At 36.3% G+C, this 280,236-nt stretch overlaps 26 protein-coding genes, 3 long non-coding RNA genes, 3 other non-coding genes and 14 pseudogenes across 52 annotated transcripts; 20 read left to right on the top strand and 26 right to left on the bottom strand.

Moving 5' to 3' along the window:
- Window positions 1-208: 208 nt before the first annotated feature.
- LOC104742482 (transcription factor HHO6) lies at window positions 209-2,286 on the top strand. Its single transcript, XM_010463495.3, has 5 exons — window positions 209-800; window positions 910-1,127; window positions 1,225-1,492; window positions 1,572-1,648; window positions 1,738-2,286. Exons 1-5 carry the CDS (start codon window positions 626-628, stop codon window positions 2,011-2,013), a joined length of 1,014 nt encoding a protein of 337 aa, XP_010461797.2. The 5' UTR covers window positions 209-625; the 3' UTR covers window positions 2,014-2,286.
- A 4,550-nt stretch (window positions 2,287-6,836) lies between these two features.
- LOC104742483 (peroxidase 10-like) lies at window positions 6,837-9,025 on the top strand. Its single transcript, XM_010463496.2, has 4 exons — window positions 6,837-7,264; window positions 7,659-7,850; window positions 7,967-8,132; window positions 8,374-9,025. Exons 1-4 carry the CDS (start codon window positions 6,983-6,985, stop codon window positions 8,787-8,789), a joined length of 1,056 nt encoding a protein of 351 aa, XP_010461798.2. The 5' UTR covers window positions 6,837-6,982; the 3' UTR covers window positions 8,790-9,025.
- Window positions 9,026-10,950: 1,925 nt separating this feature from the next.
- Window positions 10,951-11,565, top strand: LOC147928752 (uncharacterized). Its single transcript, XR_015579472.1, has 2 exons — window positions 10,951-11,161; window positions 11,270-11,565. It is a non-coding gene; the product is annotated as an uncharacterized LOC147928752 (long non-coding RNA).
- A 205-nt stretch (window positions 11,566-11,770) lies between these two features.
- On the top strand, window positions 11,771-15,109 carry LOC104742484 (CDPK-related kinase 8). Of its 2 annotated transcripts, none has more exons than XM_010463497.3 (11): window positions 11,771-12,647; window positions 12,770-12,900; window positions 13,007-13,048; window positions 13,132-13,240; window positions 13,330-13,408; window positions 13,506-13,802; window positions 13,904-14,019; window positions 14,109-14,216; window positions 14,320-14,382; window positions 14,473-14,640; window positions 14,729-15,109. In XM_010463497.3, exons 1-11 carry the CDS (start codon window positions 12,078-12,080, stop codon window positions 14,870-14,872), a joined length of 1,827 nt encoding a protein of 608 aa, XP_010461799.1. In that variant the 5' UTR covers window positions 11,771-12,077; the 3' UTR covers window positions 14,873-15,109. The 2 variants fall into 2 exon arrangements, 1 of the variants encoding a protein (XP_010461799.1); XR_015580444.1 differs by having other exon boundaries at window positions 11,852-12,647; window positions 13,506-13,782.
- A 138-nt stretch (window positions 15,110-15,247) lies between these two features.
- Window positions 15,248-17,291, top strand: LOC104742485 (zinc finger protein ZOP1). 3 transcript variants are annotated; one of them, XM_010463499.3, is made up of 6 exons: window positions 15,304-15,519; window positions 15,669-15,869; window positions 15,965-16,049; window positions 16,359-16,408; window positions 16,507-16,602; window positions 16,677-17,291. In XM_010463499.3, the coding sequence occupies exons 1-5, from the start codon at window positions 15,511-15,513 to the stop codon at window positions 16,600-16,602; spliced, it is 441 nt and encodes a 146-aa protein (XP_010461801.1). In that variant the 5' UTR covers window positions 15,304-15,510; the 3' UTR covers window positions 16,677-17,291. The 3 variants fall into 3 exon arrangements, with proteins under 3 accessions (XP_010461800.1, XP_010461801.1, XP_087341767.1); XM_010463498.3 differs by lacking the exon at window positions 16,359-16,408 and having other exon boundaries at window positions 15,248-15,519; XM_087485641.1 differs by lacking the exons at window positions 15,304-15,519; window positions 15,669-15,869.
- Window positions 17,292-17,513: 222 nt separating this feature from the next.
- Window positions 17,514-21,305, bottom strand: LOC104742486 (polyadenylate-binding protein RBP47A). Its single transcript, XM_010463500.3, has 6 exons — window positions 20,385-21,305; window positions 19,397-19,880; window positions 19,114-19,181; window positions 18,909-19,039; window positions 18,668-18,761; window positions 17,514-17,994 (listed from the first exon to the last, which is right to left on the bottom strand). Exons 1-6 carry the CDS (start codon window positions 20,826-20,828, stop codon window positions 17,866-17,868), a joined length of 1,350 nt encoding a protein of 449 aa, XP_010461802.2. The 5' UTR covers window positions 20,829-21,305; the 3' UTR covers window positions 17,514-17,865.
- Window positions 21,306-23,746: 2,441 nt separating this feature from the next.
- LOC104742488 (glycylpeptide N-tetradecanoyltransferase 1 pseudogene) lies at window positions 23,747-25,304 on the top strand (annotated as a pseudogene). Its single transcript, XR_015580560.1, has one exon. The product of XR_015580560.1 is annotated as a glycylpeptide N-tetradecanoyltransferase 1 pseudogene (transcript).
- Window positions 24,465-27,612, top strand: LOC147928753 (uncharacterized; annotated as a pseudogene). The gene is made up of 4 exons (XR_015580817.1): window positions 24,465-25,015; window positions 26,217-26,267; window positions 26,387-26,393; window positions 26,857-27,612. The product of XR_015580817.1 is annotated as an uncharacterized LOC147928753 (transcript).
- An 8,731-nt stretch (window positions 27,613-36,343) lies between these two features.
- On the top strand, window positions 36,344-37,336 carry LOC147928754 (uncharacterized; annotated as a pseudogene).
- Window positions 37,337-41,787: 4,451 nt separating this feature from the next.
- Window positions 41,788-43,329, top strand: LOC147928755 (putative coatomer subunit beta'-3). Its single transcript, XM_087486259.1, has 4 exons — window positions 41,788-41,838; window positions 42,559-42,623; window positions 42,699-42,805; window positions 42,894-43,329. The coding sequence occupies exons 1-4, from the start codon at window positions 41,788-41,790 to the stop codon at window positions 43,301-43,303; spliced, it is 633 nt and encodes a 210-aa protein (XP_087342385.1). The 3' UTR covers window positions 43,304-43,329.
- Window positions 43,258-46,006, top strand: LOC104742490 (coatomer subunit beta'-1-like). 2 transcript variants are annotated; one of them, XM_010463504.3, is made up of 11 exons: window positions 43,258-43,605; window positions 43,697-43,771; window positions 43,860-43,995; window positions 44,117-44,206; window positions 44,338-44,529; window positions 44,606-44,746; window positions 44,866-45,078; window positions 45,156-45,247; window positions 45,344-45,460; window positions 45,558-45,615; window positions 45,705-46,006. In XM_010463504.3, exons 3-11 carry the CDS (start codon window positions 43,894-43,896, stop codon window positions 45,777-45,779), a joined length of 1,080 nt encoding a protein of 359 aa, XP_010461806.2. In that variant the 5' UTR covers window positions 43,258-43,605; window positions 43,697-43,771; window positions 43,860-43,893; the 3' UTR covers window positions 45,780-46,006. The 2 variants fall into 2 exon arrangements, with proteins under 2 accessions (XP_010461806.2, XP_087341840.1); XM_087485714.1 differs by having other exon boundaries at window positions 43,352-43,605; window positions 43,683-43,771.
- Window positions 46,007-47,242: 1,236 nt separating this feature from the next.
- LOC147928756 (putative F-box protein At4g11580 pseudogene) lies at window positions 47,243-48,079 on the bottom strand (annotated as a pseudogene).
- Window positions 48,080-48,196: 117 nt separating this feature from the next.
- Window positions 48,197-51,572, bottom strand: LOC104742491 (uncharacterized). 3 transcript variants are annotated; one of them, XR_015580948.1, is made up of 5 exons: window positions 51,358-51,572; window positions 49,940-50,074; window positions 49,407-49,532; window positions 49,241-49,327; window positions 48,197-48,501 (listed from the first exon to the last, which is right to left on the bottom strand). It is a non-coding gene; the product is annotated as an uncharacterized LOC104742491 (long non-coding RNA). The 3 variants fall into 3 exon arrangements; XR_015580950.1 differs by having other exon boundaries at window positions 49,241-49,323; window positions 51,358-51,551; XR_015580949.1 differs by lacking the exons at window positions 48,197-48,501; window positions 51,358-51,572 and adding an exon at window positions 50,915-50,993 and having other exon boundaries at window positions 49,093-49,327.
- Window positions 51,573-53,230: 1,658 nt separating this feature from the next.
- LOC104742492 (cyclin-dependent kinase inhibitor 7-like) lies at window positions 53,231-64,245 on the bottom strand. Of its 2 annotated transcripts, XM_087485642.1 has the most exons (4): window positions 63,853-64,244; window positions 63,627-63,679; window positions 63,383-63,541; window positions 63,012-63,263 (listed from the first exon to the last, which is right to left on the bottom strand). In XM_087485642.1, exons 1-4 carry the CDS (start codon window positions 64,177-64,179, stop codon window positions 63,194-63,196), a joined length of 609 nt encoding a protein of 202 aa, XP_087341768.1. In that variant the 5' UTR covers window positions 64,180-64,244; the 3' UTR covers window positions 63,012-63,193. The 2 variants fall into 2 exon arrangements, with proteins under 2 accessions (XP_010461807.2, XP_087341768.1); XM_010463505.2 differs by lacking the exons at window positions 63,012-63,263; window positions 63,383-63,541 and adding an exon at window positions 53,231-53,574 and having other exon boundaries at window positions 63,853-64,245.
- Window positions 64,246-66,183: 1,938 nt separating this feature from the next.
- LOC104742493 (presequence protease 2, chloroplastic/mitochondrial-like) lies at window positions 66,184-72,678 on the bottom strand (annotated as a pseudogene). The gene is made up of 19 exons (XR_015580561.1): window positions 72,343-72,678; window positions 72,041-72,209; window positions 71,739-71,913; window positions 71,500-71,632; window positions 71,335-71,405; window positions 70,942-71,025; window positions 70,733-70,823; window positions 70,097-70,617; window positions 69,854-70,018; window positions 69,562-69,780; window positions 69,355-69,482; window positions 68,531-68,720; window positions 67,906-67,989; window positions 67,729-67,826; window positions 67,301-67,573; window positions 67,041-67,203; window positions 66,778-66,958; window positions 66,606-66,677; window positions 66,184-66,482 (listed from the first exon to the last, which is right to left on the bottom strand). The product of XR_015580561.1 is annotated as a presequence protease 2, chloroplastic/mitochondrial-like (transcript).
- Window positions 72,679-72,817: 139 nt separating this feature from the next.
- LOC104743990 (putative carboxylesterase 3 pseudogene) lies at window positions 72,818-74,442 on the bottom strand (annotated as a pseudogene).
- Window positions 74,443-77,324: 2,882 nt separating this feature from the next.
- LOC104742495 (putative carboxylesterase 4, mitochondrial) lies at window positions 77,325-78,680 on the bottom strand (annotated as a pseudogene).
- Window positions 78,681-78,735: 55 nt separating this feature from the next.
- Window positions 78,736-80,120, bottom strand: LOC104742496 (putative carboxylesterase 5). The gene has a single exon (XM_010463506.3). The coding sequence runs from the start codon at window positions 79,863-79,865 to the stop codon at window positions 78,882-78,884; it is 984 nt and encodes a 327-aa protein (XP_010461808.1). The 5' UTR covers window positions 79,866-80,120; the 3' UTR covers window positions 78,736-78,881.
- A 312-nt stretch (window positions 80,121-80,432) lies between these two features.
- On the bottom strand, window positions 80,433-86,450 carry LOC104742497 (uncharacterized). Of its 2 annotated transcripts, XM_087484764.1 has the most exons (19): window positions 86,197-86,440; window positions 85,638-85,811; window positions 85,363-85,544; window positions 85,167-85,272; window positions 84,989-85,065; window positions 84,652-84,739; window positions 84,094-84,280; window positions 83,863-83,989; window positions 83,692-83,760; window positions 83,508-83,609; window positions 83,320-83,415; window positions 83,140-83,214; window positions 82,883-83,002; window positions 82,675-82,803; window positions 82,498-82,575; window positions 81,843-81,932; window positions 81,047-81,133; window positions 80,849-80,935; window positions 80,433-80,654 (listed from the first exon to the last, which is right to left on the bottom strand). In XM_087484764.1, exons 1-19 carry the CDS (start codon window positions 86,249-86,251, stop codon window positions 80,604-80,606), a joined length of 1,980 nt encoding a protein of 659 aa, XP_087340890.1. In that variant the 5' UTR covers window positions 86,252-86,440; the 3' UTR covers window positions 80,433-80,603. The 2 variants fall into 2 exon arrangements, with proteins under 2 accessions (XP_087340890.1, XP_010461809.1); XM_010463507.3 differs by lacking the exon at window positions 81,843-81,932 and having other exon boundaries at window positions 86,197-86,450.
- Window positions 86,451-86,528: 78 nt separating this feature from the next.
- TRNAR-CCU (transfer RNA arginine (anticodon CCU)) lies at window positions 86,529-86,601 on the top strand. Its single transcript has one exon. It is a non-coding gene; the product is annotated as a tRNA-Arg (tRNA).
- Window positions 86,602-86,668: 67 nt separating this feature from the next.
- Window positions 86,669-89,014, bottom strand: LOC104742498 (ceramide synthase LOH2-like). Its single transcript, XM_010463508.3, has 6 exons — window positions 88,585-89,014; window positions 88,140-88,351; window positions 87,782-87,937; window positions 87,436-87,621; window positions 87,172-87,350; window positions 86,669-87,013 (listed from the first exon to the last, which is right to left on the bottom strand). Exons 1-6 carry the CDS (start codon window positions 88,714-88,716, stop codon window positions 86,994-86,996), a joined length of 885 nt encoding a protein of 294 aa, XP_010461810.1. The 5' UTR covers window positions 88,717-89,014; the 3' UTR covers window positions 86,669-86,993.
- A 7,160-nt stretch (window positions 89,015-96,174) lies between these two features.
- Window positions 96,175-98,777, top strand: LOC104742499 (mitotic checkpoint protein BUB3.2-like; annotated as a pseudogene). Its single transcript, XR_015580644.1, has 9 exons — window positions 96,175-96,353; window positions 96,466-96,580; window positions 96,699-96,781; window positions 97,064-97,338; window positions 97,453-97,529; window positions 97,678-97,758; window positions 98,091-98,169; window positions 98,263-98,363; window positions 98,555-98,777. The product of XR_015580644.1 is annotated as a mitotic checkpoint protein BUB3.2-like (transcript).
- A 2,401-nt stretch (window positions 98,778-101,178) lies between these two features.
- On the top strand, window positions 101,179-102,899 carry LOC104742500 (cytochrome P450 71B28). Its single transcript, XM_087485643.1, has 2 exons — window positions 101,179-102,146; window positions 102,253-102,899. The coding sequence occupies exons 1-2, from the start codon at window positions 101,262-101,264 to the stop codon at window positions 102,838-102,840; spliced, it is 1,473 nt and encodes a 490-aa protein (XP_087341769.1). The 5' UTR covers window positions 101,179-101,261; the 3' UTR covers window positions 102,841-102,899.
- Window positions 102,900-103,315: 416 nt separating this feature from the next.
- On the bottom strand, window positions 103,316-103,949 carry LOC147928757 (uncharacterized). Its single transcript, XM_087486260.1, has 3 exons — window positions 103,815-103,949; window positions 103,461-103,706; window positions 103,316-103,372 (listed from the first exon to the last, which is right to left on the bottom strand). The coding sequence occupies exons 1-3, from the start codon at window positions 103,947-103,949 to the stop codon at window positions 103,316-103,318; spliced, it is 438 nt and encodes a 145-aa protein (XP_087342386.1).
- Window positions 103,950-125,339: 21,390 nt separating this feature from the next.
- LOC147928758 (small nucleolar RNA R71) lies at window positions 125,340-125,446 on the top strand. The gene has a single exon (XR_015581150.1). It is a non-coding gene; the product is annotated as a small nucleolar RNA R71 (small nucleolar RNA).
- Window positions 125,447-130,003: 4,557 nt separating this feature from the next.
- Window positions 130,004-131,597, bottom strand: LOC104742503 (uncharacterized). Its single transcript, XM_087483090.1, has 6 exons — window positions 131,497-131,597; window positions 131,308-131,413; window positions 131,054-131,224; window positions 130,821-130,955; window positions 130,396-130,694; window positions 130,004-130,292 (listed from the first exon to the last, which is right to left on the bottom strand). Exons 1-5 carry the CDS (start codon window positions 131,593-131,595, stop codon window positions 130,456-130,458), a joined length of 750 nt encoding a protein of 249 aa, XP_087339216.1. The 5' UTR covers window positions 131,596-131,597; the 3' UTR covers window positions 130,004-130,292; window positions 130,396-130,455.
- A 388-nt stretch (window positions 131,598-131,985) lies between these two features.
- On the bottom strand, window positions 131,986-134,834 carry LOC104742504 (putative fucosyltransferase-like protein). Of its 2 annotated transcripts, none has more exons than XM_010463512.3 (7): window positions 134,196-134,834; window positions 133,872-134,032; window positions 133,525-133,766; window positions 133,332-133,436; window positions 133,034-133,190; window positions 132,720-132,950; window positions 131,986-132,627 (listed from the first exon to the last, which is right to left on the bottom strand). In XM_010463512.3, the coding sequence occupies exons 1-7, from the start codon at window positions 134,592-134,594 to the stop codon at window positions 132,372-132,374; spliced, it is 1,551 nt and encodes a 516-aa protein (XP_010461814.1). In that variant the 5' UTR covers window positions 134,595-134,834; the 3' UTR covers window positions 131,986-132,371. The 2 variants fall into 2 exon arrangements, with proteins under 2 accessions (XP_010461814.1, XP_087340832.1); XM_087484706.1 differs by having other exon boundaries at window positions 133,868-134,032; window positions 134,196-134,826.
- Window positions 134,835-137,908: 3,074 nt separating this feature from the next.
- Window positions 137,909-140,866, top strand: LOC104742506 (ABSCISIC ACID-INSENSITIVE 5-like protein 4). 2 transcript variants are annotated; one of them, XM_010463518.3, is made up of 5 exons: window positions 137,909-138,433; window positions 139,084-140,110; window positions 140,197-140,268; window positions 140,366-140,395; window positions 140,523-140,866. In XM_010463518.3, the coding sequence occupies exons 2-5, from the start codon at window positions 139,094-139,096 to the stop codon at window positions 140,598-140,600; spliced, it is 1,197 nt and encodes a 398-aa protein (XP_010461820.2). In that variant the 5' UTR covers window positions 137,909-138,433; window positions 139,084-139,093; the 3' UTR covers window positions 140,601-140,866. The 2 variants fall into 2 exon arrangements, with proteins under 2 accessions (XP_010461820.2, XP_010461819.2); XM_010463517.3 differs by having other exon boundaries at window positions 138,261-138,433; window positions 139,028-140,110.
- LOC104742505 (putative receptor-like protein kinase At1g49730) lies at window positions 140,636-144,308 on the bottom strand. 5 transcript variants are annotated; one of them, XR_015580139.1, is made up of 9 exons: window positions 143,809-144,017; window positions 142,848-143,402; window positions 142,473-142,760; window positions 142,124-142,388; window positions 141,981-142,033; window positions 141,832-141,899; window positions 141,638-141,764; window positions 141,453-141,537; window positions 140,636-141,368 (listed from the first exon to the last, which is right to left on the bottom strand). XR_015580139.1 is itself a non-coding variant. In XM_010463514.3 (9 exons), the coding sequence occupies exons 1-9, from the start codon at window positions 143,891-143,893 to the stop codon at window positions 140,860-140,862; spliced, it is 1,998 nt and encodes a 665-aa protein (XP_010461816.2). In that variant the 5' UTR covers window positions 143,894-144,308; the 3' UTR covers window positions 140,636-140,859. The 5 variants fall into 5 exon arrangements, 3 of the variants coding, with proteins under 3 accessions (XP_010461816.2, XP_010461815.1, XP_019091726.2); XR_015580138.1 differs by having other exon boundaries at window positions 142,848-143,405; window positions 143,809-143,987; XM_010463514.3 differs by having other exon boundaries at window positions 141,638-141,727; window positions 143,809-144,308.
- Window positions 144,309-147,073: 2,765 nt separating this feature from the next.
- LOC104742507 (PI-PLC X domain-containing protein At5g67130) lies at window positions 147,074-149,311 on the top strand. Its single transcript, XM_010463520.3, has 8 exons — window positions 147,074-147,430; window positions 147,527-147,649; window positions 147,735-147,872; window positions 147,978-148,076; window positions 148,177-148,480; window positions 148,574-148,797; window positions 148,888-148,974; window positions 149,055-149,311. Exons 1-8 carry the CDS (start codon window positions 147,350-147,352, stop codon window positions 149,073-149,075), a joined length of 1,077 nt encoding a protein of 358 aa, XP_010461822.2. The 5' UTR covers window positions 147,074-147,349; the 3' UTR covers window positions 149,076-149,311.
- Window positions 149,312-151,354: 2,043 nt separating this feature from the next.
- On the bottom strand, window positions 151,355-153,621 carry LOC104742508 (uncharacterized protein At4g06744). Its single transcript, XM_010463521.3, has 2 exons — window positions 152,518-153,621; window positions 151,355-152,128 (listed from the first exon to the last, which is right to left on the bottom strand). Exons 1-2 carry the CDS (start codon window positions 153,411-153,413, stop codon window positions 151,552-151,554), a joined length of 1,473 nt encoding a protein of 490 aa, XP_010461823.1. The 5' UTR covers window positions 153,414-153,621; the 3' UTR covers window positions 151,355-151,551.
- Window positions 153,622-159,607: 5,986 nt separating this feature from the next.
- Window positions 159,608-161,909, top strand: LOC147928759 (transcription factor bHLH95-like). The gene is made up of 3 exons (XM_087483565.1): window positions 159,608-160,090; window positions 160,914-161,444; window positions 161,543-161,909. Exons 1-3 carry the CDS (start codon window positions 159,761-159,763, stop codon window positions 161,645-161,647), a joined length of 966 nt encoding a protein of 321 aa, XP_087339691.1. The 5' UTR covers window positions 159,608-159,760; the 3' UTR covers window positions 161,648-161,909.
- A 19,229-nt stretch (window positions 161,910-181,138) lies between these two features.
- LOC147928760 (small nucleolar RNA R71) lies at window positions 181,139-181,245 on the bottom strand. Its single transcript, XR_015581018.1, has one exon. It is a non-coding gene; the product is annotated as a small nucleolar RNA R71 (small nucleolar RNA).
- A 20,426-nt stretch (window positions 181,246-201,671) lies between these two features.
- Window positions 201,672-203,511, bottom strand: LOC104742510 (U-box domain-containing protein 26). The gene has a single exon (XM_010463524.3). The coding sequence runs from the start codon at window positions 203,068-203,070 to the stop codon at window positions 201,802-201,804; it is 1,269 nt and encodes a 422-aa protein (XP_010461826.1). The 5' UTR covers window positions 203,071-203,511; the 3' UTR covers window positions 201,672-201,801.
- Window positions 203,512-209,882: 6,371 nt separating this feature from the next.
- LOC104742511 (precursor of CEP16 pseudogene) lies at window positions 209,883-210,427 on the bottom strand (annotated as a pseudogene).
- A 15,970-nt stretch (window positions 210,428-226,397) lies between these two features.
- LOC104743993 (F-box protein At2g15640 pseudogene) lies at window positions 226,398-227,765 on the bottom strand (annotated as a pseudogene).
- A 19-nt stretch (window positions 227,766-227,784) lies between these two features.
- LOC104742512 (DEAD-box ATP-dependent RNA helicase 31-like) lies at window positions 227,785-230,134 on the bottom strand. Its single transcript, XM_010463526.3, has 7 exons — window positions 229,943-230,134; window positions 229,649-229,704; window positions 229,331-229,555; window positions 229,026-229,232; window positions 228,484-228,933; window positions 228,196-228,378; window positions 227,785-228,095 (listed from the first exon to the last, which is right to left on the bottom strand). Exons 1-7 carry the CDS (start codon window positions 230,064-230,066, stop codon window positions 227,946-227,948), a joined length of 1,395 nt encoding a protein of 464 aa, XP_010461828.1. The 5' UTR covers window positions 230,067-230,134; the 3' UTR covers window positions 227,785-227,945.
- Window positions 230,135-233,450: 3,316 nt separating this feature from the next.
- Window positions 233,451-233,862, bottom strand: LOC104742513 (protein PLANT CADMIUM RESISTANCE 6). The gene is made up of 2 exons (XM_010463527.3): window positions 233,652-233,862; window positions 233,451-233,536 (listed from the first exon to the last, which is right to left on the bottom strand). The coding sequence occupies exons 1-2, from the start codon at window positions 233,845-233,847 to the stop codon at window positions 233,451-233,453; spliced, it is 282 nt and encodes a 93-aa protein (XP_010461829.2). The 5' UTR covers window positions 233,848-233,862.
- A 2,476-nt stretch (window positions 233,863-236,338) lies between these two features.
- Window positions 236,339-239,745, top strand: LOC104743994 (uncharacterized; annotated as a pseudogene).
- A 3,357-nt stretch (window positions 239,746-243,102) lies between these two features.
- LOC104743995 (eukaryotic translation initiation factor 3 subunit B-like) lies at window positions 243,103-244,327 on the bottom strand (annotated as a pseudogene).
- Window positions 244,328-246,482: 2,155 nt separating this feature from the next.
- Window positions 246,483-247,046, bottom strand: LOC104742514 (precursor of CEP16 pseudogene; annotated as a pseudogene).
- Window positions 247,047-252,630: 5,584 nt separating this feature from the next.
- Window positions 252,631-254,853, bottom strand: LOC104742515 (sodium/proton antiporter 2-like; annotated as a pseudogene). The gene is made up of 7 exons (XR_015580820.1): window positions 254,647-254,853; window positions 254,342-254,515; window positions 254,113-254,219; window positions 253,653-253,892; window positions 253,220-253,528; window positions 252,838-253,132; window positions 252,631-252,750 (listed from the first exon to the last, which is right to left on the bottom strand). The product of XR_015580820.1 is annotated as a sodium/proton antiporter 2-like (transcript).
- A 562-nt stretch (window positions 254,854-255,415) lies between these two features.
- LOC104742516 (uncharacterized) lies at window positions 255,416-260,417 on the top strand. 2 transcript variants are annotated; one of them, XM_087486421.1, is made up of 5 exons: window positions 255,416-256,734; window positions 256,899-258,645; window positions 258,730-259,267; window positions 259,347-259,446; window positions 259,551-260,417. In XM_087486421.1, exons 3-5 carry the CDS (start codon window positions 258,861-258,863, stop codon window positions 260,232-260,234), a joined length of 1,191 nt encoding a protein of 396 aa, XP_087342547.1. In that variant the 5' UTR covers window positions 255,416-256,734; window positions 256,899-258,645; window positions 258,730-258,860; the 3' UTR covers window positions 260,235-260,417. The 2 variants fall into 2 exon arrangements, with proteins under 2 accessions (XP_087342547.1, XP_010461832.1); XM_010463530.2 differs by having other exon boundaries at window positions 256,223-256,734; window positions 256,899-259,267.
- A 92-nt stretch (window positions 260,418-260,509) lies between these two features.
- LOC104742518 (uncharacterized) lies at window positions 260,510-262,641 on the bottom strand. The gene is made up of 7 exons (XR_760542.3): window positions 262,583-262,641; window positions 262,044-262,296; window positions 261,608-261,651; window positions 261,411-261,453; window positions 261,305-261,341; window positions 261,080-261,210; window positions 260,510-260,862 (listed from the first exon to the last, which is right to left on the bottom strand). It is a non-coding gene; the product is annotated as an uncharacterized LOC104742518 (long non-coding RNA).
- Window positions 262,642-263,067: 426 nt separating this feature from the next.
- LOC147928761 (uncharacterized) lies at window positions 263,068-265,617 on the top strand. The gene is made up of 3 exons (XM_087486261.1): window positions 263,068-263,072; window positions 263,320-264,372; window positions 264,453-265,617. The coding sequence occupies exons 1-3, from the start codon at window positions 263,068-263,070 to the stop codon at window positions 265,615-265,617; spliced, it is 2,223 nt and encodes a 740-aa protein (XP_087342387.1).
- Window positions 265,618-266,049: 432 nt separating this feature from the next.
- On the bottom strand, window positions 266,050-266,659 carry LOC147928762 (uncharacterized protein At4g04775-like). The gene is made up of 3 exons (XM_087486262.1): window positions 266,635-266,659; window positions 266,407-266,549; window positions 266,050-266,337 (listed from the first exon to the last, which is right to left on the bottom strand). The coding sequence occupies exons 1-3, from the start codon at window positions 266,657-266,659 to the stop codon at window positions 266,050-266,052; spliced, it is 456 nt and encodes a 151-aa protein (XP_087342388.1).
- Window positions 266,660-280,236: the final 13,577 nt, after the last annotated feature.

A 280,236-nucleotide genomic window follows, 5' to 3' on the forward strand; every position in this document is an offset into this window, starting at 1 on the left:
TATATATATTTTAAAACTGGAGCTTAAAAGTAGTATTGAAGCAAGATAATTTGAAGATGAAAACAGGTTTTTAACCCACTTTTTTTTTTTGCAAAGTTTAAAACCCACTAATTTCAAAAAATGGAGTGTGAATGATAAAAAAAAAGTAAATATATATATATATATTATTTAAATGGAGGAGCTTTAAAGCATTGAAAACAAATCACGAGTTTGGTATGAGTAAAAAAGGATGAGTCTAACTCGCGAGTAAGCAAAGCTGTAAAAACTCAAAACAGAGGCGAGAGTGTGGGTGAAACCGAGATACGCGACGAAACGAAGAGTTTTGTGATATCTAGAAAAAAAAAAGAAAAGAGAGAGATACCCTACAAAGGCCATTACACAGAATCTTCTAGCTTTCTTCTTCCTTCCTTCAATCAATCTTCTATCTCTCTTCTCTCTCTCTCTATACCAAAAGATTCTCACCCAACATGTTTCTCTTTCTATATAATCGCTTCACATAGATCTCATCTCAGGTTGTTTCTTTCTTCTCACACTATCTTACTGATCAAAGAGAGTTGATTTTGAGATCATGAAGAGAGAGAGTTCTGGTAAAGTTTGAGTTTTTAAGAGCGAGAAATTTTTAAAAATGGGTTCTTTAGGGGATGAGCTGAGTTTGGGATCGATCTGTGGTTCTCGGAGAGGAGTTATCATGAATGTTGTGGCGATTGAGGACGAACATGTTAAGAAGCTTGAAGAAGAGAAGCGAAAGATCGAAAGCTCTCAACTTGAGCTTCCTCTGTCTTTGCAGCTTTTAAACGATGGTTCGTTTTTTTATTTATCATCTCTCTGTTTCCTCTGTTTTTAATTAAAGCTTCCAAATTTTGAGAATTTGGTTTGCTAAAATTTGTTTATTTTTGTTGTTGTTTGCAGCGATTTTGTATCTCAAGGAGGAGAATAAGAGATGCTCAGAGATGAATACTCAACCATTGTTGAAAGATTTCATCTCTCTTGATAAACCTATGAGCGAAGAGATTGATATGCAATTGCTGAAGAGGGATGAGCTAATAAGGGAGAAGAAGTTTCAGCAATGGAGAGCTAATGATGATCACATCTCAAACACTAAGACCAAGAACAAGCTAGGGGTTCAGGTAATTAAAACCCTGAAATTGAGATAGCATTTAGAGAATCAAGGACAAAGGACTGAGTTTTGCCATCGTGTTTTCGTTTTGATCTAATTTGTTGCAGAGAAATGGGGAGAAATCTTCTATGTTGTTGGTTCCAAAAGTAGAAACTGGTTTAGGCCTCGGTTTAACTTCGAGTTCGATCAGAAGAAAAGGCATTGTTGCCTCCTCTCGTGGCTTTACTTCTAACTCTATGCCACAACCACCGCCACCACCACCACAACAACCAGCATTTCTTCAACAGCAAGCTTTGCGGAAGCAAAGAAGGTGCTGGACTCCTGAGTTACATCGTCGTTTTGTTGATGCATTGCAACAGCTCGGTGGACCGGGAGGTAACTTCTTGTTACCTTAACTTTGGTTACTTAATACAGAATGTGGTTTAAACTGTGTCTGTTTTGTGTCAAATAACAGTGGCGACTCCTAAACAAATCAGAGAGCATATGCAAGAAGAAGGCTTAACCAATGATGAAGTGAAGAGTCATTTACAGGTAACGAAAACAAAAAGTAGTTGACATCTTTGAATTCATTCAATGACTGTTACTTACATGTAACAACAACCCATCTTTCTGTTTTTTAGAAATATCGGCTACACATCAGGAAGCCGAATTCGAATTCGGAGAAACAATCAGCAGTTGTTCTAGGGTTTAACTTGTGGAATTCATCATCACAAGAGGAAGAAGAAACAGGTGAAGGAGGACAATCATCAAAGATAAGCAACTCGCAATCAGATTCTCCTCAAGGCCCTTTGCAGTTGCCTTCTACAACAACTACAACTGGTGGAGATAGTAGCATGGAAGATGTAGAAGATGCTAAGTCTGAGAGCTATCAGGTGGAGAGACTGAGATCGCCATAAATCTCAATCCCTTTTTTACAAGAAACCAAACACTTGATCCCGGTTTTGTTTATTTTTGGGGTTCATTACTAATTTCTATTAGTAGTGAATGAGAACAATAATTATAGAAAGGTTAAAGTTATATATATAGAGAAAAAAAAGAGAGAGAGAGAGCAATATAGAGTGAGTGAGGATGGTTCAAATTATTTGCAGAGATTATTATTAGCCTTGTTTGGTGTACGGCTTTTTTTTTAGTTGGGGTGTTTAATTGAGGCATTATTATCCAAGTTTAAATACGTTTGCTTCATCATTTTTGAAAAAAAGGATGATATGAATTATTGTTGAATGTTACGTTTTCTGGATTTGGAACAGAGACATCAGCATGTGTTTGGTCATTTATTCGGATTCATATTAAGATGCTTTGAAATTATGGTCTTTCAACGCTCACCTAATCATGCGGTCGTTCGTTCAATGGACTATAAAGGTCTTAGCTTTGACCGACGGATAAGTAGTACGTACTATGTACATATTTAAGTGATTATATCTTGCTATAATTTATTTTCAACGTCTTAAGAGGTATGTAAAGTTTGAAAGTTTTTTTGTAATTGTTAATTTCATCTATATAATTTAAGGTTTTTTCAACAAATGGGCATTTGGGTAAACTAGAATAGTAGATATGCCTCATGTTAACCAGCCGCTCCACCTCATCTCCCAGTCCAATTCATTTCCAATCTTTCAGTTTTCGAGTATTTGGAATTCTTATTACTATGTCATAATTAATTAGAATCATGGCTTTCTTCAAACTCAAGAAACTGGTTACCGTACGTTTCCACATTTGAAAATTCTTGGCCGGTACATTCTCGTGACTATCATCAGTTCATCATGAACAAGGCAATATACATATAACCGATCAAAGTGCATGAACAAAGATCCTAATTAAGGTCACGGTAAGACATAAAGTGTCCGAGTTTATCATCATGTAATTTGTTTTAAGTAGTTTTAGAAATCCAGGACTCTCAAGTCTAAGTATTGTTGTTTGCTCTCTTAACATTCTGGGAACCGTTTTGAATGAGGATTTCAAATCCACAAGAAAACAGATTATGACATCTTTAAAACAGTGAAAGGGGGAGTAACAGAGAGGATGCATGCAAAGTGGGGTTCCAGACTTCCAATTTCGGAAATAGGCATGATCCAAGCAGCTTTTGGATAAGTTTCAACTATATTGTGACAATATACAGACATGCGGACTATATATGATGTATTAAGGAGGTCGTTATTTATTGTTTTTATTTTTCAAAGATGTCTTTATGTATTGGGAATAAATGATCGTCACCGATAAGACATGGATAATTTAAATGGAACTGACTTCTGATCTACATAGTTGGGAAAATTCTGAAATTCTAAACATATATACGTCACAAAAACTAAATATCGAGCTGGGATGCATTGAAAACTTTTTTAAAAATATGAAGAAATTGAACTCTAGTAAAGGCACAAAAGCATCGGTTACATATGTATGCTTCCTTGGAAAATCGTTTTTGGTGTATGTTCAAAAATATGTTCAATGAGTTCACATTGAGTGTAAACGTTTGAAACTTCGCATCTTAATTTTAGTCTTATAAAAAATAAATACATGTAAATTTATTTATTTATGAAATGTTAACAATCTAATAAATACTGATAAAACGGTATTTATGGATAATATCATATATCGAGTAACGTGACAAATAATAATATGGATAGTTAAAAACATAAGCACTCAATATATCACTAAAATAAATATAAAAAGGGCAATTGTCTTAAATACCACTAATACCTAATTTGAAAAGGAGTATTCGACTTGATGTTTTAAAGATTTGGTAGGATTTTAATATTTTAAAATTTTGAAAGATTTAGTAAGTTTTTAGGAGATTTGATTGTATTTTAGAGTTTTTCTATTTTAAGAAAATAAAATAAAATGTGATTCTATGAGATTTGACTATTAAACTTTGGGTGATTTTATAATATTTTACAACATAATACCAAAAGAAAATCAGATTAATAATTGGAGCTATGTCTTCAGTTCATGTAAAACTTAAACCCAGAAACTGATCAATAGTTGGATCAATGGTGATGTTTTTTTTTTGTGTCCAAATAATAATACGATTGAACTCTCCATAACCTCAAACCCAGAAACTGATCCAAACCAAAAGAATTCATTATCCTTTTACTCTGCCTCTGGTGATGCTGCAGCAAACCCAAAAAACTTGACAGCTCAGGCTGAGACTGGTGGAGAAGATGGCTGATGATTGGCGGGGGTTTTTGGCTTCAAGATCTTCAGTCTTTTTTTTTCTCTAAAATCCTTCAAAATTCCACCTCTATAGGTATGATTTTGATTGTTATACTTTTCAACTAAAAAACAAAAGAAAGTCTCTTAAAATCATCTAAAGTAACAAGTTTTAAAAAAGTTGTGATAAATTGAATAACTAGAGATTTCAAGTAGGTTTTAAAAATTATTGATTGAATAACAAGAGATTTTATATTATTTTAAAGGATTTTACATAAATCTTAAGTTGAATAACATATAATTTCTGAAGATTTTTAAATCTTCAATTGAATAACAAAGGATTTTAAAAATACTCTAAAATTCTTTAGAATGTCAAATTCAATACCTCCCTAGAAAGGTATGAGTACCATTTTATCAATGGCGATATTACACGAACGCACTACTAAACTACAAATTTCAGTCAATGAAATAGTATTTCTTAAAGATATATGATTATATTTATATTGCTTATAGTAAAAGAGACACAATCATGGATAATATGCTGCCACAAGTGATTCGTAAAATGTCATAAATCCACTTTGCTAGTGAAATAGAAAGTTGGAAGCGCTGGCCAACCAATGGAAACAAAGACTTCGGTTCTCAAGTCGTCGAGTATACTTTCGAGTAAGCTTCCAACATGGCCCTTTAACAAAATAAAATAAAAAAAAACTTCAAACATGGGTAGTGGATTGTTGCGCCATCCTCTTGATGTCAAATAATTGACAATATTTGATGGAATTTTTTACATATACTTGTTTTGAAAAGTGATGAACAAGTATGATGAATATGTAACAAATCGAACTACATAAATAACCTTTGACAAAAAAAGAACTACAAAAATAACGTAAGGATTAGATCGTAATTATTTTCCTATTTACGAAAAAGACATTTTTTAATTAACGTTTCGAGTAAGGAAAAAGTTGTATTGAAATATATCGTTCACGTCAATTTGCAATACAGAAAGTAACGAGAAAAACAAAAATTTAAGTGTGCATGCATAAATTAAATATTTGTCCATTTAAATTGGTTCCTGGACATCTCTATGGGCGACCATATGAGACTTTTCAGATGATATATAAACCAGTATCATAGATGAGACGGTCATATCACTCAAGACACCAATGAAATGCTTTTTGTGTACTCAACTAAAAAAATAGCTCGAAAGATATGGGGGTGGGAAAAATAGCTCTTATCTTATTATCTGTTACCACTCTTCCAGCCTAAAACAAATTATAGAAACATGTCCCCCATAAAAGAATTATATTTAAATGGAATTTGCATCAACAAAATTTTAACTTAGGAAAAATCAGACCAACAGAGAGGTCTACAATTATACCAAATTACTTATCTCCAAATTAAATCCAAATATGACCCTTAAATATTTGAAAGGATTGTTACTCAAAACACACAAGCTTTAGGTCGGAGCCAGACCTGGATGGGACAAATAGCTAGCGAGTAAATTAATGATATCTCTCCTTTACTTGTTTCTTAAATCCTAAAAGCTAGCTTAAGTTCATTCAAAGCAAACACTCTATATGACATCCGATCTTGTTATCTAACACTTAACTCAAGAGTTATACAACGAGGGATACATTGTGATAACATTTGTCAGACATGTGTGCATGACAGCCAAAAAAAAAATTAACCATGCAGTTTTCGAGTGTCCTTATCATCCTCTTCAAACATGGGCCGGCTTTATCGATCTTGTTGATTACAGTTTTCCTTCCTATAAGTTAAGTAAATACAAATATATATGAATCATTTTTTCGTACAATCCAAAATAGGTTAGAGGAAGGATTGTGTTTATAAATGTTTTACGTTGACTATATTTCGTGGTTTAGATGGAAAACTATGAACTAAAAGGTGTTTCAAAGAGTATTATCAGATTTTTTCTTTTTAAAATTAAAATCATTTGGTGATGCAAATATACGTTGACATATCCGTGGTTTATATATGGAAAACAATTTTTTTCTTTTCGCCAACTTAACTGAAAAAAGTGCTATATACATAGAGTGATGTTCATTTTGTTTGTTTTGTTTTTTGTTTTGGTCAAAATAAATACTCAATTTTCTTTATCAAATACATTATGTTAATAAATTTTTTAATTTGTAATCTTAACTCTTATAGAAAATACAACATTCATACAACGGAGAGAATATATATTTGATTACATTGGCTGCGTTGAACACGCCAGTGCTCACTAGGTTATCAATAAGAAACGAAAGTGGGGGGCATTATATGATTATTTTAGAATATTTCATGCACTAATCCTTCCACTATTCAAAACTTAAGTACGAATTTGCGAAATTTTTATTTTTAGTTGAAAGTATGTATGACGTTATCAAAGAAAGCTTGAAAAGTTTTGTATGATATGACATCTTAATTCGAGAAAAATTAGTCACATGTTAAAACGGCTAAAAACAAAACATTTACTTTGTCAAGTGACTGAACTAACAGACAGAAACCTAATATTACAAAATACTCAAAATTTAACCCACTAGATTATCTTATTTATAGTGGCACTCCCACTTTCTTAGTTATGCATGCATCTCCTAGGCGCACCCTTGTTTAGGCTAATATAATTAATCTAAATACACCTCGGTTTGGTGTATAAATACAAGCTAAAACCATCATAGCAATACACAATCAATCTACGATATCAATCCATCTTTTTATTTCATCATTATGGACTGCAAAAACATTTCGTGTTGGTTTATATCTTACCTTGCATTCTTAACTCTTTTCTCCAAAGACTTGGTCTCCTCGTTTCCATCGGGAAATAATTACCATGGTTATAATAATGGTCATGGATACGGACTAACTAGCAATCTCGACTATCGATTCTATGATCGGTCTTGTCCTCGTCTTCAGATGATTGTTAAGTCCGGAGTTTGGAGAGCTTTTAAAGATGATTCTAGAATCGCTGCGTCTCTTCTCCGACTCCATTTCCATGATTGTTTTGTCAATGTAAGTTTCTTTTGTTTAATTGTTAATGTAATTAGGTAAATTACGCGATATTTATTTTCTTTTTTATATTAACTTGCATGCATATATATAGTGGATTATCTATCACTAGTCACACATACTCTATTATGTATATGAACATTTAAGCCGTGTATATATTATAAAAAAACTAATCACGCTATTTTAGTGAAAACTATACTACTCAAGCCGTTTAAAAGACACTCATCAAGAAAAAAGATTTATCTGTTTAGTACATACAAGACACATATTAGAGTAGAAGCCACTAGCTATAGACTAATTAAAGACTCTATATATGTGTATCAAACATAATTGCGGAAAAGAAAATTAATACTACCAAGAAGGATGTCTAATTAAATTGTACGTTAATACGTTGTAGGGATGTGATGGATCTATACTTCTGAATGACTCCGAGGATTTCAAAGGAGAGCAGAACGCTCGGCCAAACCGAAACTCAGTCCGTGGCTTCGAAGTCATTGAAGACATTAAATCTGACATCGAAAGTTCTTGTCCCTTAACTGTTTCGTGCGCGGACATAGTTGCCCTTGCAGCTAGAGAAGCCGTCGTCCTCGTACGTGTGATCTTGAAACCCCTAATTGTTAATCTGAAGTGTGACAGTATAATATAATGAAATAAAAGCATTGTAACTAATAGGTTCATTACTTATAACTTCTCTATGCCATGCAGACCGGAGGGCCGTTTTGGCCGGTGCCTTTGGGGCGAAGGGACTCGTTAACAGCGAGTGAGCAAGCGGCAAATACAAATCTGCCATCTCCGTTTGAGCCGTTGGAGAATATAACGGCTAAGTTTGTGACCCTTGGGCTCGACCTCAAGGATGTTGTTGTCCTCTCAGGTTTGGTTAATTCAACTTTCGATTCAACGCAAAACATTCTAGAGATTTAAAAAATCAAAATCGAAATCGATTGACTTTTTGTATTATTAATTAAAAGATTACTTACTTTAAAACAAAATTTAAAAGGCAGCAAATCGATTGTTATAAACCAAATAGAGTAAAGTACATCATTAGGCATATATATTCATGATAATTTTGAACTTATACTAGTATGACTTAATTTAATGATTCGTGGATGTAGGTGCACATACTATAGGATTTGCTCAATGTTTCGTAATTAAGCACAGGCTCTTCAACTTCAAGGGCTCTGGACAGCCTGACCCAAACCTAGCTGCTTCTTCGTCTCTTCTCTCTAAGCTAAAAGACACATGTCCTAATGTGGACTCATCGGACTCTAAGCTCGCTGCTCTTGACCCAGCTAGCTCAGTCAAGTTCGACAATGCTTACTACGCGAACTTAATGAATAACATAGGATTGTTGGATTCCGACCAAACCCTAATGTCGGATCCTACAGCCGCCGCCTTGGTGAAATCGTACAGCGAGAATCCGTACTTGTTCTCGAGGGATTTTGCAGTTTCAATGGTTAAAATGGGGAATGTCGGCGTTATGACCGGAAGTGATGGAGTAATTAGAGCAAAATGTGGATTTCCAGGTTAAGTTACATACATAGACTGTGTGAACGTAAAACACTCAATCATCTCTCTATAACATGCATATCTAGAAATAATCTAGCTTTTAAATATGAATCATATATACCAAAGTCCATGAATAAAATATGTTTATATTATATATGGTGTAAAATCAACCTTATGTAATCTACATATGGATCACAGAGACAAAAATATATGGAGTTGTATGTGTGTTTGTGTGTAATGGAATATGTGTCTTTGCAATTTTTCTAGTACATATTACATCCCGATCGAATATCCATCTCCCGTACTTTAATCAACAATATATAGTTTTAGTTCTCGATTTGGTTTTGTCTAATGATCAAAATTATACATATACTATCTATCGTAACAACTAAACACCTTAGCGTGACAATGAGAAGAGTTAAGATATATTTCAAGTCTTGTAAATTCTTTAATACAATTAAAGAAAAGGACTTAATTAATGATGCAATTACATAGTTGACAAAGAATTGTTGAAAATACATATCCATCAAACCCAAAATACAAGCAGACCGAATTTCAAAATCACTTTACATTCAGAATTAAATTAAGCATATACTTTATCAGAGACAAGTACGTTTGATGATATATATGAAAAACAAGCAATTAAGCATTGAATGATGATATGCACTTCCATAAATTCCAAATGGAAGCAAATAACTTTTTAGGTATTGCTTTTGTTGATTACTGATTGGAAGACATAAAATTATAATTATCTTCAACGACTTCATGAGATTATCAGGACGAGAGTTAGTGGAAGAATAAGAATAAGCTAATTTATAAATGTATTAGACATTTTACATGTCGTCTAAATACAAAAGAGTAGTTAGGTTACATACATCATCATGTTATATTAGAAGTAAAACATACACAGCCAAGATAAATATAACATAATTTATACTCATAAGCTAAACAATTATATGTTCAAAAATGAGATTACTTTTTAAATAAAATTCTAGAAGTTGTATTCTAATTTAAAGAACATGTGTTATAAAAAGTGGCTAGGCCATGCTAAAATGCTGTCTCGGTGCTAGGCGGCCAGACGACGTATAAACTGTGGAGATGACCTTTTAAGCACTGAAATGAGTCGTTTTGTTACGAAACGGATTTAAATAATTTTAAACAATCTTAAGCTTTCTCTTAGGTAGTCATAGACGATTTTAGGCGGTTCTACAAATTTGTTTGTCAATTATTGTTTAATTTATTTTACACTTTATTTGTAGTACACTTTTCCAACTTTTTACTACATATTTAAACGTTAAAGGCGTTAGCAGTCCATATGTAACCCCACTGTCCATTTAGCGCCCTTTATTTGTAGCTACATATAGTGATAACGGTTGGAGAATTCGTATAGTTCACTGGGTAGGCAACTTTGAATGCTAACGGAGACGAGAGTCTTGATACTCTTATCCCACATTATAATGTTGGCCAATGTTTGTCGTCGGTGTTGTATCTTGGAGAACTTTAAACGATATGCCTAGGAGAATTTCAAACCAACCTTCTTCTCTATCTCCACACGTGAAGCCAAGTTTGTCGATCTCATCCAGTGTTACCATGAAATTGACTTATCTAGTTCTTGCAAGACATTCCATAGAACAGCTTTCACATGACTTTCGTGATAAACTTAGCTACAACTACAAGTGATCAGATGCATGGTTGAAATCAAAATCAAACTTTTCTCTTTCGTAGAAAATTAAACTTTTCTTTGCAATATTTTATACTTTGACACACTTTCGTTTCGAAATAATGTATTTGTACAAAGGTTAATTAAATAGTACTAGTATGATCCTAAATTATCCTTTAATTGTACCCACCAACCGTCAGCTAATACATATCTTTCTTTTTGACAGTAGCAGCTATATATTTCTTGCTCTAATTTAAAGGTTCTGTTAGCTTCATTGAATTCAATTAACACAAAAACAGCTCGCCCTGGGCGTTCGGCAAAAGACGATCAAACAGAACCGATCAAACCGAAACATTCGGTTTTCGGCAAAGAGTGAGAGAGGAGATAGAAACCGATCGGTCAAATTGTTTTAGGATTTCGGATTTCGGTTTTTTCGGTTCATTAACTGGTTACCGATCGGTTTATGCGGTTTAAGGAGAACATGATATAAATACTTAAAACCCTAGATATTATTCATTAAATCGATCCTTGAAGTAAAAAGAAATCTCCTCCTCTCTTTCAGAATCCTCTTGTACGACCTTTCTTCTTCTTCTTCTGCCTTCTTTTCTAGACATGTCTCGTTTCGTTCTCATCTTTCTCCTCATACTTTCTTCGTTTTTTTTTGCTTCTTCTAAATCCGCCTTCGATGAATCTCCCTCAACTCAATTCGCCTTCGATGAATTTGCCGACATGAGGTTTGTGTTAAGATTTGGTTACTGGTATTTAGATTCATTTATATTGAATTTTAGATCTTAGAATTCGTAACTATTTTGACTGAGTAGTTGGTTTATTTCTTGTTTTAGTGAGAATACAAGAAACATACTCATGATCATACGTCTTGTAAAGCTGGGTCAGAGATCACCTTTGCCGGAGCCGTAGCCCCTCATGCGGCAGCTGTCAAAACCCTGACATTTTATTGGGTTGTTGGGCTAAAAAATATATGATAGATATTATTTTTGGGCTTTTTATTGTTTTTGTAATGGTTTTTATTGGATATGGATTTGTAAGAGTGTAAATTTCTATTTCCTAATATGTAAACCGAGATGTAAACCGAATAAACCGAAAAAAGAAAAATTACAGTTCAATTTCGGAACATAAATTTTATCCAATAACCGACCCGAACAAACCGACTTCCAAACCGATCTGAACCGAATTTTAATTCGGGTCTATTGGGTGAAATTTAAAAAAAAAAACGAATTTCTAAACAACCGAATAAACCGACCCGAATAACCCGATTTAGCCGAATGCCGAAGGGGAAAAACTCGTACCAAAAAAGTTATGATGTCACTACGGTTGAAAAAGATGACCTCATTTTAAAAATAAAACATAACAGATCGGAGATTTTTTTTTAAAATAAAAATGGGCCAATAAATTAAAGGCCAATTAATACGTGGCCGAAAGCAACTAAATTTACTAACCAATGCATACATCTTCTTCTTCTTCCTACTCTCCTCCTTCTTCAGAACTTCAGATTCAAAATTGAAATTTCAATTCTAACAGTTACACTTCCTCTGCTTCTCTCTCTCTCTCTCAAAATCATTCCTTTGATGGCATTACTGTGAATTTTATCATAAAGCAAGCTCCTTTTTTAAAAACCTTTCGCCGGAGATTATGGGTGGCTGTACCTCCAAACCCTCGACCTCCTCCGGTAGACCGAACCCTTTCGCTCCCGGTAACGAGTATCCCCAAATTGACGATTTTGCCCCTACCCATCCCGGCAAATCGCCACTTCCAACCCCTTCTGCCGCAAAGGCCTCTCCTTTCTTCCCCTTTTACACGCCCAGCCCTGCTCGCCACCGCCGGAATAAGAGTCGCGACGTCGGCGAAGGTGGCGAAAGAGGAGAGAGCAAGAGCCTGACCAGCACCCCGCTCCGTCAGCTGCGCCGCGCGTTTCACCCTCCGTCTCCGGCGAAACATATAAGGGCGGCGATACGGCGGAGGAGAGGGAAAAAGGAGCCTGCTTTATCGGCGACGCAGCAGGCGGCGAAGAATCTGACGCAGGATGAGGAAGAGGAGTTAGGGCTCGACAAAAGGTTTGGGTTCTCTAAGGATTTTCACAGTAGAGTAGAATTAGGGGAAGAGATTGGACGAGGGCATTTTGGGTACACTTGCTCTGCTAAGTTCAAGAAAGGAGAGCTTAAAGGTCAAGTGGTTGCTGTTAAGATCATCCCAAAATCTAAGGTCTAAGGAGTTCACATATTTTACTCAGTTTTGAAATCCTCAATTGGCTTAGTTTCTTGTTCTTGGTCAATTTGTAATGTCGGTTGATAGAATTGAATGTGTTAATTCTTTTGTTTTGGCAGATGACAACTGCAATTGCTATAGAAGATGTGAGAAGGGAAGTGAAAATTCTACAGGCTCTATCTGGACATAAGAATCTGGTTCAATTCCATGATGCATTTGAGGACAATGCGAACGTCTACATTGCAATGGAGTAAGATAATTATGTTATTGTAACATTTCAATTCCTTGTTTGAAATGAATTTGGTAAAACGCACCTATTGCTGCATTATGGGATTTAAGTAGTTTTGAATTTGCAGGCTATGTGAAGGTGGTGAACTTCTTGACAGAATACTAGCAAGGTGTGTGCTACTTAAAAATAGTTGATACGTATGGTCAAGATTGAGCTGCTTGTACAAAGAGTTTCATCTTTGTTTTGTTATAGGGGAGGGAAATACTCAGAGAATGATGCAAAACCAGTGATTATACAAATCCTTAATGTGGTAGCTTTCTGTCATCTCCAAGGAGTTGTTCATCGAGATCTTAAACCAGAGGTGAGGCACAATTTTCTTTGAACTGGAAACAAGAGTATATCCTTTAGTTTATGTGTGGAATGTTTTGTTGATTACTGTTTCATCATCAGAACTTCTTGTACACTTCCAAGGAGGAGAATTCTCAGCTTAAAGCCATAGACTTTGGTTTATCAGACTTTGTCAGACCAGGTTCATCATCACGCATTTTACTATGTCACTGTTTCTTTCTATTTACTTCTGGTTAGTAAGCTTAAAAAATGGTGTTTTGTGATCTTTATTGTGAAAGATGAAAGACTTAACGATATAGTGGGAAGTGCATACTACGTAGCTCCTGAAGTTCTACACAGATCATATACTACAGAAGCGGATGTATGGAGCATTGGAGTCATAGGATACATTCTATTATGTGGTAGCCGTCCGTTTTGGGCAAGAACCGAATCCGGAATTTTCAGAGCAGTTCTTAAAGCTGACCCGAGTTTCGATGAACCTCCTTGGCCCTTCTTGTCTTTTGAGGCTAAAGACTTTGTTAAGCGGTTACTGTTTAAGGATCCTCGGAGAAGAATGTCAGCCTCCCAAGCCCTGAGTCAGTTATTTTGAATTTCACAGCTCTTTATAGATTTATATGTCTTCTTTCTTTTGGTAAATCATAAATCACCAAATCCAGTTCCTTATTACTTTTTTCAGTGCATCCTTGGATCCGAGGTTATAATACGGACATGAACATCCCTTTCGATATCTTGATCTTTAGGCAGATGAAGGCATACTTGCGATCTTCTCCATTGCGCAAAGCTGCTTTGAGGGTATGTTTTTGAAAGTCTTTAAAAATGTCGAAAAGAACACTGAAGACTATTTTCTCACTATTATAGTATTATGTGCTCTCATTTTACAGGCGTTGTCTAAGACGTTAGTCAAAGATGAAATGCTGTACCTGAAAACTCAATTTTCTCTCCTTGCACCAAACAAAGATGGCTTAATCACAGTGGATAGCATTAGACTGGTTTGTGACACTAAAACTTCTCTTAATGTTCCTCTTTAAGACATACAGAAACACTGTAGTAATAATTAAATCCCATTGCAATTTTATTTTTCTGTTTGGACAGGCACTGGCAAGCAATGCCACAGAAGCAATGAAGGAATCTCGGATCCCAGAGTTTCTTGCTTTGGTAATATACATATCTGTGTTCTCTTGGATTTTTGATATATGCTTTTAACAGTTTGGTGTTAATTTCCCTTTCAATGACTGGCGTGTACAGCTAAATGGACTTCAGTACAGAGGAATGGATTTTGAAGAGTTTTGTGCAGCTGCAATAAACGTTCATCAGCACGAGTCGCTTGATTGTTGGGAACAGAGCATTCGACATGCTTACGAGCTTTTCGACAAGAATGGAAACCGAGCTATTGTCATTGAAGAACTTGCCTCTGTAAGTCTTTTAAGTTTGACTCTCAACAGTGTCTAAAAACAAAAGAAATATATTTCTTACAGCCGCGACACATGTTCCGAGTTTGCAGGAACTTGGTGTTGGACCAGCTATAACCGTACATTCGGTTCTAAACGATTGGATCAGACACAATGATGGGAAACTGAGCTTCTTCGGGTTTGTTAAACTGTTACATGGAGTATCTGTTCGACAACCGGTGAAAACTACACGATAGTGAAACAACCGTGACAAAGTGAAGTCGATAGAAAAAAGAAAAAAAAAAAGATGTCAAAAGCTTTACTCTTGATTCTTGGATTGGAATTGGAAATGTGATAGTTTTGTCAGGATTGTAAAAGGAATGAAAACTTCCTTACAAGAACAAGTCGACCATTGTTGTTGTAATAATATATAATAGTGACCAACCACAGTGACTTTCATTTTCAATGTGAAGTCAAGAGTAAGATTTTAGTTTTCTCTTCTGTTCCTTAGGAAAATAGTAATACTGTAAGATTTTTAATTATTATAAATAGCTTCAAAGGTGCTTCGAGAGTTTGGTTTTTCCCGGTTAGCGACTGTGGTTTTAAGTGTTGAGATCTGAATCGTCTTAACCAATTCAGACCGGTTCGGGAGATGGAAATAAATTAGAAATTATAAAAATTGATTCTTTCCCCAAATTTTATATAATTCTCTCCTCTCTGAATCGGGTCGAAGGCATTATTAGGGTTTTGAATCTCTTTCTCTCTCTCTCTCGAGGATTTTTCTTCATCAATTGGTTTCTGAATCCTGATAAAAATTTGTTCTTTAAGTTCCGGCAAGTTCGTTTTGTGGGTTTTTAAGCTTCGCTTCAATCTTTCATCTCCCTGATCGAGAACCATGACTGAGGTAAATCAAAATTCGCATCTTTTCTCTACACTTCTTATATAATTCCCTTCGAATTACGAAACCCTGTTCAAATTATCAATCTTGTTCGTCTTCTTGTTTCGTAATTGAAATTGATATTGAATTTGTTTTCTTTTTGGGTTGTTTGGCAGTATTGGGTTAGCCAAGGGAACAAATGGTGCGACTTCTGTAAGATTTGGATACAGAACAATCCAACAAGTATTAGAAACCATGAGCTTGGTAAGCGTCACCGAGAATGTGTCGATAAGAAGCTCACTGATATGCGTGAGAAGAGTGCAGCCAAAGATAAAGAGCTCAAGAAAAACGAAAAATTGCTTCAACAGATCGAAGCTGTGAGTAATCATCATATATCACAACACTCAATTCTTGTTTCCTTGCCATTAATGTTTGTTTCTGACTCCACTTTTTTTCTTCAACTTATTTTCAGAAAGCAACTCGTAGCTATCAGAAAGATATAGCAACTGCTCAGCAAGTAGCAAAAGCAAACGGTGCACCAGAGGATGGTACAGCGGGTAAGTGTCTCTCTCTATGATTGCTTTTTATCATCATCTCATGTCATTAGTAAGTTTGTTGTTCAACGTAGCTGTTATATTCAGGGTTGTTGCTTAGCTTTGGATCTGTTTGTTATAGACTAACATATTGAGGTCATAGAGGAAAATGAGATGATTGCCTACTCCATGAAACTGGATTTGTGAATTGCCTTTATTGACCTAAAGTATGAACAAAACCAAGCAGTGTCTGATTCTTCCATTTGTCATGTTATACCCATCTTTGCAAAAGACTTTTTGACTTATAAGTTTTAATGCCCTATAACTCTATAGAGAATCATCACCAGAGAGCAAAACGGTTCCCTCTTTTGAGTCACTCTCAGGTTCTTTCATCATTTTGATTGGCATATTTCTTAGCCTTTTTCATTCGTAGATATGTTTTTTTTCGTTTCGTGTAGTAATAATCATATTGTTATGGCAGGTTGGATGCTTGACAGTGCTTCAGGCTATTATTACAACCAGACCAATGGTTTGCACTATGATTCAAAGTCTGGGTTCTATTACAGTGATTCAATAGGTATGTGATGGTAATCAAGCTTTTTTTTATGGTATACAATTTTTCTGTGTGTGCTTACACTTGTAATGAAACAGGCCATTGGGTGACACAAGACGAGGCATACGCTGCGGTTAAAACATCATCTGATAAAGGAACTAAAGTACCTCTGGTTAAAAAGCCTATGGTACCTTCTTCAGAAGCTGGACCAAGTTTGGTGAAACCACCTGGCCGCCTTGTCTCAGCTTCATTAAACCCTAAAAGAGCTGTGAAAGGAGCTCCTTCATCTGTTGATCTTGGCAACAACAAGAGAAAGAGACAAGATGAGAAACCGAAGAAAGTATCCGCAGAAGAGAAAGCTGCATTGAGGGCGAGAGAAGCTGCTAGGAAACGAGTTGACGAAAGAGAAAAACCATTGCTCGGTCTTTACAATAGACCTTTTTGATGCATCACTCGGTAGAAGGGAGGCTAAGCTGAGAAGAGTTATGATTGATCACATTGTGGTGGTTATTTCGTTTATCCCTGCATAACGTTTATTCAAATACTCTCTGGTAACTCTCGGAGGGATTTGTCTTGTGTTCTTTTAACTGTTGTTCCAATCAAATCAATTCCATCTTTTTTTTTTTTTCATTTATCAATTCCATCTTTGTACAAATATATTCAATTTTTTTTTGTTTAAGTGATGGAGTGGAAATCCCCACATTTTACCAGAATTTGATGAGGATTCAAAGTTTTGAGACATTTCAATAGATTACTACACCTTTAAAAACGTTAAGTTGTTTTTATTAGCTCTTAAATTGATCCTATCAATTACCATATTGAATGATTAGAGAAACACAAGTCTTGAGCTTTTTGTTTTCATGAATCATCAAGTTTTTCAAGATAAATCGACTCTAGAATCTAAAAACTTGAAAAACGCAAATAAAAGTAGCAACTGATCCAAACGATTTGGAAGATTGCTTATTGTGGACCAAACTCTGGCTTTGAGGAAGTCTCCGTAACAGACCAAATAAACTTAAAAAGAACTAGAAATAAAATTCAAGTTTTAGACAACCCCAAAATTTTGACAGAGACTGAGACAGCAAGATAAGCAAGATTCAAATCCAGGATACACAACCCTCTTTGGACTTAAGAGGTTTTAGTTTGGATGGTGCGAGCTAACATCCAAACCAACAACTATCATCGGATCACTTTGATCATCCAATGGCTTGTTTTTTTTTTTAACCCAATTCCCGTGAGTCCAGGACTCACGGTTTCTTTTGATGATAGAGACGTACCAACACACTTTCAAGAAGCTCCCGGGACAGCAGCCGCTGCAGTAGCGTACATGTTTGAGTCTTGATTAGCATATCCATTGTTGTAACCTTGTCCTCTTGAGTATCCTCCGTTCCATTGGTTACCAGAGTCACCTCTCCACTGTAAAAGTTGAACAATGTTAGTGAATAGAATAAAACATACGGCAGATCATCACGGTTAAATGCTACCGTGTTGGTTAATCATCCATGCCACAGGCTCACTCAATGATGGATGCAAAATATAGTTGATTGAGTAAACGTTAACACCAAGTGTATGGCAGTAAGACATTCTTGTAGAGATTAAGTTAGCTTGTCCACTGATTACAACAAGTAATAGACTCAAGACAAACATGAATCTTAGACAACCTCTCGAGATAAACAATAACATTGGTCGGAAAAGGCTTCAACTAGCTCATTAATCTTTAATTAGAAGAAACACTTGACTGAACCATCACAATTTTTCAGTAATTGGATAATGACCAGGGAAATGACAAGTGGGCCTAGGTGATATGCATTAGATTTGCCAATCAAAATAGTCAACAAAAACTGTGAGAAGGTGCTAAATTCCACTAGGTCTTTATGGCCCGCAATGCACCACCTACTCCTATCAAATGTCAACTACTGACTCTGGCTTTTAAGGATTCCTGTATCTTTATCCATTTATGGAGAGACAAAAATCAAATGACTCAAAAGAACTCTAAAACTTAGTTTGACCTGGACCATACTAATAGAAATGCATACAAGGTTTCACTGATATAGAACAACACACTATTCCAAGTTAATTTTTCTTTTACCTGTTTGTTGGGGCTTCGTCCCCAAGAAAGCCGGACAGTGTTTTTCCCGATGACCGTCCCATTCAAGTTCCCGATGGCCTCTTCAGCACTTTGCCTGTCAAAACCAATGGCACGTCACACACATTGCAACTACATACCCATCTTCACTCTTAAATGAGCACCCACGGGATTGCTCATCATGATTGAACAAAGTCCCACCCTACTGGATGAATAAGCTGACAAGCAAAGAACAGGTTAGTACCTGTTAGCAAACTGGACAAAGCCGCATCCTTTTCCTACTGGAATCTTCACTGAAATAACCTCCCCAAATTGGGAAAAGGGTTGCATGAGGTCTTCTTCAGTAACATCAGGATCAATACCGCCAACAAATATCTGCAATGTAGTAAAAGACAATGAACAGTGAGGTATACTGTTGTTAGCAAGTAATAGCTAATAAGAGAACTTACTGTTGAATTGTTTGATTCCCCATCAGACAGTGAACCATTTCCTCCATGTCCACCAGCCAGTGTCAGAGCTAATCCAATGAAAACATTACAATTCACTTTAGATACTATGTTGAAAGCATCAACAAGTTATTAAAACTTAACATTCATATTCAAAAAAACTTATTTGTCACTAGTAAAAGAGACATAAACAGAAAACAAAACCACTAGCATACTAAACAGAGAGAAAACATGGAAATACAAAACTTATGCTACATTAAGTGACAAAGATTATATCATTACTTACCTTGTGAACCATTTTGTTGGCCATAAGCAGCAGCCCTTTTAGGGGTAGCAATACCAACACGCATTTGCCTGCTTGAACAGAAAGCACCATTCATTTCTGTCATAGCTCTTGACCGCTCATTCTCATCACCAAACCTGACAAACCCGTAACCTTTGGAACGCCCGGTGTTGGAATCGATCACAACTTTTGCACCTTTGACAGATGGATATCTACCAGCAAAAGTCTCAAGCAAGACAGCATCACTCACATCTGGAGCCAAATCTCCAACAAATATCGATAGGTCCGGACCATTTTCTGATGCTCTCTTCTCACCAGTACTGAAAGATGCCCAGTTTAAACGGAAAGGCTGTTCTGCGTTCGGCATGGTCACACCGCTAAAGCTCTGAAGAGCTTCTTCAGCTGCTGAACGTGAAAGAAACTCAACAAACCCATACCCTTCAGATTGACAAGTTTGCTTGTTGCGAATAACTTTCACAGAAGAAACCTATACACATCACAAAACAATAAAACAAGAAAGAATAAGCTCAAAGGGAAAAAAAAAAAAAAAAAAAAAGAGAAAATAAGTTAAAACAGAACAGATCTCTGTGACATGTTTGGAGTTCTTTTTGTTCCTATAACAAGAAATGTTCTCTATATGTGGCAATGTACTTTTCTTGCCATATGAAATGAACTTTAAAAGTCTGTCCTTTTTCAGGTCAAGATAGTTCTCCATTACCCTAAATGTCAACCATTTGGCTTCTACACAGTTTAGATCTTAAACACAATCAAAAAGTTCAAAACTTGCCAAATTTTACATTGGATTCACAATAACGAATCTTTCCAACAACAGGAAAAAAAGAAAGTCACGGATCTATCACTTTCCATGTCAGAACACGCAAAAAAAGAAAGATTCCACGCACATAATTTAAACAAACAAATCACGATCTGAATTACAAAAATATCAAATCTAGCACCACTACAAACATAGGACTAGAAGAAAGATAGATACCTCGTTGGTGTGAGAGAAACAGGTATGGAGATAAGCCTCATCCATCCAATGAAGAAGATCACCAACCCAAAGGGTCTTCACATCATCACCACCAGATCCACCGCGTGGCTGCTGCTGCTGCTGCTTCTGCTGCTGTTGACCCTGGTGATGCTGATAAGCAGCAGCGTATTGAAACTGAGGATGCTGCTGATACGCGGCTTGATTGTAAGGAGCGTATTGGTGGTGAGGATACATCATCATTTGCTGCTGTTGCATCATAGCCATAGCAGCTGCAGGGTATTGCTGCATCGCAGCCATCCACTGTTGTTGTTGTTGCCACTGCTGTTGTTGTTGCTGTTGCTGCTGCTGAGGCGGTGGAGTTGATTGCTGCAACGGTGGTGTTGTTCCTGCTGATGTTGGTAACGCCGAATCTGTTGAGCCGTTGTTGTTGTTTGGTGCCTGCATCTTTTAAAAAATTTATGGAAACTTTTCGGATCCGATCTGGTTGGAAGAAGAAGACTTAGAAATTTAGAATCTTTCTTCGTTCTCTCTCTCTCTCTCGATATGTATTTGTAATTTGGTAAGGTAGTTTTTGGTTAATGAAGGAGACCGAGAGAGAGAGGATTAGATTTGGTTTGGGTTTCTTGGAAGATAAAATGGAGGCGGAGAGAGAGAAGAGAAGAGGGAAGAGAGTGTGTTGTGTAGATTCGGAGGGTTTAAGGCTTTTTTTTTTTTCTTTTTTTTTCTTTCTCTCTTTGTTTGGTTTCATTCACTTTAGGTCTGAAAGAGAAGTGGTGGGAACGTGGGGCCCATGTACGTGGTGAAGCCATGTTGTTGTAGTTTTGTACTATTTCTTGACTTGTATGTAAGTTTAGTTTTGTAGATCCGACGGTTCTGATTCGACCGTATTTTTAGGGGTTGACATCAATTTATGACAGTTGATGATGATTCCAAATCGGGTAAAGTTTATATTGGGTATTTTGTTTTGGGCTAAATGGATTTGAAAGTGCTTTTGAGTGTTTTGATTGGGATAAATGGATATCGTAAACCAAAAAGAAGTTTATGAGGATGAGACTTAAGCTTGTGGACTGGATCCATATGTTTTAATGCTTCGTGATCTATGAAAAGGGCGAGCTCGTTATATAAACTGTTTTTTTTTCATTAATAAGATTTGTGATTATGGTTAAAAATGTTAGCACAAATCAACTGTAAAATGACGTCAGGTCGTGAAAAATCACAAAATTTTATGACAATTTGGGAAGCTTGGCATAAAACATATTGATGCAAATTTTTTTATCGTATAATCAATTTTGAGATATTCTTGAGATACCTTTTTTTTTTTCACCAAAAACAAATTTTATTAAAATCAAAGAGTTTTACAAAAACATTTAGAATTATTGTAACACAATTACATACATAGATGTATGTGTCATACACTAAGAAAAATACAACAGAATGGATTTTGACGATGCTTTCCGTAGAGTAGCGTTATTCGCTAACCGATCAGAAGATCCTTTATTGTCCAACTTCATATTTGATTTCTCTTTATTACGAATTGTATGCAACAACTTTTGGCTGACACTTCTTTTCACAAAACGTAACATTAAACCCAATGTGCCCAAAACTAATTCTGTAATGTAGACATATTGGCACCAAAACGTCTGCACCACAGTCTTTCTAGAATATTTCGACGTCTCTGTAAATCTCTGCAATACAAATAGTTTTATTTTATCAAGCCAAGTACCCGAGCCTCTTGTGTTAGTAGATTCCCATCTAATCGTCACCAATATATTTCTCATCCACCAGATCTGTTCAATGCCAATCATAACTTGTCGCCAATATTTGGCCCAAAGCATATAAAAACTCGACATCTCTACCCAACAGGGGTCAAACTGGAGCAACCATAATTCCATCACACAAACAATATAAACATGAACAGGAGCAACAATTTGGTCGGATTGGAAAAGTGCTAGGACATCATCAAATCCAAGATTAGTATCTCTAGTTTTGAATTTTAACACCGTTTCCTGAATACTAAAGGGGATAAGGATCAAAAGGGAGAGAATAATAGCACCGATAGTGTGGAGAATTATTTGTCTTGTTGAGCAAGGAGGAACCAAAAAGCCAATCTCCGACACAATCATAAGATGACTTCCGTTTATGTGACCAATCCCCGACACAACCATGAGACGACTTCCGTTTAAATGACCAATCCATAATCGTATTCCATCATCTTCAATTTTGTAAATTGAACCTCCTGGATCCCAGATATGGGTTTGGAAACCTTTTATCAAATTAGAGAAATTGAAGATATGATCATGGTCTTGATGATGTTGGAGACCAAAGAAATCAGAATTGTAACACAGGAAGCCGCCTAGAATTATCCTTGGCGGAAAGACACCGATCTTGTTCCGACTACAACGCCGGTTGTTGATTGGAAGAAAACACTCTCCAAACGAGAGAAGGGCGATGAGATATTGAATCAATAACAAGAATCGGCTAGCCATATGAATCACTTTTGCCGATGTTATTGGTTTATATTAAAAAAAAAAACAGAAAATTGAAAACTAAGGAAAACAGGAAAGGGGGGGTCGACGCCAGAGAAGCCAGCGCCGGCCGTGGTCTGAATAGGAGAGGTTTTGGCCGGAAAAGTTGCTTTGGGGGAATCACCTCCGAGAAAAAAAACAGTTGAGACTCCGAGAGTATTCTTGAGATACCTAAGTGCATTTTTTTGTTGGTTTAGGAAATGTTACGAAAAAAATTAGAAAAACTATAAGATGAATGGAAGGAATGAATATCGAAAAGTTAAAAAAAAAAACAAAAAAAAAATTGTCCTAAGTATTTTTAAAATAAGATACGGATGATTAATATTGTTGGACCTTAAAATAAAAGGCCCAATAAGGAGCGTTAAGTTGTCTTGTTTTTTTTTGAACGTGAGAGGCTTATTCCAACGGTCCGTCAAATTAACTGCGACGTTCGGCCGTCTCCGCTAACTGAATTATGGCGCGAAAAGTTTTGAAGAAAGCAGGTGATGAGTCATCACTGATGACACGTGAAGTCACCTAAATCTGACGGTAAGTTTTGAAAAATTCGAAATACTCGAAAACTGAAAGATTGGAAATGAATTGGACTGGGAGATGAGATGGAGCGGCTGGTTAACATGAGGCATATCTACTATTATACTTTACCCGAATGCCCAACATTCCCCCACTTGTTGAAAAAACCTTAAATTATAGATGAAATTAACAATATCAAAGAAACTTTCAAACTTTAAATATCTCTCAAGACGTTAAAAATAAATTATACAATCACTTACTTATCTGTTGGTCAAAGCTAAGACCTTTATAGTCCATTGAACGAACGATTGCATGATTAGGTGACCATAATTTCAAAGCATCGTAATATGAATCCGAATAAATGACCAAACACATCGCTGTTGCTATATAAAGGAGCGTGACGAAACATCAAAATGTCAGATCCAAAACCGAAACCGAATCCCAAGGAGTATACTTCAGGTGGAAGTGGAACCATGACTCATGAGTTTTGGGAGACTCAACCTGTTGTGCAGTTCGAGGATATGGGAGACACGACTTTGCCTGAAGGCCCAATTGAGCCACCAACTTTGGTATCTGAGGTCAAGCAGGAGCCGTACAACTTTCATGAAGACTATGAATGGATCACATGTGATATGAAATCTGATGACATGTGCTCAGAGGTCTACAACTTTTTCAAAGTTCACTATGCTGATAAACCTAACTTGAAGGTCCATCCCTCGAAGGAGTGGCTGATGTGGGCATTGTGTCCACCTGGTTATTACCAGAACTGGCATGTTGGAGTCCGTGCCAAGGCCACTAAGAAGCTCGTTGCTTTCATCAGTGGGGTGCCAGCAAGAATCAGGGTGCGTGATGAGGTTGTTCGCATGGCTAATATAAATTTCTTGTGTATCGACAAGTCTCTCAGGTCTAGGAGACTTGCTCCTATCCTGATCATGGAGGTGACTAGAAGGGTCCGCTTGAAGAATATATGGCAAGCCGCTTATCCCTCACGTGATGTAGTCTCTAGACCAGTCACCACCTGCCAATACTGGGTGAAAGAATGACTATGTCCAGGACCGTCAAACTTTACAAAGTACCAGATGCACCGAGCACTCCTGGGTTTAGGGAAATGGAACTATCTGATTGCTTTGGTGTCACAGAGTTGCTCAGGAACTACCTTCGCCAGTTTGGAGTTGCGGCTTGCTTTGATTCAGAAGATGTCATGCGCTGGTTTCTCCCGAGAAAAGATGTCATCCACACTTACTTGGTAGTAAGCCCCGAAACTTATGATGTCACGGACTTCTGCAGCTTCTACACTGTTCCTTTCACTATCTCCAACTCTGCCTCTCGTAACCCGGAAAACACAACAGTTCAATGTGCTTATTCTTACTACAATGTCGTGACACAGACCTCACTTCCCAAGCTGATGAATGATGTGCTAACCGTCTCTAAGCAAAAAGGTGTCGATATTTTCTATGCATTGGACGTGATGCAGAATGCGAGTTTCTTCACAGAATTGAAGTTTTGTCGATCAGAGGGTGCTCTTCTTCACTACCATCTCTATAACTACCGTTTGGGAAGTTCATTGACGCCATCAGAAGTTGGCCTTGTTCTCTGGTAAGCTTGATCCCACTACTATCTCTATAACTACCGTTTGGGAAGTGCATTGAAGCCATCACAAGTGAAGTCGGGCTTGCTCTCTCGTAAGCTTGATCTAATATACTATTAAATAATTGGCATCTCTTATATGTATCTATTATATACTATTAAATAATTGGCATCTCATATTGTTGGCAAAAGAAGGAAAGTTTAGAGCCTTTTTATTTGTTTGCATGTCTACAAAGTCAAAATAATGTTTCTGCGTTTTTCCTCTGAACTATCAACACAAACAACAAAATTTGCCTCAGATTTGTTTTTGGAACTTTAAGGTAGTGAAACTGATGCTTTTTATCAATAACATATTGGCACATCAAAATATTGTAATGGTAAAAAAGTGTAACAAAACTTCCCAAAGTTTTAGAGAAAATACAAAAGCAAATCTTGGAAGCAATTGGAAACCAATATATATACTTTTAATGTTACCATTGATGTAATAGTTCTCCAGTCTCCACCAAGCTTACCTAATAGTACAAGTTAGCCCAGTTTCTTGACCAAGAAGACAAGTATCAAAGGATCAAAATTCTGAAACACTATTTGCTATGAGAAGAGAGAATTAACGGGAATCAGATACAGAGCTCCTTGACTCTCTCTTATGTGGCAGTTTTTGGCGAGATTGCCTTTTTTACAGGTGGAAGTGAGGGAACACTAGTAAAAGAATTGTTTTACCTCCTGAATACCTTAAAAAACACTTTTCAGTGGGTCAACACCATACTTGTTGACAGGAAGCTCGTGGACGTGAGAACTGACAACAAACGCATTTAGTTCAGCAGAAGAAGATGTGACATTCAACAGTTTAGAGCAAACCAAATAGACCAATCGATGAAATCCCTGCTAAACCCATTTGATATGACATCCTAAAAGAGAGTTCTGCAATTAAAGATGAAGTAGTAGTTTAGCACCTGATGCTCCAAGAGTGTCTCTATTAGAGACTCTCTCTCTATGGTAAAGAGCGAGAATTTTTTTTTGACTCATATGATGCTTGAGGTAGTAGAAAATGAAGACCGACCATCAATATTGCCAGAGTTGCTCTCTCCATGTACAGAGTGTAGAGATGAGAGAGACTTGTTTCCAATGAGCCAAAATAGTTTTTTTTTACTACATCTCTGGTCTGAGGTGAATACCATATGCGCTTTCACAGCTTATTCATTATCCTTGATAGGTTCCAAGGCAGCCATAGCCTTGGAGTAAAAAAAAAGTGTGAGTGTATGGGGTAAATTTGGACTTCTGGCGATAAGCTGATTAGTGTACTAATCTTCTTTAATTAAAAGTGAAAAAAAAAAAATTGTATACGCTGAAAAATATAATAATCGTTATAACTTTTGTTAATAGACCGATGGTACTTCTGATAAAAAACACAAAACTACTTTTCTTTTTATTCTCTCTCTAAAAGCGACTCTTCAAAAACCACATTGTTTGTCATTGTTACCGACCGGCGCCGGCTTCTTTGGCGTCGGTCGGCTCTTTCCCTTCTTTTTCTTTGCATAGATACTATAGATTTTTAGTAACACTGGCCAATGGTTTCCCAAACTATTTGGTTGATTTCAGACATCCAATTTATTGTCTTTATCTCTATTTGCGAGAGTTTCATTCCGACCACAATCCGAGAAGATCTTCGGAGTAGTGTCGGCACCTTTCCGCTGAAGATCGTTTTTGGCGGCGTCCTTAGGTTCATGATTGGAATCGTTCCTCATTAACATCGTCAAAAAGTCAACTCCATCGTGAGTTTTATCAAATTGAGAAACAATTTTCAATCTCAGATCTGGGATCCAGGCTTATCAACTTTTGGATTAGAAGACTAGGAGATAAAACTCCAGTCAGATCGCATCACTAAACTTTGGCATTATTTCTTCTTGGCGGGTTTATCTAGCAGCGGAGGACATGGTGATCTGGATATGATGATGGTTTTGTTAACAAATCCATGGCTGGGTTTGTCTTTGTTTTGGGTCTCCACAACATTGGCCGACGTCACTTTGATTCTTGCTGTTAGAGATTTATTTCCTCTCTACAGAGGCACAAGTGTCTGTGAGATGATCTTGTGGTTTATTCACGGTGTTGGTATACATGACCTCTCGATATGATGGTCATAATTGTTGTGACTATCTTCAGCGACGTCTTTGGTCTCAGATGTATAATAAGATGGGATTATACCAGTAGCAAGTAAAATTTTCTAATACACACAAGGACACCGATATAGACTAATTGGTATCAGATTGTCGGGATTTCAAAAAAAAATTTCAGAAGCAACGGGCTTTGTTTATGTGGTGAGGAGTTTTAAACAAAGAATGCCAAGAAGGCATAAACATCACATTGAAGTAAGATGACTTATAAAGAAGGAACATACCATGTTTAATAACATGATAGCGGCTTACCCGGAAGGAAGCATCGTCAAATTCACTTTGTCATGCTTGTTATCTTCATTATATGGCACATATTTCTGCTTATGTATTAAATTGTTTTCTGAAGTTTTGTATTGGTCTTGTATCTGCTATAATACTCCATTGATTAATGAGAGATATTGGAAGGAAAAAAGAACAGATGGTACTTTTTCCTAGAAATATCACCTGTATTTGAAGACAAACAAACTCGTACAAAATTATTCTTCTTCTCTATTGCTTTAAGATTTATAAATTTGTTAAAGAGTAAAAGTTAAAATGTACCCATGATCACCATGATATCGATCGAGATATGATGATTGTTTAAAACGTACCCACACTCTCCGCCTTCCACCAACGGACTCTCAGAATATTTATAGTCAGCTCAGACGTTGAAGTACCACTGCTCCCAGTGATTAAAATTACTAACTTTCTTGTCGGGCATGAAATTATGAGCCGATCGCATGTTCACAACCCAAGTTCCCTTCTTTTTGGATGATTTGAGTGTCATTTCTTCGAAGCAATGAACTCTGATCCGATGACCAACCTCAGCAGCAATTATTAATGCCCCCACAAAATTAATTTTCTGAGACATGCAATTTGAATATATATATATATATATATATATATATTAAGGATCTACATAAAAGGAAAACAGATTTGATCAATTTAAATATTTATATATATATATATATATATTAAGGATCTACATAAAAGGAAAACAGATTTGATCACAGATCATCATCTCCATCGTATCATCTAACAGCTTCAATCACAAATCATATCATCTAATCTCCGCTGTCAACGTTTTCTATTTATTGTGTATATTTTGTTTTCCTTACATAGTCTTATAGTCTCTGTATAAGAACGATGTAATTCATGTCAATAAGATACATTCAGCTTTACATTTCTTTATGGTATCAGAGCTTAGAGATACCTAGACCTCAAAGTTTTTTTTTTTTTCTTTCTTTTCTCTTTTGTTCTTCTCCTGCTTCAAATCTCTCTTAATCATGTCTCTTTCCAATGAATCCCCTGTTCCTACAGACGAAAATGTCTCTGCTGAAACTGTCCCGACAAATCCTACCTCTCTTCTTCATGTCAATATGACAAATGTTACTAAGCTCACCACTACCAACTATCTCATGTGGAGTAGACAAGTTCATGCTCTCTTTGATGGGTATGACTTGGCTGCTTATCTTGATGGTTCCAAGCAGTACCCAGATGCCACAATCAATGTCAATGGTGTCAGCTCTCCCAATCCAGCGTTTGCTCATTGTCAACGTCAAGACAAACTCTTGTACAACGCCCTCCTTGGTGCTATTTCAGTGTCTGTTCAGCCACTGCTCTCCCGTGCCAACTCTGCCGCTGAGATCTGGAGCACCCTTGCTTCCACTTATGCCAAGCCTAGCCGTGGTCACATCCGTCAAATCAAGCTCCAGCTCAAACAATGGAAGAAAGCCAACAAACCCATTGATGTGTACGTCCAAGGTCTCACCACCCGTTTCGATGAACTTGCTCTTCTTGGGAAATCACTTGACCATGAAGATCAAGTCGAGATCATCCTTGAAGGTTTGCCCGATGAATACAAATCCATTGTTGACCAAGTGGAAGGTCGTGACACACCACCAACGTTGACGGAGCTCCATGAAAAGCTTATCAACCATGAGTCAAAGCTTTTGTCGACTCAACCACTTCTACCAACACCTGTGAGTGCCAATCCTGCAGTCCACCAGCGCACCACCAACCACGGCAACCGTTTCAACAAACCCAATCAGCGCAACACCAACTGGACTCCTTCCCCACGTCACTCACATGACTCCAGGTCGCCTCGTCCGTACCTTGGCCGCTGTCAAATTTGTGGCATCACAGGCCACAGTGCACGACGTTGCCCACAACTGTCAATGCCGCAGCTCCCACCTGCATCTCCTACACCTTGGCAACCACGAGCCCATTTCACTACTGCAAACCCTGCTGCTGCCAACCCTTGGGTATTTGATTCCGGTGCTACGCACCACATCTCCTCTGATCTTGCCAATCTCAGTCTCCATCAGCCATACACCGGTGGGGAACAAGTGGTAATTGGTGATGGTAAAGGTCTCTCGATCACTCACACTGGTTCGACTTCTCTCTCTACTCAAACCAGACCTCTCTCACTCAATGATGTTCTTTATGTACCTGATATGAAAAAGAATCTGATTTCAGTATATCGTTTATGCAATGCTAACCAGGTTTCCGTTGAATTTGCCCCGGCTTCCTTTCAGGTGAAGGATCTGAGTACGGGGACCCCGTTGCTCCAAGGACGAACTAACAATGAGCTCTATGAGTGGCCCCTTGCGTCTTCTCCAGTTTTTGCTTTTTCAACCTCTACAATAAACCTCAAGGCTGATGCTTTGACTTGGCATTCTCGCCTTGGTCACCCGTCAATTTCTATTTTGCAAAGAATGCTTTCTAGTTTTCATTTACCTATTTCTGATTCCCTGTCCAAGCCACTCTGTTGCAGTGATTGCTTATCTAATAAAAGTCACAAATTATCTTTTTCTCAAACCTCCATCACCTCTTCTCGCCCTCTTGAATATTTGTTCACAGATGTCTGGACTTCTCCTCTCCTCTCTATTGACCACTTTAAATATTATCTTCTCATTGTAGACCATTTCACTCGTTATACTTGGTTCTACCCTCTTCATAAAAAATCTCAAGTGCGTGAAACTTTTATCAAATTCACTTCTCTTGTTGAAAATCGTTTTTCTTCAAGAATCGGGACTCTTTTCTCTGAAAATGGAGGAGAGTTCATTGCTCTTCGCCCATTTCTATCCACCCATGGTATCAGTCATCTAACCTCACCTCCTCACACTCCAGAGCACAATGGCTTGGCTGAACGACGACATCGTCACATTGTTGAAACAGGCCTCGCTCTACTCACCCATTCTGATATTCCAACAACCTATTGGTCTTATGCCTTTACTATTGCTGTCTTCCTCATAAACAGAATGCCCACTCCAACTCTCTCTTTCGAATCCCCATTTTTCAAACTGTTCGGCCAACTCCCAAATTATAACAAGCTCAAAGTTTTTGGTTCTCTTTGTTTCCCCTGGCTAAAACCTTACAACACCCATAAACTGCAACCAAAATCCCTTCCCTGTATCTTCTTAGGCTACTCCTTAACTCAGAGTGCCTACATTTGTCTTGAACCAAAATCCAGCCGCATCTATGTTTCTCGACATGTTGTGTTTGATGAATCAAAATTCCCTTTCAAATATCTTTCTATGTCCTCTTCCGTTCCTGTGGAACAATCAAACTTATCCCCTTCATGGATCCCTCCAATTACAGTGGTTCCTTCTTCTTCTCCGCCACTCACAGCAGCTCCGCCGTCGTCCCTGGAACCAACTCCGGTGACTCCGCGCTCGGCCTCTTCACCACCGTCAGGACAACCGACAACTTCAACGGCAACACCCACACCATCACCGCCAGTCTCTGTTCACGCTCCGTCTCGCCTGCAACAACACCGACACATCACCATTCATCATCATCGACATCTCTTGATCTCTCTAAGCAGGCCCAAACAACATCTTCTCCCAATTCGGCCCAATCAAAAAGCCCACAGGCATCTTCTTCACCAGCCCGTGAATCCACTAATGATGCCACGTCCCAATCTTCGTCTCCTTCTCCGATCGTTGTTCCCCAACCGGAACCAGAACCTCAACCTACCAACAATCACCCCATGAAGACTCGAGCCAAGAATCACATCACCAAACCTAATCGAAAATTTGGCCTTCACTCGACTCTTACTTCTCCATCTGCTAATGAACCTCGGACCGTCACGCAAGCACTCCGTGATCCACATTGGCGCAACTCTATGTCTGATGAATTTAACTCCCAGCTGCGTTATCACACTTGGGATCTGGTACCGCCGCATCCTTCATATAATGTTATTGATACCAAGTGGATTTTTCGCACCAAATTTCTTCCCGATGGCAGTGTTGATAAATATAAATCGAGGCTGGTTGCAAAGGGTTACAATCAGCAAGAAGGAGTTGATTTCCAGGAAACGTTCAGTCCGGTCATCAAAACCACCACACTTCGAACCGTTCTCGACGTTGCAGTCTCCAAATCATGGCCTCTACGTCAAATTGATGTTAATAACGCCTTTCTCCAAGGTAACCTCGATGAAGATGTGTATGTTTCTCAACCAGAAGGGTTTGTTGATCCTGATCATCCGGATTATGTATGTCATTTGAGAAAAGCTTTATACGGCCTCAAACAAGCTCCTCGCGCTTGGTATATGGAGCTTAAACAATATCTTGTAAGTGTTGGTTTTCACAACTCTCTCTCCGACACATCATTGTTTGTTCTTCGTCACAATGGTCTCTTGGTCTATGTCTTGGTATATGTGGACGATATCATTGTCACAGGGAACAATGATGCGGTTGTTGAACGGATTCTACAAAATTTGGGCACACGCTTCTCTGTCAAAGATATGGGTGAACTTTCTTATTTCTTAGGTATTGAAGCAATCCGAACAGAGCATGGTCTTCACTTGAATCAGAGAAAGTATGTCTTAGATCTTTTGCTGAAGATGAAAATGCAGGATGCAAAACCAGTCACCACACCAATGGCAACCAGTCCGAAACTCACATTATCAGGTGAACCACACTCCAATCCAACTGAGTTTCGACAATTGGTGGGTAGTCTCCAATACCTTGCATTTACTCGCCCATATATTGCGTATAATGTAAATCGCTTGTCACAGTTCATGCACTCTCCAACTATCGATCACTGGCAAGCAGCAAAAAGAGTGATACGGTATCTTGCTGGCACAAGTTCCTATGGTCTATATTTTCGTAAAGGCAATCCTTTGAGTTTACATGGTTTCTCCGACGCCGATTGGGCAGGCGATGTCACTGACTGCGTCTCCACAAATGCCTAGGTCATATATCTTGGTAGTCACCCGATCTCATGGTCATCTAAGAAGCAGAAGGGCGTCGTGAGGTCTTCAACCGAAGCAGAATATAGAGCCGTAGCCAATGCCGCATCTGAAATCATATGGATATGCTCTCTTCTCTCTGAACTTGGTCTGCAGCAACATACCGCTCCAACTCTCTATTGTGACAATATTGGAGCCACTTATCTATGTGCAAATCCAGTCTTCCACTCCAGAATGAAGCACATCGCCATCGACTACCACTTTATTCGTGAGCTGATTCAAAACGGAAAACTTCGTGTCTCACATGTCTCCAGAAAAGACCAACTTGCAGATGCTCTAACAAAGCCTCTCCCTCGTGCAATCTTTCATCACTTGCGCAACAAGATTGGAGTCACCTTAGTCCCTCCATCTTGAGGGGGCGTATTAAGGATCTACATAAAAGGAAAACAGATTTGATCACAGATCATCATCTCCATCGTATCATCTAACAGCTTCAATCACAAATCATATCATCTAATCTCCGCTGTCAACGTTTTCTATTTATTGTGTATATTTTGTTTTCCTTACATAGTCTTATAGTCTCTGTATAAGAACGATGTAATTCCTGTCAATAAGATACATTCAGCTTTACACTTCTTTAATATATATATATATATATATATATATATATATATATATATTGTAGGGGGACTTATGCTCGAGAACTTTGCAAAAAAGTCGCATTCAGATTCTAAAGCAGAACATTGTTTTAATCTTATGCAACTTAGAAAAGATCTTTCCACCATCATTCTTTGATGTGATGGAGCACTTGCCTATACATCTTCTATATGAAGCAGAATTGGGAGGTCCTGTACAGTATAGGTGGATATATCCTTTTGAAAGGTTTTTCAAAAAGTTGAAAGGAAAAGTAAAGAACAAAATATTTGCGGCAGGATCAATTGTTGAATCATATATCAATGACGATATTGCTTATTTCTCAGAGCACTACTTTGCCGATCATATACAAACAAAGTCACGGTAATTAAATGCATATATAATTAAGTAGATTGAAGATAACCAAAGTAAATCATTAATTTGAATTAACTCATTTGATCAGGTTAACAAGATTCAACGAAGGTGAAGTCCCTGCGTTTCATGTCCCTGGAGTACCTAATATATTTACTCATGTCGGTCGTCCAAGTGGGGAAATGCATGACATATGGCTTTCAGAGAGAGACTATCAATGTGCCCATGCATATGTTTTACGAAATTGTGACTATTTTCAACCAATTAAGAGGTATATAAAAAAGACTCTCAACTTACATTTTCATTTAGAAAATCCACAATTATTTCATATATATATATATATATATTGCTTTGTTAGTATGTTCGAGGATTCTTTTTCTACAAAATATCCAGGATTGACCAAAAAAAAACTCTCCACGAAACGAGCTGAAGAATTTCATGTGTGGGTGAAAGATTATGTATGTCTACACAACTTGCAAAACTTATTAATGCATTTATTTATACTTTATGTATAAATAGAAACAGATGTTTTTATGTAAATGCGTGTTATATACTGGAACGCCACAAATCCATTCCCTACTTGGGTTCAAGAGATAGTGCATGGACTTTTGCATAAGGTCAAAACTTGGCCAATGTACTATACAAGAGGCTATGTGTTTCATACGCAGACTCACGGTGCTGGACGGAAGACATGTAACTATGGTGTATGTGCTACTGGTGAAAATTACACTGATGCATCTGATGGCGCGGATTTATACGGGAACATAACTGATATCATAGAACTTGAGTATGAGGGGATGGTAAACTTGAAGATCACACTTTTTAAGTGTAAGTGGTATGATCATGTTCTCGGTAGAAGCACTCGGAAGAGCAATAGTGGTGTTGCAGACGTGAACTCATCGAGGAAATACAATAAATATGAACCATTTATTTTAAGTACGTAAAGACTCCATATAATTTAGATATTTACACATAAATGTAACTATCCATACTAAATTATGATTTTGCAAACAACACTTCAAGCGGATCAAGTTTGCTATATTCCGTATCTATACATAAAGAAACCAAAGCGGGAGTGACTCAGTGTTCTAAAAGTAAATCCTAGAGGAAACATTTCAGGAGAGTACGAAAACAACGAACCGACTCTATTGCAAACAGAAACTGATGATATTGTATTGATAACTACAATTGAAGATCTCATAGTCGACAATTTGGTAGAAGAAGCTAATCCAGTAAAGCTTGATTATGATGTTGGAGATGCGGATCCAGAAAATGAATTCCTGTGTAATTTATCTTCTTCTGATGATGAAGAAGAAGACGAAGATCCATATGCTTATTATGTTTAATATATATATATCATTATGATTAATATATTACAGATATCAGTATTTAAACCCAAATAAATTATATTTGTAATTTGTAATTTAAATTAATTTTCAATAAGTATTAATTTTTACCAAAATAATTTAAATTTGTAATTATAATTTTTACCAAAATAATAAACTAATTACCTAATTAAGGCCTAAATATTAATACGTAGCCCACTTACCTAATTAAGGCCTAATTAATACTTAGCTCACACCTAACTAAGCCCACTAACCACTAACCACTAACAACTAACATCTACGAAACTCTAGTCTCACTTATCAAACCATTAACCTCGCAGACTCGAAACATCTCAACTCTTCCTCGACTCTAGTCTCTCAAACCCTACTCTCTCGATCTTTTCATCTGAATTCTCTCTATCTTCGAATCTATCAGTCTCTCTATCAATCACCAACAAGATGCCAAATCGAGAAACAAAGAGGAAAGTTGCTCCTAACATTGCTCAGAGACCGAGAGGGGCAACACCAAAGCGACGGCCTAACACTCTGCCCAGTCAGTACAACTTCACGCCGACGGTCCAAGATCCTCCTCCTCCTCTCCAAACGCCTGAAATACAAGTCGCCAATTTGCAACGTCAATCATCAGCAGCCCAGATCCAGAACTATCCTCCGCCACAACAACTTTTTCAGAACTCATTTACACACCCACCTCCACCCGAACTACACCGGACTCCTTCAGAAGAAGTCAACTTCAATCCACAGATTCATGCCGGTCTTCAGGATGACCCTCCGCCTTCTCTAGTCCGACCCTCTCAAACTCGATCGCATCCATCGCATCCTTTGTCTCAAGGGAACAACTTCGAAGATTCATCTTCTCCGGTGTTGCCGGAACTCCAGGAGGACCTGTTGCGTGCTCTAAATGCACTGATTCTGGTTCCAAACAGGGATAAGTTCACGACCGTCCTCTCTCCCGCACCTATACCGAACACCCAATGGTATGATTTTTCCTCTTCTCATGTATTGTAATGGTGTTTTGTGAATGTTAGAAGAGAAATTGGTGAGTTAATGTTTTGCAATGGTGTTTTTTGTCTTGTGCGTATGCGTAGTGTTTCTTTCTAGAAACTGATGCCTCTTTTATTGATCTCATTTCTTTTGGTTCATGTGTATGGAGGTTACTCGTACGTATGCGTATTGTTTCTTTTGCAATGGTGTCTTTTGCAATGGTGTTTTTTGTCTTGTGCGTATGCGTATTGTTTCTCTTGCAATGGTGTTTTTTTTGTCTTGTGTGTATGCTTATTGTTTCTTTTGGTTCATGTGTTTGGAGCTTTGAAGTAACCTACTTACTTGTTTTATTGGTTCATGTGTATGGAGGTTTACCCGTGACAAAGGATCGAAACTTGTTCGGAAGATTACAAAAATTCTTCTAAACTAATTTGAAGGTCCCTACTACAGCTGGACATGTGTGCCGCGGGACAAACAAGAAAGATACTTCCTTGAGTTCGCGGTAAGGATTTATGTCACATAGCCTTCATACATAGCTTTACATGTCTTCTTTTCACTCACAATAGCTTCTTTTTTTCTCTAGAAAACCCACACATGGGATCCTTTGATAACCGGGACTGTTCAAGCTTATTTTGAGGAAATCTGTCAAAAGCGGATCAAAGACATGGTTAACACTGTGAGGACTAGTCGAGTTCAACCAAACTGGATTGGAAACACTCTCTAGAAAACGATGGAGGATTACTGGGACACTGAAGAAGCACAACAAAGGAGTAAAACCTACTCTGATGCCCGTATGTCTGACCGTAACGGCCTAGGTCCTCACGTCCACCTCTCAGGGCCAAATTCGTATCGACAGCTTCAAGACGAAATGGTTAAGTAGCTGTTATTTTTCCACTTTCAATTCTTACATAGTTGTTATTTTTTAGTTAATCTCTCGTTCTTTGCTAACATTGCTGGTTGAGGAATTGGGAAGAGAAGTCCGACTTGGTGAGGTTTTTATCAAGGCACATACGAAGCCTGATGGTACATATGTTGATCGGAAGGCAGAGAAGATTGCAGAAACATATGAGAAGACTGTTCAAGAGAGGTTGTCTCAGCTCGAGGCAAAGTCTTTTGTTGTGTCAGATGGACAATCACGGCCACATGACCTCACAACAGAAGAATATACAGAAATTTTCCATGAGGTTACTTTTTTTAAAACCAATACACATTTATAGTCTTGGGGTTTAACTTTTTATCCTCTAATCTTAACTTTTCTCTTATTTCCAAGTCCATTGAGAATGATTCAAGAGGAACACCTTATGGAGTTGGAAGCCTCAAGGACTGCCTTGTCAATGGAAAGCATAAGCAAGCATGTGACTCTTCTACCTTTGTGGCTCTCCAAGAACAGTTGAATGAAGCTCAACGCATGATAGAAGAACAGGCTGCTCAATCGTTGAGGCGTGATGCATAAATTGATGCGCGTGAAGCTGAGCAATCCAAAGTTATTGCTGACCAGAACGACAAGATTGACCACTTCTCCTTGGTGGAGAAGTTTCTGAGAGAATGTGATCCGCGGTTTCAGAATTTCGTTGCAAGCCATTCAGCTAAAGAGACAACCACAGAACCTCTTCCCAAAAATGATCCAACTCCAACTCCATCAACATCTGCTTAATAGGTTTCTCTTGTCTTAGCTCTTTTTGGATGAACGCAATCTCACTCTTTTCGGATGAACTATATCTCACTCTTTTGGATGAACTCATTGCCACTTTCAGATTGTGTTTATGACCTTTTTTGATTTCTGTAACTTGAACATGTACTGTGTATTTCTATATTTCAATATTATGTTTTTCCAAATTCGAATCATTCTATTTAAATTGGTATACCAGAATGAAAGGAAGAGGATAAAGGGAAATTAGTATATACAACATTCAGATTCTGAAATCAACATCAATGGCAAAATAGTCGTAATGTAGTTTCTAAATAGTCTCCTCAAAGTCACTAAGATAAATGACTATATAGCGACTACGAAACCCATAGTCAGTACTTAGTCGCTAACAAATCACCACAATTATACGACTAAAATCGACAACAGTAAGAAGACCACTTGTCTGTGATACTTAATCACACTATAGTCGTAAAACCATCACTAATTTAACGACTACGGGACGACGATCTTATGACAATATTATGACTACAAGTTTTGGTCGTAGAGTAGTCGCAAAAAGACGACTATATATACGACTACATTAATTAGGGACTCTTGATCTCCGACTGCTTGCGTTAGTCGTTACGACGTAACCATAGTTTTTACGACTACAAAGCGACGAATAGTGTAGTCGTAAAACAACTGTTTTCTTGTAGTGTTTTGCCGTATATGTGGTTTCTGATTTTTTTTGTTGTGCAAGGACCGAGTATGATAGAGGAGTCAAACACTTTTCTCCCGAAGGAAGGTTGTTCCAAGTTAAATATGTCATTGAAGCTATTAAGGTAACTCACTCTTCTTTGTTTAATCGATGTATTTTGGGTTGCATATGTGTTTGGATTATATGTCGAGGCTCTGATTATTTCTATTGGATTTTGTTTGCAGTTTGGTTATTCAGAAACAACATCAGCTTTTGGTAACTCTGCTTCTGTTCAATGCTCTTACGATGGAGGTAATCATCTTAACCTTTTAAGCTCGCTATGATGATGAAATTGAAACCATGGTCCAATGAGGATTCAATTGTTGAATTCTTTTGTTTGCAGGGGATTCCTATATACATGGATAAGATATTCAATGAGTATGTTCTATTATCCTATCTGTCACTATTGTGCTATTCGTCGGAGAGGTTTAATATGCTTTTCTCTTCTCTTCTCTTCTGACACAGTGACCCTTTAGTTTAGGTGAGCTCATTTAAAATCTCTTGTGTCCATTCACAGTGAAGCTGCTTGAAAGGGAGGTGAACTTACACATGATGAGACCACAACGGGCGTCAGGTTCAGTTGGATTTTTTAATCCTTGTCTAACATGAAGCTCTATGATTTGTTTTACCATTACAAACTGCGGAGTATGCATGATTTCTCACAATTCTTTTGTTTCATATCTCATAGGTTGCCTTTGAAGAACTATTGCGTGGATATCCGGTCTGGTGATGTGTACATCCCTTGGGGGTGTTTCAGTCCCATCTCTTGACAACGATTTTCCTTGGGACTAGTTCGCAGCCCAATCAATTCTGGTAATGTGTTTTGTTTGACTGCATATGTCTGTCTTTTGAAGTGTTCATATGATCTTAATCTTGATGCTCAACTGATTTTAACTTGTTTTGCAGTCGAGGGAGACATTATCATTGGTGTAGTGTGTAAGTTTATTTATTGATCTCCTCCTTAATCTGATTTTTTCCTTAATCTAATTTTATTTGGTTTTATGAATCTTGAAATTTCTGCTGCAGGTCAAGAGTATGTGGCCTAACGTAGATACTCATAGCAGAGTGCTGCTGATCGTCTAACCGAAGTAAGGTTCAAAATGCATCGTTATCACTTCAGTGTGACTAACCTTGGACTTGTTTTGTTGAATCTTAGTTATAATAGAGTGACGTTTCTTTCATATATAGATACTACATCATGCTTTTTGATGTCTCAAACTGCTTGTGTGGTGGCAATTGTTACTGGTTTCTACATATGCGTTATGACTTTATGAAGAAATAGAGATTTCACATAAAGCCAAAGGCTCTAAGGTGATTTGCTGATGAAATGGTGTTGGCTGTTAAATGGTATGAGTTAGAGATCTACTAGAGCTGCTTCAGTTTCTTTATGACTTGGTTTAGCTGAAGAAATATACTTGCCTTCTTTTTCTTTATGACTTGGTTGGTGATTCAAGCATTTGTATCTTTTGGATATTTGATAGAATGATTCTATATGAAATGTATGTTTTATAAATTTAATGTAATATTAATTTTATTTATGAATCAATTTGCAATTTATATTTTATGCAATATAGGTTTTAAATAATTGAAATATATAACATAAAAATATACATTAAAGCAGCACTAATAAAATGATACGAAACAATATTTTACAACACTAAAAAAATGCCATGAAAAACTACATCATAGCACTAATCAAATGTTATAAAAGATTATTTTATAGCAGAAGATTAAGGCTACAATAAGTCTGACTATCGTAGCATTTTTAAAAGTGCTATGATATGTAGGGAGGCTATTATAACTCCTCATGTTCTAGTGTTTATAGAAACACTACCAAAGCTCTATAATAGTGTTTTCGGTGTGCTACTAATACCCATATTTTTTTGTAGTGATACAACTTATCTAACAACTCTTTAATGATAGATATATGGTACGTTTCAGATGACTGTTTTATTTAAAGCATGATAGCCTTACTCGTAATGTCAAGAAAATATGTTTTCTTTATTGGTTACCGGTTACTTCGATTAGTTTCAGTAATTCAATATCTATATGATAATCTGGTTTGATACTAGTTTCATATTAAAAACATTGATAATATTTTTACTATTTAGTAATTAAGCAGCAATTTCTAATTTTGTAAATATTTGGAAGATATTTTTGGAAGTAAATTATATATTCTTAATTTTCATAAAAAATGTAAGATATTTAACTGGATTCTGTATAGAAATAAAATCTGCACTCTAAGACAGATTAATTTCTCAAAATATACATGGGAAAAAGTTGGATTTCATAACTCAAACCACAGTTCCAAGACCTTATGGTTCTTGATATATGGGAAATGAAGCTGTTCAAAAAGTTTGTAGAAAAATAATCATTTTAATAACATATTTTATTAATTTAAATAATAAATTACATAGTTATCAGTGAGCATTAACTTAGACAGTACAATTAATACTTAAAAAATTACAAATAAAAACTTTACATTCTATATTCATGCATTCAAAATTGTCAAATGTTTTTATTTGATATCATATTAAACAAGTCAACTGCTTTGAATTGATGCCAAATTATTGGTTCGAAGTTGTATTTTGGTGAACGATGAATTTTTTGTTTGTATTTTACTAACATTGTAGGCATTTCTAAAACAAAAAATTGTATCTCATTTGCTTTGACGTCATAATATTGCACTAGATTATGACCCGCGGTACACCGCAGAGGTAAGTATTTTTTAATATTAATTTTGCTAATATACTCTTTTGTTAATTTTAGTGATTTAATATATAAACCGTGGTATACCGCACAATAATTTTTCTTTACTACAATCTTAATTAAATCAGTTTGATTCGACATATTTTATATTGGTGTTGTTAAAACATTAAAATGGGGATTTAACCCGTATTGATTAAAATATCATATTACTGATAGTATTTTTTAGTATTATTAATTCAATCAATTAATGTCATATAACTCGTCATGTAATATAACTCGTTTGTGTAATTTTGAAAATTTAATATGATTAAATATTTATAATTTTAAACTTTTTATTAAATTTAGATATATTAGTTATAAATTATAAAGTTCTTAAAATTTTATAATTTACTATATAGAGTAAATTTACTATATATGTATGTTGAACACACACTTTTTATATTAATTAAGTAATATATGTTTGTTTAAAAAAATTTAAATCACAATATATGCAGGAAAAAATATACCTTTTTAATTAAATTTATGTATTATATGATGATTCTCTACATTTAAATTTTAAAATCGAAAAGAAATGATAGGAGAATAGTTTATTTAAAATCTGGAATAAATATTCTAAATATATATATATATTAATTATAGAACATTATATATATTAATATTTAAAAAATTTTAATTGTGTTTGGTTATAAGGATAGTAGAGAAAGTTAATTAAACTTGTTTGGATATGAATATAAACATTAAATAGCATTCAATGTAAAAACTTTCCAAAAAACATTTTTGAGCAAAAACTGCTGCAAAAATACTATTATAGATTCAAATATGTATAGTTCTTTTGATGTCATTTTTTTTTTTTTGAAAATAATCGAAAATGTCAAAATATTTCAATTGGAAATCGGTCAAATATAATTGGTATTATGTAAGTTAACCAACTTGATTGGTTCAACATTATAAAATTAATAAAAAAATCTGCGATTTCAAAAAAGTTCATATTATTTTTCTCGAAAAGCCAGAGATGTTACAGGTGATTGGCACGGCGGCTCCCACCATTCCGGCCACGTCTATGGTTAGTTTTAACGTTGCTGCTTTATATTGTTGAGAAAATGTTGTAATACATTGGTGAATTTGGTTGTGAGTATTGTAAGATCTTGCTACTAAGTTTAGATTTGTGTTAGTAAATCGTTTAGTTGCCAATGTTGTTGTTTCAGATTGTGTTGTTAAATTGGAGTTTTAGAATACATTCTTGAAAGAACTTGACTATGCGTGATCCAAGTTTATACATTTTCTGCCTTTAAATAATCTAATTAGAACATATGTGAATGTGGTTGAGTAGAACTTTTTAGATTATTGGAAGAATAAGTGTGAAAAGATCTTGCTAGAAGATAGAATAGTTTAATTCAGTTGCAATGTTGCTGCTTCAGATTTTGTCAAAGAGGAGTTTCAGATATTATGCTTGACAGAATCTGGAATGCATGATCAAAGTTACTCCTTTTATGAGTCTAGTTAGAACATTTGTGAATGGGGTTAAGTAGAACTTGATAATACTTGACGAATAAATGTGTCAGTAACTTGCTACTAAATTTATAGAGTCTTGCTGGTTTGGATCTTTCGGCGTCAAAGAGGAGTTCCAGCTTGCTTTTTTTTGGCAGAGATTCTGGACTGCATGATCAATAGTGGTTGGAAAAATTAAATTTGTTAAGATATTTTGCTAGTTAAGTTTAGAGTCTTGTTTTTTTTTTTTATCATATCTTTTTTTATCGGATTTCCTGACACATGTTTGGATCAGTTGGAATTTACTATATCATCAAGCGCCACAGTACTCTCTGTGGAACTCCATCCAGATAGACCATGGTACGCTCTCGGCATTACATCCTTCTTATATGTTTTAAAATTTAATCAATATATGTTTTAAATTTATAATTACAGGATCCTGGGAGGTTTGTCAGATAGAACTATGGATATCTGGGATTATGAGAAACTTGCATTAATAGATAAATTAGACGTTCCGTCTCCGTCTCGTGTTTGTTCTCCAGGTACATTTTTATTCGAATATATATACATTTTATTGGTTTGTTCATGTCCTTTCTTTACTGTAAACGTGCATATGTCATTGTTATGCAGTTTGGTCAGCTAAGTTTGTTCCACGCAAGCAGTGGGTTGTAGCTGGATCTGGCGACGGCTGTATTTGTGTCTACAAATGGTACACTATGAACTGGGACTTGGATTCGCGAAAGCCAATAAAAGTAATTAGTGATGCTCACGCTGCTGCCGTTATGTGTCTTGCTGTTCATCCCACCCTTCCATATCTTTTGTCATCATCTAATGATAATACAATCAAGCTATGGAACTGGAAAGAGGATTGGTGCCCTCTTCGGGTTTTTCTAGGGCATTCTGCTTCTGTTGTGCACGTCACTTTCAATCCCAAAGACAACAATACTTTTGCTAGTGCATCACTTGACAATACCACAAAAGCAAGTAATTACTTGTTGTTTGTTCACTTCATTTTTTCCATTATTATTTCCACTAGCTAAACCTTTTTCCTTGATCTAGATATGGAGTCTTGGTTCTCCCTCTCCACTGTGTACTTTGGAAGGACATCTTGAAGGGGTATTGTGTGTAGACTACTTTACTCTTAGCGATAAACCGTACCTTATCACTTGCTCGGCTGATCAGACTGCTAAGGTGTGGGACTACTAAAAACTAAGAGATGCCTTGAGACACTTGGAGGTCATACTAACTCTGTTACAGCAGTGTGTTTCCATCCAGTGATCCCAATAATTATAACAGTATCCGAAGATGCAACTGCCTGCATATGGCATGCCACCACGTTCAGGTAACGCTAATAACTTCTATTGATTAGTTTCCTTCACTTTTTCATCATACGCCAAAATTAATTTAACTGAGTATCAGTATTTGACATCTAGGCTTGAGAAAACATTGAAGTTGAAGTTTAACCCTACGAGATGTTTTGCTATCGGACACAGGATTGGTTCATACCAGTAAGTTTCTGAAACTTTAATATGGCAATACTTAATCCCTTTCTGCCTCCTACATTATTTACGCATTAGTTATACGATACCTTTTCAGGGTTGTGTTTGGTTGCCTCCGTGGACCCGTTTTGATGGAATTTAGCCTTGAAATACCATTGGCTAGTATGGACAAGAAGGGGACAATTGTTTTTGCTAAACACAGGGAGATATATATTGGGAGTGCCGCAGATAAGGTATGGAGTTTAAATGATTTAACAAACTCTTCGGTTGTTGCTTTCTTTTCTTTTTTAGATTTTTTGAATATTAGCTCATGTTGGGAAATGCTTAATGGTTTGGTTTGTGACCTTTACTTAGGGTACTGGTGTTGAGAGACCCCGTTGGGGTTTTGAGAGACACCCTTGGGTTTTTAGGCATTTGCTAACAACCTGTGATTTTTATCCTGAAGTAAGTGGCATCTGTATACATTGTTGCTCCCCTTTATTGGATATGTACTGCTAGTATATAATTTTCCTAGCAGTTTGATAGATTGCACCATAACTTTTGTAACTAGCCACTATCATGTATGTATGTTTCAGAGCTTAGAGCACAGTCCTGATGATAAGTCTGTGGTTGTTTGTGGAGATGGCAAGTACATTAATATCAAAAATTCCTTACCACATAAAGTTGCATCATCTGGCTCGGCACTGGAATTTGTTTTGTCATCTAAGGGGGGACATGCTGTCAAGGGAGATTCGTCACAAATCGAGATCTTCAACAAGAACTTCGAGGTTCGTGATTCCTTTTTGCACTTTCCTTTTTTTTTTTTTTTTTCCCACAGCCTATGTGAATTATATATGTGTGCAGAAGAAGGGGACTGTGACACCTCCTTACTCAGTAGAGCGCATTTTTGGTGGGACGTGTTTGGCAGTGAGCTCAAGTGATTTCATCGACTTCTATGATTGGGAGAAATGTGTAGTCATTTCGCGAGTAGATGTTACCGTCAAAGTAAGTTGTTAAAATTCCACAAGTGTAGATAAATAATGTAAACTGCACTAGCAGATTGATACTGCTCTTTTCTGCCACAAAGTCTCTTCCTATTCACGGCTAATGTTTTCTTGCTACAGACTCGGAATGTATATTGTTCTGAAAGTGATGATCTCGTTGCAATTGCCGGTGATTCATCGTTAAAAATCCTTGACCTCAATTGCGAAGGTGGTAAAACTCTCAGTACTGTAGCCGAAGGTGAATATGTTCGAGATGGCGTATGGGTTATGAATTGTTTTATCTATATCACTGAGCATGGTGAGCTTACTTACAGTGTTGGTGGTCGTTCTGAGGTAAAGAGGCTCAGGTTTTAAGAAAATTGTTTTAATTTGTTAGGTACAATCTTGTATTTACAACTCTTAAATTACAGGCAACGATAATGTGTTTTCTGCCTCGTCCTATGTCATTGATGGTGTCTCCCGCTAATCCAAGTCGGGTTTATCTAATGGACGAAGAGTTTAAGTAAGCAGATGTTTTACAAATATCACTGCTGACGAATGTTTTGTCGTTTTAACTTTCTGACTTTTTTTTTTTTTTGCCAACTTTGATTGTTTACAGCTTGTTTGGTTACACTTTACCTACAAGTTTGATTGCGTACCAGAGACTTGTGTTGCGTGGAGAGTTGGTTCAGGCTCTTGAAGTCTTCCCTTCAATTCCTGAGGAAGAGCGTATTAGGTATACGAGAGTGTGTTTTCCCTTGTATTATATCATCATTACTTACGCGTTGTGGTTATAAACTTTCTGATATTGTCATCTTCATATACCTGCTCAGCGTGGCACGCTTCTTGACAGATCTAGAAGTAACTGGTAACAAATGTGAGACGCTCGAGGTTAGTGTGTACTTTTGAGAAGCATGTTTGATTCCCATGACTTGTACCCATATTTATCTTGTGCTCATTCAATTCGTATCTTCTGACAGGATTTTGCTAAAGAAGAAGCACATTGGATAGAACTTGGCTACGTCCCACCAGGAACCAGTGTTCTAGCCTTGTAGGGAAAGAGAGGGCTACCTTCCCACAAACCAGTGTTCAAGCCTTGTAGGTGTGGAAAGAGAGGGCTATGTCGCTTTTCTTTGTGGGTCATAAATATAATTACTCCCTAAACTTATGAGTCTGTCTTGGTCCTCTTGGATGCTGCTTGTTCTTTCTATGTGACTCTATGGTTTTTACATAGATAATTTCCGTAGTAAAATTTGGTTTATATTTTTATATTTTATATTTATATTTTTATTTTGTTAAAAAAACAAACCTTCTCCAGCTAGCATGGCAATCCCTACTATTCCTGGTCACCAACAACAAATAAAATAGAAAAACAAAGCAAATTACATAGAGGAGACTTCAATGATGAGAATTCAGTCTTGAAAAAGCTCAAAGCACGTGTGAAGCAGAGTTTGTCCATTAAAGAGATAGCGTTGTTCCCTCGAGAGAGGATCGAGTTTAGCTCTGAGTAGGAGTTTAGCTCAAGTTATGTAAAATTCTGAATTACCTGAGTATTTCCCTAAGCCTCTTGCGTTTTTTTTTGCTTTATTTTGCTTTGCTGTTTTTATACAATCATTACGATTTAGGTTAATTCAATATTTAATAATCTATTGTGTGAACTAAAGTCTTGGTAGAATTCAACTCCTAAATATGGCAATAGATCTTTTAATTATCTTTTAATTTTATAGAGTAGTGATATCATTGACTAAACACATCACTACTAAATCAGCAGTGATTAATTGCCGGGCCGCACAACCGGAGAACACCCAACAAGCAGATGCATGTGAAATATTAATTAAATAGTGGATCGATGATGAATTAATCCATGAAAGAATTTGTTATCCTTGCACTTTGGTTGCTACTTGCTAGTGAAGAAACAAAAGAGGGTTTTCAATTTCTACTTCTAACGAAAGGGAGAAAACAACTAGTTCCATAGAATACAAAACATTATTGATATTAGAATTAAATTTTGGTCAGTACGGCTTCATTTGCATAGCAACTACTACTTGCATATGCATTCGGTTAACCATTCGATTTTGGTTTGCGGTTGTATTCGGTTTTAATTAATGTCGATATAGTAATATAATAACCTTTCAGATATTTTAGAAATTTTGGTTCGGTTAGATTTGGTTTCTTTCAGTTCAGTTTGGTTCGGATATTTGAATAGATAATCGTAACCAACCAAAATTTGATCCACAATAACCAAATTTACTCAATATAACCAAAATTAACCGAAAGAAACCGAATACATAGCCAAAAACAAAGTTGATGGGATTTTGCATGAAAATAAACATTTACCGATAACACATTCATAACAAACCTTTAACAATTTAAAATTCAAGTTCCTTAATCGCATCAGTTTTCCATTTTTTATTCTGAAACATGTAATACTTATTATAGTTATTTACACACCTTACAGTCTTTTGAACACACGATAAATGCGTCAAGGTTTTGAGTGCCAGTTTGTACGATATTTTCGCTAGGGTAACAAACCCACCTCATCCTCATCGACAAATTCTTCGTTAATTTCCGCGTAAAAGCAATGTGAAAGGTTTAGGATCTTGAGGTTGTGGTGGTTGATGACGAGTGATAATAACGCTATATTGCATACAGATGTACACTGAAAACTTAACCTCTTCAAGGTAGAGAAGTTACATACAAGTTGCTCAGCTAGAACTCGGGTTAGTGGACGAATAAGTTTTAGGTTAGTGAGGCTTTTGCAGTTATCTCCAATAGCTCGATAATCGAGATTTAGTTTTTCCATAGGTTGAGTAAGGATCAACGTTTGGAGATTCTTCCACAGTTCCACCTGCTGAAAGTAAACTGGAACGAATTCTCATTAAGTTCACGCCAGAGCGGGAACGCAATTTTTTTTATGTTTGGCATTCTAAAAACATAAAAAGAAAATGAATACAAGTTGCATAACTTTTAAGGATATATATATTGTCCAAAACACAGTTATAGAGATGCAATTTACCTCTCAGCAATGATCGCAAGATCCTCCTCTTGTATATCGTAATAGTAGTCCAGAAATAGATCTGTAGTGATAGTATTGCTGAATTTGGTTATCTCCATGAGGATGTAGAAGAAACTCGGCCTTTTTGGGATTATCATCTAAACTTATTGGTTTGAGATCAGTTAAATCTATACTTTTCCATAAAGTCCGATTGTGAGAAGCAAGGAACCAAGAGATACAGACGCGTGATGCCCCCATAATTATATCAATTACCTTGAGCATCCCAAATATCTGGGCTAATATGTTTCTGTCCATATTTTCCCAACCAGACATCTTTTTTAAGCTAAGGTTGTAACCTTTTTGCTAAGTCAAGAAGCAGCTTCAACGCCTTTAGATCTCTAGAATATTGTGGTTTTATAGTCGAAAATATGATTATAAGAAAATCAGTAGGTTTTTGGTTACTATACTTACTATATATGGGATACAAGGATAGAATTAATTAATATATTACAACTACAATCAAATGTTCAAAATTCATATTGAAATCTATACTATTAATTGGGAAGCACACTTATGGATAAAAAAAATTAAAAAAAAATAGAATGTCATACAATGTCCCTCAAAAAAAAAAATTGGAAAACACAAAAAAAACCCCGAAAAGGGTAACTTGGTAAGTTTTCTTTGTCTAGACGCGCGGATCCTGGGCGACCCGTAATACTCATATTCGGATCCTGTTTAATAGAGTGTTTGTCGCCCACCTTAACTCCGGTAGCCAATCAGAACTAGTTTTCAGCAAAATGTAGTAGAAAATAATAAAAGGGTAAACAATATAAGATAAATATAAGATCCATATTTAATTGATTAACCATGTTATATTAGGAAAATCAACTCAAAATCAAATCGTATCTACCATACAGGTGGACCGAACAAACATAAAACAAACTTTGTCATTAATTTTTGTTTAAAACATTTACTCAAAATCCGGAATCAATGGATATATTATCGAACATATAATCAAAAATATTGCAGATTTCCAAATTAACTAATTCATTCATTAACATTACACAAATCATTGTCATTAGAATGTTTACAAAGTTTTTGATATATTATTACTAAGATTAACCTTCTAAAATCAAAATAAATATTCGTATTCCTTAAATTTTAGCAACTATCCCGGATATTTTAGTTAAGAAGATAATTAACGTATCTTATCATTAATACAAACCTCGATAAACAAACCTCGATAAACAAACATAATATTCAATAATTTAGATCTATCTGCCAATTTTTAGTCATCGTGGGCCACAATTAGTGGCTGCTAATTATGGGTGAAGAAAGCTCGTTAACATCAGTCTTTTAAAACAAGTTGGAAAAGTAAGGTGAAATCATCGATAGTATACAAGGTAAAACATACATGGGAGGGACTGAATTATTGTTTTTTTATTTGTTTGTATATTATAGGATCTACTACAGAATCAAACTTGCCAAAAAAAACTGTTTTGGAGGATGTTACAAACATACCTGGACCCTGGTTTTGCCAAACATGGTCGAGAAGCACCATCGATCAAGAGAAAGCAATTACAAGGAATGGAAAACAATGTGATCTTCCTTAAACAATAAATAAGGTAATGTTAGTTATGGTATGACCAAGTTATTGATCTATATTGTATTCATCAATTTAATGCACATTTGTTGATATAATGAAGCAGGATGATATCATGAAGCATGAAGCAGGATCTGCTGCAAATCCAGCCAAACATCTTTACAAGAATCAAGGAATGTTAGCTTCGTGCTTGCTCATCCAGTCTTCCATCTATAAATAGCAAATAAGGTAGTAAGTATTTGAATAGATATTGATTAACTGCTGAATACTACCTATACATTATTTTTTGTCTATAGTCATCTAACCATTCATGAGAACTAATATTAAGTCGATTCTCAGGTGTAGCTTCAAGGTAAAATATATTCTACCACATATAAACAAAGAACAATCGAAAATTATTACTTAAGTCAGAGACCCATTACAATAACAACTTATGACAGCGTTTAAAAATGAAGTCAATTCGAAGAGTAAATATTATTATGTCATTTTGCACTCCATCAATTCCATTAAAACTCTAAGTGTATTAACGATAAACTATTGGGGATTAGACATGTGTTCAGTTAAAAATATAGAAACACATCAATGTTTCAGAGTATAAGAACTAAAAGACAATTTACCTTGCTTTTTTTTTTTTGTAATAGGCCTCCAAATATTGTACACATGCTAGAGAAGAACAAGACGAAGCGGTGGATCAAAGGAGAGTTCAGTTTCGTATAGCCATCGACAACGCAGATCAGATCAAGAACCAGAAGCTGAATTGCAAAGAGAAATCGAGATCAAGGAGTAAACAGCGCGAGAAGAATCTAATGATAGCGATTAGCGCATGTCGATTGGAATTCCCTAGAGATGAGGCAAGGGTTTATGTATATTCCAAAAAAAAAAGTGAAAGCAATGTGACCTTAAAAATACTAATGAACATATTAAATTAGACACTAAACGTGAAACAAGAGTTTTGATCCACCGCTTCGTCTATAAAAGTTTACTCTTTCTTCAACTATAATTACTTAAAAAGTTTACTCTTTCTTCAACTATAAACCGAATACATTAATTTAAATCTTTTTAAGTGATAATCTATTAACATAAGAAAACCTTAATTCACTCCGACCAAAAAAAAAAGAAAACCTTAATTCACACGAATATGCTAAACAATTTAATTTTTATTCAAATAGTTTTTATTTTGGAATAAACATTAATCAGATTTGCCCAACCATAATTGTTATCGTTGTGATAACTCATAAAATTTCTAATATAACAAAACCAAAATGGAATGTCCATAGCAAAATTCCACTTAATATATATTTAATAATAGCTACATACACAAAATATCTACTTTAGTTTAAACAATCTAATTACGAAATCTAAATAATTATATACTATTTTGAATATAATATTAAGAGGTCCAAGACAGTTAATATATTTTCTAAATCTAATATTAACTATATATTCTTATCCCAAAAAAAAAGTAGTAGAGTAAAATGTAAACAAAAAATAAAATAGTAATGTAAAGCTAATTTAATTGTAAAAATAAATATATTTTAACAATATTAGAAAGATAATATATAGCAACATAAAAAATTATTAATAAATTTTACCAGTGTATGGTATAAGTCCTTATGAAATCCAGTTGAGGTGTCTAATGATGGTCGTATTCAAAAAACTTTAGCCCTGACTAGAGAAAAATTAAACATTAGAGTTTTCAAATATCGGAATAGAGCCATTATCATAATTCGAAAGGCTTTGTTTCTTATTGTTGAAATAGTTTTTTATTTTTTTTCCTGTTTGAAAGAAAAATCATAACTAAGAAAAACAGAAACTTCAGTATAAACCATAACATTTATTCGATGTAAACAACAAAAATAAATTAAAACAATTTTCTAAAAAAGATTCAATTCTTTAGATCAAGAGCCATACAAGATTCAATACCACAAAAATCCACACTAAAGCTAAATTTATACATTAAAAAAGAAGTAAATGATAAATCAAAAAAAATTCTGAACTATAAGATGGAAATTTAAATAACAGATCCAACTATTACCTTAGTTATCCATACAATCCATTTAGATAATCCAAAAAAGACAGATTGATGATAGAGCTTTAACTGGAATTTTAGACTGGAAAATCAGATTTGGGTGAGAGATTATCGGCTGAATAAGGTCAATTTGGTGGAATCGAGTTTTCGTTTAGGAGACAACTCTCTGTTTGTCCTTTCGTCTTTTTTTCTTTGTTTCTGTCTTTTTTTTTTTTCCAAACAAATAAATGTTTGTAGCTGATGGGGTGATAATAGGTCATATGTTTACAAAAAGGACTCAACTACACTATTAATTTGGACTTCTATATTTATGGTCCATTATTTTTTTTTGGCATATATATATATATATGCATTACATCATAATTAACTTCATTAAAATTAAAAATATACAAGTTTATAAATATATATTTTTTAAAATTCCCCCGCACTTATGTGCAGGTCGATCACTAGTGTTTTTTAATTTTCAGCTAAAAGAGAAACATTTCTATTGAGTTTATGAAAATCTACATTTTTTTTTAATAAACATATCTAGAACATTAATTATAACAGATCTAGGGATTACAAATTATATTGAGTTAATAATTTTTAAACAATGAATGTAGTTATAATAATATTTTAATTATAGACTATATATAGTCTAATATCTTTTTTCATTTAATATAATAACAAAAACAATTACATTTCTTATTACATAAATTTTGATTTTTAAAGTTAGACATTAACAAGATTGTGACACTTGTGAATTGTATCGATAAGATATTGACATATATATAAAGAAGAGTTATATTTATAAAAAGAAGATTATACAATAAATTAAATATAGTAAAAATAAAAGGATTACAATTGCTTTTTTGAAAATTTATATAAAATATATATCAACTAGATAAGGGTCCGCACGATGTGCGGATTTAAAAATTGTTGGAAAAAATAAATCCTAAATCTTAAACAAATTTTTAAAAATATAAAAAGAAAATTTATTTCCTGAATTAAATATATAAAAAAATTTAGTTAGAAAAAAAATCATATTTGTATTTACCTTACACTTATTTATATTTATATATTTTTAATATATTATAACAATTATTACAATAATTAAAAGCTAAATTATATCCCACCAAAATTTTTGCCAAAATACTCATTATTATGAATATTATTATTGTCAAATTTTTAAAACGTTATACAACTTATTCACATATTATTTTACATGGAAAGAGTTCATCAAAGCAACATCTAATTAGTAATCATGTACAATTTTACTCTATGTTTTATCATTAAAAATATGTTCTTACACCCATTATTATTTTATTGTTAAAATATGCTATTTAGCACCACCTATAAAATTAGCCCTGGACGTTCGGATTTTCTGTTCGGATCGGATCGGATTTTTCGGATTCCGGATTTTTTGGATCTATAATTCTAAAATCCGTTCCGATATTTTCAAATTTCGGATTCGGATCAGAGTTTTCGGATTCGGTTATCCGAAGTACTCAAAAATCTAAAATTTTCTGTCCAAATCTATTCAAACTACTTGAAATGAACCAAAATATCTAAAAATTACTCTTATTTTTTACCTAAATATACTCAAAAATAGTTGAAATTCATGACAATATTTAAAATATCCAAAAATTTAAACTTTTAGACACCTAAGTTATTACAACTTATAAGTATTACTAAGATATTATTACTATGTATTTTTATTTTGGGCATGTTCGGATATCCATTCGGATTTTGGTTTGGATAACATTGTACCAAAACTATTTACTCTTCAGAAGTATAACATTGTACCAAAACTACTTAAAACTATGACCTCGTCTCAAATATTCTCGAATCGTAAATTCTCAAATTATTTCTACCCGAATCAAAAGTTCTCATATATTTCTCCATATACCTGGGTTTAAACGATTTACGAACCAAATCCGATAGAAAACCACATAAATCTGGTTGAAAACCAATTTTAAAATAGTTTACCATTCCAACTTCCCAAAATTGAAAATTGTTTCTCAATTACTTGATCAAGCAGCTCTTGTTTCAGTACCGGAATGATCAACATTATTCAGAAGAGAAAACTCTAGATTTTGACCAGAAACATCAATCACCGACTAATCTTCCAAATTTATAATACTACTAACTGTAGAATCACTTTTGGAACCTCCACCAATGTCTCCATCCTCAATTAATTAGCGGAATTTATATACTTCGATTTCATTTCATTGCATATGATAGCTTCCATTGGAACATGCACGAATCAAAGACCCACACAATAGATCAGCAAAATTATATCGGAAAAAAAATCAAAGATCAAAGCTTCCGATATAAACATAAATATTTTTTTTGTCAACATTTGGGCTACAACAGCCGGTTCATTAGCCAAATCCCTACATTCGTATAGAGTAGGGCTCGATTTCTGGTATGATGGTGCCTTATACAATTCGACTTACCAATGGCCATTGATGTAAAGTCACTTCACAAACATAATTTTTATATAGATATACAGTAAAACCTCTATGAATTAATAATGTTGGGACCAAGACATTTTATTAATTTATAGTGATATTAATTTATCTATAAATTAATAATTATTATTTTATAGTGTAAATTAATAATTATTAATTTATAGATATATTTTAATTGTTTATTTTTTTTAAATTATAATTTGAGACAATTTTTGTAAAATAAGATTAGAATTTTGGATGTTGTAAATTTTAAGGTATTGGAATTTGAAATAATTAAAAAATATTATTGACAATGAATTACAAATATTATAGACAAATTCACTTACACACATGACATAAATATTCAAATTTATGAATAAGAATATCAATTATCGTATTTTAATAGTATATCAAACTATGAAAATGTAAATTATACATATTTAGAAATTGAAAACTTTAACCCAAAGTTTTAGCTGTTTTATGAAATGTTATAGAATACTTTATATCATTATAGTTTGAAGATACAACATAACAATTTTTTTATAGATATGAGGTTTAAGAAAAACATACTTTACTATATGTATATATATATGTATATATATATATATATAAATTTACATGGTTATTAATTTATGATATTATTGGGACCATATTTTACATGGGGATTTCAAAAAAAATCATTATCTTATTATTTTATCGAATTTTGTTAATTTTTACACTGTCCCGACTTGGGACTAGCAAAATTTATTAATTTATAGTGTTTATTAATTTATAGAGTATTAATTTATAGAGGTTTAACTGTAATATTACTTTCTTAATTAGATGTCCTGTTACATTTCAAAAATAATAATTTTTTTGACATAACTTATGTTATTCTTTTTAAATTTGTTATTCACTATTTATTAATTAATAATAATATAAATGCTTAATGTACTATTTTTTTGTTTATATATGTCAAAATCTAATTGAAAAAAATGTATAATATAATTAGGATACAATGGAAAATAGATTAGTTTTATTTTCTTTTTTGATTTAGAAATTTTTAAAAATATAAATATGTAGATTTAATGTTATTTTCTCAATTAGTTGTTTTGAAAAATAATAATTTGTTGACACATGTCAACATCTCATTAGTATACTTAACACGTGTCATGATCCTGTTAATCACTAATTTTGAAAACTTAACTTTATATAATAAGATACAAATAAATTATACAATAAACTACAAATTAGAAATCATAAAAGTAAAAGAATTAAATTATGATTTTATATAAGCTAATATATTAAATTACTAATTCTAAAAAGAAAAGAATCACAAATATTGTATGTTGAAAAACATATTAAATGAAAATTATACATTAAATAAAGATTAGTTTTCTAAGTTATTAATTAACATGATTGTGACATTTGTCAACCAATTAATATGATTTTTTGCATGTATAAAAATATTCTTCTAGTTAGATTTTGACATATGCAACAGAAAAATGAAATAAATCCTTAACATAAAAAACGGTAACATATATAATCAAGTATATAATTACGAAGCATATCACTCAATTAGAAAAAGAAGATTTCGTAAATATGAAAATTTTATTTAAAAGAGAAAATATTTTACATAAAATTTGTAATTAACATTATCGTAACATGTGTCATTTATCCTATTATATTTCATTGCATGTGTTAATCATGTTTTTTTGTTATAACTCCCATGAACCAAAAACTCGATTATTTGTGTGGATATCGATCGACAACAGTGTGATTTGAAAGAAGAAAACTCTAGGGCTCTTCTATTGAAGGGGCTCCACGCCTCTTGTTGTTTTAGAGCCGTTTTTTTTTTTTTTTTTTTTTTAGAGCCGTTTTTTTCCCTGTTGAGAGATCATTATGTGTGTGACAAAAGAGGTTTTTGTGCGTTTTCCGGTGAGATACATCAGTGGAAAAGGAGATCTAAATGTGTTGTAAAGTTTAGGAGGTTGATGTTCTCGTGTTGTGTTGTAACGTTTAGGAGGTTGATGTTCTCGTGTTGTGTCGTTTTTGTCAAAATACCTTCTACTTTCAAAGTGAATGTGAGACCATGACTTATCTAAGCATTAAGATTGTGTGTATATGTGATTTTCCGTGATGTGTGATTGATTTCTTTGCTTTATGATTAGTGTTTTGTTGTTGATGATGGCCTTGTGTGGTTGTTGTTGTGTGTTTCGTTGTGGAAGAAATGACTGGTGTTAGGGTTCGTTGAGGAGGAGAACAAAAAAACTGATTTCGAGGACGTCAGTATCGACCAACATTAGGTGGGTGTTGATCTACACCAAGTGATGGTCACGAGTGGTTATGCAATAAGTGGCTATCGACACCAAGTGGAGGTGTAACATTCGCGAACTGGAATTCCGGTTTGGAATGTGCATCGATCGATGATGGTGATGCATCGGTCGATGCAAGGTCGGTTTATACAATTCGAGTTTAAGTTAAACGTTGCATTTTGGGGTTAGGAAAACCTTGGAATTGCTTATAAAAGCAGAAACTCGTGGGTTGGCCGAGGTTTGGCCGTTTCTGCAGAAAAAGAAAGTGAGAAAGAGTTTTGTGAGTTTTCTTGAGTGTTTTTGGGAGATTGGAGGTTGTTCCTGTAGAGATTTGTATCTGGGATCATTGTAGGAGCCTTGTTTTGCTTGTTTGAGGTTCATAATCGTATGTGGCAAAGGTAAGTGCATGACCATGGCTTATCTAAGCTGGAGATTTCTCTGATTTACTTGTTTATGTGTTTTTTGTCTTGTTATAATATTATTTGGGGCTTTGGGAAGCTTTCTTGTGGCTTGGGATCGTGTTTTGTTGGTGTAGGAATGGAGATCTGGCGAAAAGCTTCGTGGAAAAATGGTGCTCGGTGATAACATCATTATTTTACCTATTTTAGCTATAGTTTTAGTATGCATTTAGGAAGAGTTTGACATGATTTCAAGGCTTTAATATCTATTATCAAGTATTTTAGGTTTCAAGAAAGTTTTACAGGCTTTACAGTACGGGCCACTTTTGAAGAACTTCTAGAACTCACACTTTGGCGTGCTTGGTGTCTATGGAAAGCTGAAAGAGTCATCTTTCACCTCGAGGACTGGAATCAAGTCAATCCATTCATCCATCCGGAAGATATGCCCATTTTACCGGGACGTGTTATAAACCGAAGTGAAGAGAACCATCCAGTCGATGGGCTTTTATTGAAGGTCTGACCAGCAACCCTAACTGCGGCCCAGTCCAAGCCTTCACCACGGTCCTGAAACCTTTTTCGCAGCCCCTTGTCCTGCGCTTGAGAAGAAAATACGTTTTTACCCTTACAAAACCCTAATCTATCCTAGTTATATAACTCAACTGACGTATTACACATCTTTGTTCTAGGTTTATTCTTAATGAATATTCTAACCTGCGTCAATTGAGTTATAGAACTTTACAGATTAGAATCGAACTTGTTTTAATTGTTAAGATATATGCGTCATTGCTTGCGTAAATTGAGTAACGGAGTATATAGACTTTAGATAGGTGATTAGCGACTAGCTTATCTCCCGTTCTTTCATGTTTCGTAGTCCATGAACATTTAACCATTGAACTTCCATACCTATTCCCTTTAGGCTTAGACCGGTGCTTGATACCCTGAGAACTCCCTACAGCCCAGCATTCCATCCATTTATATTTTCTTAGTTTATTCGCATTTAGTTATCGTTTTCTTTCGTGACATACCCAAACAAAAACCCCCCATCTTATTATTATTTTAGCCATAGTCTTTTCTAATCAAAATCTTAACGTGATTTATTCGTCTCTGTGGCATCGATCCTTAAATACTACTACCGATCAACTATGGCCTTGCGATATTCGTGTGGTCTTTGAGGTAAAAGATTGAAGTGAAATTCCACACACATCAAGCTTTTTGGCGCCATTTCCAGGGATCTATTAAGTCACTTTTGAGTTAAATACTATTATCGTCTAGGATCTTTTATTTTAGTTTTGCATTTATTTTCCAGTTTACTTTGATATTTTCTTTTTTTTTAATTTTCAGGCACTCTCGAGTTAGCTCAATGGAGAACCAGAACCACAATCTAGGAGACCTTAATGATCCACCACCTAGGAGAAACGGTCAAGGAGTTGCTATGGATGACGGAGAACACGTCCGAGACGGTCAAGTAGTTGCTATGGATGACGGAGAACACGTCTGAGAACATGATGATGTTCGTGAGCAGGATCAGCTTGATCCATTCGTAAAGATACATAGTTGACTTAATGTGTGTTGTAGAGATATTTTGGAAGTTGTAGTAAAAAGCATTCTTCACCGGTTAATTTTGATTGAGTGTAAGAACACATCCTTAGTATTGTAAAGTAGGTAGTATATTTATAAATTGATGTAAATAAAATTACGGTTTAACCGATAGTTTGCATGTAATATATTTTCTGAAGAAATTGTGTAATCATATTTTAGACGAAAATTATGAAATTATTTTTTTGAGATTTGATAATAGTAAAAATGATGAATATTTGACAATAAAATTGGTGACTGAAAATTTTGTGACTATTATGATAAACGTTACCATAAATTAAAAATATTGAAATGTAAATTAGTATATTAAGACAAAGAAAAATAATAACTTGTTTCTTTAATTGAAAGTGTGTCTACCTTTTTTACAAGATACTAGTTTTTACTTATAACAAAATTTTAATATATCTCTTTATCAAATTTTATTTTACTTGTATTTTAAAATTAACCTCGCACATCGGGTGAGACATCTAGTTTTCTTAATAAACATATCTAGACCTAATTAATCACCATGAGATCCAATACATTTTGATGGCTTCTTGACTTAAAGTTACGTGACAATCTCAAATTGTAAATCTTCATATCTCATGAGTCTTCAATAAATAAGTCAAAGAATTTTTGTTCCTTTCGTTTTTTGTTTTTAACTGTGCTTACATGGAAACAAGATATACTTTAGAAAACATCTCTGGTTGGGAAAAGATGGACAGGAACAATGAAACATATTAGCCAAGATATCTATCTATTTGAGATGCTCAACGTTATACACTTAATCATGGTAACATCACGTGTATCTCTATCTCTTGGTTTCTTGCTTCTCACAATCGGACTTTATAGAAACATTTAGTTTTCTAACCCATGTGGGATGACATACTTTCAATCAACAATGGCTCCCACTACGTAATCTCTTATATTTGAGTTTAGATCATTATCCCAAGAAGGTAGACTTTTCTAGGTAATTAACGAACTAACGTTGATGAAGAATGCCAATATCAACGCAGGGATATCTTTGTTGAGAGTAACTAAATTCGGTAATACTACCACTATTTATGGGTTACTATTACTACGTACATCCAAATTGTACAAAAAAACAAAAAATGTTACTATTACATACAAACAAACGAGGATTATGCGATTGTTGCTGAGAGGTAACATTCATCCCTACAACGCTATAACTATGTTGGACATTACATGACATTATAAAGAAAAATTACATTGTCGATCGGGACATTTGCATATACATTGAAAAGTGACATTGTTGGGACCGACCAAAAGAAATGAGGCTGAAGATAGTTTTACCGGAATCAGAGAGAGGACCTGTTGGAGGATCACATCAAGGAAAGATTTGACTCAGTTTAAATCTTCTTCTTCGCTTGAATCGGAGCAGTGGCTGAGGAGGGGGCGAAGGCACCGTCGTCCGCCATCGTTATTTGCAAAACTGGTTTATAAGACGTACGGCTTTTTTAAGTGTTACAAATTATGCCCCAAAAGTATTACTGGGTTTTAAAAGCCCATTAAACACTACAACAGACAAACCCAATACAGTAAAGTTAAAACATATTATATGTCCAGACCAGAGGTAAGTGTAGCTTTTCTTCTAAGTGAAAACCAAAAAAAAGTTAAAATTGTATGAATATATATTTAAAAATTGGGGTTAAATAATAATATAACGTGTAAATTTGCCAATTAACCATATAGAATAGAGTCAATAGACTACTTTGCAAGGCAATAGTAGTAGATAAGTTAGTTTTTTTTTTTTCTTTCACTTACAGTATTTTAAAATAGATAACATAATAACATGTTATTTAATCCAAAATATAGATTGGTTCTATGCTATTGAAAAGGAAAAAAAATCATAACCTTGGCATTTGGCAATATACTAATAAGCAGAAGGAACACGTGTGGGTAGGGGAAAACTTGTGTGCACGGAAAGGTTCAACATTCTATAGCCATATACGAACGAACTAACATTGGATCCTGATGTGTAAAATAAAGCTTTTCACAAGATCCAAGTCATGTGCATGCAGTCTTTGTAATACTCCCCCTACTACGTAGACTAGTCTCCCCTTCCCCAAGTTTTTATTTTAACCCACATTAATTTACTTTTCAATATTTATTGCTAGTCATTTCTCTTTATCACCCGATTTGAATTTTAAAAACTTCTATGAAAAACAAAAAGAAATCATGTACTCCATTCTTTCCATGACTAAAAAGACTGGGTCATCATTTTACCCATTCTTTCCTCTACAATCCGTTACTTTCGCGGACTAAAGAGATAAACTTTTAACAACTGAAATTCTTTTTATTGAAGCAAAAATAGACATGAAAAGTACATATATGCAAAGAAATCAAAAATTTTAAAAAGGTATAAATATCGTTTTTTAAGTGAAAAAGGTATACATTTAAACATTATATTATATCCTACCTCACTAAAAAAATTATTAAAGTATTATTAGTTTTAGTTACATTAAAGAAAAAAAATGTTGTGGCATAGCTTAGGTAGGAACAGTTGTTAACAATAGAAAAGCAAAAGTTACATTTGCCTGGTCACCAAGTCACTCACAACATATATATTTTCATTGTTTTTGTGTTGACAAAACTACCCTTCCTCCTCCATCACGTGGCTTGTTGGAAGAGATCACCTATTTATGACGTTCAATTTTTTACTTTTTGTTTTTTTTTTTAATAAATCAGTATCATCCTTTGGAAAAAAAAATTCGCCATGTTAAGTGAATATAAGAGCATGTCCATTGGACATACCCCATAGAGGGTCAAAAGAATTAAGAAAATTAAAAGATAGAGAAAAATGTGGAAAAATAAGAGAAAAGTATCTCTGCCCAGAACAAATAAGACACTGGGTCTGCTGCTGTCCTTTGTTTATTAGTTAGATAGATTAAAAAATAATTAAATAATTAAATTAAATTAAAATATTATTAATTAAATCTTTTGACATCTAAATGGATGTATAAGCGATGGGATTGCCCTAACTAAAAGTACATTAATAAGGAGGAAAAAGATAAATAAACGCAAAAAGAAAAATAAAAACTAAAATAACAGAAAGCACGTGCAGACACGCGCCGTTGTCTGCTGTAAAAAGCAAATAAATAAAAATAAATATTGAAAAAGGGAATATAATCCCAACGGAATCAGTTTTATTTTGACAATCGATACTCTAGCTCTCTCTCTTCTCACCTTGATATCTTTTAGAGAGAGGGAGGTGATTTCAGATCCTTACTCTGCCGTCCGGAATTCTCCGACAAAGCCGTCCGGTTAGTTGTAACCGGTTTCAGCCCGACATCCACTGGCCTCTTATGCAGTGGTTGGTCGGTTACTTGCCCGGAATCTCTGGCTCTTTTAGCAGAGATGTCCGATTTCGCCGTCCGATCCAATATTTACCGGCTACGAAAGCGGTGGTTGATCGGCTGTTGTCTAGCATCGATCGGCTTTTCTAGCGATGATGGCTAGTTTTGTTTTTTTTACTCCGGCTTTTCTAGCGATGATGGCTAGTTTCTATCACGGTGACTTATGTGCCGTTGAATGTTTTTAGCTTTCAGATATTTCGATCTGTGTTGGTGGTGGTATGTGGTGTACGGGAACAATCTAAGCGATCTGCAATTTCAGATGAAGATACAAAGCAATTTCATCAGCTTATTACAAATGCCTTTTAGCTGTCCCTTGTTTACGACAAGTTGTTTCAGAGTTTCGATTGGTTAAGGCAACAGTTTGGATTAATCAGATTTCTCTTTCTCTAACCCGTTTGGCAAACGGTAGAGTTTAACTGATTCTGTATTTTATCCTTATGCTGTTTTGCTCTTACTGATGAAAAACAGAAGAATCTATCTATCCTTGATTTCATCTCGGCGATAGCTTCATTCATCGGAAGAATCGGTGGCTCCGATGGCGAAGGATGACGATGGAAACCTTTCAATTGCTCATGTTACACGTGTTACTGATACGTGTCTTTGAGTGGACTTTTTTGACTCAATCTTCTTCTTAAGCGGTGCAATAGTGAACTCAAATTGAGCTTTTGTTGTTTTCGTATTTTGTTGGGCTACTGCCTTTGCTTTTGTGGGCTTTTTGTTTAGGCTCGGCTTGTATGCCGTGTATGTTGTGGGCCTTTTGTTTAGGCTCGGTTTGTATGCCATGTATGTTTAATAAAAAAATCTTTCCAGGAAAAAAAATCCCAACGGAATCAGGTAATGATGAGATCCTCTTTTTACCACTCCCCCCTCCCCCTCCTCCCAAATCAATTCCTCTCTCTCTCTTCCTTTTTTTTTGTATTTTGAATTTAAATTTCTCAATTAAACTAATTTCATCTATATTTATTTCTCTGAGAATTACTCCTACTAATTTGCAACTTGAACATACAAAAAAAAAAAAAAAAGTTACCAATTGGAAGCATTCTGTCTATTTTTACAAAAGAAACATAGAGGAATATATTATTAATTGTTAATTCAAAAAGTCTATTTTTACAAAAGAAGCACATACAACTGTGTGATTTATATATATCCCTATGCCACATCACATAGACCGTTATGCCTTTCCAATTTTATTCCTTTTAAACAAAAATTGTTTACCATTATTATGTTAGTAACAGTAAAGTACACACATGAAAGAAACAAAATTGTAAAACACATGCTGGTTGATGTTATAGTGAGTGATTGAGTGAGTGAGTGAGTGAGTGAGTGAGAAGGATCAAAAACAATAAATAGCTTTCCAAATTCATTATATACAAAAGGCTCCCAATTTCATGAAAATGCTAATTATGTGCACAACACCAAAACACACAACAACAAAACTGACAAAATAAAAAATAAAACTACTGACACAATAATTCCAATTTTAATTTGTAACCCCACTCACTCTTGTTGAAAACACACAAATTCAAGGTAAGCTTTGGAGAGAAGATAAAAAAAAAAAAAGTTGTCATTGGTTACGCAGAAGAAGTTAAAAAGATTTTTTTGATAAAAGTCGGAAATTAAAATTAGAGGGACTGTACACAAATGAAAATGAGAGATTCAAAAACACGATTACTGACTGACTGTGACAAAAACTCACAGTACTACTACTACGTGTAACATTAGCACTTTTCTCTTTCTTTTACTTCTTCTTCTTCCCTTTTCTTTCTTTATGGCTTCAGAGTAACCCACTGGTACCGACCTTCAAGCGGCGTATCGTTAACGACGTCGTAGTTGTACCTTTATCCAAACAACAACAACAACACACACGTTTATTATAAAAAAGTACACACTTTTGCTATTATGCGCATGAGTTTGATGATATCCTACGCCCCCATTCATTAAAATTAAAAAGTTACTTCTCTGTGAATCGTTTCTGTTGGAATCTCTCCGCCGCCGAGAAAAAATCGTCAAGCTCCACCTGCGTCGGTGATTTCTCCTTCTTCTTCATCTCCGTCTTTACCTGTTCCCTCCTCTCCGTCGTCGCCGAGTCCATCTCAGCTGTTTCTCCCTGTTTTCTGTAAATTATTAAAAACTCGAGAGATTATGAATTTATAGACGAAACGATGAAGAAAGCTTTGAAACTTTGATTTGGAATTTAACCTGAAATTGTTGGAGATTAACGTTGAGATTTCGGTTTCGGAGATTTGATGAGCCTGAAACGGAAACAATCAATTACTCTTTCATTGTTCGTTAATTTAAATTTTGAAAAAAACGTAATCAGATCTTTCTCAGAGCATTTATTGTGTTACCAGTCACCAATAAATAAAAATAAAAAATCTGAACAGAGAAAATTCAAAATTTGTAGAATCGAGTTTTGAAATTTCACCTCCAGATCTAAAAAAGCAAGACGAGTATTCGTGGCGATTTCGTTAATTTCACCGCTAGAACAACCAGAGCTGATGCTTGAGCTACGATGATCATCGTCTTCTTCTTCAGATAAAGCGGCGGAGCAAAAACCTCCGGAATCTGAAACCGAGTAAGCTAGAGAAGAAGAGGACAGAGAAGAAGAAAGCGTCCTCTTCGGTGACCGTAAAACGTCGTCATCATCATCATCGTCTTCTTCGAGTCTTATCCTCTTGATGTTTGATCCTTCGAACTCAGCGTTTCTCTTGAATATCAATGATTTTGTCTCGCTCATCTCTCTCAAGCTCATTGTTTTTTTTTTTTTTTTTTTTTTCGAGAGAGAGAGTTTGGGGTTTCTCTCTGGTTTAATGAGAAAAAAACAGAGGAGGAAGGGTTTTGGGTATATGGGGGAGGAGAGAGGGAGGAAGGAAGATGATGGATCTAGAGCCGTTGATTAATTCAACGGCTGAGATTTAATTATTGGGCCTTGGCTATAGCGGATAAATGGGCCGTTGACGGTGGGAAGCAGGTAACGGCGCCGTTACGGACCTTCGTTTTTTTTTTTCCTCCTACGTAGACGCCGTCGGGATTCGAAACGGCGCTTCTTTTTTTTGCCGTTTTTTAGCTTCCTTTTAAAGCAACTGGCGAAAAAACGTCGTCGTCTCGTATATGCTGTAAAAATAGTACTTTTTTTTGGGTCAAGCTGTAAAAAATAGCTATGTCTTTTGGTTTTACTGATCTAAGAAGTTTCACAATCTTGAAATACATATTTTGTATAATAATTTTAGAAAAATATATAACACGAGAAAATATAATCTCTATCAAATCAAAAGATATCAATGACTATAGTAAAATCATCGATGACCAGATTACATAGATTAGTGTCTAAATCCCAATTAGTTAGTTACTTAAGCCGTCAGGTGAACCTACAGGATTCACTTTCTTACGAGTACCTCTTGAGAGTTGAGACAGAACTATAAATACAATCAATTAATACAGTACTTATTAGGGGACTTTTTAAATGACAAAAAAAAAACCAATCTTTAAGAATCATGCTCTTACACGAAATCTCTATATGTCCAAAAATGCAAAAATGGGTTAAGAATTTACACTTTTATTTCCTTCAAATAAAAATGGGACCAATTTGGATTTTTTTTGGCAGTGAAATAATGAGCAATAATTGACCGTTACTAAATAATTGTGCTAACAAGCATTTACTTTGGATGGAAATAAAAAAATTAATTTTCTTATTTGTCGCTCCACCATATACTATCGGTGTTTTTCCATTTAGTTAAAAATAACATTTACACATGTCACCAGGAAAACAAAAACACATACAATCAATTCATTAATTATGTCCATAATTGTACCTGTAACATCCACAAAACTGTTATAACATTCATTGCATATGCCATTGTAACTGTGAAGACCAAATATTGTAAAGAGTATACTTCTAAACATTTAATCTTAAAAACTCAAAACAAAAAGATGTAGGATGCGTTGTTGTTAGTTCATGGAATTGGGTGAGTGAGTTAATATTTTATAATCAATCACAAGCAAATATATATATATATATATATATATATATATATTCAATTCAATCGAAAAAACAGTAGAATGAAATGTTCAATTCAATCATTTATCCAAAATTCATCATAGTTGATTAATCTCCAAAATGTATATTCAATTCAATCATTTATCCATGATGTTGCTATCTACCACCCATGTTTTCTGATCAGAACAATACAATACAAGTATCTTCCTGGACTAATCTACTCAGAATAATGATGTGATCAAAAGGATGAGGTCAGAAAGGTTAATACAAGTATCTTTATTTATGGATTAACCATAAAAGTATCTTTTATGGATCGATGTTAATAAAAATGTTTCTTTAAAGACTAATTCACTTTAAAAAAAAGTAACCTAGAGATTCTTTATGCCAAATTGCCAATGCCTAGGGAAAAAGTTTTAATTTCCCTTCGGAATGTTTAAGACCTAATTCAAAAAACGAAACACATAAAGCATGAAATACATTACAAAGGATGAAGGTTACAAGATCAGGACACATGATAAGTAATAGATGATTGGGAGCCAATTTTTTTTAACAAAGCACATGCACTGTTCGATCCCAGCCAATGATGAAGTCATGAAACTAATGTCTATCTGATTCATCATTTTTAACCAAGACTGGTTTTGAAACCTAAAAGGTACACGAAAATCCTCGAGAACTTGTGCTGATAAGAACATGGAATATAAATAGAACTAGGGAAAAAAAAACTAACGATTTAAATGCAACAGTAGCTAAAAAAGCCTGTTTTGAGGTAAAAACGCTTTATTTCAACTATGATAAATTCATGATGTTGGCATATAACTCTATATGTAAAACACAGTGAAATAAACCACAAAATAATATGAACCTAAGAAAATTTCTTCCTCACTGTGCTAAGCTACTTTTTAAGAGTGTCTCAGACTCAAAGACCCTTCTTCACCTCGAAAAAGTTTGGGCGTTCTTTGTTTGCTGCATCGATGTCTTCTTGTGATGCCATGGCCACTGTAACGCCTTTATCTTTCACCGAGTCAATTGCTTCTGCAAATTCCTTGAAGTCCTTCAAACTGCGAGATCAAAGAGAAAGTTACTTCAAACTGCGAGATCAAAGAAGTCATTAAGCTCCTAACACTAGTTTAAATTGATATATATATACACGTTAAAAGAAAAAACGAGAGAACGACGTTAACCTTGTTGATAATATCTCTTCGCGCCTTATTTGCCTCTCTTCGTCGGTTACATTAAGTAAATGCCTCAACAAACTGGAGACAGAGATAGGAAATTTGATTCAGAATCCATTACATTCCTTGAGAAAAAGTCACCAGAGACCAGAGAAGAAGAACCCAGAGATAAACATCATACCTGCTATAACCTTTGGCATCAGGGAGTTGGTACGAATCAACATCGCCAATTGTCCCAATGATTGCTTTAGTAAGGGTGTCTTCATTAACATCAAGGCCACGTAAGAAATCCCCAGTTCCATCATATATGTCTAGAGTCTTTAATAGGTTGGGATCACGGTAAGATAAGAACGAAAATGTTCCTGCACAAGAGAAAATCCAAAGGTCAGGTCTAAAGGATAACATGTCAACGTCAGGAAAACTCTCTGAAGGAGGCAATTTTACCTGAATGTGAATCAAAATCACAGGAACCCCCATATGCACCACCACTAACACGAACACGATCCCATAACCAAGTGTTACTAATATGCTTTGATATAACATATGAACTCCCATCAAGCTCATAGCCACTGCTGTATATGTTACCTGCTTTCCCCACATAATTCACCTGTCGAGAGAGCATGTATAAACTTGCGATATAATCAAAGTTGAGCGATGAGAAATACACCCCCAAGTACACAAGATATACATTTCAATTTGTTTACCTGGGTTGGTATTACTATAGCTTCATTTCTCAAAGGTAGTCGTGCATCCCAAGTGACGAGTCCACGAGTCCACCAGACGGCTTTTCAGGGAGTGAATCAAGAAACTTTCCAACAAACTTTTCAGTGTTTGTAAGGGACTTTCCATCAGCAGTCATATTGACAATGCAGCCATTCCTGGAAAGGAAAGACCTTCTGATTTCCTCAAGTGACGATGAAATTCCTTCCCAGTCTTGATCCACCTTCTGTTCGAGAGTATGTAGATATTCAAGGTAACTACAAAGAGAAAAGCAAAACACAATTAGGCTCTCTGCAAGTTTCAGAATTAAACTAACAATGTGAATAAATCCCACAGCCAGGTTTCAATCAAATCAAGATGCTACACAAATGATGAGAACTAGCACTTTAAAAAAGAGTTATCAAGTTCCAACCTGAGACCACCCATCTGTTCAGACATCCATCCAGCAACGTTCAACATTGCTTCCATCCTCGCAGCAGCAATTCCTTGACCACTTCCCCTCAAATGGTTCTGAAATGAACACAAGTTGGTGTTATACTAGTACCACCATGTTCTACTTATTATGCAAAAGGAAGAAAGAACTGCATACCTCCACTCCAGCTCTACTCTGAGAGACGAATTGTTTAAACCGCTGTTGATCTGTAAATCAAACCTCTTGCAGCACACAGTTCATCTGCAGCAAAGTGAATGAAACATAAGTATTTAACTACAATTTCTATTGGAAATCAAGTATCAACTACAGCTACGTTCTATGTCTACATTATTTTCTACTTTAAACTTGAGAGTAAGGATTTTTTCTGAATAGACACTCTAAAATAAACAGAATCAGTTTTCAAGTAGCAAGTGCTTGTTTAGTCTACCTCTACACTCTACCTTGAACACGCAGAAAATAGTATCAGACACTGGTCACCAAATGGGATGAGCACAAGGAGAGATAGAAAGTGAGCATTTATGCTTAAAGAGGGAAGTGATCAGGAGACAGGAGGGATACATAGACACAAATAAAACAAACAGCTTTTGTTTTCTGATAAAGAGATGGACACAAAACGTATCAAAAAGATATAGCAACGAGTTAGAGGACATGAGGAAAAAAAGATTAATTTTGTATTCTGTTTCTCCGTTTCGAGGCCCAAGAAAACTCTACATTAACTATCCTAACATACGCAGATCTCCAACAATATGTGATAAGTTAAAGATGTTAAAGCAAAAATTACCAGGTGAAAAAGGTCTTCAGCGCGTCCAACCATGGATTTTCCACGCACAATGATTTTGCTACATGGATCATCCCTACCCCACACACAGGATGTAAGGGGATAAACTGATATCCCTCCGGTTTTCCTTCCAATCAACTGATTAAGTTGGACAAAGGTCAAGTCTTGCGTGCCCATCTCTAGCAATGATTGACTGTCAAGACAGGAATTATATAGGCGTTAAAAATTACGAATTTAGCATAGGGTGTCTCATATACTCTGATGATAAACTACAACTGGAATAACCGACAGACAAACTTATGGGAGATAAAAAAAAACATAGCATGCAAATGTCGAGGGTGATACAAGAAAGAAATTTGCAAAGAAGCTACTACGAAATTAACACTAAATTAGAAACAAACTTTAGTAGGAGAAGAAGACATCAGTAATTGACCTTGATACTGCTATCACTAAAATGCAACCAAGAATCGTATACAAACCACGACACTACAGCAGAAGGCTTGGAAGCTGGCCTTTTGGCATATAATTTCAACTGATGGTTGTTGAGAGCACTAAAATAAAATTTCAAGAATAGTAAAATAGCCATGGAGCCTCTCTCGGACAAAAACCAAGCAATATGTCATACTAAATGTAAGCTACATCAGACATCCAAAATAGTGATTTGTTTAGAGATTTAATCTACCGAACAGGGGTTGATGGAATTATTTTATAGCAATTCCTCATTAAATATTTCACCACTTGCATTTCTGGAAAAATTAAGAGAAAACCCCAAAAGCAGAATATAAGGCCTAAAGGTTAAAATTGAGATGTAGAAGACAACAAGTTACCAGAAGAGGGGTAAGAGTGGAAGAAGCTCATGCTTTAGTGAACCCAAATCAAAGACTACTTCAGTGCAGAGTATGTCATTTGTAAAGAGATCATGCCGCAAAACCTTCACGCCATTAATATCTCCAACCTATAAAGCACCATATCAGCATCAAGCTGAACAATTGTTCGAATATACAACAACTGCAGAGAGCTAATATAATTATCACCTCAGTGGGAACATATATAGGTTCTTTTGGAATGTCACTCAAGTTTAAACATGGAACGCATTTCAGTGCTTCAGGAGCGTAAGGAGTCTCTTGCTTCAATGTCAACTCCTCTGTGGCACGCGCTAGTTCTGCAAGATCATCTTCTGTCATACTTGCTTTAACTTTTTCTAGAATATTTTTCTCCTCCGCTTCCTCTTGAGAAGCTATTTCGGAATCAGGCTGATGAAACGTGTTATTAAAATAGAGTAATAGAAACATTAGAAAGCAATGAGAAACTCAGAAAGAAACTTACTTGCATCTCGATAGTAACACAATGAGGGTTCTTCAAAATAAACTTCTCTATCAGTGGGGAAAAGACATCCTTGGATCCTTTTTCAGCTATTCTAGCTTTCAGGGACTTCAATGGTTCCTCATAATTTAATGGCTCAAAAGGATCCATGTCGTATATCCATTTCGCCTAAGCATCCAACACTAAAATAAGAAACAGTACTACATAGTAAGGGCAAACATAAGAAAAAAAGGCAGATAAACTCACAATTGATTGGAGCATAAGTGATAAACCACGAGGGAACGATCCTGTATTGCTTTCTCTCAGGGAAAACTCAATTGTATTCATGGATGCCTCGACAGCATCAGTATCAACCCCCTCATCTGCCAACTTTCTCAGAGTATTCATGATCATCTGTTCAACCTTCTGGACATTCTCATCGGAAACACCTTTCAAACCGATACTGAACTGGGGCTGGAGAAGTTCATCTTCAATCCCACTATTAACTAGAGCTTCTCCTAAACCGCTTTCCAATAAGATTTTTCTTAACGGGGAAGCAGGAGTCCCAAGCATTAAATGATCCAAAAACTCAAGTGCGAGCTGAGTTTGTAAGTCCAGTGGCTTGTCAGAAAGCAGCCAATTAAGGCACACCATATGCTTCTTCTTAAGGTCACCATCTTCACCAGCAGGGTATTTTTCAACAATGCTGCGAGGCCCAGAGAATAGCTTTTGTGGTTCAACCTTTGAACTATCTCGAGCTGGACTTGCACCAAACATGTCCAAGTATTCTGCACAAATTAGTAAAATAGTCACAAAATCTGTAAATAATAATACAATGGCGAACATAAATCAAGAAGAGGGCAATCTCCTCAAGAAAATATGATAAAAGATATAACTCTTTACCACTCAAGACGCGGAGGCGGTGAACTGGTTCATCATCTCCATAGAACCATATCCTGGCATTGCTTGGGTGATAATACTGACGGTGGAACTCCTGGGATTATCACCACATAAAGAATAATATATATTATGCATAAGAAGTCATACATATCATTACGATTCTGTTGCAGTATATTATCATATAATTAAATCACATAAACTGCTTAACAAACCTTAAATTCCTTGAACGTAAGCTTCGGGATATCTTTTGGATCACCTCCACTGTCAACACCATATGTATTATCTGGGTATAAGGCCTACTAAAAATAAAATAGAAGAACAATAAGAACCACTGTACCAAAAAATAATGAAAGCAGATTAAGAACAGATCTTGAAGTGATGACCAGAGTAAGAAAGCAACAAAATATTAAATACAGATGCGCACATGCAAAGATAAATATCTATAAACGCACACACATCTAATCAGGTAAGCTATACAAGATTAAAAATAACAAAGCTAACTAATTCATACACTACACATCCACTCAAACCTTTACAGATTCACTCTTAGTATGAGATTGCACGAGGAAATTGTTAAAGAAAATTAAGGAACAATGAAAACTTGCCTGTTGCGTTATCCGCCCTAATATATTATCAGGCTGTGAATAGACACCTTTCATCTCATTAAAAACAACACCTGATATGTGAAACATTAACAAAGAGACAGGAAAAGCAAGTTAATAAACAGCAAGGATCTACCAGGTGAAGAAGGCATCTGTAACATATAGAACCTTTGTACGATATGTCTTCTGAAGGATCGTTAAGTTCATAGTGCCAGCCCTCCTGCTGAAAAGTGTGAACGTCATCCACACACTTGGGGAAGAACACAGCGTCCAAGTATACATCAACAAGATTGTAGAAATCCTAGCATAGATAGTGATGAAATGTGATCAGACCAAACATGAACATATGTGAGAATGGTACAAAGATAGAGCTTGGAAAAGAAAAGAGTATACTTATATATTATTACCTTTGTATTAGTGGAAGCAACAGGGTAGCAAGTCCTATCAGGATATGTGAATGCATTAAGGAAGGTATGCAAACTTCCCTTTAATAATTCAACAAATGGCTCTTTCAGCGGGTACTTTCTTGACCCACATAATACGCTATGTTCCAGTATGTGAGGAATGCCAGTAGAATCCTACCTGCATCAAGAACCAAACTATTATCATTAAGAAATCACCCATATCAACAAAAGAACTGAACAGAACCATACTAAAGATAAACTAGCAGTCTAGCAGGACAAAAAAAAAATATATATATATAACTTACGGAGGAGTTCTGAAAACAATGCCAAACACTTTGTTCTCATCATCGTTTGAAACAGACATCACCTCGCAACCAGTTTTCTTGTGTTTGAAGAGAACAGCCTTAGATTTACACTCTGAGATCAACTCTTCCGACACTTTCTCATATCCAAGCTTCTCAGCCTCATCTTGTCCTGCATTAGACAAAGCCACTCATCAGAAATGGTGTACAACTAACTGTACAAGTATAGGGAAAAGGTTCACATCTATTCTAAATTGGAGGAAAGGTACAAAAGCACAGTTTCAAATCCAGCTAAAGAACCTCACCGGGATAATAAGAAGGTGCTGGTTGTGTAGCGACGGCGCGAATGGATAAGCGAGAGAACTGGCCATTGAGACTACGACTCGCGGCGGAGCGAAGCTTAAAGCCGCGGCTTAGAAATAGCCGTCTCCCAGCAGCTTCTGGAGTAGAAAGCCGGCGAATGTTGCGGCTGACGGCGGTCGTCGACGAGAAAGAACGAGGGAACTGGCGGAAAAAGCGGAAGAAGAGAGAGGTCGAGCCAAGTGACGGGGAACAAGTTACCGAACGGAGCATGGCTACCGGAATATTTTCTCCGGCGAGGAGTTTTTATTGATTTAAGGTCGTTTTCTCCGTGGCGGAATTAATATCTTTTCTTTTCTTTGGTCAACAACATAGAAATAGTTTAAACCGGTTCGGTTCGGTTCATAAATTTGAACCGGATGTACAAATTACCAAATAAAATGAACTAAACCGATTAAAACTTTTTAGTTCAAGTTTTGTTTAGTGATAACGTTTTATTGTTATAAACTCTACAAAGGTCTTCATCGTTTTGGAAGCATTTTGAGAATTAGGGTTAGACCATGTGCATCGCGTCTATGTGCATCGGCGTCTATTTAGGCCATCCCCGATTTGTCTTTTTAAAATAAATAAAAAAAAGGCCCAATAATGAAGAAACGTATCTTTAAACACGACGTTTTTCGTCCGTCTACTTGGACACGTGATAGGTTATGATTGGTAGAAGATTTTGTCTAGCGTTAACACAAAACAATTGTTCGAGAGAAAGTTCTCGACTTCTCTCTTCTATCTAACAGCGACGAATACCGTTGGTGCCGCCGGTGTGGGTTCATATCAGCACTACGATTACTCGTCAAACAAGACTTCGGGATAAACAAGTCCATGACCAACTAAAACATGATTTGATTGAGCATATTTAGACTAACTTTGGACATCTTCCGGATAATGAAGATTAATTTTAAAATTTCTATGAGTTGAATAAAATGTTTGTTTTTCTTTTGATGTTTTTATGTTTTATGTTTTCTGTTTTCAATGTCTTAGTTATATGTTTTTGTTTTTCAACTTTAAATAATTAATGTTTAAATTTTAAAAATATTATTATTTTATTGGGGGACCAAATACGAATAGACATCAATGCTCATACTAAAAATAATAAAAACCTTTCAAAATAATACTATTAAATTTGGAGGACCAAAAACAAGAGGACACTAATCCCCATGCTCTTATGGAGATGGAAGCAGTGTCATTCCTCTACATCTTCCACCTATTCCATCACTCCTTCACACTCACTATTCTCCAGCTTCGCCGCGTAAGCCAACCCTTGTCGCCAAAACACATCTTCACCGGCCACCGTAACCAAAACCTTGTCACATCCCAACCCGGATATATCCGACCTGAAGCCAACAACGTTAAACCAAGGATCATCCACTCCATCTACACTATTAGGGCTCACGATCTTTTCCCAAATATCTGACGTCTCCTTCTTGAACATCGTGCTCGTCGATGGGATCTTTCCCCCAAAAACCTGGATGCACCATTACGATACCTTTGATTCCAGGTTTGAGCTTCTCCAGTTCTCCTTACCAGCTCTTATTCCCATGTGATGTGCTATATTAGCTCCGGCGCTGTCTCCGGCGATAAAAACTCTGTTGAAGTCGGCGTGTTCGTTTATCCAATCATCAGAGTGAGCAAAGATCCACTGAATCGCGGTTCGCGGACCAAGAATCATCGTAAGCCGCGGGAACTGGATGCTCCGGGGAAAGACGGTACTGAACCGACACGGCGAGGCAGTTAGATGTTTTAACAACCTCGGTGAGGTAGTTATGATAAACCGGAGAGAAAGGAGATTGAGTGATGAGATGTAAGCTCCGCCGTGAAAGTAGATAAGTAGAGGTAGTTTGTTACTCGCGGTTGTGGATTTATGAGGGAGAAGCAAACGAACGGAGAGGTTGTGCTCCGGGGAGTATACGACATCTTTTGAGACGACGTCGTTTTTCGGGTTTAACGATGCCGGGATGATGTCACTGCCGACAAGTCGGTCGCCACGGCCGTTCTTGTGAATTTGGATGGATGGTAGATGATGATGATGATGTGGTGTGATAAGATTCCATCTTTTTTGGAAAAGAGAACAGAGTGAAGTTTGGTTTATACGAGATTTCAATTATACGTTTTATCAAAATGATGATAAAGTTATCAGCTTATATAGTTAACCGTTAAATTACAGAGAGGTAAAATTGTCTAAATTCTATATTTGTCATATCTCAGTGTCATTTTGTTAGTAAGAGGGGGTATTGAAACAAGATTTGAGAGGATTTTATGAGATTTTGGAAATTTTAGATTTTGTGAGATTTAAATGAGTTTTTAGATTATTTGGTGGAATTGTTTATTTTTTATTTTTAAGAAAAACAAATTAGCTTGTGATTTGTTGAGATTTAAGGTGATTCTGAGAGATTTGTAGAACCAAAAAAGGAAAAATTGAGTTTATTCACAATTTTACATCATCGGTCCCTTTATCAAAACAAAAAAACAAAACACTATCTTTGCCATGTAAAAAAATTGGTTGAATAGAACAAATCACAGGAATCTCTAGTGATGGTTAATGCTAAGAGACTTTGGTAGACAACTAAACATATAAGTTGAGTTCCTTTTGACATTTTCTTTGAATTTTTAATTTGTGATTCATGATGGGAGAGATTTACTATACATTTGAAAGTCTGAGTAATCAAAGACGTTCTCTATATATGAAATTAGCAAAGTTGGACAAACATATTTGCAAGTCTACTTCAAATAGAGATAATGGAAGTTTGCATTAATTTAGGACATCCCTTGTAAAGGTCAACAAAAGACAAAAGTACATTCTCCTTCTCCTTTTGCAAGTCTGCTGGGTTTACACAAACACAACTGTACCTTCCCTTTCCCCAACGAATATAATCATTATACTACTCTTCCTCATATGAATGTATCCAAGATGTATAGGGCTTCCGATATATTCATAATTTGCATAATAATTAAGCTTGAATTCAAGCAACATCGTCTTGAGCTGCAAAGCACGATAGAAAGAGGAGTCATCATGATCAGTTTATACTTTCATTTCACCTGCATATTCAAATGGTCTCTTTTAAAGCATGATCCAATGTATGGTAAAATAGCAATGTCGATAGCATTTTGTGAGACCAATATAATAAACATTACACAACACTAAAGAGATAGAGTTTGTTTAGTTAAACATAAGTGAAGAGTAAAACTTAAGCTGAACGTTTGAAACTCCAACTCAATGTCTGAAATTGTAATAGAACTATCCAAAACAAAGCGTATATATCTGTGTCTAATGTTGAGCTCAAGAAATAATTCTACATAACCAGAAAGGATTAGATTTTCTTGTTAGACCACAACATTTGAATAATCGAATCCAAAACAAACTGCAGTTAACAAATTAACGTACTTGCGACGATAAGTGGAACGACGGCGACACGACCAAGGGTTAACACGGTAGCCAATGTTGACTGTGACCACTGAAATTGTCATTTCATACTCTCTTATGATACACGGTAGGAAGAGTTTTGTGTTCTGATTGGAAGATGATTGCAGCGAAGAATTGTCGTCACCAACATTAAGTTAACTGCGACCACTAAAACTGTTTTGGGAAGAGGAATAGTTGGACTACCTTGCTCGGACGAAGAGGATGAAGAAAAGCTGGAAAGGCGATGGTGGTGACATCTATGAATCGGAAACCTCAGAGCTGTACGGGAAGAGTTAGGGAAACGATAAACCAATGTTTTTTTTTTCTGAAATCCTTCAAAATTCTACCTTGAAGGGTATGATTTTATTAGTCATATTTTTCAACTAAAAAATAAAAACAAGTCTCCTAAAATCATTCAAAGTAGCATTTTAAAAAAAAAGTTGTGATACTTTGAATAACACTAGATTTCAAGTAAGTTTTAGAAATTCTGATTGAATAACAAGAGATTGTATATTATTTTAAATAATTTTACATGAATGTTAAGTTGAATAACATATGATTTCTAAAGACTTTTAAAAATCATCAATTGAATAACATGTGATTTTAAGAATACTCTAAAATCTTTTAAGTGTTACGTAAACAAATTATTAGTTTCTTTTAGTAAAATGATAAAATCACAACTTAGATTGCTTTCCACAACTTAGGCCTTAGGGGTGGACCGTGGACCAATAGTGTATACCAAAACTGTCATCTGTAAAATGTATCTATCTAGTCATTTTATTTTCAGTAGTTTTATTATTTTATTTGTATGATCCCGTCTAAAGTAATACCTAGTTTAATTATTCGAGCCTGATATTCTTAATAGCCACAAAATTAAGATAAAATTAGGATAATGACGAGTTTTCCATCGTTTGTTTTTTAATTAGGAGTTAAAATTCGCCTAAAGGTTGTCAATTGTCATCACAATTCACAAATCAATCATTGTGCCAAATTAGTTCGATGTATACAGTGACATGCAAATTTTATAAATTCGTAAAACTCATCTAGATATTCCGGCATATTATACACAATTTTGAGGTGGACATATTATATATACAATATCTATTAATCTTCATTTGAACACAAATAATTATTGTCGATGATAAATTTACATGTCAATGCAGAGAACGTATCTAAAACGAAAATGTATTACTGTTTTTTTGGTTAACAAGTATTCAAGTAAAAAAAATGCAAGGTCCCTTCGGAGAGATATCCCATATAAAAAAAAGAGATGCAAGGTAACTAACACATGGCTACGACTTTGTTGGGTCACATAGTTGGTAGAGAAGTTGAAGTACACACTTAATCAAAGTTATGAAAACACGTAACCAAAGAAGAAGAAAACGTTGTAAATTACACTAGAGTACTAGACCATTAACGATTAGTTGATGCTACGTACGGCGGCCACGATTACTACTAATCGTCCACCGACGAGAGTCTCTTGGAGCTTTTGTGTTACTGGTTTTGCTATGGAAAATATTTTAAAAAGACAACTACAAACAAGTCTGTCTCATTCATGTAATTGATTTCTTGAACCTAAATTACATAAACCAAATCAAACACAAAGGATACATAAAAATTAATTCATATCACACTTGGACGACCGAACAAAAACAACAATTTTAATCAGAGAGATTCTTTAACCGGTGATAAACTCCACAAATTTCTTCATAAATTTGGGAGAATTTTCAGAACTAGGGTTATGGAGATGGAAACAATGATCTTCATCTTCTTCCTCCATCACCTCAACCGTACCTTGCCACCCACTCTTCTTCAGCTTCCCCGCGTAAGCTAAACCTTGCCTCACAAACACATCTTTTCCAGCCACCGCAACCAAAACCTTCTCACATCCCATCCCGGAAAAGTCCGACCCGGATCCAACTACATTAGCCCATGGATCATTCACTCCATCAACACTATTCGGACTCACAATCTTTTCCCAAACTTGTGCAACTCCGCTTCTGATCTCTCTGTCTTGCACATCGTGTTCATCGACAGGATCTTTTCCCCAAAAAGCTGGATGAACAATCACAGTCCCTTTGATTCTTGGCTTAAGCTTCTCTTTACCAGCTCGCATTGCCATGTGATGGGATATATTACCGCCGGCGCTATCTCCGGCGAGATAAACTCTTTCGAAATCGGGGTATTTATTAATCCACTCTTCTTGACCAGACCCACCGTAGTGAGAGACTATCCACTGGATCGCGGACCATGCGTCTTCATACGCAGCCGGAACCGGATCCTCCGGCGCACGGCGGTACTGAACAGAGACGGCGAGGCAGTTTGCGGATTTTACAACCTCGGTGAGGAAATTGTGGTAGATTGGGGAGAAAGGGGACTCGACGATCCAAGCTCCGCCGTGGAAGTAGATAAGTAGAGGGAGTCTATTACCGGCGACGAGTTGTGCGGATTTATGAGGGAGGAAGAGACGAACGGAGAGGTTATGCTTCGGCGAGTATACGACGTCTTTTGACACAACGTCGTTTTGTGGGTTTAGAGAAGCCGGAACGGTTTCGGTGCCTGAGAGACGCTCGATACGACCGTCTTTATAAACCCGGATGAACGGAGGATGCTCGGAGATTATTTCAGATGAAGAGTGTGAACTAAAACAGCGGATAGGTGATAGTCGGCGAATGTTGCGGCCGGAGACGGCGATGGTTGTCGGTAAGGGCGAGGGAGCTGACGAATTAAGCAAACGAAGAGAGATTGCGAAGAGGAAAAGGTGATTCGTCGGAGCATGATCACCGGAATATTTTATCCGGCGAAGGTTGCTATCTATCTACTTATCTAGTGTCCGATAGAGAATGTGCATGCGTTTGTTTGGTTCTATCACTTTTGTCGGAGAGGATGTGCTTTTGGATAAGGATTTATTTAATGAAAATTAGAAAATAGATAACCGACCCGGTTGAAAACATAAAATTAGTAAATTACATAACCAAATTCAAACCGACCCGGTTCAAAACATAAGATTACATAAACCAAATTCAAATCCAAGGTTACATAACCAAATTTAAAATCATGAAGATTTAAAACATTTTTACAAAACATTCATCAACCAGTAGAAGTAATAAAGTCGACGAACTTGTTCAAAAACTTCAAAGCCTTATAAGTATCAGGTTTCTCCAAATGAAACACATGTCCTTCATCTTTTTCCTCAACCACTTCCACAGTCCCTCCCCACTCACACTTGTCCAGATTCCTCGCGTAAGCCAAACCTTGCCTCCAAAACACATCTTTCCCAGCCACAGCAACCAAAACCTTCTCGCAACCCAGCCCCGAAAAATCCGACCCGGATCCGTTTACGTTAAACAACGGGTCATCCGTACCGTTCACACTATTCGGACTCGCAACTTTTTCCCAAACCACCGCGATCCCGCTTCTCATCTCTTTGTCTTGCATATCGAACTCATCAACCGGATCTGTTCCCCAGAAAGCTGGATGAACAACCGCGATACCTTTGATTTTGATAAGATCCACCTTCTTCTTCTTGTTCTTCTTGTTCTCTTCACCAGCTTTCATCGCCGTGTGATGCGATATGTTACCTCCGGCGCTGTCTCCGGCGAGAAACACTCTGTCGAAATCGGCGTGTTTGTTAATCCACTCTTCAGGACCACCACCAGATCCGTTAGCATGAGAGAAGGTCCATTGGATCGCGGACCATACGTCTTCGTACATCGAAGGAACCGGATCCTCCGGAGCACGGCGGTACTGAACCGAGACGGCGAGGCAGTTTGCTGATTTTGTAACCGACGCCAGGTAGTTGTGGTAGATAGGGGAGAAAGGTGACTCGATGATCCAAGCTCCGCCGTGGATGTAGATAAGCAGAGGTAGTTTTTTGTCGGCGACGACTTTGTGAGGGAGGAAGAGACGGACGGAGAGGTTGTGCTCGGGGGAGTATATAACGTCTTTGGAAACGACGTCGTTTGAGGGATCTAGAGACGACGGGATGATGTCGTTTCCGATGAGTCGCTCGACGCGGCCGTCTTTGTAAATACGAACGAAGGGAAGAAACTCAGAGGCGATTTCAGATTCCATTGATGATGATATTGATAGATGAGACCTTGAGAAGTGTGGTTGGAGTTGAAGCTTGTGGAGTGGAGTGTGACGCGTTTATGTAGTAGTGAGTAGTGAATATTTTAATGTTTTTTTTTTTATAGATACGAGTACGACGCGTTGCATTGAGAGGGGTATAAGAAGTTGACACGTAGCATTTTGTTTTCTGTTTCTCTATTTTGGTTGGTTATTGGTAAATTTGAAGAAAATGACAAAAAGCAAAAAGCAGATGAATTCTTTAAGAAGCTTCTATTACTTGCAAGTTACAACACAGACACAGCTAATAATAGTATGGGCAGAGATATTGACAAAACACCTTCAATCAAATCTTTCTTGTCTAGCCATTTTGTATATAGTATGAGTATCAATATCTAAATTCCTTCTAGTTTAGGACTCTTTTTGTGGAAACAAAAACATTTCTGTTTAGAAATGATTCTTTCCAAATAGTACGTTATTCCCAAATCCCAATCTTGTTTTTAGAATGATTCGATATTGTTTTAGTGTACTACGAGCGGGGTCATCATCACTCATCACCACTATAACTTTTGCTTATTTTAAAGTTTTACTGCACTCCATTGAAAATTGAATAGAGTAATTGATCATTTGTTGAAGAAAAATACAATATTTGCTGAAACAATAAAACCTATTACTATTATTCTGTCGTTTCTTTTATTTTGTGGTGTGGTGTGGTGTAATATATAGTTCAATAAAGATTTATTATTACAGTCTCGACGTTTTCTGCTCGAATGTGGGATCCATGCATACGACAACCTGCACAAATTTTTTGAATAACAAGAAAGATACTGGTTAACATGTCAGGAATAAGGTGAACTGTGACTCTTGAAAAACATTATGGTTCTTAAGCAAAAAGATGTGTGACTCTTCATTACTCAACTTTTCGATTAGTTTTTTTTTTTCGATTAGTATTTTTTAACTTTTCGATTAGTTAAAAAATATATTTTTACCTTTCCAGTGCTTTTACCCGAATGCAGATACTCAACTGCATCTGCAACAGCGTTTAGACCTATAAACTTTTTCTGATCAATCCCAACCTACCCAATGGTCACCGCAAGTAAAGCAAATGTTTAGTGAAGAATCAATTTGGTGAACAAACTAAATGTGAGCAAAAGAAACTCAAAGACAAATAGATGATGCATTATTACCTTAAGCTTTCCGAGAGAGTAAAGATTGAATAGCTTGTCAAGATTTGGTTTCCACAGTTGACTATATTGCACCAGAAAGAAACCAGCCTGAAACAATTGTTGTTTGTTTAGTTATTGTAAATTAAATTAACCTAGAAGTATGGGTGTCAAAATGGGTCAAGACTAATGGTTTAACTCAATTCAAGAACCCTAATGAGTTGAAAATTTTAACTCTAATAACTTGATGGGTTAAATGAGTTGATGATTAAATGAGTTAATGAGTCAAATGAGTTTGGTTATAATAGGTTTATGAGTTAACCCACTAACCCATCAATTTCTACATTATCAACCTAATATCATCAACATCATCATAATTTTCCCGCCAAAATCTCAAACCCGCAATTTTCTCGCCAAAAACACAAATCCGTAATTTTTGATAAAATTGAAATCCGTAGTTTTCTTGCCAAAATTCAGAATTTATAATTTTCACGCCAAAAACGCAAACCCGCAATTTTCTCACCAAAATTCAAATCCGCAATTTCCCGCCAAAATCTCAAACCCACTATTTTCCCACCAAAATGCAAACTCATAAATTTCTCGCCAAAAACGCAAACCCGTAAATTTCCCGCCAAAATCGTAAACCCGTAAAATTTCCCGCCAAAAACGCAAACCCATAAATTTTCCGCCAAAAACGCAAACCCGTAAATTTCTCGCCAAAAACGCAAACCTGTAAATTTCCCGCCAAAAATGCAAACCCACAAACGTAAATTTCCCGCCAAAAATGCAAACCCGTAAATTTCTCGCCAAAAACGCAAACCTGTAAATTTTCCGCTAAAAACGCAAACCCGCAAACGTAAATTTCCCGCCAAAAACGAAAACCCGTAAATTTCTCGCCAAAAACGCAAACCTGTAAATTTTCCGCCAAAAACGCAAACCCGCAAACGTAAATCTCCCGCCAAAAATGGTAACCATAATTTTCCGCCAAAATCTCAAAACCACAATTTTCCGGCCGAAAATGTAAAATCTGATTTTTCCTCTATAATTTTCCACTAAAAGTTATGTGATGGTGATAATGATGATGATAGTAAAAAGGATAATAAAGATTAATTATTATTATTTTATATTATATATTAATTAATTTATATTGTAGTGGGTGAACCAATTATTCATCTAACTCATTTAATTAAATGGATTCATGGGTTGATCCAACCCAATTGTTAAATGAGTTGAGTCAATTCATTAACTCATTTAACTTTTAACTCATTGGATAATGAGTTGAGTTGGGTTGAGTTAACCATTTTGACATCTCTATCTAGAAGTAAGGAATGTGTCTGTCCTGCTGCCCTAAATCAACATTTTAGACGCAACAGTTTGAACTGAAACAACAGTGTCAAACTCTAGACAATTTTATAAATACCAAAGCTAGGATTGAATGCAAAAACAGAGAGACCCACATGGCCGTATCAACATACCACAGTTTGGCTTTTTGCTAATATTTTCTCGCACAGCCCTGGATAGTTTGCGGGTTGCCATCCCTTCTCCCCTTGATACTGCAAAACGAAATCAAAGTTATTTCTGCCCATTTTAAACCCCATGAAGAACAAAATTGTTGTCTAGACAGATGTACAGAGAGTGATATGATAGGGAACCTGAGAGATCATTCCAATCACGATGAGTCTTCCGTAAACAGCGAGAGCATTCAAGCACATATCAAACATTTGACCACCTACTGATTCATATATAACATCTACACCCTTTGGAAACTCCTTTTTCAAGACCTGGAAAAATTAGAACAGCATTTTCTAATTGTCAATTAATCACTAATAAAATAAAAATTAGTTTCTACTTGGACCCTACCGTCTTGATATCCTCGGCTCTATAGTCGATAACACGATCGACCCCAAGCTCTTTTAGTAGCTTGGCCTTATCTGATCCTCCACAAGTAGCAATCACCTTATTCCCTGCTAACTTTGCAAGCTGCATAGAAAATCTCTAAAAAATCAAGATTCTAGCAGGCACAAATACTTCCACAAATTACATAGAAATGATTTATGTTCTGGTTAGTACTTTACACAACTAGATACTCTTATTCAAGCAACTTAAGGTACTTATACCTGGACTGCGAATTGTCCAGTCCCTCCTGCAGCAGCAGTCACAAGTACTGTTTCACCTGATTTCATCTGTCCTGCCTGTGAATCCCAGAAGATAACGAAAATGTCAGACATATTAAATATAGCAACTTAAGAATAAAGAATGAAGGCATAAGAAAATGAAAGACTACGATCAATTACGACCTTTTCAAGGGCGATTAATGCAGTTAATCCCGAGGTAAGCATGGCAACAACTTCTGCATCCGGTCTTGGAACAGGAAGCACATGCTTAGAAGAAACCTAAATTCACAAAAGACAGGTTAACATTTTGATCAATGAAGCCTTGAAAAAACTCTCAAAATATTGCTCATATGGTTTAGGAGCTCTCATACAATCATGTATTCGGAATATGCTCCAAATGTCATAACAGCAGCTGGAATCCCAACTTCCAAATTCTTAACAGATTCTCCCACTGCTGCAATTATTCCAACTCCCTGGAAAACTGAATCAAATTAGGAACCCAATAAAGCATGGTTCAATAAAGAGCTACAGAAGTTTAAATTCAACAAAATATACCTCAAATCCAGCATCAAAGGGGAGCTTCGGGGAGCCGCCGCCAAAGTAACGACCTGAGCTGAAGTTTACCTGCTCATGGTATACAACAAGGACAGATTAAAAAGTTTAGGTGAGTTGCCTATTAATGGAGAAAAAGAATGTTACAAGGAACAACTAAGAAGGTGGTCTTACATCACTTGCGTTAACACCAGCATAGATGATTTTCAGGAGAACTTGGTGAGGTCCAATGGGTAGTTTTAGTGGTGCGCGGACTATGCGGGTAGCATTGCGGAAATGATGAGACAAGGCGTGTACAATTCTGAAGGAGAGAGTAAGACATCAGTATGTGTACTCTAGGAGGAGATAGAAATACTACATTCATCCAACCTAAGTCCTGGTTCTAAGAGTCACATATTATCTTACATTTTCTCGAAGTTTTGAGGAAGTTCAATCTTGGTAGATACTTTAAAGGAAGGTCCTTTTCTGGAACTTGAACCCACCAAGTACTTTGCCTCTTCCATTGGAGTTGGCCAATACTCCAAACCCATGCGGTTGGTAATCCATAGACAAGCCCCGGCCTTCTTCTCATTGGTTATAAGCTCAAAAGCACCTAAAAAAAAATATGGCAAACCCATGGATTTTTAGTAATAGCTTGATCTCATACTGGTATCCTTCCTATATCGAAAACAACTTGCAATGTGGATAGAAGTTGAAGGTGAGACTATATAACAATCCATAAAACATAGAGATAAATACAGTTAGGAAATAAGAGCATTCATATGTTCCAATTATTTCTGCACCGGACTAATTCTCCACATTTTACTGAACCAATCAAACCATGTCATTCAAAGCATAAAACAAGAATAATTTGCTCGGTGTGAAAACATATATAGAAAGCGTGAAAAATTCCAGCAGACATATGCAGCTGATCCCTAAGATATATATAAGTCCAAGGGGTCATAATCAGATATGTGTACAAACCTTTAATCAACATGTCCATAGACATGAAACCGCCTATTGACTGAAGTACTGAAGCAGTCATACCTTCAGCTAAGTCTGTCTTGATAAACTGCACAACGAAAGTTTTGAAGCAAAAATTTAGACAACACACTCAGAAAACAGTATTTTGGTTGTGACATACACATTCATAACAGAGCTTTTTGAAGTAACAAATGTTTTGATGAGAGAAAAACGAAAATTCAAACCCATCTGGCTCAAGTATGATGCCCTATGTCACTGATCAAATATATTCTACCATTTAGATAGCCCAATAGGGCATAAGTAAACATTTTGAAAGACATTAAGATATTCTTCTTACTTCAGGGCAAAGCACATTGATGCGGATCCCTTGACGCCTGTAATATCCCAGTGATCTAGTGAATAAGACGACACCAGCTGTAGACATGTAACATATTTGGATAAACCAAAAAGATAAATGATATAATCCAATGAACATGTTTGAAAGAAATAATAAAAACACAAGTAAAAAATAAAACCTTTAGCGGAAGCGTAGATAGGATCAATGGGCATTGGATAAAGACCCGCAGCTGATCCCATGTTAATGATAACACCAGGCTTTTTTTTGGCTTTCATAGCTTTGATCTACACAAAAGTGGAATATCACAATAGTCATAACTTTCGTATAAAACCGAGTTACTAAAAATCGGAACTTAACAAAACCAAGTTACTTACTGCAAGTTGTGTGCCTTCAATAACTGCAACAAGGTCCACATTAACAGTGTGTTTCCATGATTTAGAACCATCAGTGTCATCTTTATCAAATCTAACAGGATTGCCAGTCCCAGCATTGTTAATGCAGATGTCCAGTGTTCCATATGTGGCTAAGTGCTTCTCGAAAGCAGCCACGAGATCTCCTGCTCTCATAATCCAGGAAAAAAATCAATAACAACAACTAAGACAGAGGTTTCTGCTTTCATCTTCAAGCTAACTACTACTTACACACTCACCTCTACTAGTCACATCACATTTCACAAAGATAGCAGATGGAATGCTTAACCCTGGATGAAACTTGGCATTCGCCTTTCGTACGAGCGAAGTAGTCTCTTGTCCTTTCTCCTCCGAAAAATCAGCCACAGTTACAAACACTCCTTTCTCAGCAAGAGCTAAGCAGAGAGCTCGACCTACACAAAATCATCACCAAAAAGATCACATTTTATTTTAGATTGCAATGACAACAAAAATGTCCGGACACAGAAGTATACTACAGACATAAACCAAAAGGAGTGTTTTGATGTGCTGACACACACAAAAAATAGTACAGATGTGTTCTGTCTGTATCTTTCTTTCATCATGGGCAAAAGCTTTTTACATAAAAGCATAAGAACCAATATCATGTGTCACACACCAATCTCATACGTAAATCTAAAAAGTATAGTCCAGCGTCAGCAAATCTAAGCAATTACTAAAATTCTTTTTACTAAAATCTAAGATTACCCGTAAGATTTCAACAACCACATGAAAGTAACAAAATTAATAATTCAATTATCGGAAATGTAAGTTTTTTACCGAGGCCGGAGGCTCCACCAGTGACGAGAGCGGATAAACCAGGCTTGAGCTCCATTAAATTGAATTTAGAAATAAGCTTCGATTTGGTTAAGGTTTCTTCTTACGAGAAGTGGGAGCAGAGGCTGGAGATGATGAATGATTGAACTGTTTGATCCTCTTCTCGAAACTCGAAATATTAAGATCAAGAAGGCTAATGAGAGCCCCACCGTCTGTTCTATTGTGACACGTCTACAATCATTACGACACTTTGGTTTGTCCGAATCCGGTTTGTCCTGATAAAAGTGTATATCAAAAAGGGTAATTAGATTTAAATTACAGTGGTTATCAACAAAGCGCCTGTAGCTCAGTGGATAGAGCGTCTGTTTCCTAAGCAGAAGGTCGTAGGTTCGACCCCTACCTGGCGCGTCATTTTTTTTCCTCCATTTTAAATCTTTCCATATTTGATTGTTGTTATTTGCGGTTAATGATATTGATCAAAGCAGTCAGACTTTGGTTAATCTTCTTTCTTGGAGTTTACAACACACAAACGACAATGAGATAACACTGTCACCTAAACTAGATTTTAACCCATACAAACAAAAGGGGTTGGATTTTCATTTACAAAAATTAATAAGAAGAACAACAACAAGATTTTCTTTTACTATTAGTAACTTATCCAAAATTTGCATATATGTCTTTTTCTAATTCTGATCTTCTCTTTACTACTCCAGGTTAATGAGTAATAGCAATGCTAAATAAAAGTGTCATTTGAGGTATGTGGAATCCATTTCTTTCACCATGGCCTCTAGCAATAAACCCTAATCATCATCCTCCGAATCTGCCATTGTTGTAATGAAAGTAAAGTCACTCAAAACTTACAATACACACACATATATGAATAGTTTGACTGATATTCTCATGTGTGATTGTCAAATGCTTATGAGCAAAACTTTTAATCTTATATACAAATATTGACAAAAGAATAAGTGTTGTTACCTGATCTTATGTCTTCTCCCACTTTTCCTCTGTTTTGAAGCTGTCTTATGATCATTGCACAAATAAGATACCACCAATATATGTGGAAAACTAGTAGCATTAGTAACATTGTATTGAAGGCATAGTACATCACTTTGCCTTTTCCTGATGTCATATCCAAATATCCTAGTAGTTCCCAGCTGAAAATATCATTGCACGAACCGATAAAGAGTAAGAGGTTTTATCCTTTGGGAGTATATAAACTGTGTGTGTGTGTGTGTGTACCTTGTAGCCCTGATGATCCAAAATGGGAAGTAAACCAGCCGCAGCAAAAACCACGAGATAGCAAAGAATCCAAAACACACACTTGCTCCAAGCTCCTTTCCCGAATACTTGAAAATCTTAGCTGATTCCATAAACACGTCACTCGCGTCATGAATGGCGAGGATGATTGATCCAATTCTAAAGAAGCTGCATATGAATAAAATAGTAAAGATTAGTTTTTCTGTAGCCCTTTTGATCTAAAGAATTCCATTATAGATCTGAAGTGTTTATCTATGCTATTTTAAGTATCAATCCAACCTCAACAAGTATTTATAATGCCAATAGACAAAAATCAAAATTTGATTACCCCACTACGTATGAGGAGCCAATGAGGATGATAGTAATTATGTGATGAGACATCATGACAGCAAAGTCCTTTCTTCTGGTCTCCCACGCAAGCAACGCAGCAACACTATAAACATAGAACCCGCACTGGCACATATAGAAAAGCTCTAGAGAAGACCTACAACAACAACAAAAATATTAGTTAGTTGAAGTTAATCATGAGCTTAAGTAGTTCATGTTCTAAGAACCCTATATATTAAGAACAGGCGACATGAAATTAATGTAACTAATAAGCTTATGGCTCCGGTGCATATATATTTCTAAATCAAGAACTCAAAGGCATGAGAATCAAGAAACCAAAATTTGAATTAACTACTCACATGAGCTCTTGATTAGGCCATCCGTGGAAGTAGAGTTTAATATCTCCAAACCACGGCTCTGGATAAACGAATCCGAGTACAAATAATTCACAACCAGCATAGTACAACAGTTTCCACAAGGACTCTTTGCATTTGACGATTTTCGCACGAGTAGTAGCATTGTTTAATTTTAGTGGAGAAGAACCTGTGCTCAAAAGCCAAATAGCTATCCTCTGCAATACTCAAAACAACAAACAACATAACACATTAATCACAGCGGTTCTTGCAAATGTAAGCAATACATATACATATATATATATATATATAGATAATCTTAACATTGATAACAATGGTACAATAACACACATGCAACGCTTAAGCAATGCTCTTTCTCAGCTTTGTGACACAGAAGCTTCAATAAAAGAGATAGAAAACATACTACAAAGATAAAGATAGTGTTTCTTACATGAAAGACGAACTTATCGAGGAATAGCCTCGAAAAGAAGAATCCAAAGGCAAAGTAGACTGCGGTTTGGAAATGCGAAGCTTTAAGGTTTCGGACGTCATTATCAGCGCTTGGATATACAGATTCAACCATGTTCCGGCGACACAAACTATGCCGGAGAGACCTCGGTTTTTACGGAGAAAAGCATAAAAAAAAAAAAAAAAAACAGAACAGAAGAAGTTGTGTATTTGTCGCTAGCTGCAGGAAACAAGACCAAGAACTGTGGCGGCGACGGAAGAAGAACCACGGAATTGGGCGAGAATGAAGAGGAATGGATCATAAAAATTGGAGAAGAGCCTATAAAGACGGAGGAGAAGCAAAGGCGCATAAAGAGAGAGAGAGAGAGAAGAGAGTTTTATGGCAGAGAGATTCGAAATGCGTCATTTATCATGCCTCTTTTGCAACTTGTTTTTTCCTTTTCTTAATAACTATTTACTATTTACAATCAATTTTAATGGTTTCAATTCAAGTATGTGAAATAAAACAAAAATCAGGAAAACAGGTACGTTGTACATAATATTTTATGTATTCAAGTACAATTTTACTAAATTTATTTGGTCATGCTTAGAGCAATTCATCAACTCTTAATTGTAGACCACTAGACCACAATGAACTGATGCATAGTAATATACAACCATGTACTGTACCTATATTAAAATATACCTATATATTGTAGACAGTCGTAAAACAAAATTCTTATTAAAATGTCACTCTCCCTCAAGTTCAACGGTGGAGTGTTAAAAAAAGATTTTAAGTATGCTTTTAATTATAATAATTAAAAATAATAAAATTAAAACTTTTTTAAAAACTGTAAAATGGTCTGCTCCACTGGTAGATCCTAATTTTGGGTTTTAAAATTTTTTAAAATTTTTTTTTGAAAATTGTAATATGTCAAGTACAATTTGGTTTGTTGACCACTGTAAAATGGTATGCTCCAAGACAAAGCAGGAAAATGACCAATGTAAACATAGAGATTTCTAAACAAATGATTACAACTTGCTCAGCTTGCTCTAGTAAAACTAGTTTCTCGTCTAGTCCCAATTTTTTTGATAGTTTAGGTCTTGCTAGGCTCTTGGCAGCCTCATTGGCATCTGGATGTAGATGAATCAACATGTGACTTAGACATTTAAAAGCTACAAGAAGTTTAACCGAAAAGATTGGATATGCATGCGCTTATATATCAAGCAAGTGAGTTACCATCTGAATCTGAAATTTCCTCATCGGAATTGCTTCCATCTTCATTACGATTCCAAAACTCGGAGTACTGTCCCTCATTGGTCATTTTGTTCGAGCTTGCAAAAGAAAGGGTACAGAGTTCAGTTAGACTTTGTATATACCTTGTGACACATATTTAGATGCGGTTAAAGGCAAAACCTGGTGATGAAAATTCGAGAAGAATTGTGTCTTCGAGAGGCAGTGGTCATGAGCTCCTCCAAGGAATGAGCAACTTGATTTGGATGCTTACATCACACGTTTTTTTGCATTGCTGCGAAGGAAACTGCTTGCAACAAGAAAATTAGCAACTTACCTTAATAGAGCGTTAAAGGATTTGATTGAATAAAAACAGAATAAAGCATAACTGAAGCAAAAACATCACACAATGTAATCCTAAAGATAATACAACTCATGGTACAATGCTATAATCAGGCCTCTTCTTGAGTTAAACCTAAAGATTTAGAAACAATAAGTCGAATCTGGAACTAACATAAGACTAAGTGGTAACCCAAAATTCTCAATCTATCATCCATCTCTATGACAAGTGAAAGAGCTTAACAACAAAAACATAGCAGAAGAGAGAAACTTAAGTAACCGGTGTAAAGTGTTGATCTAGTTTAGAAAAAACCTGAATAGATTGGGCAATATGAGTGATAAATGCAGAGGGAAGTTTCAAGTCTTTAACAGTTCTTTTGGCAAAGACAACGACTTCATTGTCCGGGTCTTAATCAATTTCAAACAAAGTAATCGAAGAAGAAGTAGAGGAAGAGATGAAACTCACATCCTGAACTTGCTAAAATCAAACACTCAATCGAAAGACCCAATCGACAAAGACCCGATATTAATCAAACAAACTCACATCTTGAACCCTAATTTTACTAGTAAATTCCCAAATCAGTAAACCCTAAATTTCTAATTTCTACTCTCAATCCAGAAGATAGTAAAGATCTACACTTTAAATCAGAGATATGCGTACCATGGAGACAAGATTGGAGCGTCCTTGAACCAAACTCATCGATTTCTTTAACTTCCCGATTGGTGTTTGCGGTTGAGGAATCAGGCCGAAGTTGTCACCGACGTCGCTTGGATGGTGATAACGGCGAATTAGAAACCGATTTCCGTCACATCTCTTCTCTCAATTCGACGGATTGAGACTTCAGAGGAAAATCACAGAGAAGGAGGTCGAAAGAAACGAAAGAAAGAAAAAAAAATCTTTGTGCGAACTTTTTTTTTGTTTTTGTTAATTTCTCCAACCAATGACAGAGCAACACATATACGATCCTAAACAATTCTAAAAATGCTTAACTTAGAATCGATTTTAGCATTATTAATGTGTTTTGATTTATTTTTAATCATAAGCATTCCTTAACAATCGGTTAAAAATCACCGTTGAACTTGGTCTTACCCCTTATCTTAATCTTCTTGAACATTTTCAAATCTTCGAAATGGAAGCTTCCTCCTGGTCCGAAGACGCTTTCAAATTTGCTTAGGTTAAATATGGAAAATAAAAATCAATCACACTAAATAAGTTAACTTTGGAAAATCAAAAGCAATCACACTAATATATACCTAACAATAACTAAATAAAATCAATTAAGTTCCTAAATTATCTGTCCCTATAACTAAAATATTCATAAAATCAATTATTCAAAAAATATCTTTAGGAAATCAGTTTATGTATTCCTTTTTAACTTAGAAGATTTAAATGTTTTACTGAAAAAATAATAATAATTAAAATCATAATAACTAAATATTTCTACAATATCTCTACAAAATCCTAAAATACTGCAATTAGAAACTAACTAAAACACACACAACTATTTAATTAGATATTCCTCATGTAAATATTAAATATTTTGAATTATTTCATCAATTTTTTTTTTTATTGTTCACCAATATTTACTCAATTTGATATCACACTAACACTATAAATAACCTCATTTGTACTTTGTTATTAGTTTTTTTTGTTTCAATTCATCTATGCTATAAAATAGTAGATTTCTTCACAATTTGCATCACTAATACATACTTTACATACTTTGTATTGTTTTTTTTGCAGCTCAATTGTAATCATAAAATAGGAGTGTGATTGGTGCATCAAAAGGTATGTGCTTTTTTACCATAGTCAAATTGGGTTTTAGTTTTAAAATTTTGCTAATCTACACCTGATTTTTTTTGTTTTTTAATTATGCTACAGATTTCTTTACCAGCTAAACCAAATAAACTATCATTTGGGTCATGAACATCATGGTGATAATAAAATTTAAAGTATTTTTCTTACATGAACATCATCTTCTTTATTTATATCAAAACTTTTCTTATGTTATGAGACATAGAATACATCACCATATTTTTGTCTCATATGAGTTTTATGCATAAGGAGCATAAATATTTTGTTTTCCAAAAAATCTTATTCATTTTCATTTTCATAGATTTTTCTTTTGTTTTTTGTTTTTTTTCCGGCAAATCAAATACATTGATTAATAGATGTTTACAACATACAGAAACTCGTCAATACAACCATTTACGCAAATACAGGAAATTGATACAATTTCGATGAAAGAGTGGAGAGTAACAATGCTATTTTTAGACTTATAGGCTAACAAATGAAATCTGCTATGTCCACCTTTCACAAAAATGATATTGGCTATCAGCTTGCTGCTGAAACTCCAAAATGCCTTTGGTATAACTTTAGTTAGAAGATGAAAATTCAATGTTGTTGAAGAAGATTCTGAATCTTGTCGCTTTCTCGAAACCAATGTACTACTCGATGTTTCCGTTAAAAATTCTCCATGTTTCTTTGGAAGTCTCTTCAGTCTACTCACGTCTTGTGTCCCTAATACATGTCTCCAACCCAACCAAAACATACTTGATAGAATATCCAACAGAAGAAGGCCAGAAAGACATACACCCAAAACCCCATATATCTCAATATAGCCCTCAGTGTAACTAACACAAAAATGAATCCTTCGAAGCAGGTTCACTTGAATAAACCAATAATTACCACATATGTCTCTCCACAAAGAGATCATAAGAGTCGATGGTTTTGGTGAGAACCGTCTGTGTTCATGTTGGGGAGTCGTTGTCTTTTGATCCATTGATGTTTCCATAGAATTGGCCATCGTGTCATTGAAAGCGAATTCAACCATCATAATTTGTCGCAGAATTTCATGTATATCAAGAAGGGTGTAATCCATTCTCGTGTTGAAAAAACTCCTGTGACCGTCACAAATTGTTAATGGATTTGGTCAAGCACCACCATCTCTTAAAATTCTGAGGAATATTTGTGTATCTTCATGATCGAAAGTCAATGAATTCTTCGGAGAATCATTGCAGTTACTGGAGAATCTCGCCGAGATTAACCATAATTTATTTCTACCATTGTTGAAAACAATATTGGACACACCTGGATCCCAAATCCGGGCTTGGTTACTTGTAATCGATTTGAAAAGGCTGTCGTTTGATTGAAATCGTTGATGATGCAATCGATCAGTTTCGGAAATGAAACTATGAAAACCGTCTGGATTAATCTTCGACGGAAGGACGCCGACACTACTCCGATATGTTTGCCGGAATTGGGTTGGAAACTGACACTCTCGGAAGAGAGACATGAGATGAGACATAGAAACTCTTAACATCAACCAATGAGACATGGATACCATAACTGCCGATGTTATTGAACTATACAGAAATAAGAACTTGAAAATTAAAAAAAAAAAAAAAGAAGAAACAAAGGGCCGACCGACGCCAGAGAAGCCGACGCCGGCCGGGATCGAAGGATAATGAACCGGTTTTGACTAGAACAGTTGGCTTTGGGGAAATCGCCCAAACGAGGGAGAAGAAGATTTTTCTTTTGTTTAAGGACTTGGTTTTAGAAAAAATAAATTTGGTTTTTTAATATAAGAAAAAATTATATTTCATCAAATCAAATCAAATCAAAGGTTCTCTCAGACTTTTAAGTCTATAACGATTTCTTTTTATAGAGTAATATAGATATTATTTTTATTTCTTTTTTCCGAAGGGTACATATAATAATGAAATTTCTTCTTTTAAAAATTTTATAACTTTTTTTATTTACCATTTTCATAAAGTTACTATATATTTTAAAGTTTTTTTACTATCTTCATCATTTATGTTTTGTTTTTATAAGTTTTGTTTTCTAAAGTTTTCTATGTGTGCTTTTCTTTTTGATTTGATCATAACAAATACTAAGATCTTTAATAATTTTTTTTAATTTCTTGCAGGAAAATAAAAATATGTACAATCCTCCTCTTTTGATTTGATCTCATCTTCCAAGTTTTCTAAAACATTAGAACAATTGATGTCAAAATGAATAGAAAACAAAACAGAAGAAAAATACTATATGCAATATATATATATATATTGTCAACCAAACATTAAATTAGAAAATAATTTCAAGGTTGGTCGTCCAAACCGGAAGAAAAAAGTTTATAAAAAAAAAAAAATTGTACCATCAAACTTGTGATTATTAGTATTATACAAGGTAACATATGTTTAGTTTCACACCAGCTAATTTTGATTGATTAAATTTTAAATGAAAATATTTTGATTGATTAAATTCTAAATGAAATTAATATTTTGTATATACATAAAACAACTTTAAACATATCTAATTAAGTTGATTAAATTACAATTATGTAAAAAAGTTTTCATGTGGGTTAAATCCTAAAATTAACAATCAAAATAAAATTATATTTTCAATTTTTAAATTACAAAAAAATAGTCTCGCGGTACACCGCAAGTTAAAATCTAGTGAACTAACAAATGTTAACGTGATAATAATAAAAAAAATATGATATGATAGCTGAGAGTTGATTTTATTTCTTGATATAAAACACATACATCAAAAATTTTACTTATGTTTTGCTTATATTTATAATATATTTTGCTTATATTTTTGTTACTTTAATATTTTATATTAAACAATATATGTAAGATGTTATCAAAACATTTACTTTTGATACAATTTCTTTATTTAAATGGAAATGTTCTCTACATTTCCTTCCAATGTTTTTTTGAAGCAGATATATATATATATATATATATATATATGAAATAAAAAAATGAAAATATCGAGGAAGCAATGTTTGAAATTAGAAAAATGAAAATACAAATATTGGAACCAAAGTCTTATTTATATATATATATATATATATATATATATATATTATCAATGTCTATTACAAGTACGATAGGATGATAAGCATATGACATTTAAAATGTCACATTTTAAACCAAAGTCTATTACAAATACGATTTTATTCCAATACTGTTTAAGATAGCAAGTAGTATTAATATTTTGTTTTTAGTGATCGTGATCGACCAAATTATTACGAAGTAACATATCAATCCTCTTCGAGTACTTCACTTTTTCTTCTTCACCGCCCATAATGCGACTATATCAGAAAACATATTTTATTTAGTCGTATTTCATCATATTCAAGGGGAAAAAGGAAAACTAATATTTGTTTACTTTCTTGACGCAATCTTTTTCTTTCTCGTAAACGGTGGTCAATTTGTTAGGCTTAGACGGCGCACCGGCGACGGTGGATGTCGGCAGCGCACCGGCGACAATGGATTTTGGCAGCGCACCGGCGACTTTCTTGTTGTCTACCATATTTTTTGAATTTTTTCGTGACAAGTACGTATTACGGTGTACAATAAATAAAGAAAACTAGTGTACAATGAAAAAAATTTCGTGAGATTATCGTAGTATTATATAGTGATAGCTTAATCTCTATAATCACTGGCGGACCTACGTTCAAGCAAGACAGGTCACTTGGGTAAATTTTTGAATTTTTCAAATGGTTATTGAGAAAAAAACACATTTATCCTCATCAAATTTTTTTTTTTAAATTTAGTTTAAAATTTTTTAAAATGCTTGATCTAGTTTAAAATTTATCCTGTGTCCGCTATTGTCTATAATCATTAGCAGTTAAAGACTAGCAGCTCTTGGAAGATTAGTTAGTGATAGAGGCATGACTACTTAATACCTGATAAGTTAATCTCTATAATCATTAGTAGTTAATGAGTAGCAGCTCTTGGAATATTAGTTAGTGATAGACGCATGAAGATTACCTGATAAGTTAACCTCAACAAATTGTTTTCCAATGTATTATAATTTTTTATAATCATGAACAGTTTATAATAATAAAAATACGCATAAATATTAGCTTGTATTCGAGAGACTGAACGTAGCCTCTTTGAAAGCCCATTAGGGTGCAGTAAATGGGCCTAATTCATAGCCCAACAAAAAACTGTATAGATCATAGATTCAATTTGGGAAAGAATTTGAAATTCAAACAGATCATTTTCTTCAAATCTCTCCTTCCCTCTCCCTCTGTCTATAGCATAAACCCTAAAAATTCGTGTTCTTGAGGATGACTATGATGCCGGCCATTGGTCGCGAGCTCTCGAATCCGCCGTCAGATGGGATTTCTAATCTTCGATTTTCTAATAGCAGCGATTATTTACTAGTCTCTTCATGGGATAAGGTTAGTCTAAAATCCCTAATCTCTCTTCTCTGAAACATTGAACTTATTTACTCTTTGGAACTCTGATCTGATTTTAATTTGATTCTTTGATTTCGGTTATTTTGGATCGCAGAGTGTATGATTGTATGATGCGGACGCTGATTTGCTGAGAGGGGAGCGGTACTTGATTGCTGTTTCCATGATGATTCTTCTGGATTCAGTGTTTGCGCCGATTATAAAGTTAGAAGGTATGTTTAATTTGTTCTCTTACTATTTTAATTGAGAAATAGTGAAACTGCTGATGTAGAGAGAGAGAGAGAGTACAATAATCGTGTTTTGGAAATGTTTTGTGGATTTTTACTTCAGAATTGACTTTAATGCTGGCAAAGAGGACGTCTTGGGGACGCATGATAAGCCAGTGCGATGTGTTGAGTATTCTTATGCTGCAGGTTGGTTAAGTGGTCATGATGTTCTTGATGATTAAGTGAACTCTTACCATGTTGATACTTAGATGCTTTTGATAGCTAGATAAAAAATTAGTTCTGTTAATTTGTTAATGTTGATGAAATTTGTTAAGAGTGGCTATTTTAGTGCATTTGTTTGAGGGCATATATATTCTTCAACGGTATTGCAACTTTATTTGGAACTCAGAATCCTTTTTAGCATGTTGTTGTTCTTTCTAATCATCCTATAGCATTACTTGAACACCTTTTTTTACGTGATGTTCATAGGGCAAGTAATCACTGGAAGTTGGGATAAAACGATTAAATGTTGGGATCCAAGAGGTGCAAGTGGGATGGAGCGCACACAGATCGGTACATATCAGCAACCTGAGCGTGTTAACTCTCTTTCTCTAGTTGGAAATCGATTGGTAGTGGCAACAGCAGGAAGGCATGTCAACATTTATGATCTCAGAAATATGTCCCAGCCTGAGCAGAGAAGAGAGTCCTCTCTTAAATACCAGACAAGATGTGTTCGTTGTTATCCCAATGGATCAGGTTAAATGGCTGATAGTTCCTATTCTGTGATTTTTTTCCAACAGTCAAATTTGCTTTTTGCCAAGTATACTCAGTAGCCTGATTTCCTCTTCCACACTTTTGATTTCAATTATACTTTACAGGATATGGCCCTTAGCTCTGTTGAAGGGAGGGTTTCAATGGAGTTTTTTGATCTATCAGAGGCTGCTCAAGCTAAAAAGTATGTCCCTAATGTGTTTGCTCTTACCTGTTTTTGACTAAATATGGTACTCTATGACTTCTTGTTTATCTGCTGATCTTTTTCTGGTAGATATGGCTTTTACATTTTTCTTTTTTTTAATCTCATTAACTGTTTTTGAACATGTCAGATATGCTTTCAAATGTCACCGGAAATCTGAGGAGGGTAGGGACATTGTCTACCCTGTAAATGTGATTGCTTTCCATCCGATGTAATTCTTGTCTTAAAAGAAACCTGATTGTTTCCTTTCAGCATTTTGATTGATTCAACTAGTCCTTACAGAATTTGGCTTAAAGTTACTGTTTATTAGATAAAGAGCAGAACTTGTTAGTTTGTATGGAGAAGATGAAAATCTAGTGGAGAATATATGGATTTTTAGGGCTCGTTCAGAGTATTGTGAATGCTACTAGTTCATTTGAGAACAAATGCTGTTAAGTTTGTTCTGGGAAACTTTATTTATATGGACATATGTAGAAACTTTGAAACTTAAACCGGTCGCTCAACTCTATCGCTTCTAATAACCTGAGGGTTTATAAATTGTAGTTATGGCACTTTTGCTTCCGGAGGTTGTGATGGTTTCGCCAACATTTGGGATGGTAACAACAAGAAGAGGCTATATCAGGTTAGCAATCACAAGAGCTTTTGATATTTGTATCTTTTCAATGTTTTTTTGGTAAGTGAGACACAACATCAATTTGCTCCTTTTTGTTTGCAGTACTCTAAGTATCCAACAAGTATTGCAGCGCTTTCATTCAGCCGAGATGGTGGATTACTGGCTGTTGCTTCTAGTTACACGTTTGAAGAGGGAGACAAACCGTAAGAATTTGACTCTTTAATCTTTTGTAGTTATAAAACCTTAGACGTTTTTGAATAGCTTGCCTTCAGGCATATAGAGACATTCAACCCATGACCCTTTGAACTTACGGATAGCATTTTAGATATATTATTGTGTTTTGCTTTTGGATTGATCTCTCTTTTAACTGATACCGAGTGTTGTGCTTTTGCAGGCATGAACCAGACACAATCTTTGTACGAAGAATGAAATCGAAGTGAAACCGAAACCCATAGTATACCCTAATCCTGCGGTATAGTCAGGAATAATGGAATGAGCAGAATAACTCGACTTGTGTGTGGTATTGTTCCTACGGTGGTTGCCCAAAGAAGATTGTAGCACGTTGTAGTGAGCTTTAAAATCTTATATTGGCTGTAAAGTGAAGAAGCGTGTGACCATTACAATGGCTTTAGTAACTGTTATTGTGTTCCTCTGGTTTTGAGTAAAGTCCAATTACTCTCTGCAATATCTCTTTTTTTTTTGTTTTGTTTTGGGTTTTGTGTATTGGTTTAGAAGTTAGAACTAAGTTGTACTCACAATGGACGTAAGAGCAAATATATAACTGGACTTGGAAAAGATTCTCTGATATGTATGTACATGAAGATTCCTAAAACTTAATTGAAAATTTGAAAAGTTGACAAATCCAAACAAAGGGATACAAAAGTGAGTAAACTGTGAAGAAACAAGTAACAGACATAAACATACAAATTGCTTACTACTAAAAAGACTTCCCAAGACGAGAGGATCATCAACACAGACACTAGGCCACTCTCTCTTCAAATTTAGCTCCTTCTTCTTCGATTTCCATCATCTCAAGCACGGATCATCTGTCAAATCACATTTTCTAATACAAGCATTTTAGATTTGCAAAGTTTTTCTCTGTCATAGGTGTTGTAATAAAAGAAGGTGATTCTTACCACTTTGCAGTTGTTTCTTCCTTTCAATGTCTTTGAAGCTTCTGCAGCGAAAGCTTGGGCTGCTTCTGCTTCCGCTTCTGCTACCTCTGCTTCCTTTGCAGCTTCCTCAGCCTCTGCCATGGCAGCTTCTGCCTCTGCAACTGCCTGTGCTGCAACTGCTGCTGCCTCATGTACGTTCATACTCTTCATTCTGGCTAACTCTGCATCAACCTGTGACCTTGTCTGAAAAGTCGTTTCATCTCTGTCTGTTTTGGGTGAATGCAAAGAAGACGTCCTCTGCCTGTAAACATCCCTGGACCTTTTTTCTTGTGGGAAGACAACGGAGTGGAGTTTGGAATTCTATACTTGCGCTTAATCTGTAAAAGGGAAACCCGGATCAATAGAACTTCTGTTCTACTAACAAACTATAAAGCAAGCATACTACTATTCAAAAGACAAAAACAAAAAGGCATACATACTATTCAATAGACCAAAAAAAATATGCACATGATCCTGCAGTGCGTTCGATAAATATATGCACATAATCCTGCAATGCAGCAAATGTATTAAATTTTACCTTCACAAGTTTACCGCAAGCTGTCAAGTACTTGAGCTTGGTAGACAACTACCGTTTGAAGTCTGGTGGAGCATGATATTGATCCTAGACAAGCGAATAAAAGGCACACGGGTACAGTTAAGTCTCTAAATCAGTCTTTTACAAGGAACTTAAACAAGGAATCCTTAGATCAGTAATATTCATGGAGAGTTCAATTTTCCCATGCTTTAATCAAATAATTAGATAAACAAAGTAATGCCCAACATGATTCTGAAATAAATACAAAATCTTCTACTCTTATGATATTCCAGTATATATATCTAGACATAAGTAGATGCCATCACAATAATTCTAGTAATTACAGAAGTATTCCTAGACATTTCAGCTTAATCTGAGTAACACTGATCCCATGCATTGCTTATATTGAAGAATATATTGTATTGACACAACCAACGGCTAAATTTTGGTTTTCATCCGCAATGACTTCACAACATATCAATCTACAGAGGATCATCAATTTGAAATATAGGACGATGCAGATAAAAAAATTAGGAAAATAGGTACGTCGTACATAATATTTTTTATGTATTCAAGTACAATTTAACTAAATTTATTTGGTTATGCTTAGAACAATTCATCAACTCTCAATCGTAGACCAGTAGACCACAATGAACTGATGCATAGTAATATACAACCATGTACCTATATTAAAATATACCTATACATTGTAAAAAGTCGCAAAACAAAATTTTTATTAATATACAAATCTTTGATTATCTTACGCATCATCTATAGTATGTCCTCTTCGACCCGAAGTTCTGGATAGACACAAATCTCTTTGGATAGACACAGATTCATACAAATTTAATTATTTTTATATTTAAAAAACACTTCCAGTGAATGACTGATGAAGATGGTCTTAGAACATCTAGATCTTTTTGAATGGTATGGTAGTGATCTCAAATTCACCAAATTTACAAAATATGTCTAGTGTTTAGTTTATTTTTTAAAACATCAGCGTTTCATAAATGTAGATTTCGTATTAAAAATAATTTTTGATCATTTCTGTGATCATAAAAGTTGTTCATAACTGTTTTTTTTTTTGAAGTTCATACAATTTGTAGAATTTTAGGCAAATGATTTATTTTTCCGCAAAGCCCGGACTTTTTTGGTTTGTATAAAGAATTCAATCTTTAATTTAATCAATCGAACCACTACTAAAAGAAGTACAAAAGAGTTTTTTTTTGTTTATAATTTGCTTTTGTTTTGTTCAGTTAGTCTTCGTGTATTATTATCGACAGTGACACTACAAGTCTACAGACTACAGCGGACAAAGGTGACTTTTATGAGTTGAATAATAATTTTCGTTTCAAAGAAATACATAAAAGAAGATTATTAACCTCTAGAGAGAAGAAGAAGGCCAAGGAAAAATGTCACTCTTCCTCTGTTTCCTCTGCTTCTTACCCCTTATCTTAATCTTTTTGAAAATTTTCAAATCTTCGAAATGGAACGTTCCTCCTGGTCCAAAGACGCTTCCGATCATCGGAAACTTACACCAACGCCGGGAACTACATCCCAGGCATCGTCGAAATCTCTCCGACAAATACGGACCAGTAGTGCTTCTCCAATACGGATTCGTCCCCGTGGTGGTGATCTCTTCGAAAGAAGCAGCAGAGGAAGTTCTAAAAATCCACGATCTTGAGTGTTGTAGTCGACCAGAGACGGCCGGGACCAGAGCAGCTTTTTACAACTTTAAAGACGTCGGGTTCGCACCTTACGGTGAAGAGTGGAGAGTGATGCGGAAGCTCTCGGTGGTCGAGCTCTTCAGCTTGAAAAAGCTTCAATCTTTTAGGTCTATCAGAGAGGAAGAGAACGACTTGTGTGTCAAGAAACTCTCTGAGTTTGCTACGAAACGATCTCCGGTGAATCTTGAGAAAACCCTTTTCACTTTGATCGGAAATATAGTGTGTAGGATCGGGTTCGGGATCAATCTTTATGATTGTGACTTCGTTGATGAAGATAGGATCGTTGATCTTGTGCACAAGTCTGATGAGGTCATAGGAGATTCTCTATTCTCTGATTTCTTTCCCGGGAGAATCGGCAGACTCATCGACCGGATCTCCGGTCAGAGCAAGAGGTTGAACAATCTTTTCTCGGAACTAGACACTTTCTTTCAGAATATTCTCGATCATCATCTCAAGCCTGGAAGAGAGAGGTCCTATATCATTGACGTGATGATCGCTATGATGAAGAAGCAAGAGACAGATGGAGATGCTTTCAAGTTCACCACTGATCATCTCAAAGGGATGATCTCGGTACCGTACCTATAATATAATAGTCTTTTTTCAAGTTTTATATCTATTCCGAAGTGGTTGATGATCTTGCAACATTAACATTTGTGTTTTTGGTTTTATGTCACAGGACATATTTCTAGCAGGAGTTGGCGCAAGCGCTGCCACAGCGGTATGGGCAATGACCGAACTGATCAGAAACCCGAAAGTGATGAAGAAAGTGCAAGACGAGATTCGGACAACACTTGGGGACAAGAAGGAGAGAATCACAGAAGAAGATCTAAACCAACTCCGCTACTTTAAGCTCATGGTCAGGGAGGTATTCAGGTTACATCCATCAGCTCCACTTTTGCTTCCAAGAGAGACATTGTCTCATGTCAAGATCCAAGGCTACGACATTCCTGCGAAAACACAGATCATTATCAACGCTTATGCGATTGCTCGTGATCCAAAACTATGGGAGAACCCCGATGAGTTTAACCCTGACAGGTTTCTCGACAGTTCCATAGATTATAAAGGACTAAACTTTGAGCTTATACCGTTTGGATCTGGTAGGAGAATATGTCCAGGGATGACAATGGGAATCATGCTTGTTGAGTTGGCATTGTTGAATTTGCTTTACTTCTTCGATTGGGGATTGCGGGAGATGGATGAAGCCAACGAGATCGTCACCGGAAATGAAGATGTTCTCAACTTCGTTCAAGTTCTTCACCACTGAATATATATATATGTACACTAGAGATTCAAAGATAATAAAATAATGGTCACTTTTTGTTTTTTTTGTTTTTTTTTTTTGTCAACAAAAGAATCAGCCCAAATGAGCCAATTTGGTGGAAAAGAGATTACAAACAAAACATGTTGCGGAGACAGTCGCGCTTGGCGTGCCAAAGAATCCGCACTTACATTCGCACTACGGGGAACTAGAGATAGGGAAAATGAAGAAAACTCCGCTTGATCTATCTTGATGTCGTCGAGGTAGGGTGTGAAAGCCGGCCAGTCGGTAGGAGAAGACACCATCTTCACCAAATCAGAACAGTTCGTATAGAAAGACACGTCCCGATAGTCGTGTCCAATCATGCACCGCATAGCCCAAATAAAAGCTTCTACTTCTGCATGTAGGGGGGACAAACTGCGTCGAAAATTTGTTGCTCCCTTAATTGACCCTGAATCATACGAGGAGGAGCAAACCCAACCTACACCTGCAAACGCGTAAGTCGCTTTCCAAGAGCCATCAACGAAACACCGATAACCTAGAAAAAGGTTAGAAAGGGAGCGTGGGGGCCCCCTTTGTCTAGAGCTCGGGACAAGTGAAGAAGTGGGAGGATCCTCATCCTCAACCTCCGCCTGTGCCTGGACCCAAGCCTGCGCCTCACCCTCTGCCAAACGAACTACATCCATTGGATCATCCTTCACCTCCTCAAAAACACGAGCATTCCGCGGTTTCCAAATATACCACATGAGCCACGGGAAAGCTATTATCTGAGATGCCGGATTATAAGAACCTAAGAAATGATTCACATTAGCATACACAGACTCCGTCGGAAAGGAGTCAGGACCAACATGTACCTGAGTTAAAGCCCAAACCTGTCGTGTCGGAAGACACCAAAAAATAGCATGATTTATTGTTTCCTCCTCAGCTCCACACCGTACACACACGGAATCACAAGAAATTCCGCGGCGCCGCAAATTTACTGAAACCGAAATACACCCTGTCAAGACCTGCCACATAAAATGTTTTATTTTCGGTGGGCAGTGAACATTCCAAACGCCAGCCAAAATAGGAGTAATCTCTGGACCTAAATGGTCATTTTGTTCTTTAAAATACATTTTGTATTTTACCTTTAAAGTTTATCTTATTTAAAATTTATTTACATAATTGATCTCTAAAAAAATGCATAAAAAAATATTAAGTAAAATATAGAATTCAAAATCGATTATTTTTATAATATACATAAATCGAAAAAATTAATTATTTTCCAAAAATATCTCTACTAAATTGATTTCTATTTCCAAAACCAATTTCGGTTTATACTTACACAATCTTTACATTTAACAATATATAATAAAATATCTCTAGAATACTTTTTTGTCTTCCTTTAAAATAAAAATATCTCAAATTTTTCTTAAAACAAAGAATCAATCTAATATTTTACATAATCGATTTCAGATTTATTAATTTTTATAATTTTTTTTATAGTTAAAGCAAATAAAATTCCAAATAAAAATTATAATTTTTATATACGTAAAGCAAATTCCAAATGAAAATTATAATTTTTATATACTTAAAACAAAGAGAATAACAAATAGTGAGTTGACCTTAGTAGAGTGGCCAAAGGTAAGTCCTCAATGCACAAGGCACCATCACACCAGGGATCGAGTCCCGCTCCCTACGAATGTAGGGATTAGGCTAATGGGCCGGCCTGTTGTGGCCCAATGGTTGACAAAAAAAAAAAAAAAAAAAGAGAATAACAAATATCTCAATGTTATTATATAAAACTAAAAAATTTATAATTTTATATTTTATCTAATGTAATTTTTGTGTTAGTTATATAAGACACCTGGAAAAAAACAGTTTGGTGTCATAATGGGCATTGACCTACACATTCTAATATTACATACTCTATCAATATTAAAATACGAGACAAATCTAATTAAGTCGATTAAATTAGTTATCATATGGTATACTGCGGATTAAATTCTAAAATTAAAAATCAAAATATAATTATACAATTTAAATTCTAATCTTAACAAAAAAATTAACAAACAAATGCAACTTATATTTTCATTTTTTAATTATAAATTTTTTTGTACAAATCTAATATAGTAGTTCTGTTACATACAATAAGCTAGTGATCAAACCCAAGCCTTCGCTCGGTCCAGAAAACTCTGCTCAATGAGATCGACCCAATGTTCCATCAACTTTATTGTCTCTACTCGGGTCACAAGCAAACTTTGCTAAGCTCGATGTACCAACACAGAAAACTTAACTTATTTTTACAAGAAAGAAAAGTTTGTTTCTTCCCATGCAGGACTTTGTCACATATATATATATATATATATATATATATATATATATATATATATATATATATTACACAGTCTTCTTTTTATTCCAACAAATGTTATATTTTGTTGATACATTGTTTATTATTGCTTTTTCCAAAATCGCTAAACAATAAAAAAAAAATATACTAAGACATGTAAATGCTTTTTTGTTTTCGTTAACTGCTTTGCTGCATAAACTCCAGAAAATATATTTGAAACTGTAGTCCAACCTTCATATATATATATATATATATATATACTACATTTACAACAACAACAGAAGAAAAACGTTATATATAGAGAGAAGATAATTAATTATTTTAAGTTATTTTAGTTCTGATTTTGAGATCGAATTGTTTTTTTGGTTTTGAGTTATTTTATTTCTGATTTTGAGATCGAATTGTTTGTTTCTTTTTGATATAACTTACTTGCTAAAGTGATATGTTGATTAATCTGGTGATGATCATAGAGATAAGTCATGGTTTGTTCCAAAATCATGGAATTTTAAATACATCGTTGAATTTTTCCTGGAACTGAACTAGAAAATTTGAGAGAGTGTCAAATAATATATAAGAATTTGAGGAGAAAAAAAAAATCAAATCATCCATACATAAAATATGGTGCTTAGAACATTATTGTTTCCACTCATAGCTTGAAAAATTCTAAATGAAGAAGAGAGTTTGTATTTCTCAAAGTTAGGTTATAAAGTCTGAGTTTTTCATTGATATATAAATCATGCGCCAAAAAATAACAAAATAATTTTTTAAAATTTGATCGGTCCATTTAAAGATTCTCAAAAATGTAAATCTAACTTTTGGAAACGACTCCAACATTTTGTGATATTCGGAGAATATTTATTTTTTAAACCAATTCTGTTTATTTGTAATTTTCTTTTGTTCTAAATTGTATTGGTCTGGCTTGTGTGTTTATCTCTTTGGTTTTAGGTATATCAAAACAATATTTGCTAACAAATTCTAAAAACTTACATGTGTCTGAATCTGATAGGTAAGGTGACTCGTTCTAACTCTCACTTTAAAAACAACATAATACATTCTAGCTAACATTTTTAGTATTTGACACTTTCTCTCACGTGTTGTGTCTGTTTGAAATTAATATAACAAAATATGTAATTATATATTTTTAAAAGAGTTAAGTAGCTTATTGAATAAATTGATTATTAAATAGTTTATTTTACATAAATATCCATTTAAATAAGTATTTTTCAAAATTTTTATACAAATTTAAAATGTTTCTCTCTGTTATTTTATAGTTTTTTAGTTCATCCAATAGTCTTTCCACTATCCAAAAAACTCAAAAAAAACTAATCTATTATTTCTTATATTATTTAGATTCAATTATGAAGATAAATATTATCCAACTACAAGCAAATTCATGCAACAATGTCGGCATGGGAAGAATAAGAATAGATAGACACAGCAAAACAAGAAAAGAGCTGACCTAAAGCTGTATCTTCTCACGTTCATAGAAATAACTGTCGATGGCAGCTCCAACAGCGGGGATCAAGTGTATCCCAAAGAGAAGGATACAAGCATGTCGTGTGAAAAAATATGGCGACAAGGGACTTGAATGCAATCACCATCGGCCAACGGGTCCAAACAAACCAGACATTCTGTTATTTCTTCTTCAAGGGGGCCTCTTCATTAATGTTAATCCAACCGGCTGGTTCCTCCTGTCTCATGATTGAAAGTATGCCAAACGCTTCAATACAGATGATTCTGAAGGCTTGTGGTTGTTGAAAAATACCTGCTGCCTCTACACGATGGGAGATAAAATCAGCCACATTATCCCAACCCCAAGCCCCAGCTGCGTTCCAGTTTTGTAGCTCCATCTGTCTCTGATTGACTGACTCTCTCTCAACAATAAGATTATGGAGAGTAACCCTTGGCAAAAAAAAAAAAAAAAAAGAAAGGAATCACCGAGTTAAAATCAAATATTTTTCATTCTAATATATGAATATATAAAAAAAGAAAAAAAAAAAGAGACTCAGCAGCGGTGGCAATTGGGTAATGTGTCTCAGAAACATACAAAAGCTCCTCTTCGGGAGGGGGACTGAGCAACTAGGATGTCAGGGCCTGCTACATGGCGGTAGATGGTTCGATGAAATCTTTTTCCCACAACTACGACAGAGGAAAAGTGTATGCGAGCCCTTTGTGCTCCAGATCAACACGGTTTAGAAACCGTCCGAGATAACACTCGACAACCGTACCCAAAATTGGAAAAAGAAAAAAAAAAAGTATTTGACACTTTCTCTCACGTGTTGTGTGTTTGAAATTAATATAACAAAATATGTAATTATATATTTTTAAAAGAGTTAAGTAACTTATTGAATAAATTGATTATTAAATAGTTTATTTTACTTATTAAATAAGTATTTTTCAAAATTTGTACTCAAATTTAAAATGTTTCTCTATATTGTTTTATAGCTTTCTTAATTCACCAAATAGTCTTTCCACTGTCCAACAAACTCAAAAAAACTAATCTATTATTTATTATATTAATTAGATTCAATTATGAAGATAAATATTATCCAACATGATATGGTCTTCCGAGATGATTGATGAAACCATACATTAAAATCATATAGAAAAATGATTCAATTGTACCAATATAAGTGAGACCAAAATCTAATTTATACTCCCTCCATTCCTTATTAATCCTATTTCTAGCAAAAAATTGTTTCAAAAAGATGTTATTTTTAAATTACCAATACACTTTTTAATAGGTTTTGATGATGAATTTTATATTTCATGAAAATAACTAAATACTATTGGTGAGTTATAGAAAATTGAAATTTACAAAAAAACAAGAAATTTATGATCAAATTTTAATATTTTGTTTTTCTTAATATTTGTGAAAAAAAACTAAAAAAAGGATCAATTAGGAACAAAGGGAGTATATATTTACAATTCACAATTTGTTAAAAAAATTAATATAAACATATATATATAATATGTTAATTAACTATATACTGATAAATGATACATGATTAGAATAATATTAATAAGTGAATAGAAATTGAAAATAGTTAAATAATAACTTCATATGAATTATTTATTTAAAAATGAATACAAATATAAAAGCAAAATAGGAAATACGCTAAATATCTTAAGATGGCAAGTAAAATTGAAAAGAAAAATTGTACATCATGATGTTCATAATAGAAATAATATATATTCAATAGTGATATCCAAAAAAAAAGACGACAATTTAAATAAAAACATATTTGGCCTGCAGTTTGTTCACACTCAATTGTCTCCTTCCAATCAACAACAATACTTAGAGATAATGTCAATTTTGAAATCCATTGGCTACAACCCTTCAAGATAATGAAGATTCTTTGATCCTCTACATCAAATTTGTCATTGGATCTCCACGTTTTATGACATTTCCTGTGTTTTTTAATACTTTGCAACTGCATAAGCTTTTTATCAAAAGAGTTGTGCTCAACACACTGAAAAGATGAGATTGTTGTTTGTTTGAAAACAAAATTCATCATTACATGGACTCCAATCATCTCTTCCATTCTGATTTCCATAAATGTAGTAGACAGAGACATTTCGTGAACAACAATCTACATTTCCATCTTCAGTTTAGTTACTCTCACTAGAACCAATGCTTGAAAACAATCAAAGCAGTCGCTCCTCCTGGATTCAGTTTGAACTCCAAAACTGATGAAGTTTATGTACCCTCCTTCTATTAGTGCTTCATCTAAAATAGTATACAATTTTGCAATCAACCATCTGAAAATTACAGAAGATACTAGCTAATTTCCCTTGGTAGATATTTCTGGTGGCTGTTGCAACCAAAACACTGTTGTAGAAGCACATCTAAGGAGACCACTGCTCAACTGGCCATTTTGAATGACATACACCAAGATGTCTTCGTGAATCTCTGAACTGAGCTCCATGAATTTCAGTTGCAGTTCTAAGACAAAGCTACCTTTGCTCCATCTATTCCCCTTATCAATACCAACAACTTCCACTAGTTCTTCTTCTGAGCCATACTTGCAATCTCCAAGTTTTCATAAATTTATAGTAAAGGTTTGAATGCCCAAGTAGGCCAGTAACCTCCATAAACCATCTGCTTTCATCCTTAACAAACTCAGCACCATCAGTTTTGAAAATGTATAAGCCACATGTAATGTTCCAGCCTTATGTTTTATAGCTTTATGTTTTGAGTTTTTCAACTCCAATTACTTCAGGCTCTTATAAGTAAACATCTAAGGCTTAGACTCCATCTTCAGTTTGCAAAACAACTGGGACATGTGTGGTGTTACAGTCTTCACCAACTCATCCAAAACTGCCTTATTTTTGTAGTGATATTAACAATGTTGTAATCCCCACTGTGCCAGAATCCTCTACAATTGCAAGTCCTTGAACTTGAATTTCTAAGTCTTATGAAACTTAGATGGCTTCCTCTGCAAATTCATATTAATGGCATAAAGAAGCAACTTACAAAGCAGCTTGTGAACATGAAGTTTTGCAGATATGCTACCACATTGATGGTCCTCAACAAACAAACAAAATCTTAATATTTGCTACCACATTGATGGTCCTCAACAAATGCAGATATGCTTTAGTTGCATTTTGCAGCTTTATTAGTTTCTTGCTAAATGAAAAACCAGATTTAAAATCTCTTGGTGCCACTCTTTTTTAAAACTTGAACCTCCAACACTTAAGAAACGTGCGTTTGCGTTCATTTGGCACAAAAGACTCATGAAGAAGTGCATGTGTACAAATCAAAGCATGTTGTTGCAACAAACTTTTCTCTGCAACAAAGATCTCATGCTGAACTGATTTGTTTCTCTCAAGAGACTTCCTATCTCCAACAACTTCTGGACTTATAAAGTTTGGACACAGACCATATCACTTCCCACACCAAACTGTAAATCAACAAAAACAAGATCATTGGGTCACAACAATGCATCAGTTTTATCAAAATCCTCTAACAGCTTATGTTGCTCCTTCACCACCAAGTCTGAAGCACTAAAGAAGTGATCTTCATTATTATCTGATTCACCAATCTTAATGTCACAACCAATTGATATCTCAACCCCATGTGCTTCCAATTCCATAGCAACAAACTCCTGAGGATGTGTGTTCTCACATTTTTTCACACTAACAGAAGCCACTTGCTTCTCCTCCGTGAATTCAGACTTAGAATATTTTGTTGGGTGAGCTACCTCACACAATCTTCCCATCAAGAAGCATTGTTGAACGGATTAAGGGTGAAATACCTTGATATTCATTCGAGTATCCTTCTGCAATCCTGTCAAATACAAGCTAACCAAATATTCTTCATCTAAGTTCATTTTAGTGCTAATCAACATGAAACGAGCAATGATACACTTTTATTCTTTCAGTCTCCTGCAAATTTTTCAGTTCAGCAATTGAATAATCCAATAACTTTTTAACTTCACCTTGCAACAATATTTTGTAAATCTCCCAATCATACTTCACATACTTCCATAGAACTGATTGCACATTTGATTTATGTCAAGTAGCAGCTATATCATCCAATTGAGGTAAAGCGAGACTAACTTTTAACTCCTCTGGAGTAGGATCAAGTAAGAAAAATTGTTCAATCTGGAACAGTCATTCTCCAATTTTATCACCACCAAATCTGAGCAGATCAAGTTTTGTAAAACCATTAGCATCATAATAGATGTTCGACGTACAATATCTCTCGTTGTTGGTGTTAGTAATTACTATAGGAGGTTGAGATCTTAGTTGTGAGTATCATCTGCAGTTGTAAGCTCCCAGCGATTTCTTTGTTTCACGATAAACTGCCTCTCTCAACAAAGCATGTTCTCTCTTCCGCTCCATTGTTTCCGAGGATACGACTGGCTCTGATACCATTGATAACGTAAAATGTTAATAAGAGGAAAATGGATTCGATTGAAGATAACTTGATACAACGTTCATGAAACGCAACACCAACTTCTCATCTGCAAGAGACTCCACAGAGAAGCTCCAACAAGATGATGAGGGAAATGTCTAGAAACTACTTGAAATGAAAAGAGAACACATTTCAGATTTTGCATAAAGGGAAAAATAAGCTAACAGGTGCTCTTATACTAAGTTAACAAACAGTGTTAACTACCATTATTCGTTTGCCGTTATGTTGGCATTCCTTTCCCATTTCCACCAGCTCACCATCACACGTGATCCACTTCTTCTTATCTTGACTTCACATGTGCGGCAACTACTTTCATTTTCTAAATCATGATACCACAACGGTATGGGCAATGACCGAGCTGATCAGAAACCTGAAAGTGATGAAGAAAGTACAAGACGAGATTCAGAAACACTTGGGGACAATAAGAAGGTGAGAATCACAGAATAAGATCTAAATAAACTTCATTACTTCAAGCTCATGGTCAGGGAGATATTTAGGTTACATCCATCAGCTCCTTTCTTGCTTCCAAGAGAGACATTGTCTCATGTGAAGATCGAAGGCTGCTGATATGTCTATATTTTGTCTCTCCTTAGCATATATTTATAATGCATTTAGTTAGGATAACTCATTGTTTTGCATCATTTTCTAGTCTCTTTTATACACTTTGCATGATTAGGAAGTTTTTGCATCATCCTTGCATACATTGTGCATTTCGGAGTATTTCAGGTGTCTAGGAGACATCGAACGATTGAGTCACCCTTCGAGCCAAGCAATCGAGCCACTCTCACCCAAGCATTCGAGCCACACAGTCGAGAACGCATCACCCGAGCCATTCTCAGGTCACCAGTCGGGAACGCATCACCCGAGCCATTCTCAAGTCACCAGTCGGGAACACATCACTCGAGCCATTTTCGAATCGCCAATCAAGCCACTGGTTGCACACCGACCAAATCGCGCATGTCAGGAAGGTGCTCTATCTTACACGCTTCAGGAGATTCTCGAACCGACGTTCTATCTTGTCGTTTTAAGTTTTAGGGATTCACACATTTTTTTTTTACTATAAATACATTTTGTTAAGTCTTTGTCCCGGGACATCTTATCTATTATTCTCGTATTTTTTCTTTCCTTAAGGTTTACCTAGCCACTAAAAACATTCTAAGACTTGTAATCCGACACCTTTGAGTTTATTCAGTATTTTCATTTGATTTCTTCTACAAAGTTGTTCTTCTCTTTTTAATCTATCTAAGAATGCTTGTTTCAATGTTTTCTGGGTTTGCATCCTTGATGATGATTTCCGGATCTGAGTAGTGTGGTAGTTCTTGAGGATGGGATAGATTAGGTGGAGGATCTTAGGATGTAGAGTGTTTAAGCTTTGATTTGTATGATCCCTTCTGGACTAGAGTTAGAAATACTAGTTTCTCTCTGATCAATTGGAACTAGGTCTTAGACATTTCCGCACCCAAAAGGTGTTCGATGAAATGTCTGACCAACTAGTGCCAAAGACTTACGTTCCTAGCCTAAGAGATTAGTTGTCTAGGATGTTTGTTGACGTGAATGAACTTGTTTGTCATGCCACGCTTGATCATGTTTCTCTAGCGAGAGCTAGGTTTGTAAGTGGTTGAGTTTGAGTAGCTTCTGTCAAGAGATTGGATTAGCTAAGAAGTGATGTTCATTGTTTAAGGATGGTTTGCTTGTGGCATGTTAAACACTCTATAGAATAGGATACTCCACCGACATCAATTACTCCCATCCTTAGGACTTATTTCTTTTTGATTTTTTATTACATTCCTGAGACTGTTTCGATTCTTGTTGTGTAGTTCATGCTTAGACTCGTTTATGTTTTCATTCATTTTCACTTCTTGTCATACATTCTCGTTTCTAGTTCTAGAACACATTTATGTTTTGCATTATGATCATTCTAGGATTATTAGATAAAAACACTCTCTTTGAATTGGCTTGACTTGTGAAATCTTGATTGCATCCTGAGTGACTAGCATCATCCCAATTGGATAGACACCTTAAGTTCTACAACTACATAAGGTTAATTGAACCTCATCACTCTTTATTTTTGTTCTCACTTTGTTTCATTTACCTCTGCTCGCACAAACCGACCGCAGCTGCAATCACCGCCAAGCCCGTTCACTCAACCACCACCGCAGCATCACACTCGCTTCAACACCGCCATTCGTCTCTCCCGTTCATCACCGTCGTTCATCCGCTTGATTCGTCTCACCCCGTACTTCTGAACTCGTCAATCGAGCCCTTACTCGAACTTCTCCATTCAAGCCCGTCTCGACTCATACGTTCGAGCCGACGGTCCGACTATACTTCTCGACCGATATTCTAGCCAACACTGCCGAACCTATGCGACTTGTTCCGCTCGATAACCATTCCGAACTCGCCAATCGAGCCGATTTCAACTCACCAATCGAGCCGGTTTCAACTTACCAATCGAGCCGGTTTCAATTTACCAATCGAGCCGGTTTCAACTTACCAATCGAGCCGTCGAAGAGCTCACCAATCCAAACGCACCAATCAAACCAGCCCCGTATCACGCCTACAACACCGCTCCATTGCCGCAATCTATCTACACTCGAGCCAACAACATCAAGTTTCACTCGAGCCAACATCTCGAACCACATCCTTATCCCACTCGAGCCGCACTGTTCTCGCCTGTCTGTCCACCGCAATCGAGCCAACTCCGCTGCACACGCTCGTTTGGATTATCCTCCCTTTGCACTATCAAGTTTAAAACTTCATAATTGCTTTTGTCACTTGTGCACTAACATATTAACGCTTAGTTTTGAGTTCATCATGTCTCAGTGGAACAGAAATAGTATTGAGCTCATAGAGGAAATGAGAGATGCATATGGTTGTAAGTTTGGAGAACGCTCATCGCCTAAGTCTATGGCGAAGCGTTTCTTAGAAATGAAAAATATGGTCGGCGAAGTTGTTGGGGGTTCAGACCAAGCAGCGGGGTCAAGCAGACCAACCAAACCGCTCACTAAGAGCAAGAGTCGCGGAAAGAGACCGGCACAACCTTCTAACTCAAGAGAGGAAGGCAGTGATTACGAAAAGGAGGAACCTGAGTTGCGCTCAGTACAAGCTCCCAAGAAATCTGTAAGACGGAAATCAACCGAGACGAAACTGACTCCCAAGGAGTATTACGAGCTGTTTCAGCAGTTGGAGTTCAGCGGAACAAGATACCCTCATGTTGAAACTATGGAGCAACTCGGGATTGCGGAGGATGTTCAGTACCTTTTAGGCGGTGCCATCTGGAGAGACTCATAAACACCCCCAAGAATGGATACAGGAAGGAGATAGTTCAGTTCCTATCTACTCTGGAGATGCACTTCTATGCGGATGAGCCAGGAATGATGTCTGAAGGAGGTCTCGACTACATTACCTTCCGCATTAACGGCCAGTTCTACACTCTTACCTTCAGGACCGTCGAAGAGATATTTGGATTTCCCAGCGGAACAGGGACTACGCCGCAGTTCGATAGGAACAAAATATCAGCACTCTGGGCGACGATTGGAAGCACGCCCACATTCACTTCGACAAAAACGAAGGCGACGAACCTGAGAAGCCCAGTGTTGCGTTACTTCCAGAAGGCGGTGGCCAATGCATTCTACGCCAAAGAGATTAACGGATACATTACGAACGACAAGCTTGAGATGATTGATCTAGCACTTAAGGGACTCTCATTCACGGCAATGGATGGCACCAAGCTGCAAGGTGACACGTCCAACACTTCCGTCTCGCTCTACCTCCTCAACTACATGATGTCGTACAAGACTTGGGTCTCAAGACTCAACATCAACCACTCTCCAGGAGTGATGTGTATGGGCGGCGTGGTGACTTGGTTCCTTGAGGCTGCTGGAGTTCCATTACTATCTGAGTCATACCCACCACGCTGGATCGACGTGAACAACCTGCGGCAGTTGCGCACTTTGGAGCGGGGTTTGAAGCAGGGACGGTTGCTTTACAAGTTTGTGCATCCAGAGATCAGTCCCTTGAGATTACTCCTGCCTTGCGTCAAGTTGACTACTATCTTGAGGGGTGAACATGTAGAGTTCATACCTCCCACGGACACTCTGTACGAGTCTGGGGATGAAGTGCAACAGGTAGAGATTGCAGAAGCAGGAGCAGACCCGATGGAGGAGGACACAGAGGAGTACTGCCCATAGCAGTTTCACTTCGAGGAGTACTCAGAACCGAGAATGGCTAAGGGAGTCAGAACAGGTCATGAACGCCTCAATAAGCTTCAGCGATGGGGGAAGGCAAGAGACAAGGCGCTTAACAGATTCACCAAGACTTTCACAAACTTCATGTGCAAGTTCAGCTGCTCGACATCCACCACCGCCATCCCTAGGTCGGTCCTCGAGGACACCAGACCCACGCAAGGTCGTGCTTCCGCGAGCCTCGAGCGAACTCACCAACGAACACCTTCGCCAGTCTATTCTCCAGCTCGCCAATCTTCATATGTATCCTGACAGCGTTAGCCTTCACTCGTCCCTTCACGCCACTCGTCACATGAATCTAGGAAGAGGAGGAGACAAGGCTTGCGTGGTTCCATAGCCTCCTCAAGCCGTTGGTCTGCGCGTCGTTCTGCAGCTCAAGATGAACATGCGCATGAGGTTGCGGTTGAGCAGCAAGATGAACATCATGATGATTATTAGGGCATGCAGGAAGTTAAGCAGCAAGTTAAGCAGCAAGGTGATTATCAGCCTACAGATGTGGTAGTGTTAGTCTCAGACCATGGTAGTCCAGAGTCAACGACATGCAGTGCGACGAGCAACTGAACACTTATCAGAACATGCAAGCGGTTGAGCAGCAAGTCGACCTACCAGCTGAGGACACTCTTGCGGATCCCGAACAAGGTGAAGGACAGAGCCAATATCACACACCAACTCCTTGGGCGAGCTCCGACTCTTTCTTCTACTACTGAGGTACTCCCACCTTCCCTTGTATATACCATTTCATTCCTGCATTGTTTCTGTTGTGATTCTTAAATCCTCCTGCATTGTTTCTGTGTAATTAAGTTTGGGGGAGGGTTTGAGATGATGTATCTGTGGTTGTGTTTTGTGATTCTTATGTCAATTTTTTGCATCATATCATGTTTGAGTTTGCATCCATCTATTTGCATAGAAAAACCAAAAAAATTTTAAAAACAAATCGAAAATTTCTACAAAAACATAGTGTTCAAGTAGTTTGCACTTGCATATTAGGATTGAGTCTAGTGTTATTCATACAGGGTTGTTGCGTTTAGCATAGGGGTTGATGATGATTGTAACCTTGGTAGCATGCTGAATTCTATAGGATAGGATCAAGGCCCTTGTTATTAGTTCTTTGATGCTTGTTGATTGAACTTGAAATGTAAGACTGAACCAGATTTTGAATTCTCGAAATTGCATTCTAGTCTTGATTGAAGCATGTTTTGAATTGACGTCATTCCCTATCTATATGAACCTAATCCTGACTTGCAATTATCGTGTTATGCATTGAAGTTGAACTCATGGATACCATATACATACTTGGATTGTCTTTCACATTTTTACCACCCTTGTCAATCCAAGTAGCTGATTCCCATTTTCGGAACAGTTCCCCGCACCCTTAACCAGCCATTCTTTGAAGCCAATTGTATTCTTGAGTGTCAAGTCTTTTCCGAGTTGAGCTTGTTAGAAAGTGTTAGGTTCTAACCGACAAGAGTAGGATCCTGTGTAGTTCTAGTTCACGTTATCCAGACTAGTAAGACTATGTGAGAACTCGATTTTGGGTATTGGGTATCGATTTGTAAAGAAAGTAATGGGTAGAAAGTCTTAATGAGGGGGATATGTTTTTCAAAGTTTACAAGTCTAGTAAAGGATTTGGGTTGAGCAAAGTAAAAAGAGTAATTGGTTCTGGGCATGAAATAAAAGATTAGACAAAAAAAAGAAAGTAAAAATGCTTAAAATGTCTAGAGTCCTTAGAAGAAAAGAAAAGGAACCATAGTGATAATAAAGATATCCTAATCCGCTAGAATGAAAAGAAGTGAACTCCTCCTAAGACCAAGTGTAAAAGGGGTAGAGATAGGACCAACTTCTGGGTTAGAATGTTAGGGCTGAGTTTCATTGTAGACCTTTGGGTAGACAGGGCACTGCTCTTGTATGTATCAGTTGGTTTCAATCTTTAGCCTTCTTTTAAGCGCAACTCCTTTTCGTGAGAGAACCTTATTCTGTATTCATAAAACCACTTAAGAAGGAGACCATCTTCGTCTTTGACCTTTCACCCTAGCCAAATAAGTTCAATGACGTTGCTTAGTGATACACAGAGTTTTAAACCCTATTTTCCTACTGCAAGTGCACAGCAAAGAAGTAGTACTTAGGGGTCGAATCCCACGAAGACCAAGTTTTACTCTATGGTTCTATTGGTTCAATTTCAAGCTAAGACAATTCAAAGTTGGGTTTGTTTGGTAACAGTAACGCGATTAAAACGGTATAAAAAGGCAATAAGCAAAACACTAGATCAGGGGTAATTCTCGAGAATTTCAGAGATAGCAACTAAACAACTATTCAGGGCATAGATTAAGTACCAGTCTAGAACTCAAACATAAATATAAACTGATCCACTGTCGTGGTATCAATAACTCTATCTGATCGATTCTGTGCGGAAACGCAGAGCACATGCTCAGACATTCGGAGCACATGCTCGGCGGTCCATAAACCCTAAACTGTCGTTTGAGCCCAGAATCGCAGACAAGCATTAAAGAACAGGAATGATAAGTTCACAAATCACCTACACATCAACTTTCGCAGGTCTAGGATAATTTGCCCACTAATGTCTTTTCTAGCAACCCTATTACACTTTTGATGAATAGATAAACCTAGAATCATAGATTGGGTGATCAAATCAACCTAAGCATTAAGTCTAACAATAGTGAAGACAATCGATTATATAAAGCCCTATTTGTGTTCTGTTGCTAACCCATGAAACCCCTAATCTAGCAAAGAAAACTACTCAGACATAGAGAAATGAATCATAGCAAAAGATGAGAAATTCAATGACATAAAAATAAAAAGGGTTCAGATAATGCTTCACAAGGTAGCCGCTCTTCTCCCTCTCACAAAAACGTCGCTCAAAAACAAAAGAAAAAGGTATATCCCTCTCTCCTAAAAACCCTAGGTTAAATAGCATACAAGTAGAGAAAAATAAGGAAAGATTCCAAATTCAAATCTCCCTATTAAAAAGCGATCTCAGCCCTCTTTCTCTCACAAAGGATCTCCTAAAATAAGGGGAATTAGGCAGGGAATCGGCGTCTAGATGCTTGCCACGTGTCGTCATGAAACTGTAGAGTTGGGAGCATGTGCTCGGAAATCGGGAGCATGTGCTCCTGGGTCTAAAATCAGCTTTCTGCTCCAATTCAACTCCTTTCTGCTCCGATTGCTCCTGCTGTTCCAATCCTTGCTTTTAGCTTCCTAGCCTCTTATTATAACCTGAAAAGGACTCAAACAACTACAAAACTATCAAATAAACGGGGTCAAAGTGAGTCAAAACCGTAACATATCAACTCCCCCGGACTTAGATCTTTGTTTATCCTCAAACAAACTCAAACCAAGCGCCAAGAGAGCCAGGGTGGGAACTCGCAAAAATCTCAGAAACCGTGAGTAGACCATGACCTGCAGACCACATGTGTTAGAACAAGCTATACCGATAAAATTCTCCAGCAAACATCTCCTAAACCAGAACCATAATTGGCAATCAAACCCAGAAAAAGATCACTTTCCAGACAAAGACTCTTTACATTCAATTAAAATTGGCGTGAGCTTCTCATTAAGGGCATTAAGCTAGTGAAATCGAGGCTTGGTAGATAAAAGGCTGTTTTAATGGTGGAGCTATAGAGTGTTTAGGAGTTACCATTACTTCGAAAGAGATGCAGGATATCGCACAAAATGGTAAGAGAGAGTGGACTCATTGATATCCACAACCTCTAATCACTCTCCTCTTCTTATCTTCTCAAACTCAGCCTCTCTTTTCTCCTCAGGGTACAACGCATGCTCGGGGGTGTGTAACACTAGCTCTGGTCCCTTTCCATCATCCTTAAACGTTTTTTTTTTTTTTTTTTTTTTAGACATATGAAGGATGATGGGGGATCTTCTTCTGATATTGCCCCAGGAGCATGCGGACCGTATCCTAGGCTCTCTCTCTGCTCAAAACAACTCGCGGTATCGGATTTATATAATTTCGGAGCAGGTGCTTGCTGGGTTGGAGCACGTGCTCTGTTCGTCCGGCTTTTTCCTCTTTGGTTCTTCAGCAAGAGCGAGTTAGAGATTGTGTCAGTCCTGCTCTCCCCGACCGTTTTGCACATAGCTGCACAGAATGAGAAAACAAAAATACAAGTGCAAGTGGTTTGAAAGGAGGTTAGGCTCGGGGTGGGTACTAACTTAAAATGAGCTAGCTATTCAGAATCAGCAAGATTGGCAAAATGAATAAGAAGTCCTGAATATGTGACACGTTCCCTATCCTAATGCCCAAAACGAGAAGAATTTAAATCCGGTTAGGTTCCAATAAAGTAGAGTCTAAGTCTTTCCGGTGAAACCTTAATGGGATGAAGCTTTTCTGGCCAGGAGAAGGGTCCGAATGTGAAGAGGTATTAGCTCGTCTCTGTACTCTTAGTTCTGCAACAATGGTCACTAGAAAAAACGGTCAAACTCACAAATGGTTAAAAATATCACAGATTTCGGTCCTAATTCCCACAAGTTTTGGTTCGACTCACATGACAAACTGACTCAATAAAAAGAAAGATAAAGAAAACAAATGTCATAGGTGACCCTCCCCCGGACTTACTTCACACCGTCTCCGGTGTGAAAATAAGCCAAAGAGAGACCTAGACAAGAAGAAGAAGGAGAAGAAGAAGAGAGGAGGGTTTTGCGAGTTGGTAGGCTAGTGGGCTTGGTGGGCCTGAGCCAAAGAATTGCATTGAACTTACCTGGCCCAATCGCTCCTCTCTTTTTTTCCTTTTGTTCTCAGTTCGCCGAGCATGTGCATCGGGTTGCTCGCGTCCTGCGAGCATGTGCTCCGCGTCTTCTTCCAACATTCCTGAAACCGAAAAGAGAAGAAACAAATCCTAAAAAGAAAAAGAAAACTCAGCAATATATACCTGGTGGGTTGCCTCCCACTCAGCGCTTGTTTTAAGTCATTAGCTTGACTCGAAAGCTCCTTAGGCAGTAGGAGGATCGCCTAGGGCGACGGTCTCACCCCTTGCATGCTCAGAGACAGCAAGATACGGCTTCAGCCTCTGTCCATTCACCACAAATTCTCCTCCTTTTGTGTCCAGCAACACAACAGCCCCGTATGGTCTAATCTCCTTGATGGTGAAGGGTCCGGACCATCGTGATCTTAGCTTTCCGGGTAACAGTTTCAGCCTAGAGTTGAACAACAAGACTTGATCATTAGGAGTAAAGGTCCTAGTGAGGATCCGCTTGTCATGGTAGGCTTTGGTACGCTCCTTGTAGAGTTTTGAGTTTTCATAGGCGAGGTGCCTAATCTCATCTAGCTCATGCAGTTGCATCTTCCTCCTTTCATGGGCGCTCTTAGTGTCAAAGTTCAGCATTTTCACTGCCCAATAAGCCTTGTACTCTAGCTCAACAGGAAGGTGACACGCCTTACCATACACCAAGTGAAACGGTGTAGTCCCCAGGGGTGTTTTGTAGGCGGTTCTATAAGTCCATAGAGCCTCATCTAGCTTCTAAGACCAATCCTTCCTTGTTGTGTTCACTGTTTTTTGCAAAATGCTCTTAATCTCCCGGTTAGAGATGTCAACTTGGCCGCTTGTTTGTGGGTGGTAGGGGGTGGCGACCTTGTGCCTCACTCCATTCTTCTTGAGAAGACTCTCAAAAACCTTGTTAATGAAATGCGATCCACCATCGCTAATGACTACCCGTGGGACACCAAACCGTGGGAAAATAACCGACTTGAACATCTTGAGCACGGTCTTTGCATCATTATTGGGGCTGGCCAAAGCTTCTACCCACTTGGACACGTAATCGACAGCCACCAATATGTACTCATTGCCGAATGAGTTCGGGAAAGGTCCCATGAAGTCAATTCCCCAAACATCAAATACCTCAACCTCCAAGATGAAATTCTGAGGCAGTTCATTCCTCCTGCTGATGTTCCCTTGTCTCTGACATGTGTCGCAAGTAGACACGAACCGCTGCGCATCTCTGAACATGGTAGGCCACCAATAACCCGCTTGAAGAGCTTTGGACACGGTTTTGAAAGTAGCAAAGTGTCCAGCATAGGGTGAGCTATGGCAATGAAACAAGACTCCAAGAACCTCCTCCTCAGTCACACACCTCCTGAAAACACCATCCGAGCAATGCCTATAGAGGTAAGGCTAATCCCAAAAATACCGCCTTATGTCTTTAAGGAACTTCTTCTTCTTGTTTCCCACAAACTCAGTAGGTTCTTTCTCTGCTGCTAGGTAGTTTGCATACTCTCCAAACCAGGGAAAACTCGGCTGTTTGTTGGTATCGATTGCCTTGCACGGGGTTTTCGGAGCATGTGCTCCCAGGCGGAGCATGTGCTCGGCGGGATCAAAGATGCCGATCGAGTAAACATGTTCTTCAGGAAGGCTATCATCCAAGGGTAGCTCTTCTTCTATCCTCATTCTTGATAAGTGATCTGCAACTCCGTTCTCAATACCCTTCTTGTCTTTAATCTCCAAGTCAAACTCTTAAAGCAACAAAATCCAACGGAGTAGCCTTGGTTTTGCATCCTTCTTGGTCAGTAGATACCTCAATGCTGCATGATCAGTGTGAACAACCACTTTGGAACCAACAAGGTATGATCAGAACTTCTCAAAAGCAAACACAACCGCTAAAAGTTCTTTCTCGGTTGTAGCGTACTTGCACTGAGCCTCATCCAAGGTGCGGCTGGCATAGTATAACACGTGCAACTTCTTGTCTTTTCTCTGTCCCAGAACTGCTCTCACGGCATAGTCACTCGCATCAGTCATGACCTCAAAGGGAAGGTCCCAATCTGGCGGTTGTACAATCGGAGCGCTAACCAAGGCTCCCTTGATCGTGTGAAACGCTTCCAAGCAAGCAGAATCGAAATCAAACTTAACTTCCTTACACAACAGCTGGGTAAGTGGTCTTGCTATCTTGGAGAAATCCTTAATGAACCGTCTGTAGAAACCGGCGTGGCCAAGGAAACTGCGGATCCCTTTTACCGAATTAGGCGGTTGTAAACTCATCATCATCTCAACCTTGGCTTTGTCAACCTCAATCCCCTTTTCAGAAATCTTGTGTCCCAGCACTATCCCATCTCTGACCATGAAGTGGCATTTCTCCCAATTCAGCACCAGATGTTAGTCTTCACACCGCTGCAACACCCTGCACAAATTAGACAAACAAACGGAAAAGGAGCTCCCATAGACGGAGAAATCGTCCATGAAAACTTCCATTATATCCTCAATCAGGTCAGTGAAAATGGACATCATGCATCGTTGGAAGGTCGCTGGTGCATTGCACAAGCCAAACGGCATTCTGCGGTAAGCAAAGGTGCCGTAAGGACATGTGAATGTGGTCTTCTCTTGATCGTCGGGATGGATTGGGATCTGAAAGAAACCTGAATAGCCATCTAAGAAATAGTAGTAAGGATGGTTAGCCAATCTCTCAAGCATTTGATCAATAAACGGCAAAGGAAAATGATCCTTACGGGTCGCAGCATTAAGTTTTCTATAGTCTATGCACATGCGATGTCCCGTAACTGTCCTAGTAGGAATCAACTCATCCTTATCATTCTTAACCACTGTAATTCCACCTTTCTTAGGGACTACATGAACTGGGCTAATCCAGGAACTATCAGAAATAACATAAATTACACCCGCATCTATAAGTTTCATTATCTCTTTCTTAACAACATCCTTTAGATTCGGGTTCAACCTCCTCTGATGTTCTACCGAAGTCATTGATTCATCTTCTAGATGTATCCTATGCATGCAAAGATCTGGTGAGATTCCTGGGATGTCATCTAGTGAAAACCCTAGAGCATTTCTATACTTCCTAAGTTCACAAAGGAGCAAAGCGGGGTATGTTTAGTTCAAAGTTCACTATCACGGGGTATGTAGAGTTAGGACCTAGGAACGCATACCTTAGCCCGGCTGGAAGTGGTTTTAGCTCTACCTTTGGAGCTCTTAACTCGCTCCAAGGACCGTCCGCTGACTTCACCGGAGCATGTGCTCCGGAATCCGGAGCAGGTTCTCCCTCGGCGGATTCCTCCCCTGATTGGTTCTCATCGTCTAGGCTGGCGTAAGCTACCAGTTGCTGGAACCGTGTACCTGCATCCAAAATGCGTGTAAAACCATCAGCTTCCTCATTCAAGAATCCATACTTACCCTCTGCCTTTGTCAAGGCAACCTCCAACAGGTCGAGAGTGAGAACTTCATCGGTAACCTCATGTGCAACCTCTGAACCATCATCAACCACAAAAGTCTGACCATCTATCATAGGTTTCTTGAGCAGCTTATTCATCTCAAACCTTGCGATCATATCCCCCAGCTGGAGATCGATCGCTCCCCCTTGCACATCTATAATCGCACCAGCTGTGCATAAGAATGATCTACCCAAGATCAGGGGGTCACGCGGTTCTTCTTCAAGTTCCAGAACCACAAAGTCTGCTGGTATAAGCGTGTCCCCTATCTGGACATGTAAATCCTCCAACACTCCTATGGAGCGCTTGGTGGATCTATCTGCGAATACTAACGAAATCCGTGTAGACTTGAATTTCGTGTATCCCAGCCTTTTAGCCACTGAATATGGCATGAGGTTCACACTGGAACCTAGATCACAGAGGGAGTTTGCAAAAATCGTTTTACCGATTCTCACGGATAAGACATATCGCCCTAGATCATCTCTCTTCTTTAGCACTTTGTTTTGCAGCACAGCACTGCACCCTCTTGAAACCATCATCACGTTCTCTTCCTCTGACACTCTCCCAGAAACTAACCCCTTCACATATCTCTTCAAAGCAGGTATCATCTGAACAGCATCATCTAGGGGTAGTTTTACCGTCAATTCTCTCAACATCTCCTTGCACTTTGCATCCTCCAAATCCTTGCGAGATTTCTTAGGAGGAACAGGGTAAGGAACCCTAGGGGTGTACACGCGTGCAGGAGGTACCTCAGTAGGACCGGTCTGATCGGGAGTCGGGAGCACGTGCTCGTTGGGTGGGAGCACATGCTCGCCGGATGCTTCAGCTTCTTTTTGACTCAACGGTGGAGTCTCAGAAGCATGTTGAGGAAGGTATTCTTCAGCAATATCCTTGCCCTTGTCAAGACTAGCGGATGGTGCTTCTCTAGGGGGTAACTTCTTTCCTCCCCTTAGCTCAATCGCATTGACATACTCGTTCCGCGGGTTTGCTTCCCCTTTTCCGGGCAGAGTCCCAGGAGTTCTTTCCACGGCTTCAGCAGTTTTTGCAACCTGAACATCAAGCTTCTTCACATGTGACATTACTGCCTCATACTTCCCATTAAGGTCATTGTACATGGTATCGACCTTAACGTTGATTTCCATTGAAGCTCTTTGTTGATTCACCAAGAGTTGTTGCATCATGTTTTTCAGCTCATCTTGAGAGCTGCTAGCAGGTGAAGATCCCAACTGCTGGTTGGTGAAAGGCGGTGCTTGCTGAGAGCTTGTATATGCATGGTGGTTCCCCCCTTGAAAACAGTTTTGAGTGGGCACAAACTGTTTACCTTGGAAGTTGTTTGAGAAGGTTTTCTGATAACCCATCTGATTCTGAGCTCCTTGCTGCGGATACACCTGATCCTGAGGATTCTCCACGTTGGTGCTTCTATAGGACAAATTCGGATGGCTTCTGTAGTTCGGGTTGAAACCCCTGTTCTGCACAAAACCTTGCCCACTCACATAATTAACCTCCATCGTTTCATCCTCTCCATCACAAATCTCCTGAGCTAGCGGCATGTCTCCGGTCTCATCGACAAAATGGATAGTTTTCTGGCTCCCCTTCAGAAGAAGGTTCACCTTGGCTGTCAACTCGTCGATCTTTTGCGTATCGACACTGTTGACCTTCACGGACCTGTCATACTCAGGAGCCTTGTTGCTGGAGCTTGCAGCTAGGTTCTCAATCAACTGATATGCTCCTTCCTTAGACTTTGTCATAAAATCCCCATTGCTGGCCGAGTTGAGAGCGTTTCTGTAGTCCCAGTTAACTCCATCATAGAAAATGCCCAGAATCTGTTCATCACTGAATCCATGGTGCGGACACTCTCTACGGTACTCTTTGTACCTCTCCCAAGCCTCGCAGAAGGCTTCTCTAGTGTGTTGTTGGAACGATGAAATCTTGTTCCTCAGGGCAGCGGTCTTAGCCTTGGTGTAGAAATGGTCCAGAAACGCAGATCTACACTGTTCCCATGATGTCAGAGACCCAGGTGGCAATGACTTCAGCCAACGTGAAGCTCTATCCGCAAGAGAGAACGGAAAGAGCTTGCACTTCAGAAAGTCTGGCGGTATCCCATTTGAACCAGTGGTGCTACATATCTCCTCAAAATTCTCGATGTGGTCCATCGGAATCTCAGCTGGGAGACCGTGAAATAGGTGCTGCTTCACTAGAGAGATCATCTGTGGCTTGATCTCAAAATCTTGTCTCGGGATGGTGGGAGGAACAATCGCCGCTCGGTTGGTGTAGAACACATGCGGGTTATCCTTGTCCCCAATGGACAGTTGTGGCGGCGCGGCTCTTTTGTGTTGAGCACGGAGCAACTGCCCCCACTGTTGTCGAAGTTGCTGCAACTCGGCAGCCATATCCTCATTGTTTCTGTTGTCACCCATGTTGACGAATTGAAACTTTCTGTTCTTGCGGTTTGTTCTTTCTGCCAAAGAGAGCTCTGCGGCTGACAAAGCAACTAGTTCTTCGGTGTTGTTTCTTCTTGTAGTTCTTCTTGACATGCACCTGAAACACACACCTAGTAATTTCGCCGAAAACCAAAGGTAAAAATTTGGTCCCCGGCAACGGCGCCAAAAACTTGATACACAGAGTTTTAAACCCTATTTTCCTACTGCAAGTGCACAGCAAAGAAGTAGTACTTAGGGGTCGAATCCCACGAAAACCAAGTTTTACTCTATGGTTCTATTGGTTCAATTTCAAGCTAAGACAATTCAAAGTTGGGTTTGTTTGGTAACAGTAACGCGATTAAAACGGTATAAAAAGGCAATAAGCAAAACACTAGATCAGGGGTAATTCTCGAGAATTTCAGAGATAGCAACTAAACAACTATTCAGGGCATAGATTAAGTACCAGTCTAGAACTCAAACATAAATATAAACTGATCCACTGTCGTGGTATCAATAACTCTATCTGATCGATTCTGTGCGGAAACGCAGAGCACATGCTCAGACATTCGGAGCACATGCTCGGCGGTCCATAAACCCTAAACTGTCGTTTGAGCCCAGAATCGCAGACAAGCATTAAAGAACAGGAATGATAAGTTCACAAATCACCTACACATCAACTTTCGCAGGTCTAGGATAATTTGCCCACTAATGTCTTTTCTAGCAACCTATTACACTTTTGATGAATAGATAAACCTAGAATCATAGATTGGGTGATCAAATCAACCTAAGCATTAAGTCTAACAATAGTGAAGACAATCGATTATATAAAGCCCTATTTGTGTTCTGTTGCTAACCCATGAAACCCCTTTTGAAACCCCTAATCTAGCAAAGAAAACTACTCAGACATAGAGAAATGAATCATAGCAAAAGATGAGAAATTCAATGACATAAAAATAAAAAGGGTTCAGAGAATGCTTCACAAGGTAGCCGCTCTTCTCCCTCTCACAAAAACGTCGCTCAAAAACAAAAGAAAAAGGTATATCCCTCTCTCCTAAAAACCCTAGGTTAAATAGCATACAAGTAGAGAAAAATAAGGAAAGATTCCAAATTCAAATCTCCCTATTAAAAAGCGATCTCAGCCCTCTTTCTCTCACAAAGGATCGCCTAAAATAAGGGGAATTAGGCAGGGAATCGGCGCCTAGATGCTTGCCACGTGTCGTCATGAAACTGTAGAGTTGGGAGCATGTGCTCGGAAATCGGGAGCATGTGCTCCTGGGTCTAAAATCAGCTTTCTGCTCCAATTCAACTCCTTTCTGCTCCGATTGCTCCTGCTGTTCCAATCCTTGTTTTTAGCTTCCTAGCCTCTTATTATAACCTGAAAAGGACTCAAACAACTACAAAACTATCAAATAAACGGGGTCAAAGTGAGTCAAAACCGTAACATATCACTTAGCTTGATTCACGGTTCTCTGTTAATGAATGTTAAAGGAAATGATTGATAGGATTGCATGTGTAGATTAAAGGTCAGCATCGTTTCAACAAAGTTTTTAAATAAAGTTTTTTCACCTTGCATCATAGAACTAAAAACAAGGACCTTGGTTCTAACTACTCTATTCAGCATGTTTTAGGTTCTGAGACCCTATCTTCACAGCTCTTTTCCATACTTTGTTCTTGATCGTTTGCTTGAGGGCAAGCAAAGACTAAGTTTGGGGGAGTTGATATGTCTATATTTTGTCTCTCCTTAGCATATATTTATAATGCATTTAGTTAGGATAACTCATTGTTTTGCATCATTTTCTAGTCTCTTTTATACACTTTGTATGATTAGGAAGTTTTTGCATCATCCTTGCATACATTGTGCATTTTGGAGTATTTCATGTGTCTAGGAGACGTCGGACGATCGAGTCACCCTTCGAGCCAAGCAATCGAGCCACTCTCACCCGAGCATTCGAGCCACGCAGTCCAGAACGCATCACCCGAGCCATTCTCAGGTCACCAGTCGGGAACGCATCACCCGAGCCATTCTCAGGTCACTAGTCGGGAACGCATCACCCGAGCCATTCTCAAGTCACCTGTCGGGAACACATCACTCGAGTCATTCTCGAATCGCCAATCGAGCCACTGGTTGCACACCGACCAAATCGCGCATGTCAGGAAGGTGCTCCATCTTACACGCTTCAGGAGATTCCCGAACCGACGTTCTATCTTGTCGTTTTAAGTTTTAGGGATTCACACATTTTTTACTATAAATACATTTTGTTAAGTCTTTGTCCCGGGACATCTTATCTATTATTCTCGTATTGTTTCTTTTCCTTAAGATTTACCTGGCCACAAAAAACGTTCTAAGACTTGTAATCCGACACCTTTGAGTTTATTCAGTATTTTCATTTGATTTCTTCTACAAAGTTGTTCTTCTCTTTTTAATCTATCTAAGAATGCTTGTTTCAATGTTTTTTGGGTTTGCATCCTTGATGATGATTTCCGGATCTGAGTAGTGTGGTAGTTCTTGAGGATGGGATAGATTAGGTGGAGGATCTTAGGATGTAGAGTGTTTAAGCTTTGATTTGTATGATCCCTTCTGGTCTAGAGTTAGAAATACTAGTTTCTCTCTGATCAATTGGAACTAGGTCTTAGACATTTCCGCACCCAAAAGGTGTTCGATGAAATGTCTGACCAACTAGTGCCAAAGACTTACGTTCCTAGTCTAAGAGATTAGTTGTCTAGGATGTTTTTTGACGTGAATGAACTTGTTTGTCATGCCACACTTGATCATGTTTCTCTAGCGAGAGCTAGATTTGTAAGTGGTTGAGTTTGAGTAGCTTCTGTCAAGAGATTGGATTAGCTAAGAAGTGATGTTCATTGTTTAAGGATGGTTTGCTTGTGGCATGTTAAACACTCTATAGACTAGGATACTCCACCGACATCAATTACTCCCATCCTTAGGACTTCTTTCTTTCTGATTTTTGATTACATTCCTGAGACTGTTTTGATTCTTGTTGTTTAGTTCATGCTTTGACTCGTTTTTGTTTTCATTCATTTTCGCTTCTTGTCATACATTCTCGTTTCTAGTACTAGAACACATTTCCGTTTTGCAGTATGATCATTCTAGGATTGTTAGATAAAAACACTCTCTTTGAATTGGCTTGACTTGTGAAATCTTGATTGCATCCTGAGTGACTAGCATCATCCCAATTGGATTGACACCTTAAGTACTACAACTACATAAGGTTAATTGAACTTGCTAGGATAGACATACAAAAAGCCTAGTATCAGCTACGATATTCTTGCGAGAACACAGATCATTATCAATGCCTATGAGATTGCTCGTGATCCAAAACTCTAGGAGTACCCAGATGAGTTTAACCATGACAGGTTTCTCGAAAGTTCCATAGATTAGAAAGGACTAAATTTTGATCTTATACTGTTTGGATCTGGTAGGAGAATATGTCCAGGGATGACAATGGGAATCATGCTTGTTGAGTTGGCATTGTGTAATTTGCTTTACTTCTTCGATTGGGGATTGTCGGAGAAGGATGAAGGCAACAAGATCATCACTGGAAATGAAGATGTTGTTACCTTCATTCAAATTCTTCATCAGTGAATATATATGTACACTAGAGATTCAAAGATAATAAAATAATCGTCATTTCGTTCTTCACCACTGAATATATATGGTTTGGTTATATACAACTTAGCTTGATTCTTACACAATAAATGAAAGTTCTTTTTGTATGTATGTGATTTAGTTGCAAAAAAAAAGTGATTTTCGAGTTGGAGTCGGCTTATTGAGTCATAGTGGACTATGAGAGATCAAACCCAAACCTTCGCTCGGGACCGAAATCGCAACTCCCGACTTGGAATGGGCAGGCTAGTAGAAAGCCAAACCCGAACCCGGCTCAATGAGAACGACCCAATGTTCCGTCACATTTATTGTCTCCACTCGGATCACAAGCAAACGTTACTAAGCTCAACGTACGAACATAGTAGCTTAACTTATTTATATAAAAAATAAAAGTTTGTTTCTTCTGATGTGGGACTTTGTCACATTAGTATATTACACTTGATTTCAACAAATGTAAATCTTTGAAACAATTTTTTTTTTTTTTTTTTTTTTTGTTGAACAAAAATCTTTGAAACAATCAAGAAATTATCTTAAAACATGGAATTGCTTACTGCTTTGCTGCATAAACTCCAGAAAATATATTTGAAACTGTATTCAAAGCTTCATATATATACTACATTTACAACAGCAACAAAAAAAAATAAACATTATATAGAGAGAGAAGATAATGAATATGGTCTCTTCACTCTCTGATGTTGATGATGTTCTTTTCTGAGCCATTATTGTTCTTCTTAGTGGATCCTTCACCTATTTAGAGACACACACAATGTATTAAAATAAACAAAGATAAGAGATGAAAGAAACCAGATTTTATAGTGTGTGTAGGAGAGATTTTTTTAACTTAGTTTACCAGAATCTAGATTGTTCGAAGCTTCTTGCAGATATGTTATTTTATTCGGTGTTGATCCATTTAACGGTGTTGTTGTGGTCGTTGTTTCTTCTGGACTTTTAGTTGCATTCTCTTTTGTTGCTCTTCTAAATCTTTAGCAATCTTTTCAAAGATCGAATCATCACAATCAATATCATATAGTAGACCAGTTGTTGTAGGAGGATCTGATTGCGGTGTTGCAGCAAACGATGTAAAAGGATCTGAGTGTGTTGTTGCGGCAAACGGTGACGGATCGTTGATGAGAGAAGAAATTGAATCATCTGTATAAATTTAAGCATTCATCATTAGTTAGACAACATAATAATGTCTAATGATCTTCTTATCATGATGGTGATCATCATTAAGTTCTAACAAGTTGTTACTACGAAAGATATTTAATGACGTACCAGTTGTAGCAAACGGATCGAGAGAAGAGAATGAATCATCTCCAATATCAAAATCATTAAACTCAAAACAATCATCATTAATCTGATCATCTTGATCATGATCATGATGATCATTAGGTTTATGCAACTTTGTTACTACAAAATACATAATTTGAAAACCAATAATATCTTCTTCATAAGATACAAAACAGTCTTAAAACGATAAACAAAAGGATTGATCTCTAATCAGGTACCTGGTGGTTCAGTAGCAGTAGCACTAGTAGTAGTAGGATCAGTTAACTTTTTCATCAGATATTTTTGCTGAGAAAGTAAATCATTTAATTTAACTATATGACGACCCAATTCACATCGTTTGTGGTATACTTTGAAAAAATTTGGACTCTCTATTTCAAGATGTTTCCAAACTGAAAAAAAAAAAAAAAAAAACTTTTGAGTTATTTTGTTTCCGATTTTGAAATCCAATTGTGTTCTTTTTGATATAACTTACTTGCTATAGTGATATTTTGACGAATCTGGTGATGAACATAGAGATAAGTCATGGTTTGTTCCAAACTCATGTACTTTTGAATACACCGTTCGATTTTTTCGTGCACCTGAAATAGAGAATTTAAGAGAGATCAGTGTCAAATAATATTTAAGAATTTGAGGAGAAACCAAAAAATCGAATCATTCATACATAATCTATGATGCTTGGAATGTTATTGTTTCCACTCATAACTTGAAAAATTCTAGACGAAGAGGGTTTGTGTTTCTCATAAACCGAATTTTTTTTCATTGATATACAGTATATAAATCATGCGCCAAAAATATAACAAATATAACTAACTTTGTTGACTTTTTAATAAATCAAAAGAATTTGATTGGTCGTTTTAAAGATTCTAAAAAAATGTAAATCTAACTCTCTGAAACGACTCCAAATTTGATTGGTCGTTCTAGATTATATTCGGTTGCTTGTGTTTATCACTTTGATGATTTAATTATTAAATAACCAATATAATATATTTTTGTTTTATATATTTTAAAAGTTAACTACGTACGTCAAAACAATATTGAGAACAAAAAAAATAGTATTAGTTTCGATTTAATAATCAATCATATATGTTGGCATTCATGTCTATGTATGTATATATTTTGCTCATGGCTCATATAACTTTTAGAAAGTATAAGAGAAATAAACAAATACTTAATTATTTCTTTTGAGTCTAATTATTCAACACTGATAGGAAGAAAACTGTGATTACGCATTTAACAGTGATAGGTACCTAAGACATATTCAAAAGACTCAAAACTATCAAATTCCTCTATATCCCAAACATTTCTTTGCACCCATAGAAATGAAGAACAAACTCATCTGCAATGTCGGAACAATATACATAGACCCTCTGACCTCCTCCCTAACAAAATGCATTCACCAATGTCATAACTAAATTAACCTTTAGTTTCAGTTCATCTAATCTTGCACTTTGAGATTCCAGCACATGGACATGTCTTCACAGCTGAGATGATGATATTGATACCTAAAAAGGCTGAAACATATCCATAGGAATGAAACTAGACAAAGACAACCTCAAATTTAGCACAAGGATTGTTTTCAATGTGAGTACTTAGACTCGAATTTCCCTCGAATTTGAAGTTGTACAAAGCTTGTCGTTGCGTTAGGCCAAGTGGATAAATCTTGTGTACTCTAAGCTCACTGTCTCCTCTTAAGCTTACAGGCCTTTCCTTCTTCCAAACCGGCTCATATTTAAGAGACTTGAATTTGGTGCCAACCGCGGATTCTAGAGCTTCCTGAGTCAGATTTTTACCCCTGGATTGGACAAAAAAAGGTTCCCCGAAAATATTCCCGTTAATCCTACCCTGTGTTCTGCTTAAGTGGTGAAATAGGTAAGCTTTTCTAACCTTAAAAAGATGGATTCCATTTCAAACCGGCCTCTTTCTCTAACAAAAACATGATAAACTGTGTCTGATCCTCCCCTGCTGCATTTGCATGGCCGTTTCTTGAAATTCGGGCTCTTCTCTTCTTGTTCTCGGGTCCTCGTGGCCAGGAAAATGCAGAGACGGCAAGAAGAGTGCACAGCAGCCATATCAACAAGTGCCTTGAAAGAATCTGAAGGACCCTCGTACTTCCATCTAAATTAAAACAGAAGCACGAAGAAGCTTTCAAAAAGAAGTTATTACATATATTTACAATCATTTATAGAAAAAAACTGAACCTTAGTGTCTGATTATAAGCAGCAGGATTAGCTGCGAGATACTTCATTCTCTTTGCAACTGGCTCCACATCTTCCATACTCTTAATGTGAAGGAATGAGTCTGAAGCAGGTGCAAATTCTTCTATATTTGGAGGACCAACTACCACCGGGACGGATCCTGAGACGAAATATTGAAAAACTTGGTTATGGAAGAGGAAATATTGAAAAACTTGTTTATGGAAACAAATACTTGTTTGTCTAATGACATAACCAACAAAGAACTTGTAAATTATGCTAACAGAGACAGACTAAAACATACCAGCAACTAGGGATTGGAAGAATTTCTCAGTGACATAATCCTCCTCGTTAGTGTTCTCAAAAGCCAAACTGAATTTGTATCGCTTAAGAGCTTCAACCTTGTCAACTATATGAAACTTAAAAACAATCAAACTGACAGCTCATTTTTAATCCAAATCTCTAACTTGAACAATTTACTTCAATGTCTACGTTACCTTTTCCATCGCGGTTCCGATGACAACCACCATAAGAATCAATCTTGATGTTAGTCTTCATCAGGCCTTCAAGTGCTTGTAGACGAAAATTCCGAGCACCACAATTGGAAATAAAAGCAGCTGCGATGGCTTTCTGAGTCTTTGGTTGTACTGGAGCCATAATATCATACTCCGCCCATGAAAAATACCCAACAGGAACATCTGATGATAGACTAGTGGTCATCACAATATCATAACCTCTCCTGATGAAAAGCAAAACAGCCACAGTTATATACACATCCTCCTACCAAAGCAAAAATTGTAATAATGAAACACGTTAAAGCACTGTTGAGATTGTGCTTACCCACCGTCGTGCCTGAGCGAGATCATTTTCTGGATAGTACTGTGCTGATTCCATAGAACGGATTATACTAAGAGTTCCAGGTTGCTGACCTAATCCAAACGCAGCATCCGGTGTCTTACCTGAACTATCTCCAAATGTACAATCCACAGAACACGATTGAAAGTCCTATCAATTGCGACAGAAACGAATTCAATAACCCAATTCAGAACAAGTATAAATCAAAAACTTAAACTTTCAGTCGTGTAAGAGAGTAAAACATATAAAACATGTAACTGAATCTATTCATAAGATATAGAAACTTATCATGATCCATCTTACAGAGCAGTACCTTTGCTCCACCAGAGACAAAAATCGGATCTTTAGTGAAATCTCGAGAATAAGAAACTGAATCTTCTCTCGTCAACCACTCCTCGCAGTGGTCCGTGAACAATCCGATCTTCTTCCGATCGGATCTAGCCGGAGGAGACTGCGAGAGTGATGAAGGAGACTGGGTGAAGAAGTCGGTCAACGTATCGACCAAAGCGACTTTATCGAGCCGACCCAGGAACCCGATCTCAGCTATAACTACCAGAGCAACGCAGATTGGTAGCAAATTAGACAACTTTCGCTTGATTGATGTAGATGGTGAAGAAGAAGAAGATGATGATGATGAAGGAGAGCCATTGGCATTGGCTCCTCCTGATTCAGCTCCAATTCTGGGTCCTCGAAGATTCGAGAAAACACCCATTAAACGAAACGAGAGAAAGAATCAAAAGGGGGGAGGAGAAGATGAGAAAAGTTTTTGCCTTTTGGGAGAGGATTTAATGAATGTGTATGAAGGTTCTGTCGTTAAATTGATTGATTTGGTATGTTGTGTTTTGGGTTTAATGTTGTTTGTTTTGATTTTATTTCATTGTATCATACGACTTTTGATTTAATTTTTGTTAGAAGATGAGAAATGTGATGTGAATAATCTTTTTGATTATTCAGAGCTTAGCTTCAAAGTCAATGCACTAGTTCTATGGGTCATCGACAGAGCCTTAATTTGCCACGTATAGTTTTGAAGTTTTGATTGGCCTAGCTAGTAGCTAAAGTGGTTTATGTAATCCTTCATGTTACTTCCGCCCCTTAGTGAGGGTTTAAAATGTGGAAGACCTAGAAGCTGCTTTATGGAAATCAAAGTATAGATTTCAACTAAACAAGTATCAGACCACCTTACTCCAAGGGATTACATGGTAGGAGGAAAAAAGATGACTCTCCACAAGTTTCACAATGTGCAATTTTCACTGATGATTCTAATATGCGTGTCATAACGAGGCAATGAAGCTAAGTCTTATTCTCAACTTTCGAGAGTACTGCATGCATTACTCTTCATCTTCCGATTAGTCTTGCACCACGAATTTATATGAAAATACTTTTTTGGTGAATCAAACACCAAAATTGATGGTGTAAAAGCTTTTAAACCACTCAATCAATTATGTTCCACCATCAATTTTGGCATTAGAAACCAACCTATTCGAACCTGAGTAATAAAATTATGGTGCTTTTGAGGTAAAAAAAAAAAAAAAAAAAAAACTTTTAAACCACTCTAAGCCCAAGTATTTTCACATACTGATGAAAAATGATATTATTTTTTAAAGAACTTTTTTAATATTTTGGTGAAAATTTTATATGGCATTTAGTTAATTTTCATAAGATTATATGCCTTTTTCAGAAAAAAGTTTTTACACTCTTACTATGGTAAAAACTCATTTGAATCTGGAAATTGTTATTTAATAAGTAAAGGTTCTTAAGAATTTTCTCTCCCTTTTTACAAAAAAATGTTTGTAGTTCTTTTCTGAATCCTAGAAGAGAAACAAATTACCAGCCAACTTTTTTTGTAAACATTCTAAAACTCTAATTTTTTTTCATTTAAGCCAATGTAAATTTAACATAATTCATTGAGATAATAAAAATAATGTTTTCTAAAAACATTTCTACGTAAATATATGGTCATAATAATATTATAAATTAATAATTATATAAATTTGATAAATTGTGAAATATTTGATTTTACTGATTCTTGTATTTTATATTTAAAATTCTTATTTTCTTCTCTAATTATTCTATTATATTACACATTTTCTAGTGTCATGTTTTTTTTTTCTGTCGGCACAACTTAAAATAATCATAAATAATTGTAGACACTATTACTAGTTTTACAAGCATTATGGGTTCCAAAATCTACTATACATCATCTTTAATTAACTTCATTAGGTATGAATGATGATGAAGATCACTAGTCCGTATCTTGAGTTCATATATATTATTATTTTCACAAGTGAATACATTAAAATAATTTCAAATATACTTACAAACACAAATTAATTTTGTATTGTCATATTCATTTTATTATTGTCTCTTTATAAATGTTGTTTTCGAAACTAAAATTGTAAGATATGATTTTTTTTTGACAGCATGTAAGATATGGTTTAGATTGTCTTAACTTGTTTTTTTATTTAACAATTTTTTTTCAAAAAAATTACAACCTATCGATAAATTAGTAAAATATCGTATTCAAATAATTTCAAATATACTTACAAACACAAATTAATTTTGTATTGTCAGATTATTATTGTCTCTTTATAAATATTGTTTTCAAAATTAAAATTGTAAGATATGATTTTTTTACAGCAAATAAGATATGGTTTAGATTGTCTTAACTCGTTTTTTAAATAACAAATTTTGTTTTTTTTTTAATTTCAACCTATCGATATATTAGTAAAATATCGTATTTTTTGTCAGCCAATGTACCTTTTCGAAGTTCCTAGCAGGGGACAACAGGCAGATGATTTTTCTGACATTATGATTCATTTCTTGTCACAAATATTCACTTGTACCATACCATATTTCAATAGATTGGCGTAATTTTTCTACCGTATGTACATTCCCATAATGATGGTATTTTCCCAAAATCTAATTTTGTTGTTCAACATCTTGGACAAGCCAATCCCTAGAAGGTATCATTAAAAGATCATCAATTCCTAATGGAATGGATGTAGTAGTAGCTTGGTGGAAACCCATAGTCTTTACTTGATGGGTCCTTACTTGATTTAGGATGTGTGATGTATATGCCATCCCAATAAAGTTTTAGTGTGTTTGTTCTACAAGAAAGAAAGCACAAGTTATATTAGAAAAAACAATTCTCACAAATAGCACAAAAATTAGTTTTATTTTCAAATTTGGCACAACATCTATAAAATTCTAAAAATAACATCATGTTTCAAAATTAAATTCTAAACACTAAACTCTACTCCTAAAAACTATGCCCTAAATGAAAAATAGGCAACACAAACATTAAAAAAAAAATCCAAAAATTAATTAAAAATATTGTAATTGTGTCAGTTAATGTTATTTCGGAAGTTTTGTGAAATGTATGATATAAAATTTATTTAAATGCTACTTTAGATTAAAAATATGATAGTTTTGAAGTGGTAAGATTTAGTATTTGGAATTTAAGATTTAGAATTTAATCATTTTATACATAGAAAATGGACAACAAAATAGGGTATTATTGCAAATAGTATAGATAAAAAGGTTTTTTTTGCAAATGTTCCAATAAAGCTTAACATTATAATAGGAATGATCATATATAAAAGGGAAGGTGGAATGGTGGAGTCTATCATGGTTTGATGCTCATTCTATACGCTGGCCAGGCCAACGTGACACAAAAGTAGACTAATTCTTTTAAATAAGTTATCAAATTATAAAAGATGTATATAGAAGAAATCAAATCAGAGACACCAAAGTCACCAATTACCAAATGAGGGAGAGGGCAAATTTTCCATATTTGGAAGTGAATTGTATTAAACTCGACGCAACCGTCGTCTTCTTTTGGGTTGCTTGCTTAGATATATATAACTATGTATGTGGACCCAAAAGAATCACTTGCCAGACTTCAGCCTTTTTTCAACAGCATTTCTGTGTATAATAATAATCCCTATTTTTTTTCTGTTCAAGAACGTTCAACAGGAGTAACAATAGCATAATTCTATAAATTTTTGTTTGACAGGACGTAATTTTATAGAGAAAATATACTACTATTAATAGTTTATAAGGAACCTATCTAAACTTCAATTCGGTTAATTCAGGTAATAACCAACCCTAGACTTATGTAGCAACATCTCAAAAGATTCTTGTGGATCTCTCTACTAAACTAATTCTCTCCATTGTGTGAAGAAGGCAAGAACACCCATCAGCGACTAAAGTTCTCTCACACGTTACAGCTTCTTATTGGATAGACACGAACGTGGATGTCAGCTCAATTAAGTGACTATTTTTTTTAAAAACAAACTTTAATAATAATTAAAACGAGATATTTATTTTGTTTACTAGCTGTAGTAGTACTGTAGTAGTACCACTACCAATATAAAAAGGAACACAAAATATCTAAAAATATATTAAAGTATTAAAAAAAACCCTTAAGAGGAAAAAGCTAAACTCACCCCCTTAAAATGGCAGTTCGTGTCGAGGTTACTACAAGCACACTTGTCGTCTCCCTCCCCCCTCAGCAAATCTCCGTTTTCAGCAATCGCCAATAAACATTAGGTGAAGCTTCCCTTTTAATCCCTTTTTTTTTTTTTCATTTAATTGGAATCTGTCTTTATCTTATCATCATCATCTTTGTATAGTTACCTTTTTTTATTGGTCCGATTCATATTATCTGATCTGTTTTTGTGTGTATGTGTGTGTTCTAAATCGGGTAGTAGTAATGAAGAAGTAGTGGAACTAACTAGAGTTATGAGTCTTCTTCTTCTCCAACAATTTTTTTATTTTTATTTTGAGGGTTATGATAAGATTTGTTGTGTTACTCAGGAATCTTGAATAGATCCGTCATGTTCTTGATCTACCTTTTGGGTTCTTTAAAGAAATGGTCAAAACTATGGATTTTGGTTCAGTCTTGTTTTTGTTTTGGATTTCTTTGAAACCAAGGATCCAGTTTTTACTCTCTGGATCGAATTTTTGTGATCTGTTTATTGCTCCTGGCTAAAAGTGTCTAAAGTCTACACATTTTATATGAAAGTTTCTCTCTTTTTTGGTGTTTACTTGCTCTTATGATTGTGACGCAGAGAGGGTTGTTTTACTCTTATACCTGTTTTCAGTTTTATCTTAACTGTCTGGTCTTACCTCTCTCTCTTTTAGGTAAAGCTAGAAAAGGTTGTTTTTTTGGACTGAAGAAGTGATTCTTTGTGAAACAGAAAAAGAAGCATGGGTACTCATATAGATTTCGACAACTTAGGAGTTGATTCTTCTGGAGGGAATGGGTGTAATACTTACCAGTCAAAGCCATTGGCGAGGCAGTCTTCGTTATATTCCTTAACGTTTGATGAGCTTCAGAGCACCTTAGGTGAGCCAGGGAAAGATTTTGGGTCAATGAATATGGATGAGCTACTGAAGAACATATGGACTGCTGAAGAAGCTCAAGCCTTTATGACTACTACCCCATCTTCAGTTGCAGCCTCGGGACCTAGTGGTTTCGTTCCAGGGGGGAATGTTCTACAGAGACAAGGCTCGTTGACTTTGCCTAGAACGCTTAGTCAGAAGACTGTAGATGAGGTCTGGAAACACTTGAATTCGAAAGATGGTAGTAATGGGAATAGTAGGACTGATGTGCCGCCTGAGAGGCAACAGACTTTAGGGGAAATGACTCTAGAGGATTTCTTGCTCCGTGCTGGCGTTGTGAAAGAAGATACTAACTCTACTCAACAGAACGACAACAGTAGTGGGTTTTATGCTAACAATGGTGCTGCTGGTTTGGGGTTTGGATTTGGTCAGCCGAATCAAAACAGCATACCTTTCAACGGCAACAATGATTCTATGATCTATAATCAAGCACCTGGTTCAGCCCTCAAAGTGGGTGGAAAAATGCAACAACAGCAGAAACCACATCAGCAGCAGCAGCACCCATATCAGAGATTGCCTCCAACTATTTTTCCAAAACAAGCGAATGTAGCATTTGCGCCTGTAAACTTGGTCAACAGAGGTTTGTTTGACGCTGGTCTAGATGGTCCGGTTAACAGTAATATGGGAGGAGCAGGGGTTACTGTTGCAGCTACTTCTCCCGGGACAAGCAGTGCAGAAAATAATACTTGGTCATCACCAGTTCCTTATGTGTTTGGTCGAGGAAGAAGAAGCAATACAGGCCTGGAGAAGGTTGTTGAGAGAAGGCAAAAGAGAATGATCAAGAATCGTGAATCAGCCGCTAGATCAAGGGCTCGAAAGCAGGTAAAGTTTTTATATAAACCAAACTGGCATTACCGTTTTCTTTTCAAGAACTTTCATATTGATTTTGATATTCCGGTTAACCTCAGGCTTATACCTTGGAACTGGAAGCCGAGATTGAAAGTCTCAAGCAACTGAATCAAGATTTGCAGAAAAAACAGGTTTGTTAAACAACCATTTATTGCCTTCTTATTGCTTCTGCATATTAGAGTCTAGCTAGCTGGCTCAGTTCTTTAACTGAGGTTTCCTGTGTTGCAGGCTGAAATTATGAAAACCCAGAACAGTGAGGTAGAAAAGTCTTCCTTGTTACTTATTTGGAGATACTCTTTTATTAATACGTTTTGTATTTGTCTAAATGTTTGCCTATTGTCTCTTTGATGGTATTGTTAACTGATACTGCTTCTTGAATTTTCAGGTGAAAGAATTGTCGAAGCTGCTTCCATGTCTGGCCAAAACACAATGCTTGAGAAGAACCCTTACTGGTCCGTGGTAAGAAGGTGAAATGAAAGCAAGAAGACCCTGGTAATGTGATACAAACATCACCCAAAAGGAAGACATTTGAAGACTTAATATGTAATGGAAGATAGTTCTACTGTACAGGAGAGAGATTACAGAAACTTACAATGTAGAAATCTTTTGAGCTGAATCTAACTAAGAGTGCAGAGTATGAGAGAGCTTTCAATATGAATTCATAATTATTATAAAATATATGTAAACTTTCAATTCAGCTTATAGAGAAGAAGTGACTTAACTCAGAAAGAGAATCCATTAATTGGAGAGTGAGGTAAACTCTGGCTGTAATGTGACCTGGAAGTTGTACTAGATGATGGACCAAAGATCCGGGAATCACCTCTTTGAAATCTCAAATTACTTCTCTTCCTACTATCCCAGCCTATCTCTCCCTCAACCGCTTTAGCAAATGCACTATGCAACGGATCACAGCTTTCACACAATAGTCTCAGGACTTGCTTAATAGATGGCCTAGACCGGCCTTCTTTCTCGGTACACCATCTCACAACAGCCACAACTGCTTCAAGCTGTTTTACTCCAGCATCATCAATGGAGTCGTTGATTCTTGGGTCTACCAACTCCCGGTGTTTTGATTTCGTCAACAAAAACCGTTGAGACATTTCCACAAGGTTCACACCTTCATCAACTGCTCTTCTCCCGGTTATGAGCTCCAGCAACACAACTCCATAGCTGTACACATCACTCTTTTCAGTCAGCTCTTGCGTAACTACGTATTCCGGATCTACATAGCCTGAAAAAAAAAACTTCCAAATTTTTAAAACTCAGTTTCCATCGAAAGGAGCAAAGTTATTTTGTTTCAGTGTCTTTCCCTGACCTGGAGTTCCGCGGATATTGGTATTCACTGGCTCAAAGCAAATAGAGCCATCTCTAGACGAATGTGCAAGGCCAAAATCTGAAAGCTGCAACCAAGAAAACGTCATTAGCTAGTTAGCCAAGTCAAAAAGGTTTTTCTAACATAGAAGATATTGCTAAGATATTATATTGTTTGATTCCTCATACCTTAGCGACAAAGTTCTCATCAAGTAATATATTGCTTGATTTGATATCTCTATGACAGAGAGGAGGATCACAGTAGAAATGAAGATATTCCTGGAGGAGAGAACAACGTGCAGCCAAGAACCAAAAACTGTAAAAGATATATTATCAAATCAGTTTACAGAGGAAATGTGGATGAAAGACTTTGGAATATTTACCAAAGCATTTGCCACATCGATTGCGATTTTCATTCTTGTTCCCCAACTCAGTGGAGGCTTTCCAGTGGCTGCAAAGACAATATTGAAAGAAGAAACGTTTTCAATACTCTGGATTTCTTATAGTTAAGGTAGAAGAAGCATATATATACCATGTAAATGATCTTTTAAGCTGCCATTTTCCATGTAGTCATAGACAAGGAACCTGGAAGATTGGAAAAAAAAGAGAGTAGAAGATGAGAATGAATACTCTAAGGTAAATGCCGAAAGCAAAAAGCAATGTATGATTCTTGACCTTTCTTTCTTGTTGATGCAAAAGCCTTTCAAAGCAACAAGGTTACGGTGATGCAGCTTAGCTAAAAGCTCTATCTCTCTGCAAAAATCTTGTTCAGCTTGTTCAGAAACTTTGTTCATTCTTTTTACTGCTGCAACCAATCCATCCCTTAGCTCAGCTTTGTAAACAGTCCCAAAACCTCCTTGACCAATCACCGTGTTGAAATCATTCGTTGCATTTGTCATTTCTTTGTAGCTGAATTTTCTGAAAGCTGAAGAAGAATCATCTGCAGATAAAAAGATTTGTCAAGTCTTTTTTCTTTGGTATGATATAACAAAAACAAAGAAATCACTTTCTTTTTTTCTCCCACCTTCATGAATCTTGAATACAGGCAGGGAAGAAGGAATTGATTTTGTTGACTTTTTATCCAAGCTCTCGGATTCATCGAGTTCTCGGTTCTTTTTACGGATAAGAATAACCAGGACTACGAGCATGGTAAGAGCAACAGCTGTAACAACAATCCCAATGGTTGGAACCATTGTTAAGTGATATGGATTGGTGCTTCTACTTGTAGTCATTTGAGCATCACTGTTGCTTGGGCTAATAGCACCAACCGTACTTGGAGAAGGTTCTGGACTTGCCAAAGGTGGAAATGACCCTGTCCATATGCGAATGCAAATCAGACAAAAACAGATTGCTCAAAAACTGATGTGATACTATGGAAAGTTGCAGTCATGTGTCTAACCTGAAGGAATGCTAAGCTCTGTCACTTGAAAGAAACAACCAAGAAGCTCAAGAGTCGATGCATTGCCAATTCTGCTTGCTAATGTAGCATAAGTTGCGTCACGACAAGTACTCAATGTAATGTTATTAGTGTCTGGACCGATGAGATCACGAAGGTAAGTGATACCAGAATTCAAACACTTCCTGCATTGGTTTCCAGAGGAAAGTGGAAGTCTGCAATTTCTTGAAACATGTCCAAATTCTGGAGACTGATGCATTTGTCTTACAGTGGTTCGACCTTCACAGTCATACTTAACAAGGATCTTGGTTCCTAAACCGCAGAAACTAGTAGCGTTTCTCGAGACTCCGTACTGCTCCATGGTTCTAGAGATGGAAGCAATGCAGGTTTCAGATAAATCTGATGCGACTCCAAGATTACTTGACAAGTTAGCGTAACGAGCCACGGATACGGCAACAAATGCGTTCATGTAGCGGCAACATTTGCCTCGGTTGGTTATGTTGGAGCACACAGAAGCTACTAGTGTGAAATTTGATGAACTGAAATCTAATGGACAATCTGCTAAAACACAAACAACAATGCAGCATTACGTTAGTGTCTGGTAAGAAAGAAGATGCCATTTTTAAGTTTTAACAATGGAGACTTGCTTGAAAGAGCAGTCCAAAAGTGTCAAGTTTTTAACTTTTAATAACAATAGCTTTGAAGCTCGAACCAGAGAAAGCTTCAATTTTTATGCTACCTCAAGATCTGACTTCAATTCAGAAAAACAGAGTAGTTTGCATGTAAGCAACTCTAATGAACCAGAACTAAGCAAATTCCCATCGAGAAACTCAAAATCTAGTCAAAGAAAGCAACAAAATTTACAAAACCCAGAAGCTCAGAATTCAACATTAACATCACAAGATTAAGAAAATGAAGCTTTTGAAGAGAGAAGCAAACAGAGGAAAATCGAAAAAGATTAAACCTTTAGCCATTATTAGTGAAGAAGGCAATTGGGTTGCAAGTAATGCAATTAATGCCAACAAGAAAGCTTGACTATTCATCACCATGGCCAAGAGTCAAGAGAGCAAGAGAAGGAGAGAGGAAGAGAGAGAGAGATTATAAAAGGAGTTAACGGAAAGTCCCTGTGTGAATATGACATTCGAGGCTCTGTATTACTCACTGACAAGTGACAAGGAAACAGACAAATTTTAGAGTTATCAACTTGCTGCTGCTATAGTTAATTCAATTCGTGATCAAAATTTGAAGAAATTGCAAAACAAAACCCCCTAATTTTATCATTTCCTCTCGCTTTTAACCTACTGGTTTCGTTTTATTACATAGTATACCACCACGGTCCACGGTAATGGCTCAATGCAACAACACTAACTTGTGAATGTTTGTTCAAGGAAACACAAAAATTTTAAATATTCAAAAGTTGATATTGAGATTGTTTCGTTCATGTGAAGTGATTTGGACTAACACAAATACTACATGATTAGTAGTAGGATTAAAAATTGAAAACAAATTGAAACGGAGGCCGCATGTTTCTATCATGATGTCTCATGCCATTCCGGTAATTATTAAATGTTGTTTGTTTTCATTCGTTTTTAGATATATTAAGTAAAACACATCCGTTGCTCATAATAAACAGTTGTTCTTTGTATGATTGTATATTTGTATCTACAACTGTTAAATTAAATATTAATTTCATAGCAAATCTTCTGCTTTTTGATAAAAGAGAATAATTATTAGACCTTTGTCCTTTCCTTGGAGTAAAAGAAAGGTATTGTTTGTTAATTAAAAGAACAAAATTAAAACAAGCATTTATGAAGTGTTTGGTGAAGCGAAAGCGACATAGGGATAAAATGGCTTAGTGGGTTCATTCGAGGGCTTTGGGATTGATCCTAAATTATCCTAATTTTAGTTTTGGATATAAATTCTTCTTCATCGAATTCAAAAGAGAAAGAAAAAAAAAATGAGATGTAAGAAGCAATGCAATGTGAACCCAAATGGAAATGGTCTACATAACGTTGGTAGGGTCACTCACATGTGCACACCCTGTCATATCTCACAGACCTCAACTGCACAATTTTTTTTTTTTTTTGTTAGGTTTAGATTTTAGTTTGTATGCAATTTTATCCCTAAAATATTGTAGTAATGCCATAGACAAAGCGTTTATATGGTCATTGTAAGCGTTAAATATATATAACTAGGGTTGGAATAAGTCAATCATTTATAATATCAGGCCTGTTCTGGACCTCTCGTTACGTAATAGTGTAGTTTTTATGATAGTAGAAAAGGTTATACAAGTTACCGATAAATTGTATGAAAAAATGAAATAAGAAGAGATGTACTATAAAAGATTTTAAGGAGTCGCGTTGCAAATGTGAATGTGAATATGAGCGCTGAGGTTTGGGGTCCCCTAACCAATAGAAACAAGGTTATCGTACCGTTCTTGAATAAGAAAGAACGGATTGTTTTCTTTTTCTTTTCAAACTTATATCAAAATCATTCGTCCTTGTGCCAATATTTATAACGTGGAGTTGGATTCATACAATATCTCCCAAATTGATCTGTACCCCAACCAAAATCTTTGATATTTTTGGAAATAGTTTAAGAGTGTTTTTGGACTTGGTTTAGAATGGCAGCAAAGTGGGCTACCTTGGGCCGGTTTATTCTTTTAGTTGAATGGATCGATGGTTTATATTATAAAGACAACAAATTATACAAAAAATGGTTATCGGGACAATCGGCGTGTGTAGCTTTGTTCGGAAGAAGGAAGGTAACTGGATTGCGTGAAATGCTCGCTCATGCGATTTGCCTTTTAATAATATCTAGATTTGACCCATGGTACACTACGGAACAATTTTTTAAAAAAACTTTTGAATATATTATAAATAGATCAAATTTTTTTGAATTTTAATATAAATGTTACGTTGTTATATATGTTTACAGTAATTAATAAAAAGGTTAAGATAGATATTCATTAGATATTAAAATAACTCAAATGTGAAATAATCTATATTCAAATATACTTGTTTGGTTACAAAAATTCTAAAACAATTTTTAAAATATATATCAATTTATAAAAATTCAAATCACATCATATGCTAAAAAAATATAAACTTTTATTAACTTAATATATTAAATAGTAATTTAAATAATTAAATATAAGATTAAATAAAAATGAAAGGAGAATTATATTTTACTCTAACATATTGCTTTAAACTAGGTAGATAGATTTTGGGAAATTAATATTATCAAATAAGGAAATCATTATGTTTGGTTGTAAGGATTATAGAGAATTTAGTTAGGACTTGTTTGGATACAAAAATAAGAAAGGATGGTAGAAAAATGTACTAAAAAAATGTTAAGATAGATTAGTCGTTATAGCTGTTTCTTCTTCTTTTCTTTTTCTCTTTTTCCTTTTCTACACTTTTGAGGAAAATATTAAAATTTTACAAAAATAACTCACACTTTTTTTCTATTATTATTGATATGACTTCCATAAATTATCAACGTTGTAGTGTGAATAACTTGCAGACTTGCGGGCAAAAACTAGGATGATAGATTCAAAAAAAACAAACAAATTAAACTAGGATGCTAATATGCTATTTTCTCGTGTTGACAAGTTGTCATTTTAGAGCTTAGGAGTTGTTTTATAAAATTGTTTGCATAATTAAAATGTATATTTTTAATCAAAATTCTACTCTTATCCATATTATTTTAGTTATTTATGAAAGATTTATAGTGCATTTATTTATTTATTGTTTACAACTCGAACACGCACCCTACCAGTATAATAATAGTGAACAAAGAGTATAATCGAAATTTTAATAACCTTAAAAAGTTTTTTATTTAGATTTGAGATGTCCATAACCAAACCACGTCACTGTACATAACATTCTAGCGCAATTGGCTCAGTTAGTTGGAAGAGTAGTTGAATAAGTCTTCATCTATTTAAATTCGCAATTAACTAGTCTACATTTGGAAGAAGAAAAAAAAAACAGACTCGTTTATCAATAACCACTCGAATCATCTTAACTCAAACATGGAGAACATTAGAGAACATTAGAGAGAACCAAAATGCTCTTTTAGGGTTTCAAAAAAAAAAAAAAAAGTCAGTTGGTCGAGTTCTAGACCAATGGTAATTCTCCTTTTTTGAGTGACTGAAACAATGGAACATATATATTTTATTTAAAATGTAAAAATAAAATAATAAAAAGAAAGATTTGATGAAAAAAGAAGAAACAAAAAACAGAGGCACACCAACAAACCCACTTTTGCAGCCCCATTTATTATTATCATCATGTCTTCACCGACACGCGCGCACTTCCGTTCACTCTATTTCTATCCTTAAAATCCTCTGACCCATTTTTCTTGGTCTTAAGAATCTTCACGCAAATGCAAACCCAACATTTTTGTCCAACAGTGATTATGATGATGATGATGAAGTAGCTAACTCTTTCTTCTTCTACTTTAGATTTTTTTGGATTCATTTTACCATCTTGGCGTAGATAACTATGTTTCCAAGACTACTCGTCCTTCTCGTAGCTCTTCTGATTCAATCTTCTTTCCTTTTAGATATATCCTCTGCTCTCCAGGTAACCAAAAATCTCATCAAATTTTAATTTACAACACTTACGACAGAACATAAACAGAGTATCTTTTTCTTGATTTGTCTTGGTTATGGATCGTAGGAGGGGAAAACATGTATAGCAAACAGAAACTGTGACGCTGGTTTACACTGTGAAACATGTATAGCCAACTCTGGTTTCAGACCCAGATGCTCCCGAACCCAACCCATCAACCCCATCTCCAAGGTTCAATCTCTGTTTCATCAATCTAAGTTTTTCGTTTTTATTGATAAATAAAATTGGATTGAATTTATATATACGAAAAAAAAAGACGAAGGGATTGCCTTTCAACAAGTATTCATGGTTAACAACACACAACTCGTTTGCTCGATTGGGGGAAGTGTCAAGGACCGGTTCTGTCATTTTGGCGCCTACTAACCAGCAAGATTCAATCACAAGCCAACTCAGTGTAAACTCTTGCAACAACGTTTCAATACAAAGTTCCCAATATTTAGCAAACCTTTTCTTTCAAAAGTGTGAATCCTTTTTGATGTGTTTTGTTGAATTATTACAGAATGGTGTAAGAGGGTTTATGCTCGACATGTATGACTTCCAAAACGATGTCTGGCTTTGCCATTCTTTCAACGGGATGTGTTTCAATTTCACCGCTTTCGTAAGTTATGATGCATTTTTTGTTCATTGTCTGGTTCACTGGAAACTGTTAGAAGATTTTTTTCATTTATGATTGTTTGTATTGTGTGCAAATGTGGCAGCAACCGGCGATTAACATTTTGAGGGAGTTTCAAGTGTTTCTAGAGAAGAACACAGAGGAAGTTGTAACGATTATCATCGAAGACTATGTGAAATCGCCTAATGGTCTCACGAAAGTGTTCGATGCAGCTGGTCTACGTAACTTCATGTTTCCGGTAGCTAGAATGCCCAAAAATGGAGGGGATTGGCCAAGGCTTGACGACATGGTACGTCAAAACCAACGGTTGCTAGTTTTCACATCCGATTCACGTAAAGAAGCAACCGAAGGGATTGCATATCAATGGAACTATATGGTTGAGAATCAATGTGAGTACTACTATATATGATGCAAAACCATATTATTATATAAAATTTTATGAACATATTTTTTTGTTAATGAATGGGAAGAAAAAATTGCAGATGGAAATGGGGGGTTGAAGGTAGGAGCATGTCCGAATAGGGCACAATCAAAACCGATGAGCGATAAATCGAAATCTCTTGTTCTTGTGAACCATTTCCCTGATGCAGCTGATTTGATAGTTGCATGTAAGCAAAACTCGGCTTCTCTTCTAGAATCTATCAAGACATGTTACCAAGCCGCGGGGAAGCGATGGCCTAACTTCATAGCAGTCGATTTCTACAAGGTACATCTATATCGGTAGTTGTAGGTTGTGGAAATTGTCTGGATTTCGTCTTATTGATTTGTGTGTGTGTTTGTGTATGTGTGAGTTCAGAGAAGCGATGGTGGAGGAGCTCCGCAAGCGGTAGATATTGCTAATGGCAATTTGATGTGCGGTTGCGATAACTTTGCAGCGTGCAAGGTCATTTTCTTTACCTGTTTTGAATCTGAAGCCATTATGTAAATTCTACAGTTTCTTAAAATTTTCAATATGATATGCAGGCTGACGGCAAGTGTGGATAGTAAGAAAGACTGGGCCACCGGACTGGAGGCAACTCCCATAACTAAAGGCTTTCTGCGTTGGTTATCACCTTTGTGTTATTTCTTCTCCCATAAAGTTTTTAGTGTAGAATCGGTTAGATTTTGTTTTTTTGGATTTTTTTTTAGAGATTAGTGTGATGCCTAGTTTCATTATTCTACATTTCCCGAACATATACGAACTAGTCATCCCCTTTATAATAAAACGGAAGTACACAACATTATTTTGTAGACTATATAATTTTATTAAGTTGGTTACAAATAGGTTATACATTAATCATAGATTATATTGGTTACAAATAGGTTATACCAAAAATCTTAAAGAGAATATTTCAAAAAATCATATCATCTAACTTATCATATTAATTTCCTTTATTAAATTATTCATCAAATAAAATCTTTTGATATCTAACTTAACATATTAATTTATTAATTATCATTATACTTCACCTCTCATTTTTATATATGAGTCTATTTTGTGAAATAAATAAATTATCATATTATTTATTATAATTAAAAAATAGTTTTATTTCCGGATATACCATAAGTTGAATTTTTAAAAAACAAATATAAATTGTTCAATCTATAAAATATTCAAGCTTTAGTAATATTATTCTTTAGAAATAATATCTATTCAATTAAAAAATTTACTGAACAGGTCAAAATTTGAGTATTTAAATTCAAATCTACAAAATCATGTATTATAATGACATTCAAGTCATGATGTAGAATATACATTGTTGAAATAACTTCACATATATAACCTAATACAACATATTAAAATTTTATTTTAAAATATAAAATATACAAAATTTTGTATAAAATAAAATTTAAACAGTGTTATAGCACTGGTACTTATCTAGAATTATTAACAATATAAAACATACAAAATAAGTGTTTTTTTCAAGCCATCATATTTAGCATATGATTTTATTGCATAATGTTTTATCCAAAAAAACTTTTTAAAACAATCACATAAATTATATTTTATAGAAAAATTACAATATAAATAAAATGAATTTTAACATGTGCTCTAGCACGGATCTTAATCTAGTTAAAAATGTTAAACGCAAAGTTACACGGAGGTGAATAAAAAATGTTAAACGCAAAGTTATATAATAACTATAAATCAAAAATTAAAGCATACGCTATTATACCATAAAATGTAATACTCCCTGTTTATTTAGAAGAAAATCACCATCGCTTCTCTGAACATAGGAGTATAGTTTCTTCTACTGATGTCAAAACGCGATACAATGTTGTGTCAACTACAATTTAATTTATCAAATAGTTTCAAATTTTTATAATTTTTTTGTTGTTGACGAAAAGGTTATGAACCTGACCCATACTCTAATTCGGGACCAAAACATGTGTAATGTAGTCCTTTTTCATGTGTCACAGGAACTTGTGACTTCTATGTTTTTGTCTTTAGTGTTTTCTTATTGAGTTACCGACATTTGGTATCTTTTTTTTATACATGAGTCGAAATGCCCGGGAAGTCCTTACCACTAAATAAACTGGAAAGGTTTACTACATCTTTGTCACTCACCCTCATGACTCGTGAATACAAGCCCTTCCTTTCACCTCTTACATGATTCTTACTGTACCCTAGCTAGAAGTCTTTGTTGGAATGTAAATTTTATTCAAGATAAACTTATTTACATCTGCCTTGTTTTAGAATTTAGTTAATATTAAGAAGGTTTAGAGAATAATAGGATGACAATAAATTGAAGAGACATTGACATGCCTCTCTCTTTCATTACTGAGTACCAAATTATTTGTTATTGCTCCGAAAACCATAAAAGTATTTAATGAAGATAAAAATAAGCTGTAAACTGGTGTGCCCTATTTTTTTTTGCCAATAATACATGGTTCAACTTGTTTCTTTTTGCACTAGTTGCCAAATATTAATTAGAGATAACAACATAACCATGTTCACAAAAAGAACCAAAGTAACTGGAGTAGATCCACTTAAGAAACACATAGCTACATGTTAGATGTTGATGGTTCGTGACAACTGATATTTCATGTCTACTTTTGCTTTGCACCACTTACACTCTCACCTTTTTGTTGTTGTTGTTGTTGTTGACTCCTACAGTCCTATGTAGATATTAATCAAGTTTGTAAATTTTAAATTTACAATATTGTCATCCATTGCTTTTATTTTCTTTATATTAAATCGAAAATTGGTTATATATGTCCACTAATTAGTCTAGATGCTAGATAAGGTAATGGAGAAATTATATGGTTTAAGAGAATGAGAATTCAAAAATCAAAAGTATAGATTTGAGATTTGAATAGAGTTTTAAAGTTCGATGGATTATACAACAATGAAAATACAATAGTGATGATGCGAAAGTTCACAACAAATACATTTATTCACTTATATTGCATCATACACCAGAAATTATAAACAACTTGGCTATATATAGTTTCTTCGCCCATCATAATCAAAAGAAGGTTATAGATTCCGAAGCCGGTCCGGGTTAAGTGCGTTGTAAGATACCGGATGAGAAACTTGAGGTTTTCCCTCTTCTAATTGTGCTTGATCCGGTTTAACCCGGTTTGGATTCTTTCCACAAGGGACAATAAACAAAGACTTGGGATCAGAACAAGTCTGTTTCCGCTTGAAGAAAACAGCACATTCTTCTGGTCGTTTCTGGTTTGGAAGATCAAGTATACAATTCATACGAACGTCCAGAATCTTTCGCTCGATGAGTTTTCTACATTTTGGACCGGCCTGAGTGAAGTAATTATACGAGAGAGACAAGTTTTTAAGACAAGCAATCTCGCATACGATCTCTGGTATGGTTCCATAGAAATTGTTTCTGGCAAGACTGAGTTGTTCCATCTTGTCCAAGCAACCGAAAGAGTACGGTATTGGACCGGTTAATCTGTTAGACTCAACATCGAAAACAGTGGCTTGGTTTAGGTTTCCTATTTGGTACGGTAAGCATCCGGTTAACTGGTTATTCAAGAAAAGAACTTCTTGTAGGTACTTGATGTTGCCAATACTCTCGGGAATTGAACCCGTGAACCTAAGTCACGTCACAATAAATACAAAAATACAATTTAGCTACTCATCAATGATCACAAACACACTTTATTAGCTGTAAATAGAAGCACAAAAACAATTAAACGAATCGAAGATAATATGACCATGACTAGTTTCCCTGTTCAATATTTTTGTACCGAAATTTAAATTTATATATATGACCAATTTTTTAAAATCTAATGGATAAATCGCATTGAGTGTTTATTGGTTTATGTTCTTTCATTTTTTTAGTAAATATTTTTCTTTCATTTTGACTACCCTTTTAAATTTCTAGTTTTGATAATGACCGTTTTGGGTTTCACTAGACAAAAAGAAAAAAAACAAAGTTTAATTTTTTCCTAAATATAAAGAAAAGAGTAAGAAAACCCTAACCTGTTGTTTGCGAATGTGAGGTAAAGAGCAGTGATGGATCCAAGATTGCTTGGAAGGTTCTGAACAAGATTGTTGTTGTTGATGAACAAGACGTCGAGGTCGAGATTAAAGACCTGAGGAGGAACAGAGCCTGAGAAAGTATTGAACCTGAGATCGAGAAACGTGAGATTGGTTCCTTTCAAGACATTGGTTGGGAAATCTCCGGTGAGTTTGTTGTTGCTTAGATCAAGCTCGAACAAGAAGTTCAACTTGCTGACGTCAGGCACAGAGCCTATGAAATTGTTGGAGTTTGCGTGGAAGATGCTGAACGTGTCTAACTTGCCGAGGAAGTTATCTAACGTTATGCCTCCCAATTGAAACCCATTAAACTGGACGCTTGCAACTGCGAGATGCCTTGAATTCGGGAAAATGGCGCATTTGAGTCCGTTGTAATTGCAAACGTCGGGGCCTCCCCAATTGTAAAGTTTATTTAATGGATCTTTGACTGATTTCTTGAATTCTAGGAGAATTGGATAGGCTTTCTTTAAGAATGGGCTATTAGAGAGTAGAGGCATTGGCGGCGGTTGTGGCCGCTTCCTATGCGGTGAACGTGGCCGCTTTGTAGGCGGTGGGAGCTGTTTTGGAGGAGTGCTTGGAGGAAGAGAGGGTGGAGGAGGGCTTGGAAGAGGAGAGGGTGGAGGAGGGCATGGAGTAGGAGGAGGAGGAGGAGGAGGGCAGTCAGCAGGTTCCGGTTCTGGTTCCGGCGAAGGTGAAGGTGGTGGATTGTCGTCGTTACCGCCACCAATGATGATTTCTAAGGATTTTCTGTCGGTAATGTGGTTGTCTCCGGTAGGTAGAGTGAAGTGGAGATTTGAAAGTGCAAGAATGAGAAAAAGGATTGAGAGAATTGAAGCCATTGATTTTGGTGAGATTTTGTGGTGAGTTTTGAGGATAAGTATGGTACTATCAACTATGTATATAAGGAGATTTTTAGAGCATAGAACAAGAGACGACTAAGAGAAGTAAGAATTTTGAGAAGTCAATGGACACTGTCTTTTGGACAGTGGGAGTCCACTAGTACAATAATTGTTGTTTTGCTTATGTAAGTATCTAAATATGTACGATTTAAGAGTATCAATTGTTAATAAAAGATGTAACTTTTGCTAAATAAAATCTTCGTATACAACTAAATATATAGTTGAAAGTTTTGTTAGATGAAGTTAATAATGAGTATTATGAAAGTCGAAAACTAATGAAGCAAAAGAAATATAAATGAAAATTTGGCATGATATTTTGTTCAAGTTATTATTTTCCATTACAAATTTATAAGCTATTCTTAGATTCGTAAAATTTAAGTATTATATCAAACCATTAGATCGAAATTTGTAACATATATGAAGATTAGTTATATTATTCAGTAATTTTAATACATCAACTGATTTTAGGAGTAAAGAAAGAGATGAGTGACTAGTGAGTGAGAGATACTTTTTTTTTGGTTCTTTTGGTACGTTCAAAAGTTTTGATAAGAAAAAATATGCCTATTTATCGTTTAGTTGTGTCCAATACTTTAATATTTCCCTGATCCAACCTTTTTTTTTTCTTTTTCTTTTCATTGCAAAATGAATCACTAATGATTATTCATGTAGAACTTTTGGCAACCATTTGATGATCAACTTTTATTAGGAGCGTTCGTCACACAGATGACAGAACATCAAATTTGCTAGATGTCAGCACGAAACTACACCTTTGTTTTATTGTTTACTACACCCTTTGATATGGTCATTAGTCCAAAATGATATATAATACACAAAACCTCTACATGCTGCAGTAGTATTTGCACTCACATACTTTACATACCATGTTCAAAACTTGGAATTGGTACCAGCCATGGTCAAAATCCTAGACATCTCATTTTGTACGTATCCCCGATCCCCGGAGATAATAATCACTTATTTGAGTTGAGTTAGAACTGCAATTATCTTTCTCGAAATAAAGAAAACAATGTACAGGTATATTTAAATGGGCCCAAAAGCTTTTATGAAAATGCAATTTAGAAGAAGAGCAGATTAACTCATGTGTGGCAAGTAGAACCTATATAGGCCCATCGGTCGTCCAACTATCATTTTGACATTTTTTGCCACCAAAAAGTTTAAACATAAAAAAGGTTTACAATGAAAAAAATTTATTGCAACTTAACGTTAATGTTTTCGTCCAATAAATTTGGTAATGGTAGTATCAGTTTGAAACTATTCGACTGTTGTTAAATAATTAGATAAAGCTATAAGTACTGTTTTCATAATATTTACTATTACAACTTAAACACGTTAGTCATACAATTGAACAACTAAAATTAATGTTTTTTTATTGGGGGATTTTAAAAAATACCTTTTTTCCTATGTCACTTTTTAAAAATACCTTTTTGGTCATTTTCAAAAATATCCCTTTTCTATGAATAAAATCACTAAATTCTAAACCCTAAACTCCAAATACTAAATCCTAACCCCTCAAAACTATATCCTAAATATAAAATGAGAATCCAAACCTAAACAAAAAAAAATCTAAAAATTAATTTAACATATTGAAATTATGTAAAAGAGAGTAAAAAACAACTTGTTAAAATTGCTTTACTAATTTATTTTGAGTTTTTTTTGGCTATCTATTTCTTTAGTATTTCTTTATATATAACAATATGGAAGAGTAGTACATCTGATATTTTTTCTATACATACACATGTGTACTTACTTGATAATGGCTTTAAATGAACTCAAATTTTGCAAAACTTATTCTTCATGGATTTGTTTCCCCCTTTTCGATGGCTAAATCCAAAAATTGCACTCAATTGTGGTATGTGAATGATTGCCACGTTACCCAAACAAGAATTCCCAAATTTTGTCTTTATATATGTAAGAATTTATTAAAGAATCTAGGTCCGTTTCCTTTAGGTAAGGAATAAGTTACAAAAACTCGTAACTGAGAATGAAAAGGATTCAGACAAATTCTAAAAATTTAATTCAAAAAGTTTTGTTTTTAGGTAAAAAGAGAAAGAGAAAGTGACACTTTCAATCTCTGGCAATCAATGATTACATGCACTGAAAACCATAAAGATAACGCTCACTTTTACCACCCCTTAATTTTTAGTCAGTTAAGATAATCACAAGTTAATTAAGGATCCTAATGCCACCTTTTTGTTCTTTTCATAATCAGAGTAACAACTTCTTCATTTTTTTTTTTTTTAACAATGGGAACAACTTAGATCAAGCAAACGAGAGAGATCACATAATTAAAATACTTAATTAGTGAGAGATACTATACTTTGGCTTAAGTTGTAACAAACCAATTGTTTTTGGCATTTCCTCTCTGTTAAGGTTATTCTCCAAAATATTTAATCACTCTTTTTTTTTGTTCACATATAAAATATAAATTACATGATACTGAAGTAACATTTAGTTTGGATAGAAATGACCAAATTTTCTTAAACCCAAATCATTTCGGCCACTTAAAAATATTGGGAATATTTTATTATGTAGTTATATTTGAAAGTTTTAGCATTTCTATTGTTATTATTTTTTGTTTCTAAAACGAAGATATAAAAACCTTTAATTTTCATTTACCAAATATATAATTTAAAATCATATACATAAAGTTAAGGTTTTGGTCTCTCCTTATTGGTTAATTTTCATTTAATGCTTTCTAATTTTTTTATTAGCTTTCTAATTGTTTAATTGCTTTAAACAATATTTAAGACCCAATTAACACAATACATTTAACTCATACATTAAAATAAAATTATAACTGTAAATAAATCTCCTCCTCTCCCACCAATATTAAATATTGTTATATCTCATATGTGTTGTAAGAGTTTGATTAGATATTTTAATTTAGAAAGTATTATATTTTTAACATTGTCTACAATTTTTATTTTATTTATATAAAAATAATATATTTCTTTTATACTTCTTGCCTTTCTAATCTATTCATATTTATTTTGTAAATTTCCATAGTTAAATCTAAATGCACATATGTTGGTTTTAACCAAAAAATTAAGTTTATTTGAGAATTATATATTCTTATTCCTTTTAAACGATCAATGTGTAATATATTATACTTTTGAATCAAATTATAGACCCACCAATACGCACTTTTAAATTAAATGAGTTTTAATTTTAGGAGTTAGAAAAGTATAAAAGTTTGTTTGTAACTCCCATAATAATATCATAGTAGTGTTCTCAATGAATTTAATTTAATATAATAGAACATGTTAAAAATGTATTAGTATGCACTTAATTGCACTTTTGTAACTCTGAAATAGTTACCTTTGATACATCGATTTCTGTATTATGTATTAAAAGAAACATATCTCACTATAACTCTCATGACCTCATATTTCAAATCTCACATAATTTTATAAATTCTAAAATATCATTATTTTTCTTTGATTTAACCAATGATATAACTTAATAAAAGTTTCAGTTTATTTGAATAGGATATACATATAATATATGATATATAGTTTAATTCTTTTTTCTATATGAAACATTATAATTTCATATAAATCAAAGTCCAGACACAATTAACGACTGTAAGATAACAACCTAATAAAGTAATTGCTGTTTATTTTATTTTATTTTTATAGAAAATGTATTAGTCTAATAATCTATGGTTAGTTTCACTTAGTTATATATGTATGAGACAATGCAAACCTACTGTTTATTATTTTGATTTTTTCTTAATTGAAACACTGTAAATCTCTTTAAGCTATCGCCATAAATAATAAAAAAATATGCATAACTAACACCACAAAATAAATTTTATGAAATATATATCACAATAATTTTGAAATATGACTAAAACTACAAAAATATATGGCAAATAACATGTCAGATATAATATGACTTAATTGCAATAAATATATTATCATGAAAAAAAATTAATTTTTTTACTTTATTTAAATTCATACTACATAATCTTTAAATTTTGATGTACACCAAAAAACAAAATAATAATAATATGTTAATTTATATTATTTTTCTAAAATAGAATAGTGATTATGTAAAACTTACGCTACGCGTGAGATAACACCTAGTTACCATTGAATGTAACGTATGATTCTCATCTATTATATTGTAAGGCTTAACTAAGTAAAATAAAAATTAATTTCTTAAGAGTATTCTTGAAGACCATAACGACGTTGTAGCTCTACAAAACATGACATTCAGAGAAAGCAGAATAGAGTAAATAAAAGCGGCTACTATTTAAATCTTGCGACCACCCTCATGCATACGGTAGCTATGCACCTTCATCATTATTCTAACCATTAAGTGTTTTTTTTAGAATTCTTTTTCTTAATTACTCGATTTGAAATGCCTTTCTTTTGATAGTCAATAGAATTTATATACATACATAAAATTGATTACTGATGAGTTCCTCAAAAACTATTAAATCTAATCTCCAGAAAAAGAAAACAGCCTCACATCAAACTATCACAAAATTCTAATTTTATTTTGTTGAGTATATTTAACCATTTATTATATTTTGAAATTGTATGCATTTTTAGTTGATAAATTAATTTTAATAAGTAATTCACTAATTCTGAGACAGATAGGAAATTTGGAAATTGGAGTAAAGTAATATGAAGTTAAAAAAAATTGGAGATCATTTGTCGGTATTTCCAATGAAAACGTTTCAAAGAAAAGAAAGAAGAAAATCTTCATATACAAGTACAACTGTTATTCTGATTAATGAACTGTTCTTTATCTATTATTTTTATAAAAAAAAAACTGACTAAATTATTCGAACGTTGAGAAATTTAATTCGATAAAGACAAATTAGGATGTGGTGGCTAATATGCAAATCGGTTGTCTTATAAGTTAAATTTTGGTTTTCACAAAAAAACCATAATTTTATTTTGTCTATATATATATGAGAAAGTTGAACGTAACAACAAACAGCATTTTTTCATCGCAAGGACAAAATGAGTTTTGAAGATGGTGCATGGAATGCAATTTCTTTTAACTGAATTAATTATTGACGTCACTAAAAGACACTGACTTTTTGAGAGCTTTCATGAATTTCACATTCAAGTTTATTTTTAAACTATACTCTTTTTGCCTGAATATGGATTGTAATACCATGTAAGTGGTGATTTTCAAGGCTAATTAATTCACAAATTTTGTTAGCTTTCTTAAATAACAGTCCATTACCCATGAGTAGACAAAAGGTTATCGGGCACTACAAATAAAATCTTAACGAAAGATTTAGTAGTATAAATTAATTTTATTCATACACGAATAATGAATGTATATATAATAATTTATAATATTGATAGGATCATACAAATACATAGGATTTTAAAAATAAATTATTATCCTATTATTTTATTGAACTATGTCAAATATTATACTAGTCTTATCGATAAATATTAAAATAATTTATTAATTATAATGGTTATTAATTATTGAAGATTAATATATAGAAAGTTAACCATATATAGAAGGAAATATATGAAATTAATTTAACCAAGTTGACTGAAATTAAGAGTGATATAGTTTGAGGGATAAGAAATTAGCACGTGTATCAAATTTAGAGTATATTAGTAATTTCATATAATTATGAAGTCTTTTTTTTATTTGAATTGGATATGGTTGTGTAATTAAATACAATATTGAATTACTTACCTAACTTTTTTCAACAACATGCATTATATAAATTCAAACTTAAAATTACCATTCTAAAGTAGTAAATTAATTATTCTAGTCATTTCTTTATTTATTATTAATTATTTGAAGTCATATAGTACATCATTTATTATTTTGAATTAACAACAATATACCATTAATTATTTTCTTAATCCTGGTGAAAATCCTAAAACATCATGTATGTACTCTGATACAGAGGGAGTACATGTATATATATAGAGAGAAATCGCGTATTAGTTTATGGCTACTTTCTACCACAATTAATATTAAGAAAGAAAATCTCCATTTTACAGAAATTCAGAAAGAAATATTCTTTAAGAACTTCACAAAAATAAATGAACCTTTTTTGTATGTTGATGACCTAGTAACGGCTTTGTCTTATGATTATATTTTGGGGTTTTGCTATGAGCTCACTTAACTCTCTCTATATATATATGCTCTCCTATTTCTCTTTCTTTCACCATCTTTAAACGTTTCTTTCTCTTTCTTCTTCTAGCTTCTCTTTCTCTCTTTCTTTATATAAGACATTCATAAAAGCACAATAAAACAATAAATACAAAAAGGGTACAATGAGCATTCAATTCAATACGACTAATGCTCAAGAGTTGGTGCAAGAGGGATTTGTGTGGGGTATATCCAATTCTGATGATTCGAAAGGCGGTTGTAGAAAAATCGAGAAATCACCTCCGTCGCAACCTTCTCATCCGTCATCAGAAATCCAGACTGATACGGTTAGAAAGGTCGCAAAAGGAAAGAAAAGGACGAAAAGAAGTGATGAAAATGATGTAGAAGAATCACCTGATCATGAAATACATATATGGACTGAGAGAGAAAGGAGGAAAAAGATGAGGGACATGTTTGCTAAACTACATGCTTTGCTTCCACAACTTCCTCCTAAGGTATTGATTTAACAATAAAAACATATTATTGATTTATTTTTTCATTGGGCATGAAAACTATATTGATTACGATCGGTGATTTCACACAATTTTGTGTATGAAATATATCCATCATATAACTCGAGAATTACAATTTCATGCGGAAAATAACATTCGATTTTTGAAAAAAAAATTAGTCTTATCCAATTGCAAAAATTATATATATATATATATATATATATATATATATATTTTTTGTGAAACCAAAGAATACAAAACTAGTAAATTTAATTTCATTATGCAGATTTCCTTCTTTTCTTTAATTTTTTTATACTATTTTATCTCCAACCATAAACGTAGACATATTTTAACATAAAATTATTTTTATGCTAAGTTAACACAACATTCTCTTATGTTTCGTCTTTCTCTTTCGGATTGTCATGTTGATTTCAATCTATTCAATTGCTTACGCTTGTTCCTTTTCATGTTTTGTTTCAAAACTTTTTGCTTTGTATAAACAGTTAGATCCAATGTATGTCACTTTTCTTGTTCGTCTTTGTCCCATTTTTTCATAATTTTCATTATACCAAGACCATCTTAAACTATTTGCAAACTCTATAGAATATTTTTTTTTATATTTGATATATTTCTTGAGTTTTTTTAAATACATTATAATCAGAACCCTATTTGAATCCACCGATTGCACATGGGAAAAAAGGTTCCGGTTTTAAGGCACTATAAAAGTACATAAAATAAAATTTTAACTAATATGTACATTTTTGTGTCGGATATCGTACGTTATATAAGAATCATATATTATAATATATTAAGTTTTGATCCACAGGCAGACAAATCAACAATTGTGGATGAAGCGGTGAGTTCCATCAAATCCCTTGAACAAACTCTACAAAAGCTCCAATTGCAAAAGCTCGAGAAACTTCACTATTCTTCTGCCTCAACAAGCACAACTCCTGCTACAACTTTTGCTTATGGTCCATCTTCATCCTCTTCTCCTACAACAACTCTCCCCACCCCAATATCAAACCATCCCCAAATCCTTACTGTAGGTGCCGCTGTAGAAGATTCTTACTCTCGTGCAGCTTTCTTGGCCGATCAGATATCTTCTTCCAGCGCTGTTGCTGTTAACATGCCTTACCCTTGTAATGATCCGATCGTGGCTTTCGATACTTGGTCTTCACGCAACGTTGTGCTGAATATTTGTGGAAATGAAGCTTTCTTCAATTTGTGTGTCCTTAAGGGCAAATCAGGGGTTTTCACTTCGGTTTGTTACTTGTTTGAGAAGTATAACTTGGAGGTTTTGTTTGCTAATGTCTCCTCTAACGTTTTTGGGAGCACCTACATGATCCAAGTACAGGTAACTATATCTTGTACATATTTAAACATTATTATCATATGATATCTGTATGGTGATATATATTATTTATGATGGTCCTTTTAACTGTAATGAAACAGGTAAATCAGAGTTATGCAAATCAGCTATTGGAAAATGGGGTTGGAGTAGGGGAGATTTTCAAGCAAGTTGCTCAAGAACTGGTGTTGTATTTTTCATCTTCATAAATCATAACTGGCTGAATCTGTTTAAATTTAATGCATTTCAGGGTTTGTTTTTTGTGCAAAGTCCCATCTCTTTTGCTTATGCAGAGAGATTCGCTTGGACTCTTCACTTCGAACCCCATTTTCAAAAAAAAAAAAAAAAAAAAAAAAAAAAACATTGTTGTCGAGTGACTTTTTCGTAATTTTATTTTTATTATCCTTATGAATCAATGTATTGGCAAATATTTTCCAATGAGACATTTATTAAGTGCACAAACTTTTTGAAGGTTAAATGTTTTAAGGTATATTGAGGGCATGTCCAACAGGGTTGTTGAAGCAATGACTGATAATAAATAATAATAAATATGAGGAAAAGTAGAAAAGAGAAAAAGAAACGTTTCTTACTTAAACAACTTAAGAAACGTTGCTCAAACACTTCTCAATTATCTATTGGTTCATTTATTAAAAAAAAAATTATTTAATTAAAATATTTATTTTTAATTGTTTTTTAAGAATCGACGTTTCTTACTTAAACAACTTAAGAAACGTTGCTCAAACACTTCTCAATTATCTATTGGTTCATTTATTAAAAAAAAATTATTTTAATTAAAATATTTATTTTTAATTGTTTTTTAAGAATCGTTAGACGTGACTACCAGTTGAATTGCTCTTATATTTTACACTCCAAACCAATACTTACAAACCGGTAGTCTAGGCATTATGCACTCAGTCAATACCTAGATAATCGCACAGACTGTCTTTTTTTTGTGTTCAACTGATTTCTATTGATTTTGAGGAAAAGATACTATTGTTACAAGGATTACATGGGTCTACCACCTAGCTTTCCAAAAAAATACCTGCTAGTCCCCCATAATTAGCCTAAATTTACCTTAGTCAAACTCACCAGTCAAGTAGATCTAACCTATCCAAAAAAATGGTTAACACAAATCCCATTTAGACCATACAATCAACACCCTCAAAACACTATAAAGAGGAACAGAGTCTCTCATCCTCAAACACTCCCTGTAACCAAGTCGGATACCCGGACGCCACATAGGATTGTAGGCGACAATCACTTGTAACACTATGAGCAATGAGAGAAGCTCCTCTATTAGCTTTTGGGTTTTCTACTACCAGTGACCACTGATCAAAAAACCTTAGACACTTTAACAATTCCCCTGTTTCATACGCAAAGGAAGGCCACGCAATCGGTCTCAGAACGCATTTGACAAGCTGGACATCTTCCATCGCTATAATCACATTCACACATCTATGACTCGCCAAACTTTCAACAGCCCATCGTGTAGCTAGAAAGCTTGCTTGGTCTCTGTTTTGCACATTCGAAAAAGCCCTACGGCTATGCAAAATAACCGTACCTTCATTATTCCTCAAAACCCAGGACCCTCCTGCAAGTTGGTTTCTTTTTGACCAAGAGATCCCCACATTGCATTTAACCCAATTGGTTGGTGGACACTCCCACCTCACATCGTTGGTTACAACCTGCGGTAACGGGTTTTGTCTTTCGGCCTCCCCTTCTGCTCCAGTCGATTCTTCCTCCCTCCTATCTTCCCCATTGGAATCCATTTTCTGAGCCACTTTCCATTCCTCCAGATCATCGCAGATTTTTTGCACTGATTGGATAGGTGAAAAACATTTTCCTTCAAAAAAGAAAATATTCATGTTTTTCCATATACGCCATATGATCCACGGGAAGCTTTTTCTTAGCACAGAAGGCCACTCCTTATTACCTCTATTTACCAGCAAATGATGCATATTGGGGTATACTGAGCCTTTATCAAAGCCAAACTCTGGAGACGGATAGTCCGATAGCGCCCACACTTGTCTTGCTCCAATACACTCAAAAAGCACATGGTTAATTGATTCTCCCTCCTGTCCACATATGTGACATCTCTCATCCAAATCCAAACCTCTCTGATTTAGTTTTGAAAGAACAAGTAAAGCACCACTCAACACTTTCCAAAGAAACACTTTGAGTTTGGGATCTGTTTGTAGCTTCCACACCTGAGCTTTCAAGATATTGAGAGATGGTTGAATATCTGCTTCATGATAAATCAGATGCTTAGTTATTTGACCAGCAAACCAGTAAGCCGACTTAACCGTAAAATCCCCGCTCTTATTAAATCTCCAAACCATGAAATCTTCTCTATCCACCACCGGTTTGTGTTTCTTTATTCGCACCACATCGACTGGCAGGAAATGATACTCTAGCTTCTGGTCATCCCAATCTCTTGTCTGAAAATCTATGAGGTCTTTTACTCTGAGATTAATATCAATCACAGAGTTTTTTATCCAAGGCGGTCTCATGATTTCAGCTTCCACCCACGGATCCATCCAAACCTGTAGTGATTCCCCATTTCCAACTCTAGTACGTAAACCTTTTTTGAGCAAATCTCTTTCGAATATAATACTTCTCCATCCGTACGATGGTCTTTGGCTAACCCCTGCTTCCATGAAAGAAGAATTTGGATAATATCTCGACGTTACTACCTTAGAGAAAAGGCTGTTGGGAAACTGTATTAATCTCCATGCCTGTTTAGCCAAGAGAGCTTGGTTAAACAAACTAATATCCCGAAATCCCATTCCTCCCAGATCTTTAGACAAACACAGTTTTTCCCAGCTAAGCCAATGAATTTTATGATGCCCTTCGGAAGAACTCCACCAGTAATTTGCCATCGCACTTGATAGATTCGCACACGTACTCTGAGGCAGTTTGAAGCAGGACATAGCAAAAACCGGCATGGACATGGCTACTGATTTTATCAACACTTCTTTACCTCCCATGGAAAGCGTTTTGGCTTGCCACCCCGTCACTTTTGCATTCAGCCTATCTTTTATGTAGCTTAGAAGCTCCACTTTAGATCCACTGAAACATTCTGGTAACCCTAAATACTTACCGGCTCCTCCCTCATTCACAATGCCCATTTTGTTTTGAACCTCCAGCTTAGCTATATCCTCCACTTTGGCACCAAAAGTTATAGAAGACTTGGCTTGATTGATTTCTTGCCCAGTGGCCTTTCCATAAGCTGTTAGAATAGACAGTAAAGCTCCCGCTTGCTCCCCATTTGCCTTACACATAAACAGGGAGTCATCCGCAAAAAGAAGGTGATGAACCTCCGGACCCTCAGTGTGTAATTGGACTCCATTAATTTTACCTTCCCTCTGAGCTAAGTTCAGTAAATGGGTCAGCCCTTCAGTACACAGGACAAATAGAAAGGGTGATAAAGGATCACCCTGTCTAAGTCCTCTTTGCGGATTTATGACCCCATGTGGTTGATCATTGATCAGCAACGAAAATGACACTGAAGACACACAACACATGATCCACTCCACCCATTTAGTATGAAAACCCAGTGCCAATAATAAAGACTGAATATAGCTCCATTCCACTCTATCATAGGCTTTGGACATATCAGTCTTGATCGCCATAAACTCCTTTGACACCCCACTGTTTGTGCGTAAGCTATGCACAATCTCGTGTGCCACCAGAATATTGTCCGATATTAGTCTTTCCGGGAAAAAAGCAGTTTGAGTTTCTGACACTATCTGTGGCAGCATCGGTTGAAGTCTCTTCACCATTACTTTGGAGATCACCTTATACACCACTGAACAAAGACTTATTGGTCTTAGATCTTTCATCAGAGTCGGATGCGGAATCTTTGGTAACAGACAAAGATGAGTGAAGTTCCACTCTTTCAGAAATGAGCCCTCTTCAAAGAACAACAAAACCTCTTTAACCAACTGAACTCCCACAATATCCCAATAATATTGGAAAAACCTTGCAGACATACCATCAGGCCCTGACGCTTTAACAGGATCAATAGAAAACAGAGCTTCATTTATATCCTCTTTTGTCACATCTCGTATCAACTGCTCATTCATCTCCCTAGTCACCCGAACTGGTAACCCCGAGAGCCATGTTTCAAAAGAATCCGGATTAGAAGAGGTAAACAGATTTTGGAAATAGTCGATTGCCACCTTGCCTTTTGCTACCTCTGTTTTCTGCTCCACTCCATTTTTATCCATTAAAACGTCAATCCGCAGCCAAGACCGGTTCTCCTTAACCGACGCATGGAAGAATCTTGAATTCCTGTTTCCCTTCTTTAACCATTTGAACCTGCTTCTTTGACTCCAGAATTCTTCTTCTTCTCGATATGCCACCGCCAACTCCCTTTTAAAATTTGAGACCACTCCTCTTCTTGGAAACAGAGATGACTGTTCTTTTTCGAGCTCATCTTGCAGGTGATGTATAGCCTCCTTTGCATTCATAGAGTTCTGCCTTTTCCATTGACCCAGGGCTCTCCTACACATCTTAACTCTGTCGAAAAGCTTCCTCTCCCGACTCTCTTCATTAGTACCCCAAGCTTGGGCAACCGCTTCTGCTACCATTGGTTTGCCCAACATTCTTGTATCCAGTCTAAACATACCATTTCCCACCTCCATTTGATCTGTAAGTTTTAAAAGGACTGGTCTATGATCGGACCCCCTCATATCCATAAACGTTTGGTTAGAATCCGGATACTGTTTAAACCATTCTGTGTTCCCAAAAGCTCTATCTAGTCGACTCTGTATCCACAAATCATACCTCTTCCCAGCCCAAGTGTACTCGTGTCCTTTACTAGGCACCTCCATCTATTCACATGCTTCCAACATCTCTACAAAAGGTTTGAAGAAATAGTCGCATCTTGTGGGACCACCCACCTTTTCCCCATTGTGAAGAATGTCATTAAAGTCCCCAATCAAACACCAAGTCTCCTTTCGCGTTGCACCGAGCCTACTAATTCTTTCCCAGTTGACCTTTATGTTCTTAAACACCGGATCACCATATATACACGACACATAAAACGAAAACACACCACACTGAACTTGCAAATCTACCATATTCTTATCCGCATACTTAACTTCCAGCTTCACTCCCCGCTTGGAAAACACAGCCAAACCACCACTTTTTCCAGTCGGTTCCACTGTATAAACTCTGTCATATCCAAGCCAGACTTGTAAATCTATTAAAACATCCCTACCATGCATCGTTTCCATCACGAAAAACATCTCAGGGAAATGTATTTTACGCATTTCCTCGAGACGGTGAATTGTCAAGTCTTGAGACCGTCCCAAGCCTTGACAATTCCAACTGATTATGTTCATTACGCGTTGGGCGATCCCTCACCTGGGATCACCTCTGAGGGATTTAGCTTGAATTGTTTAGCATAGCTTGGACCTCCATCCTCTGCCTTTCTCTTATCCTTTTCTCCTACAACCACCCCGGACTTCAGTATCTGGAAGTTTTTAGTCCCTAAAACTTCCCTTGGTTTTGCTTTCCGAGTGCTCTTTGAAGGTCTATTTCTTGTCTTTTTCTGACCTGGCTTAATCTCGGATGAACCAGAACCAGTCTCAAAGAAACCAGTTCGGAGACCCGTCGGATTAGCCTGGAACGGTTGAGACAAAGCAAGAAAATCAGCAGACACTCCCATGAATACTTTATCAGTTTACTCCGGTTCGTTAACCCCAATATCTTCTCCATTGGGTCGTCCTGATACTCTGATCGGATCACTTCTTATCTGGACTAACTACTTAGAATTCTGTCTTGTCTCCTCATAGTTAAAAACTCTTCCTTTCTCTTTGTTTACATCAACGTACATCATCGGGAGAGGTTCTAACCGTAGAACCGATTTCTGCAGAATTGGATCCCTTTCCACCTCCTTTACTGATTGTTTGACCTTTTCAATTCTCAGACTTTTCTCAGCATCAGTAGACACCAGCAAATACTGTCTCATTCCTTCTAACACATCAGCTGCGATCTTGGGTCTACCCGTATCTGTATCCACTCCAACTAGATCCTCTCTCAGAACTCCAAACAGTGGATCAGTTTCCTTTATAATCAGCGGTTTAGCTTTCTTTTCTACCAGTAAGCCCTTTCTTCTTGCTACATTAACATCTTCTCTCTCTTTTATCAGCAGGGGGCAGAAATCTTTCTCATGAGTTAGTCGTTGACAGTTATAACACCTCTTCTGTATACGTTCATACTGAAGACGGACTTCCGTTGTACCACCTTGTGGAAGATTAATCACTTTTGTCCTTCGAAGTGGCCGCGCCACATCGAACTTGACTTTCACCCTCACAAACTTTTGAAGTTGCGGTTGCTCTGGGTCGAAAGCCACCTCTATCACTTGCCCTATAATTTCCCCCACCGCTGTAATCGCACAGACTGTCTAAAATGATAGGTTTTGTTTTAATATATATATATTTTTGTTGTAAACATAGTGAATAAGGGAGTAATTCTCTCTGTTTTTTTCATCTACTCCCTAGGATATATATATATATTAGGGTTTAGGTCTTACACTAATATTATAAGACACCATATAACGGGGATCTATATAATACATAATATTATTCATAACACTTCTCTTTAGATGACTATTATAAAAATGTAGTTTCAAATACGCATGTGAGATATTGACTCATTAACAACATAAACGCTTTGTAGTGAAGTCATCAGAACTCTAGTATGTCCTCTACTGCTAGACTTTTTTTTTTATCTTTTGTAAGCCTTCTTAACTCTTGTAAATTGTATAACCCTTCAAACCAACCATCGACAACCAAGGTTTTACACCCTAACCCGGAGTAACTCTTGAAACCCTGTTACCAAACCTCAACATGGATACGAGAATTCCTTATCATCTCAAAGGAAAAAATATAGTCCATAATTTCTCTCCTCATACACGAAAAAGAATTCAAGCCCCATAACTGGATATATCTACTTCGATTGAAAAGAAAACTCCCTCACCCTCATGGGCCGTCTAACCAACCCTTATGCCTAGCGACTATGGTCTCTATTTCTTTTCCTAGCCAACCGGTAGAATCTGAAAAGAAAAGCAACATGATCAGATGTAGGGCGCGACTGTTTCCAGTTCAGATTTGACCTCGAAGAAGATATGCAAAAAGTACTGGATAACAGACCTTATTACTATAGCCAGTGGATGATAATCCTCCAAAAATGGGAACCTGTGATCTCTAAGAATTTTCCCTCCAAGATCTCCTTCTGGATTGAACTTCAAGGACTCCCAAAATACTACTAGCAGCCGAAGATGCTAGAAATTATGGGGAAAGAACTAGGTGAGTTAGAAGAAATGGAAATCACCAGCAACTCTTCCAGGTTAGAGTCCATATTGATGGTATGAAACTTCTCATCAAAGAAATCATTGTAGATTTCCCGAATGGAAGCAAAGCTCTAGTGCCTCTAAACTACAAAAACTTAAAGAATTACTGCTCCTGTTGCTTCGGACTTACTCATGAGACAAATTTTTGTTAGGGATTCACTAGTGAAAAATCTAACGACGTCTCGAGAAATTTTGCCCCAAGCTCTAACTCTCAGGAGATCCGAAGAAACTATTACACTGCATAAGATAATTTTAGAGCCCCTAGAGTGTCTTCTATCCAGATAGCTTCAAGAAAATACCTCTCTGAAGAAGCAAACTATCGCAATCGGTCCTTTGTATCTATAGATAGCAAAAGAAACCACTACTCAAGATATAACAACTAGGACCACAACAAATATGCGAGTAGGGGATACTCAGATAGAGAAAGATCTCACTCGTACCAAAGAAGATCCAATAGCAGTGAATCTTATCCCCACCCCCTCCTACAAGAGAGTATATGAAATCCCACAACCAAAGTCTTCAATGGAAAGAAAAATCCACACCTCTGGCCACTGATCCTTTTGAGAGGTCAGATTTCCTCTGTAGAGAGATATTGAGGACCCTGATAACAATACTCCACCCATGTCTCTTACTAAACACAACTCACCAAGGGGAACAAGTATCCCTGAACTGACCCCCTTCTTGTGATAATCCCTACAAAATAACAAGTTATGAGTGATATTAGGGACATCACTATATAGTATCTAGCGGTTCCAAATCTAACAGAGAGTGTAGCTAGAAAACAAAGGGTGATTCATGGGGAAGCTAGAAACATGATGTCAGACACGGCTGATCCAGGCTGCGTCATTATCCGCCCCGGTGGCCATCTCCCCTCTTCAACTACCTGAAGAAACTCTTGTAGAGACCAGACCCTCGTCTTGTGACCAAAACTATCATATTATGGAAATGCTAGCGTCAACCTCCAAACGAGGAAGGGGAAGACCTCCCTTAGCAAAATCTCCTGCAAAATCAAGCTTGAAGTTAGTAGGCACCAAGACCCAAAAACGAAATCTGGCCAACGGATTGTAGCATCCGCAAACCGGAATCCCGGTTTGGGAGGTGCATCGGTCGATGCACAAGGTGTGTCGATCGATGCATGGTCGGTTTTGAACTGACAAGTTTAAGTTAAACGTTGCGTTTTGGGCTTAGGAAACCCTTGAGTCGATTATATAAGAGGGTTTGTCATTTTGTGGCCGAGTTTTAGCCGCTTTTGAGAGAAAAGAAGTTCTTCCTGTTCTTGAGTGTTCTTGGGAGTTTTGAGAGATTGGAGGCTGTTCCGGCAGAGATCTGAAGCTAAGAACGTTGTAGGAGCTTGCTGGAAGCGTAGATCTTTCGTTTTAGAGTCAGATTTCCTCTTTGGCAAAGGTAAGTGCATGACCATGGCTTATCTAAGCTGGAGATTTCTCTGATCTGCTTGTTTATGTGTTGTTTGGCCTGTTAGAATGTTATTTGGATCTTTGTGAAGGTTTCTTGTGGCTTGGGATCAAGTTTTGTTGGTGTAGGAATAGAGATCCGACAAGAAGCTTCGGAGAAAAATGATGCTCGGCATGTGCGTCGGTCGATACACTTTGTGCGTCGGTCGATGCATTGCGAGGACAACACGTTTTGACCTATGAGCATCAGTCAATGCCATGTAGAGGCGTCGGTCAATGCAACTAGGGATTTGGTGCAATGTCGAGCATGCGTCGGTCGATGCAGTGTGCGTGTCGGTCGATGCATGGGTTGGTGTCGGTCGATGCAGATGTCTAGTTTGTTGTTTTGTTATTGATTGTTGGTTGATGGTTAGAGATGTCTCTATTGCTTGTGTGTATAGCCCAGTAGATGGGAGGATTGCCTTACTGAATGTTTATAAAATACTCATGCATCTCAATTTGTGTTTGCAGTGTAGGTAAAGGCAAAGTGTGATCGTGGAATCAAGGCTATGAAGAGGAGGATGTTCTAGTGGCTCGGTTGTTTGCTCTGTGTCGTTGTTAGGATGCTAGAGTGGAACTTAGTGGTCTAGAACGGATGTTAGAATTGCTGGTTTATGATTTGTTTTATGGTTATTGGTTATTGGAGTTATTAATTTATTTTTATTTGGTGTTCCTGTTGATTGGGGGTAGGTTGCTAGTGAGTATGGAATCACTAGATATTAGGTTAAAAAAAAAAACGGGTCGGGTTGTTTCAGTTTGGTATCAGAGCCCATACGGTTCTAGGTACGGGTTTGCTGTGTGCTTTGTGTTTTGGATGTTGGATTGAATGCTTGTTTGTGGCATGGGGTCCTAGAACATCCTCTTCGAGCCTAATTTGTGATTCCACAATGATTTGTGTTTCTTTGTGTAGTTAGGATCGTTTTGTTTGCTTAGCCTTCTGTTCTTGGTGATACAGATGGTTAGAGGTGTTGGAGCTGCTGGTCGTGGGCGTGGTCGTGGACGTGGCTGTGGGCTGGGACAGGTTCCCGAGGTCAAAGAGAGTGTGACCTAGAGCATGGCCAGTGAGGAGATGGCAGAATCGCATATTCATCCTAGTGTGTCTGGAGACCTAGCTGGTGGTGGTATCGGTAGGGCAGATGGGTGGAGACCTAGCTGGTATCGGCCACGGTGTTGCCCCGGGAGTGGGGGTTGCAGCAAAGGGTGCTCCAGGTAGCAAGGATGTCTTGGCGGGCTTGCTAGCTCAGGTGTTGGCATGGCTTCCAGCAGTGTTGCCTCCAGTGGCTAGTGGGCAGGTTCTAGTTGTGCCGTTAGTGGATGGTGGGCAGGTTCCAGTAGTGCCGCCAGTGGTTGGTGGGCAGGGTCCAGAGGTGCATCCTGTAGCTGGAGTGCAGGCGGGTGTGCAGCCGAGGGCCGAGGTAGTGGATACTCAGTATGTTCAGATGCTAGTGCAGCTACGACATGTGGGTGCAGGATTTTCCCAGGAAGCACAGATCCGAGTGCAGCGGATGGGTGGAAAGAGCGGATGGCGGATATATTCCAGTCGCTCCGGTGTCCCAACCACTATCGGGTAGACTTGGCAGCGCACTACCTTTCAGGGGATACAATGTTTTGGTGGTGGTCGGTGACGGCACAGAGAGTGCAGCGTGAGATGACTTGGATGGACTTTGTGGGAGAGTATTTTCCGCAGGAGGCACTTGATCGTATGGAGGTGCGGTTCTTGTGTCTGATTCAGGGTAACCGTACTGTGAGGGAGCTGGACGCAGAGTTCAGTTGGCTTGTGGGGTATGCAGGTCGGGCTTTGGAGCCAGAGTCAGCTCAGGTGCGAAAATTCTTGTTGGCTCTGCATGATGATTTGAGGACTCGGTGAAGAGTGAGGAGCTATGCTACGAGAGCAGAACTAGTGGAGACTACAGCTGGGATAGAGGATGACTTGGGGTCTCAGGTAGTGGTGGTCAGTCCTTCGACGCAGCCGAAGCGGACTCAGTCTCATGCTGTTCCAGGCAAGGGCATCAAGCCTGCGTAGGGGCAGAAGCAAAAGTTTGACACTATGCAGAGATCATAGTCTAGTGGTGCAGGATGCTGATATGTCTATATTTTGTCTCTCCCTACCATATATTTATCATGCATTTAGCTAGGATAACTCATTGTTTTGCATCATTTTCTAGTCCTTTCTATACACTTTGCATGTCTAGGTAGTTCTTGCATCATCCTTGCATACATTGTGCATTTCGGAGTATTTTAGGTATCTAAGAGACACCGGGAACAAATCACTCGACCCATCCACTGCACAACACTCCCAGAACTGTCTCTCGAGCCAATCTCACAACCCCGATCGAGCCTCTCTCTCGAGCCAGTCTCATTCGCTCGATCGAGCCACCCCGTTCGAGCCGTTCCACTCGAGTGGGATTTAGCTTTCGACGATTCCATAAACGTTGTAGAGAATTGAGTCATCTTTCCAACGCTATTTATTTCAAGCCAATCGGAGGTGTGGTTCAAGAGTTATCGTCATTTTAGTGGATGTGTATACACCCAACTCGAGCCAAAACCACTCTGGATCGAGCCAACACCACTCTGGTTCGAGCCAACACCCCTCGACTCCAGCCAGTCGACCTCGCTCGAGCCAGCCTTACCACGCGTCACTCGAGCCATCTGGGTCGAGCCACTAGACGCACACCGACTCGTTCGCACATGTGAGGAAGACGTTCCGTATTACACGCTCTAGGAAATTCCCAAACCGACTCTTCACCTTGTTGTTTTAAGTTTTAAGGATTTACATGCTTTTACTATAAATACATTTTGTTAAGTCTTGGCTGAAGACATCTTTTATCTTGTATTGTTTTTCCTTAAGGTTTTACCTAGCCACCATATACGTTCTCAGACTTTGTAATCCGACATCTTGGAGTTTATTGAGTATTTGCATTTGATTTCTTTTACAAGTTGTTCATCTCATTTTTACCTATCTAAGAATGCTTGTTTCAATGTTTTCTAGGTTTGCATCCTTGATGATGATTTTCGGATCTGAGTAGTGTGGTAGTTTTTGAGGATGGGATAGGTTAGGAGGAGGATCTTAGGATGTAGGGTGTTTAAGCTTTAATTTGTATGATCCCTTCTGGACTAGAGTTAGAAATACTAGTTTCTCTCTGATCAATTGGAACTAGGTAATACGAACTCCCTAGGATGAAACTCTGATGGAGGTTGATGACAGGTAAGTGGCGACGTGAATTGATGGTGATGATGCATGAGTGGATTGCGAGTGATGGCAGGTGATGTTCGAGAGAGAAAAGCAATGATTCGATGGTGAGAAGTGTGAGATGGTTATATGGATTCGAAAATAAAGTGAAGAGTTTCTTAATCACAAAGTGTTTAGAAACTCAGAATCATGAACGCATTCACGAGTTCAGATTGAGAGAAGAAAGATTCAACAATACTTGTTACATAAAACTTCTTCGCTACCCAACAAGGAGGCGTCGCTTTTGGGTTTTATAATCAACCCTAGGGTTCGACACTCCAAACAACAGGAAGTTCAAAATAAAACAACAAGGCGTGTAAAGGAAATAAGAAAACAACGAAGCGTCTAGGTGATCTGTAGTAGTACAGAAGTCACTTGTATTAGTACACATTATTCCCCATTGGTAATGACTTCTAGATAACTCGACGTAGTGATCCATTTGCCTCATTAAAAACCATACCGAGAAAATCCATTGGAACAAAACTCAGCTATGGGAGTACAAACTTCACACCTAATTTAGCTAGTTATCATTACCGGATGAAGTCTCCAGGGTGGATATGTTGAAGACTTGGATCCTTGGTAGATTGAATGACCCGTCAGCTATGAGTGAATGAGCTTCCTTGGCCAACTCCTTAGCTCTTGAACGAGTGATCCTTCCCACGATCTCCGGTTTCTCTGCAGCTTCTGTCTCCTTGCTGGCCACGATCATATCATCCTCCCCCTCTTCAAAAGGATTTGTTCTCAAATCGGGATCTGCATAATAAGGAAGCAAGTCAGAAGCATTGAATGTTGAAGAGATATTATACTTACCTTGAAGATCAATCTGGTAGGCGTTGTCGTTGATCTTCTTGATGACTTCAAATGGACCATCAGCTCGTGGTAGAAGCTTGCTTTTCCTCTCTTCTGGGAACCTATCCTTGCGTAGATGAATCCACACCAAGTCTCCTTCTTCGAAAACGATCTCCTTTCTGCCCTTGTTCGCATGTTTCTCGTACTGCTTGGTTCTTTTCTCTATGTTCTCCTTAGCTTTAGCATGTATCCTCCTGACCTGTTCAGCCTTTTCTTTGCCATCAAAGCTACACTTCACACTTAAAGGTAAAGGAATCAAGTCTAGAGGTGATTGTGAATTAAAACCATAAACAATTTCAAAAGGAGAGAATATAGTAGCAGAATGCTTAGCGTGATAATATGCGAACTCTACGTGTGGTAAACATTCTTCCCATGACTTGAGATTGCTTTTCACTAAGGTCCTGAGGAGTGTAGATAGCGTCCTGTTCACCACTTCGGTTTGCCCATCTGTTTGCGGATGACATGTGGTTGAGAATGATAGCTTGGTTCCGAGTTTAGCCCATAGCGTTCTCCAGAAATGTCCTAGAAACTTAGTATCTCGGTCTGAAACGATTACTTGAGGTATTCCATGCAGACGTACTACTTCCCTGAAAAACAAGTTAGCTACAATAACAGCATCATCCGTCTTGTGACTGGCAATGAAGTGAGCCATTTTGCTAAACCTGTCAACCACAACGAAAATCGAATCTCTACCATTTCTGGTTCGAGGTAAGCCAAGAACAAAATCCATAGAAATATGAGTCCAAGGTTGAAAAGGGATAGGGAGAGGAGTGTACAAGCCGTTGGGTTGTACTTTACCCTTGGCCATTTTGCAGATATGGCACCTAGAACAGACTTTCTCAACGTCTTTCTTCATTTGAGGCCAATAGAAGTGTTCTTGCAGTCCAAGTAGAGTCTTTGATACTCCGAAATGTCCATCTAGTCCACCTCCGTGAGCTTCTCTAATCAACAGTTCCCTTATGGATCCTCTTGGTATGCACAATCGATCCTTATAAAATAGATATCCATCCTGCCTATAGTAGTTTTCAAAAGCAAACTTATGGCATTTGCCATAGCTCTCAGCAAAATCGATGTCAGTCTCATAAAGTTCTACTATTTTATCAAAACCTTCAAGCTTAGAAGACAAGGTAGAAACGAGAGTGTACCTCCTGGATAATGCATCTGCGACCACATTATCCTTACCTTTCTTGTATTTAACCGTGTAGGGAAAAGTCTCTATGAACTCCATCCATCTAGCATGTCTCTTGTTGAGCTTCTGTTGTCCTTTGAGATGCTTCAAGGACTCATGATCAGTATGAATAACGAACTCCTTTGGCCACAGGTAATGCTGCCACGTTTGAAGAGCCCGAACCAAGGTGTACAGCTCCTTGTCATATGTAGGATAGTTTAGCGTCGATCCTCCTAGCTTCTCACTGAAGTAAGCTACTGGCTTCCTATCCTGCATCAAAACAGCACCTATAGCCACTCCGGAGGCATCACATTCAATCTCAAAAGTTTTCATAAAATCAGGAAGTAAGAGAATAGGGGCAGTGATAAGCTTCTCTTTTAAGGCTGAAAACGCTTTCTCTTGTGCTTCCTCCCATCTGAATCCTACATCCTTCGTGATAACTTCTGTAAGTGGCGCTGTAATAGTACTGAGTCTTGGACAAATCGCTTGTAGAATCCTGCTAGTCCATGAAAGCTCCTGACTTCTGCCACGTTTTTGGGTGTTGGCCACTCCTTAATAGTCTTGACCTTCTCATTGTCCACTTTAACTCCTTCTGCACTGACAACAAAGCCTAGAAAGACAACCTCAGTAGTACAGAACGAACATTTAGAAAAATTAGCAAAGAGGGATTGAGAACGAAGAACATTTAGAACTTGGCGGATGTGTTCTAAGTGTTCTTCTAGACCTTTGCTGTAGATGAGGATGTCGTCAAAGTACACAACCACGAAGACGCCAATGAAAGGTCTGAGAGCATGATTCATTAAACGCATGAAGGTGTTAGGAGCATTGGTGAGACCAAACGGCATGACTAGCCATTCGTAGAGCCCTTGCTTGGTCTTGAAGGCTGTTTTCCATTCATCTCCTTCCTTCATTCTGATTTGATGATACCCACTCTTCAAATCGATCTTTGAGAAGACTGTTGACCCACATAGGTCGTCCAGCATGTCATCTAATCTCGGGATCGGATGTCTGTACTTCACTGTGATATTGTTAATAGCTCTGCAGTCAACACACATCCTCCATGAACCATCTTTCTTTGGTACGAGCAAGACTGGTACTGCGCATGGACTGAGGCTCTCTCTGATGTGTCCCTTGTTCATCAACTCTTCTACTTGTTTCTGCAGCTCTTTAGTCTCTACAGGATTGGTTCTGTAAGCTGGTCTGTTCGGTAGAGCTGAACCTGGTACCAAATCGATCTGATGCTCTATCCCACGTATTGGAGGCAAGCCTGGAGGTATCTCTTCTGGAAATATATCCTTGTACTCCTCTATAATCTCTATCATCTCGCGTGGAAGTTCTTCTGCTGGCTTGGTACTAGCGAGTGTCTCTTTGTAGACAAACATGAATGTGGTCATCTATGGGTCAAATAGCTTATTGAACTCGCTGTGATTGATGTACATGCTGTGAGACACTTTCTCTGTATCCTTGCGGTTCATGTGAAGCTGATCCTTGTAGTTCTCGCTGGGTGTAAGTGGTAGAAGAGTGACCTTGCGTCCTTTGAACTCAAATGACTGCCTGTTGGTGTAGCCATCATGGAACACTCCTCTGTCAAACTGCCATGGTCTTCCCAAAAGAATATGACTGCACTTCATCGGAATCACATCACAAAGCAGCTCATCTTCATACTTCCCAATTGTGAGTTTCACTACCACTTGCTGCGAAACTGTTAAAGTTCCTTTGTTATTCAACCACTGTAGCTGATAAGGTCTTGGATGTGAAGTGGTCTTGAGATTAAGCTTATGTACCATCTCTTCACTAGCAGCATTAGTATAGCTACCACCATCAACGATAAAGGTGCAGACCTTGTCTTGAACCATACATCGGGTGTGGAAGAGATTCTCACGCTGCCCTCGATCATCTGGATGAGTCTGAACACTTAAAGCTCTGCGTGCTACTAACATCTCTCCCATGACTGCTGGTTCACCTTCTTTACCTAAATCAGACTCTGGTTCACTCTCTGAACTGTCTACAGGCACAATCTCTCCTCCTTCTTGAAGAAGAAACATCTTCTTGTTAGGACAGTCTCTGGAATAATGCCCCATCCCTTGGCATTTGAAACACCTGATATGACTTGTAGAGGTGCTACTCTTGGGCTTGAAGTCGATCTTAACTTCCTCTTTGACTGTGGCTGTCGCGAGTTTGCTGTCCTTGGTGAAGGCGGGTTTACTGAACTCTCTTGGCTTGGGAATGTTAGGCGTAAATGTTGACCTCACTCCCTTTCTCTTGATCTGTGATTCAATTAGCTCTGCCTTATGTACCATTTCTTGCACATCTTCATAGTTCTGCAGCTCTATCTTGTCTTGAATCTCTCTGTTCAAACCTCCACGAAACCTAGACATAACCATGTCTTCACTTTCTCTCAGATCAGCCCTGATCATAAGCGTTTCCAGCTCCTGATAGTAGTCTCTTACAGACTTAGTGCCTTGAGTGAGACGCCTCAGCTTGTTAAGAATCTCTCTCTGGTAGTGTGTAGGCACAAACTTCTTTCTCATCTGCGTGACTAAATGCTCCCATGTAGTGATAGCAGGCTCTCTCTGTCGATGTCTAGTGAGTCCCAACTGCTCCCACCACAACAAAGCATAGCCATTGAATTCAGATATGGCTATCTTCACCTTGTTCAACTCATAGGTACCTTGAACTTGAAAGTTCGACTCCATCTTCCTTTCCCAGTCTAGATAAGTCTCTGGGTCATTGGTACCATGGAACGAAGGATACTGAATCTTGAGATGATTCAGTTGCTGCCTCAAAGGATCATAATCCCTGCCGTGATCTCTGTTTCTGTTTCTCCTCATTGTCTCTTGGCTATGATCTGAGGCTTCCTCTTCTTCTGAATACTCTCTATCTGTATCAAAGTATATTCGTTGCCCAACTACTTGTTCAGCTCGTCGTGGGCGTGTAGGATCTCTACCAGTTCTTCGATGCTCTCTTTCTGTGCTTTGAGTGTTTCTTCTCTGATTGAAACAAGTCTCTCTTCCCCCAGTAGGTGACTTAGCTGCTCTGAGCCGTGTATGTTTGGAAGAAGCTCCCACGTGTGCCTTTCCTTTAGCTAAGCGGAGAGCCTTATTAGGACTAGGCGGTTCTGAAGAACTCTGATCTGAAGCGCTAGTTGCTTGAGCTATATCTTTGATCTGCTTCTCAAACTTGTTACTGAGCTGCTCCATTTGTTGCTGGAACTGAGTAGACATTGTCTTGTTTGCTTCTGTTATTTGCTTAGCCATGGCTTGGTTCAAAGCTTCCATAGCTTCTGGAGAAAGCTCCATTGTACCTGCAAAATAAAGAAGAAAACTCGAAGTAAAACGTTCCTTGAGTGAAAGAACAAAATAAACTCTAAGACTCGTAATCTAGACATAAACGAACAACAAAAAAAACAAATCCTAAAACTAAACAAGACTCACAACGAAAGCTAAAACAGCAGAGACTAACACAACAAAGAATTAAACAAATGAACAAAATCAAAACAACACAAAACGAGATTAGGGTTTTAGAATCGCTCAGCCTTTGGCACAGAGTTGGCTCTAATACCACATAATACGAACTCCCTAGGATGAAACTCTGATGGAGGCTGATGACAGGTAAGTGGTGACGTGAATTGATGGTGATGATGCACAAGTGGATTGCGAGTGACGACAGGTGATGTTCGAGAGAGAAAAGCAATGATTCGATGGTGAGAAGTGTGAGATGGTTATATGTATTCGAAATAAAGTGAAGAGTTTCTTAATCGCAAAGTGTTTAGAAACTCAGAATCATGAACGCATTCACGAGTTCGGATTGAGAGAAGAAAGATTCAACAATACTTGTTACATAAAACTTCTTCGCTACCCAACAAGGAGGCGTCGCTTTTGGGTTTTATAATCAACCCTAGGGTTCAACACTCCAAACAACAGGAAGTTCAAAATAAAACAACAAGGCGTGTAAAGGAAATAAGAAAACAACGAAGCGTCTAGGTGATCTGTAGTAGTACAGAAGTCACTTATATTAGTACACATTATTCCCCATTGGTAATGACTTCTAGATAACTCGACGTAGTGATCCATTTGCCTCATTAAAAACCATACCGAGAAAACCCATTGGGACAAAACTCAGCTATGGGAGTACAAACTTCACACCTAAGTTATCTAGTTATCATTACCGGGTGAAGTCTCCAGGGTGGATATGTTGAAGACTTGGATCCTCGGTAGATTGAATGACCCGTCAGCTATGAGTGAATGAGATTCCTTGGCCAACTCCTTAGCTCTTGAACGAGTGATCCTTCCCACGATCTCCGGTTTCTCTGCAGCTTTTGTCTCCTTGCTGGCCACAATCATATCACTAGGTCTTACACATTTCCACACCCAAAAGGTGTTTGATGAAATGTCTGACCAACTAGTGCCTGAGACTTACGTTCCTAGCCTAAGAGATTAGTTGTCTAGGATGTTTGTTGACGTGAATGAACTTGTTTTTCATGCCATGCTTGATCATGTTTCTCTAGCGAGATCTAGGTTTGGAAATGGTTGAGTTTGAGTAGCTTCTGTCAAGAGATTGGATTAGCTAAGAAGTGATGTTCATGGTTTAGGGATAGTTGCTTGTGGCATGTTAAACACACTATAGACTAGGATACTCCACCGACATCAATTACCCCCATCCTTAGGACTTTTTTCTTTCTGATTTTTATTGCATTCCTGAGACTGTTTCGATTCTTGTTGTTTAGTTCATGCTTAGACTCGTTTCTGTTTTCATTCATTTTCGCTTCTTGTCATACATTCCCGTTTCTAGTTCTAGAAGACATTTCCGTTTTGCATTCTGATCATTCTAGGATTGTTAGATAAAAACACTCTCTTTGAATTGGCTTAATTTGTGAAATCTTTATTGCATCTTGAGTGAGTAGCATCATCCCAATTGATTGATACCTTAAGTACTACAACTACATAAGGTTAATTGAACCTGCTAGGATAGACACACAAAAATCTTAGTATCAATTTGGCGTCGTTGCCGTTTGGGATTCATTTTGCTACATTTAAGATTTCAAGTTTTGCAAGATTAAGTTCTGTTACACTTATCATTCTAAGTTCTGCTTGTTTGTTTTGCATCTCAGGAACCTGTTGATTGCAACCTTCCATGCACACCAGATCAAGAGGGCATCAGAATCTCCTTCTTTTTATCGACAACATCAATCGGTTACAACAACCATGACAAGCTCGTCAACTCAATGATCATCCCGCACCAGTCAATATGGAACAACAGAATGAACCAAATCTGAGACCACAAAACATTGGTGCTGGGGATGCACCGAATACTCATACTCAGCGTGCTAGTATCGTCCCTCTGGCCGTGGAGAACAACAACTTCAAAATAAAAGGCAGTCTGATCTCCATGATCCAGGGAAACAAGTTTCATGGGTTGCCTATGGAGGATCCACTAGACCATTTGGACGAGTTTGACCGTCTGTGCAGTCTCACCAAGATCAACGGCGTGAGTGAGGATGGTTACAAGTTGCGCCTCTTCCCATTTTCCCTGGGAGACAAAGTTCATCAATGGGAGAAAAATCTTCCCAAGGGATCAATCACCACTTGGGATGGTTGCAAGAAAGCATTTTTGGCCAAGTTCTTCTCCAACTCCAGAACAGCACGTCTCAGAAATGACATTTCTAGCTTTACTCAGAAGAGCTCAGAATCATTCTGTGAAGCGTGGGAGCGTTTCAAGGGTTACCACAGCCAGTGTCCACACCATGGTTTCAGCAACGAGTCACTGCTAAGCACTATATACCATGGTGTACTTCCCAAAATTCGCATGCTGCTTGACACTGCTTCTAACGGTAACTCCCTGAACAAAGACGTTGATGAAGGATGACAACTGGTTGAGAATCTCGCCCAGTCTGATGGCAGCTACAATGAGGACTATGACCGCACAGTTCGCGGCGACGCTGGGTCCAAGGAGAAATACAAGAAGGACCTCAAGAATGTCAATGAGAAGCTTGACCGTATCTTGCTAAGCCAGCAGAGGAGTGTCCACTTCGTATCTAAGGATGACTCTTTCCAAGTTCCAGATGGGGAGGGTGAGCAGACTGCGGAGATCAGCTATGTCCAGAATCGGGGAGGGTACAACAAAGGTTACAACCAATACAAGGCAAACCCCAATTTGTCTTATCGAAGTAACCATGTTGCCAATCCACAAGATCAGGTGTACCCGCCTCAACAACAACAACAAGGTCAACACAAATCTTTTGTGCCTTACAATCCGGGATTCGTTCCCAAACAACAATTCCAGCAAGGTTACCAAGCTCCCTCAGGACCATCGCCAGGATTCCGCCCTCAACCAGTTCAGCCTACTCCAGCCCCAGATCAAGAAATGAAGCAAATGATGCAACAACTTCTTCAGGGTCAAGCAAGCGGTTCTATGGATACTGCTAAGAAGTTTGCTGATCTTAGTCAGAGGATGGAATGTTCCTACAATGATCTGAACGTTAAATTTGAAGCTTTGAATTCGAAGATAAGGTATATGGAAGGCCAATCTGCTTCTACTTCTGCACCAAAGCCTGGCCAATTTCCAGGGAAGGCTGTTCAGAACCCCAAGGAGTTTGCAAACGCAATTACGCTGAGAAGTGGGAAAACATTGCCTCCCAGGCAGGGAGTTCCAGACGTCACTACAAACAGTGAGGAATTAGATGGGGAAGGTTTTGTTCGGGATGAAGCTCTGATGGAGAACCCAGTTGAAGCAGTCAAGGATCTGGTTGAACCAGTGAAGCAGTCCGAACCTGAAGCTGTTAAGGAACAGGTTGTTTCTAATGACAAACCTCTGAGATTCATCCCTCCACCATACAAGCCTCCTCTACCATTTCCAATGAGGTTTAAGAAGCAGCTTACTGAGAAGTACAAAGCCTTGTTCAAAAAACAAGTCAAGGAGATTGAGTTGAGGATGCCATTGTTGGATGCATTCGCACTTGTCCCTCACTACCAGAAATTCCTCAAGGATTTAGTGATGGAGAGATCAAAAGAAGTTAAAGGCATGGTGGTACAAAGTCTTGAGTGCAGTGCAATCATCCAGAAGAAGGTTGTACCGAAGAAGCTCAAAGATCCTGGATCATTCACTCTACCTTGCTCCATTGGACCTATGTCTTTTGATAGGTGTCTATGTGATCTTGGCGCTTCAGTTAATCTGATGCCACTCTCTGTGGCCAAGAGATTGGGTTGTACAAGGTTTAAGGGTTGTGACATCTCCCTCATCCTTGCAGATAAAACATTAAAATTCCACATGGTATTCTAGAAGACTTATCTGTCAGGATTAGAGACGTGGAAGTGCCAACCGACTTCGTGGTTCTGGAGATGGATGAAGAACCGAAAGATCCTCTGATCTTAGGAAGACCGTTCCTGGCGACTGCTGGAGCTATCATTGATGTCAGAAATGGCAAGATTGATCTCAATCTGGGCGACGACTTCATCATGAAGTTTGACATCAAGGATACTTTGAAGAAGCCAACACTAGGAGGACAAATCTTCTACATTGAAGAGATGGATCAGTTGGCAGATGAGTTGTTGGAGGAATTAGCTGAGGAGGATCATCTCAAAACTGTTTTAACCAAGGATGGGAAAGAAGGGTTCCTGCATGAAGAGACCACTTGTTACAAGAATCTGCTAGACTCCCACAGAGAAACAGATGGACAAGAGGAGTTCGAACAGCTATCTGACGCAGAGGAGGTATGTGTAATTGAGACAGAGAGTTCAGAACGTAAAATCTCCCACTCGATCAAGCCACCGCTCAATCTGTACCCCTTCCACTCGACCGTGACCGCTCTTGACTCCCACGCTGATGACTGGTCAGAACTGAAAGCTCCAAAGGTAGAACTAAAAACTCTCCCTTCTGAACTCAGGTACGTTTTTCTGGGAACCAATTCGACATATCCAGTCATAGTGAATTCTAGGTTGAGTGATGATGAATTGGGGATGCTAGTGACTGAGCTTAAGAAGTATAGAAAGGCTATAGGTTATTCCTTAGATGATATCAATGGAATCTCACCTAGTATTTGCATGCATAAGATCAATCTTGAAAATGAATCTTATGCTAGTATTGAACCCCAAAGAAGATTAAACCCTAATCTGAAAGACGTAGTGAAGAAAGAAATCCTAAAACTGCTTGATGTTGGAGTTATCTATCCTATCTCTGATAGTACTTGGGTATCTCCAGTGCATTGTGTACCTAATAAGGGAGGAATAACTGTAATCAAAAACGAAAAAAATGAGTTAATCCCAACTAGGACCATCACAGGACATAGGATGTGCATTGATTATAGGAAGTTGAATGCTGTATCTAGGAAGGATCATTTTCCTCTACCTTTTATTGATCAAATGTTGGAAAGATTAGCTAGTCATCCCTACTACTGTTTCCTTGATGGGTATAGTGGATTCTTCCAAATCCCTATCCACCCAAATGATCAGGAAAAGACAACCTTTACTTATCCTTATGGCACTTTTGCCTACAGACGTATGCCATTTGGTTTATGCAATGCTCCTCCCACCTTTCAAAAGTGCATGACATCAATTTTCTCAGATTATATTGAGGAGTCAGTGGAAGTGTTTATGGACAACTTCTCTGTATACGGTTCCACTTTCACCTCATGTTTGTTAAATCTGTGCAGGGTATTGACGCGATGTGAGGAGATGAACCTGGTGCTGAACTGGGAGAAGTGCCACTTCATGGTTGAAGAAGGGATCGTTCTAGGAAACAAGATTTCTGAGAAAGGAATTGAGGTTGACAAAGCTAAGATTGAGGTCATGGTTCAGCTTCAACCGCCAAAGACAGTGAAGGACATCAAAAGTTTTCTGGGACATGCTGGATTTTACAGAAGATTCATCAAGGACTTCTCAAAAATTGCAAGACCATTAACAAGGTTGATGTGCAAGGAGGTTGAGTTCGAATTCGTTGCAGCATGTCTAGAAGCTTTCAAAAAGATCAAGGAGGCCTTGGTTTCGGCACCCATAGTACAAGCTCCGAATTGGGATCATCCGTTTGAGATTATGTGTGATGCTTCAGACTTCGCGGTTCGAGCAGTTCTAGGACAGCGAATTGACAGGAAGCTTCATGTCATCTACTACGCAAGTCGCACCTTGGACGAGACTCAAGGAAGGTACGCTACCACAGAGAAGGAACTCCTAGCAGTTGTGTTTGCATTCAAAAAATTCAAGAGTTATCTTGTGGGTTCGAAGGTCATAGTGTATACCGATAGTGCTGCTCTGAAACACATCTACCTGAAGAAGGATACCAAACCAAGACTTTTGAGATGGATTCTGATTCTTCAGGAGTTTGACATGGAGATTGTTTACAAGAAAGGCATAGAAAATGGTGTTGCGGACCATCTGTCAAGAATGAGGATTGAAGATGTTGTTCCCATAGATGATTCAATGCCTGAGGAACAAATTCTGGTCGCCTAGGTTTGTGAGCAGATGCATGACACAGAATTAAACAACCTTAGAATCAGATGCATGGCGATCACTTCTGAGACTGCACCATGGTATGCAGATGTCGTGAATTACATGGTTTGTGGAGAAGTTCCTGATGACATGGATCCCTACAGGAAGAAAAAGTTTTTCAGGGAGGTCAACCACTACTTCTGGGATGAGCCCTATCTGTACAAAAGTGGTTCTGATGGTCTGCTCAGAAGATTCATAGCAGAAGGGGAAGTGCAAGGAGTGCTTGAACACTGTCACGGTTCCACCTATTGAGGTCACTTCGCCACATTCAAGACAGCTCAGAAGGTTCTTCAAGCGGGTCTCTGGTGGCCAACCTTGTTCAAGGACGCTCACAGTTTCACCACCAAGTGTGATGCTTGTCAGAGGATGGGCAACATCACAAGGAGGAACGAGATGCCCTAAAATCCGATCATGGAAGTAGAGATATTTGATGTTTGGGGTATAGACTTCATGGGTCCTTTCAACCCCCCCATCAAATGGCAATGTCTATATTCTAGTGGCAGTTGATTATGTGTCTAAGTGGGTCGAAGCCATTGCCAGTCCTACCAATGATCACAAAGTTGTTCTGAAGCTGTTCAAAAGTATAATTTTTCCAAGGTATGGGATACCCAGAGCGGTGATCAGTGATGGTGGAACTCACTTCGTCAACAAGGTGTTTGAGAGTATGCTGAGAAAGTATGGGGTCTAGCACAAGGTATTTACTGTGTATCACCCTCAGACTAGCGGACATGTTGAAGTTTCGAATAAGCAAATCAAGGGGATCTTGTCAAGAATTGTTGGGGTTTCGAAGAAAGATTGGTCTGTCAAGCTGGACGAGACTCTCCAGGCGTACAGAACAGCGTTCAAGACGCCAATAGGCAGAACACCATTTCAGTTGGTCTATGGTAAAGCATGTCACCTCCCTGTTGAGGTTAAGTACAAGGCGCTCTGGGCTATCAAGTTGCTGAACTTGGATATTGATACAGCTCAGGCCAAGAGGACTCTCGACCTACAAGAATTGGAAGAAATCAGACTTGATGCTTATGAGAGCTCAAAGATTTACAAAGAGAGAACCAAGAATTTTCATGATTAGAAAATTGTTGTCAAGGAGATCAAGGCGGGAGATCAGGTTCTGCTTTTCAACTCCAAACTTAAGTTATTTCGTGGAAAGCTTAAGTCTAGGTGGTCTAGACCTTTTGAAGTTAAGAAAAGTCTACCATTCGGAGCCATAACTCTTCTGAACAAGGATGGTAGTGAATTCACTGTAAATGGTCAGAGAGTCAAAAAAATATTTAGCTGATCAAGTCCGACCAGAGGAGTCTTCCGTGCTCCTCAATGAACCCCAAAAGGCATAAAAAGCTGAAAAGTCAAGCTAGGGACTTTAAACAAGCTCACTTGGGAGGAAGTCCCAAAGGTATCACTGTAAATATTATTTAGGATCTTTGTGTTTTTAATTTTTGTTTTTAGTTTTCTGGTGTTCAGGATTCTGCAGAAAGGAGTATTAGCATCAGAAAAGGAAAAGTGAAAGTATCAGTCAAAAGAAGGCGCTTCGACTCGACCTAGAGAGTTTAACCACCGCCGTGCGTTCTCAACCAGACGACTCAACAACCGCCGAACCCACTCTCTCGAGCCACTCACGCTGACACAGTCCAACTGCCTCTCTCGAGCCACATCCGAACTCCCTCAATCGAGCCGACCACTGCTCCACTCGATCAACGTGTTCTCGTCGCCACCTGCTTCACTAAAGTCAACAACGCCCACTCGACCTTGTCCGGACTTATTCACTCGAGCCGTCTCCATCTGCTACCATCAAACCACTACGCTGTCATGCTTGAGCCACCCCCATAGTTCTCGCTCAAGCCACTCACACACGACACAACTCGACCAGTTTCCACTCGACCGACGAGAGATCACTCGAAGTTGCACAACTCGACCAAACCTCCCTTCGACTCGAGACGCCGTTTTTTGACTCAACCGGTTGGCATATCTTAGTTTGTTTCACACCACCTGTTCGGCGAACTCACTCAAGCAGTTGAGGTCACTCCTGCGGATCCAAAACAAGGCGAGGTACAAAGTCAGTATCACGCTCCTCCTTGGGCGAGCACCGACTCCTTCTTCTACTACTGAGGTACTCCTACCTTCCCTTTGTATATACCATTTCATTTATGCATTGCTTCTGTTGTGATTCTTAAATCCTCCTGCAAAATTTTCTTACACAGGAGACTGTATAATTTAAGTTTGGGGGAGGGTTTGAGATAATGTATCTGATGTTGTGTTTTGTGATTCTTATTTCAATTTTTTCATCATATCATGTTTGAGTTTGCATCCATCTATTTTTGCATAGAAAAACCAAAAAAAAAAATGAAAAAAAATCGAAAACTTTCACAAAAACAGAGTGTTCATATAGTTTGCACTTGCATATTAGGATTGAGTCTAGTGTTATTCATACAGGGTTGTTGCATTTAGCATAGGAGTTGATGATGATTGTAACCTTGGTTGCATGCTGAATTCAATAGGATAGAATCAAGGTCATTGTTATTAGTTCTTTGATGCTTGTTGATTGAACTTGAAATGTAAGACTGAAACAGGTTTTAAATTTTCGAAATTGCATTCTAGTCTTGATTAAAGCATGTTTTGAATTGACGTCATTCCCTATCTATCTGAACCTAATCCTGACTTGCAATTATCTTGTTATGCATTGAAGTTGAACTCATGGATACAATATACATACTTGGATTGTCTTTCACATTTTTACCACCCTTGTCAATCCAAGTAATTGATTCCCATTTTTGGAACAGTTCCCCACACCCTTAACCAACCGTTCTTTCAAGCCAATTGTATTTTTGAGTGTCAGACCTTTTCCGTATTGAGCTTGTTAGAAAGTGTTGGGTTCTAACCGACAAGAGTAGGATCCTGTGTAGTTCTAGTTCGCGTTATCCGGACTAGTAGGACTAGGTGAGAACTCGATTTTGGGTATTGGGTATGGATTCAGGCAGAATGAAAAGAAATGGACTCCTTCTAAGACTAAGTGTAAAGAGTTTGAGATGATGTTGCTGATGAAGGGTAGAGATAGGACCAACTTCTGGGTTAGAATGCTAGGGCTGAGTTTTCTTGTGGACCTTTGGGTAGATAGGGCACTGCTCTTGTATGTATCAGTTGGTTTCAACCTTTAGCCTTCTTTTAAGCTCAACTCCTTTTCGTGAGAGAACCTTATTCTGTATTGATAAAACCACTTCGTCCTTGACCTTTCACCCTAGCCAAATGAGTTCGATGACATTGTTTAGCTTGATTCACGGTTCTCTGTTAATGAATGTTAAAGGAAATGATTGATAGGATTGCATGTGTAGATTAAAGATCAGAATCGTTTCAACAAAGTTTTTAAATAAAGTCCCTTCACCATGCACTATAGAACTAAGAACAAGGACCTTGATTTTAACTACTCTATTCAGCATGTTTTAGGTTCTGAGACCCCATCTTAACACCTCTCTTCCATACTTTGTTGTTGATCGTTTGCTTGAGGGCAAGCAAAGACTAAGTTTGGGGGAGTTGATATGTCTATATTTTGTCTCTCCCTATCATATATTTATCATGCATTTAGCTAGGATAACTCATTGGTTTGCATCATTTTCTAGTCTTTTCTATACACTTTGCATGTCTAGGTAGTTCTTGCATCATCCTTGCATACATTGTGCATTTCGGAATATTTCAGGTATCTAGGAGACATTTGGGAACGCATCACTCGACCCATCCGCTGTACAACACTCCCAGAACCGTCTCTCGAGCCAATTTCACAACCCCGATCGAGCCCCTCTCTCGAGCCAGTCTCATCCGCTCGAACGAGCCACCCCGTTCGAGCCGTTCCAGTTGAGTGGGATTTAGCTTTCGACGTCTTCACCAAAGTTGTAGGGGATTGAGTCATCTTTCCAACACCGTTTATTTCAAGCCAATCAGAGGTGTGGTTCAAGAGTTATCGTCGTTTTAGTGGATGCGTATACACCTAGCTCGAGCCAAAACCACTCTGGATCGAGCCAACACCACTTTGGTTCGAGCTAACACCCCTCCACTCCACCCAGTCGACCTCACTCGAGCCATCTGATTCGAGCCACTGGATGCACACCGACTCATTCGCACATGTCAGGAAGACGTTCCGTCTTACACGCTCTAGGAGATTCCCAAACCGACTCTTCACCTTGTCGTTTTAAGTTTTAGGGATTTACATGTTTTTACTATAAATACATTTTGTTAAGTCTTGGCTGAAGACATCTTTAATCTCGTATTGTTTTTCCTTAAGGTTTTACCTAGCCACCATATACGTTCTCAGACTTTGTAATCCGACATCTTGGAGTTTATTGAGTATTTGCATTTGATTTCTTTTACAAGTTGTTCATCTCATTTTTACCTATCTAAGAATGCTTGTTTCAATATTTTCTGGGTTTGCATCCTTGATGATGATTTTCGGATCTGAGTAGTGTGGTAGTTCTTGAGGATGCGATAGATTAGGTTGAGGATCTTAGGATGTAGGGTGTTTAAGCTTTAATTTGTATGATCCCTTCTGGACTAGAGTTAGAAATACTAGTTTCTCTCTGATCAATTGGAACTAGGTCTTAGATATTTCCACACCCAAAAGGTGTTTGATGAAATGTCAGACCAACTAGTGCCAGAGACTTACGTTCCTAGCCTAAGAGATTAGTTGTCTAGGATGTTTGTTGACGTGAATGAACTTGTTTTTCATGCCATGCTTGATCATGTTTCTCTAGCGAGAGCTAGGTTTAGAAGTGGTTGAGTTTGAGTAGCCTCTGTCAAGAGATTGGATTAGCTAAGAAGTGATGTTCATTGTTTAGGGATAATTATTTATGGCATGTTAAACACTCTGTAGACTAGGATACTCCACCAACATCAATTACCCCCATCCTTAGGACTTCTTTCTTCTGATTTTTATTGCATTCCTGAGACTGTTTCGATTCTTGTTGTTTAGTTCATGCTTAGACTCGTTTCTATTTTCATTCATTTTCGCTTCTTGTCATACATTCCCGTTTCTAGTTCTAGAAGACATTTTCGTTTTGCATTCTGATCATTCTAGGATTGTTAAATAAAAACACTCTCTTTGAATTGGCTTGACTTGTGAAATCTTGATTGCATCTTGAGTGACTAGCATCATCCCAATTGGATTGACTACTTAAGTACTACAACTACATAAGGTTAATTGAACCTCCTAGGATAGACACACAATAATCCTAGTATCAGATGCTTTGGGTGTGGGAGTTTGGAGCACAGGGTGGCGAGTTATCCACAAAGGAGCAACCATCCAGCACCGCCAATGACGAGTGTGTTACCACTGCAGAGAGGCGGTGCATCTCAGATCGTCGTGTCGTAAGCTACATCTGATGGCTGTGGCGGCAGTGCCAACATGACTACAGCAGGCAGGACAGACAATGTTGCATTTTCCAGTGGCACCGCGTGTGTACACGACAGTGGAGATAGGAGGAACCAGTGCTAACGCGATCACGAGTATAATTTCTAAACTTGTCTTTGTGGTTTCTGTCATTTTTGGATTTTATGTTTCTATGTGATGAATGTTAGGTTTCTTAGTGCATAAGGTTTGTGTAGGGACCTTATTGGTGGGAGGTTTTCCATCTCATGTGTTATTCGACTCCGGAGTTACTCATTGCTTCATTACCCTAGAGTGTGCCGAGAGGGGCAACATTTATGGAGATCCCAGAGAGCGGTTCAGGACTGTTAAGGTTGTTGGAGGCGGCATTATCCCGGTCTATGGATGGGCTAGAGACGTAGATATATAGGTGGCTGAAGAGTCGATGCCGGCAGATCTGGTTATCAGTCTAGTGGAGTTGTATGACGTGATACTGGGCATGGATTGGTTGCATCGATATAGAGTACATCTGGATTGCCATTGGGGTAGAGTTGTGTTTGAGAGGCCTGGGGCGAAGAGTTGGTTTTATGAGGGAGTGAGGCCAACCTCGGGGAGTCTGGTTATCTCAGCTGTGCAGGCAGAGAAAATGATCAGGAAGGGTCAGGAGGCATATTTAGCCATAATATTGATGTCGGAGTCTGTAGGACAGGTTGGTGTGGATGAGATCCCTGTGGTTGGTGAGTTTGAGGATGTTTTTTACTCGTTGTAGGGGTTACCACTATCTCGGTCTTATCCCTTCACGATTGAGTTGGAACTAGGGACTACGCCATTGTCTAAGGCACCTTACAGGATGACTCCAGCATAGATGGCAAAGCTGAAGAAGCAGTTGGAGGATCTATTGAACAAGGGATTCATTCGTCCCAGTGTATCACCGTGGGGAGCGCTGGTGTTATTCGTTAAGAAGAAGGACCGGAGTTTCTGCTTGTGTATTAACTAGATGGGTCTGAACCGGGTCACTGTGAAGAATAAGTACCCTCTTCCCAGAATCGATGAGTTGTTGTAGTTGAGAGGTACTACTTGGTTCTCTAAGATAGATCTAGCGTCGGGTTTTCATCAGATTCCGATAGATGAGGCGATGTGAAGAAGACAGCATTTAGGACGAGGTATAGACATTATGAGTTTGTGGTGATGCCGTTTGGGTTGACTAACGCGCCAGCTGCGTTTATGAGGTTAATGAACAACATATTCCAAGAGTTTCTGGATGAGTTTATCATCATCTTCATCGATGACATCCTGGTGTATTCCAAGAGTCTTGAGGAGCATGTGATCCATCTGAGAGCAGTTCTGAAGAAGCTGCAGGAGCCGAAGCTTTTCGCTAAGCTGAGCAAGTGCAGTTTCTGGCAGAGGGAGATGGGTTTCTTGGGTTATGTTGTTTTTGCAGCAGGATTTTCTTTGGATCCAGAGAAGATTCAGGCCATTAGGGATTGGCTAAGACCGTAGAACGCCATAAAGATCAGGGGTTTTCTTGGGTTGGCAGGGTACTACAGGACGTTTGTGCGGGGTTTTGCGAGTATGGAACAGCCGACGACTAAGCTGACAGGGAAGGATGTTTCCTTTGTGTGGTCGCCAGAGTGTGAGACGGCTTTTGAGAGCCTGAAGCAGATATTGACGAGTACACCAGTATTGGTCTTGCCGGAGCAGGATAAGCCATATGTGGTGTATACTGATGCTTCCAGAATTTGTTTGGAGTGTGTGCTGATGCAGGAGAGGCAGGTTATTTCCTATGCTTTACGGCAGTTGCGGATGCATTATGACAACTACCCTACCCATGACTTGGAGATGGCAGATGTGGTTTTTGCTCTGAAGATTTGGAGATCTTATCTTTATGGGGGAAAGGTACAGGTGTACACAAATCATAAGAGCCTGAAGTATATCTTCATTCAGCCTGAGCTGAATTTGAGACAGAGGCGGTGGATGGAGTTGGTGGCAGATTATGATCTAGATATAGCTTACCACCCCGGTAAAGCTAACTTGGTAGCAAATGCTCTGAGCAGGAAACGTGCGGCTTTTGCTCAGGAGCAGGATATGGAGTCTTTGGTGAATGAGATTAGTAACTTGAGGTTATGTGCGATTTCACAAGAGCCATTGGGACTGGAGGCAGTTGACAAAGCAGACCTTCTGAGTAGAGTGCAGTAAGCTCAGGAGAGTGATGAGGGGCTGGTGAATGCCTCTAAGGTTGAGGGTTCAGAGTATCAGGTCTCTGCTAATGGGACTATCTTGGTGCATGGTTGGGTTTGTGTGTCCCCAAGGATGAGGGCCTGAGGCAGGAGATTCTGAGAGAGGCTCATTCGAGCAACTTATTTGTTCATCCTGGAGCGACCAAGATGTATCGTGACCTCAAGCAGTATTATCACTAGGTAGGGATGAAGAGGGATGTCGGTAGTTGGGTTTCGAGGTGTGATACTTGCCAGCTAGGGAAGGCTAAGCATCAGGTGCCTGGAGGCCTGTTACAGAGTTTACCCATTCTAGAGTGGAAATGAGATATGATCACGATGGACTTCGTTGTTCAATTGCCTGTGTCACGGAACTATGGATGCCATCTGGGTGATTGTGGATCGTCTAACCAAGTCTGCATATTTTCTGAACATTAAGAAGACTGATGGGACAACAGTCTTGGCTAAGAAGTATGTGAGGGAGATTGTGAGGTTACATGGTGTGCCAATGATCATAGTGTCAAAAAGGGATTCCAATTTTCACTTCAGCATTCTGAAGGGCATTTCAGACAGAGTTGGGCACTAAGGTGCATATGAGTACATCATACCATCCTCAGACAGATGAGCAGTCAGAGAGGACAATTCAGACTATGGAGGATTTGTTGAGAATGTGTGTGCTGGATTGGGGTGGTCACTGGGCTGATCATCTGAACCTGGTAGAGTTTGCATAAAATAATAGTTATCAGGCGAGTATTGGTATGGCTTCTTATGAGGCATTGTATGGGAGACCATGTCGCACACCTTTATGTTGGACTCAGGTGGGGGAGAGGAGCATATTGGATGTGAGTTTTGTTCAGGAGACCTCGGAGAAGATTCGGGTGCTCAAGCTGAACAGGAGGGAGGCTTAGGATCGGGAGAAGAGTTATGCTGATCAGAGGAGAAAGGTCATTGAGTTTCAGGTGGAAGACAGAGTGTACCTCAAGATGGCCATGTTGCAGGATCCGAACAGGTCATTGACAGAGACTAAGTTGAGTTTGAGGTACATGGGTCCTTTCAGGATTGTGGAGCGGGTGGGACCGGTTGCATACAGGCTAAAGTTGCATGAGGTTATGTATTCGTTCCACAAAGTCTTCCATGTGTTGATGCTGAGGAAGTGTCTTCACAAGGATGACGAGTGGTTGGCTAAGATTTCTGAAGATCTTCAGCCCAACATGACTCTTGAGGCAAGACCGGTGAGGGTACTCGAGAGGCAGATCAAAGAACTTCGGCGGAAGAAGATTCTTTTGATGAAAGTCCAGTGAGACTGTGATGGTGTGTTAGAGGAGACTTCGGATTTCCAAAGAAAACTCAAACTCAAAGAAATGGAGCACATAAAAGCGGAACTTAGCTAGCTCCAATCGAAAACATGCTGGCAAAGGAAAAGACACGCAACAAAATGTAAAACCTTCTCCGCTTTTGAGTACCATAATACTGGCCATAACTAAAAAAAATATGGATTTTGAAAATCCACCAAATCCTTTTTTTTTTAAAGTAATGAGCCGAAACTGTTGTGGGTTGGAGAATCCGACAACAGACCGGCTGTTGTGTGAGATAGGCTCCATTATCTCACCTGGTATCTTGTTCCTCATGGAGACCAAAAATAAAGATGAGAGTGTTCTTTCTTCGCTTGAATGGATGAATTACCTTTCCCACTCCTTATTCACTCCTCACAGCCAAGGGAGAGGAGGTCTTCCTCTCCTATGGAAGCAACATATGGAGGTTACCATCTTATCCTCCTGCAAAGATTACATTGACTCACATATTACAGTAGAGGGAAAAACTTTCTTCTCAACCTTTGTGTACGGGAAACCAGACCAAACTAAAAGAAAAGCGGTGTGGACAGAACTTACTGTGCTTGGACTTACCAGAGAGTCTGGTTGGTTCATGACAAGAGATTTTAACGACATCATTGATGCCTCAGAAAAAAAGGGGGCTCGAAGAGGCTTGAAGGCACCTTTGTAGATATACGCTCCTTCATGATGGAGTGCAACTTATACGACCTAAGACACTCTGGTAATTTCTTCTCATGGAGAGGTAAGATACATGATCATATTATGTATTGTCGACTTGACAGAGCAATGTCTAATAGCATATGGGCGGAGGAATATCCACATTAAGCCTGGGCGTTTTGGTTATCAATGCCGAATTTGAGAAGAAGTGTAAACCGATTGGCAAAATTTTTTAAAGATTTCGGTTTGGTTCGACAAGCCATAAACGAACGGTTCTTCGGTTCTCTTCTAGTCATCATCTATCATCGAAGATTTTCCATGGTTAAGCTGCAGAAACGAGGATGAGTTGAAGATCTGCCATGGATATGCTGAAGAAAGACGATGGACTAGAGAAAAAAGTAAACAAAACACTAGGGTAGTTGCGTTTAAAATAATTTAGGCTTTTTGGGCTTATAGAATAGAAAATATATTTAGGCCAAACCTAAATATGTTTACAGCCCACAAGATATATTTAATAAAATAAGAAAACCCTACTTTTATATGTTTTCCTTTCCACTCTTGCTTCTCCCAACCGTTTCTTCTTCTTCTACCTCTCCCAAATCTGAAAATTAAATGCGAACAAATCTCTTTTCCTTTTCGATTCTCAATTCTTTACATTATGAAAACTTCACCTTTTCATATTTTCTACTTACTTTCGCCTAATTTTTCCACCTAATCCCCCAATCGTATTAAAGCTCTAAAATCCTAATATTTTATGTTTGAATCTCGAATTTGCTCACTATAGATAGATCTGATCTAACTTTATTCCTTTTCATCGGTTTAATCGTTCCTACATAATTGTAGTTCATATTTACCAAAAATTTTACAACTCGGTTTGATACAGAATAGATTTTAAATCAGATAACCGAACCAAATAAACCGATTACCAAATAAACTGAACCGAATAAAAATTTGGTTTCATTTGGCATGATTTTTAGATAATTGAAATTTTAGAAAATCGAATAAACTGACCCGATTAAACCGAAAAATCGAATGCCCAGGGCTAATCAACATAGTTGAAATGAGTACTTACGGTTTAAAGGATCTGATCGTAGACCTCTCCTCTGTCTCGACCTATCAAAAAGAAATAAAAGAAAGGGCTCTTTAGGTATGATAGAATATTAAAAGAGAATGTGAAAGTCAAGAAACTTGTAACTAATGTTGGGCTTTTGATGAGAATGAAGCGGTACATGATAAACTCTCTCTCTGTAGAAGAGAAATCATTACTTGGTCTAGAGCAAAACACCAACACAGCCAGAAGGAGATAGAAATGTATCATCAACAACTAGAAGAAGCAGTGTCTAGCCAGTCTCCGAACTCTGAATTAATCTCCACCATCAATATGAACCTGTTGAAAGCGTATAGCCGAGGATGAGTTCTTGAAACTGAGAAGCATACAGTTGTGATTAACACTAGGAGATAAAAAAATCAGGCTACTTCCATGCTATAACTAGAGGAAGACAAGCAACCAACAAATTCTCAGTAATTGAAGATGATAATGGGGTATCATCACACAAAGAAGATTAGATACTTACCGTCATCACTGACTATTTTTAAAAGCTGTTCACCTGGGAGGATGGTGACTGAGCATCTATTATCTTGGAAGCAATTGAGCCTTGTGTTACTCTTGAAACAAACCAATCACTCATCGATATCCCAATACCAAAAGAAATAAAGAACGTCTGCTTCTATATCCATGCTGAAAAGGAACCATGGCCAGATGGTTTTTCAGCTAGCTTCTTCTAATCCAATTGGGACAAGGTGGGAGCAAACATCGTCTTGGAAGTACATAACTTATTTCTCTCTAGTAATCTCCCTACCAACATTAATGAAAATCATGTTAAGCTGATACATAAGATCCTAATTCCCCTGAAAATGGCTGATTACCGTCCTATTTCTCTTTGCATAGTATTCTACAAGATCATATCCAAGTTGATAGCAAATAGACTACAATCTGTTTTACATAGTGTAATTTCAGAAAACCAATCCGCGTTTGTCCCCAAAAGGGCTACGACTTCTGGAGCAAATGTGTGATGCTACATGGCTTTCAAGACTGACATGAGTAAGGCCTATGAACGGATTGAGTGGGAGTTCATCAGATTGGTTATGGAAAGAATGGATTTTCACCAAACTTGGATAAAGTGGATCATGCGCTATATAACAATGGTCTCTTACTCATACCTCCTTAATATTTTTGCACAAGGAAAAGTCAAACCCCAGAGAGGAGTTAGACAAGGCGATCCTTTTTCGCCTTATGTTTCATTTTATGCATTGAAGTACATTCTAGACTATGTAACAAAGCTCAACATGGCAAACGATTACCTGGAATCAGAGTCTCAAAAACCAGCCCCACAGTCAATCATCTTCTCTTTGCAGATGATACAATTCTATTATGCAGATCAAATAAACAAAGTTGCATTGAGCTAAAGACCATCCTCCAAACATATGAGAGAGCCTCTGGACAAATGATTAATAAGAGTAAATCGGCAGTCACTAAGACTTATGAGCCCACACGGACTGTAGTGATGCAAGTTTTAATATTGAGACAAGTAGGCGGACTTGGAAAATATCTAGGTTTACCTGAGCTATTTGGTCGGAAAAACAAGATATGTTTAACAACATAGTTGACAGGATAAAGCAGCACTCAAAAATCTGGTCTAATAGGCCATTGTCCTCTGTTGGGAAGACCACAATGCTAAAGCCAGTGCTTGCTTCTATGCCTGTATATGCCATGTCTTGCTTCAAGTTACTAGGCTCACTTTGTAAGTGAATCCAATCCCACCTCACTCGCTTCCAGTGGGATGATTCTGAGGAAAACAAAAAGATGTGTTGGATAGCTTGGTCAAAAATGACATATGTAAAGAAAGATAGGGGGCTAGGTTTCAGAGATATACCCAAATTTAATGATGCACTACTAGCCAAGGTGAGCTAGCGCATCCTAACCCACCCAATCAGCTTACTGGCTAGAGTCCTACTAGGAAATTATTGTCGCGACACTCCTTTCCTGAACTGCACTTTACCTTCTTTAGCCTTCAACAGATGAAGAGGAATATGCATTGGTAGAGACTTGATCAAAACTCACCTAGGCAAAGCAATTGGCTCAGAAGCATCTACCCGAATATGGTATGATCCTTGGTTATCCTCTCCTCACCTACTGTCCCAATGGGTCCACCTTTAGAAGCCTCCCAAAATTCTACAGTAGTAGACCTAATATGCCCCTCAAATTTGAACTGGAACACCGAGAAAGTTAGAAGCCTACTCCCAGAACATGAAAAGGATATTATGTCCATCCGTCCTAGCAAACATGGAGCAGAGGATCGCCACTTGTTGTTACTCATAAAAAATGGAGAATACATAGCAAAATCAGGTTATCAAGCGATGCGTATGAAACCAGAAAAATAACCACACCGTGAAGATCAAACAAAAGGTTTAATTGGGAAAAAGAGATATGGAAGCAACATTGTTTACCAAAGATTAAATTTTTCCTGTAACAGGTGAGAATCTGAGAAGCAGAGGAATTAATCCATCTGTTGTTTGTCCTTTATGTGGTCAGGAGGAGACCAGACCACTTGTTTTTTCACTGCACATTTACCAAACAAATTTGGGATCATACGCCTTTCAAAAACCAGATCGATTCATCCGGTGTACAAAGTATAAGAATAGGAATTGAGATATCTTGAAAACTTATATGTTTACCGCCCGCTGGAAAGGCTGATTGTGCCCTTGGTCCCTGGATTTTGTGGATGATGTGGACTAGCTGCAATAAGCTCTTTTTTGAACAGAAATCTATCAACCCAGTGGAAGCGGTGACCCAGGCCATCACCCAAACCCGAGAATGGTACTTAAGCCAAACCTCAAAAAACCCTAGATTGCACGCTATTTCGTACCACCAAAGACCTGAATGGGGATCAGACACGATGAGATGTTTTACGGATGCTGCATGGAAATAAGACTCTAGAGATGCTAGTTTTGGCTGGATCTTCATCGATACCCTCTCAAACACTTAAAGAATAGGACATGCAAACTCACGTCACATCAGATCCCCGCTTACGGCGGAAGCAATAGCAATGTACCTTGCACTTCAACACGCCTCCAATCTAGGTTATCAGATTCTTCTATTCACCTCTGGTTCACAACAATTTATCAAAGCGATAAATTTGGAACTCCATCTGAAGGAGATTCACGGGATTCTACATGATATCCTCTTGTTAGCATCTAGTTTTAAAGAATCTTCTTCACCTTCGTCCCTCTGAGAGAAATCAACGAGCAGAAGAGATTGCAAAAAACTCTATCTCCCCTTGTAATGTCTTTGCGTTTAAACCCTCTTGTCACTATACCAATTGTATCGGATTTACCAGCTAAACTGGGTTCGGGTGTACCAACCGAAAAGGTTTAGTTTAATCTAATGCAAGTTGATTGACAAAAAAAGGTTTCGGTTTATTAATTAAATGGAGGAGGGGGTTAGGGTTTAGATTTTATAATTAAACAAAATTATATGTTGATTTGAATTGACAAATGAGAAGTAGATTTTAGATTTTACAATTAAAATAGATTATACATGTTAGTTTTGGTTGACAAATGAGAATTACAGTTTAGATTTTATAACTAAATGAAATTATATATTGGTTTTAGTTTATAAAAGAGAATTAAAGTTTATATTTTATAATTAAACGAGATTATATATCGGATTTTTTATATTATTTATTAATATCTATTTAATTTAATATGATGTGGCATTATTAGATTGGTTTAAATAAAAGAGGTGAATGAACCCAAATATCTTCCTTGAAGTAAAAATCTATGGCCATTTTACAAATTAAAATTTTATTGTTGGTCCTACATGAGATTTTATTCAAGATAGACCAATAAAAACCATCAATTTGGAGATATGTAAGAACATCTTTTTCTTTTTTTTTACCTCATGTAAGAACATCTTTATAAATGGTTTATCGGTTAAATTTGACCATTAAAAAAAGGAGAATTGTTAAAAATTCTCCTTTTCAAAAAATACTATTTATTTTAGACAAATTTTGTTTTTGTCCTCTTTTAAACAATTACAATATTTTTTTATTTACACAATTAAGTTTTGAATTCTCTATTTTATATTTAGGGTATAGTTTTAAAGGAGTAAGATTTAATATTTAGGGTTTAGAGTATAGAATTTAGTGATTTTATATATTAAAAGATTTTTTTTTTGAAAATGAACAGTATAAGAGAGTGTTTTTGAAAAGTGACATAAAAAATAATATTTAAAAAAATGGCAATAAAAACAGGAGAAAAAAATAGTTCTCATTTGATAAGCTTTTTATGTGAATCATCAAACATTTGTTTCTTTATTAGTGGTTAAATTTTATTTTAATTTGAAATTTAATTATATTACTGAAATATGATTTTAAATTTCTCTTCTCGACAAATGGGAGATGCTATAAAGATTTCACATCTGAAGTTTTGAAAAGACCTTACATAATATATAATGAACATTGATCATTGTAATTACAATGATAATTGATTTTAAGTTTGAAAATTTGGTTGTAGTTGTTAATTAATAATTATCACTTTTGATTGTTGACACAAATTTAAAGAGCTAATAAACTCATAGCTTATGGGGTATGGGTTTCATATTGGATCATCTAATCCAATTTTTTTCATTTTATAGTCAACATCGATTTTAAAACGTTAAAACAGTCATTCAAAACGTTTAATAACGCTTGAAATTGCAAACACCCGTTTCAGCAGTCTCTCACAACGGCAACCGCAAACGCTGCGTTTAAATCAGTCAGACCCTTAAGCTCTGCTATTTTACAGTAAAACCTCTATAAATTAATACTCTTTAAATTAATATTCGCTATAAATTAATAATTTTTTCTAGTCCCCAGTTGGTGTGGTGTAAAAAATGACATAATTCGATAAAATGATAAGATAATACTTTTTTTGAAATCCTATGTAAAAATATAGTCCTATCAATATCATAAATTAATAATAATATAAACTATATATATATATATATCTAAGAAAATTTAGTGAAATATGGTTCTATTGTTGTTTGCCTATTCTTGAATTTGCATTCTTGTTGGAACTTTTCTATAATTTTTCTCATTGCATCAAAAACTTTTTGTGTTGTTTTCTCAAATTGTATCCAAAAATTATAGAGCATCTTATACGCGATAGTTTTACGTGTAATTGGTTATAAAGATACTGTAATATCTTCTTTAACTTCTTCATGAAGAATAGTAACAACAATTTCTTCTTAACTATGAACTTTTAAACATTTATCATTTTCACTTTGATAATCTAGTAAACAATTGACATCAATCATATTACGATAGCCAAAAATTATAAATTAAGAAATGTAAAAATGTGAATTATAACAAAAATATCTTATTTTTAATCGAAAATATTCAAAACTATGAAAATAAATATCTTTTCATAAATTAATATTTTATTAATTTATCGATAAATTAAAACCTCTATAAATTAATAAAATATCGTGATCCCGACCTTATTAATTTATAGAGGTTTTACTGTATAATGTACTGATTATTATTTTGTTCATAGGGCTAGCCCTGAACCAACCAATAAAACAAATTTAATATATATTTGGTTTTGCAACAAACTTAAGCCTAGGATCACAATGAGAATTATAAATCAACATCAATGTTTTGGAAATCATAAATGAAAGCAAACTAATGTATAATGTTAAAAATATTGTAAATGTATTGAAATTTAAATCATAACCAAAATTGCATTGCATTTGCAATTTTGCATACATACCTTATAAGTGTGCATCAATGAGAAAAAAAAATATAAATATAATGCATACCTACCGGCTGATAGTAGATTTACGAATCAACTGCTTCAAAAACAAGTCATTCATCTACCTTTAGCATACTAAACAAATAAATAACTTGAAACTAAAGATACTTACAAGATAAAATTGATTCCTCTTAATTAACCATACTGGACGACGATTTACAGCTGCTTCCGTTATGCATTTTAACAACTTTCCCAATTATAAACATAAACATACCTACATACATGTTTTGGCTCACAATTTTTATAAAGTTAATAAACTTAAACCAGAAGAAAAATTAAAAAAAAGCTAAGTAATAATTAGGCAAAAAGACTATTGATTCCTTTTTTTTGGTTTTAAAAAATTAATTACATAATTAAGACTACACTAAAATTTCTAACAAAGAATTAATAACGTGTTAAACAAAATGTAAAAAAAAAAAAAAAAAATTCAAAACGGCGCCACTTCAGTACGACCAAAATCGTCGGAGTTAACGGTAGAAGAATCGTCAGGCCAAGAGTCTCTGAGAAGCTTCAAAAGCATCTGAGCTTTCCTCTTCGCTCTCTCCGTACAATCACTCTGCACGAGAAGCAACAACTGCGTCACCAACCCCGCCGCCGCAGCCTCATCTCTACACCTTTCCTCGGCCGTACACAAAGCCAACAACGCTCCCGCCGCGTACTCCGTCGCTCTATCCGAAACCCTCAGTATCGTCTTCACCATAAGCGGCACCGTCAAAGCGTGCTCGCCAAACGCCGCGCATCCTTCCGGTAACCGGCAGAGCAGCTCCACCGTCGCTAAACCTCTCTCCGTATCGCACCTGTCGAAATCCGCGGCGAGACGGTCGATCAAAATCCCCGGAGCTCCGGCGGAGATCGCGAGATGTCTCGTCTGTTTCACGAGGCAGAGCGCGAAGATGGCCTTGATTCCGATCTTCAAAGCTCGCCGCGACGAAATCGGATTCCTGAGAAGATCGAGAACGCCTTCGAAAATCGAATCGGATCCGGAAATCACCAATTTCAGATCCGTCGATTTGGATCCGGTCAACACCATCTCAACCAACGCCGCGGCGTTAACCCTAATTTCAATCGAGGAATCAAACAACAACCGAGTCAAAAACCCGACCCGACCCGGATCCGAAGCTACAGCCTCACACTCCGTCTCCGTCATATGCAATACAACCAAGAGAGCGAGCGACTCAGAAACAAGCTCCGACGAAGACGACGTCGTTTCGACATCGGCGAACAGAATCCTGACCAAAACCTCCCTGGCGTTATGAGCAGCGATCAAAACGCGATTCTTCTCGCTATCTCTAGCCAATCCTCTCAAACGACGAATCGCGGCGGCGCGGGAGCGAACAGAGACGTGAGTTCCGGTAATTGCGGAAGCTTGGCTGAGTAGAGACCTAACGGAAATAGGATCCGCAGGTTGTTTAGGAGTAGGGATCCGTTCAACGCCGTTGGAGCGGTTAGCGACGCACCATTCTTGGATGAGACGGCGGAGAGTGTGGTTAGGGATGAGAGTGAAGTCGGAGAGAGAGACGCGTGTGACGGGGCAAGTGGTGTTGCCCATAGCGATCCATGAGTCGATGCTGGTGCGGTCGTAGGTTTGACCTGTGGAGATGGTAACGGGATCGGACATTAGGTCGAGTGAGATTGGGCATCTGAAATGGTATGGTATTTGGATTCCGAGATCCAACGGCTCTAAATTACCCGGCATATTAATTTTTTTTTTCTGAGCTTTGAGGAATTTTGGAACTGAGAGAGAAGAAGGAAGGAAGACGAAGGAGAAGGACCTTATCTGCGCAGGCTATGCGCCACACGTGTGGCTTTTATAATTTTGTTTGTTCGTTATTAGTTCTTTTGGCTAAATTTTTGAATTAACCTCAATAGGAGTATTTTGGTTTCATAAAATCAGTTTAGTTCGCTCCTCCTTTCCTTCGTTGATGCTTTTGAGGATTCCGCCCAATTCTAATGTCCGGGTTGACTGTCTTGCTCACTCATCAAAAACGTTAATTTCAGCAACTTCTTTTGTAAACTATTTTTCTCCGGTTTGGGCTATCAACTTTGGAGTTCTCTTTTAAATTAATGTTTGGTTGACAAAAGAAAAAATAGTTGGTTTTTAAAAAATGATTAATGTAAAAAAATTCCATTCGTTTTGAGAAAATAATCAAATTGAGTTAAATCAAGCATCTTTGTTTTTTTTTAATATTTGCAATGTGTGATTCATGAAAAAAAAAAGTATTCATAAAACAGAAGGAATATTAAGAAGAGGGTGTATATGAAATATAGTCTAAGTTTTTGCTAGGTTTCATTAATATTTTAGGCCTAGTAGAGATGTTGGATATAGACTGTTTGCATTTGGTTGAGGTTTAGGTCATAATCACTTGTACTATTTTGTTCGATTCGTTCGTCATTTAACACTAATGGCACTTATTCCATTTTTATAGCCCCGAAAGGTCCCAAGTTTTAATATTTTCTTTCATACGCATGGTTTTAAAAGTCAGCAAGTTTTTTTTTTTGGATGTACAAAATGGGGCTTACTTTTTTTTTCTGTTGGAAGAAAATATCTAATCTTACAAGTGTATATTACAAAAAAGGAAATCAGTTATAGTAGTATATACTATGTTTTAGTATCTTAATTATTCGTTAACAAAATTATACTAACTAGATTATGACCCGCGGTACACCGCGGGATAAGTTGTTTTTATTTTTTTTTGTTAATGTATTATTTTAATACTAATTTTGCTAATATACTTTTTTGTTAGTTTTAGTAATTTAATATATAAACCGTGGTATATCACACAATAATTTTTGTTTACTACAATCTTAGTTAAATCAGTTTGATTAGACATATTATATATTGGTGTTGTTAAAACATTAAAATGAGGACTTAATCCATATCGAAATATCATATTACTGATAGTTTATTTTTTAGTATTATCAATTCAATCGTGTAATGTTATATAATCCGTTATGTAATATAACTCGTTTGTGTAATTTTGAAAATTTAATATGTTTAAATATTTATAATTTTAAACTTTTTACTAAGTTTAGATATATCAATTATAAATTATAAACTTCTTAAAATTTTGTAATTTACTATATATGTATGTTGAACAAACATTTTTATATTAATTGAGTAATATATGTTTGTTTTTAAATATTCAAATCACAATATATGCAAGAAAAATACAACTTTTTATTAACTTTATGTATTATATGATGATTCACTACATTTAAATTTTAAAATCAAAAAGAGATGATAGGAGAATATTTTTTAAAAAATCTGGAATAAATCTTCTAAATATCTATATTAATTATAGAACATTATATATATTAATATTTATAATATTTTTATTGTGTTTGGTTATAAGGATAGTAGAGAAAGTTAACTAAACTTGTCTGGCTATGAATATAAACATTAAATAGCACTCAATGTAAAAAATTTCCAAAAAACATTTTTGAGCAAAAACTGCTGCAAAAATACTAGTATAGATATAATCTACAACTATACCACCGGTTGTATACAGTAACCACAACCACCCAAATTTATTATTATCTACCATATTTATACGACGAAATTTAAATAAAATACTGAATCGTGTGTTGTATATAATTTATAATTAAAAAATTTTGGTCAAACCAAAGTGCGAAAGACTGGGAACGAAATCAGGACCCACACGAGACAGCTCCCACTTACTTGTGTTACATCAAAGCCTATCTAATCTCTCTAACCAAAATAGATCATAACAAGACCATATAAATAGTTTGACTGTTTTGTCTTTTATTGAATAACTTTTTTTCTTTACTGGTTTCAAATTGACGTCGCTGATGGAAAATTTACACCTTCCTTTTTCACTTTTACAAGTTTCATTTCTTTATTTAACGGTCAAATCATCGAAATAGGTCAATGTTTATTGTTTAGTTTCAAATTAGGATTTAGAACTTCAAAGTTGCTTTTGTCTATAGACCTTGACAATTTTGTCAATCTAACAATTTCTTTCTCAATTTAAATAAAACTAGCCACTCCTTCAATTCAATGTATTCCTAATGTTGTATTTGTTTGAAACATCAAATCGAAATATTATTAATATTTAATTGAATATATAAATCCTATGTTTAATTGTAGAGTAATTTTATCCAAACAAAATTTGTATTCAAACTAGCCGTCCTATATTCAACGATAAATGTGTTCCTTTTCACAAATATTTTTTTTAAAATATTTATTTACATTAATTCTTTTAATATATAGTATTTCTAAATATATTTTCTCTTTATTTTATGACAAATCATTGATCGATTTCTCCATCATTGATATATTGTTGGAGTACTTAATCAAATTCATTTTTAAAGATATATATATATATATATATGTAATTTTTCAATGGATCAGAACATCTTAAAATCGACATATAGGTCTATTTTGCCTATAACAATTATTGGAGTAATTAATCAATTCATTTTTGAAGATATATATGTAATTTTCAATATGTCAAAATGTGTAAAAAATTTTAGCTCGACATTATCATATTTTGTATTATTATTTATTTAAGAATAGACCTGTAATACAATCTACTTACTTTGGGTTACTTAGGTTAGTATGTAACATACATTATGAGTGTGTAATTTGACGAATACAATCTTTATAACTTTGAAAAAAGTTATTTTTACGAATATATATTAAATTTTTTATTATGTTACAAATTATATATTTTTCCGCGCTATAGGGCGGATCCGATACTAGTTCATTGGTAAAAATATATAACATCAATGACATTATAACAACATTCTAAACTAATTAGAAGCTAAACAAGACGTGCATATGGATTAATATAAGCATACATTTATATATTCTCGTGAACGTTTGTGACTGGTTCGTACTTCGTACATATATAATTAATATGCGTGATAAATAGTTTAAAAGTTATATCCAGACTGTAACTTGTTTTTGTTAGAGTTTTAATTTGCTTAGCGCACAAATGTAATGTCGGGAAAGGACGAGAATTTACAGGATAACTATTCGAGATAAATAAATCAATATCGGATAGATGAAGACAAATATTCTAAGACAATTATATCGAAATCATATAAATTCGGGAGCAGTGATAAGATCCATGGACTTGGACTGTATTATTGTCTGTTTTCTTTCTATTTTAAATTTTATTTAAAAAAAAAAAACTGAGTGAAAAAGAGAATAACAGAATCAGGCTGTCAATGGCTTGACCTGGTGGGAACAAGGACAACTAAAGAAGTTTGTGATTATTGTCGCTCACTCTCTAGTCTTTGTCCATCTATTTTTCCGTTAAGGAAAAATCTAGGAGAATCATTTTTTTATTATTATAATGGTGCATTAATTATATAAGGTTATGGTGCTCATAATATTTCATATAAAGGTTGTATTGGAGTGTTTATGTAGGTTATAATCACTTTTTTGATATCGATATATTTAATTTGATGGAAAACATGAATCTCTATTTTTACAGCATTTTATAGGACTATTCTAAATGCGGACATGATTTTTCAGATTGTGTGCTATTCTAAATATACAGATGAGTATTTGAAATTTTATTAAGTTTTTTATTCATGAAATATGTTATGTTATTGAAACATATCCCAGATATAGAAAACATACAGATGAGTATGATGAAATGTAAAGAAGTTCTTTATTCATGAGATTTGTTATTAGTATACGCATGTATTTATCAATAATTTTTCTTTGATATGATATATTAGACCAATTAGGTATGATGGATTGTAACTATTTTACTTAGCATGTTGTTGCAAGACTTAGGGTTATAATTAACTGGTGATCATGTCAAAATTTTGCACAGAAACACACACAAAATTGGTTATTCCTACAGTTACACATCATATACCAACCGAATAATTAGGGAGGAGAGGCACTAAAATTAGTAGAGCTCCCACGACCGTATGTCTTTACCAAATAACCAAATCATTTTAGTGGATATAAGTAATTTATTTATTTGATTTACAAATGTATGCCACGCTGACGCAGTATTACATAATTATATAAATCCAACCACCACAAACTATGTTTTTAAATGCCGGACTTGGCCGATATAAGTATAAAGATTTGCAGCCAAAAAATTGGATGAGTCAAAAGGTCAAAGAATCTTAATGAACAGTGAGGACATGAATGTTTAAAAATTGGGTCCAGCTTGGTCCAAGTGCTTAAAACAATTACAAAAGAGGTTGGTCCATATATCATTAATCATTAATATATATCTTCTTTTTGCTATATATATATATATATATATATCTTTTTCATCAACTCTAAATCACATATACGATGCTACATTGTTTTGGAATTTACTGTAATCAATTAAATTTAAATATTATTATTTAGCATGGCTTGGCTCTAACAGTTGGATGGAGTTATTCGCTAATTTTCAAATAATAATCCCCAAAAAAAAAAAGAAATAATAATTCTAAAATTCAAAGAAATATTTGTTGGTTTTGTTCATAAAGGCAAAAACGATGTCGTAAGAGACCTGTGTAGGTAGGGGACAGTGCGTCTCCCACTTCTCGCGACCCTACGGTCTCCGGTCAACCCTGCACTGTCTTTGTTGCACGTGCTTCTCTCTCCCTCACACATGCTTCCCAGCTCATCCTTCTTTTGTTTTCGTTGTTGTGCGTCTTACTGTATTTGTTATCTTCTAACTATATATAAAAATAAATATTCTCAAATAAAATATGAATTATTCCCAAAATCCTTAACAATTACTGCCACTGTCGGATGAGTTCCAGGGTCTCTTTTGTTTTCTAATAGTATTTGGGGTTTTTTTTTGTGTGTGGGTGAGTGTTAATGTGATAAGATGGAAACAAGTTTGTGCATGCATATGTTTATCTTGTTCTTGTAATTAGAAACTCAATTTTTTTTTTTAAATGGTTCGAACAAAGGCTAAGATATTAGTTAATTCATGCATCACGAGAAAAGGTTAGTACTTGTCGTTTTTCCTACGAAAAGAAATATGAGTCAAAAGCTTTTGATATTATATTTAAAACACACATGAGAAAGCTTTTGGCGTACCTAGCTATGTTATGTGAGATCCTAATGTGAGAGATTAATTTGATTTAACCTAAAAGTCTAGAACCCTATTTTAAAAAGGTTAGAGCCAATTGCGAAAATGGTCAAGATCTACTTACACTGCCAGCTAAGTAACCACATATAATAGAGAGCATATAATTGGATACAAGTATACAAAGCAGATCGATATGTATGCATCATATGTTAATATTGATATCGTAAACTTTAATACGTCGAGAAAGGATAATATCAAACTAACAGTGATTATGAGGAATCTTCTACTAATTAAGTTTTAGACGGCCCACAATAAGTAAGAAACTATTACAAACTTGAATTGAATCATCAAAATATTGGAAAAAGAAAAAGATAATAACTCAATTAGCCCATTGAAGATGAAAAGTGAATCTTCTTCACCATTGATCACCGATGGATTCTAATTGAAGTAGAACCAAAGATGTAGGAAATCATTGGCCACGTTTAGGTGCTGTGATTGTACATATGATTAATGATCTAATTAAGTTGGAGTATGATTTATATTTAGTTCTCTGAAAAGTTGTTATCTTTTAATGACATTATGATTAATCTAGACTACCCACACAAACCAAAATTTGAAAAATTTTAAAGAACATGTATGATTTCACACATGTTCCTATAGCTTAATTAGTTCACCATCTTACTTATGAGTTATGAGTAATGACTGCATTCCTACTGTATAGTAATATGGTTTCCTTTAATAGTGATCATTTTCATAGATGCGCACAATGTATAGAGTTATTCTATTTACACATCGGTTTGGTAGTATGAATAAGATCGAACAACATTAAAAATTGCTAATCCATACTATAACGGTGTTAACATAATTCATGTACTTAAAATTGATATTAACTTACATTACTTAATAAAGATCAACACAAATTTACGAGTTCATCTTTGACCCAAAAGAAAAAAAAATCTACGAGTTCATCATTTTTAAAACTGATGTGATGTATTACTGATATAATTGTAACATCGGTTACATATTAAAACATACAAATTTCAAATAAATTAAAAACGATGCTCACATAATTTCGATTACAAAATGTTACATCTATAATAAGTCATTTGCCTCGGGTCGGGTGGATGAATTTGTGATTAACCATCAATTCATTTTTTCGTTTATATTTTTAACATTCTGTTTCATTTTTCTTCTCTTTTATATATATGTTTGTTTACTATAATAAAAGACTAGTCTTTTAGTAAACAAAAACGTCTATGTTCACAATTAATTAAATCTAGAAACCAATATCTTAGAAATCACCTTGCTATATTGTGTTAGAGTAGGAATTCACCACAATCTTTGATATTGGGTGCTCCATGGAACTTAGAATTCACCTCCTTATTTTCCATGTCTTTTGGGAATTAAAGTTGTGAAGATCTATTTAAAGGCAAGGCTCAAAATTGAGAAAAAAACGAGGCTTATAACATATTACATATCCAGTCTCTTTTTTTTTTAAACTCAAAGTAAGACTTTTATTGAATGATTATTATGCAGAGACATGTGATAGTGAAGTAAAAAAAAAAAGAGAATATTACATCTTAGAGGCTATCAAACATGGTACGTAAAGGTGTTACTATATAATTTCAATTCATGAGGTTTGTTATTTCTAGTGTCCAACACCAGGACTAGGACCAGAATTTTCGGCTCGTCCAAACATTTTGTAGCCCTTAGCTCGATGATGCCCAACGCCTGGGCTTGGCCCGGACTGTTTCACTGTGGCTAACCATGAAAAATCTTGTACCGAAGACTCGACTGGTTTAAACGAGGACATTACGCTTCCATTGAACACAGATGAATCTGTTAATTGGGTCGAGGATCTCGAACTATCCTTGACCGGTCGTCCTTCAATGGTTAGTAACACAGATCCCACCACTATCAAAAAAACAAGAAACGCTATGTAGAACTTGGTGCGGTTCTTAGCCATCACCATGATGAAATGATTTGTATATATTACGTAAAACGAATTTATTAACTAATATTGTTGGTATGTATTTAATATGGTGATGATCATGATAAAGTCTGGTATAGGGTTTAAGAGTATTTATAGTGTATAAGTAAGATGAGTATACGTGGAAAACAATTGTAGATGTATACTATTTTTTTTTCTTTATTTTTAGGAACTGTTGATATGCCGCCACCTCCTTTAGATTTCAACAGTGAGATATCATATTCACGTAAACTAAAGTATAGAGTTTGGCTCACGTAAACTAAAAGTATTGAGTTCGGCTCCAAGAGAGAATTAAAAAATTGACGTTATACATTTACATTAATCGTTACATAATCTAAAGTATATATCGATTTTTAACGAAAATGTGGAAAAAGTGGACTGACGTCACCCAGTCATTAAGATTCAACCAAAAATTCGTACACAAAACATAAAATTTGATTGTTGATGGCACTAAATTTACAAGTGCACTCAATGTGATTAGCAATAATCTGCAAATTCACATAATTGTTTCGCCATAATGCAATTTCGGGATTAAAGGCTTTGACTATTGTTGTAGCTATCGAATAGTTTATACTGGTCATTATGATATCACAGTCATTGTATCATTGTCGCGGTGACTTGGGAGCATTGAGAATTTGAGACTTTGAGCTCGGAACCTCACACTTGTAAACTACTCTAACTAAAGTTTTGTACGTAATTTTTTGGAAATAGTGAGTTTTTCTAACAAAAGGAATTATATGGATCGTTTCTTGACTTTAAACAGTGAACAGTCAAATAGTTTTACATGAGATTTGTACATGAACCTACCTTACTTGAGGTTCACAAAATTTTCAGGTAAGCTTCCATTATTTTTAAGTCAAAGAATCTCTTTCATAAATCATAATAAATCATGTTTCCTCCGATTAACAAAAAGTGTTGTTTTAATATTGTACATATGTTTCACAAAGTGTCCTATCAATAGAAATAATTAAACTAAATCTTGTTTTAATCCCAATCATTTAAGTGTATAAATTATAGAAAAAACTTAATTATTTGGTGTATTGATATAGAGTATTATAAAAATTTTATAGATTTTTTATTGTTTGAAAATGGTAAAATGATACTCCCTATGCCCTAAACTTTATGTCTAGTTTTTTTTAATGTAATAGCTTATGTTTTTTTTCTATTGGTTGAACTTTAAAAAATGATAAAGTATTTATTATTATTATTATTATTATTATTTTTACTTATAGCCAAAAAAAACTTTTATAAAATGGGACCGAAAGAGCATTCTTTATAAAAGGGAGAGGGTGATAATTACTACACCGATATTAACAATAATGGCTCATCTCAAATTCTATTGTAAACACTCAAACTAATGTTTGTAAAAAAACTGAGTAGCATTTTTAAAATTTATCAATATAGCCAATAATTAAATAAAATTTCCGTATATTATCTCTTGTTTGGTGGTGAACCTAGATGTATATATGCTTATTATGTTATCAATATGAGTTTTTTTTCCTCAGCATTTGCAAAGAATGTCGAACAAGGATACTATAGAGATAACTCACTTCTACTAGCGGATCCGATCTGTAAATTGATTTAATAAGAAGTTGATTAAACTGTCGACATGAAAAAAAAAAAGGTTGTATAAATCTTAGTTTTAAAAGTTGGTAACTTATGTGAGCACGACAGATGAAACCACATGACAAAAGCAAAGTTTTCAGCTTTCAAGTTTTTTTAAAAACTGTTTAATATTCTGGTTTCTCTTTATCTTTCGATTTGGCTTTCAGATAATTTGATAATGTGATGTAGAATTCTGTCTTTGGTTTCATATAGTCTCGATTTGGCTTTCATATAAATGTAAAAAAATAGATCATTTAGTTTAGTAAAGGAATTTAGTTATTCTTTTTAACTTATTCTATATTTGGGGAAGAAATTGGTCTGAAAATAAACTCTAAGCCAACAATTTACTTATATATATATTCAAACATAATATCTAACTCTTAAAAAAAAATCAAAATTTAAAAAAGTATCAAAAAATCAGATGTAACCATTTTAAATCTAAAACCACTAATCTTTGACCAAAAATAAAAATCAAAACTAATTAACTAAAAAAATTGAAGATGAAAATATAGTTCTATAAAGTGTGTTATAGTGCTAATAATTCTAGGAAAATTCGAGAAGCAAAAAGAACAAGATGTTCCATCTCGTTTTCAAAAAAGTGGTCACCAATTGGACCTTAAGGGTCAAGAAAAAAATCAATTATAATAGTTTTATTTAGTCAACATCAAAATTAAATTTTGTTAAATATCAATATATTAAACTTTTTCTATTTATAATTCTAAAGGAATTTCTTATTCTTTAAAGCTTGATTTCAAAAATTAGTACTTATTGTGAACGAGGCAGATGTCAATTTTATAATTTTGGTTTAAAGTATTAATTATTCAACAAAATGGTTAAATTACAATATTTTCTTAAAATAGAAAAGGGTTAAGGAAATTATACAATGAATTCATATAAAATCATAATTAGGAAAACTATACAATAAAGTATTCATAGAATATCATAATTTGTAAATATACATTAAGGAAATTATACAATTAATTCATATAATATCATAGTTTCCATTTGGCTTTCATATAAATGTAATTAGAACAATCTAAATATAAAGTGGCACCATATCCCTATATTTAATATCAAGAAAAAAAATTGTATTTATCAGACTATTTTGTATACAGGATTTTTTTTAATTTTAGTGTGAAAAAGGAAACCCTAATCCTACTAATAGAAAAAAAGGAAAAAGGAAATCGTAATCCTAATCCTAAATTCTTCTTTCTTCTATATATCTAATCCTACGATACGACAAAAATCCTAATCCGCTCTTCCTTAATTCAACTGCTTCGTTCTTCTTTCTTATTCTTGTTCTAACGATTCGTCTTCTTAAATCAACTTCTTCTTTCTTCATCTGGGTTTATGATTGATTGTTTCAAAGATGAAAACGGAGTACGATAGATTCATACCCAACCGTTCAGCGATGGATTTTGAATACGCGCATTTCCAATTAATCGAAGGGAGGAGGACGGAAGAAGAAGAAGCCAAGGTAATTGATTCATCTCAGGTTGCCTACAGAAAGCAATTGACTGAGGTTTTGGGTTTGAATCTGATATGCTCAAATTAAACCTAAGAGCTACTCTCTCAAATTAAGAGATCACTGCAGTACTTAGGGGTCGAATTCCACAAGGACTCAAGTCTACACAATAAATTATAGAGTTTTATAATTAAGCTAAACAAATTAATTTAAAATTGAAATAACAATGCAAAATAATAAATAAAACTGTTGTAAATTCAAGGGATTAAAGAGCTAGGCCTAGGGAATTTTTCAAGAAATTATGAAATATTAAATCAATCAATAAATTAGGATTCAAACAATTAAAAATCAGATCTGGAACTCTAAACTCTTCTGTAAAATAAATCAGTTTTCACTGCAAATATTATCTAAATTTAAAACCAGAAAATTCAAATCTCTTTGTAAAATTCTAGGTTAAAAATCAGCTTTAAAAACAAGTTTAGATTGTTCACAAAATTACGAAATCAAATCTCTTTGCAAGAAGTAGTTTTGCTCATCAAAAAGTTTTATCAGGAAAATCAATTATATTCTCATATCAATTTATTTTCCTAAGTTATTAATTCTAGATGGCCAATCAATGATTAATATGATGAACAACCTATGATGAAGATTTAGAAAGTAATGAATCCTAAATTAACAGATCTAATAATTCATAAAATCCCTGGGAAAAACCCTGAACCTAACAAGCAAACTACTCAGACATATTCAATGAAGAACAAAACATAATTCTGAATAATAAGCAATTGAAATTAAAAGAGTAAAAGGGAGTTCAAGAATTCTTCTTCTACAAAGCAGGTCTCTCTCTCTCCAAAGCTCTCAAAATCTCACAGGTTTGCAGAAAGTAAAACTTGCTAGAATAAAACTTAAGTGTTTGTAAAACCTAAAAATACTATATATATGTCCTAAAATACGTCAGGGACTTGTGTTGCAAATGTGAAAAACTTCGGGTAATTTTGTAAAACTTCCAAAACTTGGCTTCTCTCGCAGACAAAACAGGGTGTCGACCGACACCAAGGTGGTGTCGATCGACACCATCACTTTGAATCGAATCCAACTTCAATTCCTTGATGAACTGCTCCAAAATGATCCAAATCGCTTCACTTTGCTCCATCCATGCTAAAATCGTAGAAAACCTGTAAAGACTCAAAAAAACATCCTAGAAAACAAATCAAAAGACTCTAAAAGACTCCTTATATCATGGTTAAAAACCACAAAAACCATGATATATCAACTCCCCCAGACTTAGCATTTGCTTGTCCTCAAGCAAAACAAAAACTTAAACCTGTGAAAGAGGTTTGAAAACAAAGAAACTCATTTTCTCTCTAAGGTAATGCCATGATCATTCAAACCACAATCCATATGCTTAGCAAATTAATCCAAATCGAACCACCATGTACTTCTCTGTTGACATTCATAGCATCCCAAATTCAAACCAAATTTCACTACTTCCTCCATTAAGCCTTCATCGGTGGGCCTCATCAATTTGATCAATGTCAAGAACCTTCTAGACCCATTCCCGCACTATACCATAACAAGCAATATATATTTTTATAACATGTGATATTCTTCCTCTCCCCCAGACTTATTCTATTCTTATCCTCCTTTGAGCTTTGCTTTGCTGTTTTTTTTATCATATCTTTTTTTTTTTTTTTGATTCAAAGGTGTAAGCGAATAATGGGGTCATCGGTAATTTACCTACCCCTCGCTTCCAAGCTTTTTGTGATCATTTGACTCAAGAGTAGAATAATGAGGTCACTGGTAATTTACCTCCCTCTCTAAACTGATCAAAATCATCTCATCATTTATTCTCTTTTTTTTTCTAAACAAAGCTCTCAGGAATAATCTCTTCAACTTAAATAAGGGAGAGGAGTACCATTTTCTTTTGAAGATCTTACTTTTCAGGTATGAACAAGGAGTCAAGCTCTATGAACATCAATCTCCTTGATGAGGTAAAAAGAAAAGTGCAGAAGTTACCTCAAGCTTTTATGGATTCTGTTGGAAATTCGGATGTCTTTGGTTTACTAGTCAACCATTGGATTTTTCATTAGTCGGATTAGTGGATTCAATCTGCAGCATTAATCAACCAAGGCAATACACTAAAAAGAAAAATCATAGTTTCCAACAAAATTTTGAAAAATTTGACTCAATAAAACAAAAATACGGTTTTGACACACTAAAAACCAAAGCTATGTTAGTAGTTAGTACTAACCTCCCCCAGACTTTAACGACACTGTCCCCAATGTTTTCAAGTAAGAGGAAAGCAAAAAGAAACAAAAACGTATTGAAAATTGTAATGAAAAAATGAACTGATTCTAGGGTTACCCATTGCAAACATTGGTATCGACCGATGCTATGAAGGTATCGATCGATACCCTATGCGGACAGAAACATGATCGAAAAATCCTTTGGCAGTTGCAACTCCATTGTGTTGGTAAGTCAATCCTCGCCTGATTATTCTGTTAAGAAGCACTCAAACACAAGTCAAAAGCAACATGATAGATAGATAGTTCATAATTTCATACAAAATCCAAACAAAAACTGACTCAATGCAAAAAGAAAAATGACTCAAAAGGAAAAGAAAAACCTAGAAGTGGGTTGCCTCCCACTAAGCGCTTGTTTTCAGTCATTAGCTTGACTGCGTTGAAGCTCAGGCATCCGGTAGATCGGAAAATGGCAATGAATGCTTCCGAGAGAAGATCCTCCTCATCCAAGGTGGTGTATAAGCTTTAGGTGCATGAGGTCTGCCAAGGATGTGAGGAACAGGACCAAGGCGGGATTTAGGGATGGTTTTGTTTCTCTTATGTCCTGCAAAATCATCAACAGAAGAAACAAGCGCTCTACGATAATCTCGTGGTTTGGTTAACTGCAAAACAGTTTTTGTATCTTTGAAGGTCTTATTGATGATAAGAGGAGGTTTGGGTAAAGAAGATACAAACCTTGACCTTACCTGAGGAATTTGGAGTATGAAGTGTTGAATTGTCTGTTTAGGAACAGGTTTATGACTTGGAGCATCAGTTTTGGACAAGTTCGGTCTCGGATGTGGAGGGGTGTCGACCGACACTAATGGTGTGTCGATCGACACTGAGCCTGATGCTCGTGTAGTAGCAATTTTCTCAACAGAAAAAGTCTGTCCATCAATAGTAGGAGCCCTCCTCAGCTTATGCATCTCAAAGTTCACACTTAAACCATCCACATTCAGTGTTACGTGTCCCTTCTGCACATCTATTATGCCACCAGCTGTAGCCAAGAAAGATCTTACTAAGATGAGAGGGTCTTTAGGCTCTTTATCATACTTCAGCACCACAAAGTCAGTGGGAATCATGAAGTTTCCAACCTTAATTGGAATATCCTCTAAGACACCTTCAGGAATTCTCTGAGATCTATCAGCTAAGATAATAGATAATCTAGTTGGCTTGAATTCTGTCATTCCAAGTTTCACAGCAATAGAATGTGGCATCAAGTTGATACTAGAGCCTAGATCACAAAGTGAGTGAGCAAACCGTTCTGCAGAGATATAACAATCACGTGCCAAGCTTCCAGGATCTGGTAATTTCTCTGCAGTCCTACACTGAATCATTGCACTCACTTCCATAGAGACAACCACCTCTTGCTTCCTCTCTTTCTTTCTTTGAACGGGCTGGTTCAACAGAATTGCACTAACATCCTTAGTTAGCAAAGCTCCGTCCTCAGGGCTCAAACCATTGGATACCATTCTCTAAACATAGCGTTTGAGTGGTGGTGAAAGCTTTACTGCATCAATCAAAGGCATCTCAATCATCACCTTGTCCATCATTGCCTTGCATCTAGCTTCCTCCATCTCCTGCTTGGACCTTCTTGGCTTAAGAAAAGGAATCTTCGGTTGGTACACCCTCTTAACAGCTGCTGGAACCTGAGATTTTGTGTTTTCTGATTCTGTCTGAGAAGGGTGTCGACCGACACCCAGGTGGTGTCGATCGACACCATCATCTGAACCCAAGAATTTGGTCGATTTTTCTCCCTGTTCTGCAGAAACAATTGCACCAGCATCTTCATCTCTCACTGATATGGCATTGCAAGCATGCTTGGGGTTTGATTCAGTTCTTCAGGAAGAAAACCCTCTTGCCTTTTAACAGACCCAGCAGTCTGTGCCACTTGACTCTCCAATTGCTTAACATGTACATTCAGTGCATCAATCCTTCCAGTAAGCTCTGTGTAGACATTATCAATCTTCTCATTGAATGTCACTGTCATATTCTCCTGTCCCTGAAGAAGCTGCTCAAGCATGACCTCCATTCTACTCTCAGAAGGAGTTTGTGGAGGTGGAGACTGATAGGAAGAGTTCCCATAAGTCCTTGTGAAGTTGTTCCCTTGTTGCTGCTTCTGAAAATCAGGCTTAGGAGTGTAGCCCAAAGAGTTCCCACTGTAAGGCTTGTTGTTTTGCTGATTACCGAATCTCTGACCCTGATTTCCATAGACAAAGTTGACATATGCTTCTTCATTCCCTGTCTCAGGTGGTGGCTCAAATGTTTTAACTTCAGCAGCAAAGTGAACTGATTTCTTACCCACAAGAAGATTATGCACTAAATCTAGCTTAGCACTGACTGAAGCTAGCTGGTTTGAATCAAATCCTCCATGCAATCTCTTCCTTTCAGCATCAGCTCTCTTAGTACTGTTACTGGAGGCCAAATTCTCAATCAAAGCTTCAGCATCTTCTGGATATCTTGTCTTGAAATTGCCATGGCTTGCAGCATCCAGAGCCAACTGATACTCCCAGTCACATCCTCTGAAGAAGATACTCAGCAGTTGTACCCTTGAGAAACCATGGTGCGGGCAATCCCTCTGATAAGCTTTGAATCTCACCCTAGCTGCTTTGAAGGCTTCATCTGGTCTCTGCTTGAAAGAAGACAACTTGACTCTCAACTCATCTGACATTGCATCATCATAGAAGTAGTTGAGGAAAACCACCTTGATGGCATGCCCATTTGTCAATGATCCAGCTGGTAACTGCTTCAACCACTGAGATGCCTCTCTTGCAAGTGAGTAAGGAAAGAGTTTGCAGTAGATGTAATCCTCAGTCACTCCATTTGCCATGATACTGGTCACAAGATCCTCAAAATGCTCAATGTGGTCCAAAGGCTTCTCATTGGGCAGGTTAGAGAAAGGTCTCTGCCCAACTAGTTGAAAGTAAGCAGGTTTCAACTCAAAATCATTTCTCTGGAATGGAGGAGGAACAATAGCAGACCGGTTCTCATACACAAGATTATCCCGGTTGTAGTCAGCAATGGTCCTGATCAAGTCTCGGTTGTTCTCTTGTCTTCGAACCGGATTGTTAACGTGGTTTGCAGCTCCACGTCCGTCTGCTGCAGGTGGGTGTCGATCGACACCCTGTTGTTGGTGTCGATCGACATGAAGGTTCGGCTCATCAACGGCAATAGCTTGCTGGTTGACAACAGCGTCAGCAATCACATTGCCTTCTGTATCAAGCTTTTTGTCCTGCTCATTGCGCAAGTGGCCCTCTTGATCCCTCAAAGCACCATCCGCATCACGCATCAGAATGATTGTGTTAACCATCTTCAAGGATTTGGCTGCTTTTCGGTTCTCACGCTCAAGTTTTCCCAACTCTTGATTTGTAAGCTTCACAGTAGGACCAGTCTTGTTGCTTCTTGTGTTAGGCTTATTTGACATGTACCTGAAACACCAAAGAGAAGAAAAACAAAAACGTGTAAGTAGAAAATAAAAAGAAAAATTTAGACGAAATTAAAAACTCAAATCTAATGGTAGATCAAAGAGTCCCTGGTAACGGCGTCAAAATTTGATATGCTCAAATTAAACCCTAGAGTTACTCTCTCAAATTAAGAGATCACTGCAGTACTTAGGGGTCGAATTCCACAAGGACTCAAGTCTACACAATAAATTATAGAGTTTAATAATTAAGCTAAACAAATTAATTTAAAATTGAAATAACAATGCAAAATAATAAATAAAACTGTTGTAAATTCAAGGGATTAAAAAGCTAGGCCTAGGGATTTTTTTAAGCAATTATGAAATATTAAATCAATCAATAAATTAGGATTCAAGCAATTAAAAATCAGATCTAGAACTCTAAACTCTTCTGTAAAATAAATCAGTTCTCACAACAAATATTATCTAAATTTAAAACCAGAAAATTCAAATCTCTTTGTAAAATTCTAGGTTAAAAATCAGCTTTAAAAACAAGTTTAGATTGTTCACAAAATTACTAAATCAAATCTCTTTGCAAGAAGTAATTTTGCTCATCAAAAGGTTTTATCTGGAAAATCAATTTGATTTTCATATCAATTTATTTTCCTAAGTTATTAATTCTAGATGGCCAATCAAGGATTAATATGAAGAACAACCTATGATGAAGATCTCGAAAGATAATGAATCCTAAATAAACAGATCTAATAATTCATAAAATCCCTGTGAAAAACCCTGAACCTAACAAGCAAACTACTCAGACATATTCAATGAAGAACAAAACATAATTCTGAATAATAAGCAATTGAAATTAAAAGAGTAAAAGGGAGTTCAAGAATTCTTCTTCTACAAAGCAGATCTCTCTCTCTCTCCAAAACTCTCAAAATCTCACAGGTTTGCAGAAAGTAAAACTTGCTAGAATAAAACTTAAGTGTTTGTAAAACCTAAAAATACTATATATATGTCCTAAAACACGTCAGGGACTTGTGTTGCAAATGTGAAAAACTTCGGGTAATTTTGTAAAACTTCCAAAACTTGGCTTTTGTCGCAGACAAAACAGGGTGTCGACCGACACCAAGGTGGTGTCGATCGACACCATCACTTTGAATCGAATGCAACTTCAATTCCTTGATGAATTGCTCCAAAATGATCCAAATCGCTTCACTTTGCTCCATCCATGCTAAAATCGTAGAAAACTTGTAAAGACTCAAAAAACATCTTAGAAGACAAATCAAAAGACTCTAAAAACTCCTTATATCATGGTTAAAAACCACAAACACCATGATATATCATAATCGCAATCGCATCCTCGCCTTCAGGAACAAGCGTCCGGAGAACATTCCAAGCGTGTGATGGAGGCCACTCGAGAGTAGTGTCACTGGCTTGGAACAACCACATCCTCTCAACGGGAAGATTCAATGGTAGGATCAACAACAACGATGTGCGCATCAGATCACACCTCGTGGCAACTTACAAAGGTCACACTCGAGAGGTTTGTGGTCTCAGGTGGTCACCATCTGATCAGAGACTAGCTAGTGGTGGCGACGACAATTTGGTACACATATGGGATCTTCGTTCCAGTTCCCAATGGCTGCATAGGCTCAGGGGACATACTTCTGCGGTTAAAGCTCTCTCGTGGTCTCTGTTCCAGAGCAATTTGCTTGCAACTGGCGGTGATGAGACGATTAAGTTCTGGAATACCTGCATTGGGGCTTGCTTAAATTCAGTAGACACTGCTTCCCAAGTTTCTTCCTTGTTATGTAGCACCAAGAAAAGAGAGTTGCTTAGCTCACATGGGAATCAGCTTACCCTCTCGAAGTACCCTTCCATGGCCAAAATAACTGAGCTCTCCTCCGGTCATAGATCAAGAGTTCTGTGTATGGCTCAGAGTCCCGATGGTTGTACCGTAGCTTCTGCAGCAGGAGATGAGTCTCTCTGCTTCTGGAATGTTTTTGGAGTACCAGAGACCGCCAAAAAACCTGCTCCAACCAGAGTTCATGAGCCGTTTTCTCACTCTCGCATGCCTCTTATTCGGTAAATCCTTTTTTTGGTTCGAGAAAAACAGAGGTTAAGACGAGTACAACCTCTGTTTTGGATACTAAAGACTTGTCTTCATCTTCTTAAAGACTTGTCTTAATCTTTTTAGTCTACTTTATAGAAAATTATTCTTTGGTTTATTAGAGTTGGTGAAGTTGATGTTGTTTCATTAGATCGTTTACTTTGAAATTTAGGTAATAGGGTGTTACATGCAAATTATCAAGTATGTACTGTGTTGAGGGGAAATGTGTTAACTGTTATTGTTAAAAGTTTGTGAATTTTTTTTTGGTTCTGGGGAAATGTGTTAACTGTTTGTCATATAAATGTGACAAAATTTGTCATATAAATGTGTTAACAAGGTTAGACGGCTGATGGTTGAATTAGTTGTTTTCTATATGAGTTATATGACAAAATTGTGGTATAAGTAAATGATAAATTGTTCTCTGTGTTGGAAACTGGTAGGGATGATTGTTACATCTGCTCTGATCATATGGAAAGCTTTGATGTGTGTCACTGGAAGTGAATCTCCTGTGGTGGTTGTTCTTTCTGGAAGCATGGAACCTGGGTTCAAGAGGTATGGTGCTCGTTTAGGTTCTTCAAGTGGGAGAATATTGCTCCAGAGTGTTCCAGGTTTGTTTTTTGACTAGAGAATGCACTTTAGTGTTTATGATATTGTTCGTTTATATCAAAGCTGATGATCTTTTCTAGTCCTCAAGGAGCTGACATAGAGGATATCGAGAAGGTATGATCTTCTTATGTGGCTTTATAGATCTACCATGATAATTGCTTTCCCTTGTGATTCTTTGTTACCTTGCCTGGATTTCTGGTTCAGATCCTGAGGAAAATAAAAACCAAGAAGATCCTGGTATCAGAAATAGATGAGATCGGTATCGTCTCCTTCTTTTCAACCTCTGACCTCTTCAAATATTTGATTCTCTTAGGAATGTTTCTCACACCCGAATGATCCAATGCACAACAGGTAACACGGTATTTTGACTATGATAACCCAAATGGAGCAGTGAAGGAAATTTGGCGTCAAGTCTCGCAGAAGTTACCGCTCATCAAGCTAATGAGTAACCGCGACAGACGCCTCGTCCTAAGAAACTTAACCGAACCAAACTGCTCATGTCTATGCACAAACCAAACCGGTCTTATCACTTCCATTTAAACAAATCTCTTTTGTCTACTGAAAGAGACCTTTTGGGTTGTGGAGGAGCTTGAACTCTCTCCGTCTCAACTTCTTGACCACCGAGACTTGCACAAGCGGTAGTTGCCTCCGCTGGCTTAACTTCTCCGGGTAAGGAAGACAAGAGCATACGCATGGCAACAGATTCATAAGGAAGAATTGTTTGAAATTATTCTTCTTCTGTAGATCCCATTAGTTTTCTTGTTCTTGATAGCGAGTGTCACATTTTATACGGACCTAACTGTCATTCTATCTTACTCTGTTACTGTACATGTCATAAAAGCGAAAACATAACACAGCTTGAATTAGTTCTGCCAACATTTGGAGAATATGTAAACTTCTGAAATTGGTCACTGGTCAATCCTCCTCTTTCTCGTGTTTCTGAACGTGTTTGTTAGTCACGCGCCGATGGTCCGTATGTGCAGTGATATGTCACTCCAGTCCTGGGGTCAACATCTCCACGTCTCTATCTTATCCTACGAAATTAGGATACTAAACACCTTTTTAACAAAAGAATCCGATAATTAATCAAAAGGAACATATCTTATATAATAAGACAAGTTCTTTTTTTAACTTTGGCTATCGATACGACATCTGGCGTTCTATTTTTGCGACACGTGTTACTTTATAATAATTTCAAGTTTGATCTCTTAAATTTAAATTTATTTACTTAGAAAAGTGTTCATTTATTTTATCTTTATCTACCAAATCTTAAGTTATTTTGGGTTTGTATTATTTGATATTATTTCATATCAATATTCTATATAGTTTATTTTGGAAAAAAGTAATCCATTTTACAAGAATATATTTATTTTAATTTTTACAATTTGTAAATTCTTCACTAATTTTCCTTTAAATTTCTTTATTTTTCGTTTACCAAATTTTTAATTATTTTTGGTTTTTTATTTAGTATTATTTTATAACAAAAATCTCTATAGTTTACTTTTGTTAAAGAAAAAGTAATATATTTTACAAGAATACAGTAGAACCTCTATAAATTAATACTCGCTATAAATTAATAAATTTTTCTGGTCCCGAATTGGGCTGGTGTAAAAAATGACACATTTTGATAAAATAATAAGATAATAAATTTTTTAGAAATCCTATGTAAGAATATGGTCCCATCAATATCATAAATTAATAATTATATAAACTAATATATATATATATATATTTAAGAAAATCTAGCGAAATATGATTCTATTGTTGTTTGTCTATTCTTGAATTTACATTTTGGTTGGAGCTTATCTTTAATTTTTTCATTGTTGTATTTTCAAATCTCATCCATAAATTGTGAAGAGTCATAAATGCGATAATTGCTTCTTTAGTAATTTGTTTTAAAGGTACCGCAATATTTACTGCGACTTCATCATTACCATGAAGGATAGTAGTAACAAATTTTTATAAACTCTAAACTTCTAACATTTCTCATTTTTACCTAGATAATCTATTAAACAATTGACAGTCATTCTATTACGATAACCAAGATTATAAATTAAAAAAATTCTTAAAATGTGAATGATAACAAAAATATCTTATTTTGTAATAGAAAGTTTTTAATATGAAAATGAAAAAATCTCTTCATAAAATTGATAAAATATTAATTTATCGATAAATTAATAATTATTAATTTATCGATAAATTAAAATCTCTATAAATTTATAAAATTTTATGGTCCCGACCTTATTAATTTATAGAGGTTTTACTGTATATTTTTTTAATTTATACAATTTGTAAATTCTTCACTAATTTTCCTTTAAATTTCTTTACTTTTCGTTTACCAAATCTTTAATTATTTTTGGTTTTTATTTAGTATTATTTCATAGCAAAAATCTCTATATTTACTTTTGTTAAAGAAAAAGTAATATATTTTAGAAGGATATATTTATTCTATTTTGTTTTTACGATAGATAAATTCTTCACTATTTTTTTAATCACAACCATAACTTTATTAATTAAATATTTTAATCGGTTTCACATGTCAATATGTATTATATATTAAACTATATTAAAGTATATTTCTGACAAATTGTCATTTGGCACCACTCTATGTTTTAACATGTGTCATTTTTTTTTTCAATTTTAATAAAATAAAAGATACATTATTGCTAATTTAAAACTAAACTGTCTACACACATTTTTAAATTTGAGACATTTTATTTGTTCAGTTTCTTTAGGTTATATTTACTTCACTCAATCAATTACCTTTAAGACATTATAGGTGGACGTTTTCTTTTGTTCAAACTGTTCATGTAGCAATAATACATATGACATAATTAATTACAATTAATATGCTTTATAACTGTATTTATTGCCATGAATGTGTTTACTCATAATAATGTGTCAATGAAATTCCTTACAAACTTCACAAAATGTTTACTGTGTTATATAAGATCTAATGCTCACATGACTAATAATGAAGAAAACGATCATGCACTATATGTTTTTCTTTTCCCATCATTTCCCATGATAATTTTTTCTGAAGTTTTTTTAATAAAAAATGATGTCTTGCAGTATGATGATTAATAGATTAATAAATCGATGACTATTTGAAGAAATCATATACAAAGCAATGGCAATGTTTTTTTTAATATCAGAGTCTTGTCAATATTTATTAGCCTCTTTCAAAAGATTATGTTTTATGATAGTCATGATTTATTTTATTTTTGCATTGTTTTGTAACGTGTTTTTTCTTTTACTTTCAAACTATAGTTGGAAGTTTTTAGTAATGAAGATGAGCTCAATGCTCAACTCCTAAAGCACAATCTCTCTAGCTTTGAACATTCACTCATAATATTGAGCCCAAGCTCTTTGATCTTCAACTATAATATATTTCTAAGTTTATGTTTGGTAAATTTACTTTGTTTTTCGTTTTAAAAAGTTTTTTTTATCCCCATTACAATTTTTTTTTTACTTTGCCTAATTTTACCGTGTAATGCATATATACATGGTCAAAAGATCACATACTTCTTTATGCCTCTTTGGAATCACTTCCCAAACTTTACAACATCCTTTCGCATTACACGGAAAAATATTACAAAGACCTATTGTAAATATTTAATATATATATATATATGTAGATATTGTAATCTCAATACTTTCATCATAGATATATGTCAATCGTTAAAAGTGGTGTAAATTAACAAGTAGATTAACCTATACAAAAGCAAGACTACTTTTATATCGCATTGGAATTGTTAGAGTTACCAATCATACCTCATGTCTATTTTCCAGTAACCTTTGCTACATCTATCATTATGCAAAAAAAAAGCTTATACAATTTCCAATGGTTATCTATATTTTTTTTTTTGGTTTGAATTTCTATTTTACATTTAGGGTATAATTTTTAAGAAATATGATTTAGTATTTAGAGTATAAGATTAAAAGTATGATGCTGTTTTTGTATTTTTAGAATTTTAGAAATGATGTGATAAATTTAAAACGAAAACTTATTTTTATACAATTTGTGAAAATTGTCTTTTTTTAACATGGACACTTCATAATTATAAACTTATAAATGTATATATTAAAATTCTTTCCAAGACATATATAAATAAGATCATGTACATTTCATATATAATTTAATAAAAATTTTAATTTACATATAAAATATTTGATTTTATAACACGCATCGCGTGGGTAACTTTCTAGTTATGATAATATGAATAACCTTTTAGAAGTTTGAGTACGACTTAAACTTCCTACCAGAATATTGTTACAACTTACAAAGTTCTTTCACATATATATTCTGATAGCGTTGTCATGTTCTTAGTCATGTGTAGGAGCTATTTTATGATCTGCCATCATGATCGGACTACATTAGCCTGTAAATTATGTTTGCACTGCCTACTACTATATAAACCGAATTCAAATTCATTCAGAAAGACTGTCGGATACTTGTTAATACAAAACCTAGAAAACGAATCAAAATTAAAATATTGAATCTCCAACTCCAAGCATCGATTTCAATGAAGAACACGGATTTGAAAGAAAACTTACTTTTATTATTGAAAATGAAAAGGGTACATATCAAAAGAGCAAAAACGAATAGATAATTTAGGTTGACAAAAAAACGAAAAAGAAGCATAGATAAATTAAGAGCAGAAAGTGATGACATCGACATATCGTACGTCCCTTCTCACTTCTCAGTCTGATTCTGAATCTTCTACATATTCTGGCTTCTCCAGTGGAGGGTGGACAGACCTGAGTACTTCTAAATCGTTAAGATTAAGATCCTCTACGTGGTTTACAAAGGTGCGAACACTACAAGGTTTCTTAAACGCTTCACCAAAACCTTGGATTTCAACACGTTGGAGAGTCTTCGTTTCGGGATTGAAGTAGAAAACATAAAACGATTGTTTAGATGCATACTTTCTCATCGAAAACACTATTTCACCTGAAGCAGTCGCACCAGCCATGGAAACCTGACGACGGAAGAATCTATCATCGGTCCAAGTGTATTCATATTTCGACCATTCCTGTGTCTCAACGTCCTCTAAAACCAACACACGCAACTCATTAGTGGCATCAACATCGAGATTTTCCTCCAAATACTCATCAATATCTTTTCCATAAAAACACTTTTGATAAATGTCTTCATCATCCTCCCAATAGACCACAGCTAATTTTCCTTTATAGTTAATCAATCGACAAAACCTTTCTACATCAATAAAGGTGAACTTTTCAGACCTAACATCAAAGCACACTATCACATAATCAGACGTCACAACATGAGCATCATTAAAACAATCTGACGTATCACCCAAGTAATACAAAACCCCGTTGATGCATACCCCATCACTCTTAATATCATGTCGTAAGGGACATTTGATCCTTCTCCACGTCAAATCTCCATCTTCAAGTGTAAGAATTTTATTATGGCCAGGACCACAGTAATAAGCCATGGAACAATGCCTTGTATTGCTTCTCAATCGGGTCAAACCCGAAAAAGCTATACGCCTTTCGGTAAATATACCTATCAGGTAAGATTGCATACCGTCCCGTGATGGGGTTACATATCAGAGGTCTAGCCTGGTATCTATTACCATAGATATAGAACAAGCCAGAGACGTAGCCACATGAACAATATTTTAGGTCATAATCATGATTGATCAGTAGATTGTTTGGAGAGAATCTCACATGGAATTCAGCCGCTGCTACAAGAGTCGTCGACGATGATTTCTCATATGGATTCTCAAGCTGAGGTGATGAGAAGAAGCTCCACACACCGCAGGCTTTTGCGTTTTCGTTGCCGTTTTCTACGATGGTGAATAGGAGGCGCGGCGGGTTAGCCAAGGAACTGGTGAGATCGTTAATCGATATGGGAGATGATGAACTCATGATTTGCCGATTCAACAAAGTAAAAGATATGTTAAAAACTAGAGATATTGGGTAAACCTAGCAAGTAGTAGCAATATATATATACACTTCGATTTTCCGATTTTAGTCGGTTAACAAAATAATGGGCTGATTTAACGTCCAAAGTGGGCCGCCAGCTTTTATTTTTAGTGAATAATCAAATTGTATTGTATTACCCCATACTATGACTAAATTCGTTTGCCAACTCCACAAGCCTGTCTTTGTCTCTTCCAATCATCTTTTGTGAGTTATAGTAACCCAACCAAGCCTGATACGCTGCCTCCTTGTTCCTCATTTCCACATGGCAAAGAGCCTTTTGCACCTGTTTGTGTTCCAGTTGCAAAGTTTCTCATACACATCAGCTAATCAAACTAAGAGATTGGTATTGGTATACAATGTAAAAGGTGATGGAAAGGGCTAACCTTTTTCACAGTTTCGGAGTCTATTGCTGGCAAAGAAGACTTAGTGATGGGTAAGTCCTTCAGAGATGATAGAAAGTACTCCTCCCATGGTGCCAACAACAATATGCCTTCTCCTTCCTTTCCTTTTCTCCCGGTTCTACCGAGTCTGTGTATATATTGTTCTCTGTCTTTTGGCAATCCCACCTGGTAGAAGTAAACAAATGCTTACAATTTCTGTTAACTCCAAGAAAAACAGTCTTTAGTTGAAGTTTAGGTAAGAGTATTATAATATTGTATGATAGATTTTACCTGTAAAACAAGGGTCACATCAGGGTAATCGACTCCTCGAGCAGATACATCAGAAGTTACCAGAATCAAACCCTTGGATTTTCGGAACTCATTAGAAACCCTTGTCCTGTAACTCTGTGGTTTTCTAGAATGGATCTCTCTCACATTTAAGTTTAGCTCACCAAGTAGATCAGCCACTAATTTTGTAACCATTGCAGTTGTACAGAGGACAATGACCTTCAGGAACAAGAGGTTGTCATCAGGGTCTGCAATAGGCGCCGGTTTTACCTTATAGTCCACATTATCCATTATGTGTTCGCGAAGAAGTGTGTACGGAAGACAGAAATGTCTGTCCAGAGGTGCAATCATGTGCGTTTGTCTGACCTGTTGATGCGTCTCACCAGTGCCTTCGTGAACACAGTTGACAAACTCGTGATCCCGCCTCAGAGCAATAAGGCATATTTGGCGGACCTTTTCACCAGAAAAATACAAACCAAGACCCATTACAACAGGAGACTATCGCAACAAAAATCAAACTACTCATGCAAGAAAATGAGACAGACCTCTTCAGGTACTGTGACGGAAAACAGAAAAGTTTGTCTCTCCTTAGGAACAGCGGAAATTATCCTCTCAATGTCCTTGCGGAAACCCATGTCTAAAAGGTGGTCAGCTTCATCAAGCACAAGGACTTTCACACCCTTTAACCTTGTCGCAAATCCTGGCGTGTTCTCGATATGGTCTTTGAGCCTTCGAGGTGTAGCCACTAAAATCTGAAAATTTCAAATTATAGTTACGATATTGGAGGAACTTTAAGGATTAGCTCCAAAGATGAGCCTCAACTATATAAACCAAAGGAAACAATACTCACCTGACAAGGATTTGTTTGCATGCGCTTTTGCTCTAAACCAAGTCTTGTGCCTCCAATCACAACTTGAACACCGATAGTTGGATGATACTTTAACAAGGTGTTTGCTTCTGTAGCAGCTTGATTGGCAAGTTCTCTAGTTGGGCATATCACAAGCGCAAGAAATGGGGGTCGCTTATTATCCGGGCTTGTAGGAGGAGATTTGACAACGACTTCAATTGATGGAAGCTTAAAAAATAAACATCAGCAGAATAAGCACAGATACCAAATACAGGTTCAATCCATTACCAAATGTCCAACTTAGTGTATGGTATGTCTCACCAAAAACGCTACAGTTTTCCCAGTTCCTGTTTTGGCCTTAGTTAGGACATCTTTGCCTGGAAAAAGTAGAAATGCCAAAGAAACCAAGGAAATTAAGATAAGTTTTTTAAGTATAATTGAGGTTCACAATGTTTGTGAGCTTTTCTTTCTACTACTGGATAGCTAGGCTGAAACAGGTTGTGATCATATAAAGCACCATGGAAGAATCACAATTTCCTAAATCATAGTGTTGTTTCTTTCTGCAACATTGATCCAATAAGCACCATTAAAAAAAAATATAAGAGAAACACATACCTTTGAGAATTACAGGAAGAGTAGCTTTCTGCACAACAGTCATTGTCTCGTATCCAGCTTCCTTCATTGCTTTTAGCGATAAGGGAGACAATGGATACTGATCGAATCTGTTAAAGAATATCATACTGTATTTTGTAAACTTCTGAAATTGGTCACTGGTCAATCATCCTCTTTCTATATTCCTTCAAGTACACAACTTTTTTTAGTGGACTATATAATTTTTATAAGTTGGTTACAAAATAGGTTATAAATTAATTCTAGGTTGGCTAAAAAACCTTTATAGATTAATTGGTTAAAATCTTACTTAAGTAAGGATCATATAAAAAAATTTTCACCAAATATGTTCAAAAAATTAAAATAAAAACAAACAACAAACATATCTATTTCTCATACATAACATTACAAAATTAACAATATAAAACTTACAAAATATGTGTTTTTTTCAAGTCATCATAATTAGCATATGATTTTATTGCATAATATTTTATCTAAAAAAACTTTTAAAAACAATCATATAAATTATATTTTATTCTAAAATTCTAATATAAATAAAAAAAATTTCAACTTGTGCTCTAGCACGGATTCTAACTAGTATATACTCTCTCTGTCTTTGATAAATTGATGTTTAGTATTTGTCACACATATTAAGACAAAGAGAGAATGTAATTAATTTATTTTTTATTTTTTCTAATAATTTATTTGTTTTTATTTATGGCCACTCATGTATCTGTCTAATGATTTATTTTATTGATATTTTATCTATTTTTCCACTTTTCTACATTTTTAATATTAAAAATATTTAAAATATCAATTTTTTAGAGACAAACAATATTCTCTAAAACATAATCTATGTGAAACAGAGGGAATATATATTTGACAAACCAAAAGTTTAAAACATTTTATTTGCAAACAGTTACATGCGGTAGCTGTATACAATTTTTTATATTAATTGATAAGTATCATTTTTTGTTTTACACGAATACAAATTACATATGGAAAAACGTGTAATATATATTAAACAAATGATGAAGAATGACAAATATATCATAATTCATAGGTGTCTATATTTAAAACCCATAATTGAATCAATAACCAATGGTAAAATGAGGTCCCAATCCGATCTCCTTTATATAAAAAAAAAAACGAAAAGAAGAAAGAATACAAACAATGTATTTCAAGTTTCAACATGTAAATATTAGTAATATATTAAACAAATGGTGGTACGTCTTAAATCTTTAATGTTAATTCTTTACACAAACGTTTGGATTGGGATCTCATTTCTACCATAGGTTATTATTCAATTTTGGGTTTGTAACTATAGTCGCATTCAATTAAAATTATTCAACAAGATAAAGTCATTACTATACAGTAATTTGATAAATTTCTTCGTCATTTTGAACAATTCGAATTGGAAAAAAAAAAAAAAAAAAAATCTGGTTTGATTCGGTTTGGGATGATGAAAATCAGAAAATGTCTATCCAAAATTGTGAGCTGAACGACGACGTTTTAACTAAGGGAATCAAACAGAGCCTTTGTAAGTTTGTTTCTCTCTCTTCAAGTTTTTGTGACATTCTCTCTTAATTGGGTTGTTTCCGTGATTCTCCCAATTCTTTCTTGCTCAGTTGTTATTGCGAATTCACTCTTCTCTGCAAATAACAATGTCTCTTTCTAAAGTTTTGAGGAATTGAAGAGGCAAGCGAGAACACACATAAGGAATCAAAGCACGACGTTGAGAGTAAAGAAGTTGAGGTTGAAGGAACGCTTCCTTGTGCAGCAAGGACGAGGTAACGCTTCTTTTTACCTCAACCACCTTTGAAACAGCACGAGAGAACTTCCTCATCAATAATTCCGGTTTTGCAGTGGCTAGTTTATTTTTATTTAGGATGTTTTTAGTCTCTTTATGACAGTCCATTCATGTTCTGTTTACAGGATTGTGTGCCAACCGTTTTTAATAAGTTGTGATTCTTTTTGTATTTCGATTTCCTATAAATAAAAGCTGTGCCGTTTCCTCTTGCAGTAAAATCATCATGTAGTTGTCTTCTGGATTATCAGTTATGACTTTATACCATCACTTACCAACAAAGAAAAAAACAAAAACATAAACAATATAACTACCATATGAAATATTAATATATTAAACGATTTTGTTTCTTTACATTTTCTATATATTTTATTTTTCCTTTCCGACATATTTGTTAACTAGTAGTGTGTTGAACCTTTACTACGGAACAATGGTTTTATTAATACTTCTAATTTGATAATTGATAATACATATTTCTATTGATATTAAATTCAGCATAGATATAATAATATTCTTATCTAAAAACAGAATAAAAATGTATCAACGCTGTAAAAAATGAGATGAAATAAAGTGTTAGACGTTGGTTTTTCTTTTTTGGTATCAAACAATATTGAACAGAAAACTGTTATGTGACTTGTGCTATATAGTTTGGTAATGTGATGTAGAATTCTGTCTCTGTAATGTTATAGTCCTTCTCCTTGTGGGACATCTAGTGCTTCTCCTTTTGGGACATCTTGTCTGAATAGTGAATATAAAGGACCAATTCTTTGATAGAATATAAGGCAATGCGTATCATCTCATCTTGTCGTTCAGCCACCATTAGTCATAAAACTGCACTTGTCCGTAATTCAGTTGTTGCACTGATCTAGATTGCAATGGGTATGTGCTGTGTTTGGTAGTGAGAACTGTTTTTCATGTCTACTGATTTTGAGAGTCAAGAGGTGAATTCTTCTCATCAAAAAGACTAACTAAGCACTTTTGTTCTCGATATATGTTGAGAGCGAGTCAGAAGAGGTCTCTCAGTCTCACTTTGAGGGAATCTTGACGGAATGCTGAGAGATTTATACATCCACAAAGATTACTTTAGAGGCTCGGTCACAGTTCCTTGAAGGGCTAAATTGTGCCATGGGTGATGTCTTCCCTAATTGTTTTTCTTTTCTCAATATCGAAGTTCATGTTAATCGATTCACCATGGATTGTTATGATAGTGGAGAGGTGAGAGTCATTTGTTTTGTTTTCTCTGCTCTGTCATTTATGTCTTCATGATTGAAATGTCTGATCAGAGTCATTTGTTTTGTTTTCTCTGCTCTGTCATTTATGTCTTCATGATTGAAATGTCTGATCATTTCTAGATGTTCATATGCTGCACAATTGGTTACTGTGAATCTGATGAATCTTTCTTGTATTCATGCAGGTTGGAGATGATTGCCGGCTAGATGTTCTTGCCCTTAAAGATAGATTAGAATTGAAAAGATAAATATGTAGATTCAGTGATTCACACAAACATGATATAATAAGAAATTGTATATAGCAACAACAACTATGGCGTATAGAGCTCATGCCCACCCACAAAAAAAAAAAAAAAAAAAAAAAGCCTCACTGACATTATATCTTGGTCGTGAAATAAAACAAATAACATAGAGAAGAAAGAGAGAGAGGAAATAACTCAAATAAGGAGCATATTGGTGTAAAATATTTTTATCCAAGTCAACCCATCATTCGTAGACAGGTCGGAGGAGCCATCATCTCTTGTTGCTGACCCATTCGCTGCTTTTGCACATTCCCAATCCATCCTATATACACCAATATATGATATACAATTTTAAGTCAAATAAATCGTTTAATAAAATACTTTATACAGTAAGTTGAGATTATTTTTAGAGAGATCTAAGAGCTGGATGGTTTTACCAATGGAAGGATCAAGGCCACGATTGTTGAGTTCACGATATTCTTGGCAAAGAGCACAATATTCACAAAAGCAATGAGTGATCCAATCTGGAGCTGGAGCATCTGGTAACCCGTACTTGCTTCGGAGCTTGGTCCGGAATGTGCATGTATACACACACGGTATCGCAAACAAACAACATATCAATCCATACAACATTCCAGCCGTCCCACAACCTACACATCACACGTATATACGTAAACCTACAAAAATCTATCTTGGTTTTACAATTCAAAATTAGCGTAAATCACGATTTCGAACGATCTTGTGATTATAATAAATTTTTGTATTTTATTATCCCGCAATTTTTGTCCAATTTGACAATCATAATCTGATGGTTTTTTCTTACAGCAATCATACTATATATCTTTATGCATGCGCCTACAATTTTATATACGTGTTATATTTATATGTATACAAGACCAGATAGTATAAAAGTAGAACGTTATGTTCAATTTTTTTGCTAAACATGATATATTTGCTAACGAATTGAATATTTTTATTTTTGAATTATATTCGTCTTCGATCCAATGCAGCAATTGCACATACTAAAAGAAAATCGATAATGCATGTATACTTACTGGTCGCTCCTTCATCGATAACCTCTGCGATCTGTCCGAACGTGACGAATGGAAAGCAACATGTGATGAGAGCTGATTCATAACACACAAAAAAAAGAAATAAGAATCATATTGTAATGTAAATGATGGACCTTCAAAATAGAATTATTCAAAAAAAAAAAAATGATCACTAACCATTTTCGCTGTCGTTCATGCAATCAAATAGGCTTGAAGTCCAGTTCGATGGTTGAGTATGGACCGGTCCGGCCATTGATACTCCATATGGTTGGTTAATTGTTGGGCCTTGATTGATATACGTAGGTTGGCCTGGTCTCACTGGTTCTTGGTTTGGTTGGTTAACATTCCACCATTATTGAGATATCTCTGCTCAGCTTGCACAACCCGTTTCTCGTCAACCGGTGGTTCATGTTGTGCATGGAAGACCGGATTAAAGTTATTGTTTATCCTTGGACTCTGAATTTGATCTGGTACTCGACCCATTTCGTAAAACAAAGAGAAGTGATTAGGGTTTGAAAATAAAGGGTTTACTACACTTTTGTTTGGTTTTGTGAAAAAGGATTAGAATGAAGGTTTGGTTTATATAAAGGTTGATTCCTATGCAACTTGAACAAGTTTGAAATTTTCGTAACATCTATCTTGCAATTTTTATTTATAATACAACATGGCAATATAATGTTGCATATACATAAATTTGTCTAATTAATATATTGATTGGTTTATTCGTATTAATGAAACTAGCTCTACTGTCATGGTTCTTTCATCTTTAGACCATGGACCTATGAGTGTGCATCGTTATTTATCTATTGAAGTTTATAAAACATTCTTGAGATTTAACCACCATTCAAATTAAAATCATATTTGACTTCAAATCTACACAACTATATACGAGTAAATTTGACATAACTTGGTTAATTAATATCATTGGCGAACAATTAAATATATATATATATATATATATATTTTGAATTTAGTGTTAAATTATATTCAAAAGAAAAATAAACGTTTTACAAAGTTTATGTGGCAAAAAACTTTAAAACAGTTTGAAAATAAAACATTCAGTAGAATCTAGCTTCAAACCAAACTTGAATGGATGTGCTTTGACCTCCTTTAAGTGTGGTTGCGGACATACTTGTCGATCTGCTTAATCAGGTGCTCTGCCGTTAATGGGTGTTCACCATGTCGTCTTCCATTCCTTTCTCTCCAAAGTAGGTAAATGGTAATTTGAAAAGCATAACCCAGGATGAATCTTAACATTTTATCAAGAGCATTACCCGCAAGAAGAGAAAGAACTTCTTGCCAGTGATTTGTGTATTTGTCTGCGAGGAGCTTTTTGACTAACCCTTCCCACACCAACTGTGAATAAGAACATTGAAAAAAAGGTAGTCTCTTATCTCAAATGAGTGATTGTAGAAGATACAGCTTGCATTAGCCTGTGGAGACCATTGCTGCATTTTTTCCCTTGTTGCAACTCTCTTCTTGAAAATTAACCAAATAAGAAAAGCAACTTAGGAGTGGCTTGTGAGAACCATATCACTCTGTATTCAGCGAACAATTAAATATATCTAACATATAGTATTATATGCAACAATTTTGTGTACTATATAATCCTTTACCAAAGCTTGTTTGTCTATAGAGTAACTTGGGAATATATTCGACCAAATTAAAATTGAATCCGATTAAATTATATCCGCAAGTTAGTTTTATTTATAACCTCAACTAAACAAAAAAGAATGACTTCGTAACCTTGTTGACTTCTATTGGTGGAAACTTTAATAATTTAATACGGGGAGAAGAAAAAAAAGAACACAAAAATTGGTATTGACTTGGGAAAATGATTCTTATTTGATAATGGTAAACATGATTGTTCATGCACATGGCTTTTTTTTCTTTTTTCTTTTTTGCTTAAAAGACTTTGACTTGTGCTATTGAGTTATATGATCCAAGCTATGGACTTACATCTACACATGATATACTTAGAGAAGGATCAAAGAAGCAACAAAGTCGTAACGCATAATGACGACTCGAGAAGGTGTGGCTAGGTTTTGCCTACGGGTGATCTTGATGAGACTATGTTTGATGCGGGAGTTAGAGATCGACCCTCCGGTGATCCACCAGATGGTCAGAAGGCGTGGGTGAGAACTTTGACAGGGAGGAACTCTATGGGGATGTCTCATCCAGAGGATGTTCTAAATGATGCTTTTGTGAAGGAGAGGGTGAGTCTGGCTTTTCCGAATGGAGAGGATGGTGAGCCGGTGATTACGATTGGTAATGAGGTTTTGGAGGCAATGTATGGTTTGCAGAAAAACTATATGATTTTGAAGGTGTTAGGGCTTCATGTTTCGGTGTCCGTGTTGACTAAGCGGCTTAAGGAAATGTGGAAGCCAGTGGGTGCGATGTCTGTGTTGGATCTTCCTCGTCAATACTTTATGATCCGATTTGATGTGGAGGCTGAGTACATGGTGGCATTGACAGGAGGTCCTTGGCGAATGTTTGGTAGTTACCTTTTAACGCAAGCCTGGTCTCCTAATTTTGATCCGTTGCGGGATGAAATAACTACTACTCCGGTGTGGATTCGTTTGTCTAACTTACCGGTGCACTTTTACCATAGATCTATTTTAATGGCAATTGCTGAAGGCCTTGGTAATCCAATTAAGGTAGATCTGACTACTTTGAATTTTGAGAGGGCTCGCTTTGCGAGGGTTTGTGTGGAGGTGAATTTGAAAAAACCTTTGAAAGAGACGGTGATGGTCAACGGTGATCGATACTTTGTTTCATATGAAGGCTTGTCCGCTATTTGTTCAAGGTGTGGGATTTATGGTCATTTGGTACATAATTGTCCTCACACGATTAGAGATCGGGAATTGGTCGCTGCATCATCACCGGTGATACCTGCGTCAAGTGGTGAGGCCCCGATAGATGACGGGTTTACGGTTGTTGGTCAGGGGGGGGGGACGGAAATCTGGTCTGGTGGCAAATAAGGAAAACTTACCTAAGGTGAACACCGGTGGTAATCGTGATCGTCAATCTTGGGAGATTCCGATTTCTAAGGTTTTCGAGAATATTGCCATTTCTAACAGATTTGGTGGGTTAGGGATATATACGGTATCTGTGGGAGATAAGGAGGTTGGTCAAGGTAGAGAGGAGGATAAGGAAAATGCGATGATCCATGGATCATCAAGAAAAGGTAAGAAGTTTGCGCAAGGAACGGAGAGGATGTTTGGAGGGAGTTTGGAAAATCAAAAAGATGGTTTCAAAGGGGCTTTCCAGGAAAAACGGGCTGAGCCTGTTAAAACTGGTGCGAATAATGGACCTAAACTCATTGGGCCTAAATCCCGGTTTAAGCCCACTAAGCCTTCATGCGGTTTGATTTTTGGCCCGCATCAAGACTTGCTTACCTTGTTAGAATCGGGTAAACGACTGAGAACGGAATTAGGGCAAGTTGGTCAATCCAGAGGAGCTTTTGTCACGGAACAGACGACGGGTTTGGTATCGGAGAAGGGTGTCACATCTGGGGGTGATGAGGTGGCGATTTCCAACCCGGATACGGCAGAGTTTTCGGCGGATAGGGAAGATGGTATGCAGATTGTTCCGCCGGCGGAGGAGGCAGTGGTTAGGGCTGCTTAACAAGTTGCCCCGGTGATTCAGATGTGGATAGTTTGGAGCAGAAGGATGATGAATTGCTTAATGTGGAATTGTCGGGGGGCTAACAAACCCAATTTTCGGAGATCCTTGCATTATCTGTTGAAGAAGTGGAAGTCAGATATGGTTGCGATTTTTGAGACTCACGCAGGGGGGCGATAGAGCACATCGGATATGTCAGAATTTGGGATTTGAGAATGTGTTTCGGGTTGATGCGGTGGGACAAAGTGGTGGTTTGTGGCTGCTTTGGCGATCTGGAATAGGCGTTGTGACAGTTGTGAATTCTTCGGATCAGTACATTCATGCTAGGATTGTCGATGGGTTAGAGGTGGTGCATTTGATTGCAGTTTACGCGGCCCCCACTGTTAGTCGGCGGAGTGGTCTTTGGGGTCAGCTGAAGGACGTTATTCAGGGGATTACCGAACCAATCATTAGTGGTGGTGATTTTAACACCATTGTCAGAGCTGATGAACGTACTGGAGGTGATGGGCAATTCTCTCAGGATTCTTTGTCTTTCAGTGAATGGATTAATGAGTTAGCTCTCATTGATATGGGGTTCAAAGGGAATCGCTTTACCTGGAAAAGAGGGCGTGTAGAGAGCACTTTTGTTGCCAAACGGTTGGATAGAATTCTTTGCTGTCCTCAGTCTAGATTGAAATGGCAGGAGGCCTCGGTTACCCACTTACCTTTCTTATCCTCCGACCATGCACCTCTTTACATTCAGTTGTGTCCAGAGGTGAGAAGTGACCCGAGTAGGAGGCCCTTTCGCTTTGAGACAGCCTGGCTGAGTCATCCGGGCTTCAAGGAGTTATTACAAAACTCTTGGAATAGTGATGTGTCTACTCCTCAGGCGCTCAATGGCTTGCGAGTACATCTCAAACGGTGGAATAAAGAGGTCTTTGGGAATGTACAACAGCGGAAAGATAAACTAGTGGCAGAGATTCAGGCTGTCCAGGATTTGTTAGATGTGCATCAAACAGATGTCCTCTTGGATCAAGAGGAGGTTTTGTTGAAAGAGTTTGAGGTAGTCCTGGAACAAGAAGAGCTGATTTGGTTCCAAAAATCTAGAGAGAAGTGGTTCGTGTTGGGTGATCGAAATACTAGCTACTTTCAAACCTCGACAGTCATTCGAAGGAGAAGGAATCAGGTTGAGATGCTAAGGGATGACACGAGGACCTGGATTTCAGATTCCAAAGAGTTAGAGGTTCTCGCAGTGAATTATTATAAGTGATTCTACTCAATGCAACATGTGGAGGAGGTTGTGGAGGCTTTACCTTCGGCGGGTTTTACTGTATTATCCCGGCCTGAGCTGTCGAGTCTAACTAAACCGTTTGTCAGGGCCGATGTAGAGAAATCAATAAGCGGTATGGGTTGTTTTAAGGCCCCGGGACCAGATGGTTTCCAACCTGTCTTTTATCAGGACTGTTGGGAGACGGTGGATGACTCAGTGTCCAGGTTTGTCTTGCGGTTTTTTGAGACGGGTTTACTTCCTGGTGGCTTGAATGATGTGTTGGTAGCATTGATTGCTAAAGTGGACAAACCGGAGAAGATTTCTCAGTTTAGACCTATTAGCTTGTGTAACGTTTTATTTAAAACGATCACAAAGGCCATGGTTATGCGGTTAAAGGAGGTGATGCCACAATTAATCGGACCAGCGCAAGCAAGTTTTATCCCTGAGAGATTGAGTGCTGATAACATTGTAGTTGTGCAGGAAACTGTTCACTCTATGAGACGAAAGAAGGGTAGGAAAGGGTGGATGTTTTTAAAACTTGACTTGGAGAAAGCTTATGACCGTATCCGATGGTATTTTCTGGAAGACATGCTCCATGCAGCTTGATTCCCGGATGTTTGGATAAGATGGATTATGCAATGTGTCAAAGGTCCATCTATGACTGTGTTGTGGAATGGGGAGAAGTCTGAGGCTTTCACACCATCAACAGGTTTGAGACAAGGAGATCCCTTGTCTTCTTATCTCTTTGTGCTTTGTATGGAGCGGTTGTGCCACCAAATAGAGATAGCAGTTGGATCTAGAGAGTGGAAACCTATTAGTCTTTCTCGTGGGGGGCCTAAACTCTCTCATATGTTGTTTGCTGATGACCTGATTCTTTTTGCTGAAGCTTCAGTGACTCAGGTTCGTGTCATACGGAGGGTTTTGGAGAGGTTCTGCGCTGCTTCGGCACAAAAGGTCAGTTTAGAGAAATCGAAGATTTTTTCTCTGAGAATGTGCACCGTGATAAGGCAACACTAATTAGTGAGGCGAGTGGAATAAGCTTTACACGTGACTTGGGGAAATATTTGGGAATACCTATTTTACAGAAAAGAATAAATAAAGCAACTTTTGGTGAAGTTCTGGATAGAGTGGCTTCTCGCTTGTTGGGTTGGAGGGGTCGTGTGTTAAGTCTAGCAGGTAGGATGACTTTGACTAAGGCTGTCTTATCCTCCATCCCTGTTTATACCATGAGTACCATCGCTTTACCGAAAGCGTCTCTAGATGCATTGGATAAGATATCTAGATCCTTCCTGTGAGGGAGCAGTGCTGTGAAGAAGAAGCAACATTTACTTGCTTGGGAAAAGGTTTGTAAACCAAAGAGGGATGGAGGTCTGGGTATTTGATCTGCCCGTGACATGAATAAAGCACTTTTATCTGAGATTGGTTGGAGATTGATGAATGATACGTCTGGTCTGTGGTCTCGAGTGTTGCGCAGTAAGTACAAGGTGACAGATGTACATGATATTTCCTGGCTTGTTTCCAAGAGTACTTGGTCGTCTACCTGGAGAGGTGTAGCTTCGGGGATCAGGGAGGTTCTGGTTCCTCGTTTGCGGTGGGTTCTGGGTGATGGGAGAACTGCTCGGTTTTGGACTGACAGGTGGCTCCCGGATGTTCCTCTGTGTGAGTGTGTCAGGGCGCCGTTACCAGCAGATTTTGATCAATTACGGGTATGTGATGTTTGGAGAAGTGAAATGGGTTGGTGTCTAGAAAATATCTTGCCTTATGTTTCTGCAGATATTGGGCTTCACCTTGCAGCAGTTGTGGTTGATACTGTTACGGGTGCTTCTGATAGGTTGTCTTGGGGGGAGAGCTCAGATGGGAGATTCACGGTTCAGTCTGCATATTTTGCCTTAACCAGAGATAGTACACTGCAACCAGACTTGAGTGCTTTTTTTGCTCGTATATGACGAGTTACAGTTCCAAAGCGGTGATGGGACGATTCTCCACATGTTGCGTGACTGTCCTGCCATGTATGGAGTTTGGAGCAGGTTAGTGTCAAGACAGCAGAGAGATGTTTTATTTGCACAAACTTTACTTGAGTGGACTTATGAGATTCTGGGGAATCAGTCTATTGTCGGAGGTACCCCATGGTCTATACTATTTGCAGTGGCAGTTTGGTGGGGTTGGAAGTGGAGATGTGGGAATGTCTTTGGTGTTGTGGGTAAGTGTCGTGATAGAGTGAAGTTTTTACGAGACCTTGGCCCAGAGATCTATCAGGCAAATCAAAAGACAAAGGAAGTTGGGAAGTAATCTGGTAGGGTCGAAAGGTTGATCTCCTGGGTTCGCCCGAGGGAAGGATGGGGTAAGATTAACACGGATGGGGCATCTAGAGGTAATCCAGGTTTGGCCACTGCGGGAGGAGTTTTGCGAAATAGTAATGGTGAATGGTGCCGTGGTTTTGCTTTGCACATTGGTATATGCTCGGCTCCAATGGCAGAACTATGGGGGGTTTATTATGGCCTGGTTTTGGCATGGGAGTGTCAGATGAGTTTTGTGGAGTTAGAGGTGGACTCTGAAGTAGTTGTTGGTTTCTTTCAGACAGGGATAAGTAATTCTCATCCATTGTCGTTCCTAGTGCGCTTGTGCTATGGCTTCCTTGCAAAGAACTGGACAGTTCGAATCTCACACGTGTATAGAGAGGCTAATCATCTTGCAGATAAATTAGCTAACTATACGTTTTCACTACCACTTGGTTTTCATTATTTGGACGTTTGTCTGCTTGATTTAAGTTTGATGTTGTTAAAGGATTCTAATGGGACTGCGATCCCAAAACAAGTTCATTTGTAAACTTTTTTTCTTAATAAATTGTATGGGATCTTAGTCCCCTACGGCCTACCAAAAAAAGAAGCAACAAAGTCGTTGTAGTGGTAAGTTTTTTTTTTTTTTTTTGCGTGTTTTCTCAAAGGAATTTACAATTAGCCACATAACCACATTAACAGGATTATAATTATGTTAAAAAGAGGACAAACAGAGTGTAACCGGTGCTCATCGGAAGAAAGCAATACCTTTCTTGTCATTCCCGAGTCAAGCATCCATTCGACTGGGATCTTAATGTCCTGGTAAGAAACGCATGGCTGGGCAACGTAATCTGACTAGCCTCCTTATCCTCTGCTCCGGCCTCACAGAACCAGTTTTTTTAACATTTTGAGAAACCTAAAATGTTCTTTTAATGAGTGAGTATCAAAGATAGAATCTTGTTGTGCTCACAGAACAAGATGGCTTCACAACACGACGGTCACTCCTTGGTGGATCGATACTATGAGGCTCGTCTGGTTCTATACCTTTGTTCAAGAGCAGCTCCTCATGACAGTATCCTCACATGGACCAAAAACTTATGGAACACATAAAGCAAGAATGACATCTCTGTATGTTTAACGAGTTTCTCTATCCTAGTTCATTTCACACAAAAGGGGTTATGAAACATTCTATAATGGAAAATGGTGATTCTCACACCCCACAGGAGGAAAATCTTATCCTTCCAAAAACATAGTTAAAAAGATATTTCTTTTTTTGGTTTTTCATTAACCATATGAGAGTTTACATTAGCCACCACGCCATGCACATTTCGGTGCATCCGTGCATGTATTCTAGTTTGGAAACCATTTCCTGAAATATTTACTTATACGACGCGATAATATGTCCATGCCCAGTAAAGATGTTCCCCGGTGAAAGACCACACACTAAAGCCATTGATCTCACGTTTCTTGGACTTGGACTCTGGCTTAGTAATCTTCTCGGTTTGTGTAACCGCGGTTGCAACATCTCTCGGGAGTCGAAAAAGAGTATAAAAAACACATAAATTTAAAATAAAATAGCATAAAAAGAAACACATTTATCAGAGTGAGTACCATACCTTCCACTCTTCCAGTTAGTTGGATCCCACGAGATATCGTTGACAATCCGGTGTGGAGCTTTGTTCATTATCTACGTCGAAAAACTCGAGGTGGCCATCGAAGCAGTCTTTCAGAACTATGTACTTGCCTCTTGGTGACCAGAAGAGGGCATCGGCTTGCTTGTCTTGAAAAGTAGCTATCTTCGAAACCGTTCCAGGATTTTGGGGAGTCTCATAGAAAAGAAACTGACACCTGGCTTTGATTTGTCTCCGTGAATCACAGCAAACCTGTGACCGCTAGCTAGGCTCCCACACGAAAGCAGGGATTTTATCCTCCAACTCAAGAACCCCGTTGTAATAATGCATTCTTCCTCACTGCAGCGGAAAAGGTCAAACAGAGAGCACCTATGTCGAGTAACTTGGACAGCAAGGTACTTCCCCTTGCTCTGCAAGTACATCTTACAGTCGCTAGCGCTGAGAACATCCTTGTGCATCAGCTCCACTTGGCCAGGGATTTGCACAAAAACAACCTTGTTGGTAAGTTTCTGCTTGCCATCACCTTTCAATAGTGCAACTGTGCAAGGATGGATTCAGTAGGAGACCAAGACATGTCCACAACATCATCAAAGCTCAGAGGCTTCTTGCGTATAGCAGGCTGAAAGTTAGTCTCATAAACAGCTACAGTGTTTTTGACAAGTGTGGCAAAGTATTTATCATCTTTTCCCTCTAGCCCATCTGCGCGCCAATGAATGTAGATAAGAACTTTTTCAAAGGAAATTCAAAGACATGCACTTCAAGAAAGTACCTAAGTAAGCAATAAGAGTTACCAAGTCTTTCTCACCTGGTGAGATGTCAAACATCTCTACCTTCAATAACAAAAATGTAATTTTTAAAATTCTCAGTCCTTTTAATGGAGAGAAAACGGAAGCACAGTTTTTTAAAAACCAATATGAGAAACAAACCGTATGCTGATCATAACACATGCGACAGGGGAAATAAGCACCCCTACTACCACAAAAGTTACTCACTGTCTCTTTTTGCATTGCCAAGAGGTATGAACCTGGAGGAGACCACTGCACATTGAAGATGTGATAGGTCTACACAGGACGAGACCTCGTTTACTAAAGGTGTGCAACAAGCCAACAACTGCAGATGTAAACAAGGTGCACATTGAAGATGTTTTCTCTTTTAACCTCGTTTACCAAAGGTGTGCAACAACGATGTTATTAAACTCGTTGGGCCTCGAGCCCATGTACACAAACATATGAAACGACGGAAGTCACGTACGTTATCTAATCTCGTCAACTTTGTTACCATTCTTATTTTCTTATAAGATATATACACATTATTGAATGAATATTTTCGTTCTTTATCTCTCTAGTTCTCTTCACATCCTATTTTTGGATTTGGTTAATTTGCTTTTCCTGGAAGAATAGATTATAATTTCAATTTTTAGTTGCATGGAGCCAGAGCCAGCGCTGACACTTAGTGGGCTTGCGGTCAAGCAAGCCAACCATGTGCTTCACCGTTTATGGGATAAGTAATATTTCGACCCAAATTTTTTTGAAATTTCCTCTAGCTCAGTTGGTAAAAGGTGTAAATTTATGGTCTGATTTGATTTAACTAAAAGTGTAGAACCCTATTTTAAAAAGGTTAGAGCCAATTGCGAAAATGGTCCAGATCTACTTACACTGTCAGCTAAGTAACCACATATAATAGAGAACATATAATTGGATACAAGTATACAACACAGATCGATATGTATGCAGCATGCTAATATTGATATCATAAACTTTTTTAATACGTCGAGAAAGGATAATCAAATTAACAGTGAAAATGAGGAATCTTCTACTAATTAAGTTTTACATGGCCCACAATAGATAAGAAACTATTACAATCCACTGGACGACTCAACTTGAATTGAACCATCAAAATATTGGAAAAAGAAAAAGATAATAACTCAATTAGCCCATTAAAGATGAAAAGAGAATCTTCTTCACCATTGATCACCGATGGATTCTAGTTGAAGGAGAACCAAAGATGGAGGAAATTATTGGCCACGTTTAGGTGCTGTGATTGTACAAATGATTTATAGAAAGATCTAAGTTGGAGTATGATTTATATTTAGTTCTCTGAAAAGTTGTTATCTTTTAATGACATTATGATTAATCTAGATTACCCACACAAACCAAAATTTGAAAAATAACATCCAAAGAAGCTTCAAAGAACATGTATGATTTCACACATGTTCCTATAGCTTAGTTCACCACCTTACTTATGAGTTATGAGTAATGACTATGAGTTATGAGTAATGACTGCATTCCTACTGTATAGTAATATGGTTTCCTTTAATAGTGATCATTTTCATAGATGCGTACAATGTATAGAGTTATTCTATTTACGCATCGGTTTGGTAGTATGAATGATCGAACAACACTAGAAATTGCTAATCCATACTATAACGGTGTTAACATAATTCATGTACTTAGAATTGATATTAACTTACATTACTTAGAAAAGATCAACACTAATTTACGAGTTCATCTTTGACCCAAAAGAAAAAAAAAATCTACGAGTTCATCATTTTTAAAACTGATGTGATGTAGTTACTGATATAATTGTAACATCGGTTACATACTAAAACATACAAATTTCAAATAAATTAAAAACGATGCTAACATAGTTTCGATTACATAATGTTACATCTATAATAAGTCATTAATTTGCCTCGGGTCGGGTGGATGAATTTGTGATTAACCATCAATTCCTTTTTCGTTATTATTTTTAACATTCTTTTTTTTTTGAAAAATATGTGAATTACATTAAACCGAATGTTTGCTGAAGTTACAGATGCGTTATACAGCCTTCATTCCTTGCTCAAAAAGAAAAAAAACATGGAAGGAGTTGTCATTGACAAGACATGAGTAGGTAAACCTAGTCATATGTCAACTAAACAAGTAAAAGATTCTTGAATTGCCGTCTATTCTGTTTTGCCAAGATGGCTTCTCGAATTTGCCTATCCAAGTGCTTAAAGAGAGTCCGAGCATCAATGGAGGAGTTGTTGTGGTATATGTTGTTCCGTTCTAACCAAATTGCATATAGGGTGGCCTATGCAGTCAACCTTTGGAGGCATCTTGGAGCAGTGTTGTCTCTGAGATCCAACCAAACCAAGAAAGCTTCCCATGTGTGGAACGTAAAAGGTCTGTACCCGAGACGGCGAGTGATATTTTCAACATTCTGTTTGTTTACTATAATAAAAGACTAGTCTTTTAGTAAACAAAAACGTCATGTTCACAATAATTTAAATTTAGAAACCAATATCTTAGAAATCACCTTGCTATATTGTGTTATAGTAGGAATTCACCACAATCTTTGATATTGGGTGCTCCATGGAACTTAAGATTCACCTCCTTACTTTCCATGTCTTTGGGGAATTAAAGTTGTGAAGATCTATTTAAAGGCAAGGCTCAAATTTGAAAAAAAAACGAGGCTTATAATATATCCTTTTTTAAAAAACTCAAAGTAAGACTTTGATTGAATGATTATTATGTAGAGACATGTGGTAGTGAAGTACAAAAAAAGAGAATATTACATCTTAGAGGCTATCGAACATGGTACGTAAAGGTGTGACGATATAATTTCAAATCATGAGGTTTGTTATTTTTAGTGTCTAACACCAGGACTTGGACCAGAATCTTCGGCTCGTCCAAACATTTTGTAGCCCTTAGATCGATGATGCCCAACCCCTGGGCTTGGCCCGGACTGTTTCACTGTGGCTAACCACGAAAAATCTTGTACCGAAGACTCGACTGGTAACGAGGACATTACGCTTCCATTGAACACAGATGAATCTGTTAATTGGGTCGAGGATCTCGAACTATCCTTGACCGGTCTTCCTTCAATGGTTAGTAACACAGATCCCACCACTATCAAAACAACAAGAAACGCTACGTAGAACTTGGTGCGGATCTTAGCCATCACCATGATGAAATGATTTGTATATATTACGTAAAACGAATTTATTAACTAATGTTGGTATGTATTTAATATGGTGATGATCATGATAAATTCTGGTATAGGGTTTAAGAGTATTTATAGTGTATAAGTAAGATGAGTATACGTGGAAAACAATTGTAGATGTATACTATTTTTTTTTCTTTATTTTTAGGAACTGTTGATATGCCGCCACCTCCTTTAGATTTCAACAGTGAGATATCATATTCACGTAAACTAAAGTATAGAGTTTGGCTCACGTAAACTAAAAGTATTGAGTTCGGCTCCAAGAGAGAATTAAAAAATTGACGTTATACATTTACATTAATCGTTACATAATCTAAAGTATATATCGATTTTTAACGAAATTGTGGAAAAAGTGGACTGACGTCACCCAGTCATTAAGATTCAACCAAAAATTCGTACACAAAACATAAAATTTGATTGTTGATGGCACTAAATTTACAAGTGCACTCAATGTGATTAGCAATAATCTGCAAATTCACATAATTGTTTCGCCATAATGCAATTTCGGGATTAAAGGCTTTGACTATTGTTGTAGCTATCGAATAGTTTATACTGGTCATTATGATATCACAGTCATTGTATCATTGTCGCGTGACTTGGGAGCATTGAGAATTTGAGACTTTGCGCTCGGAACCTCACACTTGTAAACTACTTTAACTAAAGTTTTGTACATATTTTTTTGGAAATAATGAGTTTTTCTAACAAAAGGAATTAAATGGATCCAGTAGCGGAGGCAGAGTATAATTATGTGGGTCAACTGACCATGGTGAAATTCTAAATTTAGATAAAATTTTAAGGAAAAAATCAAATTAATCATGGTATAATAGCACAATTGACCCTTGTAAAATTTTTAAATCACATAATTGACCCTAATAATTTTTTTTGACCCTGATGTGATGATTTCCTAGCTCCGCCACTGAATGGATCGTTTCTTGACTTTAAACAGTGAACAGTCAAATAGCTTTACATGAGATTTGTACATGAACCTACCTTACTTGAGGTTCACAAAATTTTCAGGTAAGCTTCCATTATTTTTAAGTCAAAGAATCTCTTTCATAAATCATAATAAATCATGTTTCCTCCGATTAACAAAAAGTGTTGTTTCAATATTTTACATATGTTTTTGTAGAATTAGGTATTGACCTGACTTGGTTTTCATTCATAAAAACAATCCTATATATATATATATATATATATATATATATATAATTAGCTCTAGGGTTTTTAGGTTTGCATAAACCGTCATTGACATAAATAAGACATAATAACAAGTCTAATATACAAGGTCCAATATAACCGTAATACTCCCTCACGTTGGAGTGTGAAAATCTTGAACGCCTAATGTGGAAATAATGTAAAGAAATTAAGGACGACCAAACGCCTTTATTGTCACAAACAAACGAATAGGCGGCGCTGCTTGTTCAACTCCTAATTCCTTTAACAAACTGCAAAACTATCTTACTTTACGAAACCATTGTGTAGTAGCAACACTTGGACGAGTTACACAGAAGAACCATCTTCAACATTGCCCGACATTGTTTCTCCAACTTGAGAAGAAAATCCCTTAACCAAAGAGACTTGAGAACAATTTGAAACTATCGATTTCCGTAGACGACATGTTCAACAACACTTGCCAGAGCTTATTCATTTACAACCATTGGGATAGAAGTAACAAGTCAAACGAAACAACTTGTCGTACAATAGAAATATCCTATTGTAGTGTAGTTGAGACAATCCGTCCCGCAGACCCCACTAGCCTACCGCTAACCGTCCCAACAGACCCCAAATTGGTCCTGCAGGGCATCGATCCTAACCCATCATTGTGGATAGGAATTATTCATCCAAATCCACCAGTAGGTTATTGGTGCGCTAGACGTTCCTCGAACCCTGGTCCCCACCCTTTAACAACCTTCCCACAGGACAAGCTGTCACCAATTGATCTGCAGGAAGGTTGTTAAAGGGTGGGGACCAAGGTTCGAGGAACGCCTGACGCACCAATAACCTACTGGTGGATTTGGATGAGTAGTTCCATTTTACGGTGAGGGGTTATGATCGATGCCCTGCAGGGCCAGCTTGGGGTTCGTTGGGGAGGCTAGCGGGTAGGCTAGTAGGGTCCGCGGGACGGGTTATCACAGTAGTAACATATCGCTATGCAACAAAAACATCTTGTTGTAAAAGAGCAGAAACAGAGTGGCCTGCATCAACCGATGCAAAAGAATTCTCCTCACTTGGACCCAAAGTGAAATTGTGACGAAAAACAACTTCACTACTCGCAAACGAAAATACATGTTGGAAGGCAACTACTTCCTATATCCTTTGTTGAACCAAGTGAACTGAGAAACATATCTCAAATGAATAGAGAGGATCTTCATTCTCTATTCTCCCCCTCAAACTCAAGAGGGTGAGGAAGAGAAAACGAAAACACCGCTTTGAGATTGAACCACTTAAACAACTTGATTCACTAAGATTCTGGTAACATATTCAGATCTCCACCGTACAAATCCTAAATAAAGAAGTCAGAAACAACTCTGAAAATTTTCATCTCAAACCGAGAAGATCTCACCTTTCGATTTCATAAACACTCATGACGGATGTTGCAGAAAAATCTGGAAATTCTAGACACGACCAACCACACTAAAACTCAGTTCTCTTACAAATAAACTGTTGAAACAAGATCTCCACCGTTGAATATGTTGAACAATGAGTCACAAAAATTTCCCCAAAAAAGTCAGCCAGATTGGAGGTCTTTTTTCTTCTCTAAATCCGAAATTCACCATCCACAAAGGACCAAACAAACATGAGTTTGGCCAAAAGATAAGAAGCTGAACACAATTCAAAGGGAAATGATCAAAGGTCAATTAATAACCTAATGTGTACTCCACCACGATCTAGTGGTATCGTTGTAACACTTCAGGATCGAATTCACAGAGACCAAACAATTACACTATGAAATTATGTAGATTAAATGTAGCTAAGACAATGGAAAAGTTTGTGAATCAAGTAACTATCTAAAAACGGAAAGTAAACAAACTGTTTTAATTCAAAAAGGAAATATTGGGCGCAGGGAATCTATGGGGATATAATTCTCGGACTAAGGTGGAAGATGGGGATGCATTAAACACCATTCTAGAAATCAAATCACTGTTGTAAAGCTAACCTACTTCCGCAGTGTTAACTATCTATGCAATGAATTCACTAAACCCTAAACCATCGTTTGGATCTAGCAAACCAAGCAAGCAATAAAGGTTCAAGTTTGATCTGTTCACAAGGTGCCTCAACTTCAACTTCCATTGGCTAGGGTCCACCTTGCTCACCTAAGTTCTTTTCAAGCAACTCAACAACACTTTTGGTGCCACAATGAATTCAACCTAAAATCAGAAACTAGGTAGCTAATCTAGTTTAAGCATTAAGAACAACTATAGATGAAGAACAAAAGAGATCAACCCCAAATCTAAAGCACCATCATTAGAGAATCATAAACCCCTTTGAAACCCGAAACCCAATAGATAAACTACTCAGACATGGAGAAACAAAAACAGCAAATCAAAGATGAATAAGACATAATTGAATTGCAAAAGAAATAGAAAATAGGGTTTAGAAATCTTCTCCAAAGTGTCAAGAAGGATTAGAGATCTTCTCCCCCAGCTCTCAATACAAAATAGTCTCAGAAAATAAAGCTTATGTCTCTGGACGCCGAGCCTCTAACTTAAATATCAAAATAAAACCCTAAAATTCGGTTTAAAACGAAAAAGAAAAAGTTGTTTCGGGTACGGGATCGGTCGATCCCGAATGAGGATCAACCGATCCTCGATGCTTTTTCTGTGTTTGCTCCATTTGCTTGCTAGTCCGATCATTCTTCACCAAAATGGCTCAAGATGCTTGTTTTTATCCCCAAAAGACTCAATTTCCTTCAAAAGCAACCTAGAATCTGTACAAACTCGTAAAAGACTAAAAAGACTCTAAAAGCACATTTTGACTTAATAAAAGATTCAAAACAAAACTAAAAACTATGGTTAAAACCTATAAAATACAGACACATCAGAAACATCTACAAAACTTCTACAAAACTTTGTAGACAATAAGTTGAGAAACAAGTCTAGCTGATCCGACATAGGAAACAAAGACAATACCAACAAGGGGAATCTAGACTGTACACAAAGGATTTTTTTTTCTTCATTTTTGCGGAAGTCAAAACAATAAAACCCTGACCCTTAAAAATTTAGATTCATATGATGGACTGCTCTAATAACATGTAAAATTAGGTATTCAACTGACTCAGTTTTCATTCATAAAAATTACAATCCTATATATACATAATTAGCTCTAGGGTTTCTAGGTTTACATAAACCATCATTGACGTAAACAAGACATTATAACAAGTCCAATATACAAGGTCCAGTATAACCTTAATACTCCCTCTAATAGTTTCACAAAAATGTCCTATTAATAGAAATAATTAAACTAAATCTTGTTTTAATCCCAGTTATTTAAGTTTATAAATTATAGAAAAAAACTTATTTGGTGTATTGATATAGAGTATTATAAAAATTTACAGATTTCTTTTATTGTGTGAAAATGGTAAAATGATACTCCCTATGTCCCAAACTTTATGTCTAGTTTTTTTTTTTTTTTTTTTTTTTTTTTTTTTTTTTTTAATGTAATAGCTTATGATATTTTTCTATTGGTTGAACTTTAAAAAATGATAAATTATTTATTATTTTTTTTTATTTTACTTATAGCCAAAAAAAAAACTTTTATAAAATGGGACCGAAGGAGCATTCTTTATAAAAGGGAGAGGGTGATAATAACTACACCGATATTAACAACAATGGCTCATCTCAAATTCTATTGTCAATTTTAATGATTTCTTTTTATCATACAACTCTTAAACACTCAAACTAATTTCTGTAATAAACTGAGTAGCATTTTTTAAATTTATAAATATAGCCAATAATTAACTTTAATTCCCGCATATTATCCTTTGTTTGGTGGTAACCTAGATGTCTATATGCTTATTATGTTATCAATATGAGTTTTTTTTTCTCCTCAGCATTTGCTAAGAATGTCGAACGAGGATACTACAGAGATAACAAAATCACTTGTACTAGCGGATCCGACCTACTGTATATTGATTTAATAAGCTTGCACTAAGATTAGAGAAGTTGATTAAACTGTCGACATGAAAAAAAAAAATAAGGGCGTAGGAAAACTCAATCTCTGTTACTTACTAACATCCCATTGTTATATGTAATCTCTTAACTTTTAGATATGTCTTTAATTTTACACACTTATATTGCATTGGCTCTTTTCATCTCACTGAATTATTTCATATCTTCATTGTATGGGTTTTTTTTTAACCTTTCCTTGAATTTTAAGTTATAAAATCTTGTTTGTTTTGTCTTTCAACTTTGTTTTTGATAAATGAATCTCTGATGTATGACAAATATTTTAATTTAAAATCTTCTAAACACCAATGAAACCACCTTCATGATGTACGGGATGTTGTCATATATATATATATATATATATATATATATATATATATAATGTTATATAATATTCCAGTTTATAGATATTGAAACTCTTGATGCTAGAGTAGCTTATGATTCACTGAACAAATAGATATAAACCACGGTTGTTGAAAGTTAAAGAGAGAAACTATTAACCGTGAGGTAAGTCCAGATACCAGCAGTAAAACCAAGAAAAGTATAACCAGTCACCTGCACGACAAAGAAGAGAAAACAACTAAACTTTTGTTATCTATATGTTGAACAAGCCAGAGAGGTATCTAACTATCTAAGTATTACCTTACGGAAGTACCAAAAGAAATCAACTTTCTCCATACCCATGAAGGCTACTCCAGCAGCAGATCCAGTAATAAGCATGGAACCGCCGGTTCCAGCGCAAAGTGAAATGAGTTGCCAGAACTCAGAATCTTGAGGGAACGTTGAGAGATTATACATCCCCATGGTTGCTGAAACCAATGGGACGTTATCTAGGATGGATGATACCACACCAATAATAACGGCAATCAACTCAACATTGGGTATATGAGCATTAAGATAGTTTGCAATCACTTTGAGAATCCCAGCTGCATCAAGACTAAAAAAATAGACAACAATATATATAAATCTCTTATACAACAAAGATACTAGTTAATGTGGTTGAGTGAAACATTTTTGTGGTTACGTGCTCATAGATAACAGAATTCCAAGGAAAAAGAAAGCTCCTTGTGAATCTATCCGAGACAAAGCGTGTGGAAGTTTTAGGTGTTGTCTCTCTAAGTCCCCATAATGGATCACATCAGTCAAAATCCATATAACTCCAAGACCCAACAAAATACCCAGGTAAGGAGGTAATCCGGTTAATGACTTAAATATTGGGACAAAAACTAAAGCTCCAAAACCAACTCCAAATACAAGCTTTCCTCTTGGAGCAGTCTGATCATAATCTAATAATGGGGTAGGAGGATTATTTAGTCCCACTCCGTTTACCTCACTGAAATTTACAAAAAAAAAAAAAAAAAAAAAAAAAAAAAAAAATGAAAACCACATCAACCTATGCAGTATTGAAACTTTACAAGAAGTTGTAACACGTCGAGGATTCAAGAAGAGTTTATGACCTTGTCAATGACATGAAAGCCAGTGGAACATAGATAAAAGTATAATCTATATCATTTGCATATTCAAGGCCTTTAATTAATTTAATCATCTGAATCAAAAAAAAAAATGTGAAAAAGACCTTTATAGTCGAAAATGTTGATATATGGCCATGTATCCATAGCATAGTTGTAGTAACATCACCAATAGGAGTCCAAGCTCCTCCTGCATTTGCTGCTATGACCACAACTGCTCCTAAAAGTCTTGCCATAGGATATTGAACATAATGTATATACTAACATTAATAAACATCATTATTGTTTCATATTCTCTTTATTAAAAAGATAATAATATAACTACATAAAATAGAGATTCTCTCTTAAAAACCAATGTCAAAAATAGGTGTTTCCTTGATTCACAATAAATCAGCTTAATACCTAGAGCCAAAAAACAAAAACTAACAAAAATATAAGATTTCCGTACTTGCGGTATTCTGATAAAGGAACCAGTCTTTTCAGTAGAGAAACCATAACAATAGTAGTTGTTAGGTTGTCAAGAACGGAGCTAAGGAAAAATGTAGCAAAACCAATCTGAAAAGGAAACCATAAAGCTAAAGTCAAGATAATGCGAGAGAAAGAGCGAAGAAGAAAACTCATATCCTCAAAACATAAATGTAGGAAGCATAAATATATCAGAAATGGAACAACAGTACCATCCATAAAAGTATATTTGGTTTCCTAGATGTTAGATAATCTGTAACTAGCTTGAATCCTTGATGAGCATCAATTATCTCTACAATAGTCATTGCGCCGAGCAAATAAAACACTATTTGACTAACTTCACTTGTTGCGTGTTGAAACTCTAAAACAATACTTTCTAGAGAAGCCTGTAAACATGCGCTTATCACATTATTGATCACATAAATGTAGAGCTATTTTGTTTTTAAGCTATACTTCAACAGAGCATTTACAATAGAGATGAATCCAAATGAAAAAAAAAAGTACTATGAATTTTTACCCCGATGCTTTGCACAGCCCACAAACTCACGGCCATCAAAAGTGCTATTCTGCTTTTATTGATAGATAAAGACTTCTCGAAGATGATCACAACATAACCTATTACAAACAACAATACCATAACAATATTTTGTATCATGATGTTGTATGCAAATAGCTGTAAAATAATTTTATGAATTATGATGTATGATGTATCTTTTTCTAGATATAGTCTTAAAGCCAAGGTTATGAAAGAGAATATTCTTAAAAAAAACTTTGCATAATTTTTTACAGATTTTTAGCTTTTAATATTAATATTTATTTAATTAAATCAAGAATAGATATTCGAAAACATATTGTGCAGAATTATATCTTATTATACAAAACTTGATTTTGAGAGTTATAGTAACTCACAAGACCGCAACATGTGTTAGTGATCAGATTTTTAAAACAAATATAATTAAAATAATGTTAGTTTTCCAAATATGAGATGATAAAAGTTTTTAATTTCTTTTCTTTGCTAGTTATGTTTATATTAATGTTTAACTATTTCTAATACTAAGTAAATTATAGATCTTATATAATGCACATCTTATTTTTGATTTGCTAATTAATAAACTATATCTCTTATCCATTAAGATGAGGTGCATATAATTAAAATCTGATGTTATTATAATATAATAATGAACTCTAAATCCGATTTTTTTTTGTAATTTTTTTTAAAAAAAAAAAGAAAAAGAAATTGAACATAACAATGTTCTATTTCTTCCTTCATCGTTTCATTTCTCTTTGAAACGAGCTGACCCATTTTTATTTATTTAATAATTAACTATTGATCTTATATCCACTATCAACCTAAACAACATTCAAATTCAAACACCGAAAATAATAGTATTAAACCAGCAGTAAACCAATAACTAATCCAATGATATCATGAAACCAATAACCAACATCTTAACATGGTTCTAATGACCAAACTCTAACAACCTAACAGAAACCATACATAAACCAATCAAGGCACTACACTAGTAACAATCGATTATATAGCTACAAATACCTGTTACGGAAATAATTGTAGGAACAAATAGCTACATTATGTGACAAATTTGTTACAATATATGAGATAATTTATTTTGTAGCTATTTTGTGAGGAATCGTAGTTAAATAATGACAGATAGTTACCAATGCATTTTGTAGTAAAATTGCTACATTATTTATTACACATTATATTGTAGCGGTTGTTCTCACAACATGAGCTGTCACAAGATGTAGTAAATCTTTTGAAAATAATTATTAAAAAATAGATTAATAGTATAATACATTTGCTACGAATAACTAGTAATTGTTGCGACAATTTGAACGTGTAGCAAATGTCGTTGCAATTTAGCTACAGAATGATGTTTGTCGTTTTACGTAGTGAATTATTGGTGCTCCATGTTGTCGATAATGGGGAGTAATATTATTGTGAGTGTGACATAAATTTCAATGTAGCAATAATGGGGTGGTCACATCAACATTTTGGGAAACAACCACCGTTCATTTGTGAGAATGGTTATATTTAATCTATTATATAAACATTGTCTCTCTTCTATAAGAACACAAAATGACTACTCTTACATATTCAGAAATCGTCTTCTCGTCCTTCTTTGTTTTTTTTTTGTGTGTGTATGTTCTTTCTTTATTCATTGATAAATCCTTTTTTCAACTTATTCAAATGTCTTCCTCAAGTAATAATATTGAAGTTCAGCGAGCATGGATGTATCAGCGTATGGATCCATATACAGCGAAAGTTTCTGTAGATTATGAAATTGGGTTGGCGCACTTCTTGAGTTTTGCTCAGCAACGATTTTATGAGGGAGGTAGAATTTGGTGTCCATGCCGGCAGTGTAAAAACGGAGAGCTTCCACGGGCATTTATATAACAAGGGGTTTCAACCCAACTACTATGTTTGGACAGCTCATGGAGAAACGTTCGAGCCTCAATACCAATATCAAGGGGGACACGAATTTTTTGATAACACTGCATATCAAACACCCGAACCGGAATGGAATTCTAATGCATACATGGGTCAGTTTGCCTCTAGAGAAGAAATCTTGATGCCACAAACAAGGTAATTATGTAGATTAAAAAAATAACTTACTTTTGAGACTCATGTTAATTAAAATAAACATCAAATAATAAATTACATATATATTAATAAAACTATATAGATATATGTTATATAAATAGTAACAATTAGCAACGTTACTTAAGAATTTTTTGTTTTTCTTATAGAATGAATACTGAAAGGGGTGAACACTCTGACGAACCTGTTGTACCAGATGATGATTGGGAAGTCCCTAACGCTGAGGCTGCTAGTTTTTTCAACCGTTTAAATACTGCTAGCCAACCTCTTTATGATAATTGTGTAGAAAGCTTGTCACAATTCTCGTTAGCTGCTGATGTGATGCACATTAAGACGAACCACAATCTAGCCGAAACATGTGTCGATGATGTTTTACACTTGATTCATAAGATTTTACCTGAAGATAATGTTGCTTCCAAAAGCTATTACGAAACGGAGAAGTTGATGCGTACATTGAGTATGCCGTACCATAGGATTGATGTCTGTCAAAATAATTGCATTATTTTTTGGGGTGACACCGATGAAAGTTTAATCATATGCAAATTTTGTGAGCATCCAAGGTACAAACCAGAGAAGACATCGAGGAAACGTTCCTTTGCTACAAAACGTATTCCATACAAGAAGATGTTTTATCTGCAATTATCAGATAGACTAAAAAGATTGTATCTTTCTGAGAGAACAACATCACATATGAGGTGGCATGCAGAACATACATGCCATGATGGAAAGATGGAACATCCTTCAGATGGTAAGGCGTGGAAGCATTTTCAAGAGCTTTATCCGGAGTTTGCATCTAAAAGTAGGAATGTTTACCTAGGTCTTTGTACAGATGGGTTTAACCCATTTGGATCATCTGGTGGTAATTATTCTTGTGGCCTATTATTCTTACTCCATATAATCTCCCGCCAGATATGTGCATGAAAAGAGAATATTTATATCTTAGCATTTTAGTCCCAGGGAGAACCCATCCAAAACGAAGTTTGGATGTTTTTTGCGACCGTTGATTGAAGAATTGCAGTCACTATTTTGGTGTTGAAGCATTTGATGTTTCCATCAAGCAGAATTTCAATCTAAAAGCAGTGTTAATGTGGACGATAAGTGATTTTCCGGCATTGGGGATGTTATCTGGATAGACAACTCATGGAAGATTATCATGTCCGTATTGTATGGAGGACACCGATGCTTTTCAATTAAAGCATGGTCGTAAATCAAGTTGGTTTGATTGTCATCGAAGATTTTTGCCACCAGATCATGTGTATCAACAAAATAGGAGATCTTTTCTGAAGAATAAGGGTGTCCATAAGAGTGGACCTCATTATCGCTCGGGAGATGAAATCTTAGAGCATCATTTGGATGAAATTTATGGAATGCAGAAAACAGCTGAATGTGGTGGCAACGGTCATGTAAACACCTGAATTGAAGGCTATGGTGTTACTCATCAATGGCATAAGCGTAGTATTTTCTGGGAGCTGCCATATTGGAGGACATATCTTCTTCGACATTGCTTGGATGTAATGCATATTGAGAAAAACTTTTTCGATAACTTTATTAACACTTTGCTAAATCTCACAGGCAAAACAAAGGATTCCCTAAACTCACGGAAAGATTTGGTTATGTATTGTGATCGCAAACCTTTACATCTTACTGAGTTCGGGAAGGCTCCAATTCTAATATTCAGGTTGTCTCCAAATGCCAAGCGGGAATTTCTGAAATGGTTAAAGGATGTGGCAAAGTTTCTGGATGGGTATGTATCAAACATAGGACGATGCATACACATTGACCACGATTCGAAAATATATGGTTTGAAAAGTCACGATTGCCATGTCATTATGAAACGATTATTTCCGTTCATTTTCTGTGAACTCCTGCCTTTATAAGTCCATGAAGCAATCTCAGGTAAATATAAATATCTACCATACGTATCTTACCAAAAAAAATATAGTATGTTTAAGTTATTATTTGGTTCACTTGTCAATGTAGATGTGGGTATTTTTTTCCGCGATCTCTGTTCAAGATCGTTGAACAGAAGTGAGATATATCGTTTGAAAAATAATATAGCCCAGACGCTTTGCAACCTGGAGAAGATATTTCCACCATCATTTTTTGATGTTATGGAACATTTGACTGTACACTTACCTGAAGAAGCTGAGCTTCGTGGACCGGTGCAGTTTCTATGGATGTATCCATTCGAACGATTCATGTTTCACCTCAAGAAAAAAGCGAATAATAAAGCAAGTGTTGAAGGTTCAATTGTGGAGCAGTTTATCAATGAAGAAATCACAAATTTCAGCTTTCACCACTACGACTCTATCGGAGATATTGTGTTAAATAGTACTCAGAAACGACATGCTAGTGGGTTTGCTCAGCTATATAACTACTCATACGATGTACCAGCATTATTTAGACATGTTGGTGGGGGAAGTGGTAAAACATATTATGAGTGGTTGAATGATGACGATCACCACATCGCCCATACATATATTCTCCTCAATTGTGAAGAACTACAACAATTTGAAAGGTAAACATGACATCTCACATGTAAATTATATGTTCACAATATAATCTTTTATGCTAACATCACTTATTAATATATGCAGATTATTTGACAATGAGGCTAGAGAGAGAAATGATGGGCTCACCGATGAGGCGTTAGCAACATTGAAAGAAAGAGACTATTCTGACTGGTTATACAATTTGGTATGTGTCATGCTATCATATTGGTGGTCCAGTGGATTGTCATAACTTTTAACATGTGTGGACGCTTACTTATATGAGACGTTTTTTTCTGACTGGTTATACAGATTCCAAGCGATTACACAAATTCGTTGTATCCGTTGTGGTTACATGAGCTTGTGCGAGGGCCAATACGGAAGTCCACATGTTGGAATGCATACTTTTCGCGAGGATATAACTTTCATACGGTTAACCATGCAGTTAATAAAAGTACAACCAATTACGGGATTTGTGTGCGGGGTAGTTCTGAATACGAACAGACGTACTATGGAAAATTGCAACAAGTGATTCAGATCGCTTATCACGGAGCTGTTGGGTTGAAGGTAACTTTATTTCGATGTGATTGGTTTGATACGACTTTGGGATCAGGGACGAGAATGTGTAAAGCTGGTGTTGTTGAGGTTCGTGCGTCTGGAGTATATCACAAGTATGATCCATTCTTTTTGACAACACAAGCAGATCAAGTCTGTTTTTTCCCATACCCACGTGTCAAGCGCCGATTAAACGAGTGGTTGGTTGTTGTGAAAGTATATCCGAGAGGAATACATGACATAGTCATCGAGCAAAGAGCACCATTACAGGAAGTCGACAATGATCTTTATCCGAATTCAGTAAATGTACTTAATGTAAGATCACTAGTTTTACCTGGTGTGGATCTAGAAGATATTCCAGAAGATCCAGTCGATGAAGATTCGGAAGATCAGGATTCTGATGTGGAGATGACAGATGAATCAGAATATTTTAGTTCATGAGAGGAAGAATAATTACGAATCCAAAAGACTTGTGCAGTTTCAAGATTTATGTTTCTCATTATGGATATCTGTGTCGTTATAGTAGCTATTTAAGTATTTTACCTGTTTCAAGACGAATACTAAAGATCTTCACAGACTGTCATAACATGAGAATTTTGAAGTTATCATTTGCATTTTTAAAAACAGTTTAATATACAGACACTAATTGATACTGATTTGAAAAGGTTCACTATATTTTGTTCTATCAGTAATTGTAACTTACTCTATTGTGAAAGTTTATATAACTACAATCCATCAAATATTTAAGTTAACGAACAGACTGGTACACTGGATTTTCATAAATGCCCAAAAAATAAACTGTCATGTGGTCATATTCATAATGTAGTAGAGTAACCACATTCGCATACATCCACCCTTAAAAAGATTTAGGCATTACACAAAAAACTACTTGACCTCAATATAACTAATCGTCATTACTTTTTTTTCCCCTCTTCCAATCGAAATAAACGATTGATCACCTAATGCAAATTCTCCACGACGGTTTCTAGATATTTCACTATCTTCTTCAACGCAATTACTTCGTCTAAGTGACTGTCCTCACCGACATCCTCACCGACATCCATCTGGTCTATAAGAACACACAACAATGCCCAAGTCATCTATACAGACACATAAAGTATGCTTAAGGTTTTTAAGCTGACATGAACGATTATAAACATCTGTTTCTTACCTGCATTAGCACAATATCTCTGATATCTATATGTAACCGGAGATAACACAAATATTTAGTGACAACGGTTTTACTTGAAAACCCTTAACACGTTGATGGAAGATAATATCAATACCTTTGATGGTGCATTCGTACATTATCTATCCTTGAAAGATTCACTTTCTCGAGTCGGAGACAAACTATCGTCATCACTTCTTTGCCACTGAGAAACGTATTCCGGAAACGAATTCCTTATATGAGGAGGTTCTGTTAGAGTTTACGAATGAAAAAGCATCAGTGAAAGGACCTTGCGTTATGTGATAAAGCTGCATCAACAAAAAAAAGGATCGGTGATACTTACCTAAAATTATTGAGTCTTGAAGATAGGTATCTGAATTCTGCACGTACAAACCTAAATCAGATGTTGAGTTTTTGTGAAACATGTTTGGTTTATAGGGATTACTTACATCTTCCTCTTTCTCTTTGTTGCTCTTACCTCCTGATAAGTATCTACATCACGATTTAGAAAGTATCAAAAAAACCAGATAATCTATAACAAAACGAAGCCGTATAGATGCAATAATTGTTTCACAAATTAAAGCTGTATCTAGAAAAACCTATCAAAACTATTAAGCTCCATTATTGAGATCATAAACCGGCAAACCTGTTTCGTATGTGGTCTTTGCCATCGCCTATTATGGGGTGCAGCTACACAAACAAGAGTTACCATTACGAGAGACATTCAGAAAGTAAAAATTGAGATATAGGCATTACCAATTCTCTTAAGAGAATCAAAATGTATAACTACAAAGTTAGTAGAACAAACTTGAACCAAGACATTTGTATGCAGAACAACATGGAGATATTCCGACAGAGGCAGATACAGAGCTAGGCACATGATTTTATATATGACCGAAAACCATGACTTTCTAAGCCACAAATGTTTAATATATGTATTCTGAAAGTTATTTCCATCCCTCTACCTCTCAACCAAAATTTTCAATAACTCTCAATTGGTTGAAGATAACCTAGCAACTCAACAGATTTATACAGTGATTTACAAAATAAATAACGAAGATGACATGATTGTATTGACTTACGATTACAAGAGGAAGGCTTTCCCGGAGTTGTTCGTTATTTACGTTGGGTGAGGGAGGGGATGAAAACTCTGGTGAGATACGGAGGAAGGTGGATAACAACAAGAGATTGTGGATGATAAACTGTTTCACAACTCTCAATCGACTGTAATAGATAAATACAGAAGTCGAGATCTGAGAAAGGAGAGAGACAGAGTAAACGATGTAGCAGACTAGCAAAAAAAAAAAAAAAAAGACGAATCTATCTTTTGGTTTTCTGAACGGAAGTCAAAAGCCCATCAGGCCCAAATGTGATGTTACATACTTTTTATGGACCGAACAACTTCTCCTCCTTGCATATAGATATCTTGGTCGAAATTCTTGGTTGCAAGTGGGATTTAATTAAGCTTTAATCTATAGATATTACTCTTACCATAGGGTATGTGTCCTTCATCTATACGATCACACGTCAATCCTTGCGTTTAATTGTACACAAGTGGGTGTATAATGAGTAACTTTTGTAACAAAGTATTTACACAAAAACATCACTTCTCCAAACTCACATCTTCTCATTGAAATAAGTTTTTTTGTGTGCCTCTTTACGGAAAATCGGTATTTTCATACTCCAGCTAAGGGGTATGTTGAATTCATACACCAGCTATAATATTGAGTGAATCCATACACAAAGTTTAGTAAAATTCAAATTGGCTGCACCAACTCGACAAACAGTGTAAGAACATGCACAAGCCGTGACGGTGTTATCTGACCGTTAACAGCTGCTTACGTGGATGCCACGTAATAAACGACGTCCTATTAAGATACGAAAGAAAGAGCTTCTTTTTTCCAAAACGACGTCGTTTCCATTGTCTTCTTCTTAAGCCATCTACTTCTTCTTTCCCAACTCGAGTTATGTTTCTCAATCCCGACTCATGTTTCTTCTCTTTTTTTCACCAATAAATCAAAATCAATTGGTCAATTGATTCAATTATCAACGATTGTCGACCGTGGAGAGTGTATAAAGTGTTGTTAACCGTATTGTCATCGGAAAATGAGGTAGTTTTAATTCAATTTTTAGGGTTTTTATAATTTAGGGATTTTCTTAATTGAGATACTTAGGAGTGTTTATTTAGAAAACCCGATGGATTTTGCGTGTAATTGTGTAGTTTAGATGAGATTGATGTGTGTTCTTAAGTTTGGAACTAGTTTAGCTCTTACAAAAATATCATGAACACCAAGTGTTCGATAATATATGTAAACGAAATGAATAACCCTCTAATTCTTTTAAGTTTTTTTTTTTCAGCTCTGATGAGGATGTCATATTCCAATGCCACAATGGTGGGGAGTTTGGAGTTGTTGATGGGAAAAAAATTACTTATGTTGGAGGATCGGCTCTAACCCTTGAAAGCAAACCAGAAAGTGTTGTGACTAATCTGATGGCGGCATTGGACGATCCTCTTTATGGGCAGAAAATCTGGTATAAGTATCCATTTGAAGATTTTTCAGAGCTGAAGTTAATAAATGAAGGTGAGAATTTTCAGAAAATGTGTACAACTGCGGTTTGGGTTAAGTCGATAGAAATCTTTCTAGAGAAAGAACAGCATGAGCTTCTTGAAGTTGGTTCTCATGGTGATGATAGAGATGGTGCTCATAGTGATAGAGATGGTTCTGTTGGCGATGATAGAGATGGTGCTCATAGTGATAGAGATGGTTCTCATGGTGATGATAGAGATGCTCATAGGGTATTTGTTGACATGGAAGATCGAGTGGAGGAGAACTTAGCAGGTTTTGTTGACGAAGAAGAGCATGATAATGATGAGAATACTCCTCCTAACTCAGATTGCGAGGACGTTGAAAGAAGATATATGAGGTGCAAAAAAGGTAGTGGAGAAATAAAACTAGAGCAAGTCTTTGATAGTATAGGTGAGTTTAAAGAAGCTGTGGTTGACTATGCTCTTAAGAATGGAGAGAATATAAAGTTTACAAGATGGGATTCAGAGAAGAGTGAAGTAAGGTGTTCCATTGGAGGGAATTGCAAATTCAAGATCTACTGCTCCTATGAAGATAAAATTGGAAAGTACATGGTGAAGACATGCAATGATGTCAATGCATGTACAAAGGACGGGTTTAGTAAAGTGATCAAGAGTGGAGTCCTTGCTCAGTTGTTCTTGAATGACATAAGGAAGGATCTGACATTCAATGCTAAGGCGATGCAAGATGCGATTGAGGAGCGTTACACCATAGTTGCTACTTATGATCAGTGTCGGACAACTAGAGCAAAAGCATTGAAGATGATTCAAGAGGAATATGATGAGCAATTTGCTCGTCTACATGATTACATGGAACATCTTTTAGAGTAAGTCAAGCTTTTTTTACTTTGCTTTTCTTATAATTTTGGAGTTAGTCGGTAATATGGGTTTGATTTCTGTTTTGTAGATCAAATCCGGGTTCAACAGTGGAGGTTGGGACATTGACTGATGATGCTGGTATCGTCAGGTTTGATAGGTTTTATGTCTGCTTTGAAGCCCTTCGGAAGACTTGGCTTGCATATTGTCGGCCAATAATTGGCATAGATGGTTGCTTCTTAAAAAACGGTGTGAAAGGACAACTGTTGGCAGCTGTAGGAAGAGATGCTAACAATCAGTTCTATCTGGTTGCTTGGGCAGTTGTGCAAACAGAGAACTATGATGCTTGGTTGTGGTTCATTAAGAAGCTGAAATTTGATTTGAAGCTTGAAGATGGTGATGGATTTACCCTTATCTCTGATAGACAAAAGGGATTGCTCAATGTTGTTGATCAAGAGCTACCAAAGGTGGAACACCGGATGTGTGCACGCCATATCTATGGTAACCTTAGAAGAGTTTATCCAGGTAAAGATTTGCCAAAGAAGTTGTTTTGGGCAGTTGCGAAGAGTTTTAATGCATCTGAGCATAACAAAGCCATTGACGAATTGAAGAAGTTTGATGAAGGAGTGTATGAGGCATTGATGCAAAGGAATCCACGAAACTGTAGACGTGCCTTCTTTGGCTGCAAATCCAGTTGTAAAGATGTTTCTAATAACTTTTCTGAGTCTTACAACAATGCTATCAACAAAGCACGGGAAATACCATTAGTGGAGATGTTGGAGACAATAAGAAGACAAACTATAATGCGTATAGATGTGAGGTTTAAAAAAGCAATGAAACGTCAAGGAAAATACACTCTCAAGGTCGCCAACACCATCAAAGAGGAAGAGTTTTTACGAAAGTATTGTCAGGTAATTCCTTGTGGAAATGGGCAGTATGAGGTTCTCGAAAACAAACATGGATTCAAGGTTGATATGAATGCAAAGACATGTGCATGTCGAAGATGGAGTATGACAGGGATCCCTTGCCGCCATGTTTTAAGAGTCATACTAACCAAGAAGCACAATCCTGAAGATTATGTTAACTGTGATTGGTACTTGGCATCAACAAATGTCAAGATTTACTCTGAGTCAATCTCAGCAGTTAATGGCATTGGTTTTTGGATAAGATCTCAGGAGCCTAGGATTCAACCACCACCACGAGAAGTTACAAAAGGTCCCAAAAAGACAGAAAAAAAGAAAGAAGGGCAAGAATGAGTCTCCAAAGAAGAAGTCAAAAGGAAAAGAAGAACAAGAACAACTGAAGAAGAGAATCAAAGATTCAAAAGCTGGACAAGATAGTCGTTGTGGCCGGTGTAGTACCGTCGGTCATAATACTAGAAGTTATCCGGCTCTGGGAGTTGTTGGTAGAAGGTGGAAGAAGAAGAAAACTGGTGAAGAACCAAGCCAAGGACAAAGCCAAGAACCAAGCCAAGGACCAAGCCAAAGACCAAGCCAAGGACTTAGTCAAGCACCAACCCAAGGACCAAGCCATGGAATGGAATGAATGAACTAAATAGAAGGAAGTTAGTTTTTTGTTTTTGTCCGATGAGATTGAAAGTTTTTGTGGTAATCTCATAGTTAACAACAAAAACACTTAACAACTCCATGATTACATGCTTAATCACAACAAAAACACTTAACAACACATTACACAAATATTACATAGTAGACAAAAGCCACAACTAAACCACCACAAACAATCATGTTCTTGAAGCTTCTTAGCTCTTGAATCTCTTTCTCATAAGAACTCACCACACCTTTGAGCTCTACAATATCCTTTTCACATCTTTCTGCGATTTCTTTGATAGCTTCTACCTCATCTAATCCCTTTGCTAAGCTTCCCACTTCTCTTTCTATTTTGTCAACTACACTTTCAACCTCTTCCATCTCCTCAACCATGCTTATGCCGGTCCACTTAAACAAATGATTCGGATTCTAATACAAAAATACACATTATGAGAAGGTTATGAGAACAATTTTCATATGACCAACTATATTGATTACCTCATCGGATCCATTAGGACAACAATGAAAGAGTCTTCCAGGATTTTTCATTGTGTTTGAAGTTCTCATTACAGAGAATCGACCACATCTACATTTTCGTGGGATTCCTCTTCCAATGACATTGACTCTGTTGCTGCTCACTCCTTCACCAATTCACAATCAAATAATATTTCTATCAAAATACACAAAGACTCGGAAACTAAACACATTATGTTCTCAATTACTCACTTGAAGAAGCTGATGATGAAGACATCTTACTCGATTTCGCCCAAAAACCCTAAATGTTCTAAAAATCCCCAAATCAATTGAACAAACTTTCTCTCGACTCGTGAAAGAAGTAAAAAGGAAGAAGACAATGGAAACGACGTCGTTTTGGACAAAAGAAGCTCTTTCTTTCGTATCTCAATACGACGTCGTTTATTACGTGGCATCCACGTAAGCAGCTGTTAACGAGAAGTTAACACCGTCACGGCTTCTGCATGTTCTTACACCGTTTGTCGAATTGGTGCAGCCAATTTGAATTTTACTAAACTTTGTGTATGGATTTACTCAATGTTATAGCTGGTGTATGAATTCAACATACCCCCTTAGCTGGGGTATGAAAATACCGATTTTCCTTAATCTTCTCATCCAAACTCACTCTTCTCCTTCTTACTCATCAGTGAATTTTCTGTAAACAAGTGTTACTCTCATTTGGATCTATCAACCCACATGTTCGTATCTCTTGTTTCTTCATACCCATGATACAAGTGACTCTCTTTAAACATCACTTTGACTTACAGTTACTCATCACCTTCTTATCTCACTCTTTGTTTCTATCTCCTGGTAACCGTATCAAAGTTATAACAGAGGCAGACGTACTTTGTCACCAAAATAGCTAACTCTCTGTTACCTCTCTGCTAACCGTAAGGTAAGTTAGGTAGGCTACTCAAATATCAGATCTTTAAGTAGGTTGTTTGGTTCCTTTTCACCCTAGGGTTTTATCTTGATCAGTTCATGAATATAGAAGATATTTTAATTGGGACATCATGTAATATGTAAGAGACTCTGGTTTATATTACTAACAGATCTAATACTTAATGATGTATCGTCGTAGATGAATCCAAATGGATCACAAGGTTCTGGTGGCTCAGCTGGTACAGGTCGTGGGTTTGGAGGTCGTCGTGGCGGTGGCCGTGGAGATGGTCGCGGTGAAGGCCGTGGTGGTGGACTCCCTGTCTTTGGTGGTGGACGTGGTGGTGTCGCGGGTCGTGGCGGGTGTGAAGGACGTGGTGGTGGTATTGGTCCTGTTCTTGGTGGTGGTGGACGTGGAGTAGTTGGTGCTGAAGGCACTGGTGGTGGCGGTGGTGGGGGTCGTGGTTATGGCTTTGGTGGTGGTGGGGGTCGTGGTTATGGCTTTCGTGGTGGATTTGGTGGGGGACCTGGTGATGGCCGCGGTTATGGACGTGGAGGACGCGGCGGTGGGATGCTTCACGGACAGGGCAAAGGTGCACAGGGCGGAAGGGGAAACAACAATGCAAAAGTGACCATTGATGCTTTACTGGCACAAGAATCTAGGAGATTGATGCCAGTTCTTCATCCGGAAAGACGAAATGGAGCAATGTGGTATGTGTCTTTCAAATGTTGAGTTTCATTATTGACTTGTTTTGATAATTTTAAGTCCAAGTTAATTGATTTGTGTGATGTATACCAAATAATATGTATATGGTGGTTGTTGGTATGTGTCTTGATGTATTTGTCTACTGCATCACACCAGTTTATGATACGATTGCAGGTGGTAATCAAGTTTACAAATCCAAAAGTATAACACAATTGTAACTACTAAACAACTACAACAGTACTAAATAAGAAAACGTTTTTATTTTGCTTCTCAGGTTTGGGCTTGATAACCCTCCACGGAGAACAATCGTTGCTTCAATCCGGAGGCATTTTGATGGACCATGGTATAACATCTCCTCTGTTCCCAATGAGGCGCTTATGCAATGGTAGGGTGCTTTCGTTGTAAGTCATGTGTTCATACTTTATTATACAAACATCTCCATATATTGAGACATTAATTAACCCCTAGATATTTTGTCTCCTGTTACAACAAAGTTTTTATTGGGGTGATGCAATTGGCGGAGAAGTGTATCATTTGTGGTATCATGTTCTTGGTGGCCGTCTTAGAGACATGATCTCGAAGGCTAAAGTTTCTGGGAATAAACCAGAATGGATAAGTGGGGAGATTTGGGAGACGATGCAGGAGTATTGGGGTACAGACGCGTCAAGGAAGAAGAGCAAGATAGCTTCAGAGAATCGCTTGTCTTCTCGTGATGGTTTTGGACCACATGCTCACACCTCTGGTTCCCGTTCATACGACCAGCTCCAAGAGTTAATTGTAACTTTTTCTGATCACCCTGAGTTTATAACTTTAACATCACTTATTCATAGTAGAAGTAGTTATATATATATATATATATATATATATATATGTGTATGTTTCATTTATAGCGACAAAAAGAAGGAATATTACCTTCCATGCATCGAATTCTCAGAGAGACTCACCGCAAAGCTGATGGAACTTATGTGGATGATAAGGCAAGGTCTATCAAAGAAGAGATTCAAAGACAGATTGATGCAGTACCGCAACCCTCGGATGGCGCTTCACAAGGAGGTTCAGATTCGACAGGGTTAACTCAGCTTCAGGAGGATGAGCTGTTTTTCCAAGTAACATGATCTCCTATGATATATATCTGGATCAGTTTCAACCTTACTCTAAGATTTGGTGTTCAATCTACACACAAGATTCTATTGTTCATCCTTCTTCCACAACTATGGTTTACTAGTTTTGTTCTCTACACTTATTGATAAACAATTCCTATTCGCTTGTTCATTTATGAGAGCAGATATTTACAATACTTTTTTCATTAGGTGGTTCCATCTCAGAATGGGAGGATCTTCGGTCTCGGGGGCAAAAACTACATCCGTGAGGGTGGAGAAAGCTCAGCTGGTGCAGTGGAGAGGATCTCTCTTGAACGTCAACTGACATCTCTTCAAGAGCAACTGGCCAATGTCGTGGAATTTATGCAGCAATATATGTCTGAAGGTGCATCACACTCTTTCCCATCTGCTCAACCAACTAACGGTACAGGTGCATCAGTGACTGGCCCAACTCAAACCAACAACAGAGAGAACCGAGATGCCAATCCTGAAGCTGATGACATCGATCAGAGTCATCCCACTAATGTGCCTGACGAGACTCATGAGCCAGAGGACGATGACGGTGAGGAGCTTCAAGGTAGTGCCATCATCTGATGAACCCCTCTTCGTTTGGTTTCAGTCAAGCAGACTCTTTTGGTTTATATATCGGCTCTCTATCTGCCTCTAAAACTCTGCTTTGTAATCGATGTTAAAACTCAGCTTTGTAGTCTTTTGCTTAAAACTATGTTCTGCAGTTTGGTCCACAAACTTTGCTCTGTACTTTGGTTTCAAACTCTGTCATGTAGTATTTTGTCTGCTGGTTAAACTCTATATAAAGGTATTTTGTACTTTTGTTTTCCATTTGTGGCGGTAGAATAAGTCTTGCATCAGAAGGCATCGACCACCAAACCTACGATTTAGAAGCCATTTTCTTACAATGTTATTGTTACTATGCGTAGCTAATTAATAACGCATAAATTTGTAAGCAATCGAAGCAAATTTGTAACAATTTACGCGTAGCTAATACTTACGGAATATCTATTGCCAACAGCCAATACTTAGCGACAAACACTTCGTCTCAACTAGTAACAAGTTTATGACAACCTCCAATGTAGATTGTTGTGAGGCTGTACCCACACATCTTTTGTAACATTTTGTAACTAAGTGCTACTAATACTTCTGACGCAAATTGTCACAGACATTCGTAGATAACTGTATCAATTAGTAGCAAAGGGTTACAATTTCTGTTGTCGCTAATCTGTGGCAAACCTGCTACGAATTGTGATGAAGCGTCAGTTTGTGAGGAGTAAATAATTACTAATTTTTTTTGTCAAAAATATGTAACAATTTTGTTTTTGCTACGGAAAACAAGCTATATCTACACAATTATTTGTAACAATACAACACAATTTTACTAGTGCTAGAACATCCTTCTCTTCATTGCCTTGATTCCACGATCTTACTTTGCCTTTACCTGCACCACAAACAACAATTGAGATGCATGAGTATTATCACAAATACTCAATAATCCTCCCATCTACCGGGTTATACAAACAAGCATAGAGAATCTCCAAACAACAAGCAACAAAACACAATCAAACCATGAACAAAAAACAATGTGTCATCTGCCTGCTGACAGGGTGGTGTCGACCAACACTGGCCAACTGGTGTCAACAGACATCTGCTCGACATCTCCAAAAACTCTAATTTATGTCGACTGACTCCTCCACATGGTGTCGATACACACTGCTTATAGTCCTCGCACCTTCCTCTCATTGGTGTCGACCAACACCCTCCTAGTATCGATCGACACTAATGTTGAGCATCGTTATCCTTTGATCTCTAGCATAGATCTCCGACTCAATTCGCCTCTCACTCGTTCAAGGCATTCACATGAGTGAAACCAAGCCACATAAGACATGAAAAGCACACAAACATTCAAGATGAGGCGAGACATCATCCGGGCTTTCGTAGGACTGTAGCTTCAAATCAAAACCAGAGATCTCCAGTACGACGTTGTTGAACATTGTGGAAGGTGTGCGAGACATCGAGCTTTGAAGAACTGTAGTTATTGGGTCATACTCACGGCCCAATCCATTAAAAAACGTGAAGATCTTCATATTCTTATCAACTGGTTTTCCAATGAAGCTCAAGTTGTCACATATGGCTCAAAACTCACAGCAATAAGTGGTTAAGGTTTTACCTTTGATGTTCAGGAGCTGCAACCGGTGTCGGAGGTCAAATTAGCAACATAAATTTTGTTGAAGTTTCCAGCAAGAGACAACCATACATCTTGAGATGTAGACAGAGCTTGAACAAGACCCAACACCTCTTCAGTAAGGGTACCAAAAATCCATGACTTTATGAGCTTGTCTGTACAGATCCAAGTTTCGTACTCTGGATTTCGAGTTTTAATGGCGCTAGTGGCAGTAGTCGCCAGTGGTTTTGTGATGCTCCCATTAACGAAGCCTAGAAGCTTCTTACAGCAAATTAGAGACTCAAACTTGGTTTCCAGAGAAGATAGTTGCTATCACTCAGTTCGACTGTAACTGATCTAGCTATACGTGAAGAAAAGACAAAAACGGGTAAGGATTAGAACTCTCTGCCATGACAGCACCGGTTAGGGTTTTAAGAAAGCATTGATACCATGTGAACAAGAAAATAAGAGATAGTTTTGATGAATAATACTTGCATTGTATTGATCTTTTCTAGATAATTACAATGGGTACAAAAAGCTTATTCTTATCCTACATTAAGAACATTCTAGATCTCTGATGCAATGTAGGATCTGATTACATCTGTCAATCATCTAGCCACTCTCCTCTGATAGGATAGGACTGAAACGGTTTGATAGTACGATGGTTGGAGAGCAAGCTGGTTCACTCTTCTTTTCCTTTTGTGTAGACTGTGATTTTGTCTCATTTGGTTGAATAGGGAAGCGCTTCTCATTTGTCTTGTTATGAATATGAGGAAGACTCTTGATATGAGTTGGGGATTGGGCCTTGTTTTGTTGGACTTGAGGCTTTATACTTTCAGTCTCCACCCTCACGGCTTGTTGTGTTGATGTCTTATGTGGTTCCATCGTCCGTTGGAAGCTCTTCACCATCTCACACCGCATCTCATCAAATTTTGTCTTTATGAAATCATTTTGGCATTCACATGGATAAGAATTGAAGACCCATGTTCATTATGTCGTTTTTTACAAAAGAACCACAAAAAGTCATGGACTTTTTTGATGAGACCCATGTTCCACAAAAAGTCACAATCTCTCTATTTGATGAAAGTATCTTCATGATTTTTTTTATAAAGAAAAATATATAAATTTTTAAACCAATAACATAATAATTGAATTCATTAACAATTCAAATTTTTTTTTGTTTTACTTGATTAAAACGAAAAAAGTCATGAAGTAAAACATATTTCGGCCGCTTATTTATTAAACATATTTCGGCCGTATAATTTGGTAAAGTATACGTAGTCTAGTGGTAGTGTTTAGTTAATTCTCATCTTCATTTCCTCTGTTCGAGTCCCATAACACAAAATATCGATTAACCCTAGCGGTCATCCGTTTTTCCTCTAGCCTCTCTACTCACATCCTTTATCTTCTTGTTCAATATTATTTATTTCTTTCTCTGGTTCTGGATTCACCATTTTTTTGTTCTCAAATCATTGATTTTGCCTATAGATCTTATACCTATTTTAGATTTTATTAGGTAAACTTTTTCTCTTTGTTGTGATTCTCTATAACATATATAGTTTTAAAGTTGTTCTTCTTATTTACATTATTCTCCATATATCTTTTGTTTATGCTAATATTTAATATTTTTTTTAGTAAGATGTCTTTTTTAAAGGAATGAGTTTGCAAGTAAAAATGCAAGAAGAATCATTTTCACAAAATTAAAAAATAACAATCTTTGATATTTTAGAACTTTTAGTGCTTTTGTTAAACAAATCCAGTTTTATTATTTAATTTGAAAAAAAAATAGTATAAACATGTGCAAAGCAGCCTTTTTTTTTTGGTTCGCTTGTAGCCAAGTAAAACATAGCGCCGGCTCTGCATATGAACTATGAAGAGAGGAGGACCAAACTTTGAAAGATGTTTCTTTTGTATCTCGCGCGGTTTGAGAAAAAAGAAAAGCCCGTAAATAAAATTTACATAATCCAGAACTTTATTATAACTTCGTTTTCTTAACGCATACATGCATGAACTGACTCTAAACTAGATAGCACTTGGAACATAGCTATGCATGTGGCTAAGATCAACGAGGTCAAAACCATAGATAGACTTTAAGGCAAGATGCATATTCAACGAGTTCCTATGCATGATGCATCAGCTAGCTAGTTTCCCTGAACTTGTCTCAAAATGGAAGAATCATCCGCCTAATGTTTTCTTCAAAAACTTATGCGTATATATTATATATAGCTTCTTCATCAATGAGCTAAACACCAGGTTCATCACTAATAAACACACATAAACATTCCCAAAATCTATTCTTTTTTTACCAAGTCTAGAAAAATCTATAGAAAACCTTTCAAACTTTTTGAAATCTATTCTTCTATTAAAAATTTTGAAATCTATTCTTTTAAAAACTTTTTGAAACGCTATAGAAAACTCCCTATGCTCCAATATATACATTTCATAGCCTAGATTTTCGTTCCAAAGAGAGATTTCTTTTTTTTTTGTATGAATGTAAACTTGTATTCATATAAAAAAAACCCTTTTGACAATAAATAAATCTTTATTCTAAGTTTAGAATAAATGGCTAAAAGATAAAAAAAAACATGTAGAGAAGAGAGACTTTCGTTCCTTGATAATTTGCATTTGAGCTTATAAGTTCTAACCATGCTCTTGACATGATTGAAAGATTGCTTATTTATTATGTTGGGTTCTAAAAAGTAAAAACATTGGTAAAACAAAAGAATAAATCTTACCAAATCACTCAAAATACTTTCAAATTTAAAGATGAAGTCTTACCAAATCATCAATAAATTTTTTTAATTCTTATTTTTAAATCTCATTAAAATCACCTAGATATCCTCAAAATTAATTCACCTAAATTTAATCAAATATAAATTTGGGATCAAAATAGAATAATCCAAAGGTTCTGTTCCAGCAAGAAACGAAGTTAGATTTTTACTCCTCTTGAAGAAAAAATATGTGACTTTAGGACTGGCTCCTACCATATACCATCATTGGATGTCACTAGTCTCTAATGTTTGCGGCTCCACGGACACAACCGCATTTGCCAGTTGCCACGTCCTACAACCTTCCACATGTCTTGAAACTTTTGGGTAGGGTTGACAGGCCTTTTCCCTTAAGATACTTTGAGCCGTGAAGATGTTAACTCCATAATCTTCATTCAAAGTATCTTTACCCGTTCTAGAAGCTGAGACCAAATGAAGCAATAGTGGATAAGTGAAAATGGAGGTAGAGCCAATCTCAACTCAGAAGTGGTGACAACAGTTGATGACGGTAGGACAACCACTTGGCTTGTAGTTGTAGCTTGAGTGGTTACTTAAAATTCAATGGGTAGGTCCCGCAGAACTTGTTGTGAATTCTGTAACTTGCATATGAGTAATGGGCTCGGCGATATGCTTGTTTTAAAATTTCATCTATTAGTGATGAGGAAGCAACAACAATATAAGGATGAAGAAAACATGGTGATTATGAGCAGGAGTAGTATGATCACTAGAATCAACAGAGTCAGACTCCAAAAGCGTTTTTGTTCTATTAATTATCCACGGTGGTGACAGGTGACTTTTGAGGTAGTGAGAATGTGAGATTCTGAACAAATAGATCAACAAGGTGGTCGAGTCAGGGATTATTGGAGGGAAGATACATGAAGTAGTAGCAGCTGAATTAATTGGATCACTAATCTTGGTAATTAACACAGGAATTCAACATCCACCATAGCAACATTTCTCATTTCATCTACAGTTGCAATTTTCTGAAGGAATGGTTGGTCAAGTTTAACTTCAATCATGACTTTAGCAAATTGGTGTTAACAAAAACTTATAGTTTTTTTTTTTTGAGTTTAATTTTTACTTATGAAAAAAGATATAAAAGAAAGAAAAAAAAGAGGGATGTCGATGGTGATGAGGACGTTAAAAGAAAAAAAATCTAATTTTCCTAATTTGTTTTATTGTTTAATTTAATATAATTTTTTCCCAAACATAAATTTGAAGAAACAAACATAAAGTGATATTTACGTAGACTCTATAGAGCATGTTTGAAATGTGTGAATTGAAGTTCGTGGTAGAAAACTGTAAATACAGTTAGTATATAAGCAAGTCTAGTTTCATCACCATTTCATTAACACAAACTTAAATATACGGGTTTACTCGGAATAAAAGTGTGATAAAAAAAAGTATCACTCAAAAGATGGAAGGAAAAACTGTGATTCTAAGTGTGCTCATAATGAGTTTGGTCATGGCGCAAATTCAAGTGGAAGCAAAAAGCTGCTGCCCATCTGAGATTGCTAGAAATATCCATAATGTTTGTCGTCTTGCGGGGGTTCCCGACCAAAGTGTGCATCACTCAGTGGATGCAAAACCGCGACTCCATGTCCAAAGGGATATAACCATGACATTCTGGAGAACTCTGGTAAAAAAAAAAAAAATTGTGCTTTACCATGTCATTTGTTACAAGTTTGAGAAGGTTTAATTTTTTAAAAATTTGACTCAAGGTGATGCTATCAATAACTACTGCATGTTGGGGTGGCATCTTCTGTGTGTGTTGCCATGAACACTCTCCAAAACTGTGGTAAAACGTACCATCCAATTTCATTACATGATTATTATATTTCTTCGAATAATAGACAACATAATGTTAATTTATTCTATTATTGTTTCGATTAGTAAAGACAAGTGAAACTATGAATAAAACGGTAGAAAAGTGCGCAAAGGCATGTTCAACTTTCTGCACCAAGGGATCCAAGATTGGAGTTGCGACTGCCTAAACAAGCATATCCATGAAGAAACTTCATCCATGTTTCAGAGTGTTATTTTCCTTGTTTTCAATTAAAAAATGCGAGACTTTGGTGCTAGTAGTATCTGAATAAGTTGTTGCCCGTTTATGTATATATATGTTGTAGAAGATTTTCAATCCTAGCTAGATTGTACATGACTTCTACTTGCATCAATTAAATAAAATTATATGTCTTTCTTCTTCGTCACTTTAAGATTTATTAATTGTTATTCCATAATGCCTAGAGAATTCTTGTCTTGAACGTCAATATCTTTATAAGGAGCTCCTATCTATTTTGCTGGCCAAATCAGTATCCAAAACATTAATCAACTATACCAAATCTTTTGAGAAAAAAATAAAACAAAAACAATCGAACTTAGTGATGAAGAGAAGATCATGTCATGTAATTAGGATATTTGATGCTAGGAAGGGAAACTTAGCTCTTAGAGAAGTTCTCATATTTTATCCTATAGAGAGTTGGTTATTGAGAACATAACGTGAAAGAAGAGAAGGCAAGGAGGCTATCATGAAGGATCGAGTCACGTAGAATGGTAAGCGGCACAACGTAATGGAATTAGATTGATCCATGGTGGTGACGAAGCAGTGACAATTCCATCAGATGCAGATCGGAGTTAGTGGTATTGTCATCAGTCGAGGGAAAGAAGAAGAAGAGTAGAAAGAAGGGGGAAAAGGAGAAAAAAGAATGGCAGTTTCGAGCTTGTGTATCTAAATAGAGCTCGAAATCAGATTTTTGGAGCTTAAAGATGGGTTTTAAGAGAATGAACCTGGCCAGGGATAAGAAATTGAGACCATAAACATGGTGTATATATCAAGATGGAGCTTGTGTCGGAGAAGCCAAAGGAACTCACAGAGTTTTTATCAGAGTTGAACTTTATGAGTTATCGGTGCATCTTTTTAAAGCAGTTAGAGCGAGTATTCTAATATCATCATAGTATCTAAGGTAAGGGTGGTACTTCTGGAAACAGAGTGATTACTTTCTAAATGTTTTCTAAGGATTTGATAGAGATTTTTTTAGTTAAATATAATTGAGAAATGATTACTTTTCAGGTGGAAAATTTGTAATTAAACTATATATTCTTGTGCCGGCCTCTCGAAACACTATCTTCGCTTTCCGCGCATCGCACTTTTTAATAGGGATTGTGAGAGATTAATTAAATATATACTATATAAAAGTATGTGCTATAAGCTTTTAAGGTTATCTACATAAGATTTTAAACAATCTATCGGGATTTGACATGTCACTTATTAACATTTTTTTAAATTTTCAGAATTTTCTATATTAAAAATTATTTTAAAACAACCTATCAGGATTTGACATGTCATTCATTAACATTTTTTTAAAATTTCCAGAATTTTTTAGAAAAATGAAAATTTTAAATTTATGGAAATAAAAGAACTATGCATAATATCCCACATCGGCTAAAAAAGTTTTAGACAATGGTTTAAAACCAGTATAAATAAGATTAATATGCTTCCAACAACAAATGGCAGGAAAGCTTGATTTATCAAGCGTCCAAGTTTAAAAATTATTCGGTTTGAGCTGGTTTTTTATTTGATCAAATTTTAAAAACTTTTTAATATTATAATTTTTAAAAAAATTTAAAAGTTTAAATATTATAAATATTGAAACTTTTAAAGGTTCTTAGCTTTTAAAAAGTTTTTAAATATTATAATTTTTAAATTTTAAAAGATAAAAATATTATAAATATTGAAAGTTTTTAAAATGTTCAAATTTTATATTTCGAAACCTTTTAAAAATTTAAAATACTATAAATACTGATGTAAAACATAAATTATCTTATTTATCTACGTTTGTGTTTTTTATTTCTTATGACTATAAAACATATTTTTGTGTATGATTTTATAGATGAGTTGATATTCTTTCATTAGTTTTTTATTTTTGGGTCTAAGGAAGAAGGATTGACATCGCAAGACCTTAATTTGATGTTTGAGTCAAGTTTTGGAGTTTAAAGAAGAAAGATGGACGACAAACACACATGTTTTATTAGCTATACATAGACATGACCAGGGTTATGGTTTATTAACCATCGATTGTGGTTAGAAATTTTGTTTAACCTTAACTATATAACCGTTTAATAAACGGTTAAACGGTTACGTTTAAAAACGGTTCCGGTTCAAGCAGTTATGGTTATATACGGTTACGGTTATTTGAGAATATGATACAGTTGATATTATTTGATGATATAATATAATTGATATTATTTATTTATAATTAATATGTTCTTATAGTATACTCATATTTCTATATATCATATGATTCATATTAAATAAATTATTATTAGTATATTTTATTATGTTTTAAAAATATTATAAACCAAGTAAGGATTTTGGTTGGAGAAGATTCTAAACGTGTGGATCTAAAACAAAATAAGCATGTGGATAAAATTATAAATAATTGGATGCATGTGTTGACTATGCTGCTCTTATTCACAAATTTTATGAGAAAATAAAAATTTTTGTTCATGGAGTTTGATGGGTTTACAAGTTGTGTGGTAGTCTTAAAAAAAAGTTTTTTGAGTGGAAGAATGTGAAGAGTTGACGAGGAAGAAGAAGAAAAAGAGTATAACGAAGAACCAGACGGTAAAAGTAACAATGAAAATTACCACAAATTTTGACAATAAAAATGATAATACTAATTTAATTTTTTTTATAAGATAATATTTTACTATCATCATCAGTCATATATAATTTTCATCAAAATATATCTAATAAATTCACGCGTCCACCTAAGCTTTAAAACTACCAATAGTGATTAGGCACCTCACTAATTAACATTTTTAAAAATCTTCAGAATTTTCTATATTAAGAATTGTTTTAAACAACATATAAGGATTTGACATGCCATTCATTAACATTTTCAAAATTTCTAGAATTTTTAAGAAAAAGGAAAATTTTAAATTTATGGAAATAAAAGAACTATATACAATATCCCACATCAGTCTAGAAATTTTTTAGACAATGATTCAGAACCAGTATAAATAAGATTAATATGCTTCCAACAACGAATGAGCAGGAAAACTTGATTTATCAGGCGTCCAAGTTTATAAGTTTTATTCGGTTTGATCCAGTTTTTTATTTGATCAAATTAAAACTTTAAAATGTTTCAAAAAACTATAAAAATTTTAAATATTGAAACTTTGTAAAGTTCTTAGCTTTTAAAAGTTTTTAAATATTATAATTTTAAAATTTGAAAATATTATAAATATTGAAAATTTTTGAAGGTTCAAATTTATCTTATTTTTTATTTTTATGAGAAAAGAAATCATTTTGTTCTTGGAGTTTGATGGATTAACAAGTTGTGTGGTAGTCTAAAAAAATATTTTTTAGTGGAAGAATGTGAAGAAGTTGACGAGGAGAAGAACAAAAAGAGTATAGCAAAGAACCAGACGGTAAAAATAATGATGACTGACGATTACCACAAAATTTGACAGTAGAAATGACAAAAAAGAATATGAAGAATAAGAAAACATTGAATAAAAAACACGAAAACATAGGTGGTAGCGATCAATTAAATATGAAAACGAGTTAAATTCATGATAATAATATTGTTTTATTTTTCTGGTGGTCAAAGAAATGATTTAAGATATGTGAGGTCATCAGTTTAATTCGTCTCGCTTGGATGTCGAGTTAAATTCATGATTTTTTTATCAGATTTGATTTTATAACACAACTGATTTTTATATTTCAAAAAAATGTGTATCTGAAATTTAACTTTTTCCTTAATACTAATTTAAATGTTTTATAAGTATTTTACTACCGTCATCAATCAAAATATATCAAATATACCCACGCATAGCATGGATTCAAAACCTAGTCTATACTAATAAAAGGGAAAATTTGAGTCCTCTCAAAATGTCCACATCAGCAAAACTAAGCAGTTCAAAAACGATCCATATGGCAATTCCTAACTTCTCCTAATCTAAATTGTATTTATGTCTTTTAGAAATTCTCTTTTGACTTCTTTCTTGCAAAATAAATGCGACGTCTTTAACCCTTTGATTTACTTATTTTCAGTTTTGTTTGTTCAGGACTTATATATTGATAGAACAAGTGACGGTGCGTGAAAAAAAAAAAAAAAAAAGAACAAGTGACGGTGATGTTTTCCAAAATAAAATAACGATGTTGTTATCACTTCATTATAT

The sequence above is a fragment of the Camelina sativa genome, chromosome 14, assembly GCF_030686135.1.
Source record: "Camelina sativa cultivar CO46 ecotype springtype chromosome 14, ASM3068613v1".
Taxonomy (NCBI): Eukaryota; Viridiplantae; Streptophyta; class Magnoliopsida; order Brassicales; family Brassicaceae; genus Camelina; species Camelina sativa.

What these genes read in the sequence shown, in the direction of transcription:
- LOC104742496 (XM_010463506.3), bottom strand. Translation starts at nt 79,865, where the DNA reads ATGGAATCTGAAATCGCCTCTGAGTTTCTTCCCTTCGTTCGTATTTAC.
- LOC147928757 (XM_087486260.1), bottom strand. Translation starts at nt 103,949, where the DNA reads ATGTATTTTAAAGAACAAAATGACCATTTAGGTCCAGAGATTACTCCT. An exon ending in CAGGGTGTATTTCGGTTTCA is followed by an intron (nt 103,707 to 103,814) that starts GTAAATTTGCGG and finishes CCGACACGACAG; the next exon opens with GTTTGGGCTTTAACTCAGGT. An exon ending in GGGTCCAGGCACAGGCGGAG is followed by an intron (nt 103,373 to 103,460) that starts GTTGAGGATGAG and finishes ACCTTTTTCTAG; the next exon opens with GTTATCGGTGTTTCGTTGAT.
- LOC104742482 (XM_010463495.3), top strand. Translation starts at nt 626, where the DNA reads ATGGGTTCTTTAGGGGATGAGCTGAGTTTGGGATCGATCTGTGGTTCT. An exon ending in TTTGCAGCTTTTAAACGATG is followed by an intron (nt 801 to 909) that starts GTTCGTTTTTTT and finishes TGTTGTTTGCAG; the next exon opens with CGATTTTGTATCTCAAGGAG. An exon ending in AAGTGAAGAGTCATTTACAG is followed by an intron (nt 1,649 to 1,737) that starts GTAACGAAAACA and finishes TCTGTTTTTTAG; the next exon opens with AAATATCGGCTACACATCAG.
- LOC104742490 (XM_087485714.1), top strand. Translation starts at nt 43,585, where the DNA reads ATGGCATGCCACCACGTTCAG. An exon ending in CACAGGATTGGTTCATACCA is followed by an intron (nt 43,772 to 43,859) that starts GTAAGTTTCTGA and finishes ATACCTTTTCAG; the next exon opens with GGTTGTGTTTGGTTGCCTCC. An exon ending in CCTGAGGAAGAGCGTATTAG is followed by an intron (nt 45,461 to 45,557) that starts GTATACGAGAGT and finishes ATACCTGCTCAG; the next exon opens with CGTGGCACGCTTCTTGACAG.
- LOC104742513 (XM_010463527.3), bottom strand. Translation starts at nt 233,847, where the DNA reads ATGTTGTATGGATTGATATGTTGTTTGTTTGCGATACCGTGTGTGTAT. An exon ending in TGGCCTTGATCCTTCCATTG is followed by an intron (nt 233,537 to 233,651) that starts GTAAAACCATCC and finishes TGGTGTATATAG; the next exon opens with GATGGATTGGGAATGTGCAA.
- LOC104742503 (XM_087483090.1), bottom strand. Translation starts at nt 131,595, where the DNA reads ATGAAAAAAAATTCGGTTTATGAGAAACACAAACCCTCTTCGTCTAGA. An exon ending in TTCCAAGCATCATAGATTAT is followed by an intron (nt 131,414 to 131,496) that starts GTATGAATGATT and finishes TCTCTATTTCAG; the next exon opens with GTGCACGAAAAAATCGAACG. An exon ending in CGATCCGTTTGCTACAACTG is followed by an intron (nt 130,695 to 130,820) that starts GTACGTCATTAA and finishes AAATTTATACAG; the next exon opens with ATGATTCAATTTCTTCTCTC.
- LOC104742483 (XM_010463496.2), top strand. Translation starts at nt 6,983, where the DNA reads ATGGACTGCAAAAACATTTCGTGTTGGTTTATATCTTACCTTGCATTC. An exon ending in TCCATGATTGTTTTGTCAAT is followed by an intron (nt 7,265 to 7,658) that starts GTAAGTTTCTTT and finishes AATACGTTGTAG; the next exon opens with GGATGTGATGGATCTATACT. An exon ending in GGATGTTGTTGTCCTCTCAG is followed by an intron (nt 8,133 to 8,373) that starts GTTTGGTTAATT and finishes TCGTGGATGTAG; the next exon opens with GTGCACATACTATAGGATTT.
- LOC104742516 (XM_010463530.2), top strand. Translation starts at nt 258,693, where the DNA reads ATGTTTAAGTTATTATTTGGTTCACTTGTCAATGTAGATGTGGGTATT. An exon ending in GAACTACAACAATTTGAAAG is followed by an intron (nt 259,268 to 259,346) that starts GTAAACATGACA and finishes TAATATATGCAG; the next exon opens with ATTATTTGACAATGAGGCTA. An exon ending in CTGACTGGTTATACAATTTG is followed by an intron (nt 259,447 to 259,550) that starts GTATGTGTCATG and finishes CTGGTTATACAG; the next exon opens with ATTCCAAGCGATTACACAAA.
- LOC147928759 (XM_087483565.1), top strand. Translation starts at nt 159,761, where the DNA reads ATGAGCATTCAATTCAATACGACTAATGCTCAAGAGTTGGTGCAAGAG. An exon ending in TTCCACAACTTCCTCCTAAG is followed by an intron (nt 160,091 to 160,913) that starts GTATTGATTTAA and finishes TTTGATCCACAG; the next exon opens with GCAGACAAATCAACAATTGT. An exon ending in CCTACATGATCCAAGTACAG is followed by an intron (nt 161,445 to 161,542) that starts GTAACTATATCT and finishes GTAATGAAACAG; the next exon opens with GTAAATCAGAGTTATGCAAA.
- LOC104742508 (XM_010463521.3), bottom strand. Translation starts at nt 153,413, where the DNA reads ATGGCTTCAATTCTCTCAATCCTTTTTCTCATTCTTGCACTTTCAAAT. An exon ending in CTCACATTCGCAAACAACAG is followed by an intron (nt 152,129 to 152,517) that starts GTTAGGGTTTTC and finishes GACGTGACTTAG; the next exon opens with GTTCACGGGTTCAATTCCCG.
- LOC104742497 (XM_087484764.1), bottom strand. Translation starts at nt 86,251, where the DNA reads ATGGAGCTCAAGCCTGGTTTATCCGCTCTCGTCACTGGTGGAGCCTCC. An exon ending in CCTCAAAACTTCGAGAAAAT is followed by an intron (nt 83,990 to 84,093) that starts GTAAGATAATAT and finishes TCTCTCCTTCAG; the next exon opens with AATTGTACACGCCTTGTCTC. An exon ending in CATTAATCGCCCTTGAAAAG is followed by an intron (nt 83,215 to 83,319) that starts GTCGTAATTGAT and finishes TGGGATTCACAG; the next exon opens with GCAGGACAGATGAAATCAGG.
- LOC104742505 (XM_010463513.3), bottom strand. Translation starts at nt 143,893, where the DNA reads ATGGTGATGAATAGTCAAGCTTTCTTGTTGGCATTAATTGCATTACTT. An exon ending in CTTAAAAGATCATTTACATG is followed by an intron (nt 141,900 to 141,980) that starts GTATATATATGC and finishes TTGTCTTTGCAG; the next exon opens with CCACTGGAAAGCCTCCACTG. An exon ending in TCGATGTGGCAAATGCTTTG is followed by an intron (nt 141,728 to 141,831) that starts GTAAATATTCCA and finishes TCTCTCCTCCAG; the next exon opens with GAATATCTTCATTTCTACTG.
- LOC147928762 (XM_087486262.1), bottom strand. Translation starts at nt 266,659, where the DNA reads ATGTCTTCATCATCAGCTTCTTCAA. An exon ending in TTCATCATCAGCTTCTTCAA is followed by an intron (nt 266,550 to 266,634) that starts GTGAGTAATTGA and finishes GAATTGGTGAAG; the next exon opens with GAGTGAGCAGCAACAGAGTC. An exon ending in GTCCTAATGGATCCGATGAG is followed by an intron (nt 266,338 to 266,406) that starts GTAATCAATATA and finishes TTTTTGTATTAG; the next exon opens with AATCCGAATCATTTGTTTAA.
- LOC104742504 (XM_010463512.3), bottom strand. Translation starts at nt 134,594, where the DNA reads ATGGGTGTTTTCTCGAATCTTCGAGGACCCAGAATTGGAGCTGAATCA. An exon ending in CTTCCAATCCCTAGTTGCTG is followed by an intron (nt 133,191 to 133,331) that starts GTATGTTTTAGT and finishes ATTTCGTCTCAG; the next exon opens with GATCCGTCCCGGTGGTAGTT. An exon ending in GCTTATAATCAGACACTAAG is followed by an intron (nt 132,951 to 133,033) that starts GTTCAGTTTTTT and finishes GTTTTAATTTAG; the next exon opens with ATGGAAGTACGAGGGTCCTT.
- LOC147928761 (XM_087486261.1), top strand. An exon ending in TACATGGAACATCTTTTAGA is followed by an intron (nt 264,373 to 264,452) that starts GTAAGTCAAGCT and finishes TCTGTTTTGTAG; the next exon opens with ATCAAATCCGGGTTCAACAG.
- LOC104742498 (XM_010463508.3), bottom strand. Translation starts at nt 88,716, where the DNA reads ATGGTTGAATCTGTATATCCAAGCGCTGATAATGACGTCCGAAACCTT. An exon ending in TGGCCTAATCAAGAGCTCAT is followed by an intron (nt 87,938 to 88,139) that starts GTGAGTAGTTAA and finishes TTGTTGTTGTAG; the next exon opens with GTCTTCTCTAGAGCTTTTCT. An exon ending in GGCTCCTCATACGTAGTGGG is followed by an intron (nt 87,622 to 87,781) that starts GTAATCAAATTT and finishes ATTCATATGCAG; the next exon opens with CTTCTTTAGAATTGGATCAA.
- LOC104742507 (XM_010463520.3), top strand. Translation starts at nt 147,350, where the DNA reads ATGTTTCCAAGACTACTCGTCCTTCTCGTAGCTCTTCTGATTCAATCT. An exon ending in ATATATCCTCTGCTCTCCAG is followed by an intron (nt 147,431 to 147,526) that starts GTAACCAAAAAT and finishes TATGGATCGTAG; the next exon opens with GAGGGGAAAACATGTATAGC. An exon ending in CCATCAACCCCATCTCCAAG is followed by an intron (nt 147,650 to 147,734) that starts GTTCAATCTCTG and finishes CGAAAAAAAAAG; the next exon opens with ACGAAGGGATTGCCTTTCAA.
- LOC104742512 (XM_010463526.3), bottom strand. Translation starts at nt 230,066, where the DNA reads ATGATATTCTTTAACAGATTCGATCAGTATCCATTGTCTCCCTTATCG. An exon ending in GGAAAACTGTAGCGTTTTTG is followed by an intron (nt 229,556 to 229,648) that starts GTGAGACATACC and finishes TTATTTTTTAAG; the next exon opens with CTTCCATCAATTGAAGTCGT. An exon ending in TGCAAACAAATCCTTGTCAG is followed by an intron (nt 229,233 to 229,330) that starts GTGAGTATTGTT and finishes TGAAATTTTCAG; the next exon opens with ATTTTAGTGGCTACACCTCG.
- LOC104742500 (XM_087485643.1), top strand. Translation starts at nt 101,262, where the DNA reads ATGTCACTCTTCCTCTGTTTCCTCTGCTTCTTACCCCTTATCTTAATC. An exon ending in ATCTCAAAGGGATGATCTCG is followed by an intron (nt 102,147 to 102,252) that starts GTACCGTACCTA and finishes TTTATGTCACAG; the next exon opens with GACATATTTCTAGCAGGAGT.
- LOC104742506 (XM_010463518.3), top strand. Translation starts at nt 139,094, where the DNA reads ATGGGTACTCATATAGATTTCGACAACTTAGGAGTTGATTCTTCTGGA. An exon ending in GATCAAGGGCTCGAAAGCAG is followed by an intron (nt 140,111 to 140,196) that starts GTAAAGTTTTTA and finishes GGTTAACCTCAG; the next exon opens with GCTTATACCTTGGAACTGGA. An exon ending in AAGATTTGCAGAAAAAACAG is followed by an intron (nt 140,269 to 140,365) that starts GTTTGTTAAACA and finishes CCTGTGTTGCAG; the next exon opens with GCTGAAATTATGAAAACCCA.
- LOC104742510 (XM_010463524.3), bottom strand. Translation starts at nt 203,070, where the DNA reads ATGCCGGGTAATTTAGAGCCGTTGGATCTCGGAATCCAAATACCATAC.
- LOC147928755 (XM_087486259.1), top strand. Translation starts at nt 41,788, where the DNA reads ATGTTACAGGTGATTGGCACGGCGGCTCCCACCATTCCGGCCACGTCT. An exon ending in CTCCATCCAGATAGACCATG is followed by an intron (nt 42,624 to 42,698) that starts GTACGCTCTCGG and finishes TTATAATTACAG; the next exon opens with GATCCTGGGAGGTTTGTCAG. An exon ending in GTCTCGTGTTTGTTCTCCAG is followed by an intron (nt 42,806 to 42,893) that starts GTACATTTTTAT and finishes ATTGTTATGCAG; the next exon opens with TTTGGTCAGCTAAGTTTGTT.
- LOC104742492 (XM_087485642.1), bottom strand. Translation starts at nt 64,179, where the DNA reads ATGAGCTTGAGAGAGATGAGCGAGACAAAATCATTGATATTCAAGAGA. An exon ending in TTGCTTTTTTAGATCTGGAG is followed by an intron (nt 63,680 to 63,852) that starts GTGAAATTTCAA and finishes TTTCCGTTTCAG; the next exon opens with GCTCATCAAATCTCCGAAAC. An exon ending in TTAATCTCCAACAATTTCAG is followed by an intron (nt 63,542 to 63,626) that starts GTTAAATTCCAA and finishes AATAATTTACAG; the next exon opens with AAAACAGGGAGAAACAGCTG.
- LOC104742485 (XM_010463498.3), top strand. An exon ending in TGCTTCAACAGATCGAAGCT is followed by an intron (nt 15,870 to 15,964) that starts GTGAGTAATCAT and finishes ACTTATTTTCAG; the next exon opens with AAAGCAACTCGTAGCTATCA. An exon ending in CTATTACAGTGATTCAATAG is followed by an intron (nt 16,603 to 16,676) that starts GTATGTGATGGT and finishes GTAATGAAACAG; the next exon opens with GCCATTGGGTGACACAAGAC.
- LOC104742484 (XM_010463497.3), top strand. Translation starts at nt 12,078, where the DNA reads ATGGGTGGCTGTACCTCCAAACCCTCGACCTCCTCCGGTAGACCGAAC. An exon ending in ATCAGACTTTGTCAGACCAG is followed by an intron (nt 13,409 to 13,505) that starts GTTCATCATCAC and finishes TTATTGTGAAAG; the next exon opens with ATGAAAGACTTAACGATATA. An exon ending in TGCGCAAAGCTGCTTTGAGG is followed by an intron (nt 14,020 to 14,108) that starts GTATGTTTTTGA and finishes CTCATTTTACAG; the next exon opens with GCGTTGTCTAAGACGTTAGT.
- LOC104742486 (XM_010463500.3), bottom strand. Translation starts at nt 20,828, where the DNA reads ATGCAGGCACCAAACAACAACAACGGCTCAACAGATTCGGCGTTACCA. An exon ending in GGGAATCAAACAATTCAACA is followed by an intron (nt 19,040 to 19,113) that starts GTAAGTTCTCTT and finishes ACTACATTGCAG; the next exon opens with ATATTTGTTGGCGGTATTGA. An exon ending in GACGAAGCCCCAACAAACAG is followed by an intron (nt 17,995 to 18,667) that starts GTAAAAGAAAAA and finishes CAACTTTTACAG; the next exon opens with TGGAGAGGTGACTCTGGTAA.